The following is a 288,358-nucleotide window of genomic DNA, read 5'->3' on the forward strand; positions in this document are numbered from 1 at the left end:
GCAGGTCAGGTGTATGTTGGTACTCTATGAGGAGGAAGACACAGGCTCCCAAACCAAGGAGCTGCTAACATCTTCTATGTTTGTGAAAGGCAGGTGCATCTATGAACTGTTGAAATCCTGGACATTTTAATCATTTCATTTGGAGGTTTTCCTGTTTGTTTTGACCGAAGTTTGATTTTAATATTGGAGTTTATAAAGTGAATCACAGCTTCTTAACACCAAGAAGATATTAAATTGTCAATGTTTTAAAAGAATTCAAGGTGAAGCACTCTTCTCTCCTCCCCAGAAGTCTTAAGGACATGATTTAAGAAAGCTATATGGAGCCAGGTGGTGGTGTCATACACCTTTAGCCCCAGTACTCAGGAGGCAGAGGCAGGTGTATCTCTGGGAATTCAAGGCTAGCCTTGTCTACAGAGTGACTTCCAGAACAGCCAGGACTACACACAGAAAACCTGTCTCAAAAAAAGGGGAAGTGGAGGAGGGTAGAGAGAAAGAAAGAAGGAAAAGAAGGAAGGAAGGAAGGAAGGAAGGAAGGAAGGAAGGAAGGAAGGAAGGAAGGAAGGAAGGAAGGAAGGAAGGGAGGAAGCCATGCAGACCTGCTTCACATGTCACATTCTAAGACTGCTGAATAAATGAACTAATTTAACACTATACAGAATAGCTAAGTTGCCTTGGAGAGAGTAGCTATAATGATAGTTTCATATGGAACAGAAGAACAGATGCTGAGTCTCGGTGAGTTGGTTTACTGCTAATGTCAAAACTTGTTAGCATTGACTAGGTGTAACTGTTTAACCTACAGATGCCCCAGCTTTGGCAAACATTCTATAAAACACATATTACTGCACCCTTTAGCAAGGTCTCTGATTCGGTAACATGGCGTTAAGGCCCAGGAATTTCTAATTAGTATGGAAGTGGTGCCAACATTTCCAAAGGCACAATGGAATGCAGGTGAGTGGTGTCAATATGAGACAAGGCTATATCAGAAGGTGGCAGAATCTAGAGGGGAAACAGAATGCCTTACATGAAGTATTAGATGGATGGATGGATAGATAGATAGATAGATAGATAGATGTATGTTGATAAGAAAAAAGAATGATAAACGTAACTCTAGACAATATTAACCAGCATGAATCCCAATTGCCCCTCTGCTTCCCAAGCTTCCAAAACTGAATCCTTTCATATACAATTAAGGTTCTCTATGCTCTAAGTACAAATCCCATATAGTAAAAACCTGAGAGTCATGGAGATGTTGAGTTGTGCAATGGGGGGAAAAAAATCTCAAGAAGTAAAAACAAAGAGACAAAGAACAGGTGGAGAAAAGAAGGAGGGATCTTTAAAGTACCTTCCCGCCCCTAAGAATCTAAGTGCCAACTGCCACCTACAATGGGATGTTGGCGCCACTGATAGAAATCCTTGGGAGAAGACGCTGAGCCCAAGACTGCAATCACAGAAAAGGGAAGCAGTATTTGTTGCAGGCACACTGTGGTGTGTTCGATTCTGGTGATGCTTTGAATTGTTCCTCGTTTGTCCTCTCTGTTGCTCTGCAAGATGGCATCGTGAAAGCCATGATGAGATTCAGAAGTATTAGCTGTATCCATTGTGACAATCCAGCAAGTGTCGAGGTTAGGAGTTGAGGAGGCCACTCTTACTCCAATGCCCATTCACTTTTGTTATATATGTGGGTTTTCTTCTGCTCAAAAACTGAGAACAATAAAAACCATGTCCAAATTAATCCTCTCCCTAGTTCTACTGTCTAAAAAAAAAAAAATCTTGTATTTGCCTTTTCTTAACAGTGAATACTATAGCCATTACCATGCTAAAAATCTAAAAGTCAAACTGTACCTTGTGTTATTTCCTCAGAATTCTCTAGAGAAAGTAGAGAAACATGGAAAGTGTAAGCTCTGGGGGCCAGCTGGTCTGATTTACATTGGTTGTTATCACTTCAGGTCATTCTGTGTTTGCAGCTAACACACCACCGTGAGGGAAATCATATCCAAGTGACTGATAAACGATCCTGTACAACACAACTGGTAAGGATACAAGTAAAAAATCAAGTATAATTCCTGCCGTATTACACATTTTACAGAGGTAGCATTTCCTTCTCTCTTTTAATGGTAACAAGAGCAAGACTACTCAGGAAATATTTTGTACTTGTTAGTCACGCCCCTTTGTTTCTCAGCTTTCCCTTATCTTAACCTCTGTACTCTGGTTTCCTGTTCTGCTGGTCTCTGTTTTGTAACTCTTCTAATCTTCGACTGTGGTGGGAAATGTCTTTTGTATCATTATCGCCTCATATAATACTTGCTAGCCATATCCTAGAGAAAACAAGCTATTGGCAAGCTAAGTTCCATGTTTCTGAAACCATACAGGCTTCATCACACTCTAATTTACATTTCCAACAGTCGTGTTTTTATGAAATTAGTTTTAATATTTATAATTATTTACACAGATATGCTAATTATAAAAAAACATGAAAAATATAGATACTTATTTAGAAAAGAAAAATAAACCTTCAAAATCCTATAAGCCATGTGTATATACGTGAATTGTGTGCCTAAAATTGTTTTCCAAATGTTCCTTTCACTTCACATCATATGATACACTTTTTCCTTTGACATTAAGAAATAACAACATAGCATTGAATGGTTGTACAATATTTCATCATACAGTTATGCTTTCTTCTTTTATGTGTTTATAATACCCCTAGGGAAAGAACCACATACATCTATTTCAGTTCCCATTGCTAGCAAAACAAGGCTAATGAGAAAAGACCTGGTTGCAAAGCAGATGCCTCTCAACAACCACTTACCTGGACACTGGGGAAATGCACAGCTACTGTATAGCTGAGGCTTTATAGCAGGGGGATTGCTTAAAGTGGCAAAAATGCAATCTCGTGTCTTGACTTAGGGACAGGTTTTCAATTACAAGCTGTTGATTGCTACTATAAAAATATCCAGTGATATGCCATTTAGTTTTTATAGGGGTAGCAATCATTTTTTGTCTCTCTCTCTTTTTAGAGTGTTTTTGCCTAAGTGGATGCATGTGAATCATATGTATGTGGTGCACATGGAAGTCAGAAGAAGGCATAAGATCCCCTGAAACTGGTATACCATGTGGGCACTGGCAACCAAAACCAGGTCCTTGGAGAGAGCAACATGTGCTCTTAACCACTGATCCATCTCTTCAACACAGCAATCATGTTCTATAAATATTTTTGACACAATTAAAGAATAAAATAAACTTTTCTATTTTCATATTTTTATGATGGAGTATTTTCAGGAGGAAAATAGTGAGTTTCTGATCTAAAATGAAATACACATAGCTAAACTGATAGAAGTTTGTTTTGCCATTGAAAGTGGGAAGTAAATGTGCTCAAATGTATTTTATTGCTTCGGGATCAAATTGTTCTCTCAAGTCTCCACTCACGGCTACAGTGTGAATGCAATCAGTATTTGCTTTCTACAATCCTCATTCTTAATCTGAAAGAGAGAGGGAGGGAAAAAAGAAAAAAGCACTCACCATCCTTAAAATCACTTATTTCTGTGCTATAAAGGATTACTTAAATAGCTTCTAAAAAACAAAAACGAAAAACAAAATACATGAAATCTTATGCGATATTGAGGCACCCTGGTTCACTACTTTCTCAGAGATGCTGCTAAATATTAGCTACATTAAAACATCAGAGATTAAATAATTGGATAAGTACCACAATTAATCATTATTGCTGAACATATACTACACATGTAGACACAAATCATGCAATATTTTTAGGGCCTAATTACTTAAAAAACAAACAAAACAGCTATTTCAGTAAGACACAATGAATGGAAACATTCTTTTACATGCTACACTACCACTTAGGGGAGAGTACAATATCTAGATTTCAATAATTTACAATATTAGATTTTAAAGAACCATTCTGATGTTTCTACAACAGTCCACACACAAGTTTACTGTGAGCAATATTTTTTGGAAGGTACAGTGCTATTAGGTACCAGCTATGCCTTTTAATTCTTTTACCTAGATCTGCTTCCTACTCTTTAAATACTTCTAAACAATGCCAATATATTTGATCAAGATAATATATTTGGTTGAGAAAGGTCCCAGAATTTGATAATCCTGTAGATGAGCACACCATTTGTTGACTGTCTCTGTCACCTTCAGATGGGCTGTGGAGGCATGATCACAGCAGGGGCAGACTGACCCCTTTCTGATATCAACATTTATGAGGGGGATGGCTCTGTACTCTCCACGCTTACCTTCAAGATCACTTAGATATCTTCAAGAAAGGCCTGCAAACATCAGAGGCCATGCTGCCCTGCTTTGTTGATAGACTGTCTGGCATTAGTCACAGACATCTTAGAACAGCAACTGTTTTTAATGGCAAGCTACCATGGCCTCTAGAAAAAAATCTTTGCACTTTTCCAAGCAGAGGCATGCTTTCCATGCCACTGTTCATATCTGTCTTTAGAAGAAGCTGAATGTGACTCACTATTTGACAAAGAGAAATGACTTAGATTTTGGCTTCAAAATTATTTAGCATAAATAAAAAGTGTTGATTGCCTATACTTTCATTTTGACACCACACAGACTCAGTTCTTCCTGTCTCTTCAAAACCGTCTAAAGATATCATCTCATTTCAGAACAAAAACACTAGAAATGGGGATCAAGCATGCTTCCCCCCACCCCATTTTCAAATAACTCTGTGGCAAAGAATCAAAATATGTATAGATATGACCTGCAAATTCTCTGTGGTTAAAATATAAGCTGCTTAACACTAACTTGAATGTTCCCTGCCTTACAAATGCCTTCTCTGCAATCCAGGACCTTGAAGAAAGCCATAAAAGGGAAGGAATATAATTTTGTTTGTTGGCACTTACTGAAAAGCTAAAATAGAATAGGAACAGCAATCACTTTTGCCAGCTCCAACCAAAGTTGTGAGACATCCCAGAAGACCGTAAGTTATGGGGGAATGGAGTTTTCCTGCTGTCAGCTATGTTTCAGTGGAGTCAAAGGGGTCATTTCACCAATATCAATCCAAAGCATCAGAGAGCAGTTGTGTAGACAGAAAAATTACTTTACAAAATGTACAGTTGTATACAAGGATATAGAGCATTTTTAATGTAGTTTTAATTTGAAACATTATAGTCATTTTTCATTTCTTGTTAAGAACGAGGATTTTGTGATGTTAGCTTTCAAGTGCAGAAGTGCCAAATTTGTAATAATGCATTTTGTTTTCAGGTTAATGATCCAAAAGGACAATAAATAATTTATAATTCGTTTCAAAAATCTCAAAATCTTTAAGGCAAGTGTAGATGCATGAATGTTAACTAAATCACAACTATATAATAAATGACTGGAATCCCACAGTGTTAATCCTGTTTTTAAATGGGAATCATTGACTCTCTATAGGGCTGTTTAGCTCTTCAAATCACGGTAATTTATGTGTTCAGTTTTCATGCATGCTTTGAAATTCTTAAATTTTGAATTAGGGAAATATATCTGGAATTATAACCTACATAGAGAAAGCTGAGAGGATGCCACCATATCCAAACTCTAAAAATGAATGATGGCTATAAGAACATTTTGTAGTAATACATACTTCAGCTCACCTGAAAAGAACTGTGTGGGCTACTGCATTTGCATCATTACAAAGATGTAGGTTTTCATGTGTAACTATGAGAACTTTGAGAGATTATCTTCATTTCTTTTCAAATTATAATTTTCAACCTACATTATAGCCAAGAGAAAATAACTGGAATACAAATCAAATTATTTCTCTGTTTTAGTTAATAAAAAGAAAGTTAAGCCATTCTAAAATTACTTTACACATCTCTATGAAGAGGAAAGTTTATTAAATTTTATTTAAATATGAAGGCTTTTTGTCAAAATATGCATCTAGCATTATCTTCTTATGGAGAAATTGTTCCCTCGGAGAACAATGTCTATGATTAAGGCCAACATATCTTTAATGTAAAAAGGTGGTTTTTAAAGAACCTGGATCCTCATTTTCTAACTTAACCGGTACCTCTTTTCTTCCTTCACTCATGCCCTCACTCGCGTGTTCAAGTCCACCCTGTATAATATACACCCTATTTCCTGGCTAAATCAGGTCCTTTGCAGACTGTCCAGGCATTGCCCATGGGCAGAGCAATGCAAGTGTTATGGAAATACATCCCAAAGTTACATGTCAATTAAAAATATGCTACATGATGTTGTGGACTGACTGGCTTTTGTGTCTTCCAATACTGAGTGAGCTCTTATTTGCCGAATGGATTCAGGCAATGGTAAGTTTATATGCAATATTATAGGGAAATGAAATTTCTTTTTTATTGTTATTAATTTTTATTTTATTATTTTTTGGATTTTTTTAAATTTTATAATTAATTTAATTTTACATATAAGCCACAGATTCTCCTGTCCTCCCGACTCCCTACTGTCCCCCAATCCACCCCCGATTCCCACCTCCTCCAAGGCATGGACTCCCCTGGGGATTCAGCTCAGTCTGGTAGATTCAGTTGAGACAGGTCCAGTCCCCTCCTCCCTTTACCTAGGCTGAGCAAAGTGTCCCAGCATAGGCCCTAGGTTCCAAAAAGCCAGCTCATGCCCTAAGGACAGGTCCCGGTCCTACTGCCTGGGGGCCTTCTAAATAATTCAAGCTAATCAACTGTCTCACTTATCCAGAGGGCCTGATCCAGTTCCATGGGGGCTCCTCAGCTAGTGGTTCATAGTTCACGAATTTCTACTAGTTTGGCTATTTGTCCCAGTGCTTTTACCAATCATGGTCTCAACATCTCTTGTTCATACAATCCTTCCTCTTTCTCACTGATTGGACTCCTGGAGCTCCACCTGGGGCTTGGCTGTGCATCTCTGCATCTGCTTCCATCAGTCATTGGATGAGAGTTCTATAACAACAGTTAGGGTGTTTGGCCATCCTATCACCAGAGTAGGTCAGTTCGGGCATTCTCTCGACCATTGCTAGTAGTCTATTGTCGAGGTATCTTTGTGGATTTCTGGGAACCTCTCTAGCACTTTGCTTCTTCCTATTCCCATGGGGTCTTCATTTATCATGGTCTCTCTTTCCTTGTTCTCCCTCTCTGTTCTTGATCCAGCTGGGATCTCCTGCTCCCTCAAGCTCTCTTTCCCCCAACGCTTGCCCTTCATTACCCCTGCTTCACATCCAGTTTGCTCATGTAGATCTCATCCATTCCTCTGTCATTGTGTGAACGCTGTGTCTTTCTTAGGGTCCTCTTTACTAGGTAGCCTCCCTGGATTTGTGAGTAGCAGTCTAGTCATCCTTTGCTTTATATCTAGTATCCACCTATGAGTGAGTACATACCATGTTTGTCTTTCTGAGTCTGGGTTACCTCACTCAGGATGATTTTTTCTAGATCCATCCATTTGCCTGCAAACCTCATGATGTCATTGTTTTTCTCTGCTGAGCAGTACTCCATTGTGTATATGTATCATGTTTTATTTATTCATTCTTCAGTTGAAGGGCATTTAGGTTGTTTCCAGGTTCTGGCTATTACATACAATGCTGCTATGAACATAGCTGAGCATGTGCCCTTGTGGTATGATTGAGCATTCCTTGGGTATATGCCCAAGAGTGGTATAGCTGGGTCTTGAGGAAAATTGATTCCCAATTTTCTAAGAAAGCACCATATTGATTTCCAAAGTGGCTGTACAAGCTTGCATTCCCACCAACAGTGGAGGAGAGTTCCCCTTGCTCCACATCCTCTCCAGCATAAGCTGTCCTCAGTGTTTTTGATCTTAGCTATTCTGACAGGTGGTGGATCAAAGACCTCAACATAAATCCATTTACTCTGAACCTGATAGACGAGAAAGTAGGAAGTAGTCTTGAATGCATTGGAACTGGAGATCACTTCCTAAATATAACACCAGTAGCACAGACACTGAGAGAAACAATCAATCAATAGGACCTCTTGAAACTGAGAAGCTTTTGTAGAGCAAAGGATATGGTCAACAAGGCAAAGCAACAGCCTACAGAATGGGAAAAGTTCTTCACCAACTCCACATCTGACAGAGGGCTGATATCCAGAATATATAAAAAACTCAAGAAATTAGACATCAAAATGCCCAACAAACCAATTAAGAAATGGGCTATAGAGCTAAACAGAGAATTCTCAACAGAGGAAGCTCAAATGGCTGAAAGACATTTAAGGAATTGCTCAACATCCCTAATCATCAGGGAAATGCAAATCAAAATGAAATTTCTTTAGAACAAGAGGAGTAAACATGATTCTTTTAAATCCAGGAAGAAAATTCTTTAACCTGTTTTTTTTTTTTCTCCATGATACCAGATTGGCTAACTAAACGTGAATACCAGTAAACTACAGAAAGAGTGCACTGTTGTGGTATAGGATTGGTGATTTCTCATGCATACCCTTTGATGTGCTCGAGAGCTCTGGACTGGGATATTATAATACCTAAAAAGGTATAAACTCTTGTTTGCATTCCGTATTAACATCTTATCACACTAGGAATTCTTTCTCTATCTTACTTGTCAAGGAACTGTTATTCTTTAGATTTAAATCTATTATTTTTCCCAACTTAACTTACTTTTTTGGATCTCTATAATTAAGACTATTCTATTTGTTCTCTCTTGCCAGATTCTCACTTCTCTCTCCTAAGTTTAAGAGTCATGGATTAGAGAAGGAGGAAGGAAGAGGTTTGAGTAAGGACTACTTTCCACCCAAGGAAATTGACGTTATACCCAGCACAAGTGTTCAGGAAATATTCTTTTGCTAACCTAAGCTCAAAAATTTAATTATTTGAAAACATTTTCTCATTTGGATGACAGAAGACACAATCCCAGGCATCCTTCCACACCCCTTCTCATTCTTCTTCTCTCTGTCTCCCTGGACCCACAGCTGTATTAGAAGACAGATGTCAATTGAGATGCAGAAAGGGAAACAGTGAATCTTTTAACGATCTGCCCTTCTTCTATGTGGAATCTGAATTACTGAGTCTTCATGGACTTTGTCTACATTTTCAATAGAAGTCAAAAATCTTAATTTTATATGAAATATTTCAAATTGTAAATGTTAAGTTAAATGATCCAGTTTAAATACAATACAGCCTAGTAATCGTCTTACAACTTCTACCTTGAACTGGGTAAATGCCATGAGGGCAGTATCTGCCGGGACTGTTTCTGCACTCTGTCCTACTGAAGCAAAGGAGTCAACTGCACTGTTTGTAAACTTTTCAAGATAAAGAATTCCGTGAGGGTGCTGATTTAGTTTCTACTCTACCTTTCTGTGCTGATCATTGTATTATGGAACAGTTTATACTTCACTGGATCACTGTGGTACCAAAGTTTGTGCATACAAGTGCAACTAAATTAACAATTTATTATAGTAGATAATGGATCCAATTGTTAAATCTAATTGAATGAAATGTTTGATGTATTTGGTTTACTCTTTGATGTGACTTCAAAACCCCATCACTACAAGGAACACATTAGTAAAAGGAGAGATGCTAGAGGTCAGGTGTTCAATATCCAATGAGTTTCCAAAGTTTAGTTGAAAACCATCAAGTAGGGTTCATCTACAGACATGGGGAAGAGAGGTAAATAAAATTGAAAGAGATGATGAGCAAACGGATAGGATTTGGTGCCAAATGTACACAGACCTATTGGCAAGATGGCAGACCACTAATTTATGAGACACTTAGTTGCCCTTTCAGAAAAGTTTTGAAATTTGAAGAGATAGTTTCAAAAGATGTATATCATCACATTTTGCATCCTAAAGCTCTGCCCTGAAACAGACCTAAAACAATCTATTCTACTTGGTCTAGAAAGTTCTTCAAGATGTGGCTTCAAATTGCCTCTCTAGTCCTTGTCAGTTCTCTGCATGCTCAGCATTCTGCATCGGCCTCAAACACACTAAATGCTTTGCTGTTTCTAAAATGTGCTGGTGAATGCCATGTTGTCTGTCACTGCTGTGCCCACACCCTCATTCTGTCAGCACCGACATTGAAGGTGCTGCCCTCAGGAAGCTGTCCCCAGGCAAGCTAACCGCCACCTTTTCTCTTTATCAAAGTACTTTGTGTTTCTTTCTTTTTCTTTTCTCTTTTCTTTATTTTTTCTTGTTTGTTTGTTTGTTTTGGTTTTTGATTTTTTGAGACAGGGTTTCTCTGTGACTCTGTGTATCCCTGGACCAGGCTGGCCTCAAACTCAGAGATTTGCCTGTCTCTGTCTGTTTCCTTAGTGCTGGGATTAAAGGTGTGAGCCACTACTGCCTGACTTACATTTCATTATTAATAATACTATTATGAGGTTTTTTAAAGTTTCCTAGATACCCTCCAACCCACAATAAAAAGTTAAAAAGAAAAAGTGCTTATTAGAATAAATAGATTACTAAGTTTTGCTGAGGATATGATGTATGCTGTAATGTTTACAAGTGTTTTTCTTTGCTGCTGAAATGAGTCAGAGGACTTTTCCTTTTATAAGAATGTTGAGATTTTCAGGGAGTGGGGAACCCCATGAAAGAGGAGTCAGAAAAAATAAGAGCCAGAGGGAATGGAGGACACCAAGGAAACAAGGCCCTCTAAATCAACATGACCAATGCACATACAAGCAAACTCACAAAAACAGAAACAACATGCACAGGGCCTGCACAGGTCTGCAACAGATGGAGTCCTAGAGCTGGAAGAAGTGGACACATGCCCCCTCCCTAACCCAGAAGCAATTGCCAGTTGATAACCACTTGCAAATGAAAATGTAATTCCCTCCAAGGCAGGCTCCCTGGGAAAGCCAACTCTTCTTGAGGGTAAACTGCACACCCAGCAGTTAGATGGTAAAAAGAACGTGAGCTCAACCTCATCTTTGGAGTGTCCTTGTTTCATAACGTCCTGTCAGGACTCTTCCTGTTTGTTTGCTTGTTTTGATTTTATGATGCTATTTATTATTTTATTTTATTTATATTTTTATATAATACATTATATATATATATATATATATATATATATATATATATATATATATATAATGCCTGAATGGGCAATGAGTAGGTCACTGTCTATATTTGTGTCTTGTTCCTTCTCTTGGGAGCCTTCTTTCTTTGTTTGCTTTGTCCAATACCCATATGTTATTTTTTTTTTATCTTAATATACTTTATTTTATTAAATTTTATTTTATTTTATTATCATCCCATAGATACCTGCTTGTTTTCTAATGAGAGACAGAAAGGAAGTAGATCTGGATGGGGAGGGAGGTAGGGAAGAGCTGAGGGGAGTGGAAGGAGGGGAAACTATAGGGAGAGCAAGGAAAGCAAGATCTTCATAGAGGGAGACATTATGGGGTAAGGGAGAAACCTGGTGCCAGGGAAATTCCCAGGAACCCACAAGGTTGACCCCAGATTAGACTACTACCAATAGTGAAGAGGGTGCCTGAACTGGCCTACCCTGGTAGTCAGATTGGTGAATATCATAGAACCTTCATCCAGTAACTGATGGAAGCAGATCCAGAGATCCACAGCCAAGCACCATGCCGAGGTGAGGGGTGGGGTGGGGCAGGGGTCAAGATCATGAAGGGGAAATCTTCAGAGACAATTGAACCAAGCTCATAGGAACTAATCAACTTTAGACCGACAGCAGTGGAACATTCATGGGACCGGACTAGACCTTCTGCATAGGAGAGACAGTTGTGTAACTGGGTCTGTTTGAGGGGCCCCTGGCAGTGGGATCAGGATCTATCCCTGGTGAATGAGCTGGCTTTCTAGAGCCCATTACTTATGGGCCCATTACCTTGCTCACCCTTGATGCAGGGTGGAGGGGTTTGGTTCTGCCTCGACTGAATGTACCAGGCTTTGCTCTCCTGCCATGGGAGAACTTACCCTTTTGCCGGGGGTGGGGGTGGGGGTGGGGGTGTGGTGAGAGGGGGATCTGTGGTTGGTATGTAAAATGAATTAAAAAAATAAAATAAAAATAAAAAGATATATTATGTGAGAATAAATCAATTTTCAATAAAAGGGAAAAAGAATATTGAAGTTTTAGATATTGTTCAATATTGTACAGGAATGCAAAAAATATTCAAATAAAATAAATTTGCTGAAATTTTTAAAATGTGTTCACCTTTACTCGAATTTTTAGAGGTAAAGTGTTTAGATGATTTCAACATAAAAATTATCTAAAAAGTTATAGTGTTGCTTTAAAACGTTAAAATAAAGTTAAGTTGTAGATTCTTACAAATGGAATGCTTGAATCTAAAAATATTTATTTCAAATGTGGGCATGAGTATTCTGAAAAGATTTGGAAATAATAGTTTTTCTTTTCAAATTTTTAATTATCTCTCTTTTATAAATTAAGCAAATCCTAAGAATTTAGCTTTTTGGAATGGAGCATGGGACATGCTCTGGCTTGTATGAAACTTGTAACATGTACAAATGTCTGTTTGTCATATTCTCTGAAGGGTTAATATATTCCCTGTTCCTAGAATATTGTAAAGCAAAAGACAAGGTCATTGAACCATTAAAACAGAGTTTTAAAATATCTTCCTTTGTTGTGGTGTGATGTCGTTTGTTCATCACACAGTTTTCTCTTGGAATGAAAAACAAAAACATGCTTAAATAGTTACAAGACCATTACTTACTCTTTTCTGCATGTTGGGAAACACACAGATACGTTGTTGCCAATCTACAGAGCCACTAAGGTGTGCCCAGGACCACAGAGAAGGGCAGTGGGACAGAGCTATTCCATTTCCATGCCTGCTAATGGATCTGTTCCTTGTGTCAAGGTAAGTTAAACCCATCACACACATTCTGTTACACAATGAAATACTTCTCCACAGGAAAAGACATTTCTCAGCTAGAATGCTCATGTCTCATTCTGTGATCAATCTTTCCACAGCTCCTCTAGTCCCAGGAGTTCACTCTGCAAGCAGCATCATGAGTCCATACAAATCTGTTTATTCTAAACAGCAATCCCCCTCGACTCTTACCCATCACCCCCTTGCCTCAGTCCTTTCCAAAGTTGACACAGCATACAAAATTATAGGATACAAAACCTAGCAGTTTTGTTTGCTTCTTCTTCTTTTTTTTTTTTTTTTTTTTTTTTTTTTTTTTTTTTTTTTTGGTTTTTCAAGACAGGGTTTCTCTGTGTAGTTTTAGTGCCTGCCCTGGATCTCTTTCTGTAGACCAGGCTGGCCTACACTCATAGAGATCCTCCTGGCTCTCACTCCCAAGTGCTGGGATTAAAGGCATGCACTGCTGCTCAGCTTGTTTGCATTTTTAAGTTGATAATTTGGTGCAGGAATATTTCGAGAACTATTCTGTTTTGATTAGATGAATCACCTTGAAGAAATGGCTAACTATCCCACCCCTCCCCGCATCTTTCCAAGACTGGGATGTTTATTGTGAAAGTTAAATGCCATTTTTATAAGGCACATTCTCAACAAATATTAAATTCTAATTAGATGGCTGGTGGGTTAACTACAGGAATTTTAGACCACAAAAGATGTAAATGGGAAAAGGGAGCGAGTACAGAGGAAACATACAGAGATAGTTACATCACACCAACAAAGCCTTTAGGGCATATTTATGAATGGAGTTCCATGAGCTTTTCCCAGAACACTTAAATAAATACCTGTTAGTCTCTAAATGACACAAGTATGTGTTTATTCAATAAAGTATTTCTCCATTTTGTCATGATAGACTTGGTAAGACATTATAGTCAGATATTATTTATATTGTCTGTTGTACTACAAATCTTTAAAATCCATTTTTCCTTGTCAAATCACATCTAAAGCAATATTTTTTAAGATTTCTCACTCCTGACAGCAGACAAAGGACAATAAAAATAGTGGAAGAAATACCCTATATATATTTCTGTGCTTCCCAGTAGACTCCTCAAGGTAAACCATCAACTGAAGCATGTTTCCATAATGATGAGTTGGGGTTTAAGAAAGACAGAGGGGATAGTCTTGACTGGGAGAATGAAAATACACGTCCAATGTCTATGTCTTTCAGCAGCCTTACATTCCACACTTCAGGAAAATCCTGATGGTGCCTGTCTTTTGGAAAGAGCCAGTGGGAAAGTGAAAGGAAGGTAAGGAGAAACACTTAGGACACACAGAGGCTGGCCATGTTTCTCTTTTTCAGGATTTCAGCTGTGATCCAGCCATGATTTTCTAACTACCTGTTCTCTTATTCTTCAGCTAATTCTCCTGTTGACAGGATCACTTTGTAATAGATATGCCTTGGTCCTAAATCTCTTTCGTTGCACTCAACTGAAACTTGCCACATTCTCTTTTCCTTGAAAACAGTATGTGCTTACTTCCAGAGACCCTCGGTCATCCCTCCCTCCCAGCTTCCCCAACTCAAGTCTGGCTGGATAATGAGATGCACAAACCCTCCCACCTTGTAGAAATGTATGTTGTAAGCTGAGCATATAAACCATTTCCATCTTTTCTCTCTCTCCCTGCTCCTGTCAGCCCTCTTGGTTCCCCTGGGCAATTCCACTTCCATTCGATACATGCATGTATGACTTTTATGCTCAATATAAGAATCTAATGTCCACTAATGACAGAAAACCTGCTTTTTTTTGGTCTTTTTTGAGATTGCCTCAATTCACTTAATATGACCTAACTCATTCTCTATAATTAAAAAATGATGTCTAAAAGAGATTTTCAATTCTGCTTTTGTGGTCACAAGTTGAAGGTTTATCAGTTAGTGTGTGCACAATAACTTAGAATGAATGGGGCCTCCTCTGCTGAAACAGATTTGAAGCTCCTTGGCTCTTCTCGGAGGAGACCTGTGCAGAGAAGATTCTGAAGCTCATTTGCCTCATCCCATCCCATCACATGCCTGCCCTTTCTTGTCTGGCTCAGGAGAGTCTGGGGTGGTGTCAGGGGGCAGGAGAGGAGAACAGAGCTTTCACTGGCATTAATCCCAGCATCCTCTTAACCACAAGTTAGGAAAACTTGCTACTTCTAAACATCTTTCTTCTTTCTTCCCAAAGCAATGTATGCCTTTGTTTGGCTGACTTCATGGTTCTGTCAGTCCTCCAGAGTTCCTGTGTAAAGGCCCTAGATAAGGCCCAGGTGCTCATTCTATCTAACTTCTAGAAACCCTTGTTTCTACCTCAGATACTCTCCAAGTTTACACCCATGTCCATTAGTCAGTGTCTTCTTCACAATTGTCTGTGTCCTTGTGGGTGCCAGTTAAGGATCTAGATTGCATAGATTAGCAAGCCTTAGGAAAGGAAACTTTTTATGGCATTGGGATAATTACATTAAGAAAAAAAAAGCCGCAGAAAGACAAAATACCTAATTTTCTCTCATTTGTGAGTCTTAGATTTTGCATAGATGCATGAAATCATGTATGTACAAGATGTCATGAAAGTAAAAGCAAAACTGTCTAGGGGACACAGGAGGCTGACAGGAGGAGGGAGGATGTTGGGGTATAGGAGTTGTACACAATGTGCATTATATGCTTGCATGAAAAGTGGTCTTATACAACTCAGTGTAATAAAATTAAATTAAAAGCTAAAGTGAAATCTGAACCCAATCACTACTGTTGATCATCAATGTAAAGGGTAAGGTGGTCTGTGTCTGTGGCATCCTTGACATTTGTGATCATTAGACACTCACTTGTACCTCTTCAGTGACCAATATCAATTTCCAGGCTAAGACTAGGGACAATGAAATGGTCAACAGAAGCTATACAAGCTGACATGGCTTGCTCCTTCAAAGAGTTCTCTCCAACTTGTAGCCAATCACCTCTATATACATTTCACTGCTGAACACTAGATCCAGAGAGAACTAAAAAGTGGATTAATTTAGCTATAGTCATCAGTCTTTGTACAAAAAAATGTTATGCTTTCTTAGGAAAGGAAGAGTATTAGATAACAAGAATCCTATATCAATTAAGAAAGAATAAGGTCCATCTTTTTTATTGGCTACTTAGCCCTTTATTCATAACAGAAAGATCTCTTATTTTTCTTTTTTCTTTTCTTTTCTTTTTTTTTTTTTTTTGGTTTTTCGAGACAGGGTTTCTCTGTGTAGCTTTGCGCCTTTCCTGGAACTCACTTGGTAGCCCAGGCTGGCCTCGAACTCACAGAGATCCGCCTGGCTCTGCCTCCTGAGTGCTGGGATTAAAGGTGTGCGCCACCACCGCCCGGATTATTTTTCTTTTACTAAGATCAGGCATAAGGACTAATTTTGTGTCAATTTGGCTAGACCATGGCACTCAAGTACTTGTTCAAATACTAGCATAAATGTCACAATAAAGATACATCTTTTTTTTTAGATATGGTGAACAATTTTGAATAAAACAAATAATCTTCCATAGTGAAGCTGGGCATCATCTAGTCAGCTGAAGGCCTTAAGAGAAAAAGCAGGAATCTCACCTCTAGACACAAATTGTGTCATCTCAAATTTCCTTGGATTTCCATTCTTCTGGGTTGCCTTTCTCCCATAATCAACTCCTTAAAGTAAACCTGTCTCTTTCTGTGCAAAGATATAAAATATTTGAATTTGTAAATCTTTGTATAGATCTATGTAAAGTTTTACCTGTATGTTTATATAATTTCGCATATGTGTTCACAAACTATCGGTTCTTTTTCTCTGGCAAATCTAAATACATCAGATTTGAGTTTGGGGTCCGAGATACAGTGGCTAAATTACTTTGGAAAGGTACCTAGGACTCAGAGTTATATGATCATCTGTTAAGACATTTTTCTATGTGAAGATGTACCTCAGAGGTAGAGCACTTGTCTAGCACTTCAGTCCTTTGCACTGTTACAGAATATATTATCAGACCTTAAGTATGTGTATGGTAGACTAGTGAGTGTGATGGGACAAGGGTTGAGGGAGAACTGGGAACAGTCTTAGATTTTCTCATTATTGTACTCTGACTTCAACTCTCCACCACTTCTATTTTTAAAATTTGAAGGGATGGCCATATTGCTCGGTGAGTGGAAGTGCTTGCAGCATGAGCGTGAGGACCTGAGTTCAGTTCCCCAGCATCCATGTAAAAAGATGATCATGACTCACATAGGCCTGTAACCTCAGCACTGTCAGAGGCAGAAACGAGATTCGGGAACTTGATGAGAAGCCAGCCTAGCTCTAAATTCCTGTCTCAAAGGAACTGGGTAGAAAATAACAGAGCAGGGCAGCCAACACCCCCTCCTCTGGCCTCTATACATATGTGCACAGGCATGTACTCCTGTACACATACATGTTCATGCACCAAACACACACATACTATAATCACATGGACACATACACATATACCACAAATACATACATTACTCACACACATATACAAACACAATGCACATTACATTCACATATATGACTTATATTTATACATATATTAAGCCCACCACACATATACCACACTTATATACATATATACCAGACACAGACACCTACAAAAACTGAGCTTTCACATCATTTATTTTTTGAAATTAATTTTATTTGAAATTTTATTGTAATTCCAATAACAGCAACTTATCTTTGACTTTCATTATAGTTTTGATAATGCAGTGTGGTGACAAAGCTCTTTTTCTAAAATTTTCAGGTGGGGACTTTTGGGATTATGGGTAACATGGTTGGCAAGAGGGTTGTAAATAGGTTCTCTGCAAAATACCCAATTAACCTAAAGTGGCATTGTTCTCAGAAGAATCGCAACTGAGACTTGGTTACTACACAAGGGATTCCATCATGTGTATAGGGAACTGTAGCAAGAGTTCTGAGGAAATGGTGACAGTTGAAGCCAAGCAGGTTGGAGTGTCTTGTGTTAAAAGCATTGCTTAGTTAGGCCTAAGGCTGATCAAGCAATGCTCTACCTTCCATCTAGGTGGGAAATGACCCAGACGTTCTAGTTCTTGGTCTGATGACCTCAGTGATGGGGTCATTTTAGCACCCATGTCTGATCTGATGGTGTGCCGTGGAAGAGCACGTAAGTCTAACACTGGGATGGCACATCCTTTTTACAGCCTGAAACTCATTATGCACAAGAGAGACTCAAAAAAAACTTGTTAAATAAATAAGCCATCTATGACACCACAACATAAAACTGGACTTCAAGGTCAGAGCAGTGTTAAATGCAAGTATATCATGTTATTCTTAATGAGATTTTCTTAGTAGACATAGGTTCATCGCAAATAAGAAGTCATTATCCTTAAGAAGCAAATCCTTGTTCTCCAGCTATGAGGATAGTTCTAGAGAAAAATGTTAAGACTAATATGAGAATCAGAAAATGACATTTTTAACTGTCTTACCACACAGTTTCCTCTTTTTCATTGAGCTATGTGGAAACTGCTCTGTGGGAGTGGGAGAGCATTTTTACTTCAATATGGTGAATGTGATACAAATGGTTTGTTATTTGGGGTGATTCTATCATTGACCCAAATGAGTTCTTTGTGAAATTTGGCTGGGCTGTTTTCTGAATTTCATCGAGCTAATTCTGTAATAGCTTCAGCAGAGCTGCTGTGGACTAAAGGCATATCAAGATACAACTTTAAATTCATATTTAAAGTCTGTAAAAAATATGTGGTGAGAGCTTCATTTGTACCGTGTCTTATTTAATAGGTTCTATTTTCAAATTCTGAATTCAAAATATTTACTCTGTCTGGACATTGGACAAGTTTATTTAAATTTCAACAATTCCATCACCTATATTAAATAAGGATTATGGCAATAATAATAACAGTGTCAGGTTCTGATAGGTTCTGACTTTGAAGATTGTATAAAAAATGTTCATGTCAAATTCTTAGTACCCAACACTCAATGAGAATTTCAGAATTATATAAGTTTTACATTTTAAAACAAAATGATGGCTAGGTTAATAGATAGAAATTGCTTTTCATTTTAAAATATAAGTGAAATCATTTTAAGTGGGTATAATTACAATTATCTCTAATAAGTAGAATTTTGTGTTCCTACATGAAAATCCTGACAGTATTGTAGTTTAAAATATTTCCTTTCTCTGTGGCTTAGGGGAAATGTTCTCATGAAATGAAAAAGTCATACTTCAGATCAACACCACTGAATCAGAGAGCCTATGAAGAATGGAACTCAGTATGAAGAATGAAGAGTACGGAGAGATCAAACTGTGCAAATAGTTCAGAGCAACAGGCATGTGGAACTGAGGCCTCAGCACTGGCATCCATTAATAATTATGGTTACACATCCTCCACCCATCAAGCATTGCTATTATTGAAATCTTGTCTTTATATTAGGACCTGTAGGGTTCTAACAAGGTGATGATGACTGCAGGGGCTGTTTTCAAAGAACCTGATGTTGTAGCTATACTTGTTATTGTAGTTTATAAATTTGAACTCTAAAGTGTCATACATAAGAAAAAAATAACATTATAAAAGGCTGTGCTCAGGAGCAACCAAAGAGAAAGCATAACTCAGTTGCCTCAGAATAAATGTTTGAATAGCTAAATACCATGTGACCAAGGAACTGGTTTCCAGCCAGAGTCATGGGTCTGGAAGCTGGAACTGATGGCAGGGAGACAGCCAACCACAGGAAGGTGAAAACAGGTCCAGCTTTCAGAATCCAGGCTAGCTGGATGAGGGAGCAAAGAGACAACAGTTCTTTCCAACAGACTGGCATTACTGGCATTCCTTAAAGCTAAGAAGCAAGCCATGGCATGAGTTGGAATCCCACACTTGCTCACAGACTTTAAGAAGCAGATTTTTCATCAATACCTCTCAAACATTTCTCCCGTGAGAACGTCTGATTCCTGTTTTTTTCCCCTTTATTTTATTTTACAATACCACTCAGTTCTACATATCAAGAACGGATTCCCTTGTTCTCCCCCCTCCTACCTCCCTCTCCTTCCCCCCAGCTCACTCCCCATTCCCACCTCCTCCAGGGCAAAGTCTCCCCAGAGGACTGAGATTAACCTGGTAGACTCAGTCCAGGCAGCTCCAGTCCCCTCCTCCCAGACTGAGCCAAGTGTCCCTGCATAAGCCCCAGGTTTTAAACAGCCAACTCATGCAATGAGCACAGGACCCGGTACCACTGCCTAGATGCCTCCCAAACAGATCAAGCCAATCAACTGTCTCACCTATTCAGAGGGCTTGATCCAGTTGGGGGCCCCTCAGCCTTTTTTTTTTATTTACCTTTAATCACTACTTGGCAATAGTACAACTGTTCTTGAATCCATATTTAACTCACATTCCTATCCCACTACATTCTTATTCTATCAGAACCAATGCTAGTTTTAAACATGAAGCAGGCAGGCTTGAGTTCTGTTTTTCACTTTACACATTTAGCTGCCATTGATGCTGATGCCCTTTGTATACCAGTCTATGGTAGGAAACCTTCAGGCATGGAAAAAGTCTTATGTAATACAGTGACTATCAATAACATTAAAATCTTCCTGAATATTTCATACTTATAGTCGTTTTTTTTTATTTCTATTCTAAGTGGCAGTGTAGAGAGAACATACAGCCAAACAGATCCAATTTTGAGTTTTGAGTCTCCTACTCCTACATTCCTTATAACTTTGAGCAAATGATTTAACTTCATGCATAAGTTTTGCATTCTAAAACTGGGATGTTGCCAACCATTTTCAATCATTTCTCTCCCTCCCTCATTCTCTCTCTCTCTCTCTCTCTCTCTCTCTCTCTCTCTCTCTCTCTCTCTCTCTCTGTGTGTGTGTGTGTGTGTGTGTGTGTGTGTGTGTGTGTGTGTGTAGGTAGGTAGGTATAGGTGAATGCAGTACCAGTTGATGCTGGAAGATGTCAGATCCCTGAAGGTTAAGTTATAGGTGGCTTTGAGCTGCCTAGTAAAGGTGCTCAGAAGCGAACCTGGTCCTTATCCACTGAGCCATTTCTGTAGACTCAGATACTGCCAATTTTGGAGAACTCTTAGAATGAGGTTAAAAAAAAATATGCTAGCATATGATAAATACTCCATCGCTGTTTTCATTATTCTTCTTATCACTAATTATCTTTTCCCATATTATCAAGTCACTCTTAAATGTTTAAAAGACAGAGCTCCAAAAAGAACAGAATGTGTGGAATGTCTGTGATGGTGCTGGTACTTACTGTTGCTTCCAGAAACCACGGTGCTCAATTCTACTCTTTAAGATTTTTGTTTTCAGTGACTGAAAAAAGGGAAGTATTTCTTTTCCTCAAAATAAAACAAGACTCGGTATGAAAAAGTGGAAAAATAAATAGGATGAAAGTTCAATGGATGTTATAAACATGACAAAGAAAAGTTAAGAGGAAGTTGGAAGAAAGCAAAGGATTTGGTGGTCTTGTTTGTGGAATAGAATATTTGTTTAGCTAAGTAAAGGTGTGTTACATTTGTTTGTGCTGCAGAATAATTGTTTAACTATGTAAAGATGTGTTGCATTTGTTTATGCTGCATATGTTTGACTATATTAAGATGTGTTGCTGTTTCACCTTGCCTGCCTAGGGCACCTGATTGGTCTAATAAAAAGCTGACAGTCTAATAGCTAGGCAAAATATGGATAGATGGGGTTGGCAGGCAGAGAGAAAAGAGAAGTCAGCCAGACAGCTGGGGGCCAGACAGACAGAAAGAAACAGAGGAAGCAGGAAAGCAGGATGGACCATACATAGATGAGGTAAATGTGCCACAGGGCAGCACATAGTTTAATAGAAATGGGTTAATGTAAGTTAAAAAAGAAAGAAAGAAAGAAAGAAAGAGAGAGAGAGAGAGAGAGAGAGAGAGAGAGAGAGAGAAAGAAAGAAAGAAAGAAAGAAAGAAAGAAAGAAAGAAAGAAAGAAAGAAAGAAAGAAAGAAAGAAAGAAGGAAAGAAAGAAAGAAAGAAACCTGGCTAAAAACAAGCCTAAACTAAGGCCGAGCACTCATAATTAATAAGAAGTCTTTGTCACAGTGTGGTGGCTGACAGTCAAAGAAACCCCCAACTAAAGTCTTGGCTATTCAACATGGTGACATAGGGACATAGGGACGGGATGAGAAAAGGGGAACATGGGGAGGGGAACCTTCATGAAAGTCAATATGGGAAACTTTGCCATGTTAGGTAGTAGACTCTTCACATGGCACTATCATGTTTAAAATTCCTTCAGTTAGACATTTCTCATAAAATGAGAGAGAGCCGGGCGGTGGTGGCACACGCCTTTAATCCCAGCACTCGGGAGGCAGAGCCAGGCGCATCTCTGTGAGTTCGAGGCCAGCCTGGGCTACCAAGTGAGTTCCAGGAAAAGGCGCAAAGCTACACAGAGAAACCCTGTCTCGAAAAGCAAAAAAAAAAAAAAAATGTTACACAGAACTCTCATCCAATGGGTTTCAGAGTAGCAACTGATTTAGAATGAAGTTATTTTATAAGATAAAATTTTGTGCAGCTGCTAAATCCAGTTCTGCTCTACCGATGTGTAGGCATTTGAACATCAGGTCACACGTGGTGACTGTGTTCTTGGCATTCATTGTGCCTGATGTTTGTTATACTTCAAAGAACTTCTAAAGAACTTGAAAATAAGGATCTCAGAGAACTCATCTAAAAAGTTCTGAAGATTTTGGGTATACCTTGACAGGTTTGTACTTAACTCAGTTAAAAGGGGAAACATTTTTAAAGTGGTAGGAATTACTGGAAAACACTGTCTATAAAGATAAATATTATAAAATGAACTAGACAGGGTGGATGAGATCTAGACTGCTGATGTGGAAACCTTATTATTACACCAATAAAAATCGTACAAAAAAGGCTGAACCATGGCCCCAAATTATGCTCACATAAAAATGAGGACTCTCCATTAACATTCTAGTTTAAACTGAAGTATTATTTTTCAAAGAAACATCTATTTTAATTAGTGGTGCTGTAGCTATTATTACTTTTAATTTAATGCATAAAATCATTCAATTTAATTTCTCAGAAAACTGTTATGTAAGAAATGGAAACTCTTGTTATTCTAGATGTTTCAATTGTATTTAGTTGTCAATGATTTCCTGAAAGGAATTTTATTTTTCTGTTTAATTCAGTGTTTTGAATTTTTAAACTCTTGGCCTATATTTGTAAGCATTATTCACCCATATTCCTACTTCAATCTTTCCATTATATTTACATATCAGATACAAACAACATACCACTTTTCACATGTATAAAATATTTAAAGCTGGCGTTTAAAATACTCTAGACCCTTGAATTTCCATTTCTTAATACAAATCTGAAGACCAGGATTACAATTCTATTTAAATTGCTCCTACTCTCTAGAGCAGGCTTTTCGCTTAACACTAGGAGCATAATTTAGAGACAAATGTTTACAGTCGTCTTGTTTCAAGGTTTTAGAAATCTGAGGCAAATATTTTAGATAGTAGTGTCTAACGTTTCTACAACACTTCGTTTATCAATCATCGCCACGAAAATTGGTATTCTATGTAAGTGAAAATTCCACAGAGTAGATCCTTATCATGTTAGCTGCCTTTGTTTTCCATTTCAGTCTCTTTGCAGGAACTCTCCCATAATGCATTCCACACTGATTTCCTGTGGGAACAAAAACACTAACAGAATTTTGTTAATACTCTTTCAAAATTCAGAATCTCTACTTGATCTTGTATGGCCACCTTGTTATTCCAAGAGCCTTCTTTCTTTGTCTCTCTCAGCACTATTTGACTTCATAGATGATCATCACAAATGTAAATTAAGCACAAAAATGTTATACAATTGTATATAGTGTAAAAAACAAAAATAAGTGATAGTACTCAAGACCACATTGTGACCGCCATGTAGTAACCGAAGATACCTCACTGGTCTCTTACTTTGTTCCAAGTGCTTGGGGTTTTTCAGTGGTAATTTCTGTTTCAATAAAAGATTACTGCAAATTTCCAGAGCACTTGAAACTCGAACACCTAAATGCTCTTCTGAATGACTCTTGTTAAAAGGACAGCAAGGACATGGGGAGACTGTGCTACATAGATAAGCAAGCCAGCTGTTACTTTACTACTTCTGTGACAAATTCTTGAGGCATTTTAAAGAAGGAAAGAGTTCATGATCATACTTTCAGATGTTCCTGTTCATGTTTGCTTGGATCTGTTACTTTCTGACACTGTGCACAAGGAGAAAGAACATTACTCAGCAGCGTGTGTGGAAGCAAGAAGTTCACCTCATAGGGGCAGGAGGCAAAATTCCAGGGAGAAACTGAGGATAAGATTCATCTTCTCAGGTTACATCTCTACTTCCTCCAAACCAGCCCCTTCTCCTATTTTTCAGTACCTCCCAATAATACCATCATACTGTGAATCATAAAAGCATTAATCGGGCTGGAGAGATGGCTCAGCCGTTAAAAGGCTAGGCTCACAACCAAAAACATAAAAGCATTAATCTAAGGATTAGGCCATAGCCCTCAGAATCTGGTCATCTATGAGAAGTCCATCAGCAAGTAACTGAGTCCCTAGTACATTGGACCACGGGGTACATTTCCTTACAAATTGTAGCACCTTTGTTTTAAGAGGCATGGCTGCACAGACAATATCCATCTAGTAGTAATATTTTGCTAGCTGTCATTGAGGGTTATTCTCTCTCTCTCTCATTATATATATATCACTCATTGTGATTCTTGTCTTCCTTCCTCATGATTATTTTTCTTCCAATCTTTCTGTCCTTTGACACTTAAAAAACAAAGCCTAAAGCAAATAGACTTAAAATAGTATTTTACAACACACACTAATTTTTGTCTCTAATTGAAAAATCTAAGAGTCAGTTTAAACCAGGTAGATGTTAAAAAACTAAGATGAGGAATAATCCATAAACCATTCACTGTTTCCCTCTTCAAGGAGATCAGCTAGATGGCTGGATCACCACTGTCCCCTCCCCACAAACACACATGAAATCTGCTTCTATCAAGCCCTACATTCTAAGTCTCCACCTTCATCCGGACTTTCCAACAGCCTATCTATCACTTCAGAACAATGGTCCACTGTTCCACATAAACTGATTCTTGGTTTATTTGTTTTGTTCTTGCTTTAGTTTGTTCTGTTTCAGTGCTAGAGAATAGACTTGCTTTTCCATGAATTCAGCCTAGTGTGTGAGCTGTGCCCCAGGCCTATGCCAGTTCTTAGTGGTCTTCAAACACAGAGTGGACACTCTCATGATGTCAGAACCTGGTTTGGGCACTGGTCTCCAAGTCTTGAAGCAGAGAGAAAGCAACATTGAATGTTTTCATTGCTTTGATTTCGAATCCAAGGGCTAAAAACCTTAAAATTGGCTAAGAGGCTACAGGAAATTCCAGTAACAACTCCCTATCATCATTTCCCAGTGAATGTTTGGTGAAAGTTAGGCCTTCTGAATATCAGTCTAATACAAAGTTACTGTGGGGTGCATCTTCATGGCAGAAAACTACGGTCAGAGACCTTAGGTAGTTGTTCCAAAGTCAGAAAAGAAAACATTACAGACCTTGACTCAAAGCCAATTTGTCCGACCCAGGACGGAAAGCAGATCATTGTGTTGCCTCATCTAACTTTTTATTGCAAGAAAGTTTCCATTTTTGAAAACCAACCTGGCATTTCATAAAAGCTCCCTCTGACAAACTTTGTCCTCCTTAATTGCCAAGGCCTTTGGATTCCAGGTTCTGTAGGCCTAAGGACATTTGCTCAATAAATTACAAAGAGCTACAGGGAGAATCATCCCTGATATACAGCAGCTATTAACTTGGAAAAACAAGTGAAAGAAAAATTGAGGAACCTGTTGGAATTTCCAGCATTGGTATCTCTTTCTTGGAAGATCTTTTTGAGGAAATAATCTTTGCTGGAGACACATCACAGACAGAAAAGTACTGCTTGAAATTTGTGTAGTCCAAATGATTCTAGGCACAGTGTCTACCCACTGGTTGGTACAGCTGCCTCGTCTCTACTACATGTGTTTGAAGATTACTGCATTAAATGCTTATTTAGCAGGTTAGATAGATGTGGAAAGGAATGGTTGTCACCCCTCTGTTTTGTATGTTGGTTGAATAAGAAAGAAGAATCATGAAAAGTTATAAGGCAGAGAAGACATGCCAGCTGAGTGACACATCAGAAGGAAATAAAGACACTAGATTTTCCTTTTTTCTCAGAAACACTTTCTTGCCACGACAAGAGCTCAGGAAGGTTGATTTTATGCCTATATGTGACAAGGCAATTTCTTCAATTTTCCATCTCTCTCTAGTGCAATGCTGTCAAAAGAATCTCTGTAATAATGAAAAAAATTATTTTAGTTGTCTAATAAAGTACCAAATAGCTATATGGCAGTTATGATCTTAAAAAGCAGCAGATGATACTATGCAACTAATTTTTAAATAATTTAATTGATTTAAATTTAAATAGCCTCACATGGTTATTGACTACTATGTAGAGCAGTGCTTCAATAAATGTTGAAATTATTTCTCCACCTTTCATTCTTATAAAATTTAGTAAGTTATTACTTATATTTTGGTTTTGGTGAGTGTTGTAATTTAGTGCATAATTCTGAGAAGTCTAAAATGAACATTAAACGATTCTATGGGACTGGGGAGATGTCCTAGTGCCACACTTGCTGCCCAAGTGTGAGGACCAGAGTTTAGATCTCCAAAAATCTATGTAAACGCCTGATAGGTATGGTGATCAGCCTGTATTACCAGCCCTAGAAGGAGACAGTAAGGTGGCTAGCAAGACTAGCAGATTAGCCATATCAACAAGCTCTGAGTTTGATTGAGAAGTCTTGTTAGGTGTGGTCATGGTTCACTGCACAAAATCTTTTTCTTGGGACATTTTTTTTTTTTCTGGATAATTTGTCCTTTTTCTTCAGATGTCTCATTTTTCCAGAGTTCTTCAGATTCCTTAGCTGGATGCCTTCATTTTCCTGAAAGACAAAAACAAAACCCTTGCCAACCCTAACTTTGGAGAGGTTCTAAATCTAACCATTATCAATTTTGATTTATTATTTCTCCTTAAATTTTTGCTTTATTTTCTAAAGCTGTTCTATCATCCAGAGCAGTATGGTTTTATACAATAGGCATTAGGTTCTTTAATTGTTCTGGGAAGGAGTTTCCTCCATGATAATAGGAAAGGACTGAACAATTTGACAAGGGGGTCTGCGAAAGCTCCGTCAGGGTGTTTCCCTATGGCAAAGGCAAGGGATTACCTTGTCTGTCTCTTGTTGACCTAAATTCATTAGTCCAATGTCTGTCTTTGCTACACCTTCTGCATAACCCAGAAAGGAGGGTCATTCTATTGGAATTATTCCTTGAAAAAAAAAACATTATTTCTAGAAATGCCCTATTTACAGTCCCTTTCTAGGTGAACTTGTTTACTGCAATTGAAACATTTGACATTACTATTTTTCTTCCAACCTTTGAAAATCACCTCTCATATCCAAGCATCATCATGGTCATGAGATTCAATATTAATTGTATCTTGGATCCATTCCTCCAAGGGTGATTATCTTGCCTTGAATAGCCCTTTTGCATTGTACATTAGCATTTTCAAAAGTCAATGTCTTAAGGCATATGCAAATGAAGTTAATAAGTGACTTGTCAATCCACATTAGATATGAGGCAGAGAAATCCCTTAAGCCCTCACCCACAATGTATTTCACTGCTTTGGTCGCATCAGGGGCCACCCGCTCAGCCTACCTGTCTTTCCCTCCACCATCATCATTCAGCCCACCTGAGATAGCTCCCGGTATCTTCCATGTGAATTTGAAAACCCCTGTACCAAATGATTTCTACATCTTTTGTACTTCTAGCACCTTTTGCTTCTCTGATAATAAATTCACTACATCTGTAAAATGATGAGAGCGGCCTTTGTCTCATCAAATGCTAAATATTGGGGGTTTGATATGTTTTATAAGTACTATAAGCATTTAAAGGAAGAACTTGGATATTATTGCATGCAACCCATTTTTGCCCATGCCAACTGATCACTGCTTGTTGAGTGAATAAATGATGCAGAAGTTCCTAACATGGAAGAATCAGTACATGACATTTTCAAGCTGAGAAATTTGATTTTGTCAGAATTCACCTCATTTTGTGCTTTTATTTTCATCTCAGATAAAACTGTGGTGATAATTAAATTCATAGAAATAGTTTATAGCTGCCTGTTATAAATCCTCAGAGAATACCCATTGTTCCAGTTTGCTTTCTATGGCTTGTAACAAAACACTGGCCAGAAGCAACTTGGGGTGGAAAGTATTTGTTTCAGTTTACATTTCCACATAACAGTCCATCATTGACAGAAGTCAGAACAGGAATTCAAGTAGGAATTTGGAGGCAAGAACTGAAGCAGAGGCCATGAAGGAATGCTGCTTACTGTGTTGCTCCCAGGCCCAGGTTCCATTTGTCTATTAGCCTAGGCCTACCTACCCAGGGGTGATACTGCCCACAGTGGGCTAAACCCTCCAACAATCAACACAGTTTCCCACAGGCCAATCTGGTGGAGTCAATTCCCTGATTGAGCGGTTTCTCTTCCCAGGTGACTCTAGTTTTTGTCAGGTTCACAGCTAGACCTATGAAATAAATGCCTGTGGGTGACTAGTACTTGTGTAAGTAGTAACTCTGCCTCCATTTCCCTCTTTTTCTTTATACCAGTCTCCATTCTCAGACCCAGAAGTCTCTTTCAGCAATTAGCTCATAATATACAGTAACAGAGCTCCATTTGTGTTCACTCTGCTTAGGGATTACAACCTTCTTAATCAGTAACTTCATGATTTTTCAACAAGTAGAGAACTTTTGTCCCTTACCTCTGCAATGTTTTCTTCTTTCTGGAAATTATCTATAAACTAGGCCATGTGATAATTATCCCTAAGGTTATCAAACATATTTTTCAGTAGTTATTTGTCTATGCTTTATTTCAGATGATTTCTTTTGTTAATAGATAGATAGATAGATAGATATGGATTTTCAGCTTTTCTTCTGAAATTAATTCTTACTGTTAATTTTATCCAGTGAAATTCTCTTCTGAGATGCTCAATTTCATCACTACACATTCCAGTTTTTTTTCTCTTATTAATTTTTCTCCAATATTCTCAAGGTCATGGGAGAATAATTGTAATCAAAGTATTTGAACTGATGCTGCCATCTCTTCCTTTCTAGAACTGTTTCTGTTGAGTGACTTTTCTCTGGGTGAGATACAAAACTTTATCCATCTTCACACATTGAGTAATTTATTATCAGGCATGAAGCATTGTGAAGGTTAGGATGTTGAGCCAGATTTTGTTATATTCCTTTAAAGATTGCTATGGTTTGATCATGGTTTAGAATGATGATCTTTTAAGTCTCCTTTTTAAGTTATTTAATGAAAGCCTTCATTTTGAGAAATGTTAGCTCCACTTCTCTGATGCAGACCTTTCTTTGGGCTTTATTGAATATTAAATGTGTCCAGTAAAGTATCTCTGCTCTACTCGACAAGAATTCACCTCTCCCAGCAATATGGATTATGTCCATTATTTTTCACCCCATTCCCACTTTTTTTTAATCCGAACATAGAAGACATTCCAAGCTTGGACTCATGGGGCTTCACCATATGCATACATATTTGCAACCAAAGTATTACAGAATCTCTAGTCATGTTCAGGTTTTTATAAGTATTTCTTTACCTGATATCTATATCTCATGTGATTTGCCCTATAAATTTTAACTGTTGCTACATCTTCCAGTTGGGGTTACTGTATCCCCGACTTTGATGAGACTGCCAGGTTTATTTTCATTTTCCCATTACTTAGTTACAAAGTTCAGTTGCCTCCAAATAAGAATCTCAACTCATTTGATTCTTTTCTTAAGAACCATTAACCCCAACTGGCCAGTTTCTAAAAATAGGTGGTTTTTAAAAACATTTTCTCATGTTTTATGGTTGTTTATAAATAAACATTTTGCCATTCCCTTGTGGCCAGAAGCAGAAATCCCCTAGATTTCAAACATGACTTCTCATACTGTGATTTTACTTTAGTGATACAAAAGGTCCCCTCTGCTGTGTTTTTATGTCTAAAAATAAAATATTCTTAGGTGTTTACTTTCTCTTATGGTATTGCCTTTCTATATTTTCAAGAAAAATCTAAAGCATTGTTTGATCTAGATGTTTGTTGAATATATGAGACCACTGGGGGACAAGAATCGTTCTACTCACAATTCTATTTATTAGGGATGATGCTTTTGGTTTCTGTCTATCAGGAAAGTAAATTTTAAATTTTAGTGAAAATACAAACTTATTATTATGACTTTATTATAATTAACTAAAGATAACTAAAGGGTTATTTTATTGTTGTTTGACTTTTGCCTCCTCAGAGTTTTATGCACCTGTGAATTTTAATTAAAATCAAGTTGATGTGAAAAGTTCTCGTATGAAAAGTGCCTGAAACATGGTTTTAAACACAACTGTGAAGTGGAGTGGTTAGTATCCACTAGAAATCTAGAAGTGGATGAGCTCCAGATCCAAACAGCAGGACATCATCCTGTTATTAACCCTAAAGGGGAGAAATGTGGGAAAAGCCCTGAAATTCATAGCAGCAGATTCAGCACCCCCATAGCATCAGGAAACAGTTAGTTTAAAATCCTGTTCCAGTGGAATCAGGAAATTTACCAGATGCAAGTGGTACATAGATTATACTGTACCCGTGGTTTCTCAATATTGTTCATGCCTTCATAGTAAAACTCAACTAAAACAATTTTGAGTACAAAATTGACACATACTGATATAGACAGGCAAGAATATCCAAATAAAATTTGGCATTGGCACAAATCCTATTTTCAAGGACACTCTTAGCCTAATAATATTGTTATATTTATAAATTCTGTACATACGGTGAAGAGTAATTTTTAAATACTCATATTTTTCTAAAAGTCATGCTAAATAAAATTTATTGAGATAAACAGAAAAATGTTACTGCAACATGTTTATAGTGATTTCTAACCTTAAGCTCTTGGCAGCATTAACAGGGATTTAGCATAGACTTATTTTTAAATGCCCAGGCAGACTACAGGGAAGGGGTAAGCAGGCTACAAGAGGTCTGCATATGCGGGTTCTGCAAAGCAACATACACAAAGGTACCCTCACTTTCTCTTCTCCCCTGTAACTAGTTGTGAGACATTTTTTAAAACAATATCCCTTTTAATAATGCCAATTATGAGGGATGATAGAGCATTGATTCACCCTCATTTCTTGCCTTTTGTTATAGAGTTAAAGCTTCTATTGTTTTCTTGACCAAGCTAAAATAAAACAGATGTAAGTAAATCAGACAAAGATGTGGATTTGGCATATGAGAAGAGAGAGGGTAGAACTAATATTTTTTCCTTATTGTTTAGTTAAGCAATGTTAAGCACATTCTGTTACTGTGAACAAGGGGCAATGCTTGAGTAGTAAATTGTTACATTTGCTAGTTTTGAAACTGAAATGGGAAAAGCATTAGAAAAAGAGAGAAATGGGAGGAAACTTGATCCTAAAAATCTCAGAATACTGAACAATAGGGGAGTTCACGCATTAACTCATTCAAGAGATGGTATGTATGTATGTATGTATGCATGCATGTATGTATGATTGTAAGCATGTATGTATGCAATGATATGTAATGTTTTGCTGAACAACATGGGGTTATACTTACACTATGGGGTTATACTTACCTCAAAATGTAGTGGTCATCATCCTAATTTACTCTGTAGTGAGTCAGTTTTAGAATGCATTAGTGTTCAATATGAAAAAATTTCCAAAATTTGTATGCCCTTGCTTGAATGTTGTATTCCTCAAGATTCCTAGGAAGAAGAGTCATTGGGATATACATAGAATTAATTACAGACATTGCCTCATATGATATGGAAGCTGATATACCTTAAGATGTGCTGTCTAAAGGTGGAGATTAGGGAAAGCCATGGGTGAGAGAATAATGTCCACGTACAGAGGAGATGGATGTCCCAACTCAAGGAAAAAGAGAATTTCCCTTTCTCTGCCTTCTAGTCCATTGCAGATTTGGTCTATTGGATGATTTCTATGCATGTGAGAGAACCTCCTCTTTACTTACACTACTGACTCAAATACTAACCTCTTCTGGAAGTAACTGAGAATCCTTCAGCACACTCAAGTGATAGACAAAATTAACTGTCTTAGATGGTTTCAAAGGGGGCGCAACTAAATTTTAGCTGAACAAAACCAAAACAGCACATTGGTGCTAGGTCCATGTACTGAGGCATTCCTGCTTTATTAGAAAATATCAATATTGTGTGCCTTCTGCTCTTGTATTTAAAAAAATGGAGAAATGTAAGTGCTGTGGAATAATCCTTCTGTACATTGTGAATATATATTACTCTGATTGGTTTAATAAAGAAGCTTCCTGGCCAATAGCTGAACAGGATAAGGTTTGATGGGAGAGCCAAATTGAGAATGCTGGGAAGAGGAAGGGTGGAATCAAAGGAAATGCCAGCAGATGCAGAGGAAATAGGACTAGGATTTGTAAAAAAATGAGGTAACAAGCCATGAGCCACATTGTAGAGGGTATATAAGAAATCTGGATTTGTGGTGGTAATCTAATTGTACTGAAATATTATTTTGATTGTATGTTAATAAATAAAGTTGTCTGGGGGTCAGAGCTATTAGAGCCATAGCAAGAGTGTGGCGGTGGTGGCACACGCCTTTAATCCCATAGATATCTGTGTGTTCAGGGTCAGAGCTATTAGAGCCATAGCAAGAGTGTGGCGGTGGTGGCACACGCCTTTAATCCCATAAGATTTCTGTGTGTTCAGGGATACAGCCAGCATTGGAGACATATGCCTTTAAGACCTAGGGGGCTGTACATTCAGACAGTGACGAGGCAGTCATGTGTTTGGGTTTACAACCAATGAGAAGGCAGAACAACATACTATAAAAAAACGAACCGACAGGAAGTAGGTCTCTTTCGCGAAGCTGGGACAGTAGGAGGAAGGGTGAGATTTTAGCTCTGAGCTCTGACTTCTCGGCTTTCTCTTTTGCATTGTTTCTGTGTTTCTTATTTAATAAGACAGTTGGTTACATCTACATGGATTAATTTAAATGTAAGAGTTAGCTAGTGTAGTGACAAGCCTGAGCTATTGGCTGAGCATTTATAATTCATGTTAACTCTCCATGTTGGATATTTGGAAACTAGCAGTAGGAGAGAAGCTTCCTTCTATATGTAAGGGTTTAGAATAAAATTCAAGGATTGTTTTTGTCTTAACATTTTTTACTTGTGATAATATATGTGTGTTTTTTAATGTTTTCAACATTGTAACCTATTAAAAATTACCTAGACACATTATCTCTTATTATATGTTTCTTTTAAAAATTTTTCTCTCATACAATACATCCAAAATTATGTTTCCCTTCCCTTTACTCCTCCCAGACCGTGTAGCCTCCCCCTCTCCCCCAGAACCACTCCTACCTCAGTTTCCCTTCAGAAAAGAACAGGCCTCCCAGGGATATGAATGGAACATGACAGAGCAAGACACAATAAGACTTGGTTGGATGACTTGTCAATTGGTGAAAGTGAGGCATTGAAGTCTTCCACTGTCGATGTGTGAATTAACCTTTAGTAATGTTTCTTTTACAAACATACATACCCTCATATTTGGGGCACAGATGATAACAATTAAAAAGTTATCTTGGTGGATTTTTCCTTTAATGATTAGGAAGTGTCCTTCCCCATCTCTTTTGATTAATTTTGATTTGAAGTCTATTTTTGTTAGATATTTGAATGGCTATACCAGTTTGTTTCTTGGGTCCATTCACTTGGAAAATTTTTTCCAACCCTTTATTTTGAGATGATGTCTGTCTTTAATGTTGAGGTGTGTTTCTTGTATGCAGCAAAAGAATGGATCCTGTTTTCGTATCCATTCTGTTAGTATTTGTCTTTTTATTGGGGAATTGAGTCCATTGAAATTGAGAGATATCAATGACCAATGATTGTTAATTCTTATTTTGTTGTTGTTGTTGATGATGTGTGTTTCTCTTCTTTAGTTTTGCTGGTGTGAGATTATTCATTTCCTGTATTTTTGCTGGTGTAGTTAAACTCCTTGGGTTGGAGTTTTCCTTCTACTACCTTCTATAGAGCTAGATTTGTGGATAGATATTGTTCCAATTTGACTTTATCATGAAATATCTTGTTTTCTCCATCTATGGTGATTGAAACTTTTTCTGAGTATAGTAGTCTGGGCTGGCATCTGTGGTCTCTTAGGGTCTGCAAGACATCTGTCCAGGCTTCTTTGCCTTTTAGAGTCTCCATTGAGAAGTCAGGTGTAATTCTACTAGGTCTGCCTTTATATATCACTTATTTTTCCCCCTTGAAGCTTTTAATATTCTGTCTTTGAGCTGGGCAGTGGTGTCACATGCCTTTAATCCCAGCACTCGAAAGGCAGAGGCAGGCGGATCTTTGTGAGTTCAAGGCCAGCCTGGTCTAGACAGCGAGATCCAGGAAAGGCACAAAGCTACACAGAGAAACCCTGTCTTGAAAAACCATAAAAAAATATTCTTTGTTCTATATGTTTAGTGTTTTGATTATTATGTGGCCCGAAGTCTTTTCTGGTTCAATCTATCTGGTGTTCTGTAAGCTTCTCATACCTTTATAGGTATCTCCTCCTTTAGGTTAGGAAAATTTTCTTCTATGATTTTGTTGAAAATATTTTCTGTGTCTTTGAGCTGATTATGCTCCTTCTTCTGTTACTATTATTCTTAGATTTGGTCTTTTCATAGTGTCTCAGATTTCCTGGACTGGGAATTTTTTAGATTTAGCATTATCTTTGAACCTGTGGGTGCTGACCTCCTTGGGGATTGCATATGCATATCAGATATCTGGCATACTAGATATTTAAATTACTATTCATAACAGTAGCAACATTACAGTTATACAGTAGCAGTGAAATCATTTTGTGATTGGGGGTCACCACAACATGAGGACCTGTATGGAAGACAGTTCATGTTTATTAGACCTCCCCACTTCACTTTTCCTCCTTCCATTGTGAAGGATCATTTGGTCACAGCTATCTGTCACCTAGAGATCCTTGTGGAAAGTGATATTGTACCTAGTCATATGCCCATGGCTACCATTTTGATGTCTCAGAGGAGTGCTTTAGAAACATGGTCCCTGCCTAAAAGGTGAAGAATGACTGGACAAGATCCAAAGATTGTGGAAGGAAGGAACACCTTTATGTAATGGAGTAATGGAAACAAGGGTCTCACGGTTCAGGCTGAGATGGATTCTTTGGTGTTTGTTGGGAATTTTTGTTTGTATGTTTTGGGGGTGCTGGGGAGAGTTTGCACTTATTTACCTTTTAGTTGATACTCTCAAACATAAAAGCACCAGAACAAAAAAAAAATTGAAAAGAAACTCCCCAAACACCCATATTTCACTTTTAACAGTTTTCTGTATTTTGTCAAATTTGTCGTAAGTCATCTTTGCTTTTTTCTGTTGGTAAATGAAAATCCAATGCATGAGACTGTTCTGTCTCACAGATGTGTGTGTGTGTGTGTGTGTGTGTGTGTGTGTGTGTGTGTGTGTGTGTTTTGTGTGTGTGTGTGCATATCATATCTGTGCATACACATATCTGTAGATACATGCATATATGCATATGTCTATATATGTATTATGTTTATATGTGTATGTTCAGGGATTATATATATTGGTATGTGTTAATAACATAAAGTATGGGGAAGCAGAATCTATGGTAGTCACCTGGATCCCCAGATAATCACATTTTCCCGTTAGCCAAACACTACTGATACCACTCTGAGAGAGTGTGAAAAGGTAACGAATATCTAAAGTCAAAATATCTTGGAATAATCTAAGTACACATGTCACATGATCTAGAAGCCAGGGACAGAAATATGGATTAAACAGGGGAGCAGTTTGAGAGCACAACTGTCCAGGAGTGTATCGAAGATGGAAGGAGCAGGGTGGTAAGGAGGGGAGTCTGAGCACTGCTCTGGTCAAAACCAAGGTAGAGAGTGAGGACCTCGATTATAAAGTGTAGCAGGAATCTTAAAAAGTTCTTATTAATAAAGTTAAACCTGAGGCCAGTTATTGGGGTGAATGCTGGTAGAACAGATGCACAACAAGCCACAGCTACCTCACCTCGCCGGATCCTCAGCTGGTCTTGTTTCCTTAGACTGGAGGCTTCCGAGTCCTCATCCAGAATGGGTCTCAGCTGAATTGCTGCTCAAAAGCCTGACTGCTTAACCAGGCCAAATGCTTCTAGTTTCTGGTCCTCAGACCTTATATATCTTTCTGCTTTCTATCACCACTCCCTGGGATTAAAGGCTTGCTTTCTGGGATTAAAGGCATGAGTCACCATGCTTGGCTATATCCTTGATTTCTGCCTCTGGAATGCTAGGATTAAAGGTGTGTGCTACCACTGCCTATCCTCTATGTTTAGTATTGTGGCTGTTCTGTCTCTTACCCCAGATAAGTTTATTAGGGTGCACAATATTTCAGGGAACACAATACCACCACAATAAAGCTACAGAGGATTCTTCTGTGTCCACATCTTGTATGATATTGAACACTATATGACAGAAAGGAATTTTAACCCATGCTAAGACCATTATTTCAGCAGTTTAAGACCTGACCAGAGAACCTAGCCATGTTATATGTGTGTGAGATCCCAATCTATTGAAAAGTTGAGTTTGTTTGTAAAGTTTGTGGTAATTTGACCACTGTAGAGACTAATAGTATAATGAAACTATATATTTATGTAGCTATAAAGTAAAATACCAGAAAGCCATAGGACTCTTTTAAAAATAAAATCACTGTACCATTGTGATGAATCCTAACAAAATTAACAAAGAGAGCTTACTAAGTTCAACATATGGGGTTCTTAAGAGCCCGAAATCTTGGCTGATGTGTACTGGGTTCATCAGGTTTTCATAAGCCAATGAGGGCAACTCACAAAGTGCACCCTTACAGCTATTGGGAATACAATTTAAACAATTAATGTAAAGATTTGTATCATATGCTATAAAACCTGAAGTCTGTTTTTTTTGTTTTTTTGTTTTTTTTGTTTTTTTTTTCGAGACAGGGTTTCTCTGCGTAGCTTTGCGCCTTTCCTGGAGCTCACTTGGTAGCCCAGGCTGGCCTCGAACTCACAGAGATCCACCTGTCTCCGCCTCCCGAGTGCTGGGATTAAAGGCGTGCGCCACCACTGCCCGGCCTGAAGTCTGTATATAACATGAAATTAATGAGTTTTAGAATTATAATCAAATGACTGTTGGGACTAAATTGCTTAGAACATGTTGAATCCTGTCAGAATTACCTTCTTTTCTTTGGTGAGTCTGTTCAATCTTGAATAAATTCAGTGAGTCATTAATCTAAAAGTGTGTGGCATTGGCCTTACTGAATACATGCTTCTCCCAAAGGTACTTTGTCTCTCCCAGTCTCTTTGATAATAACCTAGCACTTTCCTCAGGTACTCCTTACAATTCAAAGTTGTTTGTTTTTTCAACTGAATTGGAAAAAAAGATTTAGATACCTAATGAAAAGTCAATATGATAATTTCACAGGTTTTTGGCTTGTTATTTTTGGAATTTGGGATTTCGTTTTAAAATTACAAAGAAACTGAAGTACTGTGCTTCTTTCATGATCTTCTTGAGACATTATCTCCTTTGAAAAGCTTTCAAGATTTTGTGGAAACAAGACACTTGTGTGTCTCACTTGTATTAACTGATCCCTAATTCCTGAAATCACACAATTGCTTGACTCTTGCAAGTTGTGGCCCATCCTAATTTAGAGCAAATATTTTGTGTACGTTTGTTAACAACAGAAACTATGGCAATTGAAATTGCTTGGAACATAATGCAATCAACATAATAACCCAGGCTCGATCTGTTAAAATATGTACACTAGTTGCTCTAAATTTGTGACTCATAGTTTTTATAAAAGTTTTTCAAATCATAACATTATATCCAAATTATTATATAGCCTGAATGTGTGTATGTGTGTGTGTGTGTATGTGTGTGTGTGTGTGTGTGTGTGTGTGTGTAAAGCAGTTCTGTGACCAAGAGCTACTGAATGACCCTCTGGATGTAAATGTGATATTCTCTAGTACTTCCCTATGGGAACTATTTTTCTTCACTTTATCCCCAGTTTACATCACACATTCCTTCATTGTATAGCCTGTGTACTGTGCATACATATTGGTTTTTTGTTTTAATAAAAATACCACCCCTTTTTCCTCATTGGCCATTTGAAGGCAAGATGGGTCACCAAAGCTCTACTGGAATCAAACCAAGGAAGTTGGGCCAGGGTTCTCACTCTTGCCATATCTGCTCTCGCATCCATGGTCTGATCTGGAAATAGGGACTGAACATGTGCTGTCAGTGTTTATGTCAGCTCAAAAAGGACAAAGGTTTCATTCATTGGACTAAGTGACCTTGAAGGGATTATTCAAGAGCATCTACCCAGTGAAACTTACCATGCTAGTCTTTGTACATAAAAAAAAAAAAATTAAGACCTTCAAAAATAAAAATAAAGAATGAAAAAAAAGAAATGACAAACATATCCTTATCCAGTTGGCGGATCATATATATATATATATATATATATATATATATATATATATATATATAATAACTGTGCATACATTATATTATTTATTCTATAAAGTAATACATACTGCTGTAAATGTTTTAAGTAGGGGGAAATGTTGTCTGGCACTTAGAACTACATCAGACCTGTGCATGTGACAGGAAGGTGCACAACCTGAGGTATAACCCTATCCCATGAAAAGAATTTTGAAATGTTACAAAACTTATAGGGGCCCTGCCATTATATGTTACCAGTTCCACTTTATAAATAATAAAAAATAGGAAGGCCATTCATAGACGTATGAAATAATTTAATATAGAGAATATTAAGATCTCAAATTTAAATTTATGATCTATGTGATAGATAGATAGATAGATGGATGGATGGATAGATAGATAGATAGATAGATAGACGGATGGATACAGACAGACAGACATAAAGATGAGTCTGGAAGAATAATTTTCTGGATATAGTTATTTTCCCCCAAATGATTGAAATAAACAATAAATTTTAATCTTCACCAGTTTGTCTTTGTTTTCCAAACATTGATGATAATAACATTCTAGACCTTGCAACATGAGATAGATAGATAGATGTATAGATAAATATATACATATATCATATTTATGTGTGTATTCTGCTTGTGTATATATTTATGCATGTACTCCTTCATAAAAAAGTATTTCCATGGGGCACAGTACGTTATCCTGAAAGTTAAAAAACAAAAACATTGCACAAGCCAATGAGTTAGTTGAGTGCAGAATGATAGATTAGTTTCTTTGGCTTGTGCCATGGATTAGAGCTTTGATAATTTTGTGAATTTTCAGTCACCATAGAACAGAAGTAACTTCTTTGAAGCCTTTTAAAAGCTCTGTAACTCCTGGTAATTGGCTTTTGGGAAGAAAAGAATGCATTAAGCTTCAATTTCTTCATGTTTTACAACAAAATAGTACATTGTAAAGCTCTTCAATAGGTCAGAATGACTGTCCAAAGGCTGTCTGTAGTGACCAGATGGCTGGCTATATTTGCCATCTACTCTCAGAATTGGTCTTCAAATGTCAAAAATAGTTAATACTATTGAGAAAGGCAGCTGCTTTCAGTAAACATGAATCTGCTTCCCCACACAGAAATACTTCATCTTTTCAGAGTATGTTACTGCGAACCTTCCCATTTCCAAATGCAAATTTCACCACAGCTCCAAATAAACAAAGAAAAAAAGAGCTAATGCTTAAAGCTAATGTATCATGCTATGAGAACTTCCAACACTAATGGCACCACTGTTTCCTGGAACTCTCATTAGGAAAGCAGCCCACATTTCACAGTGGCTCTGGCTTGCTGTGGCTGCCACCAAGGACTATTGCATAACCCCCTAGGTGTAAGTGTGATATTTTCTAACACTTCACTCTAGGGCTTATTTTTCTTGATCTGATCTGCGTTTTGCCACACACACTCCTGTGTTATGCAAAATATGTGCTATGCATATATATCAGGGTTTTGGTTTTAATATAAAAATAACAAACGTATCTTTATCCAGTTGGCAGAAGTGAAACATTTCACTTACTATATAAAAATCTGCTTGATTATTTGAAATGCTTTTAGGGAAAAAAATGTTTCTTAACACATGCACACATACACACACACACACACACACACACAGAGAGAGAGAGAGAGAGAGAGAGAGAGAGAGAGAGAGAGAGAAAGATTTGATTTTTTTAAAGTATAACCCATTTTCTAAGACAATTCTAAGACTTAGAATTTATATAATCATTTGATTAAAATTTAACAAATTCTCAGGAATGAAAATTATTATATCCTTATATCATTTTCTATTTATAAAAATAGAAAATGAAGTGTCAATCAGAAAAATCTAATTAAGCCTTTTTAAGTATATCAAATTAAAAATGGAAAAGCTAGTTTTAAAGCATAACATTTATATTATGTATCTAAAGATTAGAAAGGATATTATTTGTATTTTATAATTTAAAGGTTCTATTAAACAAATATAATTGTTGAGACCCTGCAATGATGAGGAAATGGGGTGGGTCAGAAAACTTTGGATTACTCATACATCTTTGTATAAGTATCAGCTTTGTATTTATAAGTAATAGTATATTTCTTTATCCAAAGGTTCTTATTGTTTTCCTTTGTGAGCAGTTCTTAAGTAAGGATTTATCTTTTAGTTAATTCATACATAAGAAAACATTTTACTGTTTTGTTTCTTCCATATTTGACTCTGATTTTTAATCTACCTAATGATCTTGAAGCAAAAATTAGTAAACTATTGTCCCTAAATGCCATAGGGATGTTCCAAGCCTTGATATGAATAAAAGTAAGTATAGAGAGAACTCTACTCAACACAAGATTATCAGCTGGTACGTAACTCAGTGGCACTGTGGGTGCAGCATACAATAGCCCTTGGTGCAACATCCAGCACCTAAAAAAGAAAACCAAACAGGATGTGAGATGAGTTCTCTGGTTGCCCTACTCTAAAGGCATAAGCATTTTTTTTCTCCATAGAAAACCTTATAGTATGCGAAGGAAGTCTAGGGAATGGCACCATTGCTAACCTGAGTGAGAAACCCAAACCTTTAAGAATGCTGTAGTTGCCAGATTCCTTTCATTGAAACATAATTTGATCTGTATCTTTATCAGCTTACTCCCATTTATACTCTAGCAATGACAGTACAGGATGATGTTGTCTGGTGCTACTGAGCACTTGAAATGGGATTAGGTTAGTGTAACTGAATACTGAATTTTTCATTGGATTTAATTTTGTGATTTAAATTTATATTTAAAAGTGCAAATAACATGATTTTCTGTATTTCTTCCTAATGAAATAGTCACATTTTTATATTATTGGGTTAAATTAAATATTTTATCAATATTCTTGTCACCTCTGTTTAAAATTCATTTTCACCTTTTTCTCTTTCTCTTCTTGGTTCTCTGCGGCTCCTCAGAATTTCCTAAAAGGAGAACATGGATGTCTAGTACTATATCTTCTTTGTTGGCTTGGATTACATAATAGCAGTCGGAGCTTTGGCAAAAAAAAAAAAAAAAAAAAAAAAAAAAAAAAAAGGATTATTTATTTTCGGACAGTGATCACATGTTTACAGCAATGCTAACAAGTCCAAGAAGTCAATGCCTCCCTCCCACCTCACCTGGGCAGGTATCAAGCAAGGACATACTTCTCCAAGAAATATCTTGCAGATTCACTGCAAGATACGATCAGTAATGGGCATGAAAAGGTAAAGCTACAAAGACCTAACTAATCACATTGCGGAACTCTTTGTTTTCATTTCCTTGTTTTCTTATGGTATGGAATGAAAATGGAGCCTGTGTGCTAAGCACAGACGCAATTCTGAGTGCTGCTTTTGTTTTTTGTTTTATTCCATTGTTGTTCAGAGGATGTTTATCAAGCCCTTCCTAACAATGTCACACAGTCCTCACTCTCGCTTGATCTGCAGCATTTCTTTGCCAATGCTTTTCCCAGCCTAGGAGTTGATAACCCCTGAGTAGCATGCCTTATACAGCATTGTGAATGTGACACTCTCTGACTGCCATATCCTTTCTGACTTGATTCTCCCTTCCAAATACCCACATAGTCCTACTCATCTTTGGGTCTCAGTTAAGTGATTGTTTTCTCCTTACTTAGCACACCACCCTGAACTTGCACCTTCATATTTTCCCTGACACTCTACACCTGCTAATGTGTTAAACTAAACTGAAATTTGATTGCATGGCAGGATGAAAATACATCCTGAATGAGGTCTCCTTGAGTGGTGCATTTAAAAATAACAATTTCAGGTGTTCAGAAAAGGCACTTACTTAGAGGTGTTGGCATGATGGGGAGTCCATGAGGCTTAACAGAGCACCTGGCAGGTTGCCTGGCTAGGCAGGCAGTCCCACCTCAGCCATGAACATCAAGGAAGATCCACACTGTGGAAACCTAGACAGAGCTAAAGCCTAAGAACTGGAGACAAATCAGGACTGGAAACTGTAGGTAGAGACATCTAGTCACTTTTGAATACATGTCCTAGCAGGAATATGAAGATATAGGCACTCAAAATTTGCCTATACACAATGTTAGTATTTCCACTAACCAAAGTTAGCCAGAAGGAAGGGGACATGGCAGCCTGGTAAGGTATGTAGAGGTCAGCATCTGGGCCAAAGAGTAGGATTGCAAAGAGCATAAAGACTATTAATGGGTTTTTTTTCTATTGCTTTGCTTTTAGTACTCTTTACAAATTGCAGATGAAAAATATTAAATAAATGAATGACTCTCTTAAAAAATCTTCAATATTACTACAATCAGATTTAATTTTCAACTCTTTGCAATGTTTCAAAAGCCAAACTGATGAACTAGGACAAACATTTGTTTAATTTTAAGTGTCAAGTCAGGTTTGGAAATTGCTAGCACCATACTTATTAGGTAACAGTCCTCTTGGCTCTCTATCTTTGATAGTCCATTAATTCTCAGAAATTCTAGCCCCAATAGGACTAGAAGTCTCCTTCACAGTTTCTAAATTAAAAAAAAATGAGGTCAGAGATGCTTGAAAACACCAGGGCATGCCTTCCTCTTTGATTCTTTCATTTAATGAAAACAAAACCAGAAAATATATGAACGTTAAAATATCAAAGCCTTTCTTCAACAAGTTAAAAATAAAATCAGTGAACCAGAAGCACATCCCCCACCACTGAGCTGTGAAGATAGCAACTGAAATAGTGCCATTTCTGTAGTTTTAGAGTCCCATGAAATGAGCTTGGGAAGAAACTAGTGGCTAAAACCATAAGTGTCTTTTTATTTTAATTGAAATCTCCTTCCAAGGAAATAAGCACAGTCATGTGATAGTTTTTTGTATCTGTATGTGTGTATGGTGTGTGCATGTGTATTTGTGTTCATGTGTGTGTGTGTGTGTGTGTGTGTGTGTGTGTGTGGTTGCACATGCATATATGTACAAAGCATGCTTGTAAAATCCCAAAGTTGATGCAGGGTGTCTTTCTTGATAACACCCCACTTTATACTCTGAGGCAGAGTCTCTCTGAACCCAGAACTCATCTTTGGGGCAAGTCTGGCCATCCAGTTGCTTAGGGAATTCCCCCACTCCATCTGTGGCATGCTAGATTACAAGCAGATTCCACACCAACTTGCTTTTATGTGGGGTTTATTTGTTGTTGCTCTTTTGGGGGACCCGCCACCCTGCTCCCAAATAATTCACACACAGAGGCTTATTCTTAATTATGAATGCCTGGCCTTAGCTTGGCTTAGTTTCTAGCCAGCTTTTCTTATCTTAAATTATCCCATGTATCCTTTGCTTTTGGGCTTTTCCTTTTCTCTTCTATAAATCTTACTCTTTCTCTGTGGCTTGCTCTATAGATGGGTGGATAGCCCCTGGAGTCCTTCTCCTTCTCTGGCTCCTTTCCCCCCCCACCTGATTTCTTCTATTTATCCTCTCTGCCTGCCAGCCTGCCTATTTCTCTCTCCAGCCTCACCATTGGCCATTCAGTTCTTTATTAGACCATCAGGTGTTTTAGACAGGCACAGTAATATGACTTCGCAGAGTTAAACAAATGCAGCATTAACAAAAGTAACATGTCTTAAAATAATATTCTATAACAGGTCCTGATGATCCAAAATCCTGTCCTCACACACGTGAGACAAGTTCATTATCCATGAGTCATTACTCTAGCCCTTTGATACTTTTATGTGTTAGGAATATACCTTATCTGAAATGTGGAAGAATATTTGCTTGTACATAGTGATAAATGTGAGATTAAGGTCTAGGTTTAAACTCTCAATTCATTTACATTTCATGCATACCTTATACACAAATCCTGAAAATAATTTCAAACAACATTTTGACTGTGATCTATTATATGAAGTCAGGAATATAATTTTCCATGTGTAACACCATGTCAGCACTCAAATAATTTTCTGTTTTTAAATATTCCAGATTTTAGGTTTTTGTACTAGAGATTCCCAACCTTCAAACAGAAGAAAAGGGAGGGGAAAAAGAGGAGAGATAGCAGCTGAAATGGATTGACAGTAGTAAATATGGATTAAAATGATGGGAAAAAAGGACGCTGTGTTCCTCTTCCAAACTACATGTCTTTTAAAATTACTTTGGAATATTATTTCAATTATTATTAATCAAAATAATTAGATTATTATCGGTACTAATCTAATTGTTATTATATTATTACTATAATCTAAATATAAACAAACAAGTATTATTTTATTGTTTTTCTTTATCAGAATGTCCTTTTAAATGAAAATTGTGCCCAATTTTAGTCTATAATAAGGTATTTTCTTTTTTTGAACTTATGAACATTATTTAGTTCAATATAAGATTTAATGTTCATGCATGTTATAGAATGTCTGATACACAAAGGCATGTGTATGATTATATGTATACATACATATGCTTTTCAAGTATATATTTCTTGGCATATAGAAAAAAATTAAAAGATTTCATATATTTATTTTTATTATTTTAAATTATGAATGTTTGTGTGTGTGTGACTGCCTGTGGGTATGTACACATGGGTATAGTTGTCTGCAGAGGTGGGAAGTACCAGATCTGGCTGGAGTTGGAGTTGCAGGTGATTGTAAGTTCCCAACACAGATGCTGGGAACTAAATATGGGCCTTCTGCAAGAGCAGTGCAGGTTCTTTACCAAAAAGCCACCACTCTAACCCCCAAAATAAACCATTGATTACCCAAATTCATTCCAAATGTTATCAATAACTCAGTAATAAGTTACACAGGGGTTTAATTGTGTTTGCCTAAAAAATCCTATTTTATTAAAAGAAGCTATGGTTCTTAGGAGAAGTGAATGACTTTAGATCTGGGGTAGGAAATGTACAAAATGAATCCAGTTATCTTGTCCAGGAACAGGAATATCATCAAGGAATATGAGGGTCATCTCAAAGGTTTCAGTAGTGAAGAAGAAAGCCCTAAAATAGATGCAGGAATGATTATTCCAGCATCCAAAAGGGATGAGTGCAACATGCTAAAATGGAATGTACTGTTAACCCTTCAAGTTAATAAGAATCAGAACTATCCAAGACAGAAACAAGTGAAATCCACAAATGGGCAACTTATGAAATGACAGCAATAGTAATAAAGAAAGCTGCAACATTAAAATGTTGTTCTACTGTTTTAGTTAGGAAGGCAAACTAAAAAATTATTAAGACAACATTTCTTTTTTTTTTTTTTTTTTTTTTTTGGTTTTTTGAGACAGGGTTTCTCTGCATAGTTTTGCGCCTTTCCTGGAGCTCACTTGGTAGCCCAGGCTGGCCTCGAACTCACAGAGATCCGCCTGGCTCTGCCTCCCGAGTGCTGGGATTAAAGGCGTGCGCCACCACCGCCCGGCTAAGACAACATTTCTTTACCCAACATCTTTAATGTCCAATGGTATCAAATATTAACAACAGCATGGAAGATCAAAAACTGTTGGCAGTTTATGTTTTAAAGCCGTTTTTGAGAGGGTGGCGTAGCAGGGACAACTGAATTTTACATACATATGTCCTAATAATCCTATTTCCTATATCTTCCTAGGAGGAAGAATTGTGATTTTGGTAGGGAGGCATTCATGATGCTATTTCTGTGACACTGTTTTTAATTGTAAAATTCAGCCAATAAGGAAAATCCATATCTAAATTATTTCAAGAGCTGTTGGGGAGATTACTTAGTGAAAGTGCTTGTCCTGTAAGCTTCAGGACCCAAAGTCAAGCCCCAGAATCTAAAGATCCCAGGTACAAAATAATCCTAACAAAGGGGAGGATGCTCCCTGGGAGTTTCCTGGGATCTATTCTAGATTAATCAGTTAGCTTTGGATTCAGAGAGAGAACATGCCTCAAAAAAAAAAAAAAAAAAAAAAAAAAAAAGGCAGAGGAGTATTGGGTGAGGCATTGATTGTCAATCAATAGCCTCCACTTATGCATATCTGTACAAAGATGTCCACACATGAATACACGCACAAAAAATCTTAAAAATATCTTCAAATTATGTTTTAAAAGACACAATGTGAAAACATGCAATGATGTGTTTATGTTACTTTAAATCATCTCACAAAACAAATTAATTTGGTATATGTTATAAATATTTAGGTGTAATTGTATAGGAAACAGGTAGCAAGAATCAAATATATACTTTAGATGAGATAGGGTGTGTTTGGGGTGGTATGGCCATAAACCAAATATATACATAGTGCTTGCACATCATGGGTAGAAAAACAATGTCTGAGAGAATTCAAATGGACTTTGGTTTTGTCTTCATGTTATACTACAGTTGATAAGAAAGTACTTTATGGTTTATAATCTTCCAATAATATTTCAGGTGAACATTTAAGGGCCCCCTTACAGATGAGAAAATGACACAGAAGTGATGGTGGATTTGTCATCCTTAAAGGACAGCAGAGACTGATCTTTGTTTTCTTTTTTTTTCCTCCAGATCACAGGGAATCGTGCAACATCAAAACTTCTTCAGGAAAACATCTATTTTGAAAGGAAAGATTTAGCATTTGCTAGTCTTTATTAATGGAAACTGCAAGTAGAAATGTGTCAAGGAGTCAATGGGATGAGGAGATCCAACAGACTAAACTCCAAGAAAGCAGAATCTAGCAGGTGCACAGCTAGAAGCTCCAATGAGAAAACCAGAGAAGTTGATGCTCAGTCAGAGGAGGTGAAGAAGCTCAGAATCAAAGCTCAGAAAGTGTGTCCCGGGAGAGGAAGTGGTCAGTAGACGGCATGTGCTGAAAAGAGATGGCAAAAGAGGGCTTAAATGTCACTGCAGTTTGACAATAGGGAGCTCATTTCCTGCCTAGCAAGGAGCCTTAGTGAATAAGAGGAAGCAGGGATCCAAATGCAGAAGAACTATGACACGAGGTTGGCTCAATAGTGTGCCACTCCATCCAAACATTAACCATGGCGTTGTCATACGATATACATTTTCGAGGATGCATACCCAAAAGAACTGGAAGCAGAAACTCAAGTAGATGCTTGCACAGCATTGTTTATAGCAGCAGCATCCATAATAGCCCAAGGAAGAAACAACTCAACTGTCCCCTGACGATGAATAAAATGTGGCACAGGCATACAACAGAACACTGTTCAGCCTTGAAAGGGGAAGATAACTTGGTCAGATGCTAGAAACGTATGAACCTGAATGAAATAAGCCAAGCACAGGGGGAGGGGACAAAGATCACAGGAGTACATTTACCTGTGGGACCTGAAGTAGTCAAATCCTAGAGTGTGGGGAGGGAGCAAGGGCAGGTTGTTGAGTGAGCACTGAGAAAGTTCTGAAGTTTGATAGTGCTGACATTCCACAATGTAGGTGTACTTGATGACTTTGAACTGTACCCATAAAATGACTAAAGTGGTGAAATCTATGTTATATTTTGACACAAATACAGAAGAAAGATGAGAGGGTTCGAGGAGAATCAGTGTTGCCAATTACCTCAAAAATTTCAGAGGAAGAAAAAGAGAGCAATAGGTGGGATTAAGTTAGTCAAGAGAAGCCGTGAAGCTGGCAGAACCTCAAGCACAGTTACCTTAATAAAGTACTTACTGGAGAAGCCTGGATACCCACCTCTCAGATAAAGGGAACACCAGTGCTGATGAAAAGGTACATGGTTGCAGTGGTCTACCCACTTATCTTCAGGGGATATATTTCCAGATTTCCCCGCAGCAGAGGCCTGAGAGCAGCTGGTACCAAACCTTACTCATGCCCATGTTTCCTGTGCCCTTACCATGAACCATATCTATGTCACCATGACATTTATTTTTTTCTTGAATTGCCAAGAATGTTCACCTTTTCCTTTAGAAAGAGTGCTTCATGTCTTCTCTTTGGTGCATTAAAGTGGGTAGAGTATCACTATTCTAGAATGCTAGGGTCATGGTTAAGTAAAATGGGTCACTTGAGTGTAGGGCCTAGGACAATGTGACAGAGGCACTGAGAACACATATGGATAATAACTGACTAGGGGTGGGTCGTGCCCACAATGTAGGTCCACCAGGCACTCAGGTGATTGATGTTCTACACAATAAGAGGCAGTCTGGCATGAGATTTTATCATGCTACAGAATTCTGAAAATTTAAAATTATATATAATTTCTGCAATTTTCCATATAATGTTATTGAACTGTGCTTGACACTTGTAACTGGAACATTAGATAGGGAGACCACAAATGAGGGGGTACTAGTGTGCCCACAGGTACTAAGGAGGTAAGGCTTGCCTTTTAGGACCATATGAACCTCCTGCTTTACTCACCGAATCGTGGCAAAAAAAAAAAAAAATCACCTAAGCCTAAATGAATCCCATCAGTGGCATTTCCTTCATGGACTATTCTATAGGATTTCACTGAAGAATTCAAATCAAATTTTAGATGATGACATGTAGGCTGTTATTGTTTGTAGTTTTTTGTTTGTTTGTTTTTTGTTTTGTTTTTGTTTTTTTGTTGTTATTGTTGTTTTTTGGATGGGTTTTTTTTGTTGTTTTTTTTTGTTTGTTTGTTTGTTTGTCCGTTGGTTTTCTTTTTGTGGTATTTCACTGCAGGCAACTCTTTTAGCTTGGCTTATTTGATTTTACTTCTTGACAATTCACATTAAATATGTGAATAAGTAATATGCAAAATGTTTCCACTTTTAATCATTCCCCAATGCATCGGTCTTTTGACCACACAGTTAAATAAAAAGCTTAGGGTGTGGGGTTGGTGGGGTTGAGGCCTCCTGGGCTTTCCCCCAATCCATGTTAGCATGTCTATTATTGTCTTTGTTCTACTCAAGTTTTGGCAGTCGGGTTGGTGAGACTTCATGAGTGTGGCTTCTGACATTTCTAGGAGACATGGTCTCCCAGGAAACTCCCTGATCCTCTGGCTCTTACAATCTTTCTGCCCTCTTCTACAGGGATCTCTGGGCCATAGGTACAGGGTTATAGAGTACATTTAGCCATTGCAACCCTACACAAAGAACTACAGGGAACTAAGGATTACTGTCAGCTAGAGAAATTGTCATCCCCAGGGAAGAATACATCCATTGGTTATCTAATACCAATTGATTGTCCCCAAAAACATACAAGTAATATTATGCAGGTAACACCTAAGTATTTATGAATATACATTAGTAAATATATATAGGCATATAACAATTAACAAAAAAGAGACTATGGACTTGATAAAGAGTGAGAAAGGGGATATGGGAGGTTTTGGAGGGAAGAAACATAAGGGGGAAATGATGCAATTACATTATAATCCACAAAGAAAAGAAATTATTTTTAAAACAGAAACAAACAAAAAAGGCTTAATGTGGTGCCCTCAGAATGGTGGTTTCCAAAGTCCAGAAAGTGGTTCTTGCAGTGTGTGAAGCTTTGCATAATTCCTGTGTTGTTCTTGCAATCCACCTCCTTCTCTTCCCCCAATAAGCTAGTGAAGGTGGGAGGAAGTGCTACTGGTTGGCTACCCATTGGCTTTTACTATCTGGGCCTGAGGACTGGACCTGAGGGAAATGTGCATCTATGTTTCTATATATGAAATATGCACGGCCGTCTGCATAGAGAGACTTTTATAGCAGTTGTCTACAGTTTCTGCATTGATTAACCAGCCCTTCCTAATATTTGTAAACATATGACTATTTTTTCAGCCATCCTCCTTCAGATATTCAATTTACTCTCCTAACTGGTAAGAGACTTAACCACCTACATGTTCATCGATACAAGATCTGTGCCTGTTTTTCACTCTTGTGGCTGAAGTTGTGAGAGATTGTGGATAAGTAACAGTTTCATTTTTGCAGTGCTTTATCTACATGTAACAGACCACTGCCATGAGAAAGGAAGTTTAAGACTTACAGGTAAAGAACCACTACCCCAATTCTGGGAAAATGTGCTAGCTAACATGGTCTCTTTCTCTCTCCCTGTTCCTCTTCCTCTCCCTCCCCCCACCCCTCTTTCTCCTGTAGTGTGATGTGCACGTGGATCATACTGCAATGACTTTAAATTAATTAGATCTTTAAAAGCAAGCCTATGTGCCATGTGCCAATCCCACCATCTCTTACACAGAACAGCATTTTTTTCTTCTGGTTTCGTTTTTCTGTAAGTATTATTTAGCCACAAGGAGCTATTTTCTTACACAAGTGAGCACTACTTGACAGAGTATAGACTTCAATAACTAGACTTCTCTAAATTTGTTTAAGTAAATATGTGTATGCATTAATTATATATGAACAGATGCACAAATTATAGTTCACTCTCCATGATTAGAAGGGCCTCGTGAATAATTTCTCTGCTTTGTAGAATTTATAATGCATAATGACTGGTATTTTGCAACTTCCTCTTTTTTGTGCACTATCCTTTTGCAGAGCAAAAGCTCTATGCTCTTGGCACTTTTGAAGAGAGTCTGGCAGAGAGCAAAGCTCTCTGAGGTGCTGCTCGTCAAACACGAATGGGGCAGATAGACCGGCGACTATAAACAAGGCCCAGAGGTAAGAAGAACCTGGTACTTGCTGCGTTTCCTTTTATTATTTGGATTTCTGTTTCTATGCCAATGATATAACGGTATGAATGCTGGTCAGATTACGAACTAGCCTGAGTAAGCCTGGTACTCCTCTCACGTAAAGAGTAAAAAAAAAAAATTATTTATTTATTTATTTTTTTTATTTATTTTTTTTTCTTACAAACTGTATGGCCGTGGCAGGCTTCTTGCTAACTGTGAGAGTAAAAATTTTAAATGAAGAAAGTTTAATCAATTTACTAAGTTTTTTGCTCACATATAGGGTTTTACTAAGCTGTAAAAAATTAAAGTTCTCTTTGTTCTGAAAGTTATTTAAGCTACTAAATAAAAAACTACCTTCCTTATTTATAGGTTAAACTGTGCACACAAACACACAGCTAACTGCTGGATAAACTTTTAGATTAGTAATAAGTTTGAATGTTTATTTTTCCTCCCTCCAGTTGATTCCTATCATTCATAAATCTTCTCACAGTCTCTTATTCTTTTTATGTTTCATTTATTGAACATTTTTCTTAAAAAGTCCATTTCTTTTTACCCACCATAAAAATGATGTTATTTAACATTTAGTATTTGGGATTTTTTCATATTATTAAATTATGACACTTAAATTTTGAAAAATGACTTGAAATGTAAATCTAGTGCATGAGTTTAAAGTCTAAATAGGTAAATCTAAGTTTTCTGATAAGAGCACTTTGTGTTTATTATACTTAATATAGTAAAAAAAAACTAGAACAAAGATCATTCATATTAGTAACTGTAAACTAAACTACATAGGTTTATGCGGCAAATCCTAAAACTGTCTATGTCTTGAAGAAGCCCTTTCCCATTCATGCCAGTGTCAGAAGCTTCTTGTCCAAGTTAAATCTATAACAACGCATAAAAGCAAGCTGCCTTTTCTTACGTCTTGGTTTTTTTTAAGTTTGCTAAAAACATTATACCACACTGAAGTGAACAACCACGGTTTAGGGAGGACAATGGCGCTCACGAGCGCTGTTCAGTTACACACTTGAGGTTTGCATAGTTTGCCTGTGAAAACTCGCAAGACTTAATAGAAGAAAATGAGATACATTACACACCCACTGTTTGAGATTTTCTAAAACAAACATCTAGACTTGCCCATCGGAGAGCACATTTAATTTTACTTTTAAAGCAGACAATCATGGCCTCCAGTAATGAAAACCCCCACTATCTCATTTCTTGCTGGATCTTGTTTTTGCTGTATTTCTGAGCAATGATGTCTTCCTGGTTCTGTTGCAGTCGCTGGTACCTCCTGACTGTTTAAAACTATTTTCACACACTGGACTCTGACCATAGTCATTTTTTTTTTTTTTTACAATGGAGTCAGGAAACAAATGTTTAGCATTGTAAATTCAGGGAAGTAATTGATAATGACAGTTGGACATTTTATCGAGAACTTACGTAAGTTGGTAGTTTAGAATCCCATAACATTGTGCCTCCTCATCTCTAAGTATCACATACTAACTCACTAATACTTCTATCCGAACTTGGTTATGTTAACTCAACAATACTACTTCTAACGTCTATTTTATCAATACCCGTATTTTCGAATATCTGTACATTTAACTATAAGATATTTTGATATCATGAACTACTAAGTATTGTGAGTATGCTATACATTATGTGACATTACAGTGCATGTTGGATAAGAACCGTAAGGAAATTACGGAGAAAGTTGATCACCACTGTAACTCAAGGCAATAAAGGCCGTAGAGAACATGCTGTCTTGTTGGCAGGACAGATTTGTTGTTGATGTGAATTATTCTAAGTCTGAGTTAGCAGCTTGCTTCTAGATTGTGGAAAATGAGTTTAGAATTTCTTCTTTGAAAACAATCTATTTACAGACAGGAAACATGAGTGCTTGACTGATTGTTTCCAGGAGACATTCGAATGTTGAAGGGACATTTTGGACAATATTAGCATTGTGTTTCTTTTTCTCAGAGACTCGCTAAAGCAGAGCATTTAGAGTCTGTCCCCAAGTCAAAATGCTTTTGGTGGAATTAGAAAGAATATTGTAAGTAACACATTTCTGAAAACAGATTTTGGCTTTTAACAAAGATAAATATTGATGCTTCATTATATTTCACTCATGTGATGCAATTGTTTGAGATATGAATGGTTGTTGAAACTGCCGAGCTGCTGTAAACCATATCTTGACAAGACCTAGTTGGCTCTGGAATATATGGGAGATACTTCAGGGATATGTGAGATGATTGAAGAAGCCCAGGCAGGGTTGATACTGAGAAGCTCAGAGTGAGTAGGTGTTTCTTTCACACACTGACCATCCCAAAATTGCCCACCATGCAAGAGAGTGCCTGCTTCTTATGAGTTATTAATGTAACTTACAAGTAAGTGACAAAACATATTTATATTTTCTATATATATAAACATGTTCTGAATAAATGATAAAATTACTATATGTACAAAAATGTACAGTATGAATAAATGCATTCAAAGAATGTGCATATCAATTTATGAAATTATTTGTGTAAAAATAAAAGATACAAACAAGCCCATTTTGTTACTGGATAGATCCATCTTTATAGATTCAATGACATACAGTCTAATTTACAGATCTGTGCTATAAGAAAAAAGTTAGAAGTATGATTTCTTGGATTTTACGTTTTAAAGATGTAAATTTTCTTTTAGGAATGACTGTTACATTTCCTTCACTTGCCTGACATTTATGCTGTAGTTGGTTTTTTTTTTTTGCTCTTAATATGTTACCTGAACTAAAATTTGGTTCTTAGATTTAATATTGTCCATTTTCCTTCCAGTTTTATTTTCATCATTGTAAACAAAAACTGAAAACAGCTTGTAATTTTTTATTTGCTATACCTTGTCCTTTAATATTATTGAAAAAAATATTTTTTATTTTTAAATGAAAATTTAAGGGGAAATGTCATTAGAATTAATAATTTCAGAACTGCCATAAGTTAATGAGAATAAAGTTAGCCTTTTGCTGTGGGTACCTGGATGGGAACTGGTTTCTTCTGCGTTAACATATCATTTACAGGTAGTTCATTGTGAGTCTTTATTTTTGCTTTATTCTGTTGTTACCACATCCTCGAAATTCCTTTCACTTTGGGAACAAGTGCAGTCATGTGGTCTCTGCAAACATCATTACAGCTTGTTGTCATTCTGGATAAATATTGTGGAAGCTCGTGAGTACACCTTAATCCACTTCATTGGTGTTTTCACAAGGAAATAATTTTAAGCAAGTTATTTCATCTTTTCTTTCATGGCAGACAGATCTGAATGAGAAAAGCAACAAAAGCACTCTTCACGATGATAAGGCTGCCAAGCAAAGAGAGTTTACCTGTTTCAAATACTCCCCAGCAACTTTTGCTTATTTTTTTAACTTTAACTTATTTTCAAAGTTGTAGTTTGAGTATAGTGATTCACACCTCTAATCCCAGCACAGGGGAGGTGGAAGCAACAGGATTACTATAATTTTTGAGGCTGCCTAGGCTATGAGTTTGGGGCCACATTTGGATACAAAGTAAGAGCTTGCCTTGAAAACAGAAAATAAAAATAATTTCAAGCCCCAAATGTCATAAAATAGTTTAATGGGTATCTGTGCATCTTACACTTCTTTGTCTCATAATGCATGTTTCTTTCTGTAGCTATTCTCTTTGTTCTGACTGAGCACAAGACTCTTTACTTCTGTGTGCAATCCTAAGTGTAGTCTCTCTTAGCACATATATACAATGTTTGCTTCGTAAATCTGCAACCACAGTCTACTTTTATCCAATCTCTGTCCCTATTTCAGTTTTGTTGTTTTATAATATTATTCCTTCCGGTGACCAATTCAATCTAGAGTTGATAGTCACATTTAATTGTTACTTCTCTTTTTATTTTTTAATTGGCAAATAAAATTGCATGTATTTATTATGCACAACATATTGTTTTGAAGCATGCATATATTAGTAATGGGTAATTCTATATAATTAGCATATACATTACTCCACATTTATTTTATTTTGTTTTATTTTATTGTTAAAACACTCAATATTACTTTCTTGGCAGTTTTCACAGATACTAGACATTGCGACTAACAGTCATCATGTTGAATGCTTTGCCTCCTTGCTCTTTTTGGTTTGGAAAATATGCATATCATTATCTCTGGTAAAACTAAATAATTTAAATGACATTATCTTTCACCAACACTTTTTCTTCACCTTTTAAAATTTTTGTAAAACAAGGATATTTAACTGATGTATAAAACAGAAACAGTACATATCTAAGAAATGTCTTACATGTAACGTGTTGGTACAAGAACAGATCGTGTAATCTTCAAATCAGGGTAAACATATCTATCTCAAATATGTATTATTTCCTTATGAGGAAAGTATTCAAAATCTCTTCTTATAGATTTTTATAACAGTATATAACTGTTATCCAAATAATCTTCATTTCGCTAGCATGTTTCTGTGCAGTGTTTTTCTGATGTTGCCTCCTGTTTGGGGTGGGGGTGGTCATATGTTTTCTGACACCACTTTCTGTTTGGGGTGGCTATACATTTCTGCTGGAGTCTTGCAGAGGTGTGGGTTTTCCCTCGTGCTAACACGTGGACAGTCACAGATGCTCTCTTGTCCAGCACAGACAATGTCAAATTACTGCCTCCCGAGGTAATGCCTGCATTTCCCCACTATATAGTGACAACGTTCCCCTGAACATATTTACTGATATTCTTTTCTAATGCAATCTTTATTGTGAAGTTTAACAAGTCCTAATCTTGCAAAGACACTATCTTCCAACTGTGGTGCTTCCTCCATGTTTACCTGACGTTTTCAAGCTACCGTAGGCCAAAGAAACTTCAACATTTGTTCATTTATGTTTTGATCTATGTTGCTGGTATGGGCTCAAGGAACTTCCAGCTTTTTCCATGACTTGTAATTCTTTATTGCCTAAATTATTTGCTGTCAAATTGTACACATTTGAGCATCAGAACTTCATTCATTCTGGTTTCTAGGTCCTTATGGCATTCATCTACCAGATTAGTGAGATTTTTCTTACTTTTAGCATGAAAAGTTAACCAAAGCTGCTACAACTTCCATCCAGTTGGATTGCTAGAATCATTCACCATTTCTTTGGTTGGTGGCACTACAAGACATGGTCCTTGACACTTGAATGTTTTTGTTTTGTGACCCTTTCTGCAGAATATAGTAATGTATATGCATGTACGCAAACACAAACATGTAAGTATAGATGCATACATCAACATACATATGTGAAAATTTTCACATCCACTCCTATATATTTTGGGTAATCTGAGCTCATCCTGAGTCATTAGGTAAATCCATCTTCCTAGGGACTCTTTCTTATCCTCTCCTTTGTATGTATGTTTATTCTTCCATGGAGCGATCCCTGTGGCCTGATAACCTTGGCAGCTTATGCATTGACCCAGTTCTATACAGTATAGGTAGAATCATTTCAGAATTTCTACTTTCAGATATTCTGTGTACTGGTTTGCAGTCCTCCCAAATATCACCAAATAATTGTGTACAATTTCCTTGGCTCAGAGCTTCCTTCCAGTTCCTGCTTCCTTCCCAATCAGGGTGACTATACTATTAATTAAGTTTGTTGCCATTCAATTCCATTTTGAGTATTTTTAAAACATTTACATTATTTTTTGTTTGATTTCATTTTTTCTTTCATTGATTTGTTAACTGTACTGAATAACTTGCCACAGCCAGTTCTACTACTAACTCATCATACTCTGACTTAAATGTTGTGGATAGAATTCAGCAACACCTGCTTGAGTTATTTGTTAGGCTTTATTTTTTTATTTCAATTTTGATAAATTTATATTTTATATTAGCTCAAATTATTTTGATATTGCAAAAAAGAAAACTCCAGAAAATAAAGTGATTATCTGTAGTGAGTAACCATAATGGAAAAATATATAGGTTTATCATGCCACAGTTTTTTTTTTAATGTTGAATGTACACATGGAATCACATTTACAGAAACCATTCTGTAAGGAAAAAATGTAGAAATCATAAATCTGTACATCCTATGTACACTCAATAATCTGTCATCTTGTATGTAACACTAGAACATCCCTTTACTAAGACTTCCCCATCATCTACTCATGAACTTATAACTATAAACATAACCTAATGTGTGTGTTAGGAAGACAAAGATTCATTTTCAACTTCCATTTATCTACTTACTGACTACAATCTGAAGTCACTTGTGTTTTCTCTTCCAATATCCTCCTTGAATCTCAATGTTCCAAGCTCATTGACCCAGGTTTTGTGTACATGCTCATTTCTTTTTCTTTAACTTTCTATTAATTTTAAATAATAGGAAAAATACATTCCTGAACTGTCTTCCAATGTCTGGACTCATATGGCAAAATGACTATTAACTTGTTCACTCAGATATTAACAGAAATCATAATTTTAATATCCTCCCGGATGGAACCTTTCCCTTCCCAACCTTCTCTCTGCCCCAGCCAGAGTAATTGTCACTAATCAGCACCCCATCCCAGTTACTCAGTTGATTAACATCCTTATCTTCATCTGTTCTCTACTTACCAACAAGACTATGAACTAGGTCCAAAGCAAGTCTGGGTGGGCTCTCCTTCCACACCCTGTGGACAGTATAATACAATGTGGCCTTTGCTCTCCTAGTCCCCTAAGAAACTCTTTCCACTCTTGTGTGCCTGCCAGCACAGCCTGAAAATTAAACCACACTACTCTCTGGTCAGAATTCTCTAAATGGTTTCCTTTCTCATTAGGAAAAAAATCTGAAATCCTAGATAAGGCCGTGCCTTGACCTCTACCTACCTGCCCTTCCTCATAGCTTGCTCTGAGTATTTCCTGGCCCTACTGTTCATTTTTTAACCACAGCATGTTCCCAGCTAATTACTGACCAAAGATTCTTTCACATACTCATTCTTCTTTCTCTAGCATGTTCTTCCCATAAGCTGTGACACAATAGCTTATTCACATCTCAGCTCAGACATCCCCCTAGGCATTGTCTCTCATTACCAGCTACCTGGTTAATTGCAGTAGACTGCCTAACAGCTCTCTACCTTTTTGTTCTACTACTTTTTATTTTTGTTGTTTGCTTGAGACAGGGCCTCAATATGTAGCTCAGATTGGCCTAGGACATGATTCTCCTACCCCAGCCTCCCAACTGCTGGAAATATGGTTGCAGTGTATGCATGCCACTGGGATCCATCCTCCTTCCTTCCTTCCTTCTTCCTTCCCTCCCTTCCTTCCCCCAGTCTCTAGTAAATTGCACAGCACATAATCCATGCTCCATAGATAAAAGATGACTAAGTCCAACATTTCACCATTTTTGAGCTGCATATACAAATCAAACACACAAGACAGAAATAGCTGTGTCCCAAGGTGGCCTGGGGGAGGTCTTGGTTATGGCTGTGCTCAAAGCTCGCATGCAGTTGTCAGGTGGAGAAACTGTTCTTGTTGAGTCAAGGGAACTGAAACTAAACTGTGGTCCCAGGAGACAGTAAATAGACCAAGACGTTCAGTTTTTTTTCCTCTCTCTCTCTCTCTCTTCCTGTGTTGGCTTTTTTCCACTGAGCTAAAAACAAACAAGTTCACAGTGCCTGCCACCATTTCAGAATCCTGTATGGCAGGGTAATACTCTGTGTTGCTTTCTCCACTGCCTTCAACTTAATCCCCACCCTGCCACCAAGAAATCCATGTGATGCTTTTCTTTGACAGTTAGAAGTCATGGGTGTCCATAAGCCTATCTCTGTCAGAACGCTTTCCTGACTAAGCACGTTGTTTTGTAATACTTCCTGTATCTAGTTTTGATTTTGAAGTTGATCACAAAGCTACTCTAGGGAAACTGACTTTCTTGTGTATTCAAAATGTAGTATAGAAAGATGTAAGAATCTGCCTCTTCTCTTGAGATTGTCAGGCCCCAAATGACGATGTGATGATGATGAAGATGATGATGATGAAGTGCTGGGCATTTTTTTTTGTGTGCCATCATTTGTCAGGTGCTTCATATTATTAACTTCATGTCCTCAACAATTCTGTAAAATCAGAGCTATTGTTCACATTTTTTTCTTAAGAAAGAAAAATAAATTCAGAGAGTGGATTGGTGGATAAAGTCACAAAACTTGATCCTGGCATATTGATCTCCAAGCTGGACACGTGGTGTGTTATGATACTGCCTCTGCTTAGTTTTGGATACGGAACGCAGGCCAACTTCTAGTGTGGATGCAGGAGCTCACATTTGCAGCTCCGACTTAGAGACTGACGTCCTAAGTAGTTGAGCACTGCATACAGAGCGCAGCAGTGACACACTGAAGGCTCTCTGGAGCCCGACACTCTAAATGATATAATTATATTATAAGCTCAACAAATAAAACAATTATTTAAAGGGGAATTCCTGGCATTGTTTAATTAGATGAAGAAAAGTCTTGCATTTACATAAGATGTTTGGATAAGACAAGATCAGGAAGTTTCAGAGAAAATTCAAAGAAGTAAGAAGCAATCCTAATACTCTGTGACTTCAATAGGGAGCCATATGGAGCCATTTTTCCATACTGTATTCCCACCTCAAGAGTTGTTAGGTGACACTAATTGCATTATGTGAAGATTTTAACTCGTGTGAGAAACTTTGCTTTTCATTTTGAAGTGTACCTCTCTGTTCATTTACGTACCAAACCCTGTGCTTTGGGCATGGTTCTAGAGCCAGGGAAGCAGTAATAACTTAGATCAAGTTTCCACACTCAAGGAGTCCACAGTCTGGAAGGGCGAAGCACTGGATAAATCAGTTAAGTACAGCACTTTCCAAAGGGTCCTTAGGACAATGCTATGCCCAATCTGCTCAGCAGAGTTAAATAACAAAGACAGCGGGGAAGGGCTTTTGCCCTGGCTGGGCTCTTGAGATCTCCTCTTTAAAAAGATGATATGTAAGGCAATAACAAGGTGAAAGAAGGGGCATTGCCAGGTCCAGGGCATGACTGAACTTGACATATCAGAAAGCAGAATGGAGTCTAGGTGATAGTGTGTCATGAGAGAGAAATCTCTTGAACTGGTACTCAGAAAGGGTTGAGTCTTATAGATTGGGGGCCAAGAGACAAAGAGCAAACATTTGCAATGATGTGCACATGTGTGAATTGGGGGCAGGAATGCACTGAAAGATCCATTATCTCTGATTAACACAGGCCAGGAAATACTTGGGTGTGAGAAGAAGTAGCAATTACAACACAGGTCAGAAGTTTCCTTGGAGATAAATTATTGTACTAGATGAATTGCAGATAAGACAGGCTAGCCTTCAGAGGTTAACTACACATTTTTGCCCTTTAATTTCTGTAATAGGTCAAGTTTGATAAAAGTTAAAAGGGTTCAAAAATTATTTAAATTTGTTAGCATAAGATTTTTAAAAAGAAATTGTTACAGAATAATTGGCTATCACCCTATCCATTTGAAAATATGTACACTGATGACTTGTGGTGTGCTTTTGTTCATTTTTTTTCTCTTTTGGGGGGCCTACCATCCAGCTCCCAAATAAATCACACATGAAGACTTATTCTTAATTATAAATGCCTGGGCTTAGCTTGGCTTGTTTCTTGCCAGCTTTTCTTAACTTTAAAGTATCCCATCTACCTTTTGCTTCTGGGCTTTTTCCTTTTCTTACTTCTGTAAATCTTACTTTCACTCTTACTCTATAGCTGACTGTGTTGTCGGGTGGCTGGTCCCTGGTATCCTCATCCTTCTTCTCTTTCTTTCCTTGATCTTTCTTCTTGCTCCTCCCAAATTTCTCTTGTTATTTATTCTCTCTACCTGCCAGCCCTGCCTATCCTTCCTGCTGCCTTATTATTGACTGTTCAGTTCTTTTTTTAGACTATCAGGTACTTTAGACAGGCAAAGTAACACAGCTTCACAGAATTAAACAAATGCTACATAAAAGAATGCAACACATCTTTGCATCATTAAACAAATGTTCCACAGCATAAACAAATGTAACACATCTTAAAATAATATTCTACAATAGTGATGGTCATCATGAACTTTAATTTCTATATGCATATGAAGTAGAAACAGTTATTTTCCAGCCCCAAGAGACAACCTCTCTGAGGTCCCCTCATTTATCCTTTCCAATGCATCAGTGACTGTTGAGTCCTAGAAGTACTAGCATGCTACTTCTTAAGTATTGGTTATAAATTTCCTCTGATTGTTACAATTATCCCAAGAGATGTAAACAATCTCAACATTCACTTTTAAGTCATCAGTTGGACTGAACTAAGGATTGAGGGGTGTGAACTGCTGAGAGACTATTGAAAAGTATGTTTTTAGTTGATTTAACAGCCTCAATGTCAGTTAGTGAGGGACAACAAGAACAAATGCCCAGGCTGGGGAGCTGCCTTAGTTGGTAAAGTGCTTGCTGTGTAAGCACTAAGATGTGAGTTGGAGCCCCAGAGCCAGGTATAGCAGCTCACAGCCATAATCCCAGCACTGGGCTGTTGGAAACATGAGGACTGCGGGGGCCTCAGTGGACAGCTAGGCTAGTCTACTTGGCAAATTCCAGGTCAGTAATAGACCCTGTGCAAAAACCAAAAAATAGTGGATGGTGCCCGAAGAAGGACTCTGAGGTGCATCTCTGGCCTCCACACACATGCACATGGGACTAGACCCATTCGTGCATCCACATCACAGGGACATGTACACTTATAGACACGCGTAACCACACGCACACGTGCACAACACCAAAAATATCCTTCTCTCATACTCAGAAAGTTAGTGGCATGACATATGAATCCTTCTACTCCTGGTCTGAGTCAAAACGTGACAATAAAATCTACTCCTGGTCTAGGACAAAGTATGGGCTTGAGGGATGACCTTAGTTGGACCAGGGAGTCCCACTCATCACTTCCCTTAGGGAGACAGACACGTACACTGTAAGTTTATAAACTCAGCCTTGAATACTCCTGCCACCCTTCAAAGAAAAAAAATAAAACAGAACAAAACGTTTGGTATACTGGTTCTACAGAGATATGAAGAGCTTTCTAGCTAATTATCAAGGCATTCCGTCCTACCATCAAACTAGCTGGGTGTGGGGACTCACTGTATTGTCACATTTTTGCTTAGTACATGCCATGTGGTCCCAAGTACATGCGTATGGGGGAATCAACCCATAAATATCTATACTGTGTATGAGAGAACATGACGATACTTAGGCTTCTTCCTGGCTAGGGCAGAATAATCCAGAAGCATAAGAGTTTGGATTTTCTGCAACTGGAAAGGTATGCCCTTTCTTCATCCTTGCATCCATTGACAAGTGCTCAGGTTGATTTTATAAGGACTATTTTGAATTGTGCAGCAATGAACATAACAGTGTTATATTTCTTCAAAATATTGTTTTGCTTTCTTTGATGTACAGGAAATAGTGTGGTGCTAGAACATATATAAGGTTCTTTTTCAATTTTGTGTGGCACCTTCATACTGTGCATACGCCAATTCACAGCCTTACTGGCAGTGTAAAGGATTCCTTTTTCTCCACACTCTTAACAACAATGGTTATGTTTTGTCTTTTTGACAATAGCTATTCTAAACAGAGTGAGGCAGTACTCGTACTTCATTACTAAGATAACTGATATTAAATGTACGCATCACACACACACACACACACACACACACACACACACACACGCATGCACAAATGGCAACTACATAAAGTCATACATCTGTTAACAAGCTAGATGTTACAATTCTGAAATGTCTAATTTCAAGAAATTGTATTGTGCATAATAAATGCATATGCATTTAGATGTTGATTTGAAGATAAATCAGTTGAATAATAAGAGTAGCATACATGTGAAGAGATGAACTAGATTCTAGGAAGAGGATGTAGGAGGAACACATGCTTTAAGGCCTAACAAGTTGACTCGGAGCTGGTGAGCAGTATCTGTGAAGGACATCTTTCCAAAAGCCAAGAGCCTTATCAACTGCCTTATTGGCTTTGCTACTCCCTCTCATTAGAAACCCACCATGTTAGAGAAGAATACCTTTCAAAGATGAATTATTCCTGGCATGAATCCTTCATTCCTGTGGCACAAGCATTTGGTACAAATGGGTCCTCAGCAGCACAACCACTATTTCTCTCTCAGAGTTCTGGGCAACTGCTAGATTCATGTTACTTAAAAGATACCAAAAGGTGATTGAATTTTTTTCATGGACCAAATTCCCTGAGTGTATATAAATAAACAAAGGACATATGATATGCCCTTTAGAACCCCAAAGGAAGTTGTTCCCATACAACTGTCTGTCTTCTGGAAATTGGTAGGTTTGCTTGATTTAGTTTGACTTGTCTTATATTTTTGCTTGTAAGGTAGGTCAGGAATGTTGGATAAAACAAAGGTATGCACTGGACAACTAAGAGCAATGCAATGCTTCCTCTACCCAGCTCAAGGCCCTGGTTCGAGCTGGTGGTGTTGGGAGGTAGGACAAAAAAGTGATATTTCTCAATTATTGCTCATTCAAGAAAATGTTTTGGGGTCTGTTAAAGTTACAGTCTACTGATCTGTTTAAAAACCTTAACTAACCTCTATCCCTATGATTGGACTCTTTTACAATCCATAGTTGCATGATTCTTAACCTCTGTGTTTGATTTGAGTCCTCACATTCTGAGCAGATGTGAAACTTAATAGGCACTATTTTTTTAAAAAATGCTTTCTATTTTAAAATTTATAATCAATTTCCACTTAAAATAACAACAATAACCATAATTTATTAAAGGCCCAATCATGAAGTCATTTCTGGTCATAATTTCATGGAGTAGAGGTATATAACATCCACTGAAAACTGCAAATTAAAGAGATTGTCTGAATCCTATTCTTCTTTATTGTGCAGGAACACAATATTGTCCTGGGAAGAACAAGACTTCCTTAAATAATGAATCACTATTTTTTGATCTGATTCTGTCAGAATTGTTGCTGCATCCACAGGCAGTCCAGGTCCACCAGGCTGGGGGAGGGGCATAATTTTGCCTTGCTACCAATGGAGGCCAAAGACAAGTCAGCAGGCCAGGAAGCAGCCAAAGGCAAGTTCCAGCCAATGGGACTCTTACAAGTGGGAAATGGCTCAGGTGCTGTGTTTAGCATGTGTACACTGTTATCAGGAACTCCAACTGTGAGTGTTGAGCCTGAATTACGAGGTTGTTTGGCAATGAACAAAATGACGTCTTTGGCTACTTCTTCTCAGTGAAGACAATTCTGGTTATGCCACAAGTTTGTGTGTACTTCTGTTTCCTAGTACTTTAGGCTACTATCTATGTACGATTAGGTGCCCAAGGCACCCTTTATCTAAACATGCTGAAGACTAACCTAGCAAAGCCAATATTTTATTGCCTTCATAGGACACTTGGTATTTGGGGACCCTGAAAGTTACTTTTGGTTTCTAGCAAACAGACCCACCAAAACGTTGCTTGGATAAACAAACTTTAAAGATCTCCCGAGGGGAAAAGATGTCCTGACTCGGTTTCTAGTTTAAACTATCTTTAGAAAGCTATGCTACAGGAGGAGCAGTGTGGCCAGCCGCTTTCATACTGTTAGCTTTTACTTTATTTAATTGTAAAGAGTGAATGACAAGCAGGAAAGTGTTTTTGTGGAGCGTGGGCGTCTGAAGCTGTGGAAGGAACCTATGCTCTGCATGGGAGTAAGCTTGTGGGTGGCAGTTATAGACTCGTTGAGAATAATCATGCATAAATATCTCTTCTGTGCTGCCTTGAAAGGATTCAATACACTCCTATTATAGGCACTTGATATATTATTTGAAATAAGCACATATTAGCTTATATCTAGGAACAGATAAATGGTAACCACATCAAGGACAAACAATTTCTAAAAGCACTTTTATCTATGACAAAACAAAAGATAACACAATTGGATATTCATTTTTTTTTTCAAATACCATTTCAAAGCTTGCATGTTACAGTCCTTGAAAATATTAAAGGGAAGCAGCCAGTGTTTGTCTGTTGGTGTCACAGCTTTAAAAGATTCACTCTGCAAAGTGAATGAAACTGACACCAAAAACCCCAGCAAGGGCCAGGGTGCAGTAGTAATAATGATCAGCCACAGATTGCTGACAACCTTGCCCTGAAAGACTATACACATTTCTTGCCAGTTAACAGAAACACTCACTATTTCACGCAACTAGTAATGGAATTCTGTGCTTAGAAAAGAAGAGGGCTTCAGGCAGCTAGATGTGTAGTGCACATGTTTTGATGACAAGTATGTCTAGACATTTGAATCTGATGGCAAAAGAGAATGGGGATGATGATGAGGAGGAGGAGGATGGTAAGGCAGGAACAATGGCTCAGTGACTGAGCACTTACTGTTTTTGCCTAAAGAACGCAGGTTTGGTTCCTAGCACTCACATATCAGCTCACAACCACCTGTAACTACAGTTCAAGGAGCTCCAACTCCCTTTTCTGATTTCTGAGAGCTCCTGAACATGTGTGATGCACAAACATTTACTCAGGCACACACACACTCACACACACACTCACACACACACACCCATAAAGTTAAATTTATACTTTTCAATCCTACCATAGTGGCACATGCCTTTAATTCCAGCACTTGGGAGGCAGAGACAGGTGGGTCTCTGTGAGCTTAAGGCCAGCCAGATCTAAAAAGTGTGAGTTCCAGGACAGCCATGACTGTAACACAGAGAAACCCTGTCTTTAAAAAAACAATAAACAAAAAACAAATACAAAAAAATATACTTTCAAAGAGATAATTGTCTGATTAGACCCATTATTTATACACATTTCTTTCACATATTCCAAATACATTCACATGATTTATGTAACTGGTCATAACTTACAGCTTCAAACTCATTCATTGCTAGACTGAACCTTCCAAGATGCTTGGAGTCTACTCTTTTTTTTTTTAATTTAATTTTATTTTATTTTACAATATAATTTAGTTCTACATATCAGCCACGGATTCCCTTGTTCTCCCCCGTCCCGCCCCCCTCCCCTTCCCCCCAGCTCACCCCCCATTTCCACCTCCTCCAGGGCAAAGCCTCCCCCAGGACTGAGATCAACCTGGTGGACTCAGTCCAGGCAGGTCCAGTCCCCTCCTCCCAGGCTGAGCCTAGCGTCCCTGCATAAGCTCCAGGTTTCAAACAGCTAACTCATGCAATGAGCACAGGACCCGGTCCCACTGCCTGGATGCCTCCCAAACAGATCAAGCTAATCAGCTGTCTTACCTATTCAGAGGGCCTGATTCAGTTGGGGGCCCCCCAGCCTTTGGTTCATAGTTCATGTGTTTTCATTCCTTTGGCTATTTGTCACTGTGCTTTATCCAACCTTGGTCTCAACAATTCTCACTCATATAAACCCTCCTCTTTCTAGCTAATTGGACTCCTAGAGCTCCACCCGGGGCCTAGCCGTGGATCTCTGCATCCATAAGCCCACAGCCTCTAGGGGAAGCTGGGATTATGCCAGCCATTCCATTTCTTGTAGCCCAAATAGGAAAACTGATAGCAATAACATCTAGCATGAAAGTGCATCATTGTTTGGTGACATGGTAAGTTACAACTTGAAAGTTTGAAAAGTGAAAAGAATGTTCCTCCTTGTTTAAGGACATACAGCATGGGGAAGCTGGAGGGTTAGTCTCTTGTGGTTCTGTACTGCTGGTGCCCTTTGAGGAAGCATGAGCATTCAGATCAATCCAGTCACAGCTGGTGGGCCAACTGGATTGATGGCGAACTCATGGTGCGGTACATTTAGACCTGAAACAAAAACTTCAACTGAAATCAAGTGAGGCATTTATTAATTTGTGTGCATGATTTAAATATGTAAATGTGTTCAGTGAATGTATAAAACGTAGTAAAATATACAAAAGTGGTTTTGGATACTTTTTTTTTTTTTTTTTGGCTTTTCGAGACAGGGTTTCTCTGTGGAGCTTTGCGCTTTTCCTGGATCTCTCTCTCTGTAGACCAGGCTGGCCTCGAACTCACAGAGATCCGCCTGCCTCTGCCTCCCAAGTGCTGGGATTAAAGGCGTGCGCCACCACCGCCCAGCTTGGATACTGCTTGTTTGAGTACACACAAGAAAGTGCCAGGACATACTTTCTCTGACACGTTGACATCTCTCGAAGGGTTTTGGGACATGTTTCTGTAGAAGAGATAAGGCATGGAATTCAAAGCAACAGCAACCTAAGCATTTAAAAACATGTAGGATTATCTTCTGCATGGTCTCAATGGTTGGTCTAATTTGCTTTTATGCCCGTGGACCAATAGTACATATTTAATAGAGTAAACCTGCTTTGTTTGCCTGAGAAGCACCAAGCAAGTGTGAGACTAAATATATTCTTCCTTCACCAATTCAGCTCTCCACAGCTATCCTAACTCCCCAATTTACAGAAGCATATGAACACCACTTTGCCCAAACTAACATTTTCCTACAGATACTACTGTTTCTATTGAGCCAAACAAATCTTACCCATCACATGTAGAAATGGAGCAGACCAATGGATTGCTCCTGATCCTGAATGACTTGCATCTATTTCTGAATTTTAGCTCAACAGCAGTAAGCTGTACACTGGCACCATCCAGGGGGCTTTATGATATCAATATGTTGGGTTCACTCCCAGAAATTGATTGTGTTAGTTTAGGCTTTTGCATATTGATCCAAAATGTTTACAGCCACAGGCCTAATTTCAGCTACCTCATTTCTAACAGCACCCTGTCTACCTCTGTGAGGTTCAAAGTCATGTTAGAATGTCTAACATCTGAGGATTCACCAGCTTCTATTTTTCCTTTCCTTCAGCAGGGAGAGAAAGGGTGAGAAGTGTGGGGAGGAGTCTGTGAGGGAGAGGAGCTGGTATCTGTGCCCAGGGTGCACAAAGCCATTTCTATTAGCGGTTCATTAGGGCTGACACACTGTCCTTGGTGGAAGCAGATACTCTTCATTCTTGCCTTAGTGCGAATGACCTTGATCAGATAAAATCTCCTATCACCTGCTGAAGATTTGTGACTTAGGTTTAAGGAAGCCAGGAGAGAAAGCTGCAAGGCCCCAGGGGACTTACAGAAGAAATGCCAGGCTCCTGCTGTCTGGCAGCCCAGTCTCTGGGAAACAGGCATGAAAAACAGGGTTTCCATAGGGCAATATGATTATTCTGCTCTGAAAACCACACTTCCCTTTCACATTGCTGGGTGATGAGTGTTAGCAGTTTGCATCTGATCAAGTCACTTGTCTGTCTCTTGGTCCTTCAAGACTTTTACTCTGATTTTATTTTTTCTTTACCATGAAGCTGTTAACAGTTGTTGGATAATTCTACCACTCGAAGTGGCTTAGAATCCAATGAGGACCAAGGCCTGGCCCCACCCTGTCCTCTTTGCCACCTGCTTAGCACATGGCAAACATGTAGGGCCTGCTGAATTTAACTGAACTGCTGTATTGTTACAAGCTTTCTAATCTGCATTCTCTCCAAAATTCTCTCCACCTCAGAGTCATAGAACACCCCGAGGAAGACAGCAGCCACAAATTCTCACATATTGTCAGGGATCAATAAATAATTGTTAAATGGATTAATGGACAGTGCATTGATATTAAAATCAGGGGTTGGAGATATGGCAGTTAAGAGCATGTGCAGCTCTTGTAGAGAATCAAGTTCGGTTCCCAGCATCTGTGTCTGGGAGCTCACAACTGCTGAAATCTCCAGCTCTAGGTAATCTGAGAGCTTTGGCTTCTTTTGATAAGTACACACATGTACATACATCTGCTGGCACACACACATACACACACACAAAAATAATAATTTATAATTATGTCTCCCAGTTCACATGCTGTTGAACAAGGTAAAGTGGAAAGAATGTGTCTATGAATGTATGTATCAATTTTATATGTGACGAAGTTTTGTCTTAGTCAGAGTCAAGGATTAAGACATCTCTTGAGACATGGTTTAAAGTCATTTTAAGCATTTCAGGGATCTCAGAAGAGTAAGAAATAATAGGATGGTACAGTTGATGATTCAGGCAGACAAATAAACACACACATACACACACACAAACAGAACACAATGGAACGAAAAAGGACAGAAATATGAAGTACTATGAAATCAAAGGAAAGGAATGTCAAGCATGAATAGGTAACCAATGAAAAAGAACCCTGGCTGTTGTAATATTTGAGAGTGTCAGTTTTAAGAATTAATAAGGTTGTGACTATATCTGTCATAAAAAAGGTCACAGACTTTTCTACAATGAGCAATGTTAATAATATATATGTATATGTATATGTATATGTATATGTATATAATTAAGCTCTTTCATATACTATAATCCAAATGTATACATATATATGTATATATACTGTAACAAAAGAATTACCAGGGAATTCTGTATTTAGCAGCACCATATAATTTCATGGCATAACAGAAAGTGTTTCACAACATTACATATAATTACATAGCATAAGCAAAAATAGATGAAATATCTACTTTGGCCTCCCCACTACCTGTCTTATGTTTAATTGTGTATTTTTTATTTATTAAAAGGTCAATGTTACATATTTTATTATTTTAATTACAGCCCCCATGACACTATATATATATATATATATATATATATATATATATATATATATATATAATTTTACAATACCTTTCAGTTCTACATATCAGCCACGGGTTCCCCTATTCTCCCGCCTCCCACCCCCTCCCCTTACCCCCAGCCTACCCCCCATTCCCACCTCCTCCAGGACAAGTCCTCCCCCGAGGATTGCGATCAACCTGGTAGACTCAGTCCAGGCAGGTCCAGTCCCTTCCTCCCAGACTGAGCCAAGTGTCCCTGCATAAGCTCTAGGTTTCAAACAGCCAACTCATGCAGTGAGCACGGGACTTGGTCCCACTGCCTATTTGCCTCCCAAACTGATCAAGCCAATCAACTGTCTCACCTATTCAGAGGGCATGATCCAGCTGGGGGCCCCTCAGCCTTTGGTTCATAGTTCATGTGTTTCCATTCATTTGGGTATTTTTTTCAATAATTGAGTAAAACGGAAATTTATTATAAGCCACAGTCGTCCTAGGGACCTCCATGCTATATATATAGCCTCTATGGTTCTATGGGTTGTGGTCTGATTGTTCTTTATTTTATATCTAGAATCCACCTATGAGTAAGTACATACCATGACTGTCTTTCTGGGTTTGGGTTACCTCACTCAGGATGATTTTTTCTAGTTCCATCCATTTGCCTGCAAATTTCATGCTTTCATTGTTTTTCTCTGCTGAGTAGTACTCCATTGTGTATATGTACCACATTTTTTCCATCCATTCTTCCGTTGATGGGCATCTAGGTTGTTTCCAGGTTCTGGCTATTACAAATAGTGCTGCTATGAACATAGCTGAGCATGTATCTTTATGGTATGAATCAGCATTCCTTGGGTATATGCCCAAGAGTGGGATGGCTGGGTCTTGAGGTAGTTCGATTCCTAATTTTCTGAGAAACCACCATACTGATTTCCACAGTGGTTGCACACTTTTATTTTAGATACATTTGTTTAGAAATCTGTCATATCTTACTATTATTCCATGATTTTAGGAATTCCATGTGGAATTCTGTAGAAGAGGAGGCTGGATCTCTTATTAACTGGGGAGCTTTGGTCAGAGAATCAACTCTGAAGCCTCTTTCATATATATACATATATACATATGAAGATGATGACTACCATGATCAGCATGAGGAATGGCATTTGTTCCATATGGTTGTATCAAAAATCAAAGTTGGGCCGGGGAGATAACTGGGTGCTTCATGTGCTTGCAATGTTTGCTGGTCCATTTTAATTGTCAGCTTGACATAATCTGGAATCACCTGAGAAACTGAAGGAGGAATAATCTAGATCAGGTGTCCTGTGGGCATGTCTAAGGGTGTTCATCTTGATTGTTAATCGTTATGGGAAAAACTAGCCCACTGTGGAGCCTACCACACTCTAGGCAGGGACCCAGACCTTATAGGAGAGGAGAAAGCTAGCTGAGAGCTAACATGCAAGGACCTGTTTCTTCTTTCTGCTCTTGACCGTAGATGTGAAAGTCCAAGTGATGCTGCTACCCGTTTCATAGTTCCCGTTGTATGTTTTATTTCTAAAAATCCCTGCAAAGATGTAAGGGAACTGGAAGCCAGATCAACCCTTTTTTCCTCTATGCCGCTTTTTATCAGGTTATGTCACAGCAAAAGAAGGAAAACTAGGACCCCTGTAGGCAGCAGGCATGAGGATTGGAGTTCAGAATCCAAGAGCCCGAGCAAAAGCACGTTGGGCCTAGCAGCCTGCCTGTAATTCTGGTACTGAGCAGCCAGGGTCCCTGGATCTCTGGGTCAAGCTGGTGGGCTGAATTAGTCATATTAGTGATCTCTGGGTTTGACTGAGACACCTGTCTCAAAGAAGAAGGTGGCAAGTGGATGAAGAAGACTCCCTACATCAGCTCATGGGCTCCACGCATACCCACATGCCTGGGAATGATTCCAATAGTCTATCTTCAGTAACTCTGAATTATCATTGTTGTGTTGGTCCCAAATAAGAGACTGCTCACATGTAGAAATATCTGTTTCACTTACCTCAAAGCAAGGAGGTGACTATTGCGTGTATTTCCTTCAATTCCAGGGAGTAAATGCACAGCGCCTGCAGTACTATATGGCTAAAGATGTTTAACCAAATCCCTTCTGTGGCTGTGCTGCCTGCCGCTTGCTTGCTTCCACTTGCCTTTCTTGAGGGCACTACTTTCTCAACGGTGATGCACTTCCTGCCTTCTGTTCTAAGGCTAGACCATATCAGAGGGCAGTGGAAAGCAACCTGGTCATCTTTATCAGAAGCAAACCTGGGCCATGTGTGCCTGCCCACCCCACCTCTATTATAACCAACACATCCATGCTTCCCACAGAGCCAAAATGCTGTGGTCATAGCTTTGCAGTTTGAGAGTGATTTGTTTATGATTCTTGCTTCCTCTCGCTCGACTGTAAATTCCTTGAGGTTAGGCAGCCCATTTCTGTCTACTTGCCCTCAGATAGCCTGTCTTACAGTGAGTTTAGCCCTGTTTTTTTTTTTTTTCCCCCCAAGCAATCCTTTTTTCCGCCCCCCTCAGGACATGGCTGCCTCAGTCTGGATTAATTTTATGCAACTCAATTTTCCATTTCTATCTGCTCTGTTTTACTTAAAAATGCTCATCTCCATATGCAATTATCCCTATCCTTTCCTTTCATTTATTATTTATTTGTTTGTTGCTTGGATCCCTACCCTGACCCTCCCACCCTGCTAGTTGAATAAAAAAAATCCTTTGAGGAAAGTCTGTGTTCACCTCTAAACACAGAACCTAGAAATGGTAATTGGTTAAGTTGATGTGCATTAAACACTTGGTCAACAAATGGTAGCATTGCGGGGGGGGGGGGGGGGGGTTTGTGGTGGTGATGTTTTCTTTATGGGAAGAAGAAAAAAGATGGAAATCAAAAAATGAGAGATAGGGAAGAAGGAAGAATAGAGAAGGAACAGCACTCTGAGAAGCCTAAAGCACTTGATGCTCACATTAAATAGAGGAGACAGGCCTATAATGGGACTTCACATTGTTTCCATTGTCTTAAGCACAGAGGACCATCCTGCTATACCTCAATGAACTGTCTTCCTGTTAAGAGAGCAGATGTTGTTCAAATCTTAGATGGTCTTTTAATAAAAAACCCAGAGCCAGATATCTGGGTGAAAGCTGAGAGACCAGAGAAGCAGAACAGCCAGCTGCTAGTTCTTACCTCTATGAAATCCTCAGCCTAAAGAGAGTGAGTTCCTGCTTCCTCATACCTTTTATACTTTGCTCTGCCCTGCTATATTACTTCCTGGGGTGAAAGGTGTGTGTGCTTCCCAAGCAAAGGCATGAGATCTCAAGTGCTGGGATTAAAAATGTGTGCCACAAATGCCTGACCTCTATGTCTAATCTAGTGGCTGGCTCTGTTCTCTGATCCTCAGGCAAGATTATTAGGGTGCACATTATATCACCACAAGCAGGCCAGTGGTCCCCAACATCTGCCCCTACTACTATTCTATGCTACTAAACTCCTCATTTTGATATATCCTCAAACAATTATACATAAGACTTAACTTTTAGGTAATGTAAGAAGTACATGATTAAAATCAGTATTTGAAGTCTTTTATTTTAATAAACATTGAAAATATATTGATTTTATATGAAATTAATTTTTTTGTAATTCATACAATAATCGGTATGTTTCATATTGTAGTATATGAGATGTATTATCTATATTTAGATAATGGGCTTTAAAAGAACTTTGTGTGTGAAACATCTAATTACCCTTGAAGATAAACAGACAAATAAATAGATTCATATAACTCTGTCAAGTATAGATATTCCATTGTGAACAAGTTTGAATTCAGACTACAGAAGAAGTTACCTTTTTCCTGGTATGCAATATAAATAACATAGGTACAAGTGCATAGGCTTAACAGTGCTTCTCCATACAAGTGTTTGCATTGTTTTAATTACTTCTGAAAGCTTCTTATCTTAACTATTTTTACTTAAGCATGATAAGGAAGTATAAGAACTGAGGCTGGGTTCTAGCTTTGATACTGTCACGCAATCGATTATTTTAATCAGTATTATGATATCATGTATTATATTGTGTTATCATATATTATATAACTACATTATTATAAATAATTATTTTATCCCAGTATAGTAAAAATAAATTATAGATAAGTGTTTCAAAAGGTTTTCATATTTCTATTTTTACAACCACTTTTCTTAGGTTTAGGTGACATGGAAGGAGGAGGCAGAAAAGACATTGTATTAAAAGGCAGTGGGAACTACTGAGCTGTGAATGCTGTACATAGAACAAAGAACAGAGTTTATAACATAAACACTCTTACATGGGTCTTAAAGACTTCCATTTGGCTGAGAAAAATAAATGTTACTGTTTCTTTTATCTATATTGTTGGAAAACAAGAAGCTGATATTATCTGCCAAATCCATGTCCCCTGCCTGTAGTCCTGTTGGACTCATTGGTATAATTAAGACTTGAAAGGACTGAAATAGCTCAGGAGCCTGCAGTGAACACTTTTTCCTTTACCTAAAAATGTAGTTTGATTTCATCTGAAATTGTCTCTGCAATTTCCCTTTCTTCCTGCAAATGACCGCCCTTTCGTGCTTACGGATGTGTGCACTCATGAGCCTGAAAACTCTTGACACCGAAATGGTCTCCCTGAAGAATTACTAGTAGATTCTAAATGGGGGGGGGGGGCTATTAGCCTTTTATTACTAGAATGATTTTTTTTAAGTAGTTTCCACAATTTGAAATGTGACTCAGTGGCTATTGGTAGTTGAAAGCAACATGGTTTAATATTTTTAACATATAATTTTATGTTTGTTTCAGTGGTTCAAAGTTTTAAATGATAACAGGTGAGGCTTACTTGACGGCAATGTTGTTTCAGACCTTCATTTATTTTGGCTCATTTCTAAGGTTTACATTGGCTTGAATGCTTGATCATAACATTCCTTTTCTCTTTATCTTGTAAAATAACATTTTTTCCTTTAACTTGCTTTTAACTAGAATGTTTATGCTATTGTTTCTAACATTAAGCTCCTTTCTTGAATTTCTTTTTGTTCTTTTTGGTGGAACAAAAATTTGTTTCAATGTTTTGCTGTTGTGTTGTTTCCAGAAGTTCCCCAACCTGGAGTGTTGCAGTAGACAACTTCCCCTCTTGTGCCATACATAGGTTCAAAGTCCTGTTTGCCACTATGCTCAGTTGCAAAGGGCATGTTTTCTAGCATGTGAGAAAAAGATCAACAAGTCCCTAACTTGGAAGCGGTCTGAGCATAACTAAATTAATTCCTCAGACAGGATTCGGTCTCACTGAGCAAATGGTGGGAGCAGAGGGGCACGGATGCTAACACAGCAGGTGCAAAGGTAGCCTGTGCTCTCAGGAAGTCAGGGTTTTTTTCTGGTGGTAGAAAATGGGAAGCCACTGAAGCAACTGAAAGGCTAGTAGCAATCTGGTAGGCTGAACTAGGAGCTTGGGAGTCTCCCAAGGCCCCTCCCTTCCTGAGTCCCAGCATGAGTCACTTTTCCACTGTGTCTACACCCATTCACCCTTCCTTTGCCAACATCCCTGAATACACCCAGAGTCACCCTCGAAGCATTTGCCAGAGATCTTTCTAGAATGCAAGTCCAGACACTCCACCCTATCTCCCTGGTCCTGCAAACTAGTTCATCATGGTGTTCTGAGTAAAGTTGAAGCTCGTGGCTTCCTCTCCTGCCTACACTTCAATCTCCTTTTACAGAAAGGGATAGAGAAGACGAATGCATTGACTCTACATGGAATTGAACAGATAGCTTGCTTGCTCATGCTCAGCTCTTCTCCACTGTTTCAGGGCCCACCTCCATCCAACTCCCTGTGCCTAGGTGTAAGTACATGTGAAGGTCAGGAGTCCACATCGGCTATCTTCTGAAATTTACTTTCCGTTTTATTATTTATTTATCTTTTTGAAGGTCTCTCATTGAACCTTGAACTCAACGGTTGGCCAATGGCCTCTGAGAATCTCCCCTTCTCTACCTCCTTTCCAGCACTGTGGTTAGGGAATCTCGCCTGGGTGCTTTGAATTTGAACTCAGGTCCTCAGGCTTGAGACCCAGTTTCTTTAAGGATGAGTCATCTCCTTAGCCCATCAACTCTCTTTTTATCTTACTAATTTCTGCACATCTTTCAAGGCACTAGTTATACTATGAAATTCCTCCCTTGCTCTGGGTCATTTGGTGGTGTTGTCTACCGCCATAGCATCTGACTATCCAGCAGAACGAATGAGGCTGTCTCTTCCCTACCATGCTGCCCACAAAGTACAATCCTTGTATAAGGACCCCCCACACCCGCACATTCCTACCTATACTTAACATCTCTGCCATAGCCCACATTCCACCTAGCTTCTGAAATAAACGCTGTGAAGAAAGGAAGTCCCCGGGCTACGGTGGTTACTAATTGTCAGTTAGAAACTCCCTGTCCCTGTTCTCTGAAAAAAATGTTAGTGTCATTTTACTTTGTTTCCATTGTTGGGGACTTCGGTACTTTTAATGATTAACACTGAGAAGTGGCACTAGTTAATTAATTAGTCCAGGAAGGGATCAGTAAGCAGGATTCAGCCAGTGTTTCACGGACCCAGCATAGGATCTGTTACTCAGGTCTGTTACTGGTACCTCTGCAAACCACTTATGCACCCTAACATTTTTCCTGACATTTTTCCTCCTCCTAGGAAAGCCGGCCTCACTTTTTCAGTACAAAGAGGCAGGGAGAAATCCTGTTACAGTTTGCATTCCCTCGCCCCTACTCAAATTATGTTCAAACCACGGAACAAGCGTTTTTAGTTAAAAAGCATCCTTGACCAAGTTATCAGAATTCCTTAAATTCACAGGAAATCCCGTCCGCAGATCTTCAAACTTTATCTCTTCTCAGAAGCCCAGGATTCTTTTCATTTAAAGCCAAGTTACAAGACAGCACCCAGAGAACTAGGGGGCTGGGGTTTCATTTGCTCAGGCCGTTGCCCAGGGCTTGTTTGCGTGGGAGTACTTCTGCATCTCCTAAGATGTTATTTTATTTTAAAAGAGGGAGCCCTGCTTTCTGTACACCACACTGCAGAGTTGGAGGTAAGGGCGCCTCTAGACTGCAAGTTTTATTTACTGGTTAGACGGGAAGGTGGCCTGGGTTTGTGCTTGGGTGACGATCAGTTTTCCCGCAGAACTCCGAAACTGTGGAGTGCCGACTGCTGGAGGAAGATACCCGCCAACACCCTTGCGGCTTCTTTCCCGCCCTTCGCCCTCCAGGTTTCCAGGCAGTGCGGCGCTTCTGCCCCGGCAGGCCCGGCCGCTGACTCTAACCTTTCGTCTAACCTTGGTGGGCCTCCCGGGCTGGGCGCGGAGCCCTCGGAGCTGGAGCGGCGGTAAGCGGCGCGGGCCCGGGCGAGCCAGCAAGCGAGCGAGCGGGCAGGCGGGCTGGCGGGCGGGCGGGCGAGCGGACGGGCGGGGGCCGGGGCTGCGCGTGGGAGCTCGGCGGGCGCGTCCGCGCGCCTTCCTGGCGGGGCTGGCGCGGGGGAGGGGCCGCGCAGCGGCGGAAACCGGCGCGCGGCGATAAGAGGCTGCACGGCGACATGCCCCAGTCTCTCGCCGCAGCCCGACGAGTCGGGGCGCTCGCCATGCTCCCGTGACCCGACCCGGCCAGTTCTCATTCCCGTGGCGGGCATCCCGGAGTCGCGATCCCACAATGCCCCGGGCAGTCGGGGCCCCGGCGGGCAGCCTGCACGGCCACGTGAGAGGTGAGTGGCGGGGCGGCCGCGCATTGTTCGGCGCTGCGGGCGGCGCTGCGGCGGCGGCCTGGGGTGGCGCTCGGGGGTCCCCCCGGCTCGCACCGGCGGCGGCGCGCTGCGGCTCCCGGCCCTGGCCCCGCGCCTCGCTGCGGGGGGCCCCCGCGGGGCGCTGCGGGACCGGACTGGCAGCCGGGGAGCGGCGGGGGGCAGGTGCGTGGCCGAGTGCTCTGAACTCGGTGACCTCTGCCAGGGACGGCGGGGACGGCCACCGGCTGCGCGGGTCCCGGCCGCGCCCGCATCCTTCTGTCGGGGGGCTGCCATCCAGCCCTGGCTTCATGTGGGCCAAGTATGTGCACGCAGAGGTTAATGCTCTGCCTGCCACCCATAAATTACGCATGACATGTTTAGCTGGGCTGCCTTATATGGAGAGTGCTGTATTTCAGTCCAGGGTGCTTTTTGCCAAGTTTACAGGGCGGAAGACGCCCTGCTTTAGAGGGCTGCCGCTTTTCCTCCCTTTCTGGTCGTTTTGTAGTGCGTCACTCAAAAAAAAAAAAAAAACTGTAAGAAAAGTAAGTATAGAGCTTTCCAGGGTGGAGCCGCAGTAGGCTGGTCGAATTGCTTTCATGAAAAGTAGTCAGCATGTAGACTGTTTTTTAGACAAAAACAAGAAAATATGTAGCCTTCCCTCAACCTCTTAAAAAAAAATGCCCGAATCTGTTATTGTTAGTAATGTGTCATGGGAGAGTACTTTGATTCCAGAGCCTGTAACAAGAGAACCAAAAAATTACATATATAAAAATGGAGCTGAAGCCTTCCTGGCTAGCCCACAGCATGTTACAACTACAGGGGTGTTGAGACAAGCTTAAGTGTGTTCTTAAGTCTCTCTGGCTTGAAGCCTATTTGGCTGCTGGGATGCTAAGATGGATCTGCATCCCCAGGATTAAAAACAAAGTTATAAGCTGCCTGGAAGGTTATTGACACTGTCTTAGGTTTCTGTGCCCACCAGCACAGGCACAGACCATAGCAAGCGATTAATAAACTCTGCCATACTCTGAGGAATTTCATAAACAAATTAATACATGGAGAGGGAAGTCATAATTATGGCCTTTGGATTTGCAGGCCTTCTGCAACATGCTTTGAAATAGTACACCGATGGACATGCTATTCCTCTCTCCTAGGTTTCAACATAGTGTTTATACAAAGAACTTAGGGCATAACTTTTCCACACCAGGCTAAGTGTCCCCGGCCACATTCTCTGCTGTGGCTTTAGAGTGCTGATGTTGTTTCCTGGTCCTATTTTCCAGATAAAATTCTGATCATCAAGACAAGTTAAAAATGAAAGTTCAAGGACTACAGAATCTTTGGAGGATTTAGTTCAGTACACAGGATGTGTTAGATATATAGTTGGTAGCCTGAGACAATGTTATTTCATAACTAGAGAAAGCACGTGGCTGTCATTTCTGTCTTTGCCTTCTTAAAAGTTGGTGACAGTTAAAGTTAACTAGTTTTCAAGAAACATACCATGTCCTAGTGTTCCTGTTTTGTGTATTTGCAGGGGGTTACATTTTCTTTTTAATCTCTGTTAGTTTTTTTTTTTTTTCAAATCTAGACATAAAATCTTTATATTTCTTTGTTTAATGAAGAGTTTCTTCAGTGAGAACTGTGAAGTTGACTGTTGTGTTTCTGGAACAGGTTAGGTCAGCACCAGAAAACCTGTTCATCTCTTTTATAATTACAGTCACTGAAGACATCATTGCCACATTTTACTATTGGGAGAGACTTAGACAAACCTCACATGTGCTTCGTTTCATATTTTTTTTTTCCCTGCAAATTTGAGCCTAGGATGCACATGTCAGAAGGGAAAGCAGTATTACGTGGTTTGGGATATTACTGTTTGTGTGTGTACACTTCCACATTTGAGGCAGACTCCAAGTGGAATTCATTAAATTTTGATTCTAACATTCTGTTCTTGCTCAGGGCATGGAATTCCTGTGAAATGAAACACTTGGTTCTGTTCAGAGCAAGAAGAGATTACCTCAAGGTTTCTCCTTGAGGACGGAGGGGGCGGGGGAAGCATGCAGTGATAGTTCTCGTTGAGGAAGAGTGTACTCTTCTTATATAATGTTTCCAATTTTTCTTGTAAGTAAAACTGTTAACCCTGCACTTATCACTGTCACCATACGGTAGGCCTGTATTTGATCTCTCTGTTTATGGAAACAGAAAGGTCTTGTTGCCCCTTCTGGCTTTCTGCTTGGTGGTAGATATGTGGACTAGAGAGCATCTTAGACCTTGCTTGGAATAAGCCCAAATGAATGGGCAACTAAGTTTTTTTTTTTTTCTTCTTTTTTTTAATGCTCTAAAGGGCATTAGAGAAGGCAATGAATATGATGGTCAGGACAGTAGAGGAGTGAACAAAATATGTTCACTAGATGTTTGGTTCAGCTTAAGGTACTGACAGTGTGCATCAGGGGATTTTTCAAGTGTCTGGACTTTTAGATCAGAATCTCTATCTTCCAGGAAGTTTAGAATGTGCTGGCTGGTACAGAAGCCGAGAGTCACATGTGTTGTTGTACACTTGAAATGTGTCTAGTTCTGAATATTGCTTTAAAGTGTGAAATACATACTGGCTTGTGAAAATTTTCCACTAAGAAAAGAATGTAAAATATATGATTAATATGACATTTATATAACTATGTTATAACGACAATGTATTGAATATTGGTCTTGATAGAGCATTTTATTATATTAATTTTCCTTTTAAAAAATACTTTTTAACTCCCCCCCCCATCCAAGCTACTAGAAAACTTGATATAACAAATATGGCTTGTGTTCTGTGTGGCAGCACTGTTTTGAAATAAAGTAAGACAGCCGTATTCTGAGAAAAAGCTTAAATTAGAGTTTGCTAGTCAAAATACACTAAAAGTGACTTTTATTTTTACAAGGTGAAGATGTTTATTATACACAGAAACAAAATGACTTGTCTTTCTCATCCATTGTAGCCAAAATTTGAACAAAAGTACTACCTTACATCTATTTTTATTTCCTCAAAACTACTATTTAGTTTAGAAAGTTAATGGTGAGGTGGTAATAACAGAGAAAGACTTATAATTAGGAGGATAAGCTTAACACCTCACAGAGGCCAGAATAGGGTATGATTGCTACTCTGGGATGTTTGGAAACACTATAGTTATCATTGTCCTGGGGTTACCAAACAGAAGCAAGTCAGTGAAATTTACTTTAAAATAGTTTTCAGTAAACAGCAGTTACCTTCAAATGCCTAATATATGTTTTCTTTTGTTAGGACAGACCTTCCTTAGAAAATAAAAACACCAGACAAAGCCAAACAAACTCACAGGGATAAAGGATTTTCACCTGCTTGGAGTAGGGCATTGCTTTGCATGCAAGGGAAGGTGGAACGATGCTTCTCTTGTGGTGTTATAGGCTCTGAAGAATTGCTGTGTGTCGAGTTTTTATAATCCGATCACGTTCTTGAGAAAGCATCTGGCTGGTTAACAAAGCACAATGGCATAGGTCCTCGGCACATTCTTTTTGGATATTTTCATAACTGGAGTATATTTTGCCTTGCAAAGTGTTATGCCAAAAAAAAAAATGTTGTTCTTTCTAGCCACATAAAGTTATGTTTGCTGATGTTTTCTTGATGGCTATCAGAGGTACACAAGGCTTTTTTTTTTTTTTTTTTTTTTTTTTGTGGGGGGCCAGGAGCCATATCCCATGTGGAGCCTCAAGGAGAATTGATCTTTGGTAGTGTGGTCTATCTGTTGTCTGCTCTAACAGGCATGTTTCACAATCGTGTCACCACTGTGGTGGAAGAAGAGGGGTGGGAGTGTCCCTGTTAACTGGTGTTCATTTCTGATGAGTCATGAGGCATAGTCGGGAACAGGGGTGGGGGGGATTCAGTAATTGAGAAGCAGATAGTTGAAAGGCTCACTTGACATGCCATGAGATGTCTGTAGACATTTTTTTATTTTGATTCAAGATCGGGAAATTGGTGTTTATATATAGTGTTTTCATATTTATATGTATATATGTTTATGCCAGCACTACAGTTATATTCTTGGGAGAAATAAAACTAGCCTATCCATGGTTATAGTGTTGTATATATTATTGCTTTTAAAAAAGCATAGCACAACTGCTATATCTCTTTTTCTGTCACAATTTTAGGGAAGCGCTTGTCACATGTGCTTCTGATATCCAATTGTCTTTGAACGAGTTTTTAATTTTATACAGTTAGAGTTCTTTTTGATACTTTCCCCACTTTTTAAAAGTTCTCACTTTAGGTTTCTGTGATTATTCTTTGTTAAAACAGATAACATACATTATCTAAAGACTGGGGGAAGCCATAGTGCATTGAATAGGCAGCTATTTGTCTTCCTAGATAGTTGTTTGAAGAAGGGAAGATATTTTTTTGAAGTAGAATTATGCTACAAATAGTTTACTCCCTAGGAAACTTAGTTATCTCTCTTGACATGATTATAAGGAATAGAGAGGGTGCCTTTCATGCATCCAAAATGTGAAAAAAAGTTGATGAAGGCACATAGAATATAGGCTTCTGTGAGTTGCAAACACAGAACTTGCATATTGAGTATGTTTGTGCATGCATGCATCTGTGTGCGTGTGCATGTGTGTGTGCGCGCGCGCGCGCGGCTATGGAAGTCAGAGAATACCCTGTTGGAGTCACTTTTACCATATAGGTTCTAGGGATCGAACTCGGGCCCTCAGGCAAATTAGTCAGTGATTTATTTGAAAAAGAAAAGTGCATTTTCTAAAGACAATAGAAATGCATTATATTATTGAGAATAGTTATCATGAATATGACATTTAATGACTACTACTACTGTTAGTACTGCTGTGTTCATTCAGGTATCAGCTTCATTGGAATCCTCTTACCTAGGGTCACAAAGTAAAGGGATTTTGTATTCCAAAGGCAATTTTCGATAATTATATTTTGACACGGAATTGCTCTCTCTTTCTTTAAAGTTTAGAAGCAGTTTCCTAAAATATTACTTGTTTTAGAGGACTCAGAATTATAGGGTAATTGGAACAGGTTTAATCCTATGAAATAAACATTCCAAATGCTCCTTTGAAACATTAACTTGCCATGTATATATGATTTCCAGGTAGACCATAATGTGGCAAACTGTCAATGCAGGCTCTTCAAAAACTACTTGATTTGGTCAGTATATCCTTGAGGAAATGACATCTGGCTTGGGAGTATATTTGAACTTTGAAAGTGATATAGTGGTATTTCATGAGGGATGTCTAGTTAGGACAATACTGAAGGTGTTGTGTTAGCTTGGTATTGAGGATTATATCTCAGCAGATGCTAAGTGAGTGCTCATGTGCCCGTGGCTAGGCTGTAACCCCAGCCTGGTCCAGAAGTTTGGAGAAAACAGACCAATCTTGATGCAGCCATGGCTAACTTAAGTGCAGCGGTGGAAGTGATCTCCAGAGACACAAGTCAAGGGAAGCCTCAGGTGTTCTTTAGCTTTCCAGTTTCACCATCCCTGGCCCTTTAAAGCACTCATTGCGTCCATCCAGCGATGGTTCCCTGTGTTTATATGTAAGTTCTACACAGAGGAATTTGGTAGATACATTGTAATTCATTTATTTCCTTCTTTCATCTAGAAGATGTATAGTATTTTCCCAGATGACCTGAACTAGAACACTGGTAGTATTGTTTATTAGCATTAGCGGACATTGCAACACTCCAACTTTTTCAGTCTCTGTATGGTTACAAAGGTCAGGAGAAACAAAATGGCAACTGTGGTGAATAAAAGATACAGAGAATTTGTGGAAGAGCAAGCTTGACTGAGAGTATGGAGACAGTTCTACCTAGAGTGTGATGGCAGCTTTAATATATACCCCAAACATTCAAGTTCAGCATACCAAAGGAGAAGGGATTTTGTTGGGGGAAATGAAACTTAAGATATATAATGAGCAGGCAAGAGAGAAGAGCGTGTGGGCAAAGAGGTTTGAATCAAACAGTTACATTGTCTAACTTCTCAGGTCTCTGAATGAAAGAAACAAAAAGGAAGTAAAAGAATAGCTGTTGGTTTTGGACCCAGGTGAGAGTACTCTTTTGTGGATGTGAAAAACAAACAAACAATGAACAACAAACAACAAACACGGCTGCCATTTTAAGAGGCAGTTTGGGGAAGGGCTGGTGAAGTGGTCAGATTTCTTCTAGAACTCTGGTCCTGACATCTGTCTGCAGTAAAAAAAAAAATAAAAAAAAAAAATCTGAAAGGTGAGGAAACCAAGGAAGCGACCTTTAACAGAAGCTACCTGTCAGTGTAGCATGTCATAAGCATGAACTGTATTCAAGTTGAAGGATGCCTAAGCAAGGTGATGAGCAGTACTGAGCAGATTGTAAACGTCGTCATCAAAGACACTTTCTGAATTTGACTTAGAATTTGCAGACTGCTCACAGTTGTCCGTTTTAACCTTCTGCCCCACGGTTATGCGTTAGTAATGGTGAGGATAGGAAGCATGGCACACCAGCACCTTGTCTGATCGTAGAAGGAAGCTGCCTGCATGGTAGTGCCTTTCCTCTCCTCGCAGAACAGAGGAAGCAGGAAGGTGGTCACGTGAGCCAGTAGTGGATGGAAGAAGTAGAAGGGAATGTACTTGCTGTTGGGGAAGGTTGTGTGGAAAACACTAAATGTTGGCTACCCTCTCAGCCTTTTCAAAAGACTACTCTGTAGATGTAATCCTGAATGGTCTTATTAAATAAGAAACACAGAGCCAAATGCAGAGTTAAAAGCCCAAGAGGCCAGAGAACTAGCCACTGCAGTCCTTCCCCTGAGAAAGAGACCTACCTTCCTGTGTTTCTGTCTTTTTATTGGCTTTCGGTTCTGCCTTCTCATTGGTTGTAAACCCAACCACATGACCTCCTCGTCACTGCCTATCTATACAGACCTCCAGTTCTCTATGGTTGGTATTGAGATTAAAGGTGTGTGTCTCCATGCTGGTTGTATCCTTGAACACACAGAGATTCTGCCTGTCATGTGATTGGGATTAAGGGCATGTGCTACCACTGCCAGACTTCTGCTAAATGGCTTGCTATTAGCTCTGACTCCCAGGCAACTTTATTTATTTATTTATTTATTTATTTATTTGGTTTTTCAAGACGGGGTTTCTCTGTGTAGTTTTGCGCCTTTCCTGGGACTCACTTGGTAGCCCAGGCTGGCCTCGAACTCACAGAGATCCGCCTGGCTCTGCCTCCCGAGTGCTGGGATTAAAGGCGTGCACCACCACCGCCCAGCTTAACTTTATTTATTAACATACAAATAAAATCACATTTCAGCACAAATAAAACATCACCATACTACTCATTGTTAGTTGTTTGTTTACTAAATTCCGATTTAAAAGCTAAGTTTAAAAAGATGTAAAAACTCCCTAGAAATACCCTATCTAGGTTTGTTTTGAAAGTTCTCTGTTGAATACACTGCAGGCAGAATAATAAAGACATCACGGGTATGACATCCTTTGTCATGCAAGTGCTGATGTCAATACTATAATTTCATTTCATGTACTTACTGCATTTTATCTATTTCTTGAAAAGAACAATAGATTTTAGAGAAATGTTTCCACTTCCTTAGTCTGTGACATTATAAATGGGTAAGTGGCAATTATAAACATAATAGAAGTTGTAATGTATATTGTTTTATAAAGTCTCAGTAAGTATTCTCTACAGCTATAACATAGATCATAGGACTTTTGTCCTAAAGGGACATGTAGGACACACACACACACACACACACACACACACACACACACACATACACACATACATACATGTACTAGCATGACTAGGACTTTCTCGTTATTTCTAGAACCTGAAGACTTGATTTTTTTTTTAATGTCCAAATTTTAACCTTTTAACATTTTGTCTTGCCCCCAATATTACTTAAAGAGTAGAGATAAGAATACTAGCACTAATAATGCTAATAGTTTGGAAAATGACTTATGTGTGTTTGTTCAATGGGGTTTTAAAGTAATACACACATTCCGCAGAAGAGCTTCATGAAATAGCCCTGCTAATGCCTTGGTTTCAGGGATGGGGAAACTGGGTCATAGATATTTCAAGTTTATTGCACAAGGTTACTTAATTACTAAATAGCCCAAGGAGGACTTGAGCCATGGTAGTGCAGTTTTAGAATATCTGCATGTCTGGAAAAGGATAAAAACAAATGAAATACGTGTGTTGGGGGTTAGCAGGTGATTTAAGATCGTAGACATCTGAGATACTTTTCAGGGGTCACACTACAGCAACACATGGGGAAATTTGTAGAGAAAGGGTAAATGGTGGTAGGGTAGAGACAAAAGAGATGGAGGGAGGGAAATGCAGGAAAGGAACAGAAAGGGGTCAGATGGCACAGGGAGGCTGGCACTGCCTTGGCCACCAGGCAGCACATGCAACCATGTGACACTGGAGAGCACAGGAAGCTGTTGGCGAGGGATGTCCTCCTCTGGGAGGAGTTGTACTGCAGTGTCCCCAACGGGAAGAACGAGATGCACGGCAAGAAGGACAGATTGGTTGGGAGTAAGTGAAGAGTGAGAAGGAGGAAGTGTTTTGTGGTGAAAAATAGGACTTTTGGTTCCATGAGGCATATCTAGTTATTGGATATGAACAGTAGAAAGGGATATGGCTTGCTATAGTGAATGTTAAGAGGAATTTAAAATATACTAAGAATTAAAATCAGTAAAAAATTTTCTTATTTGAAACTCTATCATTGTTCTAATCCTGCTGGTCCGAGCACTGTTAGAATGAAGAACTGCAGAGCCACACAGCTGTGGGGGTGTGGGGGTGATTGCCTGCAGTCCCAGTGCTCAGTAAGCAGGAGCAGGGAGAATCTGAGTTCAAGACTGACCTGCTGGGTCATCTAGCAAACCCCTGCGTGAAAAACTAAATGCAAAACACAAACAAAAATGAAGGCTCGTACTTCAAAAAATATCCGTAAGAGAGAAACACACCATTATAAGTTTATCTAGGATTACAGCCCGATTATTACGGTGTGTCCAACTCTTGATGCCTTTTCTTGCTGTGCAGGCACCTTTGAAGCACGGCGATGGTCTGAAGACCACCAAAACCTTTATCCCATGTTTGCAATTCTGCAGTAAACAAAGCTGGGTCTTTATGGGTATGTTGTTATTTGCTAGGAAATGTCTTAGTGTTAACTAGGAACTTTGGTCCCTTATTACAGGCCATGTAGAACTGCCGTGTATCCTGTCCTCAGTGATAAACAAGGTGGCAGAGAGAGTCATGATAAAACGAGTTTGCAATGTGCTCAATGTGGTTGACATTTAGACTTCACTGACCTTGCTATTTTCGGGATGGTATCAGTGTAACTGTGGTATTCTTTCTCCTGAAAGTAAAAATCCTTAATAATCAGCCACTCTTAGAAACTGATAGTTGATTCTTATAGGGGGGAAAAAATAAGCATTTGTATTTTAATTTTATCTGGGGTTAGGAAAATACCTATGCTTGAAATAGAAGGCTTGACATTTTAATTTACCTGAGATTCTTTAATACAAATAAATGCCCTAACATTGTTTAGCATAGAATGATAGAAATAAGAGATTATGTTTTATTTAATATTTATAGTGAGTCTCAAAAAATCAAAACAGTTTTCAGAAAGATTCTAATTGTAGGAACTTGGGAGACAGCTCAATGGGGAAGGTGTTCGCTGCATAAGTGTGAGGACCAGGGTTCAGATCCCAGTGCCTTTATAAAAACTGTCAGCATGGTGTCCCACAGTGCTCTCAGCCCAGCCAGCCAACTGGTACACTCAGGGTCAGCAACTTGGTGTCAAAACCTTTAGGTGAAAAACAGCTAGAGGAGAAGGATGTTACCCGCCCCCCCATGCTTGTGAGCATATCCATGTGATGTACAGCATACATAAAATACTCTATGTGTAACTACTTGATGCTTTCTATTTCAGTAAACTCTATTCCATGGAAGGTAGTATTGACACTATTCATGGTTTTAGATATAGGATGTTAATGAAGAATAAGAGAATAATGTTGCCATATTCTGCCTTTTTTTTTTTTTTTTTTTTTTTTTTTGGTTTTTACGAGACAGGGTTTCTCTGTGTAGCTTTGCGCCTTTCCTGGAGCTCACTTGGTAGCCCAGGCTGGCCTCGAACTCACAAAGATCCGCCTGGCTCTGCCTCCCAAGTGCTGGGATTAAAGGCATGCGCCACCACGCCCGGCCATATTCTGCCTATTTAATGTTGTGTGTTTTCTTAAAAAAAAAAAAATGCATTTCTTAGATACCCTTTTTTTAACTATTAGATTTTTTTTTTTTACCTAGTTTTTGTTTTATGCTTTACAGATACAGTGAAAGTGTTCATGCTGTTGTTAACCTTAGAAAGTGTTCTTGTTAACTAAGATTCACCAACGTGAATGTGAGAATACTTCCTCAGTTATTCCATCACGGTGCACATTTGAACTAGACAAATTTGCTGTAAATTATTTGGAACCACCATTTGAACTCCAGTGTTAACATTCAGGAGAAATTGCCTTGTCAAGTTGGTGGCATTTAGATGAGGCATTTGGCATCAATTTACCTCGAAGACTTTACGAGATGTGATGAATGTCGCAAATGAGAGGAGGGAATCTCAGAATATTCTTGACCCAGGTGTCGATTCTCTCGGAGGTATTTCATGACCTTCCCAAAACACCATTTGAAGATGTTTGAGACTATTGAGAAATACATACCTCAAATTTAATTCTTCATGATATGATGCTTTCCTGGAGACCATACTTGCTGAACGTTGTTTAAAGGAAGTGGCTACTGCAGAGGAATATAGTTATGAAAACTGGGGTTTTTTAAAGCAAACATTGTATTGGGGACAATTAATTTAGGAAGGAGACTGTTATGTCTTCTCAGCTATGGATTAAAGCTTAATGTGTGCTGTTCTTTTTCCCTTTAAATCTTTACCATTTGAACAATAAGAACAGCATTCTTATGTGCTAAATAATCATTAATGAATGTATTTTGGGCACCTATTACAAAAATCCATCGTCTTTGGGGAATGTGGATGATAGTGTAGAGCTCTCCTTTTGTAGCATCTTATTTGTGTGAAACCTGCATTGTTTTTAGAGAAAACACAGGATGCTGTGAACAGCCTAGTAATGGTGAACAGATATGCAAGGGAGGCAGAACTTCTTTTCCTGATATTGCTGAGGACGCTGAGAATCAGTTAACCTACCTGCCTAGATTCATACAGCTGATCCATACCCAGCTGAACTGAAATCAAGTCCTTTCTCACAGTACCTTCCTCACTTTTGTGACTTTTATGGGAACAAGTGTAGCATTTTTTATAATAATTTTTAAATCTTCACTTTTTGAAGTAGGGGCTCATTTTGAAGCCAAGGTTGGTTTGAGCCTCATTCTGTAGCATAGATTTTCTCTCCTGCCTTCCCAAGAGTTGAGAATACATACACAGGCCACTATGCCTGATGTTTAGAAAAAAAAAATTGGTATGAAAAATATACAGATTTAATGAAAAACAAAACAAAGCAAAAACTGTCTTGCTTCAGTATTAGAAGACAAATTGCACAGAGCCTCAAAAGTGCTGAGAGTCTTATTTTTTATTTTATTTTTGTAAAACCTAAAATCTTAAGACCCTCCTGTCATCAGCAGACATGAAAAGGGCTCTTACCCTTGTGTGACCTTTTCCTGCACTTGCCTGTAGGGAGATCAGTTCAGGCTTCTGTTGGAGAGATCTTTGGGAATTTCCAATGTGCAAATGTCTCTCAAGATTCATGCACATTGGTTCTAGGACTCCCCTATGGATGCTATAATCCATGGATACTCCAGGCCCTTAACAAATCACATTTGCACATGCTCTGTACATTTCAAGTTGTCTCTAGATTCCTATGATACCTAATACCATGTAACATATACATGTACTTTATTTTCAAGCATCTCCAGTCCATGGTTGGTTTGGTCTCCCAGTGCAGAATCCATCAACACAGGTCTGTTGTATTTTCCCAGCAATAATATGCTACCATAGAATTTTCACCAAGGAATTATATGTGTAATGATATGTACAAAATATATCCTGACTTTCATGGATGGTTCTCATGTTGTTAGTTTATGCTCATTCATTACACTGTTTTCAGACATCAGTCGGTGTTGTCTGTGATTGTCCCTGTCACATCATGTGGCTTTGATTGATAGTTCTTCATTGAAGACTTATTCTGTAGGAAACATATTACTTTGCTAACAAATACCTCTTTCATGAGCTGCTTAGAACATATAGCAAATAAAAAAAAATTTAAGAGAAGGAAAATGGAGAATGGAGTTTTCTTTGTCTTGATTCTGGCTTCAAAGGCAATTTTTTTCTTTAGCAAATGCTGTTGAGTGCACTGACCATGTGTGGCTTGTTAGGATCGTCTTTTCTAGATAGGGGGTGAAGAAGATGTCGTGTTATTAGTAATTTTCAGTGTAGTCATAGAAATATTCACCAGTAATGTAGCAGAAAGCAAAATGGATACAGGGGAGTTTGTAGGAGTGTAGAACTTGCCTAAATTTATTCAGAAAAACAAGACAAAACATTAACTCTTTTCAGGAAAGACAAAAATCAACTTACAGTTTGTTAAAATAATGTGACCAAGTATTTAAACTATTTTTCTTTTCAAGTACTTAATAAATGAGTTTGACCACAGTGTCATATATATGACTATACAGGACTGATCAAGTTGTTCCTCACTAAGTTCTTCATAGTAGCTCATTTAGGAACAGATGAGTAGGTTCTAGTTAGTATTTACATATATTATGTACACACACACACACACACACACACACACGATAGTTAATGAAAAAGAGGCCATTAATTTGAGGAGGAAAAAGGAGGGATATATAAGGAGGGTTTGGAGGAAGGAAAATCCATGGGTGAGAGGTGAGCTGTTTCTAAGTTTATTGACCAAAGGTTCAGATACGCACACCAGGCTCTTTGTCTCTACCTTTTCTCTGTATGCAGGAAATAGCTTTCCTTTCCTTTCTTTCTCTTTTTCTTTTCTCTTTCTTCTCTCTCTCTCTCTCTCTCTCTCTCTCTCTCTCTCTCTCTCTCTCTCTCTCTCTCTCTCTCTCTCTCTCTCTCTGTAGGCTGGCTTCTAAACTCATGAGTGGTGACTTTGCAAGTGTTTATATTCCTTAAGACCCTGTTCACTTCTCAAGTGTTTGCCCTTTGTTCTCGGGGTTTCATCTGCATTCTAGGTTGGGAAACCCAACCCTTCTATTTGATTGCTTATCATTATTCAGTTTAAACAGTAAATATTTGCTTCAGGCCCACTGCACAAAAGGTTTCACTGTAGGATTTTTCACTGATTTTATAGAATGTGTGGTCTGGTCTGAGTAGCACAATGAAAGCAAAGCCACCAGCAATGATCTGACAATTGATTGTAACCATGTGTAAGTAGCTCCTTACTGGATGGGCAGCTATTTTAGTTCTGAGTTCCTGAGCTCGGTGAGAAGCAGGCATTTCTCTCACTCTGGCCACAGGTCAGGAAACAGAGCCTTGGGGAAAGTAAGGTCAGGCCATTTGCTCCAGGGCCACACAGGAAAGGCTGTGGAAACCCAGGTTTCAGTCCTGGCGTTCTAGTCTTTGTGTGCTGCTCTGTTGTCTTCAGTATAGTCTGAATGAAATGTATCTGAGGCCTACTACAAGTTAATTCTGAAAAGACTTAATGAAGAGGTAAGATGTGAAGAGGTTTTTTTTTTTTTATTTTTAAAGAATTGTGGTCATAAAACAGCAGATGATGGAATGGACTTTGAAATGCCTTGGCTTTGTAATGAGGGCTCTATCAGATGGCCTAATCTTCCTTATGGCCTGCTCCATATTTGTTCTACTCACTCAAATACCTTTGCCCCAGCACTCACCAAGATAAGCAAAGTGATGTCACCACCTGGGACAGACACTCTTCCAGTTGCTCTAGTGGCTGGCCTGCCTAGTGGCACGTTTGAGGAAGTGTCTTGAGCCCGAGGAGGACGGAACAAGTGCTCTCATTGTCTGTTCAACTGTATTATGGGGAATTAGTTTAAATTTTCTCATTACAAAATAGAGACCTGTTTTCAGCATTAAACTAATAACAAACTCAAAACTTCTGCAATTGCTTAGATATTTCTGAATAACTTACTCCCTCCCCCCTCCCCCAGAGTCCATCATGTCCATGTGTGTGGGGTGTGTACACAATTTTACGTCGTATTCAGATGTCCATATGTATTCTACAAATGATGACAAACTATCATATGAACTGTAGGTAAAGAGGAACAGGGTGACATTGTCAGAGGGACCAGTTCTCCTACGAATGGGCTAATTTATAGTTTTGTATTGAACTGTTAAATCATTTTGTAAATCTGTATTACTAATGTGAATTTATTGCAATATAGTTGTTGTTAGAAGTTTTCGCTCTTTTGGGGAGCCTGCCACCCAGCTCCCAAATAAATTCACACATGGAGGCTTATTCATAATTATGAATGCCCGGCCTTAGCTTTGCTTAGTTTCCAGCCAGCTTTACTTAACTTTAAATTATCCCATCTGTCTTTTGCCCCTGGGCTTTTTCCATTCTCTTACTTCTGTAAGTCTTACTCTTACTCTGTGGCTTACTGTGCAGCTGGGTGGCTGGCCTCTGGAGTCCTCCTCCTCCTCTGGCTCCTAGATCAGATCTCTTCTCCCAGTTTTTTCTTTCTATATATTCTCTCTGCCTGCCAGCCCCATCTATCGTTTCTCCTGCCTTGCTATTGGCTGGTTCTGTATTAGACCATCATGTGTTTTAGACAGGCACAATAACACAGCTTCATAGAGTTAAACAAATGCAACAAACAAAAGTAGCACACCTTAAAATAATATTCTACTACATATAGTAAATTATGTCCTCTAAGTAGAAGTAAATATGAATATTCTAATATATGTGTGCATATTTAAATATATAACTATTCTTTGATTGTGAAGACTTGACATCAAACAGTAGATAGATCCTGTTACTCAGAATCTTAACGTGTCTTAATGAATTGAACTCCACTTCCATTTTCTTATACTTGTATTAAAGTTTAGCTTATTACTCTCTTTTGGACTCAAATATTTCCCTTTATGTACATCAAATATTTCAAAGATAGCTGCATCTATGTAGATAGAGAAGTTTAGAAAGTTTCATGTGAGCATACTGTTTAGCAAGAAAATTAAACATCAATGTTTCTGTTTAAAGTGTCAGTGGAAAATAAAATAAATTAAACATGCAAATATTGCTGTGTTTACTTACACTGGGCCCCTTATATTCTTGATATTGCACTAGACCTTGAATACGTTATAGTCAACATGGATACTAAGTCTGGTTGTAAAATATAGACATCTCTCAGATTTTGAAGTGGCCATTTTAGAAATACTGACATCTTGCATCTTATTAGATACTGCTGCCATTAAATGTATGTAATCTTTTCAGTAATTTCAAAATTGTAATTTATAGGTGGCAATTAAAATTTATTTTAAAATTTGTGCTGATGAAAGATTTAGTATGTCTGCATAAAAGAAGTTTTTTTTTTTTTGTCATGTAAAGGGAACTGAGATTTTTTAGGCTTAGAATCACCACCTCACAATTAAGAGAAATTGCTCCATAAAATGATGCAGAAAGAGAAAAATCCAGCTTTGAGTGGCAGCAGCATCCCATGAGTCTCAAAGGTCAGGCTGGTGCAGAAGGCGCCAGCTTTGCCACTCAATGTCATGCAGAACGCTGTGACAGCCAGGGCTGATACAGCTGAAAATATCTGCAGCCTTGGAAGCCTTGGAAGTTTCAGAAGGTCATTTTGGCATCTGAGTAGCAGTGCTGATTCACAGGGAAGGTCAAACTAGACAGCTGGGTGAAAACATAGGTTGCTGAACCCAGGGACTGTGAGTTCAGAGCAATTGCCAGTCGCAATACCTGGGCGTTGTGTTCTAATTGGTTGTGACTCTCGTTGAAATATTTATAGAGTAATGAGATTTACTTGACTGATGACTTTTAAATTACCTATCCTTTGAAAGTTTGTTATTCACCTCCAGTTTGTCTTGGTAAACAGGACAAAGGTGGCTTAGTGTTACTTATGTATGATGGCTTTCATAAAACAACAACAAACAAACACACACAAACAAACAAAAAACAAAACAAGAAGATGAATTGGCTTACTACTGTAAAGTGTGCACGAAACACAATTGTAAAAAGAGGGCAATCAGTTAGAAGGGAAAATATGAATAGAGTAAGTACTTGAGATGAAATTGAGCATTAAATTTATCTCCACTTCGCTGCAACTGAAGCAAAATCTCTAGAAAGTGAAAAATCCCACTTATTTAACACAATTTCTTTCTACCCTGTATTATGTTTTACTTTAACCCTTAGATACTCAGTGAAATACTGCAGCTCTGCCCTTGGGTTAAATGTTGGTAGGGATGAATTCCCAGCACTTAGGAAGGGGATGCTGAATTCTTCAGCTGGCTCCCTTCCTGTCTTGATCCCAGCCCAGAGCTGTAGCTGCTGACCCTATTGTGTGTAGTGGCTCTGTAGAGACCAGTCCCTGGTACTTAAGGTCAGGGCTTCCCACACCCTACCTTGTCCTCTGCTATTTCTACAGTGCCCTTTTTGTGTTTTGCCTTTTTTCATGCCAGATGAAAGTCATACTTCCTGTACTGGTGCCGCCGCCCAGTGACAGAGCACCTGACTAGCATGTGCAAGGATGTGGGTTCAATCCCTAGTACTGAATTCAAAACAAAACAAGACATTCTTCCACATCCATCCTAGACCCCTTGCCCATCTTGAAACCACCTGATCTCTTTCCTTTAATACATCAGCCCTTATTATTAATATCTCCTGCTGTATACTTCTCACCTTTTATAATATAGTTATTGTTAGTTTATGTTCTGATTAAGCAGTGAATTCTTTAAGGGCTAGATTTGTCTATTCCCTGTGCTTGTCTCTAGAGTGATCAGAAGACATTTAATGTAATCAGTGCACAAGATGATTACATCTCTGTGTTTATTACTTTAATATGGTTACTGTGAATTAAATGTGTTTTTTAAGGAAATGTTTTGGGTTTCTCTTTTTCCACTCTATGCTATTAAGAGAAAGAAGGATTTAAAAGTGGCATAATTAGTGGGAAAGCCCCTGCAGTTTTTGTCCAAGGAGATATTTTGGGGCATTGGAACCAGAGTTTTAATTTTTTTGATTTTGACTTTCTGTTTTCATTTTATAAAGCAACTTCATATTAACCATTTCTCTTTGCCAACAGGTAACTAATATAGTGTAGGTTTAGAAAAGTCACTTATGCTTCTCAAATACTTAGCGCTTTCTCCCTAGAATACTTTCCTATGGTTTTATCAGCCGTCACAAATGACATGATGTGGCTGATTTAAACCGTTCCATCTTCTCTGCTGCCCTGTAAACTGTATGTTATGGGCATATTTAGCTCAACACTACTGTATGTCTCCTCACTTTGGTGTGTTCCAAGCTGCCTTCTGCTTTGTCCATGTGGATGTTTTCTGTGCACACGTGTTGAAACTTCTCTGACGAGAGCACTGAAGAGCGAGTAGGCTCCAGGGGTTGAGTAGGTAAGGAACAATCTTCTGCTCGGAAGAGCTCATCTCAGCAGTCGATCTGTCAGTTAGCTGCTGGCTATGCCGAACTCTGCAGCCTATTCCAAACAAATTCATTACTGTAATGGAGAAAGAACTGAGGCTGAGTTGTTCACTTCTGTGCACGTGATGGATGTCTGGTGTCTGCCCTATGGTTAGAGAAGGTGAGCCTTCTTCCCTTAGTGCTGTAAAGGAGACTACCTTCTTTCTTTCTGCAGCAACTGGGGACTTCTGAGCAAATTACTAGGGATGCGGCAACGGTCCCTCCAAGGTCCCCATCCTCCTCAGCTTCCTACCTTCCTGCTTTTTTGCTCTCCTGTCATTGTCATTTCTAAGTTTGATATTAAGTTGGCACCATGTGTTTTTAATGAAGTTTTACAGTTGAAAACACATGACCCTATTTTGAGTTCGTGTTCTTCCATTTGGTTCCCTGAGGAGACTTCAGTGAGTCAGTCCTTAGGTATGCAAATGTCAATCCCTTGTGCACAAATGAGTAAGATAATGATATATAGCTATAGTAGGATAATGAATATAGCTATCTCTTATATTCATGGAAAACAAACAGCACATTATGAAAATAAAATATATCAGTCTATAAAATGTTATTTGATATTATAGAACATGATGTATTTTGATTAATCAAAAATGTTTTTATTTCAAGAAGTTTGTTTTCTTTAAAACAAACCTAAGAATTTCTCATATATATATATACATATATATATATATATTTATGTGTTTAATAATTTATGAGACAAACACATGGTAGGAAATATGACAAGTACTGACTTTGCTATCAGACTATTGTTTTAATTTGCTCCATGTCATTTAGATATTCCTTAAAAAAAAACAAAAACAAAAACACCACAAGAACCATGTTAGGCTTCCTTCTTGCCTACTTGCTTGGTGGGGATTTTTGGACAAGACTAAAACATAACTGGTTGGAGACATAATGAGTTGTATTACATAGTATCCATTGTGTTCCAGTGTTGTGGAGGGTTATATGTGATTTGTGATGATATTTACAGTTTAAAGCGGACTAGCTTTCTGGAGCAGATGATAGACTGTACCCAAAGAGCTTGTCACAGAGTCTTTAAACAAGGGTTTTTTTGTTTGCTTGTTTTTCAGAGAATACACCCTAGATTTTGAGGAAATGGCCACGTAGCAACACAGTGAACAGTCATTTTTTAGAGTAACCTTTTAGTTTTGGTTGCTTGCAGTTGCTGAACTTTTATGTGGAAAAGAATAGTCTAGAGGGGTAAATATGTAGAGCTCTAGTTTCCAGCCTCAGCACATGTGGAGGCCCCAGGAACACATACTTGTAATGGTGAAGCCTAATCAACTGAGTCAGGCCACGATCTTTCTGATGCATCAATATCCCAGAACAGTAAGTGTTGGGGTTAATAAGCTATTGGCAGTTATTGGAGTTTATTGTTAACTATGGTTGTGTTCTAAATTGCCATGGGAAGGTGGCCATTGGCTTTTAAGAGCGTATGATGCTGGTGGAAATTTATGGGGTTTTAATCACTGTCTTGTTAACAGGGTGTAGTCGGCTCTTCATGTTTCTTCATGTGTTACAGCTTTTCCAGAATGCACAGAACCTTATGTGCAATTAAAATAATTAGGAAAGAGTAGCTTTTTCTCTTTAGCAAAGGGACCAGATTTCAAGCTGCCCTGATAATTTGGTCAATATGTATTTCTCTTGGAAAGTAAGAAATTCTAATAAAAATCTTTGATTTCATCTCCTGAGAAATGTGGCTTTATTTCTTCCCAATCAACACCATAAAATCTCATTATCAAAACAACAATAGAAGAAATAGAAATGCCCATATCTTGCCATCTCACCATTTTGAGTCTTAAAAATTCTCTTCCAGATATTTTGTCTTATGAACTGTTATTTAGTAACAAACTTTGAAGGGGCAAAGTGAGAGGAGAGTGTTTTTATTTCTTAAGAAGAAACGTACACAGACAAATTCTTGTGTGAGCATATTGTACCTACCATGTTAGTTTAACCGGAAGTGCAAGCTGCCTCAGGAAGAGCCTGCGCCAGATACATAAATGACGGAAGTGCATCCCAGCCATATGGGAAATGTGTTTGTGCTTATATTGGTTTTCCAGATTTGGTTGTGCCTTAGCCATGTTGATAACACTGGCGTTGCTTATAGAAGTTGTTAGAAGTATTACCTTCAGTCAGTCACTCATGGAGAATGGGAACAAGACATTTGTGGAAATAATGTGTAAAGAAACCATTCCTTTAATCATGACCAAGTGCTACCTGAAAGCCTACAGACGGAACATGCCTGTAGTCACTTCACACTGCACATCTTCTTTCTGTTAATAAGAAGCAAACATATATGTCCCTCTCCATGACTGTCAATGCAAACATTTATTCTTGTTTCTAACATTTTTTTTGGACAGATAATTACAGAATTCAAAATTGTACTTTTTTTTTTTTGAGCAATATAGTCCTTTATTTTGAATTTCAAGAGCTGAAAACTGATGTTACAAATGCTTCCATTGGTTGGCTGCCATACATATTGAACAGATTTTGGAGAAACAAAGACAGGTTCTCTTTAGAGGTGAAAGGCGTTTCATGCTTCCCTCCATGTCCTGACAAGAGAACTTCCCTGTGTAGATTGAGGGATAGTGTCTTCTCATAGTACCTGAAAAGTATCCAAGAGTATGCTGTATTGTTGAGAAAAGTAAAGTCTGGGAAAATGCTTTCTTGGAAGAAATTTCTTGTTGTAGTTCAGACTCTACACATGCACATGCCTTGTGATGTAAGGATTTGTTATTCAAGTGATGCAGACAGAAGAACGGTTTTCTGTGTGCACTTGCAAGCCTTGATGAGAAGTTAAAAACCCACGCTGACTTAGGAGGCCATTCAGAAAGGGACACCAAGTGCAGTTGTTACAATATAATTATATCTCCCTGTTTCTTTTGGCATAGAAAGATCCTTAAAACAAACACAGTATGTTTATTAATTAAGATATTATCCATCTGTATATTAGAATAATAACGAAATTTGTTGCTATTTAATACCTTGGGCCTGGGTGAGTATGTTATTTTAGTGAAATTATCCCCAAAGAATATTTCAGGTTCGTTGAAGCACCACAGTAAAAATATGAGTTGTTAGTGTATGCTTTTTTCCCCCTGACGTTTCTTACTGTTTTAAATCAGGGGAAATCAGAGGAATTTATTCACTCTTAGTGAAAACATTATTCCTGTTGATAAACAACCATATGTGAGCTTATGACTTTTTAAATCAAGATCAATTTATGTGATAACTTAATATTGTATTGATAATGAAATAAGGTTATTAAGTTTAGATTTATTAATCAGTAGAAATGTTTGTGGGATTGAAATGATGACTTCTGCAGCACCTATGTGGTTTTATTTTATGACTTGGGAATAAGAAATGCATTGGTGAAAAATACTTCGATTTTATGGAACAGGAAATATTTGGTATGGTGTCTCCTCATGAGACTTGTACTAATTCATTTGTTAGAATATATTCAAATAATTATATGATATATTTGCTCATGAATGATTTCATTCATTCTATTCTGAAGAAAAATTATTATGGATATTTATTTAATTATAAACAAAGTTTTCACACTTTTCTTATTATAATTAATAGAGTAACATATGTAGAATAATTTTAAATAGACAAAATCCATAAACTTTTTTCTGAGTTTATTGTACTAAGGTCTAAATTCAATGTTTGAAATTCAGATTTTCCTGTTGAAAATCAGTGTTTACTAGTTATCTAGTAGAAAGTAGTGAGTCTAGTTGTTCCATTATAATTTCAGAAGTCTCATAACATACAGGATAGAGTAAGTCTGGTGCTTTCAGAGATTAAATTGTATTTTGGGTGGGTTTTAAATTGTATATACCACTTCTTTATATGTTACTTTTATAATGTATGTCACTTGATTCTGCTAAAATGGAATATACATGGTTAATTATGGAGGAGATCTTAGGACCACTGGAGGGAGGTTGGAATAGCATGGTAAAGGCTATGAACTGCTGATGTCACTGAAGTACTAAGTTCCCTGGGAATATTATTCTCCAGTTGATAAACTTCATATTTTGAGTTGTGTATTGATATCATTAAGAAAACATAGATTTGCCACTTGTCTGTAGCATTGAAGACCTTCGTCTTATAAAACGTTTTAGGTAAAAGTGCTACCAACTTCATTAAAGAGCTTAGTGATACTATTCACAAAAAAGGAAGTTGAGTATTAAATATTATATTTGCTGCTAGTTACTATTTCAAGTCAATTGTTTCTCCTTTGAGCGTGGTTTACAGTCATAGTCCACAATCAGAATATTGCTAGAGCATAGCAACACCACCGTGAGTCATGCTCTGTTTAGCAGTCTGGCCAGGCCAGTTTCACAGTGATGAATTCTGGGTTTTCCAGTGTATCATTTTTTTGTTGAAAATTTGAGGGAGGTGATTTTTCTGATTTACTGTTGAAGACGTAACAGCGTTAACGTTATTGTTGCCTGTGATCTCATTTCTCTTTCTCACTTTGAAGTAGTAAATGTTACAGGCAGATCAGATACGTTACGTGAGGCTAACAAGATAACGTCTGTGTAATACATGAGTAAAGGGTTCGTATTTCTTCATGAAGAACAGTAAAGCAGCATGCAGTTTTATCTCCTATCTTCTCGGAGAAGGGAGAGAAACTTTACACCACTGGGTGTTTGAATGTCAGAAAATGCAAAGGGATTATACTTCAGACTAAAACAAATCTTTTAACTTCACAATCAAGGAGGCATTTAAATGTGGTTCTATTGTAACTTTACTGCCTCATATTCTCTTGCCAGTTGGTATTGCTTTCACTTAATTATAAAGATGGAAATAGCCAATGTTTCAAGCTGTGCATCATTGCTGAATATACTTTGAGACTAGTATTTGCATGTGCTAATCTGTGTCTATATCGTCCATATCTGTTTGTTTATCTGTCCTGTCCATATACCTCTCCATATGCATATCTATCTATGTCTGTCTACCACTTATCTACAGTCTTGTCACATGGTTACTTGTTTCCTTCGGGCTGCTGCAGTTTTGATGCTGACCGTAGAGAAAAACTAGCCTGTGTTCATGGGGCTTCTGTGCCAAGACAAGCTGACAGTGGGATAAGTACCTGTTATCCTCCTCTGCCTGCTGCTTCCTTCCAATGGCCGGTATCTGATGGGGTATCATGTACTTGTCTTACACAAAGTCTGGGCTGCTCTTGGGAGGGGAAAAACTTGATCACTTTTGCTAATGGTAGCCCAACGGACTGTTTATACAAAGCTAGTAACTGGTATGTGAAGTACAGCTGACAGTGTGATAACTATGTTATAATGATGTTAATACTTTAAAATTTTCTCTTATAAGATAGAAATAAATTCAACACTCACTTTTCAATTGACATGCGTACTGTTTTCTTCTAAAAATCATTTTCTAACTTGTATTCCTTTGTTATCTGTCCTACGACACACCATTTGACTGCTTAGGGAACCAAACCTATGACGGAATGAGGATTTTAAAAGATTGCTTTGACAGACCTCAGGTTACTTATGTGAGTTAGTAAACAGTGTTTCCCTAGCAGCAGCTTGTCTGAAGTGTATCAGACCAGCAGGCCACATTGGCAGTCTGTCATTCCAGAGGATGTGTGCCTGAAGGTTATCTTTTTCCTAGCAGTATTTCCAAAACTTCAGTCACTTGCATGTTGCCATGGTTTTATTGCTAACATATTAACTTAGTCTTATTCTTTCAATTCTTTTCATTAAAGTTTCACATCTTTGTGTGAGTCATCACATGACATAGCACAGGCTGTGTGAGCTGGTGTCAGCACTCTGGGGCACACACAGTGTGCATCTCCGTGCCATCTCCACGGGCACTGCACGTAATTTGCTTACCCTGAGAAGCACCCAGCCTAGCTCTTTGTTCTAGGAAGAGCAATGCTTCTGAAGTTGGCACTCACCCTCTCAGAAGACCGCAGCTTGGTGACTCTATTGAAGAAGTTGGGACGGCATAGCTACAGAGCCCCCCAAAATACCTGGTATTATTTTCACTCTGACATCTGTTAATATTTGGGACAAGTGCTGAGAAATACTATTGTGTGAGCTGGCTTCATATGCTTAAGTGCTACATAGATGATTACAGTTTTGTTGACATTGGCAATCTGGAAAAAATTGTTTTGGACAAGTGGCTCCTTTTAGTCACCTCCAAACTTACACAGTGAAGTCATCCATATTTTCTGTTCAGATTAAAACTACTTTAGTAAGTCAAAATTGTAATAAGAGGCCTCATATAATTTATTTTTTCAGTACATAACATATCTTAATATCAAAGTGTCAGAAAAAAATCCCACAGTTTTCTCACTAACTACTTTGGGATGTAACAGGACTGACTCACTTATATTTGTTTTACAGCTTAAATGACTAGTAAACATAGGAGACTAAGACATTAATGTCTTGCCCAGAGACTATTTAGTTCACTGAAAGAGAATTCCACCTTGCAGGCACATGTTTGCTTTTTATTGTACACTGTGTGGGGCTTAACTTGATACATACTGTGAGTGTCAAGTGCCCTTAGCTTACAAAGAACAACTGTTAATGCTTCCTTATGACGTTTTTCCTCTTTGTCCTTTTCAAAACTTGATTCTCTATCTTTTTTTTTTTCCAGTTTTTACTGTCTAGATTATTTCATATTGTCTCTTTTTCCTCCTTTATATCTTACCATAGAATGTACACACGATTCCTGACATCACTTTAGGGGAAATGAGATTGTTTAGCAGGACACGTTTGGCCATAGGAGATGCGGTATGGTGTGAGGAAATGCGGTGGATATAATTTGATCAGTGGGTCACTGAGGACTTTTCCTCTGGGTACCAGAACATTTTATTTTTGTTGCAAAACCTTTAAATTCCCAAAACAAGCATTTTTTTTTAAAGGTAAATTTATTTAGTTATAGTATATTGAAATAAAGTCAGAAACATCACAGAGAAATTTACCTATTAGTAAACATGTTTGAAGTAGATTCATTTCATTTAACAGTTATTAAAAAATAAACCTTCGTTTCAGTGAAAAATTTTTTATAAAATTATTTTTATAAATCTTATAATCCGTATCTTACCCATACAAAGTTTTCTTTTCTTCTCCCCCCACCTCTCTCCCTCCCTTCCTCTCTCTCCCTCTCCCTTTCCATCTCTCTCCCCTTCCCCTTCCCTCCCTCCCTCCCTCCCTCCCTCCCTCCCTCCCTCCCTCCCTCCCTCCCTCCCTCCCTCCTTCTGTCCTTTCCTTCTTTCTTCTTTCTTTCTTTTCAGACAATTTTCATTATGTAGCTCAAGCTGGCTTGGAATTCACTTTAGCCCAACCTGGCTTCAAACTCCTCCTAGTCCTCTTACTGTGATCTCTGAGGTACTAGGGCCCACATGCTGTTAACTGGCATCCCTGAGCATCTCTGTGGGGTAAAATCACCTTTACTAGTTGAAGTTACATTTTCAGAAGTCAGTGCTTATCCAAATCCTTTGCATATTACCTTAAACAGAGCAATTTCATGAAATCAATCTATCAGGTATGTAGACTGATGTCCATTCTCTTTATTCACTGTCTTACCTGGTCAGTCATGAACATGTTGATTGTCTGTGCCTGTGTTCTAGAATGATCAGTGTACAAACATGTTTATACTTCTTTTAGTTGCAACTTTTTTTTTTTTTTTTTGGTTTTTCGAGACAGGGTTTCTTTGTGTAGCTTTGCGCCTTTCTTGGAACTCACTTGGTAGACCAGGCTGGCCTCGAACTCACAGAGATCCGCCTGCCTTTGCCTCCCGAGTGCTGGGATTAAAGGCGTGCGCCACCACCGCCTGGCTTAGTTGCAACTTTTGAAGAATATCTCTTATATAGATTGAAAATAGAATAGACCGAACTATGAATCTGTAGGTAATTTTGTATTAATATATGTTTCATACTAAAGTAGAACTAAGCCTGTGGCATGACAGAAAGGAAAAATTACCAACTCCAGAAATCAGCTTTACAGTATTCTACAGCCTTAGCCACCAAAGAACATGAATATTTATAATGGTGCCAATATTCCTTTCTTATGTAGCTTGGACCTTGTACTTTAGAATTAAATATTTCTTAAGGATTGGGAATATACCTGCCTAAACATGTCTGTTCCTGTTAATATGAATAATTTTTTTAAAGTTTTATTTATTATGTATACAGTGTTCTGCCTACATTCCAGAAGAGGGCACCAGATCACATTATAGACGGTTGTGAGCCACCATGTGGTTGCTGGGAATTGAACTCAGGACCTCTAGAAGAGCAGCCAGTGCTCTTAACCACTGAGACATCTCTCCAGCCAATATGAATAAAATTTATACATATTTTAAACATTTGATAATATGTGTTGTATTCCAGGACCTGGGGTTAGGGAGACATTGATAATACACCTTGCTGCCAGGGGGATGATAATCTTAGATAGAAAGACCTAAAGTAATGAGCATGTTATGGGATAGAATCATGCTTTTCTCCCCCCCCCCCCCACCCAGAGTTGGCCCAGCTTTACAGAGAAGATGGTATTGATGGCAATATAAACAAGAATGGATTTGCTGGGTTGCAGGGAAATGGGGTAGTCAGCCAGATGAAGTGATATGCTGGGGTTCCAGTAGCCTGCTATGGGCAGAAGCCCTGAGAGCTCATCCCTGTAAAGATAGAGGGATGTGGGATTATAAAGAGCTGTGTGTGTTGGCTCTCACATGGGGAAACGTTGAGGTGGGGCACTGAGGCAGATATAAAAGCATTTGGTTTTCACAGGACTGTCAGCTTCTGTTGAGCAGTAAAGTGATGATATGGGAGTTACCCTGGCGTGGATACAGAAGTGAAGGACACACGAAGCCAACAGAAGAGCAGCATATGTGGATGCGTCTGTAGACATGGGTTTGGGGAAGGTACCTAGCATGAGGGGATGAGGACACCGCACAGGCACGTGGGACTTTATTCCTCTTTGGTATGGGATTTGCAGCACTAAGACTAAGACTAAGAGTGAACTGCTGTGCGAAGGTAGCAAATGGGTATCTATAGGTCTAGAAAAGGAAGGAGGTTTTTGAGAAGGAACCAGTCAAGGTGGAAGCTTCGGGAAGCATGGCACTGGGGAGAACTGCAACAAAAGATGTGGACAGACAAGCGGGAAGTTCAGGGAGAACTCAGGCCCAAGGGCAACTGTTTGACCAAAGAAATAAATGTGACACATAAGACCACCCACCTCTGAGAGTGAGTGAAAGATGGAAGAGGAGGGAATTGAGGTGGAGATGACTGGGAGGGTTGCCTGGAAGGAAGGAAACTGTCCCTGGTCTGTGCAGAGATTCCTAGGCAGAGGGAGGGCCTGCAGGACCCTGGAATTTATGGAGGTGATGGTCTGCTCATGTCTTCAGTGTGTATTCGTGTACATTCACAAGTGATCACATGTGTGTATGTTACTTTTGTGTCCTCAGGTAAGCTCAGCCCTGCCGTAGTAAGCGATCATTTATATACTTATGCTTTTGGAACTCCATCTATTTTTTTTTTTTTTAAAATCACTGTTCTCAGGTTTCTAAAAGGAGTGGTGTTGTTTCTGCCCTTGGAAACATGTGGAAAAGTGGTTCCAATATCCAAGGAAATAAAATGCTCCACAGGCAGGGATTGATGTGTAGAGGTAATTCTGAAATGGTGACAGGTAGTTCTGAAAGTGTGGAAGTGTGGAAGATTCATGTGTCATCTCTGGCTTTCCTGGTTGCATGGTGGCTAATAAAGTGTTACACAGTGTGGACTGAAGAGGTGGTGACCACGTGTGCTCTGTGTTCAAGCCAGGGAGGCTCCAAAAAATGATGAATGCTAAGTAGAGACTCGAGACAGTAGACAAGAGTACAGACTTGTCTCGAGCTGAGCCTTAGAACCCGAGGACTCTTGAAAACATTCTTGAACACTGTGGTTAGTGACTTCTTCAGTCTCTATTAGAAATTGTAGTTTTCTGTTCAGTGTTTTCCAAATATAAATACCTTTGTTAAGTAGCTTGAATTTTCTCTGAATAGTATTAAGAATACTAGTACTAGTCCTAAAAAATTAAATTCTGCTAGATATTCATGCTTTTAGCACAGATGTCTTCATATTTTGTATTCTGATTTCCAAAATAACAAACGTACCATTTATGACCAGCTCCTTTAAAAAAAAAAAGTGAGTGTAATCACCGTTACTTTGTGTTGTTGAGGGCTTAAAATGTGCTAGTTAGAAAGCCTTACTCTCTTCACTGACAGCATTCAGAAGGAAAACAACCCCACAACGTAACACGCTTTTATTTTTGTAACTAGTTAAATTTTTGAGAAGTTTTTTGCCTTATTGAAAGAGAAAGGAAGCTGTTGAGCAAAACTGCCCAGTTCTGCCGGGTGGGCTCCTAAGTTACCAGATCCTCAGGCAGCCAGCCGCCCTGGCCCCCACCCTCCAGCATGGCGTGGGATTGAGCCTCTGAAGTGCATCATGCTGCCCAGACCAAATTGCTCACTTAATAATTAATGTTCCTGCAATGGAATCACTTTCTCCCTGGAGGTTGACTTCAGATTTACCAGACACACTGACAACACTGCACTCCTTATTCTCGCCACAAGACCTCGGCTTCTGCTTTAAAAATGTCTGAATAAAGGATGCTTTTGTTCATACCTCGCCTGCCTGTGATATAGTGACAAAGTGTCTGATGGCTGAATGGAATAGTTTTACAGTATGAGTGCTGCTTTCAGCAGAGGGGCAGGACTTGGGCTTTAGGAGGAAGTGAATTGGATAGGTCAGGAGAATGTACCATTTGTAAACACCCCTTTCCTTTTTTATTCACGTGTCAGGGCAGCAGCAGCAGGCTGCTCAGTGTCCACCCCTGTGAAGTGCCAGAGGGAAAGCAGCTTGGACTTCAGCTGCAGTTTTTAGACCTTGCTTTTGATTCCCGGTAGTGATTGTCAAGTCCTTGGACTTGCGTTAGAAGCTGTTTGGAAACTAACATGGTTTAGTCCACTAACTGCATGTTGGGTAAATTCAAAACCCACATGCTCGTCCTCTTGCAGTGGAATAAGTCACATCTGATGGACATTTTCTGTGCTTATGGCATAGTAATGAACGTCTGACAGGCGCGACCTTTCATAAGACAACCCACACTATTGGCTTTCTGCCCAGAATATTGCTGCAACACTATCTGTGATTGGTTATCTCTCTATCATGCATTGCTTCACAAGGGGAAACGGCCCCCTTTTTAATAAATCTACGATGGCTGGCTGCAATATTCCTCACTGTAAGTATTTGTGTGTGTGTGTGTGTGTGTGTGTGTGTGTGTGTGTGTGTGTGAGAGAGGGAGAGAGAGAGAGAGAGAGAGAGAGAGAGAGAGAGAGAGAGAGAGAGAGACTGACTTTGAGTTGCTTAGTCTGGTGTCACATGGCGAGGTTGTGCGACTCTAGGACATTAGTGAATGCTCCTTAGTAAATCTTAACCTATCTCTTTTCTCTACAGGTTGGTACTAAGAAGTGCCTTTCCTGACGTCTCTGCTGCTTGGAACCGCTTCTAGAGCAGCCTCTGCTTTTGCCTTGCTTGCTGCCAGCTAGACTGTGACGACAGCACATCCGCCCTCCACCTCTAGCCCAGACACCCCCACTTCTACTTCTAATCAGGAGAAAAGCTCTGAGTATCTGCCATTGCCCTAGGCTGCTTTAGTTTAGAAGAAAAGTTTGCTGAAAAAGTAAGATACCTTCTGCCAGGAAATCAAGGAGGAAAACAAAAAATCATTTTCTCGATTTTGCTCTAAACTGCTGCATCTGTCTATGCCAAACTAATCAATACCGATTGCACCACCAAACTCCATCGCAAATTCAGCTGTGAGGAGATTCCCTGTCAGACAACTTGGCTGAAAGCAGCTTGGAAATTCGGTGTCAGAGGGTCTGCCACGTTTTCATGCTTGCATTTTGGGCTCCAAATTGGCACTGGGAAGGGGTTACTGAGCGCAAGGCTGGTTCCAGGCCCTCCTTTAAGCACCCATCTACTTACAATTCTGGTATTTCTCTAAAAACCAAAACCTCTTTGAATTAACAGTTTCATGCTGTGACTTTCTAGTGGAGGTCTTTCCCTTGATATTGAAGTCACACTCTTCCACGTGCCGTTAAAGCAGGGAGCGGGGAAACAGCCTTCCGGACATTTTCACCGTCATTTCACACTTCTAAGTTTTATCAGTTCCTATTTTGTTTTGTTTTTGTTTCGGTTATTGATTTTTTTTTTTGAGAGGGGTTGGGTTTGTTGGTTTCATTGAACATTTAACTACCTGTAAAATATAAACATGGCTGTTAGTGTCACACCAATTCGGGACACAAAATGGCTAACACTGGAAGTTTGTAGAGAGTTTCAAAGAGGGACTTGCTCACGGCCAGACACGGAGTGTAAATTTGCACATCCTTCGAAAAGCTGCCAAGTTGAAAATGGACGAGTAATCGCCTGCTTTGATTCACTGAAAGTGAGTAAATATTATGTACTTTTAAGGATATGCAATGATTGATTAAGGGGTATGGGCACACGGTACTCTAAGTTTCGGACTATGGATTGCTTTGTTAACACTTTAGTTATATAGCATGTTCTGGTTTATTGTGTTGAGCTGAGGCACTCAATGAGATGCCAAGTCCAGCCAAACTTACAAATAACTTTACCAGGCCTTTAACTCCAAACTCCATGATTTTTTAACCCAGAGCAGAAAGTGTTGTGTATTGATGCAGTTGTAATATAATGATAGCAGAGTGAGAGTCTTTGTTCAGCAATGGTAAATGTTCATGTTCAGCACTTTCATATATTATAATAAGGCCAAGACAGTAGCTGATTGAATATAAGTTGTTTTCCTTTGTTGGTAAACTTGTCAAGCTGCTATAAATGAATGGCAAATTCTATGTCAGCTGATCATGAATACATTTTTACTTTTCTATGAGATAATTTTAGTGGCTAAAGCCATGTACTTTTGGGAAAACATGACTAGATGTAAGATTTCTTTCAATTGCTATAGTATTTTATCTGAACCACATACTTAATGAATGTGGGCTTTATATATAGGTACAAACTAAGTACTATTGTTCATTGGATGTTTCATACTGAAGTAATACATATGTTCTTTTTCTGTGAGATTCTTGACAGTTGTTACTTAATGTGTTTCTGGTCAGAAATGTTAAAAGTTAGTCTTGTATGCATGATAAAAAGAAATTATTTATGTTAGCATTTTTATAAAGTTTGAAATGGATCTTGTAAAAGTTAGCAAACATGTCTTAATTGTGAAATGCAAGGACAAGACTAGAAACTTGTTCCAGGGTACCTTCAACTTATTTGGTTTAATTAGATTTTTAATTTTTGAATACTAAATGCCTGCAGTTAATTCTTTGACTCTTCCAAGATGGATCAACATCGTATCTACATCTGTGAAGAAGTCTCATAAATCCATCGTGTCTTTTAAAAACAAATCATATTGTAATCAGAGTGCTTTGTTTCGTCTTGTCAGGGTGAGTTAGAGGTTAACCATTTCAGCTGGTTGTTTTTAGTTCACTTTGTGATGCTCACTTTTGTAAAGTTTTTGCTAAACCTTTCAACGATTCAGTCTTGAGAATAGGCTAAGAGGAGGTGTGTGATAGTAACCACAGACGCTGGTTAAGTCGGCAGGCTATCGGCAGAGTCCTAGGGACTAATAAGTAGGAGTTGTCAGTTACTACTTCCCCCACCTTGGCCTTGAAACACATTGATAAAGGCACGGTGTTTATACCTTTGTGAACATCAGTCCTAAATTAATGCTCGTGAATTCAGGTGTAATTAGAGACAGGGATCCAAAAAACTAGGAGCAAAAGACTTAATTGCTCTTGTCGGTAACCAGCTGTGTTCTTCAGTACCTCCTTTTTGACCCAATTCCTAGCAAATCCAGTTTGTAATCCTATAGATAATTACAACTCCTAGCTGTAAAATGAAGGACATTAAATTTGGCTGTGAAGACCTGCCTACACAGAGTTTGCAAACACTGTGAACTATTAATACTCAGTTTCTATTTTTCCAGTTCCACATATTTTTTTTAAGTTACTGCTCACTTGTGGTCAGAGAACAGTTCTCCTTTGAGTAAAGCTGCAGATCTGCTTACAGACGTGCCGTGTGGTTAACGAGATTCAACTGCCACATCAAGGACTTCTTAAAACAACAACAACAAAATAATGTTAATTTTTAAAATTTATTTATGAAATGAATTTATTGTACCACTTAATAACAGCAAACTTTGTCCTTTTTTTTGTTTTTTTAAGACAAGTTGAAATTTATAGTTTAATTTTTTTTTTAATTTGGCAAAACTTTTTTTATTTGAATAGACAGACAAATTAACACAAATTTATTTATGATCGAGTTTTATACTCGGACAATAGCTCCTTATGTGTTAGTGAAATATTAAGAATCAATCAACTCTGTGTGTGCAGTTAAATGTTCGTGTTTTCCAAACAATTCCACATGTAACTGGAAGAACCCCTCATTCTTTATATGGTGTTTGGAATTCTACCTTTTAGCTAGTAGTCTTATGGTGTTCATTTTTGTGGCTAAAATAGATCCAGAACACATCTTAAAACACTTAAAGTATCTGAATGACTCATGCTTGAAGTTCTGAAGTTTGCGAGCATTCTGAGGCTTGCCTGCCAACAACCAACAGATCATCTCCATTGTCTCAGAGTCAACGGAAGTTTTACAAGTAAAACTTGTAATATCCTGACTTCTTTAATGAAATGTGCTTTCTGCATTGCTTTTAATCCCTGTTCCAGCCTCATTTGAGTTCTTGAGCCATGAGATGGAGGTGGCTTGTGTAATCTACTATTTTTAGAAAGTTAGGAAAGCAAACCAAATACTCTCTGAGAGGACCCTGTGAAATGGCTGTACCCTTCAGCTGTGCTGTTTCAGACTTTGGCTGAGCTCCCAGGTGACTTAGGTTTATAGCTGACTTCTGGTTAGAAGAAGAGAATCCCCCCTCCCACACACACGCACACGCACACGCACACATACATGCATATACACACACACAGAACAAGTTGAACAGTAGAAAAATGTTTATCTAAAAGAAATTACTAGGCGTATTACTGGAGATTATGAGAAGAAAATTAGCTGATAGGGTTTCATTGACATGCTGATGATTTTAAATTTTGAAGATGAAATTAAGGTTAAATGTAGTGCAGTAAAACAGTTCTAGTTCATAATAAATATGTTGCAAAAATTGGAGTGTGTTAAGTAGAAATATATGTGTATGTTATGTCTTTCCAAATGCAAATAATGAAAACAAAAGATAAGTAACAGGTCAAATGTATAAATTAAATAGCATTTAAACACTTCATTAATTTAATTTTTATATTGCACTTGTAGTTTAAATTTATAGTAGTCTAAAGGTGAATTCTACCTATGGCTTGAAGTGCTTATAACTTGCAGGTCTGTGTGCAGTAGGCACTTCAGATACTCAGAACAGTTGACCAAGTGCATCATTTTGTTCTGAAGAGGGTTTTTGTTTGTGTATATTTTTTTTTTACTCTTATGGCTTATGAATGGGTCACCAAAAGAGAAAAATGATTAAAAGAGAAGATTCCAGCACTGCAGTTCCAGCCGCCAATAGAATGGTGCCATGTTTCTGGAGTGGCATTTCCAGTAATTTTAATGCCATGCTACTCTGTCATGATCTCTCTGCTTCACAGTACAGAGTTTATGTGAAGAAAGTTGGTGGGATGTATTTCCATGTGATGTTGAATGTATTATAGTCTCAGAGAGTAAGCATTCACTATGTAATCCATAGAGAAAAACCTTTGATGTTAACATCTGGATTAGACAGCATGACTGACTTGATGGGGTGCCCCAAAGTAATGACAGTTAATTTCAGAATTATCTTCCATTATTACCACAGAGTGTTTTCACCATAACAATGGCTGGTATCATTGCTATTCTTACAAAGATACCATCATGGTCTTTTCATAATGTTTTAAAAACAATTTTAGCTGGTAATTCTGGCAAAATAAAATGCATGAGACATGTCCTGGACAAACCATTCAGTTTTGAACTAAAATTTTAATGTTGTTTGTTCCTATTTGCACTAACTCTTACTAAGCCCTTTCCTGACAGCATCTCACATATGATGTTACAGTTTTAAAGATGGTCACATCCTGTATTTAGCAACTTGTGCACACATGTATGCATTGTGTCCTTAGCGATAGGTTGACGCAGCAAGTCCTTTTCCTACACTGATGTTTTCAGTTTTCAGAGCTGGACTAACTGTTAGGACACAACTTGTAAAGCAATGTGATTGCCTTACCTGTTCTCATCGTTTCCAGTGAGCAGAAACCTCACTACTCTGAGAAGTCCCTGTGCCTGGGTGGCAAAATCATTAGTTCTGACAGGACCATTTTTGTAACAAAATGCTCAGTAGTTATAGCTGCTTCAGCTGTACTAATAATAACTGCAGAAATGTGCCTGTTCATCTCCTTAAATTCTTTAGAAGTATATCCTTTTATTCATTTTTCTTTTCCTTTTGAGATTATAATATAGTTATATTACTTCTCCCTTCCATTTTCTCCCTCCAAACCCTCCCATATACTCTTCTTTATTCTTTTTCAAATTCATGGCCTATTTTTTCGTTACTTGTTGTTACATGCATATGTGTGTACTCTCTCTCTCTCTCTCTCTCTCTCTCTCTCTCTCTCTCTCTCTCTCACACACACACACACACACACACACACACACACACACACACACATTTGTATTTTCTCCCTAAATACATAAGTACACCTGCTCCGTCTGTGTAATGTTATTTTTATGTATGTTTTCAGGTATTGGGTCAGACTATTTCTCCTACTCTGAGGATTCCTTAGTTGCCTGTAGTTCTTTGTGTAGTGTTGAGGCCTCCTGGTATTTTCCCTGTTCCCTTCAACATGCCTGTTGTTGTTGTCCTTGTTCAGCTTATATTTAAGCGGTCATGTTGATACAGTCTTCTGTCGTTACTAGGAGACACAATCTCACAGCAGACACCCTGATCTTCTGGCTCTTCCCAATCTTTCCACCCCCTCTTCTTCAGTGTTCCCTGAGCCTTAGGTGCAGGGCTGCTTTGTAGATGTATCCATTGGAAGTGGGCTGCACAACTCTGTATTTTGATTGGTTGTGGTTTAGAAAACTCTCTTAAATGAGTGAATAATTTTTAAACTATCGGGCAAACCAAATGGAAGACATTAAGCTACCGAAGGCACAGACTCCTGCTATTCTGCTTTCTTTTGTAAGGTATTTACATACTGCTTTTCTTTTTTCTCATTAACTCTTGCTCACTGTGTTAGAGTGATCACGGAAAAGCCACTTACACTGAAGGCAGCATGGAGTGTAAGCAGGTTCAAAGCTTACCTGCTTGTCAGATACCTGAAACCACTCAAACTCTGGTTCCATTCACAGCAATTCTGTGTAAGCCTTGGAAGGCTGGAAATCTCTGTGATCTGTAGGGTAAACCTCATGCTGAGGGAGTGGAACATGCACCCAGTTCACACGTGCTTCTAAACCTGGAATGCTTCTCAGACCCAAGGACACCCAGGGACCTGGGGTGTGAAGCTTAGCCTGTCATTTTCCTGGCTGAGGCTAAGTGGAGGACCTGAGCTCTCAGCATTGCTAATCCGTTACCTTTCATACTGAGCAGTGTCTCTGCCTTCCCCTAGACCTAGACAAAGCTTCTTATTTTCTTACAAAGAGATCCTAGGGAGGACATTTTGAGGCTTTTTTTTCTTTAGCAGACACACATTTTATGCTCTTAGATAAAGGAATAATTTTCAGTGTACTTAGGTCAGAATTCATGAGAGTCGGTACAAATGGGTAACTAAACAGATGACCTTTGATTACATTGCTGATACAGATTCATGTGTAGAAACTTAAGTAAAAGTAACTGAAAGGCTGGGTTGAAAACAGTTGTGCAGTGTATTGTATTTTAGAACAGCTATTTCCCGTGAATTTCACTGAAGCAGTAACACAAAATAATATTAATTTTGGTAAGCACTTAATTTAATACTCATTTACAATATGCTAAACCACTGCATTTTTGTAAATAACATATTTCTTGTACAGTTATTACTAAATACATGTCTGCTTATATCAGCTCTATTTTGACACTAATATTTTTTGAGTTTCTAAAATTTTGAGTTATGCTTGATTTGTTAGAAAAAAGCTTTTTATACTATGGAGTTTCTATTTTGAGAATTTGGTGACAGGTTTTGAACTATAGAACCCATTATATACTCTAATTTGATTGGCAGGCTAACTTCAGGAAGTCTTTGGGCCTTGGCTTCACCCTTTCTTCTTTTGTTTCCTCCAAAATCTTTGCAACTTTCAAATGATCTGGTTTCAGAACTGTTGGATCTGATCTGTGTTATTCCTAGAGACACACAGATGCAATGTAGACATTTGAGCTGTAAAAAATTAAATTCAGCGTTCAATACCCCACCGTCAGCATTTAGCATCAATAGGAGTTTGAATTTTCCTTAGTTTTCTAGGCCTGTTCAGTGTCTTCTGCAGTTCCCAGTGCTCAGGATCCTTCATCTCAAGGTCCTGAGAAACGCGTGTCTTCTAAATGTAGCCTTATTTCAGCCAGGTAAGATGGTCTGGGCAGCACAGAGATCCTACCTGTTCTGTGGAAGCAGAAAGGGCAAGAGCAGAAGAGGTAACACCACCCCATACTGTCAAGTCTGCCTAACAAAAGCCCTGGATCTGCAGCATGACTTTCCTGACCTCTTACTAGCTGATTTGGCTTGAAGGATTAATGAGAATTGTAGTGGTTGCTTAACTATTCCCTAATTAAGGTCAGTTTTCAGATAAGACGCAAAAGGCAAAATGTCATTGTAGTTTCCGTACCAGGTGAGAGAGAATTATAGAAATTACTTCCCCCAGAAAACTCACAAAGTCAAATAAATCTCTCAAGCAAGTACATGAGTGTGGTGGCCATTGAAGGAAGGACGCTTTTGAAGAAGAACTTTAGTACTGTACTACTAATAAGGTCCACACTTTGTTTTGGTTGGTCAATAAAACAACATCACACAAATTATTTAATTTTTTTTTTAATTTTCGAGGCAGGGTTTTAAATTTTTATTTATATATAAAAATGAAATAGTATGCTTCTTTTACTTTCCTATTAAAATGTTATCTATATAACATATATATATATATATATATGTGTGTGTGTGTATATATATATACACACACACATACATATGTCAGTGAATTTTGAATGGCAGGAGCTTCTGTTGTTACCTTAATTTTCATTTGTACTTTCTCTACAAATAATATTTTTCACTTCTTTGGTATAGAGTAAAATGAGTTAATAGATACTAAATCCCTCTGTGTGTGTTGATGACTGTCTTCATTTGATGATAAGATTAGCCTGTACAACAACTCTTTGGTACAGTATTTGACAGACAGGCCCAGGGAAATACAGAGAAACTAGGTGCAGATCAACTGGACCAACTAGTAAGCTGATACCTGGTATAGCCTGATTGCAATTTCCATCCTCAATCACATCGTGCCGAACATGGCTTTTCAATACCCATGTGCTGAAGTCTCAACAAAGAAATCACATAGCACTGCTTAAGCATAAATGATGATACAGGGTAAATGGAAGACGTAGGGCCTACAGCAGTAAATAAACATACATAATTATGTCTTGACTTAACACGCAGATCAAGAAGGGAATCCCAGGTAGCAGGAAGATTGTGACATCAGACACAACAATTGAGTCTGTTGTAAAATATAAGGAAATGAGTTTAAGTTGACCTTCTCAGATAGTGCCACTCTATCTGCTAGATAGCTGCCTCAGTGTAGAGAAAGGGGCAGAAGAGACGGCTCAGTGCTTAAGAACACTTGCTGCCCTTCCAAAGAACCCAGGTTTAGTTCCCAGCTCTCACACAGTGTATTTCACTATCTCTAACTCCAGTTCCAGAAGATTCTATGCCGCCTTCTAAACCCTGAGGTTACCAGCCGTGCAAGTGGTACATATACATACATGTAAAAAATAAAATAAAATAAGATCAATGTATAAGAAGAAAAATGGCCCAATGTCTTCATTGGTTAGAACCAACTCAGTTAAATTATGAGGCCCACTCTGAGAAGCCAGAGTAAGTGTAGATTTTTTGGGCTATGCTCTAAAACCCTGGCCACTAATTCAACCCAGGGACTCCACAAACACATTGTAAGCTCCATTCTTTTTATAGATTTTAAGTACCATTTTATTACAGTAATAGTTAAGGGTCATATGTGAAAAACAAAGACATTTAGGAGCCGAGAAGGGATAAGGGTTCAACAATTTAAAGAGGATATCAAGCATATTCTGCCTCTGACTTTGGAAAGGCAGAAGTTAAAAATTCTGTCTCATGGTATTATTTACTGGGAGACCTGTGTTAGGATGGAATGACATGGAAGTTAGGAGGGGTGGGTGGAAGTTAGGAGGGGGTGGGGTAGAGGTTAGGAGGGGGTGGGGTGGAGGTTAGGAGGGGGTGGGGTGGAGGTTAGGAGGGGGTGGGGTGGGTTAGGAGGGGTGGGGTGGACCTGTGTTAGGAGCAGGTGGTGAGGTTAGGAGGTGAACTCAATAGTAAAGGGAGGTCAGTGTGAGGGCAGCTTGAAGACCCGAAGGGAGGGATGTCTTTAGTGGTTTAACTTTACCCTTTCCCTCCACCTTTCTTCCCATAACTACTGACTCTGAAACCACAAATGGGAACAGAACCAGAGTCCCCAAAAGGAAAACTCCAATTCCCACACCCAAGGCTTAGCCAGCTGTCTTGGATGACCCCGCTTAGAAGGAAACTCCGTTTTAACCTGAGGTCCCGGTCAGTTACAGCGCAAGCAGAGGCTGCAGCTGTCTGAGTTCACCTAGTGGTACCTATGTTGTATTCTGTGTTAGTGTGTGTTTGAGGCTTGACTTTCGGGTCCCAAATCTTGTAGCTTCAAGGCCCACAGGTCTCCAGTTAGAGTTATCGCTCTGCCTCCAATGCAGACTTGGAGTTGTTCATATCTAGGTCCAGGCTGTTCTTACATGAGGCAGGAACCATCTGCAGTTAATAGTTGTCAGTAAATGACTCAAAATAAAACAGAAAATTAAAGTTAGCAAAGCTGGGGAGTTTTTCTCTCATTTTCAATTTCTGCACAGATACGGACATAATCAGTGTTTAGGATCTGCCTGTGATGGATAAATTACATCTGTAATTCATTCTTTTCCATGTTACTGCATTCAGGCGATAATTTGCTTTCAGAAATCATTGCTCATCTAATATTCTAAAATCGTTCATAGACTGAAAACAAGTCTAGTAGCATGTTCCTATGGGGGAAGTACTTATATCCAAACAGCTTACAAAGAGGGCAGAAAAGTTTTAAAAAGACATTGGAGAAAAGCAGACAAATTCCTCTTTGGTAGATGAGATTGTTTCTCAAAAGATTATTCTCCTTAAAGGGAGACAACCCCCAGAAGAAAGATGAAGGAAGAAACACTTAAAGAATTAATTATTAAATAAAGAATCCTGTTAAGAAAGATTTGTGTCCTGAATGAATTATCCCACCATTATCTCCTGTCTCTTCATGGCTAAGTGGTGACTAATGAAATCTGAGTCTAGCCATGAGAAAAGATTATCATCATGGTCTTATTTATTTGATTCTTTTTTCTCTGAAGAAATTTTACTACCAGGCATTGCTTCCCACGAATCCTAGTAGAGTTAAAAATGAAAGGAAATCTCCACATAAGAAACTCAAATAGATTTTAAAGTAATAATCAAAATAAGCCAATCTCCAAACACCCTAAAATTAAAAAAACAGTATAAAACTAGCAAAAACCCCAAACAACACTTAGCTCAACTTCTGATGAACTATAAATCATTATTCATATTTAATAAGAGTAATTTATATAGCAAATATTTTTACAGTGGGGGTCTATTTCAGTAGCTCCTGCAGTTGTAATCTGTGATTGAAATTTAGTAGCTTAGTAATGTACTATAGAATTCAAAGGTTTCTATAAGCGGAGCAATAAATGTAGAGTGGTTTTAGCATCTTTTTTAGTGACTGCTGGCTTCTGTGATTTCTGCCAAGGGTGAATAATGACATGGAAGAGATTTTCATGAGAAATATATATTTTTTTACTCTAAAGATTTAATTAAGAACTTGGAGGGCTGGGTAAGTGATTCAGTGTGTCAGAACACTAGTTGTGCAAGGGTGAAGACCTGTATCCAAATCTCAAATGGGGGCACAAAGACAGGCACACCCAAGAAGCCAACTGGCAGCTAAGCCTAGCTGAAAAGGCAAGCTAAGGGTTCAGTGAGAGATGCCATCAGAAGGCCTTCAAGTGGAGATTGGCACTTTTGCCAACCTGCATAGTCACCAGGTACAATCCAGAGGAGGTGCTACTTACACATCTTAGTTGCAGGAACCGACACTGTTCTTTTCACTGGTCAGTGCTTGCTCTACTAGATATTGTGAAATCTTGATGGAAGGGTGATGAACCACACAAAATTATGCCTGTTTGATTGTTGGTGGACTAGTGGTTGCTGTAAGATCATGAAATACTAAAATTTTGCCCCTCTTCCTCTTCCTCCTCCTCCTCCTCCTCCTCCTTCTTCTTCTTTCTCTCTCTCTCTCTCTCTCTCTCTCTCTCTCTCTCTCTCTCTCTCTCTCTCTCTCTCTCTCTCTCTCTCTATGTGTCTCTTCGCTCTCTCTCTCTGCATGTGTCTCTTCGGCAGGCCTGGTCACTCTCTCTTCTGTCCCTCCCTCCTCCTAATAAACCTCTGCTCTGATTTAAAAACAAAAAACAAACAAACAAAAACAAACCAAAATTTTGAATTTAGTAGATTTTTCTCTGAAACACACTGAAAGCATTTAGTCTCTGGAGGAGAAGTGGGGTAATTGGCATGTTTTCAATTGAGTGGTCACACTGCTGATTTTAATATGGCAAGAGTTACGAAAGTGTATTATCACAGTCTGTAATTCTGTGAGAAACTTGAGTCACATTGATTTTTAGACGGCACATTTAGAAATCATTAATTTTACTCAACTGATTTGTTCATCATCTGTCCGTTATATAAAGTGAGAAAGTTCAGAACAGTTAAGTTACTTCTCCAAGGTCACACAACCAGAGGCAGCTTCCTGGAACTTAACACCGGTAGTCTGTCTTCAGAGCTTAGAGTTTTAGTCCATCTGCAGTGTAACTTGTCTAAATTATTAATGCCTAGAAACATTATAGCATGATCTTGTGCATACAACTTGCATTTAATTACCAACAAATTTCTCTATGTAAATTTTGGGCAAGTATTGGTTGAGTTACAGCAAGTGCCTGAATTTAAAGGGTACTTTTAAAAACAAACTCTTGCAACATGTTTTCTTAACAATACAATTTCTGAATAATTGCTAATAAGATGTTCTCATCCAGAATATGAAAGATTTCATTTTTAGCCCGAAGTCTTATACCATAGAATATAAATCTCAGATCAAGTTGCATTTGCATGTTTATACACCACACAGAGAATAAATGAGGGAGCACATCAGAAAACAGTCTGTTCTAGAGAAATGAAGAACAAATCCACCAGAGTTCCAGGCACCTAAGACAAAGTGGGCAGTGATGGCCAAGGGCATTAGGTCTGGAGGCCTCTCAGTTAACTACTACCCCTACTTCTTTTGGTTAGAATGGAGTATCTCTTTATTAACTGATAGGTAAGTCCATGCAACTTTTTGAATTTTGGATGAGACTAAGAGTTTATCTTATTTTGTGAGTCTTACTGGGAATTATAGTAATATTGGAAGCAAAATATATGCTTCAAAAGCTTTGTTAAGTCTTCCATGTATAATATGTGATGTTAGAATGTAAGTGGTACCACTCAAATATTTGATTTCTGAAACATCTCCCTGTCAGGTGTTGTATTTATGACTTCTAATAGGACATTTCAAAAATTATCTAGGACTAAAATTTTAGTAAATTTTTATTTTTTGTATATCTTCAATATTTACTTACTATATTAATAATGCCAAAACACCTAGTTTGACTAATTTTTCATGTAATATAATAATTTTATTAAATATTTTGAAACAGCTTATACCTTTTTAAGATTTTTATACCACAGTTAAATGAAATAAAAATGACTATAAATTAAAATTAATAATTTCATTTCATTCAAGATTTGGAAAGAAGAGTATACTGTGCTAAAAAGCTTGGGTTTCAGAATATGAAAAAATTCTTAGGCATCTTAGATATTTCATGAGCATTAGTGTAATCCTGAACTTTTATTAAAGAGATAGAGGTCAAATATTAGAGCCCATACTCTGCTCTTGGTGAATGATACAGTGACACATGAGTCTTCTCCTAGAGAAGCTCATTTTCACAGAACTAGCTGGTGAAATCAGTAGCTCATTAAATAAATAGCTCAAAAATAAATCATATAAATCATTATATGGCTTTAGACAAATAATTAATTAGAAATATTTTTGTAAGAAATTGAAAGCTGCATCGATTCATGGATTCTGATATGGCAAACAGGCTTTTTCTTTAAAATCACTTAGATTGCAGGGAAATGTGTGTGGCATTCTTTGTCCTTAGATTTCATTTTTCTGGCTTCTCTGCTTTCTTTATTAATTTTCTATAGATTAAGGTTTGCTTTTTCATTACCCTTGGTGTTTTCCGAGTGTCTGGATTGAACTTCATTCTGTTTCTCATGGAATGCAGCTTTTCCAGAAAACTCTTATTTCAAATAAATATTGATGAGAATGTGGCCACCAGTGGTTTTCGCTAAGACCCTGCTGCTGCCTCTGAAATCTTAGATTGAGTGATCACACAAAGCCACACGCCAAGAGTTATGTAAGTTAGAAACAAAACAAACAGCAAAACCCACTTTCTGTAGCACAGACAAGACCTTGTAAATTGTTCAGACAGTAGATCCAGTCGGGTCTTCTACTTCACAGGAGTTCCTGTGACTTCTGTCTTTTACTACCTCATGCTCGTTTCTCATTTATAATTTGACTCTGATGCTTCAAAGAATTGAGAGGATTCAGTAAAATTTGTTACATCATATAAATCACTAAATATGTGGAAATCCCTTACAATACATCATATTGTTTTAGTCTGAATGTTGGGATTCAGTCTGAATTATAATTTTCCTTTGTATGAGGAGCCTTGCCTCAGGTTGGAATAAATTTTGCCTATTATACTGTAGGTGTTGTTTTATTGTAAAATCTAAAAAGTACTCTATGAGGTAGGTGTAAATGCACTCTTATACAGTAGCCTGTTTACTTATGCTTCATGAACAGAAAATAATCCCCAAACTGAGCATGAGTATGATTTCACATTAATGAGGCAGTATTAGAATAATTTTTGTCTGTTCCTAAAATCCATTTAATAATTGTAGTTATCCATGAATGAAAAGTTATAATCATCTTTGCTGACATTAATCCCATTTAATATAAATGCCTCTTTAGTTCTTTGCTGTTCTACAATAATCATTTTTTACATTTCAAATGCAATACGTGAATTTTATGCTAAAAGACTCACGTTTTAAGGATTTTATTTTTAATTGCATATATATGTATTTGTGTATGTTTAAGCATATGGGTCTGTGCATGTGTGAGCACAGGTGCCCGTAGAGATCAGAGGTGTTGGATTCCCCCAGAGTTGGAGTTTCAGATGACTGTGAGCCCTGTGTAGGTGCTCGGAGTACAGCTTGGGTCCTTTCAAAGAGTGGGATGGGCTCCTAACCACTAAGCCATTTCTCTAGCCCTGTAATCTACATTTTTAAGCGTAAAATTCAAATTTATTCAGTACAGTTCCTGTACACAGTAGCCTAAACTTTAACTATTTGGTTGTGCTTCACCCTCTTATTCTTTCGCTCTTTTTATATTTATGTATATATCTCAAATTATAGGTTCAATTATATCTTTGTTAGATTTCAACAAGTTTCTGATAATGTAGAGTATAAACCTCAGGTCTGCCTACACTCCTTTAATGGTCTAAAGATAGCACCCCAAAATATTCTGATTAATCCAACCTCAATTTTTTTTTTTCTGCTCTCATAATTGACAGGGAACCAGTGCTACCTATTGAAATAATCCAAGCTATCCAAAGGCTTTAGCCTAACTCACAAATGTGAGGCCTGGCTTGGGAGAGAAGAATCTATTCTCTTTCTTTGTTAGCAAGGGAACAGCATGATATGTAAATGTTGCTATTATATCCTAAGTATGAGTTGTGCACTGACTGGTTCAGTGAGCCATGCCACACGGCCTTCTTGTTAAGGCTATTATTGGTTTTTGCTGTACTGCTTTGTATTGATTTTGTGTGTAGCAATGAGTTAGCTGCATTATTTAATGTTAAATGAGGATCAGATATGTGTCAGATATAGAGTTACTTGTAGACTTTTAATTGAATTGGCTATTTTGGGGTTTTAGCATGTTGAGAGACAACTAGGAGAAAAGCATAGGATTACCTTTGAGGGCAGGAAAAAGAAAATGAATCTTCAACTTTCTGGTAGTTGCCAGAAGTGGTACAATCATATCTTCTGCAATTATGTAATCAATTTGCAGTTAGCAGATGTGTAAGATTTGAAATTTCACTTCTGTGTTTCTTATAAAAGTCAAATGTGTTTAGCACCATAAAATGCTTACGATTTCTGGAGAAAATTTCACTTGTCTTTAAGAGTGGTTTCATGATGAAACTATATTATAGGATCTGTATCAAGAGGAAAACAGCAGGTAAGTATGTTGTTCCTGACATTTGGGGGTTGTGAAGATGGAAAACTAGCTAAGGATTAAGTAGGGGATCAGATGAGGTATTTTATTTACTTACTGGATTGTTTCTTAGTTTTTTTTTTTTTTTTTTTTTTTTTTGGTTTTTCGAGACAGGGTTTCTCTGTGTAGCTTTGCGCCTTTCCTGGAACTCACTTGGTAGACCAGGCTGGCCTCGAACTCACAGAGATCCACCTGGCTCTGCCTCCCGAGTGCTGGGATTAAAGGCGTGCGCCACCACCGCCCGGCTTGTTTCTTAGTTTTTTAAAGATAAAACAGGTAAGGCTAATATTTACTTATTTCTTTGACATTGATAATCTGATTTTGCAAACTTTTTTTTTGCATGTGTGTGGATGTGTTTGCCTGTGTCTGACTACTTGTGTGTGCAGGTTACACATGCACAATGTGCACATGACTACACTCCTCTGCTTGCTAGCTCTCAATAAGGGCTTGCTTTGTCAATCCTAGTGACATTATGGTCCCAGTTTTCTTGATGTTTTTAAAATTAATTTGCTTTTGGATGAACAGAAGCAAAACACTTGCCTAATAGTAGCATGGACTGGGGCATTGTGACCCATGACCTTTTGCCATCCCTAATTTGTTTGACAACAAGTATGAATTTTTAAAAGTGACAGCATTTTTTGAAATTCATATTAAATACTGGCCTCACCCTTTTAGGAATTTTAGCAGTAGAGTTGTGACAGCACCATCTTAAAGGTATAGAGAGTATGAGAGATGGTATAGGCCAGACAGCTTATGAATGCCTTGGGGAGTCTCCTTTTTTGCCCTTGCTCCACTTCAGTGAATGAGAGTCTCATGGTTTTCCATCAGTGTGTCCAGTGGCATTCTGTCCTAGGTTTCTATGACATGTAAGGCCTGCAGAGAAGTGCATTTTCTTACCCCGCGATTTGCTCTATGTCTCAATTTAGTCAGAGCCTCTAACAGACAGGATTAGGTGCTTCTTACAGCTCTGTGATCCTGATTAACAAGCCCTGCGTTACCATAGCTCAGGAAGGCTGGGCCAAGGACTCTTGTCTGTGAAGGATAAAACAGTCCAGGAATCTTCAAGTGTTCTAGATGTATACAGAGCTGGCTTTTCTTCTTAGTGCTGTAGAGACATTTTTACAAGGCATGATTTTTAAAAATTCCTTTCTTTACCTACTTTTTAAACTCATGGATAGAAGGTAGAGTAATTCAATTTCATTAAATTTTTATTTTAAAATACTTTTTCTTTTTTTTTTTTTTTTTTTGCTATTTTCCATGACTTTTGTTCTCAAAACATGAAAAGAATTTGATATACACTGACCGGTGAGAATGTATCCTTATGTTTAATAATGACATGATTAAGGAGGATGGTAATCTCGTAGAAGTGAAGGTCATTACCTTGTTCATTCACTCTGAATATAATGAATTTAAATGTATAGAGGTTTACTTGTATAGTGAGCAGCAATAACCCTCAGACACCGCAACCCAATAGCTACAGTCACATGGTCTTAGAAAAGGCCTAATGATGTCAGGCTAGAACTCCGAGGATAAATTGTGTGATGTGCTAGGAAACAGAGAAAAGCAATGGTTAGACCTCGCCTGTGGTGTGCTTTGACAGCATGAAACAGTCAAAAAGGCAGTTCTCCAGGTTGTTCAGTAGTACAGAGGGAAAGACTTCTCAAGAAGTCGTGCTTATAACAAGTTGAAACACCATTCCAGAGAAAAGCAGGTTGCCATTGGTAGAAAAAGACAAATCTGAAATTACATGCACTTTGAGCTCAATTTTACCAGTAAAATGTATTTATCTTAAAAACATTCCTAAAAGGATCCCATTTAATGCATTTCAAAGTGATAAGTAGGTCTTGAAACCTAGCAGGTAATTCTGGAATACCATTATGAGTTTTAGTTGGTTGTCATGTTGGAACTGAAGAGATTTTATTTTGTGAAGTGTATATTACATACTAGTAGCATAAATAAAACTATATCAGCACAAGCAGAAAGATAAAGTGTTTTAGGTTTATAAAATTAATGCAAATTTCTTCCACTGTCTGGTTCAATACTGCATTTTTATTAAAGTAGGTCTTGATCGATGGAAAGTTGTTTGCTTGTGGGTTTACAGAGCTCATTCTGCATAGTTTGGAAGATGTGTTGCCCAGCAGCAACTATTCACCTGCACATCGTTCTTTGCACGAGCTTGATGGATTTGGGTCCTAGGTTTATCATTACTGCATAGATCTGTGAAAGGACAAGATGCAATCTCATTTTAAGCCATAACCAGCTAGTAAGCCAGTTTGAGAAATAGCAATAAATCAATACAGACTCAAAGAACAGACAGAGATTGCAGCCAGCTGCCAAAGTATAATACCCTGTCTTACTAGCTTTTCGTGATTATTGTGATTTTCAGTATTGGGTCAGTCTTTAAATTGTGGTATACCACCTACCCTATTTTTAACTTTACTAGAGAAGAGGCCAGTAACATTTTGAAGTGACTTAGAAGAAAAGGCAGATCCCGCTGGCTGCACAGAGTTCTTATTAGAGCAACACAGAAACAAGTCATTGAGTAATCAGGCTTTCAAATAATTAGCGTTTTTAAAAAAACAAGCCTTAAGATTGAAAACTTAGGTGGTAGATTTTATCTAAGCTTTTCAATTCTGTAGTTAAGGTTTGCTATTCTTTATACTTAGATTGTGCAGGTGATGTTCAAGGTTTTGTTTAGTGTTTAGAGATGAGTTTTCCCTTTGCCAATTTCAGCATTAAACTCCCATGAACCACAGACTGCTGCCAATGCAATTAGAAGAGGCTTAAGGAATAAGGCCATGTGACATACACACTTGACATATTAGGATAACAAGGAGTGGAGAGGGATGGCTTAATTATGTTCATCAATTGTCAAGGTCACCAGGACCTCTGAAACATGAGTACTTGCCAAGTCAAGTGAAAAACCTGACGATGTGGTCTTCATTTCATGAGGACAGCAACATCAATTCTCCTGACAGCTGAAAACCACTTTGGTCCAGTCCAACTAAAACTTTTTTCAATAATCTGATGCTTTGTTTGTTGGTAGCATCAAAGTTCATACCTTGCTTAGTTCTTAACAACAAATTCTTGTACATGCCTTACATATTGTGTATTATAGAGTAAACTATACTTTGTTGAATTTTATAATCAATCAGTCTGTTTTTTCCCCCTATGTTCTAAATTCCTTGAAGATTAGGGAAACTTCTCTTAACAACCTTTGTATGTGTGGCTCTTGGGATATCCTTGATATTCACTGAATTGAAAGCAATTACTTCTTCCTAACCATGACCAGTAATTATTAGTTGATCCTAAATGCTTTTAAATTCAGCTTTAGGGAATTTAGTTTTCTGCAGTTGGGAATCTCTTCTCTAGGGAACAGTACACTTTTTTGGGGGAAACTCCTCCCATGGCATAGGTATGAAAATCTCTGCCAAGTTTCATGCACCTCTGACTGGCTCTGGCAGAGTAAAGGGTCCTTTCTTTTTTTGTAAGAGAATTTCTGGGTTAGGCCCTGTTTTGAGTGCATGACATTTTTTTTTTTCTGTGTTATCTTCCACTGGCTGCTCTTAGGGACCCGCCACTGTTTATATATCCTATATCTTTGGGAGGAGTGATAAATTGTTAATTGCAATGGTATGATACAGTTATTTTGATAAAATTATTAACACTTATTCACAGCTGCTTTGTTGGAACTGTGGGGCTTTCACAGAGATGTTTAGCCTTCAGCAGCTGAACATGGAGACATTGTTGTATTACTGGGGTTTACTTACTTCCTTTTGTTACTATGTTGAGAATATTGAGAACAGCTTTGATCAGTTGTGTTACATTATGTGAAGAACATTTAGAACCCAGACTACAACTATATTACTGTTGCATTTAATATAGAATAAATAATACTAACCAGGGAATAAGAAACTTTACAGAGATTTATATCACTATGCTACACTTGAAATTTTCCATATTGTAATACTAGAAAAAAGTTACCTAAGTCTAAACACTTTATAGCTTGAAAATTTTTAGTTTAAAATAGAAGAGAGAATCCGAGGACACAGTGTGTTCAGATCCTGCTCAGTGCTGATTTGCTCATTACTCTTGAGCCTCTCACAATCCTTGAGAGAGGTGTGACAGAAGCCATGTTTTATAAGTCACAAAAGTTTCTAGAGAGGAAAACCACTCCAGATAAGTGTTGGTGCCAGCAGTGTTGGCACTTAAGCATTTGATTCTGGAGGCAACTACATTTATCCACTTTGGAAAAGGATCATCAAGAGGGATTAAAAATTTAGCACTTGAGGCTTATTAAGGGTTAGAGTGGAATAATTATTTATGTAGCTGGAGATGCTGCAATCCCCACCAGAGCATTGCAGTATGTTGGGCAATTTCTGCCTCTTGTGAAGGAACCTCACAGTTTTCATCTCCCTAAGAGTAAGTCTTGCTGTCACATGGGTTGATTTCTTACTGTGTATGTTTTCAGAGAACGTATATCCTATTGAAATACTATAAAAGTGCGGCTTTATTGACCACCTCTCCTTGCTCTGCAGTAGTCCTCTACATCAGAACAATGAATCATTGTTCTTCTGGTGCTCAAAAGAGATGAGTGTGGACAAACAAAGCCTTCATACCACTTTCATTTTGGTTGTTGCTAATTATGGGTCTAGTCTTATCTTCCAATCTTGAAAGTTGGAAAATAAAAGGCCAAAGAAATAGCGCTTGGGCCTGGAGTGCTGTTCTTCACCAGGCTCATCAGGTATTTTGTATTGTTACTGCAGTTGTGGGTTTTAGTCTTGATTCCTATTTGTGAGGCACACAGTAGCAGATTAACTTTAAAAGATAATTCAAACAAACCTGCTTTTAAATTCTTGAGGATTTTTGTTCTTTCTTTTTAAGATCTGGACCTATCAGGTGCTTCCTGAAAGAGCCTCTTAATCCCTAATTTACAGCCAATTCATTCTCCTTTTAGAAAAGCCATGTAATATTGCTACAATATAGAAACTTTAAAAAATATTTTTAGCACACACACACACACACACACACACACACACACACACGTATGTATGTATAGTGCTTCCTTCCTTTTTCTCTCTCCAAACCTGCCCATGCATCTCCCACCCCCTTGTAAATTCACAGCCTCTTTTTCCTTTATTGTTGTTAATGTGTCTTTGTGTATAAGTATATCCCTGAATACATACATACAAGCTACTCAGTCTGTATAATGTTACTTGTATGTATATCTTTTTAGGGCTGCTGAGAGCAGGAGAAATAATTTACCCCAGGGGAGAGGATACCAAATAGTCATTCCTGAAAACAATATACAAAATTTTAATATGAAGTGACATTTTCATTGTTATTTTATTGCATAAAATTTAGTGCGAGACATAGGAAAACTATCCTTTCTTCTATTACATATCACTGTGAGGTTTCTACTCCCTTCCTGTCTGGAAACTTAGTCACCTGTGAATATTGCCCAGCCATGGGACTGCAGGATAGGCTGCGCATACTGTTTGACTTGTATTGAATGTAAAGTAGGGTGGATTATGCAGTACTATCAAAATAAGATAACTCTCAACCCGTGCCCAAACCTTCCTCCATCCCCAAGATTAAAATAACTGTTTAATCAGTGCCACTACAGTTAGGTCATTCATTTCATTAAAATTCCAAGAAACTGTTTTTTGAAAGTCTATGACAAAGATATGAAAATAGCCATGAACATAGAATGTCAAAAGTAATTTAATCTATTTAAGTAAGTTGGAATAGCACAATGAAAAAAATTATGTATGTATATCCTATTCTCAGTCTGTATGATTGGACTGGAAAATATATTAACTTTAGTAAATAAATTGGCTGAATTGTTTTACAAACTACCTAATGCAGAAAACTGAAAAGTGACCTTTACTTGGCATTTATAAGCATTAGAAGCACAAATCAATAATTAAATTGACCCCATAAAATTTAGGGGTCATACTATTGAGATCAAGATAACACCAAATGCAGCATGCACAGACACTTAATGAAGCTCAGAAGCACCTTTTCATATAAATGTAATAAGTGTATCAGTGTAATGAATCACATTTGTTCTCAGAAGCCAGTTGAAGCTGGATTCTCTTAAATCAGCTGTGGGCATCTGAAAACCAGATGTAGTAACAGGTCAGCAATCGACTAGCCATATGCCAAAAGTGGGAACATACTGGTAACTTCACCTTACTGATCACTGGTTGCTTCTCTTCGGTATCATATTCGATTCTATGAGAAAGATAAATATTGTATTTAAAATGTATCTAAAATACTTTATTCATTGATAATTAAATTGATTATTTAAATGAGAGGAGAACATTTAAAGTGATAGGATCCACATGTTAGTAATCTGGCCTTTTATATACCTGTAAAATTTGCCTGTACTTATTTATTTAATGCTCTTCATGTGTACCTAATGCTTTTAAAGCTATAGTGTAAATATATTATTATTGATATAAGTTTCTTGTCCATCTATTCATTAGAGTATGTAAGTTAAAAAGGTTTTATAGTGAAGATGTTTTGTTCTGTGATTGGCTTTGTTTTTTGATCCTTGTGTCCAGTATTCATTCAGCAACTAACATGTAATTTGAAAATGTAGCACATGCAAAAGTACCCCTCCCTCTGTTTTTGGTTGCAAAGTCTGTTGCTGACCCAGGTCAAACAGTTTTCTTTTAGCTATGCTTTTGTTTTTAACTTCTTCAGTTAGTATCAAATCCTCTTGTGAGCCCCAGAGAGAGTAATAGGAACAGTTGAGCAGGAAATCATTTACTAATCACAGTTTGTTCATCACCTGCAAATAATGCATTTTAAATGTCAAATGTCTTTACTAGAAAGCATTTCCTGGAAAAATCTCTTAATTGTTTGCCTTCATTGCCTTGATCACCTCATAGTATTCCCTTTAGGAACTTATTAGCTTAAAATGTAAATGTACTATTTGCATAAGCTCCCATACACAGCCCTGATAGCACTTGCATACTATCTTTTTTGATCTGCTCATTGTCCCACTGGCCTGTTGGTTTGACTATCTCCAGTATTATGTACTGGAGGTTCTGGGCGGTTTGCTCATCAGTGATATCTCATTGGTAACTTAAGATTGGCTGTGGAAAGATTATTTACACCATGGGAATTGGCCAACACTAGAATCCAAGGATAACTCCTCCTCCAGAGAGCCTTTTTGAGGAAAATTCGTCTATGCTGTGTAGGCATGTAAAATGTCATTTTGATGTGTTCTTTCCACATATTAGAGATATTTAGCCTATAACTTACTATTTCATGTACCAACTGAGTGAGAGCAAATTACTTCGCCCTTCTGTGATTCAGGTCATGGTCTGTAATGTCAGAATAATAGTACTCCTCTTGTAACTGGGTGAGCTGAATAAGAAGTACAATGTCTTGGTGCACAGTGAGCACTCAGCTAAAGCTAACTCTTCCCTCTCTTTACTTCTACTGATATAGATATAATTTTTGATTTTTCTTCCTTAGATTTTTCTTTTTAGATAATTCATTTCCAAATACATAAAGATTTTTTTTTTGTAGAAGGCAAGAGGCATTTTTATGTTAAACATGTGAACATTTGCCCATGGATATAAGTATGTTGATTTAGGCTGTCCAGGCTGGATTGTAAATAGTAAGGCCCCGTTTATAAACCAATTTTCACAGCTTCAGAGCAGAAGAAAATACAGCTTGGTTATTTTCCTAGACATCAACTCTTCTCTTTTTCTTTATGTTTTTTTTTTGTAGGGGAGGAATGACAGGGAGTAAGAGTTTTATTATTTCAATTTTTGAACATATACAAAATTAGATTAAAACATTTGAATAGCACGTTGGTATGTATCTTTAAATTATATATATAGAAATAAGCCAGCATTCTGTATACTCATGTGTACATTAGTGAATGTCCTGTTCTATCACCCTTCACATATTCTTCATTTCTCAATTATATTAAATCACTCCCAGACAACCTTGTCTTTCATGCTTACATTTTTAGAAGGATCTCCAACTTCAAGTTTCTTGGTCTGATTATCTAAAATCATGACAGTAAGAGGATTGGGAGTTGAGTAACTCACATTGACACAAAGAAACATAAATGACTGTTTCATTTAAATTAATTATTTTGGAAGTAAAATTAGAGTCAAGAATACTGGAAATTCCCCTAACTGAATGCAAATGAGACAATCCTGTGAGGCCTCTCTGTGGTTATATCTGAGCTTCACTTGACTTCTAGTTTTAGGAAATAAGGATGAAATCTTAATATTTTTATCATCTCTTACAATGTGTGTTTTGTACATATTAAAAAAAGTTTGGGGTTTTTAAAATACCTGTTGGATAATAAGCATGTAGTGATACAGAATTTATCCAAAAATGTGCTATGGAAATCTGGGGTTAGCGTTTATGATTTTGTTTTTTTTAGAAATGTGATTGTCTAAAAGCGTGCTTTATCTGTTACTGTTGTTTGTGTGTGGTGCATGTGTGAATGAGCATGCCAAAGCATGCTTGTGCTGATCAGAGAACTGGTTTGTGGGGTCAGCTCTCTCCCGCACTGTTCAGTAGATTAGACACGAGCAAATGCTGGCACCAGGCTGTTAGACAAGCACCTTTACCAGCTCAGCTGTCTCAGCAGCCCTGGAAATGTAATTCTTCTGTGGATTTTAGCATGTATTAAATAGTGATCACCTTCTTGATGTCTTCTAGATGCTGTATATAGTTCAGAAATAGTTCTTTTATGTATATTTAGAGACTATAATGCAGCTGTTGTAATTACTTATGGTTAAAGTACAAGGCAATGTCTTGGCATGAAGTTTATTTTTCAGTAGGAATGTAGACAATATGCAAGTGTTACATTGAATTTTTAATTGTGTGTAGACATGTTTTATGATATTATAGAGAAGTACTGGAAAGAGATATTTTAAATGGGGTGGTATTTCTTGCCTTTTCTGGACATTTTAAAGAGCAAGGGAAAACAAAAGTCTAATTATGTCTCTAGTAACACCATGAATTCTCTGAGTTAAACTTTAAAGATGTAAATGGATATTTATTTATGTCCTTCAAATAGTGGTTGCAGATTGACCTGGAGGAAATAGTTTCATATGAATAGTACACAAGTTGATGACAAAGTTTGCTAAAACATAAGTAATGACTGCTTTAAACTGTTAAAAATGGAAGGCTAACCCCAAGGAGGTAGGTGTTCCAAAGAGAGCTGGCAAAAGTAAATGTTATACAACACGGGGAGGATACCAGGGGAAGAGCCGACAGAGTGCAACAACAGGAAGATTAGTCACTCTTAGAAGAAAAAAAAAAGGCGGGGTAGGGAGAAGAGTATTTTAAACGGGGGCATTGACTAATACGCAGTTTTGAACCCATTGGGGGCCACACTGGCCGAAACAGGGAATGCCAGTAGCACCAAAGCTCCAAAGAACCAAATACAAAGTTTGCAAAATCAGTGAATAGGAAAAAATTAAGAAACGTTAGGTTTGAGTTTAAGGAAGCTTACAATAAAAGGCTGATGGTGTCCTCAGTGGAACAGATTTGCTTAGCTCAGGCTGCTGTGCTGTTTGTGGGGAAAGAAAGTCTTACATGTGCTTCACAACGCTTAAGGTCCCATTTAGATATTCCATGCAAGTAGAAGTGCTCTGGGTGTCTTGATTGTATGTGCTGTTTGAAATAAGTTTTGTTTATATAGAACATTTATTTATCTGCAATTAAGGAAGTACAGATACTCAAATATTCTAAGAGTTATTTCTGTGCCCTCATATGTGTTAGTAGTAGTTATCAGTATATTTTATCAAAAGGTACTTTGGAATCCATAACTGAAAACTAGAAAGTAAGCTGTGTGCATGTGGGTATTGGTGGAGTTCTGTTAAATTCCTGTTTGTAGTTAAAAAGAGCAGGGATATGCAAGAAACTGATTTTGCTGATTCTCCTCACATGTCGAATGGGAATAATAAGATGCCTCAACAACAGGTAATGAGAACGGACTAAACTGGATGCAAGGGTATAAACCTCAGATGACATGCTGTTTCTTTTTAGACTCTTTGGCCAAGTGTGGCCCACTGACTTGAGTGGCATATTTTTAGCGCATCAGGAAGGTAGATATTGGCAGAGACATGCTTCTTTATACTGCTTGGTTATTTATTTGTGATGGATGTCATTGGTTGTGTTACTTATAATAGATACATGATTCTTGTCCATCTCTTAGTCATTCTTATAAATTACATAAAATATTTTTTTTAATTAGTTACCAAGAGAAATCTGTTCTGTTTGGGAAAAAAAATGCCTTTCTCAGTTAAAAGTAAAAATGAGTGATGCGTATTGAAATAGAGATAAAAAACTAACCTAATTTAGAGATCTTAGGTTTCTTTTTTATTTTGTATAGCTATATGGAGTATATAATACTGTATCATTGTTCTCATGGAAATGCAGAGTGCAGTGAGCCATTTTGCTCTGCTGGTTTTGTTACCAGTTACAGCACTTTTCCTTGTTCACGTGCACAGAATTCGCTGAGGTAAATTCTTTCACCTAACAAAATAGGCAGGTCGTATAGATGCCAAGGGCTCGATCAAAACCCAACTTTTTCTACCTTCCCCTGTCCCATGCATAATGGAAAGGGAAATATTTATTTTTAAACTGTTGCAGACAAATAGTATCTCAAACACTGAAAGTCCTTCCTTTTCCTGGAGTGGACACAGTAAGTCATCCTGAGTCACTTGAGGGCTTTCTTTAGCCAGTTTTATTTAAAGCATCAAATCGTGAGGACAAATGACTCAGGGTTGTGTTGCACAGTTAGAGCATTTCACTTTTAGGGCACCATTCCCACACAAATCTCTCCCTACTAAATATTGGTGAATATTTATCCACTATGGAAGCACACTAAAACCTCACCTGTTCTGACCTGTGTTCTCTTTATTTGTGTTTATTACTATTTTGTTTTCAGATGAAGCCTTGTTTGAGGAATTAAGTATAAGGAGTGGGCCCAGTAATTGATGATGAATATAAAGAGGCACTTAGCTTATTTATCTAGAAACACCAGCTTTACTGATATTTTAAAGTGAGTGAAATGTTTAAATGACGAGGCACTTACACTCAGACCTTAACTCCTGCACTGCCCCTACCATCAGCAAGAGATAACTACTACAGATTGTGTGAGCTCTGGAATAGGTTGAAAAACCATAATTTATATGTCTCTCTCCCTATTTGCATATGTTTGCATGACAGCATAAATGACTGATGGTTCTTCCTAGCTATCACTCAATAATGCCAAGATAATAAAACTATTTGATCAGGAAGTTAGATAGGAATATCGTAAGTTCAGTGCCAACCTGGGCTTCATTATGAGACTCTGTCCTAACAATTGTGGGAGCCTGCCAGAGTCCAGCTCCTGACCTGTCTAAGAGTTCTTGTGTGGGAGGAGAAAGGAATGAGGAAATGATGGATAGATAGATAGAAAGAAAGACGATAAGAAAGACAGAGACACAGGATAGCTTCCAGAGGGCCCTAGGTCATACCCAGTTGCCTTGAGGTTTATTCCAAAGGGCAAGGCAAAAGACCTCCCCCTTTCGAGATCAAAGCACAAGGAACAGACAAGTGTAGACCCCCTCAAAACCTAGTAACCATGCCGGTGGCCAAATCATCCTATTATGCAGCCCTGTTGGGTAAAGCAAGCTTAGATTTTCTGACCTTCAGTTAGGTCTTACTAGGGAGGCTCCACAACAAATAAATCCTATAATCTATTTTACGCAAAAATCTATGCAGTTACTTGATTTTTTTTCTTACCAAAAGATGGCAGCATATATGTTTTTAGCATTTTTTTTTTTTTTTTGTGTGTGTGTGTGTGTGTGTGTGTGTGTGTGTGTTAAATCAAATGTTCCTACTGGAGGCTAAGATAGATCTCAATCTGTTATTAACTGATGAGTAAATCAAGCTCATTCCATGTGATATTCAACACCCCTATCCAGGGGTGCTTTAGAGAGAGGAGTTGACTAGAAACTTCATAGAACTGTCCATCCCCTTTATGGACACTTTTGATTTTAGAAATCGTTGAAAATAAATATATTTACATAATATGTCACCCTTCGAAGCCTAAATAAGTTGTTGGTAAATGCTGCCCAGTGACTGTATTTCTTAAAGCTTATGGCTGAATCGTAATCAAGGGAAAGTGCTTTCATCCAAAGAATGTACTCCTGAAGTTTTCATGGATTCTTTTTGTTCTGAGTTTTACTAAGTTTCAACTTAACCAGCAGAAGCTAGCCAAAAAATATCCAGAGGTAGGTTGACAGCCAGTGAAAGAACTGCTTGGCTTCTGGATTATTTTTGCAGCCTTAACATTAGGGACCTGGCTGCTCTGATAGACTCCTATCCTCAGCACCTCATTCAAGGAAGGTCATTTCAGCTGCTCAGTATTCAGGGAAGTACTTGGTCCAAGTTGGTTTCAGCCCATACCTTACGGGATGACCCTTGAATTTCTTAAGTTCTGTGTGAACTCATAATTATTGTCTCAGCCTTACACACAATTAAACCCACGGGCTGAGATGGGAATGAGTAGAAGTATATCTTCACCAGTGGTGATCCCCCAGAAAAACAAACACTGCTGATAACAATGCCATTGGCCTGCTGGGGCCTATGAAGATCTCTTTAGAAAAATGTGACAACTGGATTAGTTCTTGACATTCTAAGATCCAAGAATCATAAAACATGTTAGAGAAATGTGTTCACCTGTGTAAAAGTATATTCATATTTGAATGTTTCCAAAAGGGAGTGGACCTTAGCAGATTCTCTTCCCACCATGGTTCTGGCCAGACATGCCATCACTTACTCCCACTATGAAAAGTTCTAGAAGTCAGCTCTCAAGAGTCTGCTTTGTGAGGGTTATGATCTTAGGTGACATTTTATACCTAGCATTCACCTTGCTGTGTTGATGTAAAACACATGAGAAACATGCTAAGAGTCTTGGTACACAGGTTTGCAGTTTCACCAATAAGGATAATTTTCTACTATGCAGAGAATATGTGCTTTCATGTTCATAATTCTCTAATAAGTCTGTGATAGTAGTATAGTAATCTTTTTTCATTTCACCTTGAACTATTTAAATTCCAAAGAATTAAATCTTGTTATTTTTTGTATCTCTAGGATTGAACTTCTAGACAAATCATTTGAATGCCTGTTAATGCTTCTGCATGCTGTCTTATACAGTCATAATCTAGTGAAAAGAAAAGTGATCAATGACATCAGAATGGAAATGAAATATGGAAAGAGAGAAGCATTGCTCATTCTGTAAAATTCACCAGAACTGATGTTTCCCCATGTAGAATGTTGCACACATTATGAAAACAGTAGCCTTTGCAAAAGTGTTTCCATGCCAGGAAGGCAAATAGAGTATTTTTTTAAAATTGAGCAAAATCTCATGGTAGCAATTATTTTACATGGCAACTTTCTTTCAGCAACAGGTTTTAGGGCAGTTAATTTGTTTACTAGAAATGAGGAGGGTCAAGGAAGTATGGGTAAGTGTGTTTTCCTTACAATCAATGTTTGAGAGCAATTTTTTGTATAGAATTGGAAACAGTATCTCATAGTAACAGTATTTGTATCACTTGTTTGGAGAACAGATTTTAAGTATGATCACAGGAAAACACCTGTTTTGACACTTGGTGTGGGATAAGTGCAAACACATGGGTAGTCTGTGTGGGTGTGGAATAAACAAGAATGCTTTGGCTAGCATCCTGCAGGGTGTGGATCTGACAGTATTCCAGCTACTGCTGCTAATACTGTGGGATGGAAAAATGGCTGACCAGGAAATTCCTAACTGTTAGTACTGTAGCAGTCATACAGGATATGTTGTTGAAGGGAAGCATCTTGGATCCCTTTCAATGGCACCTTGGCAAGCAGAAACTATATATTATCCATTGAAGATGAAGCGTGGATGTTGGTGAGTGAGGCAAATGGGAAGCCAGTTAACTAAGGTGTGAGGTAGGCTAGCTTTTCAAGGTTCCATGGGAAAAGAGCCTCTAAGGCTGTGTACGTGGAGAGCTTGTTTAAGAAAGGAGTCCTGTTCTACACTTTTGTGCTCGAGCTGTAGCTTGCTTATGCTTCATCAGTAGAGCTGGCATTTACTCACAGAGAAGGCTAATTCTCAAACTGGATTGACAGTGCAGCCAAAGGGATATCGTTTTCCATAGAATTTTTTAGTCTCAACTTCATCTCTATTCTTGCCCTTTACTTGAGTTACAGTTATACTTTCTGAGATGAAAGTCATTTTCTTTCATTTCTAATGCACTCCTGCTTTGTTCCTACTAGTAGGTTATGGATTTTAAATTAAATTGTTTGATGTGCATGATTCTCATCAGGAATGTTATATTCAAACAGAGATAATTATATAAGCAAGTTAGTATAATTTATGCTTATATTAGGTAGTTATATAGGCTGTATCTTATTTTTATATTTATATATTAATACTCTGAATGAGCTAGTATTTTCTGTCTACAAAATTGAGCTCATTTTTCATATAGAGGTCTGTTTTCTCATGATTCATATCAGACACTAATAACATATCCATTAGCAGCTTACTTGTGTATTTATTTTATAGATTGGAAGAAAAAATTATTTAAATTTTTCCTAAGTCTGTAGATGACACATTTTCCTAGAATAATTAACCTATACAAATAGATATTTAAGAGATATTCTCTAAAATCTGTAACAGTTACATTTGAGAACTTAAAGTAAATGGTAAAGGCTGTGGCAGGTGTTGTCAGAAGAAACGTGTTTACATTTCTTTTCACTTTTAGCAACTACATTGTTGGCCCTTCAGCCTTTAAGAGTTGACACCCAACTCCATTGTAGCGTTCTCTGAGTCCTCATGATGTTATGTAGGTGGTGCTGGGATGAGGTTTGGATACATTTGTTAGGAGGAGTTAATGCTTAACATTTATTCAGACGTCTCATGTTTGCATTTATTACTAGCATATTTTATTTATACAAAACAACTACTGTTTTTTTTTTGTTTCTACTGAATGACATACCATTTAGTCTAAAAAGGTTTATAAATAAATGCATTAATTTTACCATCTTAGATCACCATTTGTTTAAACATGTTTTTGTTATTGCTTTATTTAGATGGGATTTTGCATTTGCAAAAATGCAAAGTGAAATTGATTTGTTAAATTTAAAGTCAAACAGTCACCTTATATAAGCAGTTGTCTTCCCTCCTCCTGATGTTGGGTTCATCCACTGTTTCCTAAACCTAGCTCAGTGATAGGATGTTTTGAAATGTTAAGTCTGTGTTCAAACCAAAAATCTAAACCTACTGAAGCAGGATTGTAAAAGGGAAATGGAGGGCTGGCACAGTATCTTAGTGTACAAACGATATTTGCTGTGCAAGCCTGGAGACCCAGACTCGCCCCAGTAACCTGCATACAGGTGGAAGGAAGGACTTCACAGTGGTGTCCTCTGCCCTCCTTGGATGTGCCATGGCACATGTCCCTCCACATGCCATACACTCACACACATACACACAGAGATAACACATTTCTTTCTTTTTTTTTTAACATTTATTTATTTATTTCTTATGCATACAGTGTTCTGCCTACATGAATGCTTGCAGGCCAGAAGAGGACACCAGATCTCATTTTGAATGGTTGTGAGCCACCATGTGGTTGCTGGGAATTGAACTCAGGACCTCTGGAAGAACAGCCAGTGATCTTAACCACTGAGCCATCTCTCCAGCCCCCAGATAACACATTTCTAAAAACAGAAAGTGAGAGTCTTTTTCCTCTCCTTTATAAAATCCCACTTTCTTCCAAATTAACCTGTAATTGCTTAATGAGAGCTGACTATATTGTAGTATTGTTTTCATTTTATTTTACTTCATTTTATAACAACATTTGGTCCTTGGACTTATTAGACATAGGCAGGCTTAACCTTCCTCAAATAAACAGTTTCATTTCATATATTGTTGACTGTGTATTTTGGAAATGAGGAAGGGAATTAGCTTTTTTTTTTTTTTTAAAGATTATTTTAAACAGTCACTAAATTACTTGAGTTTTTATGTACCAACTAAATGGATTATTGTTAGCATATCAGTTGCTCTGAATTTGAAGTTGATACCCAAAGTGAAGAATTACATACACATAGCTATTATTATATAATAGGGTCTTTTCACACCTATGTCCAAATGTCCAAAGCAAGTCCTAAGGTACTGTGCATGGTTAATCTGCTCATAATTTTAAAAAGTAAGAATGCCTAAGTTATCTCAGTCATTTTCATTTGATTTCTAATAGATATTACTAACATTTTTCCAGTGTTTATACTTAGTTTCTAAGTTTCATTCAGCTTACCAAAGCAGAATTACCCTGAGATCTATCTCCTACATTATGTAGTGGTTCATAGTAAGCAGCTCAGTGTGAGCGCCTCAAGGCCTGTGGGAGTTGCAGCTCTGCACCTTCCTGGGAAGTGCAGCATTGTGCAGCATGGGCAGTCATCAGTCTAGGACATGCGGGGTTCACCGGACTGGACAGACACACCTGCCTTCCCCCTCCTGTTTTCTTTTCTTTCTTAGTTCCGTCTCTTGCTCTTGTCAAGCCTGTACACTCCTTGAATACCTGCCCGATTTCCATCAAATTCTTCTCTTCCTCAAATTCCCCATTCACCCTCATTTGTTTCTGGTTGAAAGTGATGTACTTGATGAAATGTATGTTGTATAATTAGAAAATAATGATTTTTCTCAAGTAGTTTTTAAAAAACTAATTGAGTTTAACCTCTGTGTCTTCCTATTTTCTCTTCCAATTCTAGACAGCTTTGGCTTTCTACCTCTTGCCTGTTGACCAGCTTCCTGAGGTTGCTTTTTTTATTATTACATTTGTAAATTCATTTGATATGAAGGTTGCGATGACAGGGTATAGCAATCTTATGCCACTTTTGGACTTTTAACGTTAGTACAGCGGGCATGCTATAACATGTGTCCCTCACTTTTCTTTCTAGAACTAGACCTCCACCCCCTTCATCTGTGTTTTGGCTTTCTGTGGGATGCGTGAATGGCTGCCCCCGTGTATTTTGTTGCACATTGCTTCTTGTGTTCCGGTGGGAATCTTGGTGATTCTTCTCAATTGCTACCCGAGCTCTGTGCTGGTTGCTGCTCTTCTCCCAGGGTCTTGTGCTGGCTGGTCATGTCTTTACCTCCTTGGCACTGCCCCTTGACAGAACCATGACCCCTGGATGGCTGCCTCTAAACCCTTGTGAGGATGGGGAATATTCCTCCCCCTGCTGCTACAATTGAGCTCTGTGCTGGGTACCACAGAGCCCTCTACACTTGCTTTCAGTTGCTAAGGCTTCCCGAGCTTTGGCTGTGGCTCAGTGGTCCTACTGTCCAAACCCTCAAGCTTTCCTAGCCTCGGCACTCAGTGGTAGCAGCAGGTGTTGGGATTTCTCCGACTCCTCGGGCCTTGGGAGGAAGAAAGTGGCTGTTGACATAGACCTCAAGAATTTTAAGAGTACGCCAGGAAACTTCTCCAGAAGATATGTGAAGGTAAGATTCTAATTTCTCTAGGCAGTTTTTTCAGATGCGTAGAAAAAACCTCTGGCTGTGGGTTTAATGTAAATGGATTTTACTAGCAAATACATAGAGAACTCTTGTTTGATAACACAGCCACAAATTGCCCTGCAATGGGCAACTACTTATTACAAACACTTCTTGGGCTTGGGGTGGTTCTGTGTGAGCTTTACATTTCTATTCTGTTTTATTTACACTAAATGTTGGTGTGTAGACAGCTTTTTAAAGTATCTTACTCCATAATTTGAATTAGAATTTTGAAGCATCTTGTTTCTTCATCTCACAGTCTTCTTTGTATATTTAGTAAGATTGTTTTTGAGGTTTAAAATGGTAAAACATAAAATAGAAATTTTCTATTTTTACCAAAAATGTCTGTATTTTAGTTACCACTTCATTAATATTCAAATCCAAGCATATTAAATGAGTTGTATCCTTACATTCTTCTAACTGGGAATCAGAAGTGCAGCTCTGATGTAGTACCAGAGCACTCACTTGTTCCTTGTGGAGTTCCTGCCACACATTCCAGCACTCTACTAACGCAGCGGCCTCTTGGCTCTTAGAGCTTTGTTTGCTCTCCCCTCCTTCCCTCCTCTCTCTTTTCCCTCCCCCTGATCATCATCACCTTCATCATCATCATCCTCTTGCACTACAGCCCAGGCTCTCTTGAAACTTCCTGATGTAACCCAGCCAGTCTCAACTCTCACTGGTCTTCCATTTCTGAGTCTCTAGTGCTGCAGTTACAAGTGGGAGCCACGCATGGGCCTGTTTTCCGTCTTCTTAAGTGGTTATCCCACTCCCTCTAGTTATTAGTGGGAACGTCCCTGTGACTGGGTAAAGGATCTGTGGTGGGTGCTAGTGTTGCTGTTTCAGAGTTGTGGGAAGGAAGCAGTATGAACCAGGTGTGCAGTACAAACCATGTGCATCGAACTCCAGCACCATGCCCGCACTTAGCTCATTTCTAATGTATTTCACCCTGCTCCTCACAGGCACTAATCTGTGAGCAAACTTTCTGATTTCATGATTACTATCAATTCATAGCTTTTTAAACCTTTTTAAAAAATATAAACCTAATGTCTTAATCAGTACTCTAAGTTGGAATGAGAGCTCTTATTTCCAAAACCAAAACCAACCTAATTCTAGTACCAAAATTAAAGTATATGCTTGCTAGTAACTTTACAAACTAAAAATGTATTTGATAAGATTTGTTTCTATTCTGTTCTGTGTTGCAACTCATTTAGTCATTTAAAAATAATGATGTGGAGTCCAAGGCTAGGAGTTTGCATTATGGTTAAGTATGCCTTGAATACACCTCCCTTGTTGTATTTCTCTGGAGATCTCCTGTTCTCTTGGGATGAGAAATCAAATGAATATAAGAATGTGAACTCTTAAAAATAATGAAAATACTTGTAAATTAATTTATAATGATAATTATTTCAGAAAATGTTTCAATTTTTTTTGTCCATACTAAATCTCAGGTGTGTGTACCTATTTTTACAATAAAGTCCAGACCCCAATTTCTGCATAACTCAGCTAAGCTCGAAACTTATACTTGTCTAAGTTTCCTCTCTACTCCCCCTGTTTACTCTCCCTCCCTGGAGTGAAGAATATTTATAGTAGATGTTGAATTAAGCAAATATAAAATTTTTATTATTTTATTTGCTTACTATAATAAGTCAAAGTCTGTAAGCTTCAATATACATGTTCATGTGGAAAAGAAATAAAAGAACAGACCTGTGCTTCATCATAGCAGCTGAATGGAAAAATGAATGTAGTGATATGACCAGGAAATGACCAAAAATATGCTGATATTTTTGATACTTTAGAGTTTTGCTCTTCAAAGCAAAACATTCCTATTTACTATTCATTGTTATGTAGAACTAAAGTCATATTAGTTAGTTTTACAGAATTAAATGATCTCTTAGCTAATTTTCATATTTTATTGGTTGTCTACGTTAGAATCACATCTCATTTTTTTTTCATAAAAAACTTGAGGTGGGGATAAGAGGAAGGTAAGAGAAGAGTGGGGAAAGGGTAATTAATGATAGTACATTTATACCGTTAGGAAATTGTCAGATAAATAAAAGAAGGGACACTTATGGTAAAATTATTGCAGCATGAGGAGGAGGAAGATGAGGTAAGTTGAATAGCCCACCCATGGTCTTCACTCTTGACTGACATCAGAAAGTGTAGCTCCAGAAGCTGCCTTGCTCTTTGAACATCCTAGGCATTGAGTGCCAGCCTTCAGCTCTCATTTTTTGGATAGCTCAGTGCTATCAAGGGGAGTCAACACAGCCCCCATCCAGTTCATTCTAGGCTGCTATTCTCTATCTGGCTTTGTGACCTTGGGGTGTTTACTTACAGTCTTCTCTCAGCTGTAGTCTCACTCTCTCTAAAATATGAATAATATTATCTCCTTGTCAGGGTTTTATGAAGATTTAATTTAATGAGACAGCTTGTACCAGCACTTAGCACAGTGGCTAGCATACAGAAAATGGTGACAGTGTGCATGTTACTATGTAATTTTCCCAAGGTCACACAGCTAGAAAGTGATTGAGTCACAATTTAAACACAAATGCCTATGAATAAAAAAGTAAGCAAAACTAGAACAGATATACACACATGCACACAATGTACTACAGGAACTACAAAACAAAGTTCATGTTCTACCTGGACACCCTGGAATCGTAGTCTTTCCTCTCAATTAATCACACACACACACACACACACACACACACACACACACACACACACACAGAGATGATAAGATGAAGTTTTGAATGCAGAGGGAGAAGTAAGCACAGTTGAGTGTAGGTGAGTGGGTCACATCAACTTTTAAAGTGAGAATTGGAATTTCACCTCCAGTGTTCAGAAGCTGTGATCTTAATCCCTCTACTGTTCCTTATATATTATGTTAATAATAATAAAGAAGTATTGCATGTGTTATCACAGACATTAAATGATACAAATACATATCAAAGGCTCAAGTAACTATTGGCTTTGGTTAACTGTTGATTGAGATGTAAATGTCTCTTTAACAGCATAGTGTCTTTATCAAATTGACGTGTCTGATTAGTGAAAGCCATTTAGAGATAGCTAGGCCTTCCATTTTCTCAGCATCAAAATGATTTCCCTATCAGAACCTTGTCCTGACACAGACAGTGGAAAGGGGGAAAAGATATCAAACAATGAACCCATATTATTGGAGAAAGGGGAGACATTCTTCTCATCTTGCCTGATGCTTGTTCCTAACACTGGAGTGCCCCAGATATTGAGAGCATTGCCAGTTACACAGATGATAAAATACTCTTTCAGTCTTTACTTTCTGAAGCAGAACCCAGACTAACAGTGAAGGCTCATCCTGAAGAGAGAGAGTGATCAAAATTAAAATGTCAGGGTTTAGCTTTGAACGCTACCCATGGTAAGTATTGGATTCAAGGTGTATTTTTTTTTTCTTTTTTCAGTGACGTTCTTGCTGCTCTTTGACCTCTCTTACTAGATTTGAAAAGCTTAAGGCCAGGGATGTTTATGTATTGATTTATAATCTCAGCACAGTTTCTAGGAAAAAGTGGAAACAGCATATGTTTAATTAAGTTAAAGGAAATACATTGCAGAAGTGGATAAGAAGATTAACGTTAGGGTCTAAGGGCACCAAAATGATTAGAAAGAAAGGCTGTGGTGTAGGATGCATGGGGCCCCAAGACTCCCTTGGAATAAAGGGACAGATTAGGACAGATGCTGCCTGTTAGAAGAGGTGTGTGATCCTATTTTCTAATGCCTGGCTGAAGAAGAACTGAAATGTGCAAGACAGTTTTTAGCACAGGAATAAAATGTTCAGAATTGCTCGTGAGCACACAACACCCCTGAAGAATGGAGAGCTAAAGGAACTCATCTATATTTTGTTTATGTTGTTCAGGCTAGAAAATATTCCTGCATTAGAAACTCAATTGGATGCCAGAGTATGGAGGGGGAAAGTATTAAAAATATATCCTTGGTGTATATCATTATGAAGAAATTCTCAAAAATCAGGTTTAAAATACACAGAATTGTGAAGTTGTAATTTGTAACAATTAAGTCATGGAGTTATGCAGATGACAGAGAAAGAGTAGAATTCTAAAAGCTGAAATATTTGCAGGGGATTATTGAAATTGCTTTGAAGTTTGTTTTGTATTAAAGCCCTAACTGCTCTTTTGATGTTTATTCGCAGACATAGTAAGGTAAAGGCATCTCTCATCCTTTATTAAAACCAGAAGACTTAAAAGAACAAAGGAAAATGCTTCATGTTAAAGCAAACACTTTGTGTTGATACATCAAAACCACCAGCAAAAATGGATGCTCCTTTGGGCTGCTAACCTTACCACTCAGCTCAAATCACACATTTGAGCATTAGTAATTGTGGCCACATATAAAAGGGCAAGGAGTAAGACCATTCACTGGCTCCTGCAGGAGTGAGTTTAGCTCCATGTAAGAGGCATTCTACTGACTAAGCTACATGTATTCACTCCTTGTATTCAGATTCTGGGGAGTGTATGCTGTCACCCGAAAAGAGCATGTTTAGAAAATATCAGATGAGAGTAAAAATCAAACCCCATGAGCAAATGTTCCATGAGCATTTGTATCTGAATTTGAAAAAGACCATATGTTACAGCAGTGTTTCATCAAGATTCAGATAGTGCTGAACTTTCCAGAATAACATCAGATCACTAGAGCACATTTCAAAATTCTTTGCCATGAAAACATACATGGCTGTAAGGTAAACATAGGATTGAGTGTGAATGGAGAAAAATTAGAACTAACACATGCAACCTCATTATGTAAAAAGTGGGGGTCCTTTGGGCCATTATTATTTTTGAATGTGACTGTATGATCCTCTTTATTTGGCTTTCTGGCTCTGTTGTTTGAATTACATAGTTTTGCCATGGTGGAGATGCTGCTGTCTTATCTTACTCCTGGTGTACTTTCTTCTTCAAACTGTCTCTTACTTTCTCACGCCTGGCTTTAGTTTTTGTTGGCAGCTTGCTGTTTGTGTTTTAATTAGGTGGTAACTTGGGGATATTATTGAAGCAGTACATATTAACTAATAAAAATGAAACCCATCATAAAATCTTTTCCACATGAAGAATTTAGATAAGTAGGGTGCAAGCTTCCCCACTTCCCATTTCTTTGTTATGGAATGTGTTTATGGCAGTTTAATTTGCTCTGTTTTCCCATGTTGTAAATAGTATGGTATGTATGAAAGCAGTGAAGTCTCTCCCTTAGGAGAATGCTGTCGTGAGAAGAACAAGTTTCAATGCTAAGGGTGACATTATTATAAAGTGAATATAATCATTTAGAATATATGATGTAAATTACAGAAACTTTAGGGCATTTCTAGTAAAATTAGAAATGTTCTAATTTAGCCTTGTGGTTAAGAACCTCAGTTCCAGAGCCAGAGAAGCCAGGAACCCTTCATCCACTATGTAAAGGTTGTGCTACCCTGGGGAAGCTACGTGATTGTGCTCCATTGGGGAACTCCAGGTTTCTAGTCTTTGTAGTGGGTATAATAATAGACGAGACTGTAGGATTCTTTGAGGGTTAAATAGAAATTTGAATCACATTGAGCCATGCCCGGAATACACCAAATCCCGAGTAAGCCGCTGTTTTGCCTGAACCTCTTGTTTCATGAGAGAGAACTGAGGGAAACGAGTCTGAAAGGGAAAGTAGAATATAGAAAGAATCCATCCAGTCTGGAAGTTGACAGGGCCAGATCTGTACATGAGCTCACAGCCACAGGTGAATGAGGAGAGAGAGCTAAGCCAGACAAAAATCACAGAAGTCCCTGGCAGGGATTGTTGTTTGGATAGTGCCCCTTTGGAAGATGTTACCATTCCTTCACTGAGTCTACTCAAGGTCAGTCCAGCATGCTGGCCTATAGCTGGGCAACATACTATGGTTACCGTCTTAAAACCCTAACTATTCAGATATTCCTCATAACATAAGCCAGATTCATAAATTTTGGAACATTTCTTCATTTTCTCCACATTGTTGTACATTTCCCTGTGAAGGGCTCTTTTATAGATTTTTCACTTGCTATTGTCATTTGGAATAAGCCTGATGACTATCACAGTAATCTCAATTTTTTTCATAGTGTAACTCCAATGTTAGTTTCTCTTTTCTTTTCTTTTTTAACCCCCTTTTGGTTTTTTTGAGATAGGATTTCTCTGTGTAGATCAACTGTCTTGGAACTCACTCTTTATACCAGACTGGCCTCGAACCGACAGAGCCATCTGCCTCTGCCTTGTGAATGCTGCAAATAAAGGTGTGCACTACCACCTCCTCATTAGACCTACTGATGACTGTTCTCAGGTTAGGAAAACATGGCTGTGCAGTTACGTTTTGAAGTTTGCCTAAGCTATTTGAAGCTGACATTATTATCTATTTCAAAAAGTGAAGGTGGGCAGAGGAGAAACCATTAAAAACACTGACATGGCGAAAGCTTCCTAAATTGTGGTGTTTTCTGACCCTGTGATGAAGATCTCTCAGTCCTGTTTAATACAGTGGGTATGGTGACATGGTCTGTCCAGCCTGCACACAGACTTTTGTTCTATCAAACCCTGAGAAAATAAGTAATGTGTTCAAATTTTCAAAATCTGATTGAATGATTTAGCTTGTTTCTCCTCTGTAAGTACAACTTTGTAATTATCCTAACATGTTTGCAAACATTTCACAAACTCAAATAATGAAAAACAACATTAACATTACTCAGATACTGTTAATATTTCGGTATAGAAACAGTTTCCTTGAAAATGGCATCTAAGCCCAAAGGTAGTTGACTTAGAACTATTCTAGAACAAAAATTATTTAAAAAATATTTTTACTGAGGTCAAAGTAACGTTTTAAATAAAAATAATAAGAGTTTGAAGCTGCTCCTAGTGGCACAGGCCTGTAATCCCAACTGTGTGAGAGGTTGATGCAGGGCTGAAAAGTCAAAGCCTGCTTGGACTACAGAGCAAAGTGGCCAGCCTCATCGACTCAGCAAGAAGCCTTGTCTGAAGAAGAAAAGAAACTGTTTTTAAGTGTGTGGCTAGACAGTGGTATTGCAGTTGCCTAGCATCTACAATATTATAGATACAATAGCTAGAACACCCCCACACCCAGAAAAAGCCAAAAGAATATAATATCCCAGAGACTTGATTATTTTAAAATAGTACTATCTTTGTACAAATAATACTTTACAGGTCCTTAAATTGGATTGAAATTATCCTTCCAATAATATTTAAATTATAACTTTTCCATTTTAAAAGCTATTTTGTATTTAGGTTTTGTGTTTCCCATAGGTGTTTTTCTGCTACTAGCTAAGATATACTGATTCACTGGGAGACAGGTTATTTCTGCTGAAGGTTTTTAGTATACTTGGAGTTTTCAAAGGAAGTTGAGAGCCTTATAGCAAAGGAGACTGGAAGCCAGGTAAGAAGACAACAAGCAAAGTTAGCTGGACTTCGCATGAGTTCTCATCTTTCTAAGGCAGTTTGGGTTCTTCACAGTGCTGCCTAGATGGCTACACTCTGTGGAACAAACCATCTTGCTTTCTCAAGCTGTCTGGGGCTGATGAAGGAAGTGCCCTGGACAGCTTGTGAACGGTCTTCTAGAGAGAAATGACCAGTGAATGGAGATTTTTAGAAGAGGGTTGAGAAGCCAGCCTTTCCCCTCAGTTTTACCATTTCTTATGAACATTAAGGTGGGAAAGATAATTGTTTTTAGTCTTGGTAATGTAAATTTTTAACTTATTTAGAATAAAGGAGAAGAGTCCAAACACTGTTTTCCATTAAACTAAATTGTGTATGTTTAAGAGGCAGGTGATATTTAAAATATGCTCCTAAAGAATTTCACACGTACATCCTAAGTGAGAAAGTAATGTAATGGAGGAAAGATAAGGTACAGAAGACAGAACCGGCTGCTTCTTATGGAAAAAATGTATTTTTAACCAACACCAGAGAATGTAGAATGTACTAGATCAATAAAAAGAGTTTTCTGAAATGGCTCAAAATGCCAAATGTGTGCTAATGAATAAATGAGTATATGAGTAAAAATTTATTTGGGTGAACAAATGAATGACTAACTACATTTAGTAAGTTTTGTGTTCTTACATTTCTTTATTAGTTTTTGGAAAAATAATCAGTTTTCAGTGCTACAAAATTTATTAAAATGTATTAAATGCATTAATATAATTCTAGATTTTAAAATGAAGAAAGAAAAAGTGCTTTCTCCCTTCATACAAGCAGCTCGTCAGAACCTGGCTCTCAGTTTTTGTTTTTTTTTTGTGCTGTACTGTGGAAAGTACTGACTTTGTTCTACCTAGAGGAAAATTGAAGGAGAAAGCCTGGCTGTCATTCTGACTCATGCTAATAATATGAACTATTTAGTTCCTGTTTTTCATAGTCATCCATCTTGAACAATAAAATCACACAGCCTACTCACATGTGCTTTAGGAAGACAGGCAGTGCTTTGAAAATAGTAGCACTTACAAAGCAGACGCAATAAATGTTTTGTATTATGCTGTTGGTGCTTCTTTTTCAATGTAGTGATAAGAAAAAGTATCAGGTAATAACCCCCAGGAGTGAAATGTTGATAATTGGGCCTGGAGCATTGTCTTTTGCTAAGATAAGAAACATTCTTATATTTGTTTTATTGAGAATTTCATATATAAATGCTATATTTACAGCATTTCCCTCCTCCTTCCTTCAGTTTTCTCATGTCTGTCCCATTCCTTCTCAAATCCATGACCTCTTCTTCTTTAATTATAATTGGTGTGTGTGTGTGCGCGTGTGTGTGTGTGTGTGTGTGTGTGTGTGTGTGTGTGTGTGTGTGTAGTTTATAAGTACAGCCTGTTGACATCATTTAGTGCTACTCATATATGTTTAGGGCTGACCTCTTAAAATCAGTAAATCTTAAAATTTACTAATCATCAGTATCCTCATCCCTGAAGAAGACTGAGTCTCACCTCTTCAGTAACTATTAATTCCCTACAGTTCTTTTAGGATTGAATTCTTATGAGCTTTTCCCCATCCACACTACCATGTGAATTTGGTGGTATCATTTTTTTTCCTTTAAGTTATTATTTAGGAATGGAAGTGAGTGTCAGCTGGTAAAGTAACACTGAGGAGGCTGTTGAAGAATAGTGAAATCACAGATTGATTCTCCACTAGCTTAAGTCACAGGTATCAGTAGAGAGCCAACACATGAAAAATCTCTAACTAGAAAATGTGGGTGAAGTTGGGGCTGGATCAGAAAATTCAGCTATGGAATATGAACTTTGAAGACAGAGCAACACTGACTTAGAGTATGAAGGAGACTCTGTCTGGAAAATGATAGTGTTCTTCTTACATTATCTACTCAAAACCTTCAGGGTCCTTCTCTTTGCCTGGGTGACCCACTGCTTCTGTCCAAACTCCTCCTTTAATGGATTCCTTTTTAAATCTTTTAACATTTTTGCTTGTTTTATGTAGCCCCACCATGACAGAATATTGTGAGGACAAGGCTTGTGTCCTGTCCATATGTGCACTGGCTGAACCTTCTCCATTCATGACTTCTAATGGATTTCAGAAACTGCCAGTGGGAGTTGACTATCAGGACCTGGGCTTTGCAGTCCTGCCCCCACAACCACAATGCTTGGCTTGGAGGCTACTTACCTAAGTGAACTTCAATAGCAATTTCCAAAACAAATCTTTGATTTTTAATGAATAGGACAGGATATTATATTAGACATTTTTGATCTTGCTGAGAGTATTACAAAATAACAAAACAACATAGAGCCCAGAAGCAGATAATACAAAGGCACATAATTCATTGTAGAAAATAGAAACACTTGATTAAAACAGAAAATAGATAAGACTAAAATTTGCAAAGCAAATAGTTTCTGTGTGCTATTTCTAGCAGCCAGAAACCAAAACCAAAACCAAAAACTGAACTGTCATTGTCTTTCTTCAGTCTGCACTAGGGTAAGCACAAGACCCTTACTAGAATAGTCAAATGTGTAAGTTAGGCTACCTTAGGGCAGAAGTTAAAAACTGAAGGTTGGGTTTGCCTTAATGATAACTATATTTTTCTATGAATTAAAAATTTGTATGCCAGGTGATGGCGGTGCACACTTTTAAGCCCAGCACTCTCAAAGCAGAGTCAGGTGGATGGACCTCTGAGTTCTAGGCCAGCCTGGTCTACAGAGCAAGTTCCAGAACAATCAGGGATACACAGAGAAACCTTGTCTTGAAAAACTACCACCACCATGACGACGACAACCACCACCACCACTAACAACAACAAAACAAAATCCGAAAAAAAATCTTGTTAATGTTTCATTACAATGTAATTTCATAGTTAAGCTATATTTCTTAAATAGTAACAATTCTTTTGTTAATGTTTATTTATACATTCATATTATAGTGATAATTAGGATTATACTCTTGTGTGTAAACACATAAGGGGGTATCTATATGATTTCCCTGAAGGCATACTGCTGGTTTTTAAGTCATACTCTGTTTTCACCTAAGTTATTATCAATGGTGATTATACCACCTGTAATTCAAGACTACATAGAATGCCTCCCAAAGAGGCTGTTGAGAAATGTATAGGTGTTAAAGCACACGAAGCATCCACACTGGACCCCCATGTAGCAAAACCTCCTTACATATTATTGTTTTATTTTTGGATTCTATCTCAAGCTTCAGAAGTCCATTTTTGATACCTTCTAGCATTACTCTGAGCTTCTGATTCATTTCTACATTGGTTTTTTTGGGGGAAAAGTTTTCTAGGCATAAACTGTCAACTATTCTCATGGTTTTTGATTCAACATTATATTTAAAGTGTAAAGTATTGCAGTTATAATTTCTAAATTATGCAAAGCTACAGAATTTTTAATTTTGGACACTTGATTTTATTCTTCCTGTAAATCCTTTGCTTCGTTTCTCTTCAAAGCAGTATAGAAGGAAACATAAAAAGAAAAGACAAAACATTTAGTTTAAGTAAAAATAAAACTAATGACTAAATTCACATCTTCATTTTTGTGCATCAGTTGCTACTGATCATCATCACTTAAAACATTGATTGATACTGACTTTTGTGCATTTGCACAAATCTGGTTCCTTCGAGATGCTCCCTGGAGAGCACAAGAACAAAGGTCCCTTTCCTACACTGGAAGGAAACACTTTATAAAGTGAAACACAGTTTTGCCCTGGCTTTCCTCTTTGAGTCTTTCGACCTCTCTCTGGACTGTTCTGCCGCCCTGCAGTGTTAAAACACATTGCTCTCACATTTCTTCTTTCATATTCTGTTTTGTCTTCTCATAAAACCTTTTCTGAGTGTGGACCCACGGCACAGTCAGCTCTTCTGAATGCCTCCACTGCTCCATTGCTCAGACACTGAGGCATGTTTCTACAGCACCCAGTATTGGTTCCTCGTGTAAACACTTGCCTGGGAAGCAGGTAGGGCTGACAGGTTAGGGTGCTGGAGTGGCCATATTCTGGAATAGCTGTTCATTTTTGACATTAAAATACGTATATTCTTATTTATTAGGGACATCCATGTTTTGGGTTCTGTCATATGTTATTACGTGTGTGGAAGTCGTCTTTATGGGTGATAGCTTACAGGAGTGTAGAAGTAAACCTTTCAGTAAAGCACAGACTTTAACTGTAAATGTCAGCTATGAGTCTTCCATATGAGAGTGTCAGAGACAGAGAGAGCTGTAATCAGTGTCATCCTGATAACAGGTGTCATCCTGATAACAGTGCTTGGCGCAGAACGGTTCGTGTCTTTCAGATGTGAGGAATACACTTCATCAGGGGCCTCTGATCCCAGCTTGCTCCCTCCACCTTTAATGAACATGTGATTTTGATGGTGGCCCAGGCTGTGACAGAGATGGGAGAACACTGACATCTACTCATCTCGGCTCAGAAATCAAGCCACCATTTCTTCTTAGGCGGTCTTGGCTAGAGTTACATTGTGCCAGCTTAATGCATCAGAGACAGAGAGGACATCTTTTTGCATTCACAGACAAAGGGAAAATGCTAAGAACTTGATACGGACACTGCATTTTGTTTTTTCCTCTTTTCCAGTTTTCTTTATAAAGAGGTACATTAATGCAAAGGGATGTTACAAAACAAATGTTACTTGGCCAACTCAAAATGAGAAGAGTTAATTCTCTAGATAGTTATTGAATTATTTTCATAATTTAGGCATATTAAGCACTGCAGATTCTATAGATCATAGCTTTTTGGGTTTATATAAATTTGAAAATCAAGATGTAACAAAACACAGGGTTCACCAAATCTCTGAAGCCTGCCTTGTAGCCATCCCAAATCCCACAGCAGTGTGTATCATATCTGTTAGAGCAGTGGTTCTCAACCTGTGCATTGCCACCCCCACAGACAGTCAAAAAACATAGATGTTTACCTTCCGATTCATAGCAGTAGCAAAGTTATAGTAAGAAGTAGCAATGGAAATAATTTCATAATTGGGGGTCACCACAATATGAGGAGCTGTATTAAAGGGTCACAGTATTAGGAAGGTTGAGAACCATGGAGTTAGAGCAGTGGGGGCATACTACATCAGTTTATACAGAACAGGAAAAGCTGAGAGGATGTTTACCAAAGTTAGAGTTTGCTTCCTCAGTTTGAGTGGAAGAGGTCAATTGATCGCTCAATAGAGACTAATGGAGGGTGAAAGATGGAGACAAGATTACTGGTGAATGCATAATCAGGGGCCGAGTGAGCAGGTCTCTTGCTGGTCTGTCCTGTGTAGGGCAGTGGTGATGAGTGTGTTAAACCTAAATTCTCCTTGTTCTTTTGGCAGTCACAGAGATAGCAAAGTGATCTATATTAAAACATTACAGATTGATGACTGACAGCATTACAAAACATTTCCACAGCTTATTTGTGTATTCAAGGTTTCCTGATTCTTTAAAATTATAAAGCAAATATCATCTGTTCAACATTTTCTTCTTCATTTAAGCAATATAGGAACAAGTGAAAGTATGAAGGAACAAAAGGTGTGTGTGTGTGTGTGTGTGTGTGTGTGTGAGAGAGAGAGAGAGAGAGAGAGAGAGAGAGAGAGAGAGAGAGAGAAAGAGAGAGAGAGAATATGAGAATGAGAATCATTCTCCACTGCCCGAGAGACGTAATAGCATTGTGGCTTGTTATGGGCACTCCAGAACCTTGCTTCCTCAGTTTGAGTACAAGCTGGACCTCTTGCTTCTCTGTCAACCTGAGGCAATTGGGCCACATCACTGTGTAACTTGATTGCTGTTGTGAGGAGTAAGTGAATTACTCTATCAAATGCTGGAGCACACCATTATTCAATTTAATTTTGCTTCTTAAATTCAACCCCACAGTTATGAGATAAATAGGACATTGATGTTTAAATTAACATAAGCTGGGTGGTGGTGGCACACACCTTTAATGCCAGCACTCGGGAGGCAGAGGCAGGTGGATCACTGTGAGTTTGAGGCCAGCCTGGTCTCCAAAGCGAGTTCCAGGAAAGGCACAAAGCTACACAGAGAAACCCTGTCTTGAAAAACAAAACAAAAAAACAAAAATTAACATAAAAATTTAGACAAGTGATCACTTTTCCTGATACTAATTAAGTAAAGTGAAAAAACATTTTAAACTTTGGTTTATTACTATGTGTTGTGTTTAATACATAGTAATTTAACAGCAAATATTTGTGCCTTTAACAGCTGACTCCTAGATTATATTAGGAGTCCAGGCACCTGCTGCATGATCAGGTTGGTTGAAAAGCCCCTTTCCAAATGTCTCCATTTAGATATAAATCCCCCCCCAATGCACCTGTTTTTCTTTAATTCTGAGAACTAAGGATGTCATTTGTACCTCTGAGAAGGTCACATTTAAGTGCATACTACCTGAGAAATTAGTTCTTAAGGTGAAAAACAATGAAACATTTTCAGACCTTTAACTTTATTGTAGAAATAGTTTTGTTTTTCTTTAAAATTATAAAATATAACTATTTTATTCTCTTATTGAGAGAACTATATGCACATGGGTATTGCATGTTTGTAAGTGTGTCATGTTCTTACAAATCTGTTCTAATGTGAAGTCATACATTTTCTCTATGATACCACCATGCAGATAATCCCATGAGTGGCAGTGTGTTCTGTGGTAGGCAGACATTCTGATAATGAGCAGACCAGATTCACTGTTTATTATTTGTTTGAGACTTGGGCTCTACTTTCCTCTTTTTTAGAGAAAAATACTGAAAATACTTATTTATTTGTGTGTATGTGTGCCCACAGGTGCATGTGCCTGCTCATGTATGTGCTTTCATGATGCTTGTCCCTATATGGAAGTCAGAGGTCCAGAATCAAACTCAACATTTAATCCCTGAGCCATCTAGTCAACCCACCTTACTTATTTTCTAAACAGAGATCATTCAGTCCTAATTAACGAAACATACTTTGCTGTCTTTCTAGGCTACTTGGTAGACTGTGATTTTAGGAAGCTTAGGACTTGGCCCATTAAGAACTAGAGGGATGGTCAGTGCTATTATTAAGAACCAATTTTTAGAAGTCCATGATTATAATCAAGTCTATTTTGTTCATTAATTATATAATCCTTGATTATCCATTTCTCATCTTGGAGCTGATTTTCTTACCTCTAAAATAAGATAGCATCTGCCTTAATTACTTCCAGTGACTGTTGTGACATTTATAGAAAAGAAAATAATAGTGTGCTGTGTAAACAAACAGTTGTAGCTTTCTCATGCTCTCTTGGTACTACATTCTCACTCCTAAGAGACAGTGTTGTTATGAGCAAGAATTTCAGCTAGGCAGCTGTGTGGGAAGGCATGGCTAACATGGCTTTCAGGATGTGATGGAAGTGCTGGGAGTATGTGTGTGTAGGGCCTGAGGTGTAGGAGGAGGAAGGATACGCAGACAAGAGTGTCCATCTGAGAAATGGAAGCTCAGGGCTAGGTCTTCATTTTTCTCACTGAATTTCCCTTCTTTCAGCAGCTGTTCCCCAAGGACTAGGAGATTGTCGTATGATGGAGTGAAGGTACTAACTAGGGAAAGCTAAGCTTCAGTGAGATGACAAAAGATGATTGCATCACAACTGCACAGAATTAGAAGTAAGGTTACAGGTCTGGTGTCACTATATGTCCTGGCAGAGAGAGAAGAAAATTCACATTGAAATGAGGAACATGGGAGATGAGAGATCCATGGAGCAGAAAACATTGATAAGAGGGAGTAAAGACAGAGGAACTTCGAAGGATAAGGATTCTTATAGGTTGTATTTAAGGGAAAAAGAGGTTTTTAAACTTTAGAATTCTGGATTTTATGAGTCGTGATGTCTTCTGGCATGCCATAAATGTCAAACTTCAATAAAACAATCATTAAACTTCAAAATGAGCCCAGTAGTGGTGGTGCATGCCTTTAGTCCTAGCACTCAGGAGGCAGAGGCAGGCAGATCTCTGAGTTTGAAGCCAGCCAGGTCTACAGAATGAGGTCCCTGATAGCCAGGGCTACACAGAGAAACTCTGTGTTGAAAAACAAAAACAAAATAAGCAACAAACTTTAAAACAAACTGATGTAAAGAGTTGCAAGTCATTTAAAAGTCTGTTCACTCCTTATGAATATGTCATTATCTTTGAACACATATTTTACTAAAGGTTGAATTTCGTTAAAATTGTTAATGATGGTAATGATAGTTTGTTAAATACCTGACTTTTTAAGTATTGTATAACTGTGATTGGTGAACTAAAAAGAAAAGGAAATAATTAATGAGATGAAGTACATATTAATTTTGATATTTAAATATCTCATTAGGATAAATGATAGAAAAGAGGGCAAAAGAAATTTGAAAAACATTTCATTTCATTCAGTCTGTTTTCTTCTTCACTGTGCCTTTCGTTTTTAGGGGAACATTGGTTGGGATAGCTGTAGATGTATTCATGACTTCTCCTTTTTATGCATAATGATAAACATATTATTTCCCAATTATGGATTGCATAAAAAAAACCACAATTATGTCTTTTCTATCAAAGGAACTGGGTTTATAAAGACTAATAAAATTATAAAAGTATCATTTGCTAAAAGCCCACTAATGAACGTGTTTGACTAATTTCCTTGGGAAAGAAAACAATTTGCCTCATTGAAAAACTAGATTTAATCCTCATAAGCAAAGTCTACAATCACTGTGGAGAATAAAATTTCATATGCCCAGAATAACACAATTTAAGTTTATACACCTGTTCTGTCATTTGACCTCAACTACACGTATAAGCAAGAAATGGTTTTTGCTTCTGTACTTGCTGACAGTAGCAGAAACTATATATATTTTGACCTAGTCACTTGGGCAGGACAGATTACATTGCAGATTTCAAACCATTTGATTTATAAGAGGCATCCAAACTGATTTCCTTGCCAAAGGTTGTTGAACTAAATTTCAATAAATGAATACATTCTAAATTTTTCACATTTTTGGGCAGTTTTTCTTTGCCATGAAATTGGTACTTTGGTTCATGATTGTCATGTGGGGACCAATGTAGTGGGATGTTGATGATTAGCAGTTTCCACTTGGAGGGGAGAGGACACTGGTTTGTGCAGTCAGCTGATTACTATGGTGTGAATGACTCACTTTGTTACAGATTTCATACTCCCAAAGTGAGGCCACTGGACATGGAGTTGAGCAGGGTGCCTAGTAAGCTGTGGAGTTGAGCGGGTGCCTAGTAAGCTGTGGAACCCTGTGGGCTGGCCCTAGCACACTGCTGTGAGGGCTGATGTCCCAGGAGGATATTGGACTTAGGGATACTCTAGATACTTCTGAAGGTTTTATTGGATATGATCACTTTGTTAAGTGGAAATTCTTTAGTGATTGACCATGATTTAACGAGCTTAAGGAGAATCTAGGCATTAAGTAAATCATCCCTGTTTTACAGGGCCTACCTCTGCCTTCTCTGAAGTTAGACCAGTTTTGTGGTATAAACTTCCAAGTCTAGTGTCTTCCTGGGTCCAGCTCAGGAGCCTTCCTTTGTGGGGCTCCTCTAACTAGGTACCTCTGCCGCCCAGAGCTAATTAGGGATTCCATGTTACTCCATGTGGTTCCCAGTATGTCCCATTAATGCTTCATTTCCACATTTATTGACTACTGGCTATCTTTCTTTAATGTTATTTTGAAAAATTTCAAACCCAATCAAAAACTGCCTTATTAGTAGAATGTACTAGCATTCAAGTGAGTTTACTAATTGTTAACAGTTTGCCACATTTTTATTTGTGTGTGTGTGTGGATGCATGTTTGTCGGTATGCATGTGTGATTGTGTGTACATGACATGCACGTGGGGATCAGAAGACGCTTGCAGGAGCCCCTTCTCTCTACACTGTGTAGGCTCCAGAGATTGAACTCGCGTTGGTAGGCTTGGCACCAAGCACCCTTAACCACTTGACCCAGCTCACCAGCCACATTGTGAAAATGTTGTTTTCTGAACTTTTGGAGGCACTAAGTGATACATACCCATTCCTTTTGTTAGTTAACTTTACCCAGCTGCCGCTATGATTTGAGTTAATTATACTTCACAGTTTTATGGAAGATTTGTTTTTTGATTTATTCATTTGTCAAATAATTAGAGCTATTATTATCCTTTATTCCTTTATTCACCAATGTTTAACATTTACCTTGTAGCAGGCTCTGCATAGGCAGCAGAGAGTCTTTGACTCTTAAGAGCACAATCTGAGTCTAAGAGCAAGGTGATTATTTGTTTATGGGAGACCCTGGGTACCACAGAAAGGTAGTCGAGAATTCTCCTTCAGTGTTTCCAGTATCAATTTGTAGTATAAGGAGGAATAAACTAGGCAGATAAGCAAAGCACCGTTGTACTTCAAGTCAAAGAAGCATGGAAAATGCAGACTATTCTAAGAAGCCAGGGCAGTTTTGTACAGGGTAGCATTTGCTGGGAACTGTCTTCAGAAAAGGAAAAGCTGCACTACCCACAGTAATTCTCGTCAAACCTCCGACTGTGACAGCAAACGTGTCCAGATGTTCTCTGTGGACAGCAAATTTGTCCTTGGTTAAAATGTAGACATTTACGACTTATAAAATAAGTAGTCTGGCTGTCTTCCTGTGGGCTTACTATATTTATTAATTTCATCACATTGTATTTATAGTCTCTCTCTGTATATATGTGTGTGTTCATGTATGTGTGCTAGCATTGTCTGTTAAACATTATGAAGTTTTTCTAGATTTAAAGTTGAAGTATCAAGCCAGGACACAATGTCACAGAAATGCACCTCAAATCCAGTGTGTGAGATTCTGTCACAGGTCCACATGTCCGCAGAACAGCAGCAGAAACCAGTAAGAATGAGGTCAAGAAGTAGTACTGGCTAGTCAGGTTTACCCTACTGGGATAAGACATTTCCTTTAGAATTATATTTTTATTCAGAAACATAATATTCTTATTTGTCTACGTTTTGAAACTGCAAATAGCATTGAAGGATATGAATTGAAGTTGTTGGTTTTTATGCTTTGTACACTGAGAGCCCAATTTTTATTCTAAAGGGGATTACTTATTAAATTCATGGATCCACAAGACCTCTTAGAGCAGTGGCTCTCAATATTCCTAATGCTGTGACCCTTTAATACAGTTCCTTGTGTTGTGGTGACCCCCAACCTTAGAATTATTTTTATTGCTACTTCATAACTGTAATTTTGCTTCTGTTATGAATCATGATGTAAATATTTTTGGAGATATGTTTGCCAAAGGGGGTTGTGACCCACAGATTGAGAACCACTGTCTTAGATTAAAAAGTATAATAGGGGATTCAGCCATGACTATATGTCACGATCATTATGTTGAATGGAAGTTCAGAATTATTTTAGCTATGGTAGGAGACTAATGCCTGGAAAGGAATTCCAGTAAGTTTCTGAGGAGAATGAAGGTGAGTGGTGTCATGAAACTAGTTTTTGTTTAATCCAATGTTGAGCTGTTTCCCATCCTTTTATTTCGTCTTCCCTTTTCTCTCTCTCCCTGCTCCCTCTCTGACCCAAACTCAAGGCCTAAAGCTTACCAGGCAGTATTCTAACAGTCATCCATGACCCCAGTCCTCTTTATGTGATGAGCCCTCAAGGTTCTACAGTCATTATTGTGATGAGAAAATGTCAGTACCTGCCCTTTTGTTCCTGAACCAGTTTAAACATGAGATAAAGTTATCTCAGAGTGATGGCCCAGGAAATGTAACTTACGTAGAGACAGTAGCCATATTCCATCCAAACCCTTTTTCTAAAATGGATGTAAGATAGGCAGATTTGTTTTTTAAACACAGAATGTAATTTTAAGATCTCCTTACTCTCCATGTATAATTTCCCAAAGAGAATTCCCCCTTCCTTTTATTAGTCCATTTAAGCCAGCCAATGAAAGAATTTTATGGTTGGGGTCATTACAGCATGAGGAACTGTATTAAAGGGTTGCAGCATTAGAAAGGTTGAGAACCACTGGGAGGAATATAGCCTGAGATGTAGTATTCTGGTTTAGCATTGCCTACATCTTTATTATCATTATTATTAATATAAATATTATTATTATTTAAAATTCCAGAAGGTGAGGGACATATGTACACAGTGCAGCTCTAGTGTGACGTACAATAACTTTGTGTCTTTATTATCTCATAGATCACTTGCAAAGAACAGTACAGCCTTTGTAACAGCTTGCTCAATCCCTGCAGTTTTAGAGGTGGAATGAGGTGAGGTTAGGAAGGAGACATTCATTTCATGCCTGTTAGCAGAAACTCATCCACTTCAGAACAAAGGAGGAAGTAGAGACCGACCAGACATCCCCGCTGCTGGAACCTAAGTATCTTCCCCAGCTGAGGGCACTTAAAGACATTTGATTTGAAGATGAAAATCTACACATATACACAGAAAGTTTGATTTGGAGTAGATTTTCTTGTTAGCCTGTTTTCTGAATCAGCCTTATAAACATAAGTTTTCACAACATGCTTTTAAACTAGCAGCATTAGGTTTTAACAAAAACCTTTGACCTGAGAGGGGGGAGGGCGGGATCAGACACAGTGACAGGCTGCAAAAGAATCTAGAGGAAATTGGTTATTCCAGAAGTGAAAGGAATCCAGTTATAAGTTTTTTGTGCTTCCCCTTGCTGGCCATAATAACTTTTGATGTTTATGTGATGATCCAGGGCAGGCAGTGTTGGGACTCTGCTTACTGGTGTTCTCAAGCTCTGAAAACAATGGGCCTTGTGCCCAGCTGCTCAGCTTCCTGCCACACTGAGCACAGTCTTTCATAATTGGCCTCTCTTTGGGGAAATTGCTGATAATTTTTATAATGAAAAATACCTTCTGATAATCTTTTTTATGATTGTGTCATCCATTTTATCACTTAATGAGTGAAAAGCTGTTACATGATTTAACTGTTCTATTCAGGTGTCAATAAAGAACAAAACTGGGTTAATATTTGCTGTTTCCGAATTGCATCATATCCACAAAACAGCTTACATGTTGAAGCTGTTAATATCTGTCTGTTGGATACCCCAAATTCCATGTATTAGCTGGGTCTTTACATTCAGTTTATTGTTACTGACAAACATAGAAGTAGTTGAACATGTATCCATGGGAACTTGATGCCTTGTTTCTCAGTGAAGTGTTTTCTTGTTTCTGGTCTTTTGTTTTTCAAAAACTATGAATTCTGAAAATGGAAAGGAGAAATCTTCACTTAGCTTCACTTTTCATTTTCAGACCTTTTTTTTGTGTGTGTATGTTTTTTTTGAGATAGGGTTTCTCTGTGTAGTTTTGGTGCTTGTCCTGAATCTCGCTCTGTAGACCAGGCTGGCCTTGAACTCACGGAGATCTGCCTCCAGAGTGCTGGGATTAAAGGCTTGTGCCCCCTCCCCCCCCCCCCCCCCCCCGCCCCTGTATTTGAACTTTCCTCAAACCTGTTTTTGAACAACTAGTATAGCTGTGACATCAGTACAAATGGCATTGTGTTATTTTAACTGTGTATGTCTATTAAGCACATTTTGTTTTTATTATCATTTTTAATTTTTGACTTTTAGTATTAAAATATTCAAACTTATGTGAAAACATTAAGTAGCAGAGTAATAACTGCCTCAATACTCAGTATCTAGATTCAAGAATTTTATGTATTTGTTCATTGGATTTTTGAATCAACATGACATATAACATTATTATATATCATATTGTTTGAATTACAAATAATATGGTTAATATATCAGTGGTTAAAATTTCTTCCAAACTTGGGGGGGAAATACTATCATATGTACATTAGCACTTCATCTTTAAAAGGTTATAAAGGCTTAAAATTCCCAATAAATTCTGAAATCATTTTTTTCTACTTCAGATTTTCTATCACCATAAATGAGAAAGATTGTGTGTGTGTGTGTGTGTGTGTGTGTGTGTGAGAGAGAGAGAGAGAGAGAGAGAGAGAGAGAGAGAGAGAGAGAGAGAGAGAGAGAAGAGAGAGAGAGAGAGAGAGAGAAGGTTTTGGATTCAGAACAGAAACTTTAAAAGGCATAAACAAAACAGTCTGTTTGAGGACAAACATGCAGAGAAGTGGCAAGACTTATTTTCCACCGACCTTCAGCTCTTGATCAATGAATTAAGATGGTTACCTCATACTAATACAAATCTTTCATTAACTCTGGGATTCCATGACAATTATCATTGAAAAAGAGTAATCTCGGCGATTTCAATGAAGCTGAAAGATGCTAAGTGGGCTATACTGGTAATCATAGCCAGAGGCTTTGGTGCCGTTTGAATCCTGAGTTACAGTATTCTAACCTTAAGTTTAATTACCATCAGATGTGTCTGATTCTGGGTACAGAGACAATGAGTCTCTGATTTCAGTGGCTTTTAGAGCAGGTACATAGCTTTCATCACATGTGAGTTTTACAACTTGATTTTTATGGCACTTATTTTATTCCATTTCAGTACATTTTTATTTCAATAATTTTTATTTTGTTGTGAGTCCTCTTGCTTACTTCTTCAGATTGTAATGCAATAGCCTCAGCACCTGATAAGATGGTAGATATATTTCCATACCTGAATTATGCTAATGCCTCACTTATTTTTAAGTGGTCTGTTGGAGGATGAATAAAAGACTTTTTTATTCATTGTTATATTTTGGAAATGAATCAATTTGATGCTGCAGGGGTGGGGGGGCTCTACATCATAACAGACTGCCGATTAAATACATAGGCACACCATAGACACAAACATCACATCTAATTAAGAAGCTGAGCAAGCCTTTGAGTTTCATAGAATCTTTTGTTGTTGTTTATTCACTAAGAAAATGAGGGGCGTCAGACTAATTGCTTCCTGCTGTCAGTTATTTTGAGTGGTGAATAAAGACGGCCACTTCTTTAGATACCATCACATTCATTTGCCCAGTTCATTATCGATGCTGTAATAGACCACCGTTTGGAAGGAATAGTTTGCTGAATATTAGATTAATTATTTTATTTATTAAAGAGAATGAATTGGTACAATGTTCATAATTCAGAAATGGGATTGAAGATGTGTTGTTATATATTTACCTAAAATGACCAAAGCTGTAAATTCCAAAGTAAAAGTACATTAGACATAGTTTTTATTTGGTCTTTTACAAATGTTGATCTGAAGAAAAACTTATCTTTCCATTGTATCAGATGGTTTTTCAAGTTAAAAAAAGAAAGAAATTAATGTAGAAATTAAGGCACAGTGAATACTACAGACCCTGATACAGTGCGGACAGTTTTGAATATTTCTGGCCTCACTGCTTCAATACTCCTACTTCTTTTTAGTTCAGGTACGGATTCAGCAAGTAACATGTTCCAGTTCATCCTAAGTGGTGAATCATTTCTAGTATAAATGTTGTAATATTTGTCTTTTACACATAAACACTATCATCTCCTTTATCTTTGGTTTATTTTGAAACATTTAATTTTAAGTAATTATAAAGTATAATTAAAATTTAAAATCACAAGACCATTTGCAAAGTCCGTTGCTACTTTAAATTACTGTGTAGTGTTACAAATTGTATTTCTGAAATTCCAGTGAAAGACCTGACTTTCTGATGTTTGGATGGCAAAGGGAATTTTTCTTTTCCTTTTTTTTTTTTTTTTTGCTTTTTTTTTTTTTTTTTTTGCATAATAGACACTGGCAGTGATCCAGCAAAAACAAAACAAAATGCTCAGAGCATCCTTGGCTTGGAGACATCAGCATCTTTCCAGCCGTCAGTGTCAGCCTCCAGCATCTCCCAGCAGCGCTGCAGAGACTCATTCACCAGCGCTGTTGTATATCACTGTTGTACATCACTGTTGTAGCTTCATCCCATAGCTTGTCTGACATGTCCTGGCATTTACTTTCTGTGCCAGACAACCCAAACCAGGTGTCAACTTGGAACTGAAAGAAGTGGACTGGAAAATGGGCATGCAGTGGCTCTCAGGAAAGTGAAAGTGATACGTAGCTCATGAGTAAAATATGCAAATCTTACCCAACAAGTAAAATTTTCAGTGTGGTCCTGAGCATGCAAAAATAGTTGGAGAAGTGGAGTGCTTAGATGTGTTTGCATTGTTAACAAGGCAGATATTGCCACACATGCGGATACACACCCATCTGCTGTCTACAGCTCCCAACTCACAACAGGGCTTGGGATGTGAGAGCAATTGTTTGTCCATGGGCAAAGACAATCGGCATCCATTGTGATATCAAAAGGAGAGTTTCTAAGGCGTGTGTACATTACAAGGTGTTGAGGTTATAAAGCCTCTTTTAAGGACTGTTGTGGGTGCTCGGTAGTATTCTTTCTTTTCATATAAAGCATGAGACTAAAAGGCTCCTCTTGGCAACCAGCTTATAATGTTTGCATATAGAGCGTAGAGGACTGACGATGAGTTCACTGGAAATAATAATGCACTGCAGTCTGTAGGTGATCAATCAGTCAAGAGAAACACTGCCGATTACCCACTGAATTATGCACAAATATTTGCAACATCCTGTGTAATTAACTCATAAAAATAAATTAGTACTATAATGGAGACTGAGTAAGTTTCCATATATTTCTCCACTCCTAAAAAAACGATATTATCCAGCTGGTTAATACTATTATACTTCTTAATAAGAAATATTTGAGATACAATGTAAGCTCCATGTATTTCCCCTGGTTTTAGAAAATCTAAAATAGAGTATCAGTTCTTTTGTGCAGGAATCTCGACATGTTTTTTTGTTGTGATATATCTCTGTATAAATTACATTAAGTTGATCTACCATGCTGTTCTAGCTAGAAGGCAAGCAAATACCATCACAAGTTAGCCATGAGGTGTAATAGACAATACCTCACAGGTTTTTAAATCCCCAAGCATTTTTTAAATGACTAAAATTTGAAGTGTAAGGTTTTTCTTGGGAAAGACTACTTTCTATTGAAGTTTTAAGATATACAGTGTATAGATATTTGACTCAGATGTCTGAGAAAAAAATACTTTCATATTTTGTTATGAGATAAGTGCAAATCGAATTTTACTTTATCTCTTCTGTGTTAATCTTTTGGCTATTACAGTGATACTGTTCTGTATCTGTAGTTAAACTCTTGCAAATTAAAGTGTTCATTGTTAAGTGCTGGTGTTATTTTTGATGTATCCCTGATAGCTAGATCTGCATCAGAAGTAGAATGAGATGTTTACAGTGAATTGGTCTTGCTGAGTCATAGCAGCTGGACCCTTTCCAGTTGTGAGATAGTTACATAGACAATTCTGTTTCCTATATTTGATCTAGCTAAAAGCAGAGCCAAAGCCTGAGGAATAAAAAGGAACGTTTTGTTGCTTATTCCTGTGTTTTCAGGAATAAAAGCTGCTGTAAAGGATCCAGAGGCTACCAGTCATCAGGCCACACCCAGCTCCTGGCAGATGGTCTAGGGGTGGGTGCTACTCTGTATCTTTTTGGGGAACTTTGGTTCTCTTGCTTCTGTTCAAAGTCTGCCTGCTGTTTGCTCCCCATTTTTTATATGTCCCCTCTTTTTTCACTTCTTGTTTCCTCTTCCCCATTTCTGTTTCTTCCTCTGTACTTACAACATGATTCAAAGGAGGATTTGCGGTTGGTCATTCACATGCTTACTTCCTGTTACTTTAAAATGAAACCCAAGTCCCCAGTAGTGAGGGTCACGAAGCCTTAGCAGTGAAGCTATTCCAAGTAATTGAACCATCAAAGTAGTGAGAAGCAGTTAATAAGGATTATAACTGTTCATCAGGAAAGTTTTTATTTTTTGGTAGGATATTAAACTGTAGATAAAATTGTGCTCTGGTATAATGCTTTTTCCACTGGATTAGCTTGGCCTTTGTGCCTATGTGGGCCTTTGAATCAGGGCTGATTAAAACTACCTACTCCTTGCTTTCTGATGGAGCCACAGAGACTCAAACCTAGGTTTATCATAGGAAGAGTCAGTCTCTGGGACCTGTTGAGTGGTGCTAGAACCCAGTTAAGCCATGATATGTCACATAGCCAAAGAGCATTGCCAGTTCTGTCCGTTTTCATTTGAAGTGTTTTTCCTTTGGGCTTCTGTTATTTGGGGATATATTGTGCCCCCTCAGAACTGTGAAGGCTTCAGTGAGCTAATGAATTGCAGCATGTAGAACCATGCTCAGGACATTCTGTGACAGTAAATGTATATTGTCATTCTGTGTCCCCAAACAAATTGTTGATAAATTGGAAACCTTTGTTTTGGCACATCTTTGTATTTGGAGATCAAATCCATAGCTGAGAATCCTTGGCATTTACTCCTTTAGATTTATCTAACATTGCATGCCTTCATTGTTTCTGTGATCAGATCTGCCACATTAATCAATTGGTTATTTCACAAAATGTACAGCTGTCAAAGGATGGGCACAAAAACAAAGCATTAAGAATATTTCATCTGTGTTCTGTCCATCAAGAGATACTATAGTATATTTGTTCTTATAATTCTGAGTCTAGTCTCTTTATTTTTGATAGCTAAATTTATACTTTACTGCAACATAATATGCAACATAATATTGCAATAAATATGTCTCCATTGCTACTACTACTATGATTTTATTTACATCTTCAGTAGTATATACTTACTTGTCTTTTATGTAATAACTAGTGTGGGAGACCAATTCCTACATTTATTTACCCCAGGGACTCTTGAGGAGTGAGGAATAAGAGGTTTAGATAGAAATATAGAGGAGACAGACAACCCAGAAACACAGGATAGCTTTGGGAGGGCCTGGGCCAAAACCCACCAGCCCCTTCTGTCTCTTCTAAAGGGCTTCAAAAGGAATGCTAAGGGGTGGAGCAAAAGACCTCCCCCCAACACAGCCAAGAGTAGACCATCACAAACACCTGGTGATCATGTCTGTGGACAAGCCATTCCCTAATGCAGCCATCTGTGTAAAGCAAGCTCAGATCTCACTAGGAAGCTTTTGGGAGAGGCTTTTGGGGGCTTCCACAAACCAGAGAGTTATTTGTAAAAATATTTCAAGTATATTTATGTCATTTTTTTTGCTATGGAAATATTTCTTTAAAATCTTCCCCAATTTCTTTAAATAATTCAAATAACATCTGAAAATCCTTCTTAAAATTCTATGGTAAGCCATTACTTGGAATTATAATGTGTATGTAATAGAGTGACCAGTTATATATATTTTTTAATATTTATTTTTACACACTTTTAAAAAAAGATTTATTTATTTATTATGTGTACAGTGTTCTGCCTTTATGTATTCCTGCATGCCATAAGGGGGCACCAGATCTCATTATAAATGGTTGTGAGCCACCATGTGGTTGCTGTGAATTGAACTCAGGATCTCTGGAAGAACAGCCAGTGTTCTTAACTTCTGAGTCATTTCTCCAGTCCTGAACTGGTTATATTTATAATTCTACCAGTAGTATTTTTATTTATAAAATGTTTATTCTTATTCTGCTTGTTTATCATGTAGTGAATAATTTCAAATTAAGCTGGAGACAATGGAAATTCAGTAGGAATACTTGTTCTATCAAGCGCTACTGAAATTCCGGCTGGCCTTTGGTTACTCTGTGAAGGACTTAGAACATTGACAGAATGTATAGTGATGCAGTAATTGCTCTATCGTTAGCTCTCTGCTCTCAAAGTCTGTTTCTCAAAACATTCAGCTGAGCAGTTATCATTAATATTAAGTCAATACTTTGTAGCATAAATCTTACAAGATAATTTTCCTGTCCAGGCATAGCAACTTTTCTGAGTACCCAAGAAGTAAAGCCATTTTTGCTTTTCTTGCAAACTGTCACTTTGATTGTAGTTTATAGTTTTGGCAAGATTTAGTTTTCTTTCCTGGAAGCTTTTCAGATTGTTCAGAATTGCCTTTATTAAATTTATCAGAATATGGATTTGTTAAATGACATTTACATTTAATAATTAGCAGATAGGCACTAAATAATGGTTAATATGGTTGAGAAAACCTACAGATATTGATTGATGGCCATGTATAAGCCCCCAAGGAGGCATTGCAGGTGCCATATTTTTGCCTCTTTGCTCCTGATGCCTTGCCCAGATCATCACAAACTTGAGTAAGTGGGATTTAAATACCTACTTGGATTATATCAAGTCCTTCTTCCTTTAAGGATTACCACATTTTTCACGTGATGTATTTTAGTTCAGGTTTCACACATTTTTCTTTGTAAAGTCTATTCTCAGTCATTTTTATTCCTGTATATTGAACATTTTGTAAGAATCAACTTGCTATTTTTTTCCTTTAAAATACTGATAGTATTATATAGGAAGACTGGATAAATGAACTATTTACATGTAAATTCCAAGTTATTTTTTGTTATTTTTTGTTTAGCTTAGCTTCTGGTAGCAAATTCTTATGCTTTAGTTTTTGAGGATATACTGTGGCTAAAATTGAGCGTTGAAAACTGGCAATAAAATTAACTGCTTTTCTTTAGATTAACTTTGTTTGCTTTTGAAAAAATCTAATGGCAATATATGTATCAGTTCTAAAAGTAGAGTTTTTAATAACATTTGTATTATATAAAAGGAGGCTCTAAATTCCAGTTGCATTCCAGGTTGTTTGTAAAAAATTTGGATTGAAAACAGTGCATGTGTCCTTGGAGAATGGGCAATGGCCATTACCTGTGAAGGAGCAGGTCAGAGACCTCTCTGCTACATGAGTGTCTATATATTCTTAAGATGGGAGTTGCAAAGCCCAGGGTTTCTTGCACATGATGCAGTCAGTGGAAAGCTTTGCAATCTAAAGTCAAGAAATTGTAGGTTGACTTATCACTTCAGTTTCTGTTCTTTTGACTTTCTAATCTGCTTTAGTGTGGGGATCAGCTTCTTTATTCTAGGGGCTTATTAGATTTATTTGTTAATTGATCTGGAAACCACTTTCGTTAACTAAATAGTTAGTGTAACTTACCCCTGCTGACTTACTACAAGGAAAGTATATTTAGACGTGGTTAGTAAGCAGAAGTGATGTTCACCAAGCCAGCACACCCAAGCTTGAAGTCCTCAAACTTTCAACCTCCTTGGCAGTCAAGTCCTACTTCCATTTTCTCTCTCAGATATAGACAAAGGCTGAGGGAGGAATAAGCTAGCTTTCCGTTTGTCTGATGCAATGCTTGAACTAAACGTGTTTAAGAATTTATAAAGACAAAGGAAACCCTTTTCCTTGCCAGAGTCATACAAAAGCATATGTTGTAGACAAAGTCATACAGAAGAATATGTTGGTTGTTGGAGATCAGGTCGAGTAGCATTAAAGGAGACAGAAGCTAGAGAAAGCACATTGTGCTAGCTGGAAACATGAGAGAGAAAATGGAAGGACTTCTTGGCCTCTTTCCTACATCTTCAAGTCATTTGAAGAATGGCAGAAAAATAAAACTTTAAAAACCTAACACACACACACACACATACACACACACACACACACACACACACACACATACGAGGCTCATTTTAATTTTATGGTACTTCTTACAGGTCACACTTCACAGTTCCTGGTGGGTTTATCTCACCATCTGTCCATTTTCAAAGTCTTTTTCTTCAATGGCAGAAGAAGAGTTGCACAGATTGCTTCTGTTCTGTTATTTCTTCTTGCTGCATCAATTGCACTAGTGAGGGCTACCTTCTCTGGCTCTTCTTCATCTCCTAATCTCAGCTTTTGTTATCTTTAAGCATTGTGTCCAGTTTCATTTTATTGCTGGTTTGTCCATTCTGGTCAAGCAAATAGGACTTTCCCTTAAGGGTCATTCCATACTTAGGAAATATATTCACAACTCCTGGTTGCCTCTTCCTAGAGGTGTGGCTCTCAGACAGATGTTTAGACTGACCAGACTCACAACAAAGAGGAAGCAAGAGCTGCTTGGTGGCCATCCTGGACACAAGCAAGGTTCCTAGAAGGTAGCACCAGGCTTCTGACTCGTTTCTGCACTGTTTCCTCCCATACCTCTTCTTCAGTTACCTATGCAGATTCTTGTCTCTGAGACTGATGCCAGGATGTGATTTGGTGCAGCTTGCCTCGCTCTTTGGTCAGTAAGCCCTATTTTACAAAATCTTCAACAGCTTCTAAAAAGGGATAGAATGTAGCCCCACCCGAAACCTGGGATTCTTAGAAGTGCACCCATCCCCCGGGGAAGACATGGTTGTGTTGCAAAGATGTTGAGGAGCTGCCATCTCCTATAATGGCGCATGCCATTTTTCTTAGGAGTGACTCCAGAGTATAGAGGTTTGCTTCCAGTTGTTAGTAAGCCCTGTGCACTGCCAGGGAGTGGTCTGAAAATGGGAAAGATCTGGAAAGTATGCCCACAGCAAATTACTGTTTCATGAGTAGGGAATACATGGTGTTATACTAGATGAACTTCTCTGAAGGATCCATTGTAACCAAATCAACAGAGGTTTCCTATCCCCCTAGAAGAGCTGCTGCCATGGAACTAACACCCTATCAGTTTGGACAGCCTTGTTTACAGGCACCCTACAGGCACTTTTCTGCTGTGTGATGCTGAGCAGAGAGGTCCATTCGTTCCAGGATATAGGCATGTCATGAGAGTTCCAGGCCTTTTGCTTTTATAGCTGTCTGTTGACAATTACAGTTGTTTTTGAGGTAGAGTGTAGTATTGTGGTTTCCGAATTCCTCATGGACCAATTAAATCAGGCTACTTAGCATATCCATCACTTCAATTATTGTTCACCACACAAAGACTGCTCCAAGACTGTGTCTAGCATTTTTTGTCATGGTCTCTGTTAGTAAAACAGTAATAAAAATGACAGAGTAGTTCACCATGTCACATCCCATGGCTGGTCACGGCCATCTGGTTTCAGCCTGCCCCATGTTAATCCCTTGAGTCAACAGTCAGGAACATTCAGTGATACACTTGAAATATTTTTAACATGTGGTATTTAGAATGTTTAGAATGTCAAAGGGTCCTTTGTAATGGTCTTCCCCTTGGTTGCTTCAAAAGATATTTTCAAGGACTGTATATCAAAAGACTTTTATAAAGTGCTTTGGAAGAAAAAGAGCTCCGTTTTTAAGGAGGAAAATCATGCCACACTCTTCGATGGTATATCAGTCAAATAGCCTTGGAGAAATTCAAGAGAACAGTATGTTGTTCATTTTTGGTTGTTTTTCTATGAATAATAGAATGTGTTTGATGCTCCCGTAGGGAGCTACACCTTTCTCTATAATCATGTTTTTCACATTTTATGTTCAAATGTAAATGATCGAAGAGATAGCATAACCTGTTCATATTTGTCTTAGAATATATTAAATTCAGTTTCTATGGCAACGTTTTTTAATTGGCAAATCCTATTCTGCTGGTACTCTCAAGCCTATTTTCCTTGGGTACATTGAATTGTCAGAAATGCTTCACACAGGAAAAGGTAGACCTGACAGTGTTCTTTGGCAGGAAGCATGTTCATGGGCCAGGGTTTATTTTAATAAATAATTATCTGTACTATGTTGGCATAGTTGCTTGCTGTGGCGATTATGTGTCTATCTCAACACCCTGCCCTGTGTCAAGAAGTTAGTGAGGATTGATGTTTTTGTCGATGCTTTAGGCTTACAAGTAGGTGACAGACAGCCTTTCTTACCTAAAATAAATAAATACATAAAATGGCATTCGAACCACACTCCCGAAGTCCATTTCAGCAACATTCAGGTGTTTCAGCAGCTTATTGATAGATTTTATTATCTCTTAGTCTTGACTGTAGTAGTGTAGGCTAAACTGATTTATCAAAAACAAAATTTTTGGTGTTCATCTCACACCCTGTCTCTTGAATCAATGTGGTGCAGAATGTTGAAGCAGGTATTTGGTAAGTTGGATTTGGCTACTGCAGTGTGACAAAAATAGATTAAGTAAACAGACACAGCAGGCCAATGTAGCTTGGATTCGGAATCCTCCTGAGACTTAGTATAACTTTAATAGGCTGTAGTTCTAAAGAGAACTATGAATCTCTAGGGTGATTTTAATATTATATAAAGGAGGAACTATTTTACAGCAGAGAATCGGGTGTTATGTCTTTTAAAATTATTTCAGGGAGGTTTATCTGAAAGCTTCAGTTTTTAAGCTATTATAGTCTATTGTGGACTTCTTTATTTATTTTCTGCCTTTGCTATTTTTATACCCCTGCAGTACCATAACCCTGCGCCAAGCACACGGCAGCATTGCAGTTGGTGTTGAATCTAAAATTGCCATTAAACGAAAGCTAACAAAGCAAATCCTTGGAAAGAAGGAAACTCTACATTAAAGACTTGCAGTATTTAAATGAAAATTGTAATATAAAAATTAGAATGTAAAAGGGTAAAATAACCACTTCCCCCTCCAAAAGACGTGCCTGTGTTCAGTAGAGAATCAGAGTATGCGCAGTCACTCACCTTACTCTGCCACTGCAGATGTTCTGAAAAAGTGGTCCTTTCTTAACAGTGTTCCATGTCCCTTTTGGTTTTGTTCCCTTTGTCAGAAGTCATGGCAAACTTTTATAACTGAATGCATATTTCTAATCAATATGATTCCTGAATAGTTATGACTCCAGTAGCCTAATAATTATATATATATATGAAATAATAACTTATATGTGTATAGATAGCTGCATTTTGCAAGTTGATTTGACATGTGCATTTATTTCCAGATGTCTTAAGAAAAATAAGAAGATATTATCAAGTAATAAAGTGTTAAATCATCTTTAAAGACTATTCTATAGAGGAGTGCAGAAAGTAATGGAGATGAAGTGGCCTATAACTCCTGCCTAGTGAACCATTCTCAGAGCCACAGGCCCTAAACTTTATTCTCTGATCAGTATGAGTTTATTAGACTATTTATATTCTTGTAGTCTAGCTTTCTGGTTTTAAACATTTTAAAACAATACCCAAGAGTCATGACATACAATTGATTGTGTTGGTGCTTGAGAGGAAATTTAAACCATGTTCTCTGAGTTGGCCTCATGTACCTAGCTGGCTGTCAACCTCAGTATCTCTTTGTTGACTGTTCAAGTAAATAGTAACGCTGATGAAGTGGATATTTGTCCATTTGGGAATTTTTAGAGGTCTGGGGAACAAACTACATCAGATTATCAAGATTCTTCTCATACCCATGCTGTACAAACAGTACTTGAGAAATTAGTGCAGAAAGGGTAGTAGCTTGTAGACTTTAAATCTTTGGCTTTTTAACTCTCAGCAACCCAGTCTAATAGTGGAGAGCAGCAGTGCATCCAGCCGCCTGTTGCCTTCTGCCTTCTCCAGCAGTTCCCATGCTGACAGAAGTTCTCTCAGTTTTAGAAGGGTCACATGTCCTGTTGTCACATCTTTGTCCACACCAGTCTGACTTTGAGCATTACTGCCTGCATACACTACAGGGAAAGGGTAGGAAATGAAGTGTCTCCAATGGACAATATTATAGCTCCAGATCCAGCAGACAAGACAGCTGCACATCTGGAATCTATATTGATGGTTTTAGCAGGTACCTGTGAAGCACATATGGTGACCTACAATTGTATGACAGGTAAATGAGCTAAATTATTAAAGAGCTTTCTTCATTATGCAACATGCTCTAGATGAATAATGAAGAATGAAGGTGGGCAACAGTGGGTTTCAGAGTTACCAGAAACAGGAATGTGGTATAAAATGTTGCTAGCCTAATTTAGTTGCTTTCATGTTTTCCCATGTTGATATGAAACATACTTTTCATATTTTTAGACCTTAAATGAGGCTCAGTCTCCATACCTGATATCTCTTCTCTGTACATACATACCCCAGTGCACATATGCACACGCATAGAAACTCACCCTTAACATTTAAGTACTTACTGTGAGATCAAGTGTTTGGAAATGAAATGTTCATTTGTCCTTCCTTTCTTCCTTCCTTCCTTTTTTTTTTTTTTTTGTGTGTGTGTGTCTGTGTGTGTGTGTGTGTGTGAAATATGGAAGTACAGCCAAGCAGCAGTGACACCATTACCAGATTGGAATCCTTCATGCAGGAAGAGAGTCCTGGGGACAGGGCCAAGGATATTCCTGTCTAAACCTCTTGAGAGTAGAATAGAAACCAGTACCTTGTTTTTTTTTTTTTTTTTTTTTTTTGTTTTTTCGAGACAGGGTTTCTCTGTGTAGCTTTGCGCCTTTCCTGGAGCTCACTTGGTAGCCCAGGCTGGCCTCGAACTCACAAAGATCCGCCTGCCTCTGCCTCCCGAGTGCTGGGATTAAAGGTGTGCGCCACCACGCCCGGCAGAAACCAGTACCTTGTATAGCTCCAGTTGAGGCAAGACAGCACAAGGGTCTTTGAAGTGATCTGAGTGAGATGGGAAAACCCATCTAACAAATGCAGATAAAGCTGCCATAACAACTGCCACAGTCTCGTGGTATTCTCCAGGCACTGGACACTGAAGCAAGGGCTGCCTACAGGCTTTCACTTAAATGTCACCCTTGTCACCTTAACAGGTAGATAATATAGTTATTACCATTTTACTGATGAAGGAATTGAGGCCCATAGGATTAAGTGATAAGTACAGAGTCCCACATGGAAAGTTTAGCATTAATTTTTGAATCTATGTTCCTAATTTTGCATCTTTGAACCCCAATATGAAAATTTATCCTCATATCCTTTTTAAGAAACTTACTTTGTAATGTTTCACACAGTCCCATGTTTGAAGAACAATGTCTTCATGGCAATATATGCTATGTAACTGTTTGAGATTTGTTCAGTGTTTGAACCTACCATTAAATTCCCACCATTCTCTTACATGTCCTTTTTCCTCCAGCTTCTCATACCAATAAACTTTCCTTCCTTCAACTTTGCCATTTGCATTAGAACACTTGGTTCTTTGGCCTTTGTGGTATCATCATGAGAGCAATAACTTGTCTTCCAGCTCCAGAAGACTGGGAGAGCTGACTACTTTTGAGGACTTATTCTCTTATCTGATACTGTTTTGTCTTTGCAGCATGCTGATAGCATGTGCCAGGCATCATTGCCATGGTAGTTGCCAAGTGAACACCTTACCACACATCAGGGTGTTAAAGTATATGTGAGAGATGAAAAAGCAAATTGGCTAACAGAATGCTGCCATCCTAGTTGGAAGCACTGAGGAATAACGTACAGTTGCCTGAGGCAGGCAGAGGATGGTTGTCCATTCCCACCCCCATCTAATAGGCTCACAGCAGAGCACATTTTGAAAATTCTGAGGAACCCGTTCCAGTTCTATTTTGGTAGGCAAGGCAAATTTAGAGAATTGGTAATGAAATATTGCCAGTCTCTACTGTCATCTCAATGAATTGCAAACTTCAGCTTCTTTTACTCATACAGGGAGAATCATTGAGTCCTTTTTTTCAATTTTGTTTTTAGGGATGCATCTCTTCTCAGTGGGGAGAGTTGAAATTTATACACTATGGCAATGTTGGCAAAGTGACTTCTCTTCATTCTACAGGGTCAGACCCAAGGAAACTTCACTCCCCTGAATCCTGGTACCTATTCCCCTCTACCAAAGGAGCCATTTCCTAATCACTTTCAGAAGGGGGAAATGGATATCTGTGGTACCTATTAGCATAGCAAACGTGCTGGTCTCCAGGATCTCTCAGTGTCTACCACTACCTGTGGCTCTTCTCAGCTCTCCTCATCCCGCCCGCCCCATACCCCAAACTCCTCCAACACGTAGACTTCCCTCCCCTAGTTTCACTTTTCCTTATAACCCTGCTATTTCAGCTGTGCTCTCTCTCTCCCTTCTGTCTTCTCTCTCAGCCTCCTCTCTCTTGCCCCTCTCTTGGGCTCCTTTGCCTACACTCTGTCTTCTCTCACTTTCCCCACGTCTCTCTCCTCTCCTGGCCACATCCAGTCTGCTGGCCATGTTCAATCTACTACCTTGCTCTGGACTCCTCGAGATGCCTCTGGGCTGTGCCCTCCCTCATATCTACAATAAAACTCTTCCCCACAACCATACCTTGGCGCAGTCATGTCCTCAGTAGATACGTCTAGTGCCTAAACCCTCCGTTTATACATCTGGTGTTGAAACCTCTGGATGGGGCATAAATGGATCCTTTTCAAGGGGCCCGGCATCTCCTAAGCAAACCAAGCCGCTGGCTTGACTCTCCTAAGGTGTGTGTGGATCACTTTTTTCTGCTGGCTTCTGCCACCCACCATATTTGAGGTGAAACTCTAGAGTCTGGCCCCTCACCTGCTTCTCCCCTCTACCTGCTGTGCTTCTCCACTGAGATTCAGGGTATCTCTTGGTCTGTCTGGCTCCTGGTGCCTGCTTCACCCTCCTGGGTACCCTTCACAAGGAAAAGCTCTGGCTCTCCCTCCACCTCCTCTCTCTTCTTCTACTGGATAGAATCACCTCAGAACTGCCTGCTTTGCCCCTCTTGGCTCGCTGGCACCGCTGTAACTATAAACACCCTAAGGGGTCTCTGTCTCTGTGATTTGGGACATTTCTTTCTGACAAGCCTCTGAGTCCACCTGGAGACGCTCAGATTCAAATTCTCTTCACTAGGACACTTACCCTATATGTTCTCAGCTTCCTCCTGAAGCTTTCTCTTTTCCTTCTAGGAGCTGCCTGTTCTCTCCGCCCCCCCCCCCCCTCCTTAGTTCACTGGAGCCTGCTGGTTCTTCTTTCTACCTTCTTAAGCCTGCATGGTATTGGAATCCTTTCTGGGGTGGAGGTCCTGTTTGCAACCCCTGTTCCTTCTGTCTTTAAGCTTCCTTCTGGAGCTTATTGGAACCCTCCTTGTGGTGAGTTCCTGGTTTTGACCCTTTCTCTTTTCCTCCTTGGATCAAGAGATTATATTAGGTCTTGATGTCTGACTGCAAAAGACTTGGCTTCAGCACAGCTCAGTGGTCACAGAATCGCTCCCTTGATTTCCAAATTCTCAAATATTCTAACAACTCCTGCCACCACACAAACCAATGACACTGAAAATCTCTCCTCTCTAAGCCTTTTTTTTTATTTTCCACTCTTGAAAATCTTTTATCTCTATGCATTTGCTTTCTGCTCTCAATAAAAATCTCTTAAAACTATTATGTAGACTCCATCTCAGGATTTGTAAATTTATTGGATGTGGCTTAATAATCTGTAAAATCTGTAACAAAAGTTAGCTTAAAACTTTAACAAAAAGCTGATATTTATAATCTGTACCTATCTTATTTTAATTTTCTATATCATGCTATATATGTAATTTGGATTCAACTCATGTTTAGAAAACTAGATGTGCTGCAGCATTCTATATATGTAACTTGGATCCAACTCTTGTTTAGTAAAATAGATGTTTTTAAATAGCAGTCAAGTTGTTTGCCTCTATCTTGGCTCATGACATTATCAGGATGGAGGCAACCATGTGGCAGGCAGCCATCTTTATTAAGGTTAAAAGAAAGTACATGCCATGTAACTTTACCATCATCTTGATTAAGATGACCGTGTGATATAAGCCAACTAAGGCTGTTATAAAACAAACAAAAAAAAAAAACTTCTTAGACCTACTGGGCCCTCTGCTTATTGTGTCTCCTTTTTAGACTAAGGAGGCAAGAGCAGGTCTCCAAGATATTTTGGATTAGGATGGATCTTTGGATGATAATGGAGAGTTGAATTTTATACATGACAGTAGTAGCAAATTGACTTCACTTTACACAGTGTGCTAGAAATGAGAACTCTGGGAAGATGGACCTGAAGATGAGCCTTGGCTATTCTTCTCACTAGTGCCTTACTTTGGGGGTGGGGGAAGAAGGGAGGGAGGGAGGGAGGGAGGGAGGGAGGGAGGGAGGGAGAGAGAGAGAAAGAGAGAGAGAGAGAGAGAGACAGAGACAGAGGCAAAGACAGAGACAGAGAGAAAGAAAGAGAAAGAGAGAGAGGGAGAGAATGCACATATGTGTGAGTTTCATTGTTCATTGGTATGTGACTTATTTTATGAAGTAAAATTTCATGCATCTTTCTGAGAGAGGCAAAAATGTAGAACTGAAATTGCAAAGTGACAGCGTAACATTAATGGGATACAAAGTTCAACCACATAAGCCTTTTTTACATTTTATTTCACGTACTGCTTGAAAACTAAAAAGAAAAGAAAATGAGTGGAATTCTTTTCAAAGTCAGTATACTTATCCTACCTCTGCCTCTGAATAAACAACTACCCCAGAATTTGTGCCTTTGCAAAGCACAAAAGGCGAACAAAACGCCCAGTGTTAGTCATTAGTTTTTGAATAATAAATGTCTGATTTAACTTTTTCTTAACCACTTGCTATTTTAGTACTCCCTGGCAAATTACGTAAGAGCCATAATTGGGCGAGCTGCAATCTCTGGGCAGGGAAATCACTTGAGAAGAAGGCTGGTATGTTACAAAAGCAAGCAGCTCAGTGTTCTGCCAATACTATGGTGTTCCTATGAAAGGCAGATACTCCAGTGTATTATAGTAATGTGAGGAAAACCTTCTATAAGATGCAAACATATCCCCAAAGAAAAAGCATCCCAAGGGTTCACACTTCTGTCTGGGGCCTTTTTATGTCATTTAAAAGAAGTAACTGGCTAGGTATGATTTTCTTTCTTAATGTGATACATTATAAATGATTTTGAAGTTTTGATTTGTCCAGGTTCGGGCCAGTTGTATTACTCATCAAAGGATAATCCTGGTAATTTCTTAAATTAATAATTTGAGACTTTTCTGGTGTGTACAATGTCAGGATGCCTTTGTGTGCTCCCTTGCCCCTCCTCACTTGATTAGTTTAGGCAGCTGTTTTGCCTTAGGTCGTTAGATAGTAAATAACCACACAAACTGCTATTAACTCTTGGATTTGTTTAATGAGTGCAGTCTATCTGTACCCTTGGGCCATCTCACCTGGTGTGTCTGTGTTCCTGACATCCAAACAGGCAGCTGCAAAGACACCAAGCCAGGGGCTAATCTTTGCTTAGATTCAGGTCCCTACTGCTGGTTGAGTTATGCCTACATACTCTGCCTTAACTCTCTGACCTAGCTGCCCTGAACAAAGCCTTCTCCCTAACCTGATTGGTTGATCCACAGTGGGCTGACACTGCTGAATGCCCCCCCCCCCATCTATGATATAGTTCTTCCTTCTACTTTCCCGGGGAAGGCCTTCTGGCTCTTTGGATTCCTTCCTGGGAAGTCATTGTGTTAAAAGAAAATACCTTTGCAGAAAGAGTGTCAGACCTAGATGTGAGAACTGAACTGTTACCCTCTTGATCTTGGGCAAGTTGTGTACCCTCTCTGACCTTTTCCCCCCCTTTTTGTGATGAAGCATTTAATCCGGGGCCGGTCTCATACAGTCCTTGTGGGGTTGACTGAAGAAGCTTGGAAAGTTCTTCACTCCCACTTTGTTTCCCCTCAGCCCATTCTGTGTAGCTAATTTTCTATTTTCTGAAATAATATGCTCTGTCTCACTTTGACCCATCTTTCCTTTTCTCCTTGTCCCCTTCATTTCCTCCTTCTTCCTTTTTTTCCTTTCCATTTCTTCATCCTTTTGTGTTCCATTCCCTTACCTGCTTCCTTTTGGAGTTGGTCATTAGATACAAGAAAACGACTAAATTTCTCAGGAAGTTTGAGGATTATATATTTTATTGAGACATGTATTCATTTAATTTTGCATAGTAGCTCAAGAAATTAGGTAGAAGAAATGGTTTTGGTGCATTAAAAATGGTTTTAAATAAAGGTCCTGTGGAAATACACATATGTATGAATCATTTTTTATTGATGTGTTGAGTATTTTGCTTGCATGTACTTTTGTGTCATATCTGTGAGCAGCAGATGTAAGACCTCCTAGACCTGCAGTTTTGGATGTTTGTGAACAACCATGTGGATACTAGGAACCAAAGCCAGGTCTTTTGCAAGAGGAGCAAGTACTCTTAACTGCTGAGTCATTCCATCCCCAGAATGATCTATTTTTTTAAAGCTCATGGAATGGAACATGTTTTTAAGTATAATATTGGGAAAGCAACATAAGGAAAAAATGGCAATTTGGAGTGGGCTGTCAGGCTAAAACAAAGAGATAACAGCAAGGTGGTATTTTGAAAACTAAATTACTAGGATGTTATGTAGGTAAATACGTGTCTAATTTGAAAGTTTCATTACAATTTTAAAAAATCTTTAAGAAAAAGTGGGATAAGTAAATTCCAATTTGAGGTGCTCTTTCTCAGTTATTGAGGAGACTGTTTCAAAGGTGAATAATAAAGCTGTTGATTTGCACACTTTTATTTAAACCTGTTTAAGGCATTTTGGTACTTTCATACTAATTTATTTATACTTTCCCTGAAATACCCTGTTGATTCTCATGTTATATTTGTTTTCTCTTGGTATCTGTGAGTTCCATTATTTGCACCAGTTTACCATGTGGAAAGGAACTTAACCTAGCCAGCTCCTTCACAAGGAAGCTTGGTTTATTAAAACTCTTGCTTGGTCCACAATTTATTTAAAAAAAAAAAAAGATAAACAAATCAAAAACATTAGCTCCAACCATAGTATAGACAGTGTTCCTTATATATTAAAAACCGTTACTTTTAAAAAACGAAATCTGAAATCTCTTGTGAGTCTGGAACTGATTTTGATGTCCTCAGTTGTTAGTTTTATTTAGATTTAATTAATTAATTAATTTGTTTGTTTCTTTTGAAGAAGGGTGGAAGGTGAAGAGCTATGGTTTACACCCTCACTGATACAGTAAATGAATGAGTGTGTGAACCTGATAAACAGGTTCATCCCCGAAATATCCCCAGGCACTGTTACACCTGGAAGAACTCTTAACAAAGACTGCAAAACTTCTTGGAGGAGGTGACATTTGACCAGGATCTTTAGCTCTCCTGACAAGTTCGCCACGAAGGGGCAGGGTGGGGGGTGGTGGTGCAGAGCAGTTTATATCTGGGATGCATGGATACAGACATATCTTGGGCAAGGGCTTAAGCCTGATTTAGTGCAGCCTGGAGACAGTGTGTGTGCATATGCTGTGCTTCCCGTCAACACATCTAGTTTTCTAAATAATTGTATAGAGTTAGTATGTTCATAATGACTTTGGGAAATATAAATAATGTATTGTGGGAATATGTCTTCATTTTCTCTCTATGTAATAAGTAGTGTGTTACCTGAAAATAAAGACAAACTAAAGGTTCTTTTAATCCCTTAAGTAGACCACCTGAAACCATTGGTGGGATCCATGGGGACCTTGACATGGCCAGCAACTCCTAATAGCATAGCTTACCCTTGTCATGGGCTTGTGGGATATTTAACTATTGGAACATTATTTCCTCATTTGCAATGTGAGATTAATAAAAAGTATTTCAGAGAATTGTCATAAACAATAGGTCTCATGAGAATAATGAGACACTATAGTTCTGAACGGGGCAACTGTAGTTATCTTTAAATGGAAATTAAAAGAATCTTCTACCCATTTGTCTTCCACAGAGTATTAAATTGATCTTAAGACTCCCACTTCTATTTGCTTGAGAACTTATAATATGACAACATCCTTCTATAAGTACTTACTGCAACTATGAAAATTTTCTGTTAAACTTAAATAAGTTTTAATGGAGCTGGAAAAATCAATATTGGCTAGTTAACGTAGGAATTAATAGCCAAATTGTGTAGGATTCCTTATTATCAACATAATTTGTAATATGTATCCAGACTACCCTTTCTGAGGACATTTCTAATAGAATACTTAAACTTAGGGTAGGTACGGTGGTGACAGAGCTGCCTTCCTTTTCTTAAAAAAAATTTTTTTTTTTTTTACTTTCCAAGAACAAAGTGTTCAGAAATAGTTTCTCATCACATGGTGGTGTTCCTGACATTCGTCTGGGATCTTATGTCTAAGGGCACTATGGGCAGCAGATCCTCATGCAATCTATTTTCATGAAGTCTTCTTTCTCCTACTTCTCCCATTCAGAAGAGCTGCTAAACACCTTCAAAACAAAAATGAAAGTTACTCGAAAGATAAGAAAATAGTTCTCTTCAAGACCCTAGTAAAAACTAGTCCTACCTTCAGGGCAGCGGAGCCGTGCTTGGCCAGCAATGGCAAGTTAACCACCAAGGTAGGAAATTAGAGCAGAAAACAACCTTAGTCAAATGAAAAGGGGCGATAGGATATGAGTCAGTGGAGATCCCGGAGAAGATGCAGATAAATGTTTGAGACGGTCTTTTTCAGCAAAATGTCCTTTCTGAATGGACCGACCAGGAATCTATGTTTCTGATGCCTTGTTCCCAGACTCCACAGACTGCTGAACTCTGAAAATAAATTTTTAGTATTTGTTAGCAGCTCAGCTTATGCTATTTTGTTGTAGTCCGAAGAGACTAAATACTATGAAATAAGATTAAGAGGTATTATAATAAAACAAGCTCCATTAACAAATCCTTTCTGAAATAAACTCGGTAACTTTAGTCTGCTTTGCGAGACATAGGCTGTAGATACAAGAACTATGAGGCATAATCACCCCCTTCTGGAAAGCTTTTACCAGGGGAGGAAGATGGGTAAACAATACACAGGATGAGGAGAAAGTGTTGCTCAAAGGAAATCCAAAATGGTTCTTCCTATGAAGTCCGCCTGCTCGGTGAGAGGTAGGATGTAGGAAGGACAGACATGCCACCCGGTACACAGCCCATCAGCCTGACTATTGTGGGTAACTAGGAGAAAAGCATCACATGACATCTGCATGCGCCTTTTCTCTTACATTCACATTTTGGCTTATTACAAAAACAGTGTTGCCATGTCTGTACTCCTGCCAGGCTCCACAGCTCCATCCGTGCCATCCTAATCACTTAAAATATGCTCTGCAGCTTCGGGTTGCCATTTAGAACATAGCGACTTGGGATGACTAAGCTTTTTCGGGATCCCCTGCTCACAGGAAGATTTCACTATCAAACTCATCTGTACTGGTTTTCTAAATTTCTGTCGTTTGTACTTACTTTTATTATTTGCTGTTATGGATCCAGTCTCCCCAAACACCAGGGATATAAAATGTGTTCTTATACTGTTTTATTCCTTGAGATAAACTTGAGGGAATGTTGTTGAATGTTACATTAGATATTTTAGGGGCTTCTCTGGGAAGCCAGTGGGAGATTGGGGTGAGGAAGGTAGACAGAGCAGGAGACAAGCTCACATAACTTGTGTCGTGATACCACTTTTTACTTCAGATCTTTTCTACTCTTATTGCTTATGCCACTGCAGCCAGCACCCAATGGAGCCGTGTTCTGGGCTCAGGAAACCGTTTTCTGTCTCCTCACTGTAGCCTCAAGTCTGAGAGAGGCGATAGCTGTGCACAATTTTAGTAGATCATCATGGGGAAGGGGGGCGGGTGTTTTCCCCATAGGGACAGAAGAACCAGTGTCAGTGAGCACATCTTGTTCAGGTGCAGAGTTGGTCTGTCAGAAAGAGACACTGGTGAACCGGTGCTGAACACTGTCGTCTCCCCTTCCTTCTCTGTCATTGGCGTTTACACAAAGCAGTATTATTTAATGCTGGACTTGAGCAGCGTTATTGAGCACAGAAAGTGTCAAGGTATTTTCAGTTAGAAAATTATATAGGCTTATGAAGCACCTTTGGAATATTACGGGGGGAAAGAATCTCATATTTGGCAAAGTTAATGACATATGTAAAGCTGGAAGAGGAGTGTGGTGAAATAATTTTAGTAAAAAAGCAACTAAAACTGTCCTATGTTTTAGTGTAAGAAATTGGATAATCACCAAGTCTATGCACTAGATATATTATCACAGCTAGTAGATTTTGAAGATTTTTAATGAAAATATTAACATTATTTGGTGAAAATATGTGATGTAGATGCTTTTAAAATTGTCATGTAATGACGTTAATGTCGTTACATATGTAAAAACAAGGTTTACTTCTATATATTTGTAGGCATATTAGGGTCTAACAGGAATAAATATAGTGTTTTTGCCATATAAATATAAGTGGACTTTATCGAAATGTTACCATACTGATTTTCTTTAGTTTCTTTTATATCCATGAATAAAAAAATGCCCCCTAAAGCACACCATGGTGTATTTTTCTCTATATGCTACACTGTATATGTATGTACATATATACATATAAATTTTATATAATTTCAGATGTATGCAAATTAAAGAGGTCTGTGCAATACATGAATAATTCACTCACCTCTTACCACTTCACATTTCTTGTTGAAATGAGGAGTGTGGGGATTACTCTAACTCGGCACTCTACTGTTGGTGATGTGGAAGGGCCAAACATGACAGATGAGCTGAAATTGAGAAGCATAGCTAATTTTTCCATTATAGTTTGGAATACTATGTGGATTAACTTCCAAAGTTAGTAGCATACATCTTGGAACATTTTGTTTCCTTTGCAGAACTCAAAATAGGTTGAAGCCTTCATTTAGTGTTTACCTCTTCTTGCTAGAGTCATTTGTGGTTTTATTGTGAGAGGTCAGTGATTAAGTAGTCATACTTGAAGATGAACAAGGATAATGCCCTTCATATGAATGTGTATCCTAGTACAGTGGCTAGGAGCACCAGCTCAGTGAGTAGACTAGGGTCTGCTGAGTTCAGTGATGTGTCTATGTGTAATCTACATATACCACCTGCGTTTCAGCAAATGTAACAGAAACTGTAAAATAACTGATGCCAGTGCATTAAGTGATCAACATCCATAATGTGCTTAGCATAGTGCTTAACACAGGAGCATCATGTAAGCTTTATTATTCCTTTATTGTAATATGGTAAGTCTTTTGGTTTTAAATCAGTGCTTTAAGGAGGGAAAGATAGAGGGTGGACGTTTTGTTTATAGATGGACCAGGAGCTAGCATGTGTCTGTAAAAAGCTGTGTTAGTAAGTCTTCTAAGAGATGGCTATGAGAAGTGTGTGTGTATTTCATCTATGATTACCTCCTTTTTATCTCCGCCATGTTGTAATCCACCTAGTAATGGCACAGGGATGAGTTGTGTACTGTTTGTGAGGCTGTTTGTGTTCTTCAGCTGGAAACCATGCCCTATAGACACACCGCCCAAGATTCTTATGTAAACATTTGGGCTTTGGGCTTATTAGCTGGTTTGATTTGAAACTCATAAAATGGCACAAGTGTTTTGGCCATTGTTTTAGAAGTCTGATAGTCACTATGCTGAAAAATTATTGAAGGAATTGAAAAAGAGAATATAAATATAGTGATCTGGCATCTCCAGTTTTATGACTCTATAAAAAAGCAGCCAACACATGTTGGACTGTTTCATGGTACTGGCCCCTATCAAATGTCAATGGACTTTACAAGGTCATTGAGACTCTCTTTGGTTCACGGGTACAGACTGGATTCATCTTGGGAGTCCACAAGGACTGTGGAACCAGGAACTTCGATGGTGCTTGAAAAAGCTCCACAATGTTAGTGTCTGTGGCACAGGTATAAGAGAAAAGCAAAACTGTTTCTTTGTGTTCCATGCCGTCAGAGGTAATTCTAAAGAGATCGGGGTTTCTGACAATGACTGCTGTCACAGTTGCCTGTGTATGTGATCTCTTGCAAACAGAGGCTACTGGAGGGAGACGTGATATTTTTGTCACAAGAATGTCTGTGATTTGCTGCCTTTTCACTTTCTCCCCCCTACCCCTCAGGCAGCCAACCCAAAGCTCATTCGTTCAGAACACAGAGCAAAGGTATAGAGTTTCACTTCTGTCGTTTCCAAGATGATTAATGCAGTTGTGCAATGCGAGCGCCTGAGCACTCTGGGAAAGCCACAGTATCCCAGAGAGGTAGAGTGCCTCGATACTGCGTCAGCAAGGAGGGTATTTTGGGATATTGTAAATGTCACTATTGGTTTTAATATACAAGAATCTTCATCATCAAACCTTAGGAATGTTCTACAAAGTAGTGCCTAGAACAGCTATTGAGTTCTGAAAATGGCTCTTTAAATAGCTGAAACTATTACCTAAATTTCCTATTTGTAACCCAGTTAGATATTGATGAGGAGGGAGGCTAGGGCATAGCAAATGGAGCCAGTATTCTTTCAAGTAATTATAAATTATCAAGTCAACAGGCTGTGTGTGCTGTGTGTAATAAGAACTTGTCAGGGGACCAGAAAAAAGGAAATCTTAAATTCCCAGCACATCCTATTTCACTGGATATGTATTTCGTATCTATGATAAACTAATTTTAAGTTAGGACATAATTTATTTCTCACTAGCCTCTAGTAAGTAACTTTTAGACTTTTTATAGAAACATTAAAGAAAGATAAATATTGAAACTCATTTACTCATACTTTAGAAGTTTTCAAAATTTGCAGCTGTTGATAGTTGACTAAATGAGAAGGAATAACTGGCCAACTACCTGCTCCTTTTCCTTCGAGTTTCTCAGTACCAAGTTAGTACTTGATGTTTGAGGAAATTTCCTGACTAAGCCCCTCCATTTAAAATGGCAAAATGTTTATAAGTACATAGAGCTAACTTTAGATTACCACCTATTGTTAATTATATGTATCCCTGTTCATGAAGAACTAATAGACTAAAGTCTTAATCCCAAGGCATATTTGTAAATGAGGTTCTTAAGGGTAGAACTAAGATTAAATGAAGCCACAAGACTAACTCTGATCTAACAGGATCGGTGTCCTTATAAGAAATCCCAGAGGGCTTATAATAGCAATGTCTCTGTCTCCTTCCCTCCCTGTCTCTCCCCCTCTTCCTCCTTCATTCCCTTCTTTCCTCCCTCTCTCCTCTTTCCATACACAGTAAGGGAGGTGATATGGATCCAAAGACAAAGGTGCCTGTGAAGAGAGTTCTAATTGAAACCTGGATAGGATAAACCTTCATCTTGGGTTTTTAGCTTCTAAAACAGAAAATGAATTTCTGTTTACATGCCCTAGACTGTGGTATTTTTGTTATGGCATCCTTAGCTGACTAATAGAGCCTCCGTTATATTTCCCTGCTTATAAATCAGTGGTTGTCTCTCACCTGGTAATCATCTCAATGACAGCCACTGCTTGCCCACCCTGGGCATGATAGTGTTATGGGGACCTGGTGTAGCCCAACTACCCTGTAGTACTACAGCCAGTACAACAACATTATATATGGCCTTCATTGCCAGTAATGCTGAGGTTGAAAAACATAGAATGATGTTTTAGGATGCAGGTACTCTTGCAAATCGTGAGTTATAAAGAAATACTCATTTATGAACTACAGTTCAGACTGTTTTAGTTGCATTGATTTTTTTTTTCTCTACACTTGTAAAATCCCATAAAATGATTCCTGGTGTTAATTGAATTCACAACCATCTTTAAAAAACAAATTGAAGGATTTATTTATGGGTGTTAGAATGTTTGGACAAAATATACTTTTCTTAAAGTAATTCATATAAACTGTTGTAAATTTCCTACTACTAAAAGCTAGAATTTAAAATTATAATATATGTTAGGGCCTGGAGCAATGGCTCTGCAGAGGGCCCAGATTCAGTTTTCAGTACCCACATGAGTACTCAAAATTGTTTGTAGTTCCAGTTCCAGATCTGATCCCCACTTTGGGTCTCCGTGCCCCCAGGCACACACAATGCACTTATATACATGTAGGCAAACAAAAATAAATATTAAACTCTATTAATGTCACATAATATATTATGAGTACCATAGAAGAATAACTAGACAATGAGGTTGATTCATAAGAAAACATTCATGGAAATGAGAAATCATATGTCTTAGTGACCAGTGCCATTAATACTCTTTTTTTTGGGAAAATATGTACTTGTTTGGGGGAAAAAATGGTAAGAAGTTTCAGTAGGCAGCCACTTGGTTTCACAGTCAGATTTCTGGCCAAGATCTATGCAGCAATTATCTCCAGAAAGTGCTTCAGAAACATTGTGTGTCTCTGTTGTCACAAGAGAAATGCTGATTTGAGGAGCCTTACTAGAATCCAGTGTTGCCGAAGGAAGCTGGAAAAGACTTCTGAGGTGGCACCACTAGAGGATGTTCATTACCTCCTTATTCTAGAGTCTACTCGGATCTGACTGGGTAATTTCATTCTACCCAGCGTTATTGTTTGGCAGAATGATACTATGTCTTTTTAGACTCTGACTACACAAATCATAGTAATCCTTTTATTTCAGATTAATGAAAAACAATAGAAATATAATTTTTACCTTTTTTTCTGATATCAAATTTGCCCACCTTCTAACTAAAATGCTGTTTTATTTTTAATTATTTAGCAGGCTTTTTTTTTTTAAATAAATATGAAAAATCTCCCAGGAACAGCATTCCCATTTTAATGAATTCCTGCCCCTCCGTTCACTCAGTTTTATCCTTTCTATCTTGTTGGCTGCCTGATGCTCACCATGTTCTACATCTTCTCTCCATGTACTCGCTTCATGAATCACATCCATATACTTGGTGAATTCATGACATTTACACACCCCTACAGTGATTTTTAAATGTGTTTTCTTGAGTTGTAAGGTTGAGGATTAAAAGAAGAAACATGAAATCTCCCCTCTTTTGGTCACAAAGTTGATTGTAATTTTTAAAGCTAAAGGAGCTTATCCTTAAGTTCAGAATGAAGGAATTTTAATGTCAGAATTTGCAAGTTTGATGGTTTCATTCATTTGAGTGGTGATCTGAAAATAAGACTGCACTGGAATCACCAAATGCGAGACACAAAGCCCCCACAGGAGCAGATGGATTTGAATGGAGTCTTTTTTTGGTGGGTGATGGTTAAGGGAGGCACAGCCTCTTCATTGTTGACGATTGGCATGCATTGTCACTGGGTTTGGTGCCTGTATTTGTTTTCTTCTGTACTTTTTCTATATTAAGAAAGTTTTTATTCATTCTGAGGGACTAGAGCAATGGCTCAGTGGTTAAGAGCACTGTCTGCTGTAGCTAGAGTTTTCCTGCCTTGCCCACAGTCGGGACAAATCTTTGTCACCCGCCAGTCCCACAGCTGCTCAGACCCAACCAAGTAAACACAGAGACTTATATTGCTTACAAACTGTACGGCCGTGGCAGGCTTCTTGCTAACTGTTCTTATAGCTTAAATTAATCCATTTCCATAAATCTATACCTTGCCACGTGGTTCGTGGCTTACTGGCATCTTCACATGCTGCTTGTCATGGTGGCGGCTGGCAGTGACTCCTTCTGCCTTCCTGTTCTTTCTTTTCTCCTCTCTGTTAGTCCTGCCTATACTTCCTGCCTAGCCACTCGCCAGTCAGTGTTTTATTTATTGACCAGAGTAATTTGACATACAGACCATCCCACAGCAGACTGCTCTCCCAGAGAGCCTGTATTATTTTTAGTTCTTTTTAAAGATGCAGTGCTAAGTGAGCCATTTTGTTCTTACTTGAAATTTTTAAGGAAAGAGAGAACAATATTCAGTTATTGATGGTCCACTCTGCCAGTTATCATGTAGAAAGCCATCCTGAGCTCTCCTCGGCTTCCCTTATCACAATGGCAGAGACTGCTGTGGTTATTCGGATAATAAGACATGCACATAGAGTTCACTAAATTCCATGAAGTCACACAACCGAGTAACAGCCACTGTTTAAAGCCATCTTTGTACAGTTACAACATAGGTACAACTACATGTGTCTGTGAAACCAAATACCAGTATATTTTATGGGTTGGGAACTTGGTTCAGTGGGCCTGCAGGACATGCATGAGGACCTGAGTTTGAATCGTCAACACAGCACTGGAAAGCTGGACAAGGCTTTGCTTACCTGTAGTCACAGTGTTGGGAGGGAGGGAGGAAAGAATTCCTCAGCTCCCTGGCCAGCCAGTCTAGCTGGTAAGTGTCCTCCAGATCCAGTGAAAGACATTGACTCAAAAGATAAGGTAAAGATGACAAGGGGCACCGTAGTGCTCAGGGGCTTGTGTACACACACACACACACACACACACACACACACACACACACACACACAAACACGCACACCACATACACATCTCACACACACCTATACACACACACACACACACACACACACACACACGTATGTGCACACACACACACACACACACCACATACACATCTCACACACACCTATACACACACACACACACACACACACACACACACACACACACACACACACACCTACCTGGACCCTTCTTGTGGTCATAGGCACTAGAAATAACCCTCACTCATGCTCCTGTAAGTAACCCCAGTAAATGCATTGCTTCACCAACTTGAACTTTGGTGGAATCCTTACTTTATTCTGCTACTTCTCTATCTGGAATGAGTAGACATCTATTCAAGTCTCCCCAGGAAAAGTCATAGGACAGAGAGGATGAACAGGAATGTCCTGTTTAAAACATACCCACAGCTTTTTGAAATTGAGGGACCAAGACAATAAAACTAAGCAACAGGTAAGAACTGTAGTCAAGTGATGCCTTTACCCCAGATTAGCTACAGTAAACACAGGAAGGAAGCCATGTGTCTGAGCTTCTAAATTTCAAGATGATGGACTAGCAATATGGCTCAGCAGGTATAGGTATTTATTTTCAAGCCTGGCCAAGCCTGACAACCTGAGTTCTTTTATCCCCAGAACTCATATGATGGAAGGAGAGAACTGACTCTCACAGTTGTTCTTTGGTCTCTATAAGTGTGCTGTGGCATATAATAATTTTTTTTTAAGTTTGAAAGGATGTACTGATGCAGAATTTATGACCAGCACATAAAATTCCTTTCCATTATTTCAATCCAAGCTCATTGATAGCGGACCTTGGTGATGTGTGGTCAAGGAAGGTACTAAAAAGGAGCACCAAGGGAAAAGAAAATGTGTTAGAATTCATCTGATTCAAGTCCAAGCTTCATTTGTGCTATTTATGGAACCAAAGAAACTGACCAGTCAACTGACTGCAACTGAATCATCAGGGTGGACATACCATTCTTTCTACACTTCATTGCAGCTTTAGTAAATAATGGGATAATAATAATAAGAGGTAGGGATATGGAGAACCAGAAGTTCTGTGTTGTATTCAATTTTCTGGACCTATCAAGAGCCATAAATAGCAGAAAATGTAAAATTCCACCTCCAGTCAGTGTTGCATTTTTCTTGTTTGCTGTGCCATTAGGTTGTATAAGAGTGATATGTTTCTAAGCATGCTGTGCTGAACAAAGAGTTCAAGAATGAAAGAACTGAGTGTCTCGGGCCATTTGCCCAGCTGATGACTATAAACTAGGGTTTGGGCATCAGATGGATAAGTTGAAGATATGACTGCTCCAAGGTGTGGTGGAGGGGAAGATTTTTACTAGAGATAGAAAGGAGGGTACAGCCAGAGGCATCTGGGAGAGTCCAGAGCAGAGCCAGAAAGTAGTAGATTGAACATGGTCAGCAGACTGGACTTGGCCATAATGGGGATGGGGATTGAGAGAGGAAGACCACGAGAGTGTGGGCAAAGGAGAACAAGAAAGAGGGGTAAGAGGAGGCTGAGAGAGGAAGACAAGAGAGGGACAGAAGTGTGAGAGCAAAGAGCATTCTAGACCAAAAGTCCGGGGTGATATGGGAATAAGAAGCTGGGGGAAGGGAAGCCCAGGGCTGGAGAAGTTTAGGATAGGGCCTGGGGTCAGAAAAGCTGAGAAAAGGCATGGGTAGCTGTGCAGTGAGAAAGCCTGGAGGCTAGCACTCCTTTGGGAATGCTGATAGATAGCACAGATGGCCATTTGTCCCTTCTGACAGTGATGAAGACTGGCCCCTTTGGTTGAGGGAGTCTGGGGGAAGGGAATCTCCTTTGGACCTGAGAAAGACTAAGGCAGCTGTAGACCACTCACAGTCCTAAACTCATGGGCAATGTCCTGTATTCACACAGTATAGAGACTTGTCCTAAAAAATCTTACAGGATAAAAACCTAAATGGAGCATTTGACTTACGATTGTGGCAGCTTTATCATAAGCATCAGTTTTCAGAGTTAATTTATGCAAAGTAAAATGAACCAGGATTTACTGTCTTATAGGTCAAAATAAGGGTAAAGAAGGTTATGGAGAGATGAATCTTTATGGTATCTAATGAACAAACAAGCAATCCTGATTAGATTCACTGGTGAAAGAATTGTCAATTTAGATGTAGTTGTTGTCAAGTAGTTGTTGAGATGTATCAGTCAATATAATTAAAATTTTCCCCCCAGTATGGCATATTATAGTCTTTAATAAATGCTTCTGATGAATCATCCCAGGATAAATGCATACTTACTGTTATTAAGCTTTTTGTGATGTATTCTGTTTCTGTTTTTTTCCATTGTCAGTTCTTTGCAGGGTGAGCATATCCACCTCCAATTATTTTCATAGTTTGGGGTCATGGGACAGTATTATCTTTCAAAGGTTAAAGGCTCATTTCTCAACCTGTATTTGATTATCTTTGAATCTCTATTGCTGTGAGAACATGGTAGTTCTCTTTTCAGCCATAAAATTCCTAATGCATGGGGCTTTTGAAAGCTCAGTAGCAATTCCCATTTTATTTGTTATGAGGTTCATTTGGAGGCATTTCTTGAAGAAACAATGTTCTTTGGGTCCTCTAAGGTAATGTGTTTGAATTCAGTCTACGTAAAATACCAATGATAAGCTTTCATGAGTCACTCCATGACTTCATGATGTTAAGGGAGAAGACGTTGTGGCCAACATTCAAGGTGTTTTAGTTGATACTCTGTGCTTTAGACTTACTTTGTAATTATAGACTTTTAAACTGGAAATAATATCACTGAAATTATTACATTGAAGGAACTTCCTGCAGCTTTTGAGCTTTTCAAATGTCTTAAATCCTCATTTTGATAATACATTTGTGGTTGAATTCATTACTTTTTCTTAATGTGTAAAAAATGGTATAAATGATAAATTTTATGAAACACTCATAGATTTAGATGGCTTATTCGCTTATTATTTCTACAATTTACTAGTTTTATTCTATTTAACAATGGAGCTTGCTTCTTTTATCTTTTAGGGTCGTTGCTCCAGGGAGAACTGCAAATATCTTCATCCGCCCCCACACTTAAAAACACAGTTGGAGATAAATGGAAGAAATAACTTGATTCAGCAGAAGAACATGGCCATGTTGGCCCAGCAGATGCAGCTAGCCAATGCCATGATGCCTGGTGCCCCATTGCAGCCCGTGGTGAGCACACTTTCAGCCCCCTCCTTGTTTGTGTGGCCAAGTGCTCTGTGTCTGTGCTGAAGTGATGATTGTGTGTGAACACACCAGCAGTGGCGATTGCCTGGTCTTTTCACCCTGTGAAGTTACTCACCTTCGTGCCAAAGGACTTTGGCCATTTACCATCTAGCATTGCTTCCCCTAACACTCTTTTCAAAATGAATCATTTAACTTTCAGGTGTTAACCTGATATTTGTTAAAATAGTCATCAGAATCGGTTTAGTTAAGATATATTCTGTTTTACCTTTAAAGGTAATAATGATGTTTTACTTAAAAACAAGAAAGAAGACAGATATATAATAGTCGTTGATTTTTAAGCCTGTTTCTCCCTTTCTTCCCTCCTTGAAGAGAACCCCTGTAGTTTTTCTTTTTCAAAAAGGAGATTTTGTGAAAAACTTAACTTGAAATTACTTTGTATTCACAACGCCTAGGCAGTTTTTCACAGTGGTGAGTCATAACCACAGGCTTGAAAGTCTTATCTGAAGAGAACTAATCAAAGACAGAACTCCAAGGGCCTTTGCAAATAGCTAAATTTGATAAGATACGAGTGATCACAGATATTTAATATTTTCCTAGCTGTGTGCGTGGGTAACTTGCTTATGGATACACATACCTCTTTAAATTTTTAGATTGTTGATGTGCATGTGGTAAATGACTTTAATCTTATTTATGCCATAGTTAATGTTTGTTTGAATGTTAATTATAGTACAGAAATCCTGAATTACTTAACATATGCGGAAATTTGTAGTGATCCGAATGATGTCTGACAGTAATTTATCACTAACATATTATTAATGTATTATAAGGTCATGAAAACACATTTTTCTAGTTTGTTAATTATAGCATGCGTGCTAACTGATTTTTTTTCTAATACATTTTAATCCCTGAACTCAATGTAATTATTATTCTCTCTTAGAACTTAATGCAACAATCATTCCAAAAAAGAGGGGGGGATTGCAATTCGAGGTGGGAGGGATCCCCATATTACACCGGCAGTGATACCAATTATCAATACTGTACAGTCGAGGTGAGAGAATATTATAATTAATTCTCTATCATTTTAATCTGATTTTTATTTTATTACATTATTGGGGGCTCAGTTAAAATGTGATATCTTTATTTTTATGGCATCTTCTATTTTTATATGTCTGTATCGTGATAAGTATTTTCATTTGGTTAAAAATGTTGAATCATTCTTTCTTCCAGAAAATACAGGGCAAACATACTCTCTTACACTTGGCCCTCATATATGGTTTCAAAGATCTGAGGCAGTTTCTACTTACTAACCACTCGTTTAAGGTTGCTCCTCCTTGATTGGAAGTACTCTTTCCACCTAAACTTGTAAATCATACTTACTGATGTTCTGTGCTCTCTGTGACCCAGAACACTTCTGAGATGGGCAAGTGTAGGTCTGGGATGGAAGAGGACACTCCCCACCATGGCCCTGAGATGCTCTCTCTGATGTCTCGGGCCATCTCCTGACCTTGTCCTTAAGTCCTACTCTCCTGGCTGATCCAAGGTCATATATACTTAGCTCTGGGACAGACTGACAAAGACTTTTATTCTCTTTGAAATGCTAGTGACATATGTGTTTACATAGTCACTAAATCATAGATTTCTGAAACCATCAGTACTTAGATTTCTGATACTTTTGTTAGAAAATTTTCTGCTTAGATAAAATAATTGTCTGTATTAGTTATGAGCACAGGCTTTATGTTAATTTTCCCCTTACATCATTATATTTCAGTGGGAATTACCCTCTGCAAAGGTATTGTGAAACCATAGTTGAAAAGTCTCTATTTAGGATGATGTTTTTATAATAAGTATTGGAATTATTTTAATTATTCACACCTAAAGCAATTTTACTATAATGACTGTAGAGAAGGCTGTAATCCAGGAAATTTGCCTTCACAACCCCACCTGAGACTTTCTGATCCTCTTTGTAGTCAGCCTTGTTTTGATGAGGATAATGATACAGAAATAAATGGGATAGCCATAACCAACTGCTTTCCGGGACTTTCATTTGGGCTACCTGTAGCGAATACAACTGAGCTATAAACTGCCTTGTCGCTAACGTAGAGAACTGTGGCCCTGAACACACATGGCAATGTTTGGGGATATAGGAAAACATGGACACACAGCTCAGGCAGTAGTGGTATGAAAGTGGAGATTCTGTGAGCAGATCCCCAGCATTGGAGCATTGGGATACCAGGAGCCTATGAGGAGAGACAAAGATTGCAATCAATAGATGATAATATTATAGTTCTCAGGGCTCAACCATTTAAGCCCCGAACTTAGTATGAACAGCGAGGGGAGAGAGAATGGGACAGAATGAAAGGAAACGCAGAAGTATCCAGGATTATGTCTCAGATGTAGGAGAGGTCCATAACTGACAGAAATGGAAGGAAGGAAAGAGTTGCCCAGTCATCTGTAATTCAGACAGAGATTCATAGTGGTTTCTCCGCCCCGAAAATAGAAGGAATTATAACTTAGAGCCAGGGCACAAGCCAGACATGGCAGCTTCCAATGGGCCGCAGTGGTCAGCGCTTGTCAGCAGCATGTTTCCAAGGCAGGTGAGATGACTGTTAGGCCGACAGCCACTGTACCATCAGACCATGACACGGTGCTGGTAACTTGGGTCATGCAAGAACTTATAGGAGACTTTCCTGCTTTCACTAGAGTGCCATGCAATATACCAATTAAGTAACATTTTAGAGACAAATTAATAGCTTGAGGGCATCTAGTGTACTTAGCAGTTCTGTATCTACCTTTCTCACAACTTTCCTGTGAGGTAGGTAACATTATCTCAGATTTAGAGATGAAGGCCCAGACGTTCAGAGAGGTTGCCTATGTGGCTCAGGCTGCACACACAGCTAGTCAGTTGGCAAAGTCAAGATTTCAACCAAGCCTTGCTGATGCAGAGCTCATGTGGTAAAAGCATATAATGAACAGACTAGCTTGCTACTCTGAATCTTTGGCTGACTGTTTAAGCTCTTTGATCTTCAATATGGAGATAAAACATTAAATATATTTTCTAGAAAGTCTTTATAATGGTATAAACATCATTCCCATTTCACAGGACTAGTAAAAAAGGGAGTTGGATGTAAGAAATGGAATTCTATGTATGTCTAATTCCTTGAAAGTTCACACAATGAATTATAGATTTTTTTGGCATTAACTCTACTTGGCATTAGAATTCTTAATAAAAATATAAATGATCATTTTTATTTGTTTATCATATATGACCTTTAAAAATAAATGAGATTATAGCATTAGTTTAAAAAAAAAACTGTTTTTTCGTAAGTGACACATCATAGCTGGCAGCTGTGATCTAATGAGAAATTGGCATACAGTCTAACTGATGCTGAAATATATCCTCTGGTGACAACCTGGAGGCACCTGATATGTCTTTAGGCCCCAGAATCACCTTCTTTAGAAACTGTGTTCCTCCAAGCTCTCTGCATTGCAAAGATCTGTGTAATCAGTGGGTACCAATAATTGAACATGAGCTCAGGAGTTCTATTAATGTTCCTGCATCTGCTTTACTTAGGACCTGGGTTAGCAAGAACTATCCAGAGTTTCAGGAGCAGGTTCCTCCGGCACCTTGGGACACACAGCCTGTGTAGAGAGTCAGTGGATCTGATGTGTGTGTGAGCATTTCAGAGTTCTCAGATTCAGCTCTTGTCTCCAGTTGCAATGATTCTCTTGTCCCCTTGCCTTTGCCACCCTTTCGTGTGTTCCCAGGGTTTCTTAGCAGTGGGGTACAGAATGCTTTGAAGACATCTGTTGTCACACTTCCAGGAACACCTAGAAATCACCAGTACTTTCTGTGCTTTACTGTCTTGGTTATCCACCTCATGACGGTAGATAGAGCCTATAGTGTCTCTAGAAAAGATGTTTCTACATTGGTCACATTGACTCGTTCATCTGTCCTGCCACGCACCAGTGAGTCTGTAAATTCTTAAGCAGCCTGAGATCAGGACCTGAACTCTAACAACAGACCTGTGTTCCTTTGAAACCTTTTTCCTGAGAGAGTCTCAAGTGAGACTTCACTGTTTAAATGTTCGTTTCAGTAAAACTGGACCAAAAGATACAGTGAGGCAGAGTACGGCAAGCACTCCTTACTCTTCCCATTCACAGACCAGGCTGGAGTAGAGTCTACAACAGAGCCCTCAACAGAGTCCACAACAGCCTTTGCTTTATTCAAGTCACATGCTACATTCTTAGACAAAGACTTGAATGTGAATTTATGGAGATAATTCCTGTTAGCTTTGAGTGTTGTCTGTATGCAAAGCAATTGCTCACCTAGACTAGATCTGTCTCTGGTTACAGAGTGGTCCTTACCTGGAAACAGCTGCCCACACTCAGGATGTCCTGGAACTATTGTAACAGAGCTTTGTTTTTCACAAACAAAGATTTGTTTTGCTTGCAAGTTTGACTGAAGCATACACATGTACACATACACACGTTATACTAAACATACACATATACACATGCACATGTTATACTAAGCATGCACAGGTACACATGCACACATTCTACTAAACATACACATGTACACATTATACTAAGCATACACACATACACATGCACACGTTATACTAAGCATGCACATGTACACATGCAAACATTCTAGGAAAATCTGACTTGTAAAATTTCTGTGCCATAAATCTCACAATAATAAATTTTGCATTATAACACTTCCATTTTATTAAAAAAAAGTACTATTTCAGTGTTTTAAAATAAATAATCCTGTGTTGTTTGCAGTATTACAGGATAGTAATTATAATACTTAAGATGTAATGTTTAATATAAAATTAGGAAACAAAAAAATTAAACTTTTAAATAATCATTAAAAAGTAACAGCTAAACTCTGAGGTGGAAAGGAATATGTAATTAAATCTCTTTAGTGTCCAGATAGCTATGCTAGAAAATATATCATGTATTTGCTACTTTCTCTGACAAAGAAAAGCAGTTAGCAAATCTGTGATGGATATGTTGTACAATAGTCACAGAGGTGGGCACAATGCCAGTTGCCGGATGGATACAGAGTTGCAGGTACAAAAGTCACTGCTCTTTGGGAACCTGCAGCTTGGTGGGAGCAGAGGAAACACAGGTGGCTTGGGGAATCAGTGCTACCTTCCAGTGAGGGTGGGGTTTATGAGACAGAGGGTTGTGGTGTGGATCCACTGGGGAAATGTAGAGGTAGAATTCTGGCTCCTGAAGCTTATTTAGGAGTTAGACAGGTGGGCTGAGAGCAGTCAGTGTTGCCTGAAACCCACATTTGTCAATTGAGAACCACAGAGGAACTGGACTCCTTAAAAACCTTGTGTCCAGTCAGGAAGGGAACCTATGTCTTTAAATGCCTGGGAATGGTATCACCTAGAAGCTTTCAAAAAATACTGCTACCTAGATACCTTTCCTAGGAATTCAGACAAAGAGGTGTATGTGGCCTAGAAAAACACAGTTTAAAAGTCTTCCAGGTAATTATAATTCTCACTTGATCATTATGTGAGGACCAGTTTTCAAACAAGATTGGAATCAGACTCAAATGTGTTCAATTTCTGACCTTCTATTCACTCATTTATAAATGATGGGCACATAATATTTGTGAACATTTTATTTAGAAAATAGACATAATTATATCCCCCCAAGAAGTGGCAGTTCATTCATTGAATGCCTACTGTAGGCCAGGCATAGTTCTGTGTTAAGGGGACTGAGAAGGGAACTAAAAGATATCTTCCTACTCTCCCAAACCCCCAAAAGAAAGTTCAAAGGAAGAAAAGCCTTATATTAGAAAATTAAATATAACATAAGTAAAGTACTTATCACAATGCTGGCAGGCCACAGATAGGGAATTACTAGTAATAATCATGTTTGTGTAGTTAACTAGGATCGTAATATGAAATTGAATAATGTATTCAGTTATAATGAAGCCTGATTACCTTAATGTAAGCAGAATGTCTCATTTAAAACAAAACAAGTGATAAATAAACAACCCCACAATTAGTAAATGTGCACTTTGTTTGTCTTACCAGAAAATGTCCTGGAAAAAAGCAATCATAAACCAACCTCCTTTATGCCTTCTTGGAACAAATATATGTATAAGTCATTGTTACAAGGATTATTCCGTACCAATTATGTCAGTTACATCGTTAGTCGTTATCCAATCAGTACTTTAGAGAAAATAAGGGCTACTTTAAATATCAGTATATCAGTTCCCATCTTTGATATCTTACGAGCCCTCTGCAGGACAGCTCTGGAGATGCAGGAGTGGCCGTCGTCACAAGAGCGAAATTTCCTAAGGGTTAGTGGCTAACAGTAAACAACCCCCAGCACAAGGTGCTCATAATTTGTAACATCTATATTTTATCCATATATTGGTTTTCACTGTATTGTATTTGATGACATTTAACAAAGCTGAGTTTTATTGGCCTCCTGTCATTATGTTGTCCAGTCAGAATACATTTCTTCATCTGAATGACTTTATGAATTCAACCTTTGCCTTAAAGTAATTGTTATAGTGTACAGTGACAAAGTCATTTCAGTAACTTTCTAAAGGAGGTAGTAAATGGGCTTTCTGGAAATCTGTTTTAACTCACAGCAGTGGAATGCAAAGAGGATGGATATTAACTAGCTCCCAGTCTTTTAGAACTTGGCTAAATTTCCAGTAATTCTTCTATCTGGTTATGACACTGGTCTGGATGGATTTCCATGCACTATGTCTGACTTGTGCAACACAATACAGATTTGACTACAATATTCATGGACAGAAGTTGAAGTGTAATTGTATGATCATCATGCAAGACTGCTCTTACCATGGTGCTGGCCTGGCCTCCAGTACACAAGGAGGTATCCTGAAGTCAGCTGCTGTTCAAGGAACTGCTGAGAGACAGATGCCACTGGGCCCAGTTGTAGATATGGATGCTGGTTGTTAATAGTGTAACATATGAAACAGTTTCCTATCACCTGAGGGTAGCTGCTTTGCCCTGGGATAGGTTGGAGGGGTTGGAGTTGAAAGTCTTATTTCAGTCTACTTCATCTTTCAAGAGCCATAGACCTGTCAAAGTAGCTAAGCTTGGTATTCAAAACAACATGCTTGGAGGACTAGGTTATGTTAGCTTGAAAATATCAGTGTGAGCTATGCTGTGTAATAAGTTCTTCCCACTGAATCAAAGTACATATTAAATATTCTGTTTTTCCTATTCTTCCTAGCACAAATGTGTATGCAGTGTAGAGTTGTCATGTAGAATGCATGCTCAACCTTAATGCAGAAGACTTTTGGGACCTAATACTTTTCTTATGGAAGAATGTCACTTGTACTTAGTAGTATCCCTGGCTTTTCTCCATTAAATGCAGTAGCACCACCCTAGTGGGACAAAATATTTTTTCACATGTTTCCTCAGAGGTAGGGTCACCCAGAATGAGAACCACTGCTTTGTGTGGAAGGGTCTGAGTGAACACCATTTTATCCCTCTGCATGCACAATGTCATAGAGAAAGTATGGAAATGACATTTTATTTTGTAATTTAATTTCATGTTATAGTAATAATTTTTGTAATAACTTACTTTGCATAAAGTTTTATTGCAAAGCTTTCCTGGATCTTTCCTATACTCTGGCATCTTCTAACTTCTTATCAGAGAGAATGGGCAGCACCTGAATCTAATGCCACCTTAATATAAAACTTCCATGGACCTATTTTTTACCGCCAGAAAAAGAAACTATAATGTTAAAAATTGCCTTTAAGTATGAGTACCATTTTTCCATGAGAGAGAGGGAAAGAAGGACTTAAGAGACATACATATACATACATGCAGACAGACAGACACACACACACACACACACAGAGACAGAATTTTTACACAAATCAGTAAAGTTGTAAATTGTATCTTGTTACCCTGGACAAACTGTTAAAATAGATTTCAGCAGACTATTCAGAAGGATCAGATCTATTCTGTGGCATTCAGATTTGCGTATCAAAAAGTCTCATCTATCAAAGTATTTCCATCATAAATCCTATTTGATGACAGCCCATCCTCTGCTGCCAGGTGTAATTCTTGAATAATTCTGTGGCATTTCCTTGGAAGTGTTCTGTTTCAGTCTTCACATTCTAGACATTTCTTTTTCTAGTGAGGCTTATTCTACTGAATGCCTCACAAGGATGTAATGGGCTCACAGAACATTGACTATTTCTTCTGAGAAACCCACATCCAGTGACTAGGCCAAATGCTATCTCCTCTACACTCAGAAGACAGTGTAATCTTTGCCTCTCACAGCCCACAAGACTTGCTAACAGTGTGCTGACTAGGGGACTCAGTTATCCCCTGGGACTTCTGTGCCTGCTCCAGATGATAGGACCCTTGTATCTAGTTAACACTTGTCAACAGACCTTTCGAGTGTATCTGACACAGCAGTTACAAAATGTATATCTCAGACAAGTTTCTAGCCTTGACTTACCACAAAAGTGGAGACTGGGTGACCACAAACAAGTGTCTGCACTGAGATATTCAGGAAAAAACTCCAAATATTTTAGATGCAAAGCTTCAGAAACCCTCTGGAGGTTTGCCTTCTAGATTTTAGGAGAAACAATGACCTAGCAAATGTCTCTTTACTAAAGCCGTTTAGACTAAATTAAAAACAGAGTTAAATAGAAATGAAGGAAGGAAGAATGAATCACAGATGAAGAATAAATGATAGTTGTGTAAAGTAGGGTATCAATTTGGAATTGAGGTCTGCAATTAAATTTTGCTTTCTGTTTTAATTTTCAGCCAATGTTTTCAGTTGCACCAAGCTTAGCCACCAATGCATCAGCAGCCTTTAATCCCTACCTGGGGCCTGTTTCCCCAAGCCTGGTTCCAGCAGAAATCTTGCCTACTGCACCAATGTTGGTCACAGGGAATCCTGGAGTTCCAGTGCCAGCAGCTGCAGCAGCTGCTGCACAGAAGTTAATGCGGACAGACAGACTCGAGGTAAGACCAAGAATTGGATCTTCATCGTTTCTGTTACAGTTCTTCAAGTGTTTATGGCCAGAATGACTTTAAAAGCTGAAAGCAATGATTTTTTTTTCTTTTTCTTTCTTTTTTTTTTTTTTTTTTTAGTATTTGTAGCATTTTGTTAGAATAGTTATGCTATTTTGATTAATGTAATGGTTATAAAAGCTACAATAACATCCATGTTTAGGCTACTAGGTGAAGGCTTGGAACTGGGATGGGGTGCCTGTTACTTCACTATGCTCCAGTTTCCTTAAAATCTTTCACATGGTGCTAATACACATACCTCAAAGAATTTAAAAAAAAAAAATTTGTTTGATACAGAAGAGTTGCTTCTTGAATGTTTATCGTTGTGGTATTGTAGCAATCAAAAATAACAAATGATTAATGCCCTAGGGCTCTCATAGACATGGAACACATTGGCTACTGTACATGAAACATTCCAAAAACTCACTACAGATGTTCTCATAAGATCTGGAGTACTTCCATTGAGACAGTGATGCAGTTTTATGAAATGTGCCCTTATAAAAGCATTTTCACTGTTATAGTCATGGGGTAGAAGATGAGCAAATGCTCAGGCTTTAATGTTGCTGACTGAAACGGAAATTAACGTTACACATCCTAATTTGAAATTATTGTTCAGAATTTCAGCATGGCACGAATTAGCAGACTTGATAAAGAGTCTGTGTAGGAAAATGGACTCTGAGCTGAGACGTCCTATGTGGACTAATTAAGGAATAAGCAGCCAAGTAGGGTGGTATGTGAAGATAGCTGAGTCTAATAACTTGTCAAGTTATCAGAAATATAATAAGTGCTAATATCTTATTTATTGAATAAATTTTATTGGATGCATTAGAAAGAATATCAAATTACAGCATTTTTGGCAGGAAGTTCCTCCCAGACACAGAGACATCACTCTGTCTACCCTTAGAACAACCTGATGGGAAGACACTGTCATTACTGTTGTTTTATAGGGAAGTCGGAGTAGGAAAGGGATGTGACGTAACCTGTCCTTGCCATAGAGATACACTCTGGTGTTTGGCTTCTCATTACACAAGCATCGTTGTTCTCTAATGAATGCTGTCTGCAAGTGAAGTAGGACAGCATTTGGATAAGTTTTATTCCCCTGGTCTTCATAAAGGATTCTTAATGCATGATTGTTAATTGACTAATGGGACTCAAATCGTCTGAGAGGAATGTCAGTATATTAATTATTCATAGGTAATATTCAAAACATTGAAAGAATGGGCTTAAAAAAACTGAGCTACATTGTCAAAACTCTCTTTACTCCCTCAAAATTTTAGGTAGTTTTTCTATAGTTGTGTTTGTGATTGTGTTTTTCTTTCCATGAAGAGCTGCTTGTGTGTTTTGTCATTACCTTTGTGACTGCTAGAACAATCTTTCCTCCTGATAGCAGTGGGCATGCCCTCCCTTCTGTTGACAGGATCTGAGTCATTGTCACAGTCACAGGGCCTGCAGTGGGAAACATGCATGTGCCTCTCTCTGCTCTGCGTTGTGATTCCAGAGCACCCCAACACCTCCAGTGCTGGCATGCTGGAGGGAGATGGACATGGAAGGAGTGCCCACAATTCTTTCCTCATGGTTGACAGCTATGATTATTTAGAGATTCAAGTCATGTTCTAGCCTAAAATATTTTTTGAATTTTTTTTCTTCTAAAGTAAAATTGGTCTAAAACAGTTAGGATCTTGGCTTGGTTCTTCTTGCTATATCTTTTCCTCCTTGTATATAATTTTCACACAATAAAGAGATTTAAAATGCTTCTGGTTTGTATATATCACTTAGAAGTACTAATGTTGACAGTACCAAATGGGATACAAAGGTCTGAAGCTGGAAAATAGGAACCCAATGGTCACTGCTTGTATGGTAGTTAACTATATAAACTTGGTTTGTCACATTGGCTCTATGTTGCTTATATGTAAAATTTGAGGATTGCACTGTTTTATCTTTAATGTCACAGGGCATTTAAATCATTCTTTGGCTTTCAACAGCAACTATAAGAAGTATTGAAACATTTATTATACACATTTCACATATATATACACATATATGGCCATGGGAGCTTTTCTGTAATTCCTAAGCATCACTTTAATGCTTAAAGAGTATTTTAAGAAATTATAGCCGGGCGGTGGTGGCACACGCCTTTAATCCCAGCACTCAGGAGGCAGAGTCAGGCGGATTTCTGTGAGTTCGAGGGCAGCCTGGGCTACCAAGTGAGTTCCAGGAAAGGCGCAAAGCTACACAGAGAAACCCTGTCTCGAAAAACCAAAACAAAAAAAAAAAAAAAAAAAAGAAAGAAAAAGAAATTATTACAGTGTGTACTGGTATTAGAAATGGCTAAGACTTAATTTAAGGTTATGCCTATGCTTCATTACAAAACATTAATAACAATGGAAATCATTGACTTATTCTAAAGAGTCATAGTAAGCTTTCATGGTACAAAATGGATCCATGGATGCATGTATGCTCCCATATCCAGTGGAGAACTATACTGCATGTCCTTCAAGTTAAAGGTGTTGTGAATATCTGTGAAGCCTTTTACTTGCTGTCTTTTACCAAGGGCAAGAAAGGGCCCTCCTAAGAATAGTACTGCTCATGTAACTTCTACCTTGTAACTTAAAATATCAACCCATTCATCTGCTAGTAAATTAACTAGTCACAGAAACATACATTCCCTCACAGAGATCTTTGGGTAATCCAACATAGGTGATAAGACATAACAATTTTGAGGAAAAGTTTTAACATTTTTGACATACCTTTTGGGGATATGTTTAGGTTTTTGCCATTCCTATTAGAAAATGTGTTATCTTGGTTGTGTTTTTAGACATGGTGCAGGGTTTGTTTACTGACTTACCTAGGACTTGGATCACTTGGGATGGTAGTATATACGTGGCAGCCTCATCCAGAGTCTCTGGAATTTTTTCACTTATCAGACAAGTGATTGCCACTGCAAATAGTCTTCAGAGCACTTGCTATATAACTTCCAACTTTTCACAACTTCTTCAAGTGTTGTTTGTTACTCTGAACTGAAAATGTACTTATTCTAAAACACGTATTTTTGTAGATTGCTAAGTTACAGTGAGCATTGTTCGCAGCATACTGAAGGATTTTAGACACAGTGACAGTTATTAAAGTAGTTCATACCACACAGTAGTAACCAAGCACACTTCAGTGGCTGCATGTTTCAAAGACTAAGTAAGACATTTCTTTGGATTTTTTTTTCTGACTGTTTTTCCTCTATTAACTATTAAGGTTTACAATTATCCTACCAAAGTTTTGTTAGATATAGGATTTAGAATGTTGTTGGTGAGGATTGCAATTGAGGTGCTGCATTTCCTGCTAAAAGCATCTTTTTCTCCATTTCCTGTTACACTGTAGACACCAGCCTGGCGTGCAATATCAGCTCTATTTTGATGTTCACTGTAGCTGGAGAATTTCAGCCCCGGCCGTCCCTTAGCCCACTTATAAAATAAACACACAGACACTTATATTATTTAAACTGCTTGGCCATTAGGTCAGGCCTATCATTGTCTAGCTCTTACTCTTATATTTAGCCCATTTCTATTAATCTATACCTTGCCACGTGGCTCATGGCTTACCAGCATCTTTACATGCTGCTTGTCATGGCAGCGGCTGGCAGTGTCTCCCCTCCTCAGCCTTCCGCTTCCCAGAATTCTCTTCTCTGCTTGTCTCGCCTATACTTCCTGCCTGGCCACTGGCCAATCAGTGTTTTATTTATACAGAATGATATCCACAGCAGTTCACAGAGTAAGAAACTCAGTGTTTGGTTTTGACTGAGTCATTTTTTTGTATATGACTTATTATGTATCATCATTTTAATTTAGGTTTGAAAAACATTTATCAAACTACAGGAAATATCCAAAATTTTTGACCCACAAATTTCTTTTCTGCATATTCACATTAGAAAATTATCCAAAATGCCGATTGTTGTATTTCCTTTGCAAAATTGTTTGTAATATGAAAACAATGGAAATAATCTATATTATCTACTTAAGAGTCCCCCATAGTCTGTGCAGTATTTGATATCTGTGGTGCAATCAGAAATGATGACTTAGAGCTTGTGTAGAAAAATGAAAATGTTGATACTATTAAGGCATTGTTTTCTGAAAAAGGTAACCAAGTTGTAGCTAAATTGTGATCATAGTCATATAATAGGTGTGTAAACAGAAAACTGCACAAGAGGAAAATGGAGTTAGGATATTGCTTGGATATTTTTTGTTTAATTTTAATCATCTCTGCTGTAAATTTGCTGGTAAATTTTGTAAGTTCTCATCTTGTTTTGAATTATGAGATTAAATATGTTGAAAATTTTGTCAATTTTATTTTACCAATATAAACTACATCTAAAAGTTTTGTTTTAATTGGGTTTGTAAACCTAGTCTGAAGTTTTCTCAAATTTTTAGAAAAAGGAAGAAAGCAAACCCACATTCAGCAGTCAGTGGGTAGAACCTATTTTACTGGTGGTGACTGTTAGGAGAAAATATGTTTTCAAGTTAGCTCCATTTAGTGCCCAACATTCCCGAGTCCATCTATCTGCCAAACCTTCCCTGTAGTCTCTCAGCAGTCAAACTTTCATGAGGTTTCTCCTTCACTATTTCCCCAAAATGTAAACGAATGTGAGGGGCAGCAGTTTGTATGTTTCTCCAGCACCAACCCCCAATAGGACAAAAGAACTGGGGAAAAAACAAACAAACAAACAAACAAACAAACAAAAAACAACGAAAGTCAAAAATGCAGCGAAAAAGAACAATTGACTTTAAAACCTTTAAAATTTACTTGAAAGCTTTATTGATGCCTAGTTATCACCTCTGATTAAGCATTTTAGGACTCTTTCCTGCTTGCATTCCACAAAAGAATGAAGTGTGCGTGATAGTCGAGCCATCTTTAACCTAAAGAAACCATACATGCACAAAGGGAGCTGACAAATGCATCCCTTTGGGTTTTAGGTCTTCCTGCCAATGTGGCAAGAGTGAAAACGGTGTTAGGGCTTTGCTCTTGGTTCTCTCTTAGCAGACTTAGGTTAGAGTTACTGAGAACTGACTGGAGAGAGCACGTGGGGACCAGTCTGAGTTTCCTCTTGGGTGAAACCATATTGACAAACTGGCTTAAGCACAGAAGTGACCTTTCTGTTTATAATGTGATGTTAGAAACATAAAACAGAATATGTATTTTATGGGCAGGTATGCTCACTGCGTTGTAATATATGTCTTGCGGGGTATGCTTTCCTGGCTCCTGTGATAAGCTTGTCATTTTTAGCAGGCTCCAGGAACCTGGGTTCCGAAGGCCCCATCACTTCTTTTTGTACTCAGCTAGAGAAGGGATTGTCCTGAACATAGCTTGTCCACATTTGCTTTCTCAAGATTGTGAACTCGTAATTACACTTGAGTTTTATTTGTTCTGTTCAAGAAGGTGAATATATTAATAAGAGCAACCTTTTGTAACTTTCTAAATCATTTGTGTCCTTGGTTATTCAATATACTTAAAAATTGAATAAATGAGAATGGTGGAGCCAGGTTGTTGCTATGCTGTGGAATACAGCTAGTCTTACTAGCTGGGAGTTGCCCAGTAGCCACATGGTTTTTTTTGTTTTTTTGTTTTTTTTTTTTTTTTGGTTTTTCGAGACAGGGTTTCTCTGTGTAGCTTTGTGCCTTTCCTGGGACTCACTTGGTAGTCCAGGCTGGCCTCGAACTCACAGAGATCCACCTGGCTCTGCCTCCCAAGTGCTGGGATTAAAGGCGTGCGCCACCACTGCCCGGCTCACATGGTTTTTAATACGTAGCCAAACCCAAGTTCTTAGTATGAACCGCTTTCCCCCATTATAGGATATTGCCATAGTAGGGCCTGGGTTTAAATGTAGTCATTTTTATTAGTACCTTTAAAATCAAAGAATCTCTTTCTTGCTTAACTACAAAACAGTGTCCAGTGTCTACATTTGCCAGGATGGGGGAGGAGGCATCCTTGAAGTATAAAAACTGTGTCTTTGAAGTGTGCATTGTAAACAGTTGAGGAGGTTGGAAGCTAGCACACACAAGTAATAAAAAATCAAGTCATTCAGTGTTTTAGATGGCCCTCTGGTGGTCAAAAGATCAAACTCCCAAAGGGAGACTTGGAAACTTCAGTAATACGATTCAAAGGGCAAATGAATGAGAAAGAATCCATTTTCCCTCTTCCCCAGGACCCCCACACCGAAATTAACAGGTAGAAAGCAAGTAGACAGTAACACAGTGAGTCTTTCTCCACCTACTTTATACAGCTGCCAAGTGAATGTCTGCTGCTCAAAAGTGACTCCTGGAAACATGTTAGTGGAAATGCTCTCAGCTTAGAATGTTTTGTGTTTTTCACTGAGCACTAATTTCTGTTTAACCAAAAGTTACAAGTACATAACCAAAAGTTCTTGCCTGACATTCACTAAACTAAATATTAACATCTTAAATAACTTCAGTACCACTTATAAATCTAATAACTTAACTTTGATTTACTATGAGTTAAGTAATCTGTAGATCTGAATCAGATTTAATTTAAATTTTTAATTACATTATTTATTTATTTATTTGTATATGTGTCTGGTCACTTGCATGCCACAGAGTATATGTTGAGATCAAAGGACAGTTTTCAGGAGTCAGTTCTCTCCTTCCACCATGTGGGTTCCAGCGATCAAGTTCAGGTTGTCAGGTCAGGTAGCATCTCATCGGCTCCTGTCTCAGATGTAAGCAACTGTCCCACCAGCATCCTTTTTCTGGTTCCATGATGTCCAGTCCATGACAGTATCTTTCTTATCTCAATGGTCTTGACACTTTGAAAGAATGTTTAGTTATTTTGCAAAATGCTTCCCATTCAGTGTATCTAGTATTTCCTCAGGATTAACAATTGGCAGTGATTACAAACGACATGTGTGATGTGGGGTTTTTTTTTGGGGGGAGGGGAGTTGTCACATTAATAGAGAGTAGTGTTACTGTGTCTCATTCTTTCTGAATATTCATGTGTTCACTTGGTACATGTGGTGTCTGCTGGCTTTCTTCACTATAAAGTCCATATTTTTCCCTTGGTAATTCTTTAGTACACCGACACAGTACTTGAATAGGTGTTTTATTATATGCTTTCCACTCACCATGAACACCTTTTCTTTCTCAAGGACATTTCACTAGAAAGGTGCTATATTTGCACACTAAGCACCGTCAAATTATGCTGCTGCATTTGTTGCTCTAGTTTGCCGTTCTCCTCCATATCCACCCTTGGTCATCAGTTTGGATAGTTGAATTACTGTCTTCAGAAGGGACCTGCTTGCTCACATTGACTGAATCCCGTTCATTTAATGACCTCGTAGGTGTGTCGAGAGTACCAGCGAGGCAACTGCAACCGAGGAGAAAATGATTGTCGGTTTGCTCATCCTGCTGACAGCACAATGATTGACACCAATGACAACACAGTCACTGTCTGCATGGATTACATCAAAGGGAGATGCTCTCGGGAAAAGTGCAAATACTTTCATCCTCCTGCACACCTGCAAGCCAAGATCAAGGCTGCCCAATACCAGGTCAACCAGGCTGCAGCAGCACAGGCTGCAGCCACTGCAGCTGCCATGGTGAGTAGAGACAGCAGCACCCTTCCTGTCCGCAGTCCAGAAGAAGTGAACAATGTGTCTACTACAAGCTCTTCATCTATTAACCTCTTCTTTATGTTTTGCTGAAGATATGTTTGTTCAGGTATCCCATACAATACATAAAGAAGCTCCCATTCACAGAAGGGAGGGTAACTCCTCAGATGGTTCAGATTGTTCCTCTTCTTGGCCTAACCCTTAAGAACCTGTCTTATTCTGGATGTAGGGTTTCTGAAATTCCTGCTTCATAAAGAACCACTTGTCTCCTTTCTGACTTAACAACACTGCTGTCTCCAGTCCCTGATTTCTGCATACCATCGAGTCAGCCATTGTTCTCCTTGGGTGTGTTCTTTTGCACATCATGGCTCCTCTTTACATTTATCTTGCTTCTAATAACATAATCTGAAACTATTTAGGAGAATTGCTTCAACAAAATTGTTTTTAAATTAGCTGCAACATTTTGAATAGCCCACCATCTAGATAGTTTGAAGGCCTACTATGGCATAAATATGATTATTAAAGTGCCAAACCTTGACTAAGCCATTATTTAGGAAGGAAAAAACCAGCACTACTCAAAGAGTTAAAAATTGGATCATTTAGACAAGATACTAAATGGTTTTTCTTAAGATAAACTTCAGTGTGACCTAGTAGCTTAGTTTAGGAGTCCATTTCTTGGCTTAGCTGTTTCAGTGTTGTCCTTTCTATATAAATATATAACTTATTTAAATATTCATAAAACATCATTGTCACTGCACAGTAAAATGATCATGAGAGAGGTCTTTCCTGTGTTTGTTTATGGATACTTGAGCAAAAATACAGAAGGCAGACTCTCTCCTTTTCTCTTTCCTTCACTCCCTTTTTTTTTCTTTAGAGTATTGTTTGTAATTAACTACAAAGGGGAATTATCCTCCAATAACAACTCAATATGCCTTTATTGTGCATGCTTAGTCTTGTTATTCGTTGTATATGGCATTCCGATGATTTGTTTTTTTATTTGTTTTTTTCTCACCTACCCAAAATGCACTGCTGCCCCCATGATGCACCTCTGCTTGCTGTTTATGTTAATGCGCTTGAACCCCACTGGCCCATTGCCATCATGTGCTCGCTGCCTGCTAATTAAGACTCAGTCGGCTGTCAAATCACTGAAGCGACCCCTCGAGGCAACCTTTGACCTGGTACTATGACCTTTCACCTTTTAGCTTGGCATGTAGCTTTATTGTAGATACAAGGTTTTTTGGTTGTTTTGTTTTGTTTTGTTTTGTTTTTGTTTTTAACCAATTAAAAAAAATTATATATATATAATCCTTTTCCTGTTTAAAGTGGTAAAGTACAATGAAAAACTGAGTGTGTTTCCTGAAACATGAGCAGAAAGACCTAAAAATGGGTACATAGATGACTATGGTACAATGAAAGACTGGAATCCCAGCAGCCCACATTCAGTTTAACTCCATTGTAAAGCGTTCTAATGAAATACTTGGAGGACAATAAAGTGTGGTTTTCACTGTATATTTATGTACCTGTGTGGTTAGCATGGCTTTAGTGATAGAAGTCTTTACTTTTTAACATGTCTAGCGCAGTATTTCAGGAGAGTTTGCATGCTCTGGGACATTTGCATGTGTCAGCAGGTTGGGGAGGGCAGAGCTGGCAGGATGTCGTCTCCCTGGCCAGCCACTGGACACTTAACTACTAACAGTGCTTCTACTCGTCAGTCCTCATGGAGCTCGCACTGCAGCTTTCCTTCTTTCCCAAGTCAACGGCTTCTCACAGAAAGCCTGAAGCATTATGGGACATAAAACACCTTACTCATTATAACATATGCTCTCGTTACTAGTGGGCTTTTGTTGTGGATGAAATAATGCTTCCTTTAAAGCTTTTACCTTGCTTAATTTCTTTAATTGGTTTTGTCGACTGGATTTTGTTCCCTGGGTAGTTAAATGCTCCGCTGCTTGCTTGCTCGTGCTCCCTAACGGTTTTAGCCGACAACTGATTTTTCTTTTTTCTTTTTCTCTTTTTACTGGTATTTGTTTTTATACTCATTCACCAAACAGGGAATTCCTCAAGCTGTACTTCCCCCATTGCCAAAGAGGCCTGCTCTTGAAAAAACCAACGGTGCCACCGCAGTCTTTAACACTGGTATTTTCCAATACCAACAGGCTCTAGCCAACATGCAGTTACAGCAGCATACAGCGTTTCTCCCACCAGGTAAGGGCTTGGATTTGCTACGGAATGCATCTGTGGTGATCTCCGCAGGGTTCTACCGTTAGAGCAGGCACAGCCCTGCAGCCCAGGTTAGCTGCCAGGCACAGAGAGGGTGTACGGTAAGGTAGTCAGTCAGCTGGGGAAACACTCAGTTCTCATGAATGGCTTTCCTTTACAACTGAAACGCTTACTGAGACAGAGATGTTTTATATATTTATTGGTGTTTCTGCTATTTGGAATTGAAATATTCTCTCTTTCTCTCTTTCCTCAACACTGTTGTATGTTTGTCAAGCTGTGTTATGATGCTCTCCTGCTGTAAGACCCCTTTGCCTTCAAGATGCCACAATTTTATGAAATGACTCAAATTTGACATTTTCAACCTTTAGTTTGCAAAATAGAACAAGACCATTAAAATTTATTCATCCTAGAGCTCTTAAGATGTGCTCTTCATATTAATTATGCATTGCTAAAATTATTCATGTTCCAATGCTGAAGTCAAATAGCTCTAAGTTCCCTTGGTATTTGTATTTACTGCTTAGTCATCCCATGGTATTCCTGTTTAGTGCTGAGTCATGCAGCTGTGTTTCCAGTTCGTTTTCAGCTTGGTCACATACGTATACTCTTACTCATAGAGATGTAAGAGTTAAAAACACTAATAACTCACTTAGTTGGTTAGAAATTTACTATTTCAACATTCTTTATTTTATGTTTTTTAACTTTTTATATCTTATATTTTGAAATTAATTACCAAGACTTGCTAATCTTTTTCTTTCTTATGCATAAGTTTTTATTTTGAGAACACTATGAATATATATGATACTTTTGATAAAATAATTTATTAAAAATTTATTAAATTAATAGCTAGGTATGTACATCATGTATCTAGTACCCTATGCTAGTAACAGTATTTAGAGTATCACATTCCTGTGATATTAAAGAATGGGATAGTTTTCTTTTAAATTTATTAGCAAATTAATACATTATGCTCATATTAGATGTTACTGGGAAATAAAACTTTTGTACAGTTTATTTCTGAATAAAATATAGAATTTTTTATATGGCCATCCACACATAGAATTAACCAGCTGGCTAAAATAGTTCATTAAAATGCTCCAGGTTAAAATAATAACTATACTCTTGAGTTAACATTGTTCAAGTTGGAATTTGTCCATATTAGGATCAAAATTAAATGACTTTACTATGTAACATGGTCATTGATCTTAGCGACGTTTTCACACTAAAGCACACGATATCTCCTTCTATAGGGTTGTTCAGAGACTTCCAGTAACTCATCTTTTTGCTTTTTTGTTAAGTTTTGTTGCTGCTAGATTTTTACTGTTTTCAATGAACAATTGCTCACTTTCTTGTAACCAGATCCCAAGCTAGGTTTGAAGGGATTATTAGAATATTTAAGCAAATAAAAATTTTATTTCTATCATTTTTTCCCATTGAATAAAATATTACCCTTAAAATGACAGTTTCCCTATTTGAAATCTAAAAATAAAATAGATTATCTTCTTCCACATGTTATGTAAAGAAACTTGAAATAATCTGTCTTATCCATGGGATTTTTGCATTAACTTCTCACCAATATTGAAACATTTCATTCTTCTCTAAATTAGTGTAGCCAGCAATTGTATGTTAAATGTGACTTGCACATATGACAAGTTTACACTTCAACAGCTCCCTGGTCTAAACTAAAATATGCAGGTTCAAGTTAGGGAAACATTAATTGTATCCATTTCTCAGAATCAGTTACCTGCTACTCTTGAAAGATAAATTGTTAATTTAAAACATGCTGAAAATAGGTTGAAATTTCAGAGGTAAACTTGTGTCTTATAATTAATTTTTGTATCAGAGATATTCTATTGTTTATATTTACCATTATGTGAAACTATTATAGCAGAAAAATAAAATAATACATATTTGCAACCTGATTTGAAGGGTCTAAAGCTCAGGTTGACTTGTTCACTAGCCATATAACCAGAGATAATTGCTGCCATCCTGATTTAAAAATAAAAATAAAAAATACTGCCATTTTTACATATGTGCCTGCATGTACATGAAAAATGCCTCTATGATATCTTTATTTTTGCCAAACACCCTTGTCAGAAAGGTGGAAAATAAAGAATTTCCACAGAGAAAGTAAACCAAATACCCCAAAAGCCACACAGGGACCAAAACAGTGATGTGGCATAGAACTAAGTATGGAACTATGAAGTCTGCAAGACTTTGGGAGTACAGACCCACTGTAAGGAGACTAGTTAGTGTTTGTATTGCCTGGTAGGTGGTACCCAAAGACTTCTGAAGGTCCATGTCCATCGCCTTGTGTTTGTGAATGGCAATGGTTGGCTCTTTGTCTTTGACCAGACAAAGCTGCATAGACAAACACAGCAGACTTTGCTATGTGTAGTGATTTTGTTCAGATTTTGGGGACATTTTGTGTATTTATATACAAAATCCTTTGATATGAAAAATACTGGCAATTTTATTTTTTAAAAATCTTGCTAGAACTAAAGGAAGTCAATCTTACCATAGATTTATATATAATTACATGTGTAATATCTTGGAGAAAACAGACTTTCCCAAAATCTAGGTAATCTTCTATGTATATAATACATATACATAATCTTCTATGTATATAATATAGAATTACATATAAGTGAAGCATTCTGTCTAATCACAGCATAGTAATTAAGAAGATACACTGTCATTTTCACACCTGAGATTTTTTTAGAGCCCTGTGATCTGTGGCCTCAACAGTAACTGTAAAGATATGTGAGTCTGTTTCATTCAAGTTACAGTGAAGCACAGTTTGCTAAGTCCATAGAGCAGTTGACTACATACATAAGAACTAGGTTGTTGGCAAAAGATCAGTGATTAGTGTCAAGCTAGTCAGCTAGCAGAGAAATATACTCACGTATTTAAGAATAGAACTGAACTTACATAGCACCTGTCCACCTAATCCACCATTCATGAGTATATCCATCCAGTTATCATCTGTCTTAGCTCCCTAACTTCTCTTTCTCTGTATCAGTCTTGCCTTCTATTCAGTCAACACGTACTGATTATATGCCCTGTGGTATGCTAGTATTTACACTAGAGATTCCAAAGTCCTGACTGCAGGGGGAAATCTTGTGTCCAGAAATAGGTAGGGCACATGCTTTCCAGCCCCAACAGCTCTCCTATTTCTTTTCCACTTTTCATTCCATTGGTTGAGTAATGACTCCATGCTGTGCTTGCCAAACACTACAGACATCTTTTCTCCTTTTTTCTGAAACCCATAGTTTGGCTTGATAAAGAATATGCCAGTACCAACGACATGAGAAAGCATATGCCCTACCTATTTTGGAGCTCATGGCTCCAAAGACTTCTGTGTCCTCCATCTTGAGTTTTCCATTATGTTTTTGTCTTCTTCGGAAGCGCATATCACTTTTTTCTACCTCTCACCCACTGTTAGCAGGAGCTAAACTATTTTACTTACTGCAGTTTCTATGCTGGCTCACATTACAGCTCTACCACATATAAAGAAAAGGCCAGGAAACTCTGTTAGTTGGTGGTATAGATGTTTGGGCCAGGGTGGCAGGAAGATGGTTCCATTTTTATGTAAGAGACACCACAAAGATCTCTAGCCTGTGACTTTTATTATAATCAATATAAGTATAAATAATTATAGTTTTATTTATGTTAAAAATATTTATAAATAATGAAAAATAAGGAAGCTGTTTCATACTTGAGTATCAAATTTGAAAATTTAATGACTGCAAGTATTTAATAATAAAATAGTATTCTTTATTTTTAGAATACCTCAAATTACCTTTTCACCCCTTACTATAAACTAAAATAAACAAAAATTATCACATAGAAATCCTGATCAGATTTCTGATTATAACATTTTCTCTCTTGTATTTATTTTTCTTTCTTCTTAATATAATAGTAACTATAGCTGTATTTCACTTATAAATTGTCATCCTATTTTTCATATTCTCACAGATAATTAAAATTTTAATTTAAAAAGTGATGTAATTACAGTGACACATTTCTCAGAACCACACCATTCATTCTGCTGTGCAAATATCTTTGTGGGGACAACTGGGAATTGACAAATACATTCACTTCAATTTTGTCTTTTGCTGAAAACTGAGGGAAAATTTAAATTGACTATTTGTGCATCATTATTAATCAAACAGCCAATTGGAAGTAAGGATGGATATTATGGTCATTTCAGAAATGGTTTTTGGTTTTGGTAAGAGGGTCCTACAGCACTGTCTTCATATTTGTGAGTGACTGCACCCCAGCTAGTGTCTTCATTGCTGCTTTGTGTTTATTTGCTACAAATCCCTCTTGAAGCTGTGTGCATTGGTTACAATGATAATGAGGATGATAACCCAAACAAAAATTCAATCTTAAAAGCTAAAGGTTTTAGAGAGGTGTATAAGGTCAGCTCACTTCCAGCGCGTGCAGGCCCAATTATGCATGAATGAATGAAATACAGTAGGCAAATTGTTGCATACTACTAAATTTAAAACCTGTAACTTGGACAGTATTTAAACTGGCTTTAATGTTCCTTCATAGCCCACTGTACATCGTCATTTATCTTTTCACATTTTCTTTCCCAACCTTCCTGACGTAGAGGGTAGTGCTTTCACAAAATCCAGACCCAGTATTAAGTCCTGCTTGCTCTGTTGTCTCTAAATATATTCTTTGTTATTGGTCTGTTTTGTTGCTCGTTGCCCTTCACAAGTCTTTATGCAGTAGTAGTAGTAGCAAATTACAAAGCTCTTCCAATGTCTTCAGTCATGCCTCCCTCTAGAATATTAGTTTGCTTCCGTAGATCCATTTCTCAGTTTCTCTGGCCTCGGTGCCGTGGTCTGATTGCGATAACGGATGAGTTGCAGATGGGACAGCAACGCCAGTTGAGTCATCTTCGTTTCAGTTATGTTTCTCAACGGCAGTTTGTTGTGTGCAACCATCTCTGACAAGACTCAGTTGGCAGATATTTTTCTAACAAATGTTCATCCCAGATGCTGCTAGTATTTAAACAGGATGTGCCAAGACTCAGATTTAGATAGAAATATAAAATCATTTTATATTTTAAACCTTAAGAAATCTAAAATAATCTTGTAGAAAGAACAGTAGTTCTCCATATGTGAATGTGGCCTGTACTTGATAAAAAATAGATTTTCAGTATTTGTATGTCAGAAAAAACCAAGAGCTATGAATGTGGCATTTATATTTGGTTCTTACATTCACACCTCTGTGGACATGAGGGCTGAAGGCCCCACATGTGACATGTGCATCCTCATTATCTCCCACGCAGGGTTTTCATTGAAGTCTAATTAGCAAATTCTTGCCTTTGAGTTTTTGTAAACTGGCTACTCTAAGAGGTCTTGAATGTCTAAACTAGCACTGAAAGTCAGTCTCTTTTGCCAGATGCCTACAGGTAAACTGGTTTGAGATTCCAAAGAAATTATGCTCCCCCGCAATGCTTTTTCTGCATTTGAATTCTAAACTATAGAAATGAAGAGTTTTCACTTTTTTGCATACTGTTTATTTATTGCTTGGTAGCCCTTTGAATAAAGTTTCTGTCTGGATGGTCACAACCTCGTTTGTGTCTGTATGGTTGCTGCTACAGTGAGCAGAGAAACAAAGCCCAGGAGTTTAAATTAGTTTCTGTTTCATTACATTGTCCAGTCAGTTTCATGCATTGAAGTATTTAGCATTTTAATAATAAACACTTCCTAATTATCCAGGGTGTTTAGTCTAAAGAAAACAGCATTCATTTGTCAGATTTTGAAGTAGCAAAGCAATAAGATAGCAGCTAGATTAAAACAAAACATTACAGAATTTGTTCTCAATGAATTAAATAGGTTTAAATTTTCCTGAAAGTACTCTATTTATAGGCTGCAAGTTGAGAGAAACAAAGTATACCAGCACACAGTTAAACTGGCCTTTACTCTTCACTTGGGACTCGTTCTAACTGATCACTGTGCTACTATATGATTTGATTGTGCTGACAGTTACATGCCACTGTTCCCGTAATAACAATTTTTCTTCTTTGTTCAAATGAATTTCCTAATTACACGTGTGATGGGTTGTTTTAATTCTTTTCCCTTTTCAAATCCACCTTCCTGTTGCAATGCATGATGGGCAGGCTCAATATTGTGCATGACACCCGCTACAAGTGTTGGTAGGTGCCAGCTTTGTTTCTTGATTATCTTAAACCTACGGTGCATCTCACAGCCCCTCAAAATCCACTGCTAAGTTTAACGTGTATCTATTGGGCAAATCCATTTCCTCTTTACTAACACCTGTCAATTAAATGCCAATTTCTATTTAATTGACATGGCCCCACATAAATGTTTTCTTTCCACACAAGTTCCCTTTAGTCACTATTAGTGGATTTTGATTGGACTATGAGTTCTGGTATATAAAAACAAGTCTATCTCATAAAAGTAATGACTGTATATTTTCATAAGAGTGAATAATAAAAAAAAGAAATTTTATTCAAATGGATAACTGTACATACAAAGTAAATACCTGTATTTTATTTATATTTTAATGTCTTTGAACACTATATAAAATTCTTGTTTTTTAACTTAGCAAATTAAGCCTGTTTGTGTCAATTTTCTTGATTTAATGGTAACGAGCTTTTTCCCCCCCACCCTTTTTTTTTCTCTTTCATCCCTCCCTCCCCTTCTCTCCCTGGAATGTTGTCCTGCTTTGCGCTGTGATTGCATGTCACTCGCTGGTGATGATGTCCTGTCACATGGCTTCTTGCTATGATAAATACCATGCCCAATGATCTCCTCCATGTTGCCATGGTTTCCATATTGCTACACTCTTCTGTATGTTTGCTTATATGATTTTCCCTCCGAAAGTTCCCATGGTGCACGGTGCTACGCCAGCCACTGTGTCCGCAGCAACAACATCTGCCACAAGTGTTCCCTTCGCTGCAACAGCCACAGCCAACCAGGTTTGCTAATTTACAGCTTTGTTTCTTACAAACCAACTCTTAATAGGGCCCAGTCCAGCAGCCTAACGCACATGGATCTCCCATTGTGCTTAGTGGGAATCGTGTGGACGTGAGAGCTGTAGAGGGTGCTTTCCTGAGCATGGGGTTTCAAAGATACCTCTTGTTGGCCTACACATTCTGTCTATGACAAGCAGCCAATTGCTTTTATGCCATTGATAAGTGCTCCAAAATTGTCGCAGCTCCATTTCTGAAGCTACTAAACTGATATTTACACAAGCAATTCTCATTTTTCTCAACCAATTGTGTAACTAATTTGGCCAACCAAAATGGAAGCAATTACAAGGTTATTATTGAAGCATCTGATATATATAGTTTTTCAGTTCATTCCTAAAGTCTTAATAAAAAGGAAAATATTAAAATGTATTCCTATGCCACAAATGACCACTCTTGTAAATAGAGTTTGATATATAATTTTTAATAAGCAGATTGCCTATTAAAATTACTTTTATATGCAGCATCTCTCCACTTTGATTCTTACTGCTTTAAATGGAAAAGGAAATTAAGTGCTCTAGTTTATACAGTTAGCCTGCATGAATGAATACTAGAGATTTAGGAAGGAAGAAATAGAAATCATACATGATAAATGACAGATATCCTATGTTCATTGAAAGTATGGAGGATAAACAATATGTAGAATTCTGCCAGGCAGTGGTGGCACGCACCTTTAATCCCAACCCTTGGAGGCAGGAGGCAGGCAGATCTCTATGCACTTGAGGCTGGCCTGGTTTACAGAGCGAGTTCCAGGATAGCCAAGTTAGAATTATTTTAAGCAGATGGGATCTACTTAAACTTAAATTGTATAGATGAAAATGGACTAGTTAAGCTAAAATAGTCATTTAAGGTATTTAAAATTCAAAAATAGCATTACTCCCACCAGCATTTTCTGAATTTTCTATAAAGGAAGTACTCTCTAGCTCTGGATTAATTATGCTCACATTTCAAAAATAAATCTGGTCTTGAATGTGCAGATTTGCCTGTTATGAAGGTACAGTTCAGTAAGGTTAGTAGTGTATGAAAGGACTAAACCAAGTTAGGCATGTTCCACTGTCAGAAGTTAGATGGAGTCTAGTGAGACTGAAAAGAACCCTTGTCAGATGGGGTTCAGCACAGCGCCCTTGGAGCAGGCAGACCAACAAGGAGCCAACAGTTACTGCTATGAGGAGCAGCCACCTTTTTTCGATTTTGTTTGTTCAATATACATCTTCTGTTGATGAACTTTCAGCTATTAGTATAGTTATTAAAAACTTTCAAGATCATAATGCCAAATGGATTTAATTTGAAGTTTCAGACAAGCCTTAAATGCTTCTTGGCCAAGAATCATTAGTTTTTCAGACCTATCAAAATACTCTTGGATTTATGCTAACACATAAGACTCATTTACAAGAATGCTAGCTTGTGCATATGTGGCATGATAGTTTGGGAGAAATATCAATAGATTCAGTGCAGTCCATTTGTGGTGCACATTGATGATGCTGGAGTCTCCTGTATATAACATATATGACTGTAGAATTGCTGGTGTAAGCACAACTATAGCAAAGCAAATTCAAAATGCCCTTGGCCACTTGGGTTGTAGGGGACACTTTACTTTTTGCATTGTGCTGTGACCATTTCATGCATAATTCCCTGGGTCTTCATACTATTACTATTTTACAACCAAAGAAAAGGGAATGGATATATATATACACACATATATTATATCTACATATACATACATATGTATATGCCTACAGTACATTAGCAATGCTGGAAATAGCTGATGCCACAAAATGCAGCCTGCATGCATGCAGAAGTTTATAGCTGGCCCTTCATCTGCATCGAGTGGTGTTGAAGGTCCTTGGTATGTTTCGACAGCCCCATCCTTGATGCTTCTACACTGTTGGGTGCAACATCCTGTCCTGCAGCAGCAGGAACAATGGTATGAGAAGCTTCATTATGCTTGGAGCACATTTTCGTGCCATTTGCCAATGCTATAAAACTGTGTAAAATGTCAGCTGAGAAATGAAAATTAAGAGCACATAGTGATATATACTCCAGACTGTGAATTATAGTTTTTAGCAGATTGAAATAGTCTAGGATATTTAAACTAAAACAACAAACTTTGCCTTCTTGTATGTGAGTTCATTGTTACCCCAACAAACTTTCTGAAATGGGCTTAGTGTCATTGTATAGAATAAGTTTAAACACAGTCAGCAGTTGCTTTGCTCAGGTTCACACAACCAGGAAACAAATTAGTGTTGTTAGAACCAGTGTCCTCAGGCCTCTGCTACACTCAACCTGTAGGGCTGCCTTGCCACATTAGCAGCCTTTAATTGGAGGTTGAAGAAGAATCAAGTCACAAGTTTGATTTCATATTGAAAAAAGCAACCTCTGTACTAGTTTCTCATTGTGTTTACTCCCAAGTTCTCTGAGTCCCTGCCTATTTAAAATGCAATGAGATGTGTAGCTGAGGTTCTGAAGTCAGTTCATGGACAAACCTATTCTCTTTCCCAGTTATTTTTGAACTACTATTTTATAATTCACACCTGGTATATTTAATTTGGGTCAGAAGTTAAACACTTCAATCTGAATGAAAATGTTAGAAATTTGGTTGCACAAATTTAGGCAAGATATTTTTTACTGTTGATTTCATTATCATTGCTAAGTATTTGAAACCACAAGGGTGTGTGTGTGTGCGTGTGTGTAGGCCAACAAAAAGGGCTTCTTTTAATAACTGCTCTGCATGAATTTTTGGTAGCTGTACTTCTCTGACTTTCTAAGTACTGGTAACATCCGTAGAATAGTACTTAACACGAAGATTACCAGCAGTGAGGTGCTTCTCTGGCATTTGCGTTTACATTAACTTAATGTCGTGTGGACCAGAGGAGGGCTGTCACCTCACAGCTGCATCTCACTGTTTTTTATAAGTTTAATATTAAGATGGTTTCATCTCTTGGTGGTTGGCTTGCTTGCATGGATCATTCATTAAATAATTTTTTTATTTGCTAGATACCCATAATATCTGCCGAACATCTGACTAGCCACAAGTATGTTACCCAGATGTAGAGTTGTCGTCACAAAACAGTAAGTTTATTATGCAATATAATCACTATATTTGTGGTTGGAATATGTTAATATTTAAAATACAAAGGATAATCTATTTTCTGAGTTTTGCTTCATGTTACAAATAAATACAAGCATGAATAAAATATGACAGGTAGTTAGAAGACATGAGCTAGGGATTGATGGACTTTTCTTAAAGGTCTACAGACCAGCTATTTTTGTCTATATGGAGCATTTCAGTTTCTGCGGCAAGTCCCCCAGTTTGGTGTGAAAACACTTAGAGAATATATAAATAAGTAGATGTTTTCACATTAGACAGTGGACTAGATTTGGCTCATAGGCAGTCATTTGGTGACTCTGGGCATAGGTCATTAATTTTATTTTAACTATTATTTCACTCATTCCTATATGGAAATATATACCCACTTGTACCATGTATCACTGTATACAGTATCAGTAGGGAACAATGGGTCTAACTCTTAAATAACTTCATTCACACACACACACACACACACACACACACACACACACACACACACACACACTCATACATATGGAACCATTATTTATCAGTTGAATAGTTAGTAGTTCAAGAGAGCTAGCTTAGTGATAATAGGATTCTGAAGATGCTACTGTTCCTCACAAAGGCTTGGGCTCTTGTGTTTGCTTTCTGTAACATTGTTTTCAATACCTGCAAAATTGGCTATTTTTCATCCTTAAGTTAGATCATGTGTGAAGAAGCATGACAAGTACTTATATTTTTACATTTACAAAAAGCCATTTAAACCTCAGTCTGGCCAGTAGGAGGATGGTGGTTCTTTGTTGCTTTTCTTCATATTTATTTGCTTATTGACATATTTGCAAGTCAGGTTTTGCACTGCTTTGTGTTAGTTACCATGTCAATGATGTGATGACGTAAATGATCTCTGAACTGTCTGCTAACCTAAGGGAACTTTGAACGAGCTTCCTGTAAGGCAGAGTTGCAGGGCTCCTCTTCTCAACAGCCATCGATGAAAGCATTTGGACAGTGAAGGGGTTGTGTGTATGTGGAGAGTCAGCACCTTGCAGAAGGGACAGAGTCATGTCTTCAGTGGTGGTTAGAAAACCAGGTGACAAGGATCCACAGCAAGAGCCAGATACAGAGAGATCCCAGAGTAGAGAGAAAGGTGGGCAGCATTTGAAATCCACTTGAGGAAAGATGTGCCACAGTCAACAGTCATTTTAGTGGATTTTGATCCATTTTGTAAGCTCTTACAAAGCAGTTCTGTCCAGGTAGGGTGGTACACAATGTTAATCCCAAGACTCGGGGCTCAAAGTGAGTGAATTTCTGTATGTTAAGATCAGTGTGGTCTATATAATGAGCTCCAGGCTAGGCAGGATACTATCACAGGGAGACCCTGTCTAAAAAAGAAAGAAAGGGGGGTGGGAGATAAAAAACAGTTCCTTCATAGTTAATCAGATACATGGTTAATCAGATACATGGAATAAAGATATCACTTTGTTGGTTATAAGTTTAGAAGGAGTTTTTTGTCAGCATGGTATCTATGTGTTGGTGTGTGTGTGTTATGTATATCAACTATATATTTCTTGAAAAATGCTTTAAATAACTATGTGTTTTAACAAAGACTATCTCTTTTCCCATTTTAGATCATACAAAGAGGAAAGGACAGTGTGCTTGGTTAGAGTAAGGACGACGTCATTAGCCATATTGTATATACCGTCAAGCAACACACACAAAAATCCCTCAGCCACAAGACATCCACATATTGCATGTTAACCAGAAGAAAAGACAACATGGGAACTTGCTGCACACTGTTGCCTACACACTTTGTACATTCAATTGGTATTTGTGCTGAGGTGATATTCCTATCTAAAAGAACAACATTGTCTTTCTTTTGTAGCACAGAGTTATGCATTAAAATATGCATACGTAATTAGTTTCCTATATATTCATGCCATCTTGAAAAGACAGACTATGGTGTAACCATGATTCTATTATGTATTGGTACGTCTGTAGACCAAGATATAATTTTTTAAAAATGAGTTTATTTCTTTCAAGGTTTACAAGTAACAAAGGTGCACCTTGTATTTAAAATTGCCATTAGAGCTGAGAGCGCGCATGCACAGTCATTTTTGTTTAAGAGTAATATTTTTACTGTAATAGATTGTAAGACGTGGTGAGGGAGGGATCTGACAGAGATGAATGTGCCAAGCAAAACCACAACTGTGTATATGTTAAAGCACATCATGGCTTTAAGTACCATGTTGCTAAGGATTCTCATGAAGTGCCATAGACTGTACATCAAACTAGAGTATTATTTCTTCAGTGTTATTATTTTCAGAGCCACGATTTGTTGCTTATTTGCTAGTACTAATCAATCAAAGGGCACCATTCTTCTTTTTCTTTTTTGTTTTTGAAACCAAAGCTGTCTCAGAAATGGCCAATTTAACTTTACAGTAACAATAGACAGCACAACACACACTCAATACAGATAAACTTTCACATACTGGAGATATATATAATAGATATATAAAATTATTTTAATGCATTGTAGTGTAATATTTATGCATACTCTACTATATAACATGTTATTCAAAAGGGATATGCCATTTCTGAGACACAATAACAAAAAATGTTTGAGGAAATTATTTTGCTTCTATTTATAGCCTCTGTCAAAAGTCAAAAGACTATAAATGCTTTGCAGAAATGGTTTCACGTTTGCTTAAATGCTTCATCACAGTCACATTCAAAATAGTGACTCTAAACAAAGAGAACAGCACTGTCATCAGATGCATGATAAACCAAAATATGAAAATGGGAAATGTTTAATTAACCTAGTAATCGGGTGGGTTAAGTACATGGGTGAATTTTATATGTGATTCTTTTGTTCAGATTAACTGCTTATAGCCTTAGAAAGCCTTTTAAAAATTTTAAAAATAGATGTGCATTCAGTTTTTAAGAATGGATTCATCCAAAGGAATTCCCCTTTTTTGTGGTTTGGATGTTGCAGCTAGTAAAGGATATTTTTGCCCTGTTCAGCAGTTCTAAAATCGCTGAGTAGGGGCCAGGTCACTGGCGGTTCTAGTGTGGAATGGGAGAAGTGAGAGTTCCGTTATAGAACTTTCCATACTTCCAAGTTTACTGCAAGTTTTTATGCTTGAGAGAGATGCTTTCTAATATAAGACTGATGTGTTGATTTTACTGATTGTACTGTACATCTATTAAAGCCTTAGATTATTACATTACGGGTTGGAACCCATACCAATGTAATTTCAATCGTGTTAAGAGAGTAATGGTGACTTCACATGTTAGTGTAGTTAGTTACATTATAGAATATTACTTATTTTTCTTGTTAAAATGTAGTTTTTCATTTCCTACATTTATTAGATTTTCATTTTCTATTAACAATTGAATACCATTTCAGTTTATAGACTATTGTTTTATTAGATTTTACCAATGAATTTTTCAAAATACAAAAAAAATTAAAGTAGTTTTTCCTTCATAACATACTCAGTTTTAAATTACATGTAGTGTCATATGAATATCCGTATTATTGTTAACTAAATGATTTATATTTTACTGATTTAATATTACAGTGTAAGAATGTCAGTCATTGTTCTTGTCTAGTTTTCATTAAAAGAACAAAGATCTTTTATATGGATATCTTATAAATATATAATCATTGCTAAGTAAGAAGTTAAGTTGTTGCTATGGCAACAATCCTGGCAGACAATTGAGTAATATTTTGATGATTTATTTTGTTTGTAATTAGTTATTATGAGAAGATCTAGATCCTAGATATTAGAATAAAATTTATTTTCTACTGTATCCATTTCAAATGTTAAAGTATTGTTTAATATTTTTGAAATCCCTGAATATCAGGCCTTGTTATAAATAAGCTGCATAATCAATAAATAGAACAAGGGACTTTTTGTTGATAATCCAAATACTCAAAGTTTACGTAATGAGAATTTTAGCGTGTGTGCAAACTCTTGGGGGTTGATGATGCTGCAGTTTAGCATGTTGGAAAGTCTAGAGAGAAAGGTTGACTTTTTGCACTTCTGTATATAGTCAAAAGAGAGAAACCTGTATAATAGCAAGATCTTATTTTGAATAAAAACGTCTATAATTACAAGGAGTTTTGTTAAGGCTAATGAAATGACAGACTGAGCAAAATTGCTTGCAAAAGTGGCACAGAGTTAGCACTCCATACCCTTCAGACACGTTGCTTTGCTTTTTGTGGACAGCTTGTAGTTTGCCAGGATTTTTCAGCTGGAAAGATTTGCCATCCTTCCAAGATCTCATGACTGACAAAACTCCATTGGGCCAAATCTGCCTGAAGATCATTACCAAAAATAGCAGGTACTTCAGCCATTAAGGTGAAATCATGGATCAGATATTCCTTACATTGTTTTCAAAACTACTGCATGTTTAAAACTTCAACAAAAAGAGAGAAAGAACTATGCTAAGGACATATATTATTCAAATCGGTTTCTGCCAATTTCAATGGTTTATTGTTCACAAAACGAAATCTTCAAAACAAGTATTGACTTTCACAAAATTTAAACCATAAACAGGCAAACCAAACAGCACACCTGTAGTTGTTATGTGATTGTTTTTTAATTGCTGTAGATCTTGTTCTTTCCGCAGGTGAAAAAAGGAAGTTCAAATTTCACAATTTTAATTTTCAACTCAGAAGCACTCAAAAGAGCAAAATGTGACAATGGCCACTTGTTTAATGACTTGGTTGCCCAGCCTTTATTCCAGCTGGCTACTGATGTTGCACTTACCAGCAACCTGACCACTTTCATCTGCTGAAAGGACAAAGCGCTTGGTTTTACTATTATGTAATCACAACTTACTTTCCGCTTGTAGTTGCTTAAAATTATGTATTCTGTCTAGGGCTGCAATTTGTTTTATGCTTATTTTATTATTACTGCAGTAGTTGACTTTGCTGTATGGAAAAATAAAGTGAAATTGCCCTAATAAAACTTCTCTTTCTTAAGTATATTTGTGTATGTGAGATTTGAGTAGTAAATTATTTCTGTGCATATCACATACATTACATACACCTTCATGAACATAGGAATAAATTGGTTTTACAGGATTGCAGCCAAGGCAGATAATGCCTTCTGACCAGTCATCTCTTGATGCTGAGAATCTGAACTGAATGGATAACTGATATTTGTCCAGTGCTTCCTAAAAGGTCTCAGCCCACTTCTCCTAATGCTGTACTGATTTAAATGGTATATGAGGAAAATATATGTAAGTTTAAAAAAAGTTTTTCAATTCTAGATCTTTCTATTAAAGAAATGTAATTTACTTGACTGATCCCACTGACTAGCACTGAGAATCAGACAGTCTGAGAGACGTTTTTTATCAATAAGATAAATGATTGCACTGGATTCAGAAGGACACAGTTTATACACCTGGCTGAGCCACACTTGCATAACTCCTCAGCCTGTGAGTGTGTGTGTGTGTGTGTGTGTGTGTGTGTGTGTGTGTGTGTGTGTGTGTATGTGTGTGTGTGTGAGTGATCCTGTGACTGAATTTGTTGACCAATAAATTGAAATCTTAACAACACTACTAATGATACGTGGAACAGTTCTAATTTGAAGAAACTGTGTTTCATCATTTAGTTTTATTGCATGTTTGCTCTGACCCTCGGTATTTGTCAAAGGATGCAAACTTCTCACTTGAAAGTTCATTTCCTTTTTTCCCCCCAAAACTTATTTCAGGAATAGTAATACTGATGGTAAATGAAGTATTTATTGTTGATTTGACTTATAGCTAAAGGTTCTCTCAGTGGTTTGAGTTCTCAACATATGTAGCCATTCTGCATGGCACTCATCGAAGAGGAAGCTTCACAACTTTTCTGAATACCATTAAAACAACAACAACAACTATGGGCCTGGAGACATGGCTCAGCAGTTTAGAACACTGGCTGCTCTTCCAAAGGACCTGGGCCCAATTCCCAGCACCCACATGGCAGCTTACAACTGTCTATAACTCCAACTCCAGGGCACCTGACAACCTCACACAGACATGCATTCAGTCAAAACACCCGTGCACATAAAATAAAAATAAGTTATTATAATAAAAAAAAAGCTAGTTCTCTCTAGTCTCTCAGGTATCATCAGGGTTTTTGTTAACAAAAAAAATTTTTTTTTTTTTTTGATTTTTTTTGAGACAGGGTTTCTCTGTGTAGCCTTGGCTTTCCTGGGACTTGCTCTGTAGATCAGGCTGGCCTCAAACTCAGAGATCCACCTGCCTCTGCCTCCTGAGTGCTGGGATTAAAGGTATGTACCACCTCCGCCTGGCCAAACAATTTATTTTTATTATTTTACTTATGTGTTTGTTTGACTGCGAGTGTGTGTCACATGTGTGTGGGTGCCTTTGAAAGCCTGAAGAAGATGCCAGTTCTCTGGGAGCTATAGTTCCAGACAGTTGTGGGTGCTGGGAACTGCACTCAGGTCCTCTCAACCATTGAGCCATCTCTCCAACCTCTATTTCAGGTATATTTTAACTGAATGAAAATAGTATAGCAAAAATCCATTTTAATATTTGCATTTCCACATGAAGCTGTCCTCTGTCACAACAGCAAATGAGTGTACTGAAAAATATCACATGTAATATTTTCCCCTCTAAACATCATTCAGAAGGCATTATTACTGAAGAATCTACTAAAAGTCATCAGTTCACGGGGTGCCCTCTGCTAGGCACCAACTCTTTCTTACACACATGGAAAGAGCAAAATCATTTGCTAAATCCAATAGTTCACACACACAAGGGTTTAAGTTTGTGCTCTGGAATGGCCCTGAAGCTTGGCAGCATATCATAGTGTGTAATCTTTCTGAGACACCAGAATGGTAGTTTCCTTCATACAGATGTATAAGAGCCTATGGAACACAGCAACACAATGTTGATATTTTTCTGTTTGTTAGCTCCATTCACTGAAGGGTCTGACAGTCGCTTTCCTGATTGAGGCAGTCTGCTATATCTTTGGGAGAATATCTATGTTATAATTATGCTTAAGAATTTGGAAATTTTTGAAAGCTTAGGATATATTCATTCTAAATGTTCCAAACCCAGCAAATTACCATCATGAAGTGGGAAAAAAAAAATGTGAAGTTTAGAGATGGAAATGTCCGAGGATCTGCTTATTCACCTGGCACTGCCAAGATGCCACACTGAAATGACTTCATGGTGACCCCAGTGTCATTACCATGCTTAGCCAGCCTTTGACACTGTCCACAGCATTTGAAGTGTTCACTCCCTGGTCATGTTTACCCAGGGCCACACTGAAGAGCAGCTGCCCGCCAAAGTTTTCAAGAGGTGGGCAGCAGCTATCACAGGGCCGGTGGAACGGCAGGAAAGTAGTAGCCAGGCCGGGGCTGGGGTTCAGGAACTCTGCTGTCAGACTCCCTTGTGAGTGGAAGGATGGGAATGACCCAGCAAGGCTAGGTCACAAAGATGAATAAGAACTGGACGCACAATAAGCAAGTGTCACAAAATGTTTACTGTTAAGATGTGCAGAACTAACTCCTTGTTAGCTAGCTTTTCTGGAGCTGTGGGTTGTAGTCTGGTTATCCTTTGCTTTATAACTAGTATCCACTTATGAGTGAATACATACCATGTTTGCCTTCGGAGTTTGGGTTACCTCACTCAAGATGATACTTTCTAGTTCCATCCATTTGCCTGCAAATTTCATGATATCATTTTTTTCCTGCTGAGTAATACTCCACTGTGTATATGTAGCACATTTTCTTAATCCATTCTTAGGTCGAGGGGCATGTAGGTTGTTTCCAGGTACTGGCTATTATGAATGATGCTGCTATGAACATAGTTGAGTATGTGTCCTTGGGGTATGATTGAACATTCCTTGGGTATATGCCCAAGAGTGGTATAGCTGGGTCTTGAGGAAGATTGACTCCCAAATTTCTGAGAACCCACCATATTAATTTCCAAAGTGACTATACAAGTTTGCACTCCCACCAACAGTGGAGGAGAGTTCGTCTTGCTCCACAGGCTCTGCTGACTGAAGCCTACCCTTTTTTTTTTTTTTTTGGTTTTTTTCAAGACAGGGTTTCTCTGTATAGTTTTCTCTGTGTAGTTTTGGTGCCTATCCTGGATCTTGCTCTGTAGACCAGGCTGGCCTCAAACTCAGAGTGCTAGGATTAAAGGCATGCACCACATGGCCTTACTTTCTTGTAGGAAGGAATGGGTGTGGGTTAGGGGGGGAAGGCTGGAGGGGTGTGAGGAGGGAAGAGGAGGATATCTGTGATTGGTATGTAAAATAATTAAATTTTTTTTAATTAAAAAAAAATGTGCAGAACTGAAGCCACATTCCAGTGGTTCAGATGAGGGGCTCACAGCAGGAACATGTCAGTTCATTGTTCAGTGCTTTAGGGCTTTGACCCTGAGAAGTTTCTTCAGCTTTCTGTGAGTTTCTACTTCAGTAATTTAGGAACAAGGGTACAAACATTGCAGAAGAGTTCAGCAGTTTCTAGATTTTGCTGTAGTACGGAATTGTCTCCCGGATCTTTAAAGCATAGATCCTTCCCCAGAAACCCAGGAAGTTTAATTGGAATGGAGAAAACTCATAGGATGACATCTATAAAGTGCTTTTAAAAGGTACCTGGCATAGAGCAAGTAATGATAATGGTAACAAGAATAGCTGATATTACTTTATCTGTTTTGCTAGCCCCCCACTTGATGTTTAACTTTCCATCCTAATTTTGGGGTCACCCATTGCTTTTTTGCTCCAGTCAGACACATATACACTGCCTCCATCCACTTAGGCCATATGTAGTTCTGTCCTTGCTCAGTACCCCACCACAGCAGATCTCCTGTGCTATATCCCTTCCGTGAGGAGTTTCAAAACTACAACTAAGGTCACTTGTCCTAATTTTCGTTGCATATACGATTCCTATTCCAGCTGGATATAATAATAATATAACATGCCTAAAACCTGTCAGATCAAAAGCAACCACTCAGAAACGTGTAGCCTTTACTGTTTGACCCTTTAAATTCTTAATAATATAGTCAGCATCAAACAATAAATGTTATCACCATGAATAGTGTGCTATTAAGTGTATTTGAAATATGGCAGCATCTAAGTAGCATGAATACACTTTAATATATCTGTCTGCTTATTTGAGTGTGTGGAAGATTGAACCTAGGACCTTGTGGATGCTAGGCAAGTGCTCTACTGCTGATCTCAAACTATACCCGCTACATGTTTTATTATAAGTTTGTTATATATGTTTAAATTAGCAATGGCATCTCAAGAAACATTATCTGGCAATATGTTATGTGCTATATATATATATTCTTAGATACAAGGGAAGGTAGTAAGAACCGTATGATGTGGCTAATGCAAAGCAAATAAAGGATATACTTCTTCTAACTACATGATTATCCTGTTCTCCCATCCCCAACACCAGTCTCAGTCTTGTTAACTATACTACAAAGTAACTTAAATAAGATTAGGTAACAACTACCCTCCCTTCTTCAGTGGAATAACAATATCCTTAGTAATTCATTGTTCATTAAAAATAACCCAAGTATTAATACCTACTCTCACACACATATGCATGTATAAAAGAAAATCATTATTGTGCACACATGTAATCCCAGCACTCGGGCTGAAACGAGTAAATTTGAGGCTATATACCAGCAGCATGTTTCAGAAAGTAAAAGAAATATTACTGCAGAAGTTTTTTAATGAAATTTGTTGTCAACTGAGACATACAAAATAATTTTATATACCATGAGGAAACTGATATTTTTAATGTGTACATTTGTTAATAGAAAACCAATTTAAACGTGTTGCCTCAAACATTTTTCATTTCTTTACAAGGAAAACATGTTCATAATGCTTTCTTTTAGCCTTTTGGACCTACAGCACATAATTGTTCTCTGCTGCCATACCCTAGAGCTGTTTCCTGCTAATTGTAGCATTTTTATTAAAGAAAAAGCCAGGAATACTGTTCTTTTCAGTAACTAGAAATTTTAGAGCATTGCTTATTCATGGAGCATTTTTTTTCTTTTTTGTTTGAAATGTTATTTTATTGCAAGATGGTATAAGTTGTTACAAGTTTAAACTATAACTTGGTAATTTTCGTCAGGCAGCAAGTTGCTGCAAATTACTAATTCAAAGTGATCACCAGACAACTCCAGATACACAGCGAGGATCAGAAATACCTGACTGGCCAATAGTGTTAAGTCACTAAATCAATCTCGATCATCTCAGGAAAGGTACACTGTAATTTCAATAGACAGCAATACAGGAAGAGTTCACATAGACTAGTTCCCATTTAAGTTAACTCTCTCTGACCATCTCAACTGAGATAGATACATTCACGTAACTGGCTAAGCTTGAGCCTTCTTTGCAAGCAGCTTTAGATCTGCAATGCACTTGGCAATGGTCTCCTTTTCCTGCTGTGCAGAAATGCTCTCCACCACATTCTTCTCCCCCCAGTTTATCATGTGCTTATCTTCTTCCTTGCAATGCAGCATGTCCTCTACAGAAATATGGTAGTCCAGGCGCTTCTTTACCTCCTTATATGCTCTATATAGCCGTTCCTGGTAGTTGACTTCTAAGGCCAAGGCAATATTATTCCTCTGAACATCAAAGAGGTAACGGTGCTTCTGAACCAGTGCCTGCTGTGCCTTCTCCATGTCAATTGCCTCCTGGATCTGTTTCATACTTCCTTGCTTGACTTCTTCCAGTTGAGCAATTTTTTGCTCATTAAGTTTATCAAGAAATTCTCCAATAGAAGCACCATATTTCTTAACGACATAACCAATCAACCCTACTACTGTTATGGTAGAGAAGGTCTCTGGGGTAATCACATACATTTCTTTGGAGGGGAAATATAAGCTGAGCCCAGTTCCACACACGTAGGGTCCTGTTACACCAGTTTTAGGGTAAAGGAACTGGAAAAATTCTTCAGGGATCAGCCCAAGATGCACTTTTCCTCCATATTCGGGAAGAGGTGGTACAGAGGCAAGACGCGGCTGTCCTGTGTGAAAGACCTTTGTTGCCTGCAATACCCCTGGTCCTAGGACAGCCGCATTTTTCAGACACGGTGCCGCCATGCCTGCAGCAGAAGGTACCACCTGGGACAGCCTGGTCTGCAGACACCCAGACAGTGATCTTTGCGTCCCTTTGACCCTAACCCGAGACTAGCAGGGGCAGGAACAAGATCTCATGGAGCATTTTTTAATTAATTTGTTAATAAGAAAAAGCAACTTTAAAGTAAGATTATGATACCTTGAATTTACAAGTTTTTGAATTTTTGCCTTTCACTTTCTTTTTAGTAAACACTTTTAAAAGGTCTTTACTAAACCTTGATTTATAAAAAAATCTTTTTGATATTCTTTTGCTTCTTTTTACTTTGAATTCATCTAATCTTTTTTCTTAGAACATTTTTCCATTTAAGTGAGCCAGTTCTTTAAATTTTGATTTTTTTAAGATTAAACAAGGCTTTACTTAGTGTTGAGAAGGGATCCAAAACATTGTATCAAATCAGTTATTTTAATGATGAAAACTAAAAGCCCTTCTTAACTTGTAGGCTTAATTAACTGTGATGGTGATGTGTTTCCTTGTTACTGTCATTCCTTATTCATATTTAGAGTACTTATTTCTAGTTTAAATTAGCACATTAAATTATTTATGCAGATAGTTATCTCTTCACCCTTCCACCTCAAAAAGATACTTTTGATCACCAGAATTAGATACATCCCCTTATAATAATTTTTACAAAAAGTCAATCATGTAAAATGACTTGTGAAGATTTGTTAGCAGGAAAGAATGATAACTGGGGGCATGAGGGCAAGTGTTCTCAAAGGTGACATTGAGCAGAGAGTCTTGAATGAAGTAAAGGGGACATAATGTGACATGACATCACACTCTGCGCCATCTTTGCTGTGGAACACTGACTCATTTTTCCTGTCATATTATGTGCCACAGAATCCAGGAACATTTCCTTAACTTCTGATGAAGCCTGGTAGAAAGATGGAAAATTAAGGGCCATAGAGAAGAGAGGGGACCTCTCCCCTTGAATCTCACTGGCTGAGATTCAAGAAAGTGCACACAACTGATGAAATCAACTATAAAGATTGCCTTCATACAGACACTACTCCTTTATTCTGGAATTTCAAACAGAATGTTAAAACAGCTAATCACTCAGGCCTAGGGCCCGAAGTGCATGGAGCTTAACCTCATCTACACTCCATTCTCATCTGTAAACCTAAACACTATACATCATAAAGAATGTTGTACTTTCATTCACTAAAGGAATTTCTGTAAGATGAGAAATATACATAAACCAACTCATACTTTTTTACTTAAACTTTGTTTATATATTGATCATGGTTGTGAATTATGTCTTTTGAGCCATCTAAGTTCAAAAGCCACACAGTGATTTGCCCAGCATGAACAAGACCTTGGGTTCAATCCACAGTACCATAAAAACAAAACCAAACAAACCATAAATAAAACATATTATCTCTTGATAAATTCCAACCCTTCTTTGTGCTCACTCATCCTGGAATTTTTGTTTTAAGTAAAAATCAAAATTCTAGATGGGGGAGATAGCTCAATAGATAAAATGCTTGCTATATAAACATTAAAATTGGAATTTTGATTCCCCAGAAGCACATAAATATTCAGGGAGTGTAAAGAGACTTAGAACCCTACCACTGGCCACACTCTATGGTTAAAAAGGGCATTGAGACTGGACCTGACCTTCACCTGATCTTCAGTCACCCTGGGAAGTCAGGAACGGCACTGAGACTTCAAATTGACCCCACCACAGATCATCCTGTGAGGCCAACGAGTGTACCAAGACTCCCACCAGAAGCCAGTCCCCACCTAGCCCTCTATTGCTCATTGCCTTTTGTAGCTATTTCTTGTCTATAGTCTATCCAAGATCAGTAGAGCAGGGTGTCTGAAGTTTTTCACCCTTTCTCTTCCTCTTTACTCTTTCTTTTACTTTTCTCAAATAACGTAGGCTTCCCTGGTATACAGGGACTCTGTTACTCAGCCTCCGGAGCGATTGAACTCTTCTGCTTTATCTGAATGCATAATGTTACTGTTTTTCCAGTTTACAATCACCCAAACTTCGTACAGCCTACTCTCAGTTTGTTGTTGCCTCTACCATTCCCATTTCTATGCACACCATCTGCTTGACTTCCTACCTAGCAATGAAATAATCAGTAATCCCATTTCTTGTTTCTTTTTCCTTAATTTCTATACTCATACCAATGGACTATTGCTCACAGTACTATCAGTATTCTTTTACTCCTGAAAACAATGGGTCCTTAAGGAGTAGCTGAGTTGTATTAAACTACTATTCCATTTCATGACTATAGCAGATGACTCTTGACTCTCAGGGGAGATCTGGACTACAGCCTGGTGTTCTGAAAATCAGTATAAAAGAAGAAAGCATCACCTCAATCCTACTGCACCCTACCTACCTAGTGTCTCTAACATTGCAAACAACTCCACTGAAAGAAGAAAGGAGACTGTGGGGGACCTGCCCTCACTTTTCCCCTTGAGTAGGGAGAAGTAAGAAATATTTAGATAAAAATATAGAGGGGAGAGAGACAGATGGAAACACAGGATAGCCTCAGGAGGGCCTGGATCCTTATCTACTGGCCCCTTCTGGCTCTTCTAAAAGGATATTTATAGAAATGCCAAAGGGTGTCACAAAAGACATCCCCCTAGCACAACCAAGTGCAGACCCTTCCAAACACCTGGTAACCACACACATGGTTAATCCATCACCTTATGCAGCCCTGATGGGTAAAGCAAGCTCAGATCTCACTAGGAAATCTTTGTGGGCTCCCACAGAAGACCTGAATTGAAAAAGAAGAGAAAAATAACTTAGCCAGTGATCTAATCCCAGATAGACTCAGGTGGGCAAATACTAGCACAGGAAATATAGGATGTAAGATCATATGTCTCCTCCAAAAGTTACAAATTTCACAGCAACTCCCCATGGGAGAACATTAAATGAAACTCTAGAGACACTAATCAAAAGAACAATTATAAATGTGTTGAAAGATGTCAAAGAAGATGTGAATGAACTCAATGAGTTCCAAGAGAATACAAACAGATGAATGAAGTAAGGAAGTCAATTAAGGATATGAAAATAGAATTTAATAAAGAGAAGTGCTAAAAAAAAGGAAGTGTAATATAATCGAAATGAAAATTCAGTTAGTCATAAAACATTCAGTGGAAAGCTTTCCCAGGGGAATTAAAGACACCGTAGAAGACAAAGTTGTCAGAGCTTGAAGACAAGGTTGAGGAATCAGATCAGTTAGTGACAATCTGTGTGTGTGTGTGTGTGTGTGTGTGTGTGTGTGTTTAATGTATGCAGAAGCTGGAGATGTTGCTCGGTTAATAGAGTGCCTGCCTAGCATGTATGAAACTCCAAGTTTCACGGGCACCTAAGAAAAATGGGTGGCGTTAGCCTGTAAGTAACTGCTCAGGCAAGGGGACCAGAAGTTCAGGGTCATCCTCAGCTATATAGTGAGTTTAAGGTCAGCCTAGACTATATGAAACTCTGTCTCAAAAAACCAATAAATGAAAAAATATGAAATAAAACATGAAAAAATTGATAAGTAGAACACACAAGATCTTTAGGATATCATGAAAAGAGACAATTACAATTTATGAGAAAAGATGGAAAATAATTATATGAAAACAGCATAGAAATTATTTTCAATGATTTCATAGAAGAAAACTTCCATGATATATTTACATATAAAAAGCACACAAAAAGCTGGGCATTGGTGGAACACACCTTTAGTCTTTACTCCCAGCACACAGGAAGCTGAGGCAGGTGGATCTCTGTGAGTTCAAAACCAGCTTGTTCTACAGAGTGATTTCCAGAACAGCTAGAATTGTTACACAGAGAAACTGTCTCAAACAAGCAAGCAAACAAATATGGCCAGAAAAGCTGCTCCACATGTCATATCATAGTCAAAACTCTGAATATACAGGAGGAAAAAGATGCAAGAAAGAAGGACCACACACCATACAAGGGCTAGCCCTCCAGAATAGCAGCTGATTTTTCAGTAGAAACAGGAAAAATCAGAAGTACTTAGAAAGATACACATTGAGTTCTGAAAGATCACACTGTCAAACAAGACTGTTAACCAACAGAATTATGATTGAAGGAGAAAGAAATACTTTGAGTAATTTTTTTAAAAGCTCAGTGGAATTGATGATGGCCAAGCCACAGGCCTGAAGAGGTTAGTTACTACAAGGAATGCTTTAGGTTGAGGAGAAAGATAAGCACATCAAAGAGGCTACAGGAAAAATTTGAATGATGTTAATTCACGTGTTTAATAAAGAAAACTGTGAAATGCAAATGCAAGAGACTACAAAATTAACAAAAAGACAGGAATCAATACATCTTTCAATAATAATACTCAATAGTCTCAATTCCTCTATCAAAAGATACAGACTAGCAGATTGGATTAGAATACCGGATCCTTGTTCCCCCTGCCTTTAAGAAACACACATTCCCATCAGAGAAAATATCTTAGGAAGAAAGGATGGAGAAAAGAATTCCAAGCAAATGAAAAGAAAAAAAAAGAAAGAAACAAGCATCACCATTTTAATATCAGACAAAATAGACTTCAATCTAAATCAAGTGTCATTTGATTCTAATCAAGGGAACAATCCATAAAGAACACATTATAATTTGAAACATGTACATACTTGACAGAAGCAGGCACATTTCATAAAAAAGGTATTTCCACTTATGAAGTCACATATGAATCCTAACACAGTAGTAGTGGGTGACTTCAATGCTTTACAACCATCTTTAAAAAGATGAGATAAATAATTCAAACAAATTTATAACAAATAAAATTAAAGCAATAATTAAAAAAAAAAAAACTTCCAACTAAAAACAGCCTGAGTCCACGTGGATTCACTGCAAATTCTACCAGCTGCTCAAGAAGAATTAACATGAATACTACAAAAATTATTCTATAAAATAGAGAAAGATCATTGTAGATGATTTTTTTTGCTTTTTTTGCCTTTTTTATTTTATAATTTAATTTAATTTTACATATCAGCCACGGATTCCCTTGTTCTCCCCCCTCCTGCCAATCCCTCCTGCCTTCCCCCCATTCCACCCCCCATTCCCACCTCCTCCAGGGCAAAGCCTCCCCCGAGGATTGAGATCAACCTGGTAGATTCAGTTCAGGCAGGTCCAGTCCCCTTCTCCAAGGCTGAGCCAAGTGTCCCTGTATAAGCCCCAGGTTCCAAACAGCCAGATCATGCACTGAGTACAGGACCCGGTCCCACTGCCTGGATGCCTCCCAAACAGATCAAGCTAAGCAACTGTCTCACTTATCCAGAGGGCCTGATCCAGTTAGTGGCTCCTCAGCTATTGGTTCATAGTTCATGTGTTTCCATTCGTTTGGCTATTTGTCCCTGTGCTTTTTCCAATCTTGGTCTCAACAATTCTCACTCATACAAACCCTCTTCTTTCTCGCCAACTGGACTCCTGGAGCTCCACTTGGGACCTGGCCGTGGATCTCTGCATCCGGTTCCCTCAGTCATTGGATGAGGTTTCTAACACGACAATTAGGGTGTTTGGCCATCCTACCACCAGAGTAGGTTAGTTCGGGCTGTCTCACCAGTAGTCTATTGTGGAGGTATCTTTGTGGATTTCTGTGGACCTCTCTAGCACTTTGCTTCTTCCTATTCTCATGTGGTCTTCATTTATCATGGTCTCTTATTCCTTGTTCTCCCTCTCTGTTCTTGATCCAGCTGGGATCTCCCGCTCCCCTAAGCTCTCTTTCCCTTAACCCTTGCTCTTCATTACCCCGACTCCCGTCCAGGTTGTTCATGTAGATCTCATCCATTTCTCTGTCATTGGGAGATCCCTGTGTCTTTCTTGGGGTCCTGTTTTCTAGGTAGCCTGTAGATGAATTTCTCAATGGTCTTATTAAATAAAAAACATGGATCCTGATATAGGGGTGAAAGCCTTAGAGAGATCAGGAAAATAGGAAAAACCACAGCTAACCTTACCTGACCAACTTGGCAGCTTCCAAATGCAGTTTACTTCCTGTCTACCCACACCTATATGCCTTGCTGTTCTTCCCTCTGATTTGCTCTCTCTGTCCAGTTACATCACTTCCTCTTCCTGCCCAGCTCTGTCACTTCCTGTCTGTCTGTACAGACCTCCAGACCTCCAGACCTCCATGGTTAACTAGTTGGAATTTAAGGTGTGTGCCACCACAACTGGCTGTTTCCAGTGTGGCATTGAATTCACAGAGATCCAAACAGATCCCTGCCTGTCAAGTGATAGGATTAAGGACTTGTGCTACTGTTGCCTGACTTCTTTGTTTACTTATAATGGCTGCTTTTTCCTCTGATCTCCAAGTAAGCTTTATTTATTAAAGCACAAATAAAATATCACCACAGGTCATTTTCAAAAATTTCCACAAAACCAGTATTAACCCTATACCAAAATAAAATATTAAAAAAAAAATTGTAGCCCAATCTCATAGATTAACACAGATGCAATAATAATAAATAAACAGCTTGTAAATTAAATGAAACAAAACAAAAAATTATTCATCATTATCAAGCTGCCTTCATTCCAGAATGTAAGGATTATTCAACATATATAAATCAGTAAATATACTTCATCACATAAATGGTTTCAATGACTGAAGCCACATAATCATTGTAATACACATGGAAACAATCTTTGATTAAATCTAACATCCTGTCATGATCAAAGCTCTGTAGAGATGGTGGACAGAGGAAACATTTCATCATAATAAAAGTTATATATGACAAACCTGTAGCCCGTGTTTTAAAACATAAAGAAAAACTTGGATTCTCACTATGATCAGGAAGAAAACAATAGTATCTATTTTCTCTACTCTGATTCAAGGTAGTATTTGATGTCTTAACTAAAGCAATAGACAGGGGAAAATGAAAGGGATTCAAACTGAAAAGGAAGAAGTCAAAATATTTCTGCATATGAATGATTCTATACAAAAAAAGATCTTAAAGACCTCATCAGAAAACACCCAGAGTGCATAACTCATACAGTTCACAAAGACTTAGCAAAGTAGCAAAAAAACAAATTTAACATATACAAATAAGAAACTTTCCTACACACCTGTGACAAATTCCCTGAGAAAGAAATCAGGAAAACAATCTCATTTACAAAAGCCTCAAAGAAACATCTTGATCTCTCATATTCCATTCCCCACGGGTCCCCACCCCCATCCCCCCACCCCCGTGCACCCTCAAAATCTATTCTGGCACATAGGGTGTGGTGGGGAATGTGGAGGGGAGAGTACTAGGAGAGACGCTGGAATTGGGGTGCGAAGTAGAAACAGTGCAATGGAAACTCCCTGGAATCCACAAAGGTCACCTGAGAGAAGACTCTTAGTAATAGGGGATACGGAGCCTGAACTGGCCCTCTTCTGTAACTAAGTAAGGCTTCCAGTGGTGGGACTGTGACATCAACCCAGCCACAATACCTTAGACCTACAATCTGTCCTGCTTCCAAGATGTGCTGGGGTAATGTTGGCGCAAAACTTATGGGAGTGGTCAACCAACGACTTGTAAAGCCACTATGGAACTCAGTATAGTGGCTCACCAGAAAGTTGGGAATGGATCTACTTCAAAGTCCAGCTCTACTATTCTTGGGCATTTCATCCCACCACAGAGACATGTTTTCAACCATGTTCATTGCTGCTCTAGTAATAGTAGCCAGAAACTGGAAACAAGCTAGATGTCTTTCAACAAAAGAATGAATTAAGAAAATTTGGTACATTTACACAATGGACTATTACTCAGCTGTTTAAAAAAATTGTCACAAACTTTTCAGGCGAATGTATGAAACTAGAAAAAAAAATCCAGACCCAAAAGATGAATATTGGTGGGCATTAACTTATATGACTCATATATGGATATTAGCCATTAAATAAATGATAACCAAGCTACAATCCATAATCCCAGAAAGGTCAGGTATTGAGGAAAGGACTAGGGGTGGGGGATACATAGATCTCCTTGGGAGTAAGAAATAGAATAGTTTTTTTGGATGGACTGTTGTAGAGGAGGGGGATGGGAAAGAGAAGATTGCTTGGGGAGACAGAGGGGAGACAGAGTTGAGAGAAGGAGTTCAGGGAGGAACAGCTAGAATTGAGGGGCATTTGTGGGGTGTCATGGAAACTTAGTGCAATGGAAACTTACTAAAGTATATGAAGACAATGCTAATGAAGTCTACAAATAATGTGGGAGGTGGAGTCTCAGCTGGCCATCTCTTGTCACCAAATGAAGCTTTCAGTACTGGGACTGGGTTACAACCAATTGAGTTGTTGTTGTCCAAAGGGGTCTCATGGAAATCCTCAACAATCCAGATTGTTGGCAAGACAATAGATAGTTCTCCACAAGCTGACAGCAGGACCCCATTGCTGACAACAACACCGACACAACTCATTGAACGTGAAGAGGTAGAGCTGGTGCCTACATAGACCCAAACCCCATGACCTATAGCTTTTTGCATGGGAAGGTACACTGCAGGCTACTGAAAGAGAAACAGAAACACCAACATAGCCACAAAACCTTTGATCTGTAATCTGTCCTGCTGCAAAACTCATGGGAGTAACCTACCAGTGACGGATTTGACCTAAGACCCATTCCATGAGATGGAACCTGTATCTAACATTGCTAGGGTGACTAAACACCAGAGACTAGATAGCCCAGACACGTAGAAAAAAAAACCCAAATACTACTGGTCTTAAAAAGACAATAAAATGACCCCTAATGATATTCTGCTATACTCATAGATCAGTGCCTTATTCAGTCATTATCAGAGAGGCTTCATTCTGCATCAGATGGGAACAAATGCAGAGATACACAGACAGACATTAGTCAGAGAGAGAGAGAGAGGGAGAGGGAGAGAGAGAGGGAGAGGGAGAGGGAGAGGGAGAGGGAGAGGGAGAGGGAGAGGGAGAGAGAGAGAGAGAGAGAGCCAGAGCAAGCTTGTAACACAGCTCTAAATGAGAGGTCTCCATCAAATCCCTCCCTGCTGATGTCAGGGAACTCCATGGAAGAGGAGGTGGAAGGAGTGTGGGAGCCAGAAGGGATAGAGGACACCAGAATAGATACCTCCAAATCAACTGAGCAAAGACCATGAACTCACAGAGATTAAAGCAGCATGCACAGGGCCTGCACAGGTCTAAACAAGGTCCTCTGTGTATATAGTATGGTTTTCAGTTTAGTATTTTTATGGGATTCGTGAGTATGTGAAGGAGTAGATCTCTGATTCTTGTGTCTTCTCTTTGAGCTCTTTTCCATCCATTGGTTTGCCTTGTTCAACTTCAATATGATGGGGTTTTTTTTGTTTTGTCTTATAATATTTTATTTTGTTACTATGTTTTGGTGTTATCGCTTAGAAGCATGTTCTTTTCTAATGGGATACAGGGGGTGGGAGGGTGGATTCAGATGGGAGAGGAGGTGGGGAGGAACTGGGAGGAGTAGAGGAAGGGGAAACATTAATCAGAATGTATGATATGAAAAAATAATCTATTTTAATAAAAGGTAAAAATCAAGGGTAAAAAATAAAGGAAAGAAACTCAAGATTGCTACCACGCTGTCTCCCAAGATGCCAGCATCAGTTATTACCTCCTCTATCTTTTCTTTTCCATTTTCTCTCAGGGTTTTGATTGCTTTTCCTTCAGTCTCATTTTTCATTTTGCCATGTGGTGATGTTACAAGTTTGTTGTTTAGAGCTGGAGATCTCTTCAAGACAGTTCCTGTTTTGCTAGTCTCACTTTTTCCTCAGCAGTGCCACATTTTACATTTGTTGCCACTGGCTGAGTGTTTATTTAAACGGTAATTAACTCTGTTCCTAACCTTGATCTGAAATTTAGATTAAAACCATTCTGTCAAATTCTACTTTTCAGGCTGTGAAAGCAATGTGGCCATGGAGCATCTAGAAATGCTGATAGGCTCACGATGCCGTCCACTCTTTGAAAAAGAGTTTCGAGAAATGAAGTGGCACCTCTTAGCACATGCCACACTCTTAATCCCCTGGACATTTTCACTGAACAAAATAACTTAGAATATAGTTTTCATTGCATTAAAACATCTCTCCTTTTGCAATAGAAAATGTGAATGTCTAACTGATTATCAGAGGGGGATCTGAAATGGAATTTTCTAAAGTATATTGGAAACAATATGAATATTTACTTATTTTTAAACACATCTATGAAAATATAGAAGACACCTTCACAATTGTTACATCTTTCAGAAAGTAAATACTGAGTCTGAACCTGAGGCTTCGGTACTGTGTATGCAAAAGCCTTTGCTTGCCACCTGCTAAACTGTTTTCATTTCAGTATTTGCTTCCTTTGCCAGGCATATCAAGCCTGTGATAATTAGCATCAACAGCAGAATACAGGAGGAACATAAGGCTTGTGAACAAATTACAGTTATTATAGTGTATATTGATTTTGCCGAGTGTATAAACTACAGCCTGGGTGCTTTTTAACATTAACTTGTTGTAGTTAGTTTTTATTCCTGCTTATTATATAATCTCAGGAATCTCTAAGTTTTGATCAGTATTTTAGGCTGTCTTGGCTCCTGGAAAAATTCTTGTTATAAAAGATAGATAGAGTAATTCTTCATTTGCTGTTTGATTTAGGTCCCCCTCCTTTCATCCCTCCTTCATCCTTTTATTTTTTCTTCTTTCCTTAATGATATACAAAATTTTAATTGGTATCATACACTGTCAGAGAAATCAAAGACAACATGATGGATCCAAACAAGCATCTAAGAATCCATGGAAGAGTACTCCAGGTAATGTGCTAAGAGGTAGTTCAAAGACAGAGGAAAAACTTACACTAAAGTACATTAAAGAAAGTCTAGGGCAGGGTTTCTCAACATGTGGGTTGTGACCCCTTTGTCAACTTCTATCTCCAAAAAAATTGCATTATGATTTATAACAGGAACAAAATTAGAGTTATAAAATAACAATGAGATAATTTTATGTTGGGGGTCACCACAGCATGAAGAACTGTGTTAAAGGGTCACAGTATTAGGAAGGTTGAGAACCATTGGTCTGAGGAAAGTGGTATGCTTGCTCTTTAATTCTGAACCAAACACAACCTTGAAATCTCTAGGGAGAGAGTCTCAATGAGGGATTTTCCTCATTATGTTCTCCTGTGCATATGTCTATAAAGGATTGTCTTGATTTTTAATTTATGTAGAAAGACACAACCTACAATGGGCATCAGCATAGCAAGGCTTTGGGTCCTGGATTATGAGAAGGCAAGGCAAATACCATGACAGGCTCCAAATAACTCAGTTAAGAATTAGCTCTCACAGGAGACCATTTCCTAAATATAACCCCAGACACTGAGAGCAACAATTAATAAATGGGACCTCCTGAAACTGAGAAGCTTTTGTAGAGCAAAGGATATGGTCAATAAGACAAAACGACAACATACAGAATGGGAAAAGATCTTCACCAACCCCATATCTGACAAAGGGCTGATCTCCAAAATATATAAAGAATTCAAAAAGCTAGACTTCAAAATTGAACAATCCAATTAAAAAATGCGCTACAAAGCTTAATAGCGAATTCTCAACAGAAGAATCTCAAATGGCTGAAAGACATTTACGGAATTGTTCAACATCCTTAGTCATCAGGGAAATGTAAATCAAAACAACTCTGAGACACCATTTTACACCTGTCAGAATAGCTAAAACCAAAAACACTGAAGACTGTTTATGTTGGAGAGGATGTGGAACAAGGGAAATACTCCTCCACTGTTGGTGGGAATGCAAGCTTGTACAGCCACTCTGGAAATCAGTATGGTGGTTTCTCAAAAAATTGAGAATAAGTCTTCCTGAAGACCCAGCTATCCCACTCTTGGGCATATACCCAAGGAATGCTCAATCTTACCACAAGGACACATGCTCAACTATGTTCATATCAGCATTATTTGTAATAGCCAGAACCTGGGAACAACCGAGATGCCCCTCAACTGAAAAATGGATAAAGAAAATGTGGCACATAGCACAATGGAGTACTACTCAGCAGTAAAAAAAAAAAAAAAAACAATGACATCATGAAATTTGCAGGCAAATGGATGGAACTAGAAAATATCATCCTGAGTGAGGTAACCCAGACTCAGAAGGACAAACATAGTATGTACTCACTCATAAGTGGATACTAGATGTGACAGAAGGGATGGCCAGACTGCAAGCCACAGCTCCAGAGAGGCTAGCTAACAGGGGAAGACTCTAGGAGAGACACATGGATGGCCCAGTGAAGGAGATGTGGATGAGATCTACATGAGCAGCCTGGGAGTGGCGGGTGGGGTGGTGGAGGTCGAGGAGTGGGGCATGAGAACATAGGGAAATGGGAGGGTCGAGCTGGAACAGGGACAGAGTGGGAGGGCAGGGAGGGAGATACCAGGATAGATAAGGACATCATAGGAATAGAAAGAGGCAGGGTGCTGAAGAGGCTCTCAGGAATCCAAAAGATGACCCCACCTTGGATTGCTGGCAGTGGTCTAGAGGGTGACTGGTCTATTCTGGTGACCAGTCTAGTGAATACCCTAACTGTCATCACAGAGCCTTTGTCCAGTGACTGATGGAGGCAGATGCAGAGATCCATGGCAGATGCAGGCACCAGGCTGAGCTCCAGGAATCCAATCAACGAGAGAGAGGAGGGTTCCTGCAGGTGGGGGACATCAAGATCATGATGGAAAGACGTGCAGAAATGACCAGCCACACTAGTCGACGCCCATGAACTGTAGACTATTGGCTGTGGAGTCCCCATGGGACTGGACTAGGCCCTCTGGTTATGGAAGATGGTTGTTTGGCTCAAACTATTTGGGGGGTACCCAGACAGGGGGATTGGGATCTGTCCCTAGTACATGGGCAGTCTTTTGGAAACCTGGTGACTGTGGTGTGATACCTTGCACAGCCTTGGTGCAGTGGGAAGGGGCTTGGACCTGCCTAGGCTCAGTATGTCAGGCTCTGCTGACTCCCCATGGGGAGACATTAATTTGGGGGATGTGGGGATGTGGGGTGGCTAAGGAAGGAGGGCTAGAGGGTGGGAGGAGGGAGGAGGGGGATCTGTGGGTGGTATGTAGAGTGATTAGAAAATTTCTTAATAAAGAAAAATGAAGAAAAAAAAAGAATTAGGCCTCAGTTCCTGCTTCTTGAAACTAAGCAGGCAGTTTGCAAGGAAGCCAAAGAAAGGACAATTGATCTTCAATATCCCTCAAAGTATACTAGGCTTGAGCCAGCCCCCCACAGCAGCTCAAAGGTGATGACCAAATAAGAATATAGGCTGGAACGTATCCAGGTCTGCCCCCAAACAGAAAAGCTATAGCCTTAGCCAGCCCTTGCTAGCCCTATCCAATTAGGAATGTACAAACATAATCACCACTTACTTAAGCCCATCATAGATAAAATGACCTAACTGCCCTAGGAACTCCCCTTAGCTGTGCTTAAAAAAAGCCTGCACATCTTTCTCTCATCACAATTTTGTACAGATGGTGACCCCACATGCATGCTGGTATAATAAATGCTCTTGTTGATTGCATACATGGATGGTGTTCCTTTGTGGGACTTCTCCAGGACCCTAACAGATTATATAGAGTGCTAGCTGAATATATATAGGCAAGCAGCCAACATAGGTACCTTCATTTCTTTCTGCTCTTGACCATGGACATGATGTGATCAACTACTTGGTATTGTGCCTTGGCTTCCCTGAAAAGATGGACTGTAACCTGAATTATGAGCTAAAAGAAACCTTCCTCCCATAAGTTGCTTTTGGTCGTAGTATTTTACTACAACAATGGAAATGAGAGCAGGAGAGAAAAGATAGAGAGAGGTCGCTGATTCCAAGGGAAATGGAAAAGAGCTTTGATGTGAGTTTATCACTGTTAGAACAGTCTACCCAACATCATTGTTTGTTGGTGGTTTTCACATTTTGTACAACTCCTTAAACATGGTCATGTTCACAAAAGTCAAGGAGAACATTGTTCTATTCCTTCCAAAATTGTACAATAAATAGGCCTGAAATTTTTATAGTCAGAATATGATTATCATCTACACATAGATCCTATAAACTTTAATGATAATTTTTACCTTAATTTGATTGGATTTGTTGAGGACATTATGTTAAATTCCCACATTTTTTACTATCAAATACATATTTACTACTACATGTATAAATGATTAAAATAGTTTTAAATGCATATAGGAAATATGAAAATACATTTTTTTAAATTTGAAATACTAAATTATTAATTTATTCATCTTGTTTCAAATATAAAAGATTGTAATTTCTAAATATACTTGCTCTCTATGAAATTCACATTTCATCTTAACCTATATACTATCATCCTTCTTATTTTCTCCAGTGTTGTTGTCAGGAAAGGATGGAGTTATTCTTATCTGGTTTTGATCTTATTCTCCTGCTTGCCTACCAGTGGATGTTATTGTAACCCCAAATAAGTACAATTTTGGAAATCACTTTTGAAATAAAACTGAGCTGCCTTCCAATGGGTTAAAAATATTTAAGCAAGTTAATTGTTTTAGGTGTTTCTAAACAATAGCAATGGGTGAACTATAACAGTGTAAGGCATATTTATTGGTTATTAGAAGATAAGGGTTAGCACTGGGCATATGGGGATGATGTGCAAATGATAGTTCTTGCCCTGATGGAGGTGACAGTTCAGGTGAAGAGGAAGACACAAAGGGAACAATATGTGAGATGTGTCACTGCCGATGAAGATGAGGTGTCTAGTAAGGACTGGCACCAATGTCAGTGTGGGGCATTATTGGAAATTCTTTTGGTATCTAATGGTACCACCTGATAAGCCTGTGTATCTAGACAATGAAATGAGAAGCTTATCCCAGTTACAGGAGTCTAGTTTGCCTAAGGAACAGAGGAAAGAAATAGAAGATACAAGAAGACGTCAACAAATTTAGTATTATCATCACATTAAAAATGTGAGTTGGAGACAGAAATATGGTGAAATTTAAAAGGAGAGGCTGGAATTATTATGGAATCATCTTGAGCCCCAACAGAGTTTATACTTTTAGAAAGGGACTATAGCCAGAATACTTTGGCTACTACTGGAAGAAGACTGCTGATGGTGAAGCTGGAATGAGGGAAAAAGCTATTGTTTGTGAGATGATAGATTAAGATAATGAACTTGAAATTTGGGGTTATTCTTTAAGAAAAGAATAAAAATTTTAAAATACTTAGTGAAGTGGATGATAAACGGTGCTGGTTATGACGCTGGTTACTGTGCGAAAAGGTCACGTTCCATGGCCATGCTACCTGGTAGCAGAGAGCTTTATTAGGAGGAAGGGGTTGGGGAGAAGAACCAGGCCTGGGAAAGAGCACATGTGGAGGGCAGAGAGAAAGATGGGGGGGGGCAGTAGAACAGAGAGAGAGGGTTTGTACCTGTGTCTGGCTTTTTAAGGGTTCCTGGTGAACATGCATAGGCAGGCTTACAAACGTACACCACACATGTGCTGATTGTGTGATCATGCCCTGAGCACATAGTCACCAGCACACACTAATGACATAAGACCAAGACCCCTTGCTTAACTCCTGAACTGCACATGTGCGGTCATACAGCTGGAGTAAGGGCAGAATTCTAACACTTAGTAGGGAAATCACCAAAGAAAGAAGATATGGAAAAATGATTCTAAGTATGATCTAAGATTTAAGATCACATCTGTGAAAGAAAGGAGAGAAGGAAAGATAGGTTTAAAAAAAAAGTTTAGACTGAGGGATATTTCAAGAAAGCTTTATCTAGGCCAGGTGATTTTCCAAACCGAAATTGCCTATTAGAGGAGCCACTGCATCTGCATTAATGAGCATGGTCTATAAGGAGCATGGCATTTGCAAAATGTGGTGGTGAATTCAGTAAAGTGGCATTAAGACTGCCAGTCAATTTTATATAAATTGCACATCTGAGAAATGCATGTCCACTGATGTTGTAAGGATGGAAGACAGCATCCAAGGAGGTATCAAAACACTCAGGGAAATTTTTCAGTTTATCTCATGTGGAGGAGGAAGATAAACAGAATACAGAATTGCTCTAAAGTTTCTAGGCAGTGTGGTAGAATGCAACATGCTGGGTGGAGAGAAAATAATAAATTTAATAAAACTGAAGGACTTATGAGATAAAATAAAAAAAGAACAAAATAAGGACTTCTTCACTTGGGAAATTCATATCAGCCAGTTAGGAGCTAACTTTTCTACAGATACCCATTTGACGTAAGCAGGCATCTTTCATTAAAAACTAAATAAAACAATTTCCTTGTTTCAGATTTTCTCCATATTGAACAGTTTTAGTAAGTAAGTAAAAATGATTATAGTAATACTTTGTATCTGATTAAACTTTAAAATTTGTATATAAATGAGTTAAAGAAGGTGTATTTTTCATTTAGCCTGCTCCCCAACTGTCTAATTCCTGTCACATGTACAACAGAAAGGAAACTCGTGAGACTGGGCAATAAGGTGTTTGTCATGACTGGATTCTCTGTATCCACAGAAACAGGGGTTAGGGGTGATTCAAACTGTCCTCGGTTCCTAAGAGAGCTAGTCATGTTATTTGTGAAACATTAAGTGACAATTAATTGAATTCCTCAGTCAAGACATATATATGAAATTCTACAGTGAAGATATTAAATCTGGGACCAAGATAGCTCGGGTGCTAAAGGCACTTGATGTACAAGCCTGATGACGTGAGTTGAATCCTCAGAGTCCATGTTAAGGTGAAAAGAGAGAACTAATTGTATCAAGTTGTTCTTTGGTGTTCACATGTATATACACTTAACATAATAATAATGATAAATTCACTCGTTAAAATACATCAAAGCCATTTTTGAGCCATGATTAGGGTTGCTTATAGGTATTTATAGTCATAAATATGTGATTAAGTTTATCTACAAACATTGTTTTTTAAAATAGAATGCTCAATAGAATAAATGCCCAACATTATTTAACTTGATAATTATTTTGTTTGGGTCATAAGTGCTGTTTTTAGGTATTTTCTTTGTTTCTGTCTGTTCTTTTTTCTTTCTTTAGACCACTGTAGTAACTGTGGGCAGTATGCTTTTCCAGCAGAGGTCAGTGTTTGCATTAGGTCAGATTGTCTCCAGCATGGGGACTTACCTTAGTAGTCATAAGAGTATGTGAAAATGATAATTCTTGGGAAGCATGCAAAGACATTCTGAAAAATTCTGTTCTTTCAGGCAATGTATCTCAGAGCTATGGTTTCACCATTGTGTGTGTGTGTGTGTGTGTGTGTGTGTGTGTGTGTGTGTTACATGTATAGAATGCTCATGATGGATCCAAATAAGTATCTAAGAATCCCCAGAAGAGTGCTCAAGGTATACATGCTAAGAACTACTTTAAACACAGATGAAAACTTACACTAAAATCCTTTAAAGAAGGTCTAGGAAAAATAGCATGTTTAAGCTTTAATCTTGAACCTAACACAGCCTGGAATCCTCTATCGGAGAGAGTATCAATGAGGAAGTTTCTACATTGGGTTAGCCTGTGGATATGTCTGTATATATGTGTGTGTGTGTATGTGTGTATATATATCATCAGCAATATTTAGATCCTTTCACCCTAAAAGATTGTCTTGATTGTTCATTTATGTAGGAATACCCTACCTACATGTGGGCATTGCATGGGTAACAAAATGCTATTGTTCTTAGCAGAGGAATACAAAAGACCTATCTTCAGTATTTGTTGATTTAGAATGGTTACTAATAGATAAAGATTCCACTGCTCCAGGATAGTCTTTTTGCCCCAGGACCCCTTTTTCCTACTGTAGCCCTTCTTTCCTTTACAGATTATACATTGGAATTGTACAAGAAGACTTTTAGGATCCCAATGATGTGCCAGCAGTTCCATTAAAATGAGAAAAAGCACAAACTTGCCTTTTTTTTCCAACCAGGAAAATGTATTTGGTTCTTGGGCTGGAAGTTCTTAGCTTTTCCCAAGGGAAAAGACTTTTAGGTTAGATACTGAAGTCTTGGGCTGCGTTCAAGTTGTTGATGGCTTCATAATGAGTATATGGCATCTGAGGGTACTGGATACTTGTGGTGCCTAGACATGTAATGCTGACAAAACACTCATACACATAAAAGAAAATCAATAAACCTTTCAAAAAATTTCAACATTTTATACAATATATTTTAATCACACACCACCTCCCTCAACCCCTCCCAGATCCTCCCCACCTCCCTGCACATCAACTTCAGGTTGTTTCTCTCTCTCTCTCTGAAAAGAACAGCTCAGAAAACAAACAAACAAAAATCAAAAGGAACTAATTTAAACCAATAAAATAAAAACCATCAAAGCAAAACAAAAAATCAAAACATCTCTTAACCTCATCATAGAAACTTCTTTTTGCAATAGATGATAATTAACAGAGACCCATGTGAAAAGTTTCTGCAACCTGATAAATCTCTCCATCCCATGCAGCTATCCAAATCAGACCAAATAAAACTGAATTAGAAAAAGACCAAGTTTAATGGGTAAAATTCTCCGGATGATTTTCTGGCCCCCAGAGAGGAGATGGGAAAGATAGACTGAAAAGCCACTTGTCTGTTTTCTGGGGTGTAGATTAAATACCCATTGGGAGTGGTCTTAAGCATCTCTTGGGGAGGAGCCATGTTTGGCAGGCTTTCTGAGATGAGGCAGAATTTTGGGAGAGAGAGATGGGAGAGGGGAATTGAGGTGGAGCTTCCACTAGAACATTCCAGACTCTTTGGGTGTATGGATGTGGGGTGGGGGGAGCAGGGCTGAGGTGGAGCTTCCACCAGCACACCATACTGGACAATGTGGTGAGAGTGAGAGACTTTAGGGTGAAAGGGTCTGAATATTGCTAATGAAGACCCCAGACTCAAACAATAGGCAAAAACAAAGAGCGTTTATTCTGCAAAATTAACCAGCTTACGGGTCAACCACTTGTACAAAATGGTGACCTCTAGAGAAGCACTCAGCCTCTTTTAAGCATAGCTAGGGGAATTCCAGGAACAGCTAAGTCATCAAAAACATGATCGGTTAGATAAGCAGCAGTGCATTTCTGATTGGCTGAGGTTTTAGCTTTTCCATCTTTGGACATGCTTGGGCAAGTCTGGGCATGTTTCAGGTGGATTACAAGGAACTGTCCTTTTTGGTCATTGAGATACTATGGGAGCTGACTCAGCCCTTGTACATACTCTCTCCCTCTCCCTCATCCCTACTGTCTGGGTGTTGTTGACTAAAGGCCCTTTGTTTGAAGTAAGCCTGGTTTGCTCTTAAGAAACTGAAACTTAGATCGGATTGTAAAATGGCGGATGTTTAGACCTCACAAGAGCACTCAGTCCTGAAACGGACATCTTTATCTAACCCTTCCCCTCAAGGACCAGGGAACTATGGGAAAAGGAAGCAGAAAGATTGTAAGAGCCAGAAGTAGAGGATGATTACAAGGAAAGAGTATCAGCCAGATACTCATGAGAGGACTGATGCTCTCATGAACTCATGAGACCATAACAGTGCACACAAAAACCTATGCAGGTTCAAGTCAGACAGAATTATGGTGCTGCGAAAGGGAAGCATACATTCCTAACCAAGAAGCTATTTGCAATCGATACCTATTGGTAAAGGGAAAACCTGTTTTCTAGAGAGTGTGTCACTGGGTATAACAACTACACTTCAGGGCAGGTCCTATGCCCAGGAGTAGTTGGTCAAAATAAATAAATCTTAACAAAGAAAAACAAAACAACAACAAAAAAACTTGCATAAGGAGCCTTAGGGTGGCCATTTCCTACATACTGATTGAGTTTTTGCAAGCTTTCTGTCCAGAGAGGTGGACACGGAGGCTATTTTTCAGGAAGCAGTTTTATTTTAACTTTATTTTTTTTTTTTTGGAGGAAAGGGTTTATTTCAGCTGATAGGTTATAAGCCATCATTGAGAGAAGTAAGATTAGGAATTAAAGCAGGAACTTTTAGGTAGACACATAGCATTACCTCTAACCAAGGAACTCAGTCATAGCTACAGTAGGAACCATGAAGTATTCTGCTTTCTGACAGGTTCACAGATACACTTCTATTCATCTACCTTCCTTATACAGTTCAGAAGCACTGATTGTATACAGTAGGCTGGATCCTCCTTTATAAATCAACAATCACGATATCCCTCTTACCCAGAGCTGTCCACAGGCCAACCTAACTTACAACATTTCTCAACTGAGGCTCTTCACTCAGCTTATCTTTAAGCTGTGTTAAGTCGACAGTTAAAGCTAACCAAGATCAGCTATTTTTAAACAAAGAGTCTGGAACATCAAGTACAATCATATTGTTGTATAATGATCATTACTATCCATATTTAGAAACTACCCACCATCGCAACAGTTCTATTTTATTCTAGTTTCAGTAGTTCCTTTTTTGAGACAGGATGCCATATAGCCCAGATGATCCTGGAATGTAATATGTAGCTAAGGAGGGCACATGTTGCAATCACAGTATTTGGAAGATGGAGGCAGGATGTAGACAAATCTAAAATGGTCTTATTAATAAAAACAAATGCAGAGCCAGGTATTGGGGTGATCAATGAAAAATCAGAGAAACAGAACACACCACAATTAACCTCACCTCACCAATTCCTCAGCTGGTCTTGTTTCCTCAAACTGGAAGCCTTTGTGTCCTCATCTGAATGGATCTCAGCTGTACTGCTGCTTAAAAGCCTAAAAGCTTAAAAGGGGTTCTAGTTTCTGATCCTCATGCCTTATATACCTTTCTGCTCCCTGCCATCACTTCCTGGGAATAAAGGTGTGTGTCACCATACCTGGCTGTTTCCAGTGTGGCTTTGAACTTACAGAGATCCAGATGGATCCAGATGGATCTCTGCCTCTGGAATGCTAGGATTAAAGGTGTGTGTGTGCCACCACTTCCTGGCCTCTATCTGTATCTAGTGGCTGTTCTGTTCTCTGACCCCAGATAAGTTTATTAGGGTGCAAAATATAATGAGGGACACAATATCACCACAGCAGGAAGAACAAGAGCTCTTATTGTGTGTTAACACAGACTCCACAGAATAATCCCCCAAAAGCTGAGCTCTAAGTTCAATCAGGCAATGTCATTATATATATATATATATATATATATATATATATATATATATGAATGTATTACTTCTTTGTGTCTGTTATGCAGTGACATATACTCTGACTTGATTTTTTTAAACAACTAGGCTAGGTTATTCTATGGCTATAATTTGAAGGGAGGAGCAGGAAGGGGTGGGTAAATGTCAAAGCTGTATGTCCAGGCAAGGGCACTAACTAGACCTCATAGTTGTTTGTTTCTCATCCTTGGTGTTTTGGACTTTTGACGCAGGGAAGCAGGCCTCTTCATGATAATAGTTCCTGGTGGTGTGATTGTAGCTTAGGACAAAGCCAATAATCATCAATCAGCCACCTTGTTTTAAACTGGGATCCAGCATAAATGTCTTATTCCTGTGGGAAGAGGAAGTAAAGAAGCAGGAGAGAGCATCAAATGGTTTTTTAATTTGGGCAGGAGAAATGATGTCTTTCTGTTGGGAGCATGCAAGATCTTATATAAAGTTTGGGATTAGAATAATCTGGAGAAGCTAGAGCAGAGACTGTTTCAGAACACCTGAGTCAATAGTCACTAGGGTGACATTCATTCCTGTCTTGTGAAGAGAAGTTAGGGATCTTCGAATGAGTCACAGCTTATGTATTATTCTCTGAGTGTTCATGTGATTCTCTTGGTTGGAGTTCACTGCTTTCATACTGGAGATATGAAGCCAGCTGTCAACTCCCCCCAAGTTTGACAGTCATGGTTGTGCTTAGGATGACCTGGTAAGGTCTCTTCACCAAGCATCTCATGGTTCTGTGGCTCCTTCTTCCCACAACACCAGAAGGACCCAGCCCCCAGTATCTACACTCTTTGTGGTTCTATCTTTTTGTCTGGGTATAAACTTGTTCCCATATTCCTGTAGGGCTCACTGGATTTATTCCAGTTTTATTATGCATTGAGTCCTCTGATTGGCCTCAGAGTCTGACAGCAGATTTAGTGCAAGAAAGGTCTTCTGTGCAATATATTGCAGGGGTTGAACTTGACCTAGATTTTGTTGTGGTTCTGTCTTTTAGGCAATGGGTAAAATTTTTTAGATGTTTTCTAGCAATATTTTGCTGTGATCTATTTACTAGTTTGGTTAGTGTTTTCTAATTTGCCTGAAGACTTTGGCCTCCAAGCAGAATGCAGATGATATTTCATGCCTAGGGACCTATGTTCACATGGCATCATATGTGATATAACGGATGGTCTGTTGTCACTCAGAAATAAGCAGGGGAGGTCAAATCTTGGGATAGTTTCCCTTTGTGGGGAGCTTTGCCACTTCAGTGGCCTTTACAACCCTTCTGGGGAAAATTTTTGTTTGTCCACAAACCAAACATAATCTGAAACTGACACAAGGAAGCAATATGAGCATAGTCTAATTACCACTCTTCCTAGATTAGTGCATCTCCTCTGGAATGATTCAGAGACTGGGGGATGGAGATGCCCAGAGTTGTTAGGAACACAGAGTGCGGGGCCTGACACACATTCTTTACTGTGACATTTAGTCCCTGCTTTAGGAACAGTTAAATTGTCTTTTCCAGGGTGGCATCCCTTCTCACATGTGATTTGACCTATATTTCTTGTATTATTTTCCACTGTAGTGTCTGAGATAACAATATTTTATTCCCCACATAGACCTATGTCTTCTTTTGGTTGTGTCCCCATTCTAAAGTCTATATGTCATTGGAATATATACTTTGGTTTTAATTCTCTATCTTTAAGGAGAGCAGTGCTAACTACCAAGAGGCCTCTAGGGTTGTCTTTATTGCCTCTTATTCTGCCAGCCAGCCTATTTTCTTGGGCACCATCATACATGTCCTTCTGAAAGCCCTGTAGTGAAGGAGACTGCCACTTATTAGGCAGTTGAAAAGCTTCCAATACATTTATATGTTGCTGGAGGGCTTCTCTCCAAGTTCCACCAAGCCCCGCAGTCCCACAATCCACGTATAAAATAATCACTCAGATGCTTATATTACTTATAAACTGTATGGCCATGGCAGGCTTCTTGCTAACTGTTCTTATATATTAAATTAACCCATTTCTATAAATCTATACCTTGCCACGAGGCTGGTGGCTTACCGGTGTCTTTACATGTTGCTTGTCCTGGCGGTGGCTGCAGTGTCTCTCCCTCCTTCTTCCTGTTTCCCCAATTCTCCTCTCTCCTTGTCCCGCCTATACTTCCTGTCTGGTCACTGGCCATCAGTGTTTTATTTATATAGAGTGATATCCACAGCATTTATAGTCTCTTATTTATGTACTATGGGCATATTATTGCCTATTAGTAGACCTCTCTTTTTAAGATAGTAGCATAGGCATGTAAAACCATTAAGACTTACTTCTAATCAGTATAGATATAAATCCTCCTTTTTTTCCCAAAGTGAGTTCCCTGTTTGTGGCTATTAGTTCAGGTTTTGGGCCTGAAGTGCTGTGTGACCCTGAAAATGTGATTCATATTTGTCCAGAGTCTTTGCTGTAGAGAAAAGTGTGTGAAAGAAGTATGAGAGACGTAAAAAGAAGTGTAAGAGAAGTATGAAGAGATGTAGTTGAGTGGGTAGAGAGATATAGAAGATGTAGCTGTATAGAATAGACATGTGTGTGTAAGGCAGAAATATGTGTGTAGAGGAGAGTGAGTGAGAGACTGAGTAAAGAGCAAGTGAATGATGTAATAGTGTGTGAAGGAATGTAGCAGAGTAGAGAGAAGAAATGTGTATAGAGAAGAGATATGAAGCTGTATAAAAAGAGATGTAACTGGCTGTGCAGGAGAGAAATGTATGTATGTAAAGAGAGGTATGTAACTGTATGTAAAGAATGTGTGTAGAGACAGAGGGATTTTCAGAGAGAGGATTTTTTTAAGATGAAGTAAAAGAAAAAGTTGCCATCAGAAAGTGTGTGCTTCTTTATTTTTTTTACCCCTTAGATAGAAAAGTTTAGTTCTTGCCACATTTGTGGATTTTGTTGCATACCCTGGATGCGATCTTGGAACTGGCTCTCGCAAAGGCCACCAGCATGATAGTGTCTTCAGTTTCTTTCTTCAGAGACTTGAAGTTTTTATCATACAAGTCTTTTACTTGCTTGGTTAGAGCTACTCCAAATAATTTTATATTATTTGTGACTATTGAAAAGGGTGTTTTTCCCCCCGATTTCTTTCTCAGTCCAATTGTCGTTTGCATACACAGGAGAGCTACTGATGTTTTGGAGTTAGTCTTGAATCCAGGCACTTCCCTAAAGATGTGTATCAGCTGTGGGAGTGCCCTCCTATAAATTTTTGGGGATGCTTATGTATACTACCATATCATCTGTGAATAGATACTTTGACTTCTTCCTTTCCAATTTGTATCCCCTTTATCTCCTTCAGTTGTCCTATAGCTCATGCTAGAACTTCAAGTACTGTATAGAGTAGATACGGGGAGAGTGGACAGCCTAGACTTGTTCCTGATAGTAGTGGAAATGTTTTGAATTTCTCTCCATTTAATTTAATGTTAGCTCTAGGCTTGTTTTAAATTGCCTTTATTATGGTTAGGTGAACCCATTTATCTATAATCTCTCCAAGACCTTTATCATGAAGGAATCTTGGATTTTGTCAAAGGCTTTTTCAGCATCTAATGAGATGATCATGTGGGTTTTTTTTTCTTTTAGTTTGTTTATATAGTGGATTACTCTGACTGACTTTTGTATGTTGAAACATACACCTCTGGGATGAATCCTACTGACCATGTGGAAAATCTTTTTTTGTGTGTGTTCTTGTATTCAGTTTGTGAGTATTTTATTAAATACTTTTGCATTTATGTTCATGAGGGAAATTTGTCTGTAATTCTCTTTGTCTAGTCTTTGTGTGGTTTTGGTATCAGACTATGGCCTCATAAAATAAACTGGGCTATGTTCCTTCTGTTTCAATTTTGTGGAATATTTTGAGGAGTATTGGTATTAGCTCTACTTTGAAAGTCTGGTAGAAGCCTGTGCTAAAACCATCTGGCCCTGGGCTATTTTTGGTTGGGAGAATTTTAATGACAGCTTCTATTTCCCTAGGTCTATTTAAATTGTTTATCTGTTCTTAATTTAATTTTGGTAAGTGATATCTGTTGAGAAAATTATCCATTTAAAAAAATATTTAACAAATAACTAGAGTACAGATTTTTAAAGTAGGACTTAATGATACTTTGGATTTCCTCAATCTGTTGTTATATCCCCCCTTTTCATTTCTGATTTTGGTGATTTGGATATTCTCTCCTTGTCTTTTAGTTTGGATAAGGGTCTGTCTATCTTGTTGATCTTTGTTTTACTGTTTCTTTGTGTTGTTCTCTTTATTTCTATTTCATGGATTTCAGCCCTCAGTTGGATTATTTCCTGCTGTCTACTCTTCTTGGGTATGCTTGCTTCTTTTTGTTCTAGAGCTTTCTGGTGTGCTGTTAAGTTGCTAGAATAAAATCTCTCCAATTTTTTTTATGCAGGCACTTAGTGCTATGAGCTTTCCTCTTAGCACTACTTTCATCGTGTCCCATAAGTTTGGGTATATTGTGTTTTCATTTCCATTGAATTCTAGGAAGTCTTTAATTTCTTTATTTCTGCCATGACCCAGTGGTAATTCAGTAGACAGTTGCTCAGTTTCCATGAGTTTATAAGCTTTCTGTTGTTGTTGAAATCCATTTTTAATCCATGGTGGTCTGATAGAATTTCATGGATTATTTCCATTTTCTTGTATCTGTTGAGACTTGTTCTGGGACTGAGTATGTGGTCAGTGTTGGAGAATGTGAAATGCTGAGAAGAAGATGTATTCTTTCATGTTTATGTGAAATTTTCTGTAGATATCTGTTAGTTTCATAATATCTGTTAGGTCCAGTATTTTTCTATTTAGTTTTGTCTAGATGATGTGTCCATTGGTGAGAGTGGATATTAAAGTCTCCAACAATTAATGTATGAGGTTAGATGTGTGATTTAAGAGTTAATAATATTTCTTTACAAATGTGGGTGCCCTTGCATTTGGAGGTTTAGATTTTGAGAACTGAAAGATTATCTTGGTGGATTTTGCCTTTGATGAGTGTGAAGTGTCTTTCCCTATCTCTTTTGATTAATTTTGGTTTGAAGTCTATTTTGTTAGATATTAAAATGGGTAAACCAGCTTGTTTCTTTGATCCAGTTGCTTGGAAAATCTATCCCTTTACTCCTAGGTAATGTTTAGCTTTGATGTTGAGGTGTATTTCTTGGATGCAGCAGAAGGATGGATCCTGTTTTCCATCCATTCGGTTACTTTGTGTCTTTTTATTAGGTAATTTAGTCCATTGATGTTGATAGATATCAATGAATAAAATTGTTAATTCCTTATATTTTGTTGTTGTTGGTGGTGGATTTGTGTGTATGTTTCCCTTCTTTTGATTTTATTGGTGTGAGATTATTTATTTCCTGTGTTTTCCGGAGAGTAGTTAACCTCCTTAGGTTGGAATTTCCTTCTAGTACTTCTATAAGGCTGGATTTGTGGTTAGATATTATTTAAATTTGACTTTATCATGAAATAACTTATTTTCTCCATCTATGCTGATTGGAAGTTTAGTCTGGGATGACATCTGTGGTACCTTAGAGTCGGTAGCACATCTGTCCAGTCCCTTCTGGCTTTTAGAGTTAGTTTCCATTGAAAACTTGGATGCCATTTAATAGGTCTGCCTTTATATGTTTCTTGACCCTTTTCCCTTATAATTTTTAATAAATATTCTTTCTTTGTTATGTATGTTTAGTGTTTTGATTATTATTCGGTGAGTGGACTTCCTTTTCTGGTTCAATCTATCTGGTGTTCTGTAAGCTTCTGATATCTTTATAGACATCTTTTCCTTTAGGTGAGGAAAGTTTTCTTCTATTATTTTGTTGAAAATATTTTTTGGATCTTTGAACTGGGCTTCTTTTGTTTCTATTATTTTTAGGTTTGGTATTTTCATAATGTGTCAGATTTCCTGGATTTTTTTTAAAATCAGGAATTGTTTAGATTTAACATTTTCATTGACTGATGATATATCTATTTCTTTCATCATAGCCTCAATGCCTGAGATTCTGTTTTCCATCTTTTGTATTCTGTTGGTGAAGTTTGAATATGTAGTTCCTGTTTGCTTACCTTGAATTCCCTTTTGCAAAATTCCCTCAGTTTGTGTTTACTTTATTGCATCTATTTCAACTTTTGGGTCTTGAAGAGTTTTATTTGTTTCCTTCAACTGTTTGCTTTTGCTTGATTTTCTTGGCTTTCTTTAAGGGATTTATTCATTTCTTCCATTTTTTTTCTTTTCCTATATTTCTTTAAGTGATTCATTCATTTCCTATTTAAGGACCTTTATAAAATGGATTTTAAGATTTTCTTCTGCTTCAGCTGTATTGGTATATTTGGAGCTTGCTATAGTGGAATAACTGGGTTCTGGTGGTGACATATTGTCCTGGCTGTTTTTTATTGTGTTCTAACACTAGAACCTAGGCATCTGACTTTGGGGTGATTTTAGGTCTAGGTGCTCATTTTTGAGTTTGTCTTTGTAGGATGGGTATTTTGTTCTTTGGTCTCTGTTTCCTCTCTGGTCTTCTGGCCTGAGTTGGGGTCTGGACTTCTGATGGTTTGGGTGGCCTCTGGTCAAGCAGGGGATTTCTGCCTGAGTTGGGGGCTTCAGTTATAGTGGCCTGGGCATGGCCTCTTGTCCAGCAGGTGGTCCTTTGATGAAGCAGCGGATCTGGTGGTGGGCATGGCCTCTGTTGAAGCAGAGGCCCTCAGCCCCAACTGTGGGCTAGGGTTCTGATGTTGTGGCCTCAAGGTTTCTGGCAGCAGGCATGGCCTCAGGGCCCATGAGTTTTTAATATCTGATGCTTTTCATGGTGGTACCTGAGTGGATGAGTATGGTCAACAGTACCTCAAAGGCAACCACAATTATTTGGGTCCCTTTCTCTTCTCTCCTCTTTTCCCAGTGACCTCTGTCATATCCTTTGTGTGTGTGTGTGTGTGTGTGTGTGTGTGTGTGTGTGTGTGTGTGTGGTTGTTGAATACCATAAAAACAGACACTAACAGTTGAGTTTGTAGTGTATGAGATCCACACTGTAGGTTTTGAAGCTTTACATGAATGTCACAAGCTGACTCACTGAAAATTGTTGACCTAAAAGAGCCTATATCCCAGATGACAAGGTATCCAGGTTGGTGAATTTCTTGGAAACTTCAATTAAATTGTTGAAATATAAGGCAGGTTTTCTTCCCTTTCTTGTATGATCTTTCTGATCTTTTTTATAGTTAACATGTTCCTTTATGTAAGTTTTCATTCTAACACTAAGGCTTTCTATCATTATCCTACACCTATAGTTAACTGTTGAGTGTTATAATTGCAGTCACTGGGTTACTTAGACTAAATATCTCATCATCATGCTTTTTAGCGCTCTCTGGAGACTCTGTTTTTTTTTTTCCAGAAGAGTACAATAGGTAACTTAGAGGACTACATACAAGTTTTTTTTAACATAAGTTCATAGGTATTAATATTAAAGTCAGAAATGTACTGGGATATTGGAATGGGTCTTCTGAGAAGCTTCCCAACTTCTTCTTGCATTGTGGGAAGTTTGTAATTGAGAAAGAACATAGACTTGGATTTTCTCTTTGTGTGTTTCAGGAGTAGAACAGTCAGTCAGAGGCTCCACTCCTAGTACATTCTGTTGGCTTATTTGCATTTTTTTCTGGTGACTTGTAAATGGAGGAATGTGGAAGTAGAGAAGGAGGGGATATTTCATCTGAGTCATGGTGCTCATTGTTTCTTGTTTGAAAAGCAGGGTTTGGACAAAAACAGAGTTCATCTAAGGTATCATAGGTTTTCTTTTATTTTTTTCTCTTTGAAAAGCCCTGTTTTCTGGAAAAGAACCATGAAACTCTATAATAAAGCACTTCAGAACATTTTTCTTGATGCCTACAAAGTAGAGTGAGCTGTTGGACAATATTATAATTTAAGTTTCTGTACTTTTGCCATCATCCAAGCCAGAAAAAAAGTTAAAATAAAATATTAGCTTCATTTTCTTCAGACTCTTAAGATCAATCTTACCCCAACTATTGATGCAAGGAGCCCAAGGAAACTGAAGAAGAAATTCTCATAATGATCCTAAAGAAGGGGAGGTGTGCTAGAGCCTCTAGAGTAAAAAAAAAAGACTTCCCCTTTAGCCTCTTCCAAGCCCTCAAACAGATTAGATGATTAAGGCATCCTACTTTCTCTCACTTGAACATATCTGAATGCAGCCACTAAAGAACCAAGAACCAGAGACGTTGGTTTGCATTCAAAGTACTAGGCTTACACTTTTCCTGTCCAGGATTGGAAACAACCACTTGGGTTCTTTCCCCCCCTCCCACGCCCCCCCTCTCATCCTACTGTGTACACCACAGATATTTCCTTTATCTTGGTATGAAGCTCTCAAATACAAGAGTAAAAAGTGAAATGAAACACAAATCCAGAACTATCAGGACACTAGGTTTAAAGAAGACATTTACATATATGATTAGCTTTGGCTAGTCTTTCTTAAAATTGCCATTCAGGTTAAATGTATAGATGGATAATTTTTCTCTTTAGAATTAATGCCTCAGAGAATGTCTTTCTATTTTGGAAAATTATTTTTACAGCTTTGGAGATAAGATTATTTACAATACATAAATAAGAGTTAAGAACAGTTTGGGTGTGAGGAAAAAGAAGTGAATAGTGCATAGAAGATAATGAATTAGGACTCCTGAGAAGAGAGTGAACCTATAGTTTTAGACTTACTGCTCTCTTGTGTTTCCCAGGGAGGGCATTTAGTCTTTAGGAAGAAGAAATAAAACAGCACTTGGTCTGGCGTTTAGTCTTTTTAGGCTCATGACTCACTCTTTAACCTTTGAGTCCAGTAAAACTAGGTCCCAAACTTGAAAGCATCATCCCAATCATGGATTGTCTTTGTTCAGAGAACTGACAACAACAACATACTTGTAAACATGTAAGCATGGGTGCATAAGAAGGGGATTATCATTCAAAGCCAGTAGACATTAAGACCTTATAGGAAATGGAACCAGCATTCTCTACATAGTCTTCTCCTATCCGCTATCTATGGAGTCTCTGGGCAAGGGCAGGTGTTCATATTGGATTCCCATTTGAATGTACTGCTTCCATGATACTATTAGGAATTTATAAATTTAAAGGAGAAAAAAAAAGGAACAGGGAGAATAATTGTGAGATATACAAATGAGTGCTCATGGGAGAGTCTAGGGAGTGCAGTGGTCCTTTGAAAAACCAGCAGTATTGGGGGACTTAGGTGTTTGTGTAGTAACTCTTTCTTGGCTAACTTGTGATTAATACCATCTTGACTAGTAACATAATCATCACCATCTTTCCTAGTCACATTGTTGGCTTCTGCTTTGGGTGAGGGCAGTTTCACGTGTGCCAGTGCACACCCTCAAGACAGGATCCTAAAGCATCTACACATCTTGCAGATCAAATATGGATCATCAGCAACATCAGCCTTCCTATTTTAAGTTCAGGCTTAGCAGCTGCTGCCACTGAATACATTTCTCAGAGGGCCTAGGCTTGGCCATAGTCAGTCTTCCACAAAACTCTGCCTATCATTTGTAAGTGTTCAAGGAAAGAAGGACTAATAGTTCATTTGGTGCCTTGTTAAGAGAGAGGAAAATTCAGAAGTATCTTCTTATCTCTCTACTGGTTGACTCACAAAATATATTTTTTTCATTTTTTTTTAATTCATTTTACACACCAACCACAGATCTCCCTCTAATCCCCCCTCCCACTTCCCCGACCCCCACTTTCTTATGCACCCTGACCCATCCCTTATCCCCTCCTCCAACAGGGTAAGTTCTCCCATGGGGGTACAGCTAAGCTTGGTACATTCAGTTAAGGCAGGATCAAGCCCCTCGCTGCTTTATCAAAGATGAGTAGGGTGTCCAATCATAGAAAATGGGACCCAGAAAGCCAGCTCATGCACCAGGGATAGGACATGATCACACTGCCAGGGGCCCCTCAAACAGACCCAGCTATAGATTTATCTCCTATAGGCAGAGGTTCCAGTTCAGTTCGATGTAGGCTTCACAGCTGTTGGTCCAAAGGTCATGAGTTCCTTTGAGCTTGGTTCAGTTGTCTCTGTAGATTTCCCTGTCATGATCTTGACCTCCCTTGCTCATATAATCCCTTTTCCCTGTCTTCAACTGGACTCTTGGTGCATGGACTGGTGCTTGGTTGTGGATCTCTGCATCTGTTTTCATCTGTTACTGGATGAAGGCTATATGATGACAATTAGGTTGACTCAACAAATATTATAGGCACTGTTTGAGGTCACAGCCTATCCACTGACCAGGCACTAATGTCACTTTACAATCAAGTGTAGAGACATACATGGATAGTTACAGGAAAGGAAATATTTTATGAAAGGGAAGAGATAGAAGAGCTTGGAATTACACAAGACCTGGACCTCATTCCAGCTCCAAGAGATGACAGGAATAGCTCCTCATGACCATAGATGGGTTATTTGTATAGTAGTTATTTTCTGTGTAGGTTCTCTTTCCCATATAGAACCAGCAGCCAGGAAGGTTTCCAGTCATGTATGGAATCTCCTCCCCACCTTATTTCCTATTCTCTAATCCCACCTCTCATATTTAATCTTCCACCTCCTATGTACTCTAGTGTTTTCCAAAATCACTTACACCTGAGGGAAGAGCCAATAGGGAGCAATGAGTGGAGCCTAAATTCTTCTGATTGTCCTCCTTCTGTCCTCCTTCTACTAGAGTGTTAATGGGTCATTGCCATTACCATAGACCTAATGTGGCAGTTCAAATTAAAAATGGTCCCCATAATACTATCTTACAAGGACTCCAAAGTACAGCATGGCTCGCTAAGGAAGAGAATGGCTCAGTTGCCTTTAGCCTACTGGCTATGGGTGAGATAGGACCTCTGTTGGTCTTTTCTATATCAAACACACAGATTGCAAGCCCAGTGCCACTTTGAGATCTTTGGCAGTAATTAACCATGTAGTTCACACACGATTGAGCCTGTATGATAATGAGTATTCAGAGACGGGTAATGCCTGGGGGCACTCACCAACCTAAGACAGAGTACCTATGTGGCCTGGGCAGGTGTCTCCATGATGGGTAAGGTGACCTGCTGATATCCCACACAACCCAAGTCAGAAGCTCATTTTTTTAATAAAAGGGGGACCTGCAGGGTCCTGGCCCCCGTTTTGGGTAACTGTTGCCTTGCTTGCAGACCTTGACCTTGATATCCTCCCAATGCTAATCCCCTGCCAGGTTCCACCCTCCTGAATGCATAACGGAAGTTCCTTTTCTGTGTATCCTGAATAATGGGCACTAACAGCTTAGATGCAAGATTGTAAAACATCAGTAGTGAACTTCTGCCCTCAAGGGTCCTCCCATTGTGCTGTAAGCCTGTATTTAACCTCCTACCCCCTTCAAGAAATGACATTTGACATTTAAAATTAAACACACACACACACACACACACACACACACAAAATTGAATGAATACTGCGAATGTAATCTATGAATACCACAAATGTGATTAATATCATGAGTGTAAGTAATGAATATCATGAGTGTAATTTAAAAAGTAAATAAAAATTTTAAAAAATGGTCCCCATAGACTTGACTATTTGAATTTGGTTAACAATTGGTGGTACTATTCAAGGAGATTTAGGTGGTGTAAACTTGCTGGAAAAAATACATGACTGGGAATACGCTTTGAGATTATATAGTCTCACCCTCCTTCCAGATTATTCTCCTTGCCTTGTACTTACCATTGAGGCTATGAGCTTTCAGCTTCCTGCTCTGGTTAACATGCCTGCCTGCTGCCATTTCTCCACACTATGATAGACTCTTATCCCTTGAAACTGTAACTCCCAATAAATTCTTCTTTCTATAAATTACCTTAGCCATGTTATTTTTTATCACAGTAACAGAGAAATAAACAATAAACCTATATATCATTGTATTGTTTTAGTCATTTAGTTTTCATGACTATTGAACCAAGAAAATCTTGACTGCAAAACCAAGTTAATAAAAATTACATCAAATATAAACAAAAGCATAACCCCCCAACCCATTTGATTTATTCATTCACAGAAAAGCATAATTATATTCAGTGATGAAATGATTGTGGCTAAATTCTGTGAAAATCACACCTATAATACACCCCTGGCAACTCTGCTTATACCTATTGTTGTATAGCATCCAATCTCAACTACAAGAGTCAATTCCAAACTCATGATAAACATTCCTTCTTTTAAATCTTCTCTAATATTTATTTTGCTGGTTGAGAAATTATGATTACTTATGAACCACTCTACAATGCCCAGAAAACTCACTGCTTCCAACACTCCTCACAGGCATCTTGATTTTAATCTCCATAATACTTGGCAGCGACATCAGCAAGGCTTCCAATCACCAGAGTCTAGGAAGGATTGGCAATTCACAGGTCTCCTCAGCTCTTGTACCATCACTCAGAAAATTTGATAAGCCTTATTTTTACTCCAAAACCACCCAATTACTTGTGGAGCTAAAGATGGGAGTCACAACACAGAGGATGATCAATATATAAATTTTCTCAATTTTTTATCCATCTCAGTGAGGAACTCTCAACATTCAGGAGACTAAGGAAGCAGATCTGAGGGTAGCTTAGGCTATGCAAGGGGACACTGTTGCAAACAAGCAAGCCAACAAATGAAAATAAACAATGCCAGTGGTTATTTAGATCACCCTGATTTATTTTATTTTATATAAATTTAATCTTATTTATTTATGTATACTGTATATGTGGTGGTTGTCAAAGGTCAACATCAGGAGCCTTACTCTACAGATTGCCATCTTATTTTTGGAGACACGATCCTTCACTGAAGCTGGCTAGCAAGCCTCGGAGACTACAGGTACATGTCATTGCACCCAATTTTTTTACATGGGTGAATAGGACCTGAACTTGGGTACTCCTGCTTGCTTAGCAAGTATTTTATGTTAACTGGGATTAAAGGATTTTTGAGGACAAAGCATTTGTTTTGACATCAATTTTTCTTCTTGAAGTGAGAGAGGAGAGTTAAATGATTGATTATAAAGACACTGATTGTGAATCATGTTAATGAAGAAGAAACAGGGGAAACAAAGTAATCTATTCCAGTTTGTTTTCTGTAGCTGGGATAAAACACCCAAACTAAAAGAAACTTGGGAGAGGAAAGGGTTCCTTTGACCTACACCACCAGGTTGCATTCTGTCATTGGAGGAGTCAGGGCAGGAAGTTATAAGGGCAAACTTGAAGCAAAAGTCACAGACGACTACTGTTTGCTGGTTTGATCTATGACTCAATGCCAGACCTGCTCATGCTTAGCAAGCTTTCCTCTACGACCCAGGACCACCTGCTCATGGAATGCAAAAACCCACAGTGTCCTAGGCCCTCCTGTATAAATTAATGACTAAGACAATCCCCTTCCAACAAGCCACAGAGCAGTCTGACCTGAGCAATCTCAGTTGGTGACTCCTCCCAATTGGTTTTAGTCTGTGTCACATTAAGACTAACCAGGACACCATGCATAAGAATCAAAATAATATTTTGACTTTCATACTTAATGTATGTAAAATGTGTGTTTATAACTATTCTTTTCTATAATTTTACCCCCTAATACTCTGCTAAACTTGAAAGAGACAAGTTTATCTTAGTATTGAGGATCTGTCTGGTGTTGAGTTTCTTGCTCTATGGGGCTCTTTCATTATACAAAATTCTTATTTTCTCCCATAGAGTTGACAAACTGTTTCTAAAGCCATATGCTCTGAGCCAGGAGGGAGCCTTGAAGCTAGTACTTAAGTTATCCAAATTATTTATAATCTAACTAACGCAAATCTCAAGCAGGTGGACTGATCAGCTTGGCATCATCAGTGGGAGTCTTGCTAGACATCACATCAGAGAAGGGAGCAGCATACAGCTTCCAAAGCTCTGGTTCAGGGAAATGTTCAGCATGCCACCAAGTGGGGATTCAAGCTTGAGGCTGATAAAGTCTACTTGTGATGCCAAATGAAGCTATAGTTATGGTAATTTGCCTCTCAGTCCCACATTGCATTAAGCAAATTGAGAGGTAAATACTTGCCTTAACAAAATAAGTATGTAAATAGATAGGTTAGTGGAATGAACAGAAATAACTTTTTTTTTCTGAGATATATTTTCTTGAAGGAAAATAAAGTTTATAGTAAAAGAAATACGTTAAGATACTACAATGGGGGGCTGGAGAGATGGCCCAGCGGTTAAGAGCACTGGCTGCTCTTCCAGAGGACCTGGTTCAATTCCCAGCACCCACATGGCAGCTCACAACTGTCTGTAACTCCAGTTTCAGGGGATGTGACACCTTCACACCATAAAATAAAGTTAAAAAAAATACTACAATGGTCTCAGATTTGGGGGTTCAAAGGAGTCACTGAGGGAGAATTGTCATTTTGAGTAAAGGGCTCATTAGGAAAGTTATTAATGCCATGGAAAGACAGTATGAAGTGAGCTCTAAGGAGAACTCAGGTTCACATGGCTATATGGGGTCTCCTCTTACAGATATCAGGGGCAGGAGGTATATCCCAGTCAATGTAATTGATGAGTAGCTGATAATACATGCTTGCGGTCAGGTTGTCTTTGATTCCTGGGTTTGGGGGGACAGTGTCAAGGGTTGGCTCTTTACTCAATGTGTGTCCATCATATGTGATGTGGTACCTGGAGCCTCCAGTTACTCAGTGTGCTTGGGAATCTTCCTCTGTGGATGAGAGGCTCAAAGACTAACAAGTAGACTAACTCTCATTCTGTTTTGGTTGTGGGCAGTACACAGTTAACTGTGAGGGTGACGTAGCAATGCCTGAGAAGCTCCTAGGTCAAAGCTAATCAATACTTTCAGGAAAACTTGTATTTTGAATGTTATACAAAGGATAAAATTTAATTATTACCAGATTTTAAAATCTTTCTTTTTTATTTATTCTTTGTCTTTTATATCATGCCTCCTGATCCCATCCATCTTCCCACCCCCACCCCGCAAATAAAACAAAATAAAATTTAGGAGAAAAAAGGGGAGAAGAAGGGGGAAATCTCATCATGGAAGCTGCAATGTGACACCCTTTTATCCACACATTTTTACATGCAGATGTTCATCATAAAGAATCACTGGTCTGGTTCAAGGTCTCTGGTCTCTGCTACACCTGGGCTCTCGCTGGGACTCTTCCTGGGCATCCTGTTATTCCTCTGTGTTGTGGAGATCCTGCAGCCCTGGGTCCATAGGACCGAACCCCTCCCTGTCCCCCACTTCAGCAGATCACAAATGGGGTGGATGTTGGGATCCAGCCTGCCAGCTCTCCCCTGTCTTCCCCACCAGGGTGAGTTCTCCAGCATTACCCTGGCTAGTTCAACCCTTGCAGTAATGAGCAAGGGGCGGGGCCAGTTCCCAGGCTTTTAAATCCTCAGGTTGGGTTCTCCCACACCCCCATCTTCAGGGCCTGCTCTACTGTGTTACCCAGGCTACAGCTGATGAGGGGCAGGAACAACTCTCCTGCTCTTATGCTCTTAGGACCTCAGTGCCAGCTCTTCCACCTGCCTCAGGCACTGGTAGTTGCCCGGGGGGCGGGGAGGGGAGCATATTTCCCCCGCCCATGCCACCACATGACAGAGGAGTAATGGGAACAGTTCTCCTATGCTCACAATGTTGAGGTTGGCTCACTTCCACCAACAGAGGCAGCTCTACTGTGCTGCCCAGATGAGGTGCAGGGACTGCTTCCCTACATGTTGCTGCAGGTGGAGGGATCATATGCTGGAGGCGGTAAGGGTGAGGGAGGAGGGCATCTTTCCTTGCCTCCCAATACCACACGGCAGATGAGGGAAGCAGTACCAACCAGCTATGCCCCTCTCACACCCTCAGGGCTGGCTCACCCATCCTATCCACTGTGCTGTCCCAGCAAGGCTCAGGTCCCATTCTCCCGAGTTCTGCAGCTGGTGAGCGATTGGGTCAGCTCCCTTACCTGCTGCAGGTGGCAAGGGCGAGGGGAGGAGAGAATCTTTCCCTCACCCATGATGCAACAGGGCATATGAAAAGGGCACTACTGCTCCCCCATTCTCACGCTCTCAGGACCAGCTTGCCCACACCCCTTGAACAGGGTTAGCTCTATTGTGCTGCCCAGGTGCGATGTAGGATCCTCTCTCCTGGGTGCTTTAGGCAGTCAGGAGCAGGACCAGTTCTCTCCAGCATTACATCCAATGAGCGGCAGGGCCAACTCTGCACAGCCTTATCCTCTCTGCCTTTGGTGCTATCAGGAGCCATGGACATCAACAGGGACTGCTGCTGCTTCAGAGCCTGAACCCAGACAAGGGCCGCAGCAGAAGCGTAGGGCCGGACATCACCATGGCCCTGCGTGGCAATGAAGCCACCCACCCCAGCCCACTCCTCATCTCTCTCGCCTCTTCAGATATACCTCTGTCCACAGGACATGAACCATTTTGTCTCTCTCCCATATCACATCATACATTTGTTCACCATATGGTGCTGCAAGTTGCCAGGTGGGCCAGTGTTTTCTCCTTGGAGCCCGGGTCACACTGATTGTGGGTCTCCTTGTCCCACCATCATGGCCCTGGGCAGGACCATGCTTCCTCATCACAAAGAGATAGTAATAGTGCCCAACCACCCAGCCTGGTTGGTGTGGAGGTGTTGCTGGAGTCCTCTTGCACATCTGGGCTGCGATCCATCGAGTTCTTCCAGTCCCGGACACATTGTTTGGTGAAGGGTGTTGCTGGAGTCCTCTCATGAGCCTAGGTTAGAAAGCCTGGACTGTGATCCGTTCCATTGTTACCAGATTTTAGAGATTTTTTTTTTTCACTTTCAGTTTCATTTTCCAGGGAAACTCAGAGCTTCTCTGAGTCTCCTCGTCTAAAACAAATTTGTGAAACATCAAGGATTCAAACAATGCCAGCTTCTCTCATGTGAGCGTTTGGCTGCATGTGTATAATGTTTGTGTACATATGTATATCGGTATATGCTTCCTGAATTATTTGTTTAGAATATCATGTGATCAAAGGGAGACAAATGGTTATATGTTATAGAGGAAAAAAAAAAACAACTGGCTATTTAAAGTCCAATTTTATGTTGGCATTTCTCCCTAAGAGGCATAGCAAATCCTTATCAACAGTATTAGTAACCTTTTTTTTATTGCTCTCTTCCCCTGAATTATCAACTTTTAGAATGACAAGTCAAAAATTTAAATGGCTTTTGTAAGTAGAATATTTTTGTTTCCATTTTTATTTCTGTTATGAATTTGCATCAAGCCAAGTGCAAAGATGCAATCTTAGCCATGAGGTGCAAATGAGAGTTACAAGGAACAAAGAGTGAAGAACCTAGGGTGACCACAGACCACTGATGCAGAGGAATCTCATGGGAACACTTGGAACAGGAGGTATCATGGGTCGATGAGTATATTCAAGTGCGTGCTATGTCTTTGTTCACACATGGTACAAGGAGAACCTGGTCTCATTTGTTGATATTTGCTGACAGGTATGCCTCTCCCTTCCCTTTTCCTCTTTTGTTTCACACTGAGCAAGCTGATTAAAAAAAAAAAAGTCAGTACCTGCTGCCTTTGATGCCTGCAGGATGTTCATGCCATACACAGGAATTCTCACTGTAGCTCATTCCCTAACCACCATTAAAACTGCTATCTATATCATCCCCCTCCTCTTTCAAATCACTTTTGCACCTGTGTGGAGGACACCTGATATTCCCCAGATAGCCTTGTTATGTGGTTATGTAAGTAATGAAACTTTTTCATGCCCTGCAGCATAGCAACATTCAAACTAAGATGTCATTATCCATTCAGCTCCTGTGTAGAGTGACTAAAATAAATCTATAAAAACATCACAGTATATCCATACTATACAAACATGCAGACACACACACACACACACACACACACACACACACAGAGAGAGAGAGAGAGAGAGAGAGAGAGAGAGAGAGAGAGAGAGAGAGAGATTTAATTTGAATTTGTAGTACAGAGGCTTACTTAAACTCTACTGCCAGAAAGGAATGGAGGGGAAAATCTCAAAACTCATAATGAAGAAGAGATGTGAATAATCTATATATTTATCTTGTGTCCTTTTCTAAGATACACTATATTATTCATTGTTCTCTAGAGAATAATAACTGATAGAGTGAGTGTGTATTAGAAGAATATTTATTAGATTGGTTTACCAGGTATATTCTGGATAGTCAAGCAATGACAGTCTTCATGCTGGAGAGGTTTAGAATCTGGTAGCTTCCCAGTCCATAAGGCTGGATGCCTCATGGGTCCTAATTTGGTACTAAAGGCAACGATGATTCCTGCTTTGGTATCAGTTTTGCTATTACATTTTAGTATCAGTGAAGCAATGCAGTAGTAACAGCAGCAACAACAGGGTAAGTGAGCTTGCCAACAAGAAAGGCAAAAAGGCAAAAACCAGCTTTTCCCTAAGATACCTTTTTATCTGCATGTCACCAGAAGATGCTGCACACATTTATGTGGGTCTGCACACTACAAATAACATCATCAATAAAACTCCTTACAGGTGTGCCAGCTGCTATATCTTAACTGATTTCAGATCCAGTGAAATTGTCAATCAAGATCAACTCTCTCTCCCTCCCTCCCTCCTTCCCCCTTCCTCCATCTCTCTCCCTCTCCCTCCCCACCCCAACACACAGTGAATTTTCAAGCATCTAAAACATCATTTTGGAAATTATAAAGATTCTAAGAAAAAGACAATCCCAACTGCACTTGAGTATAAAACAGCCTTTGGTGTCTGTAGGAGGCAAAGGCATAGAATAATACTTTCTTATACCTGCAGGGATTTTGCTTCAATAATACCAAGATGGACTGCTGAGGTAAACCAATGATTAAGTTCATACATGGATTTGACACTGTAGCAGATGGAAGCACAAAGAGAGCCTCTATCAGCTCTTGTAAGTGCAGTTACAATGTAGTTAAGGGCAGCATACTGTAACTAGGTCCGTAGATGGCCTTTATCACATGATACCCATTCAAAGAGGCATTTGGACTTTGAGGATTGACAGAGAAGTTACTTGAGGAGAAATTCATCCCAGAAGAGGGAACATTCCAGTCATTTCATGTCATCAACATCTCATGTAATCTATTTAGAAAAAATAAAATTTTCTATAGTGGCTACCAAAATGGCCTTTCTGGCTCATTCTACTTGTAAAGAAATGTCTGAGATTTAGGTTCTCAGATAGACCATCCAATTTAAGTCTTGGTCTCTTACAGAAATAATTGTTCCTTCTAAACCATATTAAAATATAGCCAACTCCCCCAGGCATTATTAACATCTTGTCACTGTATAAATGTTAAGCAGAGAAGCCGGAATAATTTTATCCTGGGAGTCAGTGTGACAGATTACAGTTTGAGGTCTTAGTAAAGGTCATAAAGAGAATTAGAATGCCTTTATCCACATGATTTATCCATCACTGTAGGAATAGCTATACCGAACATCTACAATAAGAATGAGAATTTCCATTTTAATTACATGAGCACCAGATTGCTGAAACTCAGACAATTTTAATCAATACCCAATGGAGGTACTTCAAAGCACTTTCAAATAATAAAATCTTCATGTGATTCAAAAGTAGCTAGTCTTAAATATTTCCACTTAACATATTTCTTCTACTTACATGAAATACTTTTCTAACTTATCTAAGTGAATAAACAAGTAAAGGCATTATACCTCCTAAATGTGACACTTTTGGATATTGAATTGTCCTTAGAGACAACATATGTGTAATTTTAGTTTTATCAATAGAATTTGGATAAAATAGGGCAGCTGATAGAAATACGTTGCATTGAGTATGTTTAAAAAAAAAACCATGAAATCAGGAGTCTACAATGAAATTACTCCCAAAGAAGTCTTGATAGAACCATATTGGATTAAACACTAATACTCCACCATCCCCACCTCCTTTGGAGAGAATACCTATAGATAGTGAGCAGAATCAAAGTCAAGATGAAGTTGATTGCATTAAAAGACAAAAGAAATCACTTTCCAGGGAGAAAATTAGGCTCATGAGACTCGAAATCCAATCTTTTAAACAGTATGAGTTCTTCATTCTTCTCCTCAATCAATTATTTAAGCCCATTTCAGGAATTTACACAGTGAACGCTGCTAGGATACAGAGATTCTGGAGGACATTGAAACTGCCTAGAGAAAGACTGAGCACAGTTTAGTCTACACTGGAAAAGCCCCCAATATGTGACTATTTGCTAGAAGGGCTAAAATGAATTATTTTCTCCCAATTAGAATTTTGGCAACAATTAAGTACTTTAGTGACTCTCAGTTTGGTAAGGCCCAGTAAGTCACCTTAGACAGACTATAAAACCATGGATTCTTATAGCCGAAACATAAGTTAGCAAGTATCTGTTAAGCACCTAACAAATACAAAGCACTCTGATAGGTCTTTTACATATGTAACCTAATTTGCTCTTTCTGAAGCTCTATAATCTGCTTTTTAGAAGATGGAATCATTTTTACTTTAAGACCTTAAATAATTATCACAGGTCGTTAAGTGGATTAATAACAAATAAGACTGAGGATTAATAGCGTACGCTGCTTCAACTCTACCTAGATTAACATGGAGATTGATGAAAGTGACCTAAGTAATTTTAGCTCTACACTCATGATTCAGCTGTAAAGTTTACAACCATGTTTTGTTTACTTATTTATGTATTATTTATGTCAAAAGGTACTATAGACTGATTGTGTCCACCCTGAGTTCCTATTCCTATTCTTATATGCACTTGTAATCATTCCACCAACTCTCAGTTTAATGATATTTAAAGATAGATGCTTTAGAAGATAATAAGACTGACATCAAGTCTTGAGGGTGGGGCCCTGGCATGGGATTATTTACTTTAATAGGAGAGGGTGAGACAGAGATTACATAGAGTACGCTCCCACAAGTGAGGCTATCAGGAGAAGATGTATATTTGTGAGCTACTGAGGGACTCTTAACTAGGAAATGAATAAGATCCTTCATCTTGGGCATGTAGCTTTCAGAACTGTGAGGATTAAATATTTGTTGTTTGGCCCCTCAGTCTTTGGTGATTTTGCTATAGCAGCTCAAATGGAGACAAGATAAAGACAAAATACAGAAATTCAGTAATGTGGCTCAGGCCATTCTCCCACACCTTCCTTATGACAGGCTGGTTTATACTTCTTGAATACAAGCTTGAATACTACTTGATTTGTAGTGGTTGAGGTATGTAGAGACTAGTTTTGACTTTGTCCCTGTAATGGTGAACCTATAGTATCATTGAAACATTATTTTGCTAAGTAAGTCTTCAATGGTATTGACAGAGGAGAGTGAATGCGTTGATGAAATGAGTGGGAAACTACTATTAATGAGAGTGGACATCACCTATTTGGGACAAGGATTAAAAAAAAAAAAACATAAGCAGAGGACAGTTGATCCTGGAACTTAGGCATCCTTCTGCTGCTCTTGAACATCAGAAGACTGTTCTCTCTGGGCTTTGAACAAGACTGAAAATACTGGCTCTCTAAGTTCTCAAACCTTCTCAGATTGAGTTACATGATGACTTCCCTGATTGTATGTGGATTGGGCCATGCTATCAGCTTCTGTGTTTCTACAGCCTAGAGAAAGACTGAGCACAGTTTAGTCTACACTGGAAAAGCCCCCAATATGTGAGTATTTGCTAGAAGGGCTAAAATGAATTATTTTTTCCCAATTAGAGTTTTGGCAACAATTAAGTACTTTAGTGACTCTCAGTTTGGTGAGGCCCAGTAAGTCTTATCGGGAAACTTCAAAGCCTCTATAATAATAATGGGAACAATGCCCTCATACATGTTTATACCTCACTTTCTATCATCTATCTTTTTTATATGTCAACCTATTTATCTATATCTATTCTCTATCTACCTCTTTCTCTGCCTCTGTCTTTTATCCCCCTGAAGAACAGTTATGTTAACTGTTAAGTGATCATTATTTAGCTATATGACCCCAATAATGTATCCTCTCTCTTTACTTCTCTTTCTTCATGTCCCAATTGCTAAGACTGCTAACAGTTCCTATGCCATCAGGCTGAAAAGCAAAATTAAATAGAATATATGCAAACTACTTCTTCTCTGTAGTTATGCAACTAATGAAGACCCACAGGAAGGTGCTGACAGAGGGTAAAAGCAGCATCACTGAAGATAAAAGGAGAAGAGCCTTGACAAGAGGTTCTCCCACTCCCAGGTAAGATGGCAGACTAGAAGCTGACTTTTTGTTACCCAGTGAAGGAAAAGAATAAGAAAAAAAAGACTATTCCAAAGACAGAAAGAACTTCAGAAATCCACAAAGGAAGTGAGAACATAGGAAGAATCTGAGGCTAGTGCAGTCCCAGCCACAGGGGTCCCTGCCAGGGAGAGAGGACACAGAGACTTCCAAAATGTAAATCAGGCAGCTTTGGTGAAAAGAACACCCAAGACAAGCCCACAGCACACAAAATAACCTATTATTTGAAACGGAGCTATTCTGGAGGTCTAAGAACTCAGAAAAACAATGAGATGGGAAGCCTAAACTCCATCTGACACAGGCCCAGTGCGAGTGACAGACCTGTGAGCCAGTTGTGGAGAGCAGGAAGTGATGCTGACAAGCTAAAAGGTTCAGGCAACATGAAGCTGGGTTCAGTACATGAAACACACAGGGAAAAGATAGCCCCATCCCTAGCGGCAATAGCAGATTTCAGCAACTGGCTGTAGCGCAGGGTTCTGATAGTTCTGAGTGGATCAATACCTGGATCCATCTATGTGTGAGTCACAGCTACATAGCCCCCATATCCAAAGTTCAAGCAGACCTCATGACAGACAGATGCATCTCTCTAATGGGGGCTAATGCATGAGAGGTCTTGAAAATAGAGAGATAATTCCTCCATATTTTAGGTCTCTGTTATCTTCACTTCTGCACTCACAGTACACTGAGGATGGATGCCCAGTGAGAGCAGGTGCCATCCACACAGGTGCTGACATTCAAAAAGAAACCAGAGATCTTTTTATATTCTTTGCATACATATGTGTATGCAGTATCCAAGTGTATGTGCATGCATATGCATAGTCACGTGTATGGGGGCACATGCGCATGTGTGTGTGTGTGTGTGTGTGTGTGTGTGTGTGTGTGTGTGTGTGTGTAGGCATGTGTATGTCTGTGAGTGGGGGCCTGAACTTGACATTGGATATCTTTGTTGATAGCTTTCTATGTATTGAGTCAGGATATCTCCTGAAACCAGAGCTTAGTTTAGGCAGCCACTTATCCTGGAGAACCCTGGTGTTTGTGTCCCAAGCACTGGGATTACAAGCATCAGGTGCAAATGATCAGCTTAAAAAATAAAATTATTCTTTGATAATTTCATAATGTATATAATGTGTTTTGATCATGTTTATACCTTATTCTCTCTCTTTTTCCTCTTTTATTCTCCCTTCTTCCTAACATATCACTCTCCTACTTTCATGTCTTTTAAAAATTAACAAATGGAGTTTGTTTAGGGCTGTCTTCTTGAGAATGAGGGTGGAGTTATTAACTGGATCATGGGCTCCTTATCACTGGCTGCACCCTAAAAAAAAAAATAACTCCCCATCCACTAATAGCAATTTATTAATGGTCAGTAGCTCCTCTTCTGAGGATAGGACCTCATGGATCTCTCCTTCATCAGATCTGGATAGCTGAATGGCTTGTGTTTTTACAGGACTTACACAGATAACCACATTTCACTGTAGCCCTTCCCATCCTCCAGCTCTTCCATTTTTATTCTGTACCTTCTTCTATGCTGCTCATTGAACCTTAGGAGGTTTACAGAGTTCTGTTAAGGGCTGAACACTCAATATTCAGTCCTAGTCAGCACTCTGACCAGTTATGATTCTCCACATTAACCACTATGTAATACAAAAATAAACTTCTCTGAGAAATGATTGTGAGAGCCATTAATGATGGATGACTCCAAGCAGTGTCTTCCAGACACAACAGGACTGATAGGCATATAAACTCTTGGAGACTGGCAGCACCCACAACACAGACACAAGCCAGACAAAATCCCTCCACTGAAAGGGGGAGGTGGGTACAAAGTCTCATCCCTAATCAAGAAGCTGTTTTCAATGGATACCTGCTCCTAAAGGGAAAATTCCGTTTTCTCCAGTGGAGTGTTCCTGGGTATATCAACCACACTCCAGGGCAGTTTCCATGCCCAAAGAGAGTCGGCCAACCCAAAATGAACTCCATGGTTTTCTGTGGGCTTTTTGTTTTGTTTTGGTATATTTTTGTCTTACTGTTTTTTGTTTGTTTTGATTTTAATTTTGTGGGTTCCTTTTTTCTTTAGGTGAGAGAGAAAGTGAATTTGGGTAGGTAGGGAGGTAGAGAAGATATGGGAGTTGGGGGAGGGGAAAAATCAAAATATGAAAAATAAATAATAAAAATAAATATTTAAATAATAAAAAGAGAGAGAAAAACAATAATCTATGAGTACAAGCAAAATATTTAGAAGGCATTTTGACAAAATGACCATTTTCGTGTGGCACTATTCTTGGGGAGATGTGAACAAATATCTACTCACCCCAGAAAAAGAACTTATGACAGATCAAAGTACAGATACTGCCATAGTTCAACTTGGTGAACCAAAGAGTTTTGTTGGAATTATTTTCAGGGGTCAGAAAAAACTTGAAGACAGTTGCATTGCCAAAACCCACCTTAGCATGGGTGACAGCTCACAAAACAGGGAACCCAGAGCACACTGCACAACCTGTGGGCAGCTCTACAGTGTGTAGAATGTCCTTTCCTGGTGACTCGGTTGGTCTCATCCTCTTCCAGACAGTTCAGTTGATCTTTGTTTCTTTTAGGCAGTTCAGCTAGTCTCTGTTTCCCATGCTGTTTGGCAGGTTTGAGCCTCTTCTACATAGCTCAACTTGTCTGGGAGTGACTTTCAACAGTCTGGACTGTTTATGTACTCTCAAGGAGGACGGAACCTAGTGAATCTGGCCAGTTTCAGCAACTTCCTGGGGCGATATTGAGTTGTTTACCTACTGAGTTTAAGGAGCTTCCTTAAAGAAGGATGGACTCGCAGAATGTAATTTTCCCTCAGAACAAGTCCCTGTTAGGATCTGGGTTTTCCCCTTCGATGGCTGTGACTCTCAGGAGAGTGGCGCTGGGCCTGTGGCTGCAGAGCTGGACCTACAGAAGGCCCCGTGGAGCAGGAAGTGAGGGACTTCCATGTGGGGACAGCAGCAGCAGAGTGGCGGCAGCCAGGTGGCTGAGTGTGCGAGCATCGAGCGAGGCCCTGGTGCAGCTCAACCAGGCCTTTCCGATCCCTAGTCTGAGGGGGCCACGGGCATCTCAAAAATGACATTCATTCGGAGAATAGAGGAAGAGGCCCAACATAGCGCCAAGCCAGGCCTCAGGCTTTGCAGCCTTCATGGGAAGCCCACATGCTACAGTCACTGTGCCGAAAGTGGGGCGCCCTTGTGTCATCTAAGTGCTGTTTCAAGTTTCTCTTCTCGGGACCAGTTAGTTAGAAAAAAAAAGAGCCCGTTCAGCTGTGGTGAAGTTTCTTGATGTTCTGTACTTGTACATCACTAGAGGCGAGTGTTTCACTTCCTCTTGGAACAACTTGTTGTTTCACCCCTCCTTCAATGCCCTATGCCTTCAGGAGCATCCCTCCAAGATGGAAGGTTTTAATGTCGGCGGAAACCGCTACCCAATACCACCATTCAGCAAAACAACAGTAGTAGATTCCCACCTAGGATCTAGGATCTCCCCAGCCAGGGGGAAGCATGTTTATAGGACCATGAATTTCATCCGGTGGAGTGGGTCTCAAATCCAACAAGAAAGCAGGTGATTCCTACCCATAGTCGTCATGCCACTACTGCACAAATGGCGTTTACACCATACTGGGGTACCTCATGTAAAGTCCTTTGCATTTTTTGAATTTATTTACTCAGCAGTTTTCATTAGGCTTTCCACATATCTTTGGTTTGGGTTGACCTCTCCTACCTCCTCCTGTCCTCCATCACGGACTCCTATACTCAAACTTTTCATTCCACTATTCTCTTCCCTTTCTTCTGTATCATGTGTGTTCTAATACCATTTCTCCCTCTGTGGTCTTTTCTTATTTTGCCTTTTCTAGCTTCCAGACATCTACAGACATTCCAAATTAAACACTCAAACCCAACATTCAGATCTAGTACTTGGTATGAGTGAACACATGCGGGAGTTGTTTTCTGGGCTTACTTAATATGATATTTTTTTTCCAGTTCCATCATTCTAATGTGAATTTCATAATTATCATCTATTGATCAACTTCTAGGCTTGTTCTATTTTTTAGTGATTATGAATAGATAAATATGGATGTTTATCTGTAGAGGCTAACTGTGCTGTGGATGTATGCCCAGAAGTGGTATAACGGGGTCATTTAGTCATATAGTTCATTTTTTTAACCCTTTGAGAAATCTCTCTAAATCAATTTTGATAGTGGCTATATCAATTTGCATTGCCATCAACAGTGTTTAATTAGCCCCTATTCTCCACATCTTCAGAATTTGCTGATTTTCTTGGAGGAAGATGGAATCCCAAAATGGTTTTAATTTGCATTTCTGTGATGAGGAGGATGTTGAACATTTATTCATAAGTTTAGTAACTTTGTACGCCTACTTTTGAGAACTTTCTGTTCAGTTCCATAGTCCGTTTTAGATTGAATTGTTTATTTATTGAAATTGTTTATTTTCTTGATGCTTAGTTTCTTTAGTTCTTTGTATATTTTAGGTACTAATTCTCTATTGGATGTATAACTGTTAAAGGTTTTCTCCAATTCTCACTAGAAAAAAATCATCCTGAGTGAGGCATCCCATACCCAGAAAAATAAGCATGGTATATATTTGCTTCTATGAGGACAGCAGCTGTTAAATCAATGTTAACCAAGGTACATACTATCTGCCGAACCAGAGAGGTTAGGCGTAGTAGAAGGGGCTAGAGGAAAGCACATAGATGTTCCTTGGAGAGGGAAATAAAATATGTCAGTGTCTTTTCTGTTCCAACTATTGCTTTTAAAAAAAATTTAACTCTAGTCTCTGTCCTTTAATTAGAAAATTAAAATAATTAGTATTCCTGCCATTTTGATCTTATAATGTTTGGTTTGCTTGCTTTTGTCTTGCTTAATTATTATTCAAATGTAGGCTGTTCTTTCCTGTGACTTCATGGATAGATTTTTTTTTTCTCTTAAGTCTCAAGCTCTCCTGCCTTCTTTCCTACAGATAATCTTCACAGACTTAATAAGTTCATTTACAGACCTTTTCTTCTTTAACCATTTTCCTGCTGAGTTTCAGTAGTGAGACTTTTTTAAATTTTTAACTTTTTATTGATTCTTTGTGGATTTCACATCATGTACCCCAGTACTACTCTTCCCCTGTCCCTTCATATCCATCATCTGCCCTTGCAACATCCCCTCCCCACCAAAAAAGTCTCATTCTGGAAGCTGAAGTATGACACAGTGAGTCACATAGTATAGTGTACTCTTTAGTCCACACATGCTATTTTTTTTTTTTTTTTGGTTTTTTGAGACAGGGTTTCTCTGTGTAGCTTTGCGCTTTTTCCTGGAACTCACTTGGTAGCATAGGCTGGCCTTGAACTCACAGAGATCCGCCTGCCTCTGCCTCCCGAGTGCTGGGATTAAAGGCGTGCACCACCACCGCCCAGCAAGTCCACACATCTTTATTTGCAAATATTCATTGCAATGAATCACTGGTCTTGTCCAAGGCCTATGGCTTCTGCTACACTATCAATACTGGATCTTCATTGGGACTCATCTTGGATATCCTGTTGCTAAATCAATGACATGGTGACTAAAAGTACAATTAGGACTCAATGCTCAAACAAAACATTGGTTGTTTCAAAAGATAACCAGGTTTAAAACCCCTTGGTTGAACTAACTAAAATAAGGAGAATAAGACTCAGTATAATTAGAGATGAAGATCAGAAGTTACAATAGATTTCAATGATACCCATAAAGGCATGAAAATAACCATGTTACTTAACGTGTTCTACAGATTGGAAGAAAAACTCAATAAAATTCTAATTACATTATTTAGAGAACTAGAAAATAATCAGTACATTTGTATGAAAGTACACACACACACACACACACACAGAGAGAGAGAGAGAGAGAAAGAGAGAGAGAGAGAGAGAGAGAGAGAGAGAGAGAGAGAGAGAGAGAGAGAGAGAAAGAGAGAAACAACCAATGGATTCCAAAGCAGAAAGAGCAATACAGAGGTCATTACAATACCTCATCTCAAACTATACTACAGACCCATAATAAAAACATCATCTTGGCACAAAAGCAGACACACGTAACCATAGAATAGACTACAGGTCTCAAAATTCAAACAATTAACAGCCACATAAGTTTTTTTTTTTGTTTTGTTTTGTTTTGTTTTAGTTTTGAGTAGTTTAACTCCTTCGATTCATACACCCTGGTTCCTCTGCACCTGGAGATTCCTCTGAAAATTCCAAATGGTCCACTAACCTCAGGTTATTTTCTCTGCATTTCTAGCAAGATAAACTTGTTGTTTCTTTTGTGGATTGCCATGCAAGGGATGATATTCATACAGTGAAACAACAGTAACCACACAGGGCCCCGGTGAACCTTTCAAGTCTGTCTCCAACCTCTGCACACCAGTGTTTGAGGTCAGTCAGGAATTTCTGTAAAATGTCAGGTGCAGATCATTCTCCTCCCCATTTCTGTTCTAATTTCACAAGACAGAATTACTCATCTGCCTCTCTTGAACACAGTGCTTTTCTGTCTCCTTGGGCTGTGTAGCCTGTATGTTTTTCCTCTTCCTTATCAATTAAAGGTCTTTGGAAGAATATTCTGCTTTACCATCTTTCTGTACAGATTTTTTTCTTCAACAATAAAATTCCACTGGCTTTTATTTGGACTTGAGTACTTTCTACTAGTTTTTTTTTGTCCTGTTGGTTTGTTTGTTTTTAAGATTTACTGTATGTGTGTGAATGTTTTGATTCCATATATATATGTGTGTGTATAACAGGTGTGCCTGGTACTCTCAGAGGCCCAAAGAAGGCATCAGAGCCCCTGGAATCAGAGTGACAGGTGGTTGTGAGCCACTGGACATGAATTTTGACACCAAACCTAGATCCTCTGCAATATCAATGTATGCTTTTAATTGCTGAGCCATCTCTCCAGCCCCTTAATTTTTTTTTAATTATGTCTATGTTCCTCAACTTTTCCCTTTGGAAAGGTTCATAGACCGTCACTTCATCAGAATTATCAGGAATCCATGCAGCATCCTTCCAGACCATGTGTACTCCATTCCTGGGCCAGTTCCCACAGGTGTTTTGGCTTTCTTTACAGTAGTGATGATGAAGCTTGTACTCTAAATAACCATTGTAAAGGATTCTTCTAGGAGGTTAACCTTGGGGATTCTGTCTCACTAGTAGTAGATCTGTGCTCTAGTTTCATTCAACTAGCATTGCTTGGGTGCCTTGTATCATAGTGTCCTTGTATAAAATTTAAGAAATTACATGATCCATATGACCATTTCTGTATTATTCCCACCCCCCATCTTCAAATCAAAAACAGAATCTCTACTAACTGTAAGCACAGGAGTTTTCTCCTCTTGATCCTGCTTCCTCAGGAGAGAAGTGCTTTTCCAACTGCCATTTTCTCTGTAGCCTAATGCATTTTATCAATTTCACTGTGGCTTTGTACATCCTGTTTTCAATGTCAAAGCCAAAATGGTCAATAAGCACATTACTCTTAAGGTGAATTTTGCAATGTTCTCAAATTTCCCATGGTGCTATGCTTTTCTTTCCTTGATTTGCTGGCACCTATCCCTTCTTCTTTGTCTTTGCTATCACTCAACTCTAACTTCCAATTCCTTCTCAGGATTTTTCTCTCCAGTTACATTGTTCGTAAATAAAAGAAAAACTATCACTGCCTGTCTTGACCCAAATAATTTTTACTCTGAACAATTTGAAAGATGGATGCTGAGGGACTTATTCTCTTCTGAATGACAAACTCAACAAAGTAAGAAACATGTCAAGAAAATGTCCTTAGCAGGAAGTAGGAAATAAGAAGATGAAACAGTGCTGGCAGAATTCTGCAGCAAATGCGCTCACAAGCTATGAGGAATAGCTTTAATTTACTTTTATGCTGTATATATTGAGAAAGTAATATTCATCTCATTGATTCTCACATTTATGATATCAGCTCTATTTTACTTTAATTAGTTAGTATTGTTAAATACATATTGTCATATGTCATCAAGCAACTAGGAACATAATTCTTCCTGCTCATCTCTGCCACCACTTAGGGGACAACGAGAAATTCAGAGTGACTGCGATGACTGTTCAAAAGCTAAGAGAGACTCTAAGACAGCAGGGCAAGTTGTTACTCACACGAGTAAGTGATTCTGAGATAAAATTCCTTCTGTATTAATCTTCAAGGATTCATTTATTCACTGTTTTTATGTGTATGGGTATGTGCCTGTATGAATTCAGTGAGTACAGAAGCCACAGAGCTCAGAAGAGGGCATTTGATCATCTGGAATTGGAGTTTCAGGCAGCTGTGAGCTAACATATGGGGGCAAGGAACAGAATTCAAGGCCCTCTGCCAGAGGGTGAGTGCTCTTAACCACTGAGCCATCTCTTTAGCCCTGACACATATCTTTTAAAGATGAGAATATGACAGGAAATGAATGATCAGAGAGTGGAAAATATTAATTTTTCCTTTTTTTAATGAATCAATTAGTAAAACTTCCAGTTAAATTTACTAACATCCTTTCTTTTTGTTTGTTTTGTTTTCGAGATAGGGTTTCCGTGTATAGCCTTGGCTGTCTTTGCACTAGCTGTGTAAACCAGGCTAGTGTTGAACTCAAAAGATCCCTTTGCCTTTGCTCCTGGAGTGTTGAAATTAAAGAGTACCCCACTGTGCCTGACTTTATTAGCATTTATTATACCACAAAAGAAATATATAATCAGTTTTGCAATTCAAACAACAATATAATTTGAAATTATGTTTTACGTTCTTTTTCAAAACCAATGGTTTTTGTGCTGTTGTGTCAGTAATAAATGACTTAATATATTTTTTTTATCTATAAGGAATATGGAAAGAATACATTGACTTAGGTAATATAAATGATATACCAAATATGTTGAATCTTGTTAACTTAGATGCATTTGAAGTAGGCATTGAGATTAATGTGTATATATTTCATACATCTATATTGTATTGTGTATGAATGTATAATAAATTTAACAAAGAACTAACATTTATTAAGAAATCCCACTGTAAAATTCATAAGTGAGTAATGTGGTAAAATAGTTTGCTGAAAATTTTCTTGAAATTCATTTTCTTATAGCATTAGTAGTTTAGAATACTTTGGGTTAGGATCTGCTAATGTATGAGGACAATTTAAAGTATGCTTACTCTCTCATATATTACTTAAAGAAATTACTTGAATCATAAATATTGTAAGTCAATAAGGTAAAATAATTTGATTTAATATAAAATATGGGAAAGCTGGAATATTTGGATATGTTTGCTTCTACATATTACACTGGAGATGAACAGAACCCCAGGACTATCTTTCAAAACCCTTTATTGTCCAATCCTTTTATTCTGAGGTGGAAATGAAAAGGGAAATGGGAATTTCTTATCTACATAATAAGTTGGTAACTTGATAAAAGAAATGATTCTCTTTTCTGTGAAATGGTTCACCCTATTTAAAACTCAGATGTTTAGTAATTACATAAATGTGCATATTGTTGTCAACTAAATTGTGTTTTAATTTTCTTTTGATTTCTAAAATTTCCTCTATGATTACTCAAGAGTACATTATTCACTTCTGAAAAATGTTTATATTTGATCTTTATGTTTATATCTAGATTTATTCCATTATAAAGTCCCATAAATTATTTCAGTTTATTTCTATTTGTTAAGATTAGATATGACTCAGAATGTGGCCTGTTCTAGAGAAAGTTCCTTGGGTTGCTGAGTAGAATTTGTATTTTAGCTATTGAGTAGAACATCCTATAGATGTCTTTGATATACTTTAAGCCTGAAGTTTCTTATTTGACTGTTTTAATTAGACAATTTATTTATTGGTGAGACTCTATTATGCATATTACCATAATTATTGTATATAGACCTATAGATAAAAGCACAGTTAGCAAGATAAGAACAGTTAGCAGGAAGCCTGCCACGGCCATGCAGTTTGTAAGCAAAATAAGTCTCTGTGTTTACTTGGTTGGGTCTGAGCGGCTGTGGGACTGGCGGGTGACAGAGATTTGTCCTGACTGTGGGCAAGGCGAAAAAAATCTAGCTACACTGTCCCTTTATATTCAGTAGCATTTATTTTACAAAATTAAGTAAACCAATATTCAATGCATACTTATTTTAATCATTATATTTTCTCAGTGAAGTGTTCCCTTCCTTAACATGCAATGACCTTCAAATCTTTTCTGAACAAAATTTGGATTGAAGTCTATTTTGTCACATACAGAAAGATACTCCAGCCTCTTTTCTCCTTCCCCTTGCTTGATACAATTTTTTCACATTTTGGCCTTTTGAACTTTTAAGTTTGTAAGTCTTGTAGACTAAAATCAGTTGGATTTTAATCCAATCAGCTAGTCTGTGCCTTTTAATTGAAAAGTTAGACCTTTAATATTTAAGATTACTCTTGGAACATGGTCTGATTTCTGTATTTTTTGTTTTTTTCCTGGTTGGCTTGAATGTTGTTCATTCTTTTCTTTGTCCTGTATTCATCTTAGATCCTTGTTGATAATGAGTAGACACATGTGATTTTTTTCTTTGTTCATGCTCATTTATTCACTCCTCTCAACAATATTTATTCTTTCCTGTGGATTTATGTCATTGCTGTTCTTGCTGTTCCCTACTTATAATTCTTTTAATTTTTTCTATGATTATGGCTTAGTGGTCACAAATTCCTTTAGTTTATTCTTTGCTGAAAAATTTTCCTTGTCTCAGCAAATTAAAAAAATTCAGCTAACTCTGAATCTTGGCAACAATTCCTTTCTTTCAGAGTTTGAAATGTCTCATTTCTTGATTTCCTAGCTTTTTAAAATTGTATCAAAACTTAGATGGTGTTCTTATAGGTTTGTCTTTTAAGTCTGTGTTTTCTATCAAAAATGTTAATATTTTTTTATTTTTTCTAATAGTTTTTTGGGTGTGGGGGCAATGACAGGATTTCTCTGTGTAGCTTTGGAGCCTGTCCTGGAATTTACTTTGTGGACCAGGCTGATCTGGAACTCACAGATATCTGCCTGCCTCTGCCTCTCAAGTGCTGGGATTAAAGGTGTGCACCATCACCAACCAGCTTTTTTCTGTAGTTTTATTATTTGAAAGCACCAAATCCTAGCCACTAGACCACCAAGGATAGCTTCTTCCATATCTGAAAGACTACCTTGGAGTAATTCTTTTCTGATCATATCTATTTGGGCTTCTAAATGCCTTCTGTACTTTATATCTAGATCTTTAACCAGATTTGTCATTTTTTCTGCTATTATTACACCTAGTAGTTTTCAGTGCGTTTACTCCCCTCCCCACTGACTTGTTTTTACTACTCAGTTGTCTCCTGATCATATCCCTGAGTACTTGAAAGCTGTGGTCATGCTTGATACTTTTTCTGTCATGATATTTGTAAAATGCTGAATCTTCTTAATCTTATTTTCCGTTCCTAAAAGCCTTTTTGTTGCTTAATCTGGTCTAATGCATTCTACTCTTGACTGGCTTATTTGTAACCTGTCTGTGGCTTGTTTTACAGGGACTGAGTTTCCCTGCTGAGTTTTGCCTCTGTTATTTTTAAATTTCTCACCCATGTTGATGACTTTCCTGTCTATGTTTTGAGTTCTTTTCCTCACTCTGTGGTTGAAAGCTGATTATGTGGTGAGAATCCATCTTCAGTGGCCAGTAAGTATGTAAAGTCCTGTTGGGACTCTGAAGATGGATGTGGCGGTCATTGAACTTGTTTCCTTACCACATGTCACCACATTAAATCATGTTTATCTGTCTTTCAGTGTCATGATGGGGGAATGTCTTTCTGTATGCTGCGAATAAGTGCTGCTCTGATTGGTTGATAAATAAAGCCATTTGGCCTATGGCAAGGCAACTTAGAGGCAGGTGGGAAATTCAAAGAGAGAGACAGGGAAGAAGGCAGGGAGAGATGCTGTCAGCCGCCACCATGAGAAGCAAGATATAAAAGTACTGGTAAGCCACAAGTCATGTGGCAAAGTATAGATTTATAGAAATGGGTTAATTTAAGATATAAGAGCTAGTTAGCAAAAGGCTTGAGCCATGGCTATGCAGTTATAATTAATATAAAGCCTCTTTGTGTTTACTTGGAGGATGCGAAGTGGGAGAGATTTGTCCTGACTGCCAACGAGCCGGGACACAGGAAAATTTCTGACTAAAATGTCACTTTTCTCTTTTAAAAATTATTTTTATTTCTTTGTATCTGTGTATGTGTCTCTGTGAGTGTATTTGCATGCATGTGGGTGTATTCGGTGGCCAAGAGAGGGTACCAGGTACCCTTGAATAGGAGTTACATGTATGTGGTTTTGACCTGCCTGACTTGGATGCTGTGAACCAAACACAGGTCCCCTAGGAGAGCAAGAGGTGTTTGTAACCACTGATTAATTTCTGCAGCCCCTACTACTTAACCATTAAATTGCCATATTGAAGAGGGGTGGCTGAATTTACCTTATTAGGGTTATTAGTGCCCGAGCTTTGACCTTCAAACTTCAATAAAATTGAAGAAAATTTCAGTGTTTCAGACATTCAAGCACATGTGTAGGAAACAACCAGCCAGCACAGTAATGTCAGAATCCGGGTGGGTAGACTGTCTGAATCACATTTGATGTTGCTGGACATTTTTCAAAGCATAATTTTGACTATCCAACATTTCAGCTTGTTTGCTTTTTGGTTTCAGTTATTCAATTGTGAGCTCTTGTCATGTTGCTCTGCATTTTGTACTTTTGTGCATTTCTGTGTTTTGTTTGCACCTCTGTTTGTGACAGATATTTTCATCAAGCATTTTTCTTTTTCCTACTGTTTTAGTTTTGTGTGAGACTTCTTAGTGGGTAGTCATCTGTTTATAATCTTCATGACCATTTAGAGGGAAGAAGCAGACAGTGGTAACAGAACTCCAAGTTTGCAACACACTAGTTATAAGAGGAAGTAAAAAGCAATTGGAACCAATTGTCCACATCCCATTCCTGGGTCATATGGGCAATACACAGGATTTTGGGGAGGAGACGTCACCATAAAGGCTAATCTCTCAGATACTCTAAGCTATTCTCTTATCTCCAAGTGAGAAACACAAGACACAATGGGAAAGGTATTCCCAAATGCAGCACATTCTACATCTAAACTGTACTTGGCTACTCTCAACTGGAAATCTATTTTTAAAATATTCTTTTATGAAACTTTTTACACAATATATTTTGAGCATGTTTTCCTTTCTCCTAATTCCTCCTAGATTCTCCCTACCCATCCAACCTTAAGTATTTT

General features: G+C 38.4%; 1 protein-coding gene and 1 pseudogene across 37 annotated transcripts; one reads left to right on the forward strand and one right to left on the reverse strand.

Annotated features, from left to right (window-relative positions):
* The first annotated feature begins 50,785 nt into the window (after positions 1 to 50,785).
* Positions 50,786 to 225,599, forward strand: Mbnl1 (muscleblind like splicing regulator 1). Of its 37 annotated transcripts, none has more exons than XM_076574149.1 (12): positions 50,802 to 50,903; positions 106,380 to 107,370; positions 191,483 to 191,653; positions 192,606 to 192,716; positions 200,459 to 200,659; positions 208,044 to 208,301; positions 209,438 to 209,491; positions 210,365 to 210,518; positions 216,670 to 216,705; positions 217,397 to 217,491; positions 220,537 to 220,611; positions 222,238 to 225,599. In XM_076574149.1, the coding sequence occupies exons 2-11, from the start codon at positions 107,197 to 107,199 to the stop codon at positions 220,591 to 220,593; spliced, it is 1,311 nt and encodes a 436-aa protein (XP_076430264.1). In that variant the 5' UTR covers positions 50,802 to 50,903; positions 106,380 to 107,196; the 3' UTR covers positions 220,594 to 220,611; positions 222,238 to 225,599. The 37 variants fall into 37 exon arrangements, with proteins under 37 accessions (XP_042135024.1, XP_076430292.1, XP_076430294.1 ...); XM_015990811.3 differs by lacking the exon at positions 50,802 to 50,903 and adding an exon at positions 76,732 to 76,870; XM_076574148.1 differs by lacking the exon at positions 50,802 to 50,903 and adding an exon at positions 77,104 to 77,242.
* A 2,193-nt stretch (positions 225,600 to 227,792) lies between these two features.
* On the reverse strand, positions 227,793 to 231,709 carry LOC102903194 (ATP synthase peripheral stalk subunit b, mitochondrial pseudogene; annotated as a pseudogene).
* Positions 231,710 to 288,358: the final 56,649 nt, after the last annotated feature.

Source organism: Peromyscus maniculatus, chromosome 6, assembly GCF_049852395.1.
Source record: "Peromyscus maniculatus bairdii isolate BWxNUB_F1_BW_parent chromosome 6, HU_Pman_BW_mat_3.1, whole genome shotgun sequence".
In the NCBI taxonomy this organism is placed as follows: Eukaryota; Metazoa; Chordata; class Mammalia; order Rodentia; family Cricetidae; genus Peromyscus; species Peromyscus maniculatus.

Bases quoted from the DNA above. Each gene is read 5' to 3' on its own strand.
- Mbnl1 (XM_076574149.1), top strand. From the start codon at position 107,197: ATGGCTGTTAGTGTCACACCAATTCGGGACACAAAATGGCTAACACTG. The intron at 210,519-216,669 runs GTAAGGGCTTGG...CATGATGGGCAG, and splicing joins TACAGCGTTTCTCCCACCAG to GCTCAATATTGTGCATGACA. The intron at 216,706-217,396 runs GTAGGTGCCAGC...TCCCTCCGAAAG, and splicing joins GACACCCGCTACAAGTGTTG to TTCCCATGGTGCACGGTGCT.